We start from the raw sequence: 213,253 nt of genomic DNA on the forward strand, positions 1-213,253 counted from the left end.
CATATTATTACTCATTAACCTTTTTTTTTTTTGTTATCCTCTTTTCTTTATTTCATTATGAGGTGGACTTGTTCTAATTTAGTTGGAGTATTTTGAAATTATTATTTGACTTCTTTAAATGTTATATAACCTAAAGGACCTTTCATACACATATTGTGAACAAACTTGTTTGTCATCTAAAAAACAACTTCAGAGATAAGTACAAATGTTAGTTTGTAAAAAAAAAAATAAAAGCTTATATTACTTGCTTATAAATTATAACACTTTCGATAAAGCTTAACTTACATCATACAATATCTGAGGACACTTTCTGTATATTGCGCGTGCCCCTTGCTATCCTTTCTCATTTAATGAAAATATTTTTATTATTATGGAGCCGCATGACGTTGTGGCACAAACACCCGCACACAGAGTAACTGAAACAAAGTGCCTAAGCTGCTCCAACAACTTAATCCCCTGGCCACCACATCCTTCCCTTTCTTGGCTGTATCTCCTGGCAAAGCTTAATTTTATTAGCCCTCATCCTTGACTTGCCTTCACCCCTCGGTTGGCATTCATTTGCCGGGCAGAACATCATCATGAGGTTGCGCACCCAACCTCTTTTGCTCTTTGCCCATCAACAGACGCCCCTTCTGGCGTCCTGCCCCCTTTTTCTTGGCCACTGGCTCACAACAAAATGGACTCAAAAATGCGAGAGGAGCAAAACATTTGCGGCATGTTTTTAATAATGTTGTTTATAATGTTGATTTTTCCTCAATTTTATTTCCTCGTTTTTTCCACATTTCCCCATCCATTTCTTTTTGATGTATTTGTACAGAATTCCTTTTATGGGTCGAAATAAACGAAATGGTAATCTCTTTTTTACGGCCTCGCATCGGGAAATACTTTATTGCTTGCAACTTTATGGCTATTCAATTTTAGAGACCTCTCAAAACGCTAAATCAAAGCCCATTCAAAAACTAATTACAAAATCAAAACTTATAATGAGCGGCAAATTAAAAATTTTTCGATTGCCCTCAAAATCAGGCAACAAACGGCCAGCAAATCAGGTGAAAGGGCAGCCATTTTGGGATTTTAATTAAATCCGGCTATTCTGGTGGCTCTTCCGTCGCATTTGCTGCCACTAGGGCCACTTGAGTGTGTATGCAACCCGCTCTTGGCCATATTCAAAATGAGTTTTTGGTCCTGGTTTGGTTTTTGGCCAAAATGCTGCACTCTGCGCTGTTGGCGAGCCACTCGAAACAAATATTTTCGGCCCCTCGACTGCTTTTCATTCCGCCAAAAATTAATTTCAATTTTTTGATTCAATTTTGCTATGGCAAAAATAATGCAAAACCTAAACAGACTTTACGGTGGCCTGTCATTGTTTTAATTGAAAATGTATTTGGTTATGTTCGCAGCACTAATAACTGCGCTTATAATTGCATATTGTTGGGGAAACCAGTTTGAGGGACTTACGGTTTTAATTAAAAATTGTTTGCCCTGCTGCAAATGGTAATGCGGTTTTTGAGAAAATATGAGATTGTTATTTTTCTTATTCTTAAATTAGTTAACTTCGATTCGAAGCACACAGCATAAATTGTTTCCGTCACGTATTCAATACAAAAAATCAAGAAAAAAAAAATTAGTGGAGCTCAATAACTATTAGAGCTTAATAACAGTAACATTTTTGCCAATGGCTTTTTAAATAATAGTTCAATTTTAAAAATGTTTGTGTCTATCAATAGTTATGATCGAAACACACATACCTATCTCGATACTACCACATTTTGAAAAAAACGTGCTCTGCATAGGCAAAACTAGAACGGACGGACATTAATTTCAACGAATACAATATACCTTTTTACTCTTCGAGTAACGAATTAAATAAATGCAAAAGTATATTTATAGAATTATAACTAAACGGAAACGAAATTTAATATTGGTACTAACGAGTTTAAATAAATCTATATCTGACAAATAATATTTTATAAATTACAGTATTAAACACATAGTTTAAGCCTTTGGTTCGTTTAGATTTTAGCAAGCCATAAAAGTGTAAAATACAAAAAAGTATTTGTTTGCTTTGAATAACAGTTAGCTAATGCCGTTTAAATTTAGGACTGAAAGCCTTTTCACCTGAGCCAGGTTGCGATTCGGGCACACTTCTCTAATCATTTAGCGTTCAGCGATGGGGTCCTGGGCCTTCATACAAAACTGAGGCGGCAGACTGGGCGGGAAAAATCACCCACGGACAAAGGACACACACAATGCCACAACAGGGCAGGAAAAATCATCCCCTTCGATAAGGAAAACTCGCGCTCGCTCTTCTCACTCGCCGTCTCTGTCTTGCCTTCTTGGGGGCTCGCTTCTTCGCTCATAAAGCGTTGGAAATTATGGAAATTAATTGAAATTCCAAGGATGCCGTTTGCTCTTTTGCCGAAACCAACAAATTACCATCATTATGCGAGTGCTTCCTTTCTCTTCCTTTCCTCGGTTAAACTTCGCAAATTCAAACGTTGCCTAATTTTAGGCGCTGCGGTTAAACAGCCTTGTATGTGCGTGAGCTGCACTTGCAATGGTATTTAATTAAGCTAATTAATTATCACAGCCATTATGTGTATGTACACAACAAAAAAAGTATAATAAATGCCCTGGCGCTTTTGATTGACTGCCGCTGCACTTTACTTTCCCATGGCTCAAACATATTTTCGCCGCCCACAGCCGTTTTACTCAGCCACCCCTCTCCCCGAAAAAATCCACCCCCTGTAGGCAACAACAACACAAAAAAGTCATATTAAAAATCATTCGCTTGTGAAGATCAAAAGCATTCTTTTTCACCGAAATGCCATGAAGAATGATGTTGCGTGGGAGGGTAAGGGAAAGGGGTGGGGTGGTCTGGATTTCCTGTAAGTGAGCGGCTCTCTAACTACCATATTGTTGTTGTTGCTGCCTCTTCTGCTCTCAAGTATTCAACCAAAAATGCATGGCACACACACACAGTCGCATCCACCTACGTAGAGTCTGCCTACCTATGCTAAGGAAAACGGAAAAAGGGAGAGGGGGGAAGGGGGAAGGAACACTTTAAAAAAATGATATAAAACATTTAAGTCATTCTCAGCTTATAAAGTTCACCCGAGAATATATTATTTTAGGAAAAATTACATATTATTATAAAACTGAAAAATAAGTACAATTTTGATTCGTTACAGTACCACAAACTATTGACAGTAAAATGTTTACAAATATTATTTAACTTGCTTTACAAATGCATTAATTAAAAAATGTATTAGGAAGTTATTTTGACTATTTATGTTTAATGAGAAATCACTTCAATTGGTGAAAATAGTTTGAATTGTGTATATTTTTAAGTGTGGCAGAAGAACACATTGTAACCTCACATGTAAGTGTGTGGGTGTAAGTTCGTTTTATTTATTTATGGTTTTTTCGCATTCAACCACCAACAACAACAAGAGGAATTTCATCCATACATACACTATATACATATAAATATTGCCCGGCCCTGTGCACATTTATTAAATATTATTGCTCTTGTTTTGCGCTCTACTTGACTTTTTTTATTGCCCATTAATGGCAAGTGGGCAGATAACTGCTCTGTTTCTCTCCCTCTATTTTTCCTCCCCTCACATTTTTCCTTCATCTTTATGATGCTGGTGTATATAATTGCTGCTGGTTTCCTGGTTGTTGTTGTTGCCTTGCTTGTTGTAGCTGCTCTTCTGCTGCTCTTGTAACGTTTATTAATTTTAATGGCTGCCACCAAATGAATAACGGTTAATCAATATGTGGAGTGCCACCATTTTGTTGCAATCACAGCGCGGCAGATGAATAAAAACTTACTTACTTATTGTATAATTATTTTTTCTTAATAACAAATGATTTCTTAAAATTTAATTTCGTTAAAAATAGAGATAATAAATAATTTAAAACATAAAAAAAATATATATAAATATATCAAAATTCGAATTTTTATTAACATAAGAAAAAAAATCTATTTCAAAGTTAAAAGAGTTTTAGATAATACAATTTAAAGTTTCTGTCAGATTTTTAATAATAACAAAAATAAAACCATAATTATATAATTTTAGCACTGATGACTCTCTTCAGTTTATAAGCTTCAGTTTTGATTAAAAAATAAAATATTTGACTTTTAAGTCATTTTTAGGGCTTAGTTAAACAGCTTAAACGTTACTTTACGAATATGAGGCTAATGGCGAGAATAACAGGTGACAAAAATTAAAATTAATTAAAAATAGTGACTAATTAACTTATAAAGCTTTTCAAAGTACCTACGTATAAGCCGAACACTTGATACTTTCAGCACTCAATGCTGAGACTTGATGAAAAGTTTTCAGTTTTGAATCAGTAGCTTTAATTCCGGTGCAAACAATGTCCGGATTCTGCGGACCTGTCTAATTAAAACTTGAAAATCCAACCACAATGCCAACATTCTGTTTTGAATCAATGTTTACAGAGAGCAGATCCAAGGATCTGCCATAAATCAGTAGGCAATTATTACAACCCCTCCATCCTAATTTGATGCGCCCATGAAGCATCTGCACCTGCACCCGGAGCCGAACAATCGCATTTTCCACAGTTCCCATGGACTGCACGCCGTAATCGCATTTCCGCATTGTCGCAACTTGCGGCACAAATAAACCACCCCGCCGCTTAGCGACTCCGGATTCGAGTCCGGATTGCCGGCTAAAGCCATCATCAAGTGGCGCAAATTACAGATCAAACAGGCAGTCAGTCGAGGGGTGAATGTGGATGGAAGGGCCTCGTTGTTTTGGGTGACTATTTGTCAAGAAGGTTGACAACATTACGCTGGAAATTAAATAGCGTAATAAAAGGGTGACTTAATTTGTTTTTTGCCCAGCGGCGGACGCAGCCACTTGCCACACGATGAGATGAGCTGTGAACACGTGTTTGCTTTCTAATAAAATATATTTCTATATATATATATTTAGAGAGAGGCCTGCCTTTTATAGGCCGCCAGCAGGCATATTGAAATTGTTAGCGTTGTCAACCCCGCGTCCGCGACTGTTAAAACGACAATTACGTGTATCTAATAAAGGATAACGTAGGTCCAAACTGGAAACCAGAGAAAGGAAACCATTTCTGGATGGGGAGCTTAGATTTAAGTAGCTGATAATGCCGATGTTGACGCGTGACGAGCAATTCTCCGGTATTTTAATAACAATAAAAGTCAGCTTTTAATCTCCGACAACGAAGCTTACTTCTTAATGTTTATCGAGGGGGTGTATTGAAGTATAAAGGGTTTTTTAATTAGATATTAAGTGAATGTCAATATAAACTTTATTAGTCTCAACATTTTTGGGCAGACGATTTGAGTTCCAGAAAAAGCAATTATAACCGGTTTCTTATTCCGTTATTAGTTTTTCTTGATTTCCCAAGAGCTTCCCAAAATGGTGGACCAATAAACAATTACTTGGTTTTAGCAAGCTTCTGAAGAAATGTAGATCTTATGAAAGTCTTCCTAATCGTTCACAACTTACTGTACGGCCTCAAATCGACGCTCCCTTAGCCGTGCTTATAGCATTTATCCAGACCCGAAAGTATCCACCATTCGCGTGGCATCCCACAAATCAGCGCTGAGAAGTATGCTCCAAATTTCGCCCAAGTTGTTCCGACGCACACTAATAAGTTAATCAAACTAATTGTAGAGGAGGAGGGCACTTGCCGCAATAGGGAAGTGAAGGAGCGAAAATATCTCCGTTGCCAGTTGGCAGCTATAAATTCCGCACATGCCCCGCCCCCACCGCAACCCCTTTAACCGAACTCACCCCATTCGATGGCGCTAAGTATGCTGTAAGCCATGAAAAGGGTTGTTGCTTCTGGTAGCTCGTTGTCTGCTTTGGAATTCCGGAGAAGCTGCTGCTCCTGCTGTGACACGAACATGTTAATTGCCCCCGCCCGACGTTGCCAAAGTCACAAAGTCCTTAAAAATTGACGCACTTTTTGTTTTCTTTGCTTTTTAATTAAAAGTCCAGAGCGAGTTGAAAGAAGGATTTGGGGAACGTTATGGTTATGACCATTGACCAGTGGTCAGTTGAGCTTTTGTTAAGCTGTCTAAATTGGCTAAAGAGCTCGGACTCGTTGGCATCTCCGGTCACTTGGCAACAATCAACAAGCAACGCACACAAACAACTAGATGGGTTACAAAAAACACTTTTCTGGTGTGTTACATACGAGGCGACTTTATTCATTAGTCAACTTTTCTCCAATCTGTGTGGCAATGGGAGCCAAAAACTTAAGAGGATAAACAATGAACAAAAAACGTGGAAAAACGGTTGCATGTTTCTTTGATGCATAATTACAAGAATTTTGGCATTCTTTTCACTTGCATCCTATGGTTTTAACAAAAAGTATTCTTTCATAATATGTCCATAAAGTATACATATCCTTTAAAATGTTTCACATCAGAAAGTTTTCATTGCTTAGGATAGTTCAATTATAACTTTTAAATACATAAATTCTGAAAGGTACTTTTGATTCTGACAAAACGATTTCCATTGATTTGTGAAATTATTTTGTTTATGTGTAATAATATTTAAAGCGTTCTCATACCAAAATCAAACAGCAGCTGAATGCCTTATTTCTTTCTAACTTAGATTAAGTAAATCGAATTTAAAAATCGAATCGAATAGTTGTAAGAATCTTTCAAACTTACCGATATCAAAACATTTGCTGATACACATTGTAGTTTCATTAACGATTAATTATATTGGTAATCATCAAAATATATCAAAACATAATTTTTAGCTTAAATAAAAAAACTTGACATTAACTACGCTTTATAATCCCGCTACCGTAATAAGCAGTCAGGGCCACCATTCGTGTGTCAAGATAGTTGTGCTCCACCTCGCACTGCTGACCCGGTCCACTTAAAGCGATCACCTGGCTCATGTTTGCGTTGCGCGGCAGAAAGAAGGAAACGTCACTTGCCAGGCGACGGGAAAGCTGCATTAGTTTGCTGGCGCCCACGGGCAGCAGACTTTTCTCTATGTCGAAGTTGGCCTGCTTCTGGTAGTCGGGACCACCCCAGGGAGGGCTTAGGAAAACAACATCCGGGCGAATCCGTGTGCTGGCCGCAAACTGCAGGAAATCGGCATGAATGAACTCGATCTTGTGGGCCACTCCGTAAATGCTGGCATTGTGCTTAGCCATGGCCAGCTTCTCGGCATCGATGTCCACGGCGATGACTCGACCACAGGTGTTGGCAAACTGAATTGCATTGCCACCGCATCCACAAAAGCCATCAACGATCAGATCACAGGCTAGTCGTCGGGACGTCTGCTTGGCAATCTTCTCAGGCGTCACCGAGAACCAGCTCTCGCGATCCAGCCGGATGCCCCGGTCGAAGCGGGAAAACAAGGAGAAACGTTTGAACCAGTACTTGACCATCTGGCCGCTCTCCTCCAGCATGAACTCGGGCATCCTGGCCCGGAGTTTGTCGGCTTTCCTTTGTTTGCGTTTGTTCTTCTGTATGGAACCGCTTTGAACGCGGTGTAGCGCTCGATTTTCATGGTTTTCCATGGTTAGAAGATCTTCACTATCCTCACTTTCGCTGCCAGAAGGTTCAGTTAGTTGCCTTCTCTGCTTGGGGTTTTTGTATGCTGTTTTTGACGCAAAGGATGTGGGCAGTCCCAAAAGAAGTAGCTGCTGCAGCTCGTCTAACTCTTCAGGATCGTCGTTGGCAGTTAAATAAGATTCGTCCTCCTCACTTGCCGAGGACTTCCGCTGTTTGGACTTTTTCGTCGTACTGGTAAGGCTTAGGATTTGTAAATCCTGATCAATAACATCTAAAGTCTCATTGAAGTTAACTCCAAATGATTTGGCCAATTCATTTTGGTAGTTCTCAAACGCACAGCTGAAAATGTACCAAAACTTGCCACTCGAATCGTTGGCGTGCTTCTCCCACAGTTCCTGCCAGAGGGCCTGCTCCTCCGACGTGACCACTTCGATAAGGTCTTTGTACTCGGGAAATTGCTTGTGCCACTTCTGCTCGAGGAGCTCGTGCCCCTCGCGCTGCCAGAATTCCTGCCAAGAAGCGTTTTGAATGCCTCCCCAATCGCAGCTGCTCCAACTGGTGTCGTCTCCAAAGAGTTGGCTGAATATGTAGAACTGCGGATTGGTTCGCGAAGTGGTCAGGTAGTGTGTGTTCATCTCACGGTCAGCCCCCTAATCTTTAGCCTGCGAGTCAGCAGATCTTCGGGTTTTTCGATGGGCTGGATGAACCACAGGTCGATGGCCGGTTTGTGTGTTAGTCGTAGCTTGCTCTGGAACTGTTTCTGGGCAATCGGATCATGGGCCAGACTGGCAAACTGCTCGTTGACTCCTCTGGCGGTCAGTGTGGAACTGTTGGAGCGGAGGACGTTGCACAGGACCACTTCACCGCGCACAATGCAATAGCAGCCGGTGCTCACGCGTTGTTCGATGGCCTTCTCGCGGGTGAGACCCAAAAGGAGCAAGGATACGGCGCCCTCGGGCAAGGAGCAATTCCTGAAAGGAGGGGAAATATGAGTATCACGAACCAATGAATGCATAGCTTAGTTAAACTCACTCTGGCAGACTTCTAACGCGAACGTTTTCCAAAAAAAAGTGTGCCGACTTCAACGCCAGTCGACCAATTATTGCGGCCTGGCCGTAATGTAGCCTCAGATAGTTGTTTTCAAGCTCAAGTTCCTCGACCAGCAGGGTCTTGAAGAAGTGACAATATTCAGGGGTATTTGGGGCAGCGACTGCTGGCTCTTGCGACATTACTTTCTTGGAAAAACGCGTAGAATTACATTAAAAAATAAATGCGGAACAAAACTGTGCACTCGTGCTAGTGTGACCATTGCAAATAGTTAACCTATCGATAAATTGTTGGTTGCCTATCGTTCATATTTGGCCATCACTAAAAACAGCGGCATTTCTTGTAAACGCATAAAAACTACAAATTATTATTAAAAAGTGACATAAAAGCAGTTAACAATGTCTTTCATGAACCCCGTGGACATGGTGGATGAGGATGCCGCCGACTTGCAGTTTCCTAAAGGTAACCAACGCCCCACTAACCAAATCCCAACTTACAAGTGAAACTGTCTGAAGATCTTTGGCTTCGAGTGCCCGAAAGTCGGGGCTCCTCCACATGTTTACCACATTGAATTGCCTCTTTGCAGCTGAGCTCCTGAGGGATCAGGTCCAGCGGTTTGCGCATGCCCGCCAAGATGGGAACACCAGGAGCAAAACGGTTTTGTACAGCCCTCTCACATTGCACCGTCAACTGGAGCTCCTGGAGGAACTAGCGCGAGATGAGTCCAGTAGGGCTCCAGCGGCTTTAAGTGACTCCAGTCGTTGTGCCACTTGTCGTGCCAACCTAGTGGAGCCCTACATAAAGTGCTCCGAGTGCCTGGACACTATGCTGTGCCTGCAGTGTTTCTCGCGCGGAAGGGAGGCATCCTCGCATCGCAATAATCACGCCTACATCATAGTCCGCGACAGCATAAAAGTTTTCGCCGAGGAACCACATTGGACGGCCCGGGAGGAGCGCATTCTGCTGAAAACATTGCGCACCCAAGGCTACGGCAACTGGGAGGCGGTATCTCAGGCTTTGGACCGGCGGCATGATCCATCGGAAGTGCGACGCCACTACCACGATTGCTATTTTGGCGGGATCTTTGAGCGTCTGCTCAAACTGCACCATGCGAGGCACTGCTATCTTCCGGAGAGAATGCCGTATGTTTTCAAAATGCGGAGTCTGGATCCACCGCGCCACGATGACATCGCCTCCATGCAGTTTAAGCTAAGTGCAGGATATCGCTGTGCAAGAAGCGACTTTGACACGCCTTATGACACCTCCGCCGAAAGTCTGCTTTCCATTATGGTGGATCACAGAGGCAGGTATGAAAATCAGGAGGCGGAAGAGAGCAAGGCGGAGCAAGGGGTGACCGAAGAACTGCAGCTGGGACTGGTGCGGGCATACAACAATCGTCTTAGGTATGCTATATTGATAATTTAAAAATAGGAAGTCTGGCCTTGGTGTTCCCTACTCATTAGCAACCTAAAAATCCTCTTTAACACACAGAGAACGCCAACGTCGTTATAATATTATGCGTCAACACGGACTCATCATGCCCAATCGCACAGTCAGTTGGATTTCCAAGTATATGCACGCTTTCAGCAGCGATGCAAGTTGCATGCGTTTCTTGGGGTTCATGCAGATCTGTCCAGATCCCATTCAGTTCGACATGCTTCTGGAATCCCTTCGTTATTGCCGGGAGCTGCACACCCGACTGCACAAGCTTTACGATCTGCGGCAGCACGGTGTTCGCACTCATTCTGGGGCCAAACTATACTATCGCCTACACAAGGAGCGTCAGCAGGTGCAGCGGGATTATAGCAGGCAGAAGCAGATGGATGCCTTCGACTGGCAGCATTTGGTGCAGCACTACGAGAGCAACAGAAACGGAGAACAGCTGCCGCTGGGCATCAGCTCAAAGATGTATGCCCTGCACACCCGCCGCAAAGCCAGTCCCATTGAGATTGGAGGTATGAAGCCTAAGCATGCTTTCCGAGGAGTCACTTACAAGTTTCTCTTTTTTTATATCTAGATCTCCCTGGTTATTCCAAACTGGACGAGGGCGAGCGAAAGCTCTGCAGTGTGGCTCGCATAGTTCCACAATCGTATTTAGACTACAAGAATCAATTGGTTTCGGAGCACAACAAACTCGGATATCTGCGTCTGGCCGATGCGCGACGGCTCATTAAGATAGATGTGAACAAAACACGTCAGATCTATGATTTTCTGCTGGAACACGGCCACATTAGCCGGCCGCCTTCCTACGGCTAGCCTTTAGGTTTTCTCCAAAGTTTCACTTGTAAATTCCGTGGATTTCATTTAATACCAACAACTAAAAAAAACCGATCGCTTTGTGTATCTTCCAGAGTTCGAAAATGCCGAGACGCTGCTGATATCGGAGGTGCATATGCTGCTGGACCATCGCAAACGCCAAAACGAATCCGCCGACGAGGAGCAGGAGTTCTCAGAGGTCTTCATGAAGACCTATGCCTACACGGATAGTTTTCGAAAGTTTAAGAACAAGGAGACCATAATGTCTGTTCGAAGGTAGGTCACATCTTTTGATTTATGCCGTTTTGAAAGAAAATATATGAATTTTACCTTTCCAGCTTGCTGATGCAGAAAAAACTGCACAAATTTGAACTGGCAGCTCTCGGTAACTTATGTCCCGAGGCGCCAGAAGAGGCCAAGGCACTGATTCCTTCATTGGAAGGGCGTTTCGAAGATGAGGAACTGCGTCAAATTCTTGACGATATCGGCACTAAACGCAGCTTGCAATACTAATCACTACGAATAACTAAAGCATATATAGCATAGGTATACAATAATGGTCTGGATAAAATATAAAGTCAAGAAATGTATTATTTATGCTTTCTATTATCATCAACCTTTTACTTAATATTAAAGAATGAATTTTTTGCGTAGAGTGAAATATTTATTTATTAAAATAATGAGTTGCTCTCGGAAGTAATTTTACAAAATATTTTAACGCAGATAAAGAATAGTTTAGAAAAAATATAGTTTGAATTAACCGATAAAATGTTGCGGATACTCTGGCCAATGTTGCCGGACTGCTCAAGGCGTTGACATGTAAATTATCGATGTGTCCGCATGTCTGGCAACCATCTGAAACAGCCGCATTTACTATTGTTTTTATTTCCCGCAAATAATTGCAAGTAATATTAATTTAAAATGAACAAGGACAATTCCAGCATGCAGATGGACCCTCAGCTGGCGCTGCGCCTGCTAGCCGATGGTGGTGTCCTGGCCATCGCAGGTGTGCCCGAGGGCACGGAATTTGGCATTGATTTGTGCGCCTACACAATTGGTCCTGATTTCAGGGGCGTCAAGATGATTCCGCCTGGTGTCCACTACGTGTGGTGCTCCTCCCGTGGTCCCTATGGCGATGCGGCTCCTCGTGTTGGCTTCGTACACTTCTTTCATCAAAACGAGATTGTAGTGCGCGAATGGGACCACGATCTGGAGGAACTTCGTCCGCGACAGATCGCAGAACCGGAGGTGGAGCGAGACAGAATACGAAAGAACTTGGCCCAACTGGAGCGGGTTCTCGCCCCCTACGACTACCGATATGTGGTCCAATGGAAGGAGCTCACCGGCAGCGTGACGGAGCCGTGCGTGGAGCGTTGTCGTCCGGCCAAAGGAACCATTCGCACAAACATCGAACTACAGTCCTGCCCAGATGCAGATCGACCCAGGGGAGGAGCGGGAACAAGCAGTATCAGTCGGCGGAATGCTGCCGCCCGTTTGCTGTTGGATGAAAGCGAACTCCTACCCGACTTGAAACCCGTAGAGGGAACTGCTCCCCGCTTTAGTAGCGTTCCTCAGCGTGTTCCGCATGATGCCCCGCCCGCAGATGTCTCCAGGCACGCGATGGATTGCATAGAAGCTGTGGACAAGGTGCTCGAAGGCTTCGACTCCGCCGACGGACTTGTTGAAGAACTGCAGCTGGCCTACGTATTTTTCCTAGTGGGCTACTCTGTGGAGTCTCTAGCCCACTGGCGTAAGCTTCTCGGCCTGCTGGCCCACTCGGAATCGGCGGTCACCAAACACAAACTGGCGTACATGAAGTACAGCGAGGTACTGGCCCATCAGCTGCCTCATTTGCCCGAGGAGCTCATGGTGCCCAGTCCTCACAATACCGTCTACAAAGATGTACGCGAACTGCTGGTCAATCTGCATGCGGGTGGTTTAAGTGTCAGCGCCGACCGACTGACCAAGCGACTCGAGAAAAAATTGGGATGGGCCTTTGAGGGCCTGCTGGACGAGGATCCCGAGAACCAACCCGTGGTTATCGAACTTCCGGAGCCGTAGGGAAACAGCACTAAGAGCATGTAAACTGTAATTCATATATATTTGTAATACAATAACCTGAAACTGGTCAATTTGATTCTAGCGCAGCGAATGCTGGGTGCGCAAATAGTTCCACAGATCCCGGGCCGTGCGGATGCTGACCATGAATTGGCATAGCTTGGTCTCAATCAGGCAGAGAATCAAGAACTTGGCTCGCTTGTCCTTCAGCAGTGACTGCAACGACAATGCGGCATGGGAACGTATTTTCTGAGTACCTGTGTGAACCACTCACCTCCTCGTTGTTCTCGGGACCATTCTCCACCACCGTCCAAAGTTCCTCGGACTCCAGATACGCCCGCACCGTCATCGACCAGGCCTTGTAGTTGTCCAAACCCTTGAGCTTCTCGATTTGCAGCTGCAGTGCCATCTCCGAGACTCGAGCAACGTTTTGCAACTAATCCGCTGTTGAGCCCTTTGCTATTTCTCAGCCTTTGCTGCCCAGTTGCTGTCTAGATTTTTAAATATAGATATGTAAGCATTTGTATATGTATATGGTTTTTGCCAATCAGCAGGCGGAAAACAATAGCCACTAGACCCACTTTTCTTGTTGCTTCTGGGCCAACGAAAGTGCTGGCCAATATGACATTGAGCTTAAGTGGACACTTCTGATTTGACGCAGAAGCGTCGACGTTCCTGTGCTGGATAAAGAATGCTGTTTTAGTTTGTCGCATTTGGTTTCCGAGCAGTGCATTTTCAGAGCTAAGAACAAAGATAGTTTCTTCTTACTGTGGGCTAGTTAACAATCGGTAGATACCATCAAAAATGTGAAATATGTTTCACTTATCTAGATTTAACAGATAATGAACAAAATTTAATTAATTATTTGTCTAGCTCATTTAGGTTTGAAATAGGTTTTTTTTTCCAAAATGTACAAATAACATGAACCCGTGCCAAAATTGTGTTTCCTGTGTAAAAACCTGTAGTTTTCTGCAAGTTTCATCGGTCAAATTTTATTAAAACCTTTAAAATTAATAAGTTAATAGATATTAATAGGCGACTCTCGTCAGAACAAAAATGTGCTAATAAAATAAACTTCCGTTTACTTTTATACGTTGCGCTGATTGGCTCTGCCCATCTCACAACCCCTTAAGCACATGAGCCCGAAAATCAATTAATAATAAATTGTGATGCCCAATTGTTTTTTTTTAATGATTTTTATTTGAAATGAATACGAATGTCAGTTTTAGCTGCTGGTTTCTTGTATTGCTCTTGGTGTTCCGTTCAAGAATGTTGCGGTTGTTGTTGCTGTGGCTGATTTATGCTTAATTAACTTTCTGCACAGGCCTTTTCTATTTAGCGACTGCGAAAATATTAGTCTGCCTTCTTTTTTGCGCGCCTCATTTATAAATCAAATAGAAAAGAACTGTGAAAAACCTCACGCGAAAATTCTTCTTTAGCTGTAGCTAATCGCTAATCACGCAAACACGCTACAGATAATGCTGCCGTTGATCATGTTCTTGTTTGGGCTTTTCTTTTTAGTCGATTTAAGATAAATCAAATGATATTTCGTCGGTTAAAGTATCGGTTTCTGTCCAGGGATTCAGGTTTCTGTTTAAATGCTGGGGAAATTTTGGAAAGGGATCTGGATTAATGGAGGGGCACGTTTCAGGGGTTAAGTTTGAATTCTCTACAAATTACATAAGTGGTAGGCATACAAAATATACAAGTATATATGTATACAATATATATATGTACCGTTGTTTTCTTTTTTTTTTGTTTTTTTTTCTTTTGTATTAGCAACTACAAATACTTTTCTATATTATTAATATGTTTTCTGTTTTGCGCAAGGTAAGAGATGATGAGAAAACTTTTTGCGATTGCGATGGAGAACACAAAACGAAAAGCGATAAACAAATATCAACCAATTATATTGCGATCGATTTTTTGGATTTGACCATGCAAAATTACCAATATGGGTGCGTATGTGAGAGTGAGAGAGCAAGGAAACGTCAAGAGAAAACAAACGGTTCGTATGCGTAATTTAGGTGTCTGTGTGCGTGTGGGCGAAAGTATGTGTGTGCGAGTGTGTCGGTGTTTGAACAGTACACTTACATACATACAAATTTAAGCTTAAGAATTCGTTTTGAATTTCGCTTAACTAACATTCCTTTTTCTCATTTAATATAGTTTTTAGCTTTATTTGCGTCTCTCATTCTGTTTGCTCACTTCGTTTCGTTTACTCCTTTTACGTTTTATTTATGTATTAAATTTAAATTAATTGCTGTATTTTTTCCTTACATTTTCGACTTTATGTTTTACTTTTACGTTTGCGCTTATTAAATTGTTTTCGTTTTTATTTCCTCGTTCTCACGTTTTTTATTGGCTTAAAATTAAAGTTGTATTTTATGTGTTGCTGTTGTTTTTAAAGTTAAAAATTAATGCATGCCAACTCGATGAAATTTGCTTTGTAATTTACTGGTGTGATTATGATTGTTTCTCAATTTTCGTTAAGTGTGTGGCTTTCGTTCTTTTCTTTTGTTTGTTTTGTGGTTTAAATGAAGTTTATTTTTGTTTTTTGCTTCTCATAATTAAATATAATATTTATTTAAATATAATATAATGCTTTGTTTGTCGAATGCAAAAATTTCAAATGTAGTAGAGTTGATGTTGCAGTTTTCTGCAGGACCCACGGCGCAAGACGACGACAAAAACAAATGCCGCGAATTCTTTGTTGCTATTCTTGCCGCAGCAACAGCCACGCCACGCCCACCAGGCCGCCCAATTTTCAAACATTTTGTTTGGTTTTTTTCTGTTTTTGTGCTGTTGTTTTCCATGATGTTTATTGTTGATGAAATATTGTTGCTTGCTGGTTTGCTTGTTGTTTATTTTGTTGCTGCTGCTGCTTCTTTTACCCTCGTCTGCTATTGTTTCGTTCGTTGTTGGTTGCGGATGTTGTTGTTGTTGTTGCCGTGTTGGTTCCGTGTTGTTGCTGTTGATGTTCTTGTCGTGTTCTTGTTGTTGTTGTATGCATATATATTATATGGTATTATATTTACTTTAGAAGGTATATAATGTGTTTTAAATGGAAGGGCGGGGGTTTACTTAAATTACGACACATCCTGATCCTCAACATCCTGGATTTCTGCTTTGGGCTCGCCATCACCTGCGTTGGGGTCTACTTCTTAGTATAATATTTAGAACTTAATAACGGAGGCGATCAAGTATGTGTATTTATGACTTACCTTCTGCCTGCATATCGGACGTCCACAATGTGAGGTTGTCCCGCAGCAGCTGCATAATGAGTGTCGAGTCTTTGTAGCTTTCTTCACTCAGCGTATCCAACTCGGCAATGGCATCATCGAAAGCGGCTTTCGCCAATCGGCAAGCGCGGTCCGGCGAGTTGAGTATCTCATAGTAGAACACCTGATTCAACCAAAAACATCAAAATGTAAGAGCCTTCGAAGGGACTAAAATGAGGTCATAATCTCACCGAAAAGTTCAATGCCAAGCCCAAGCGAATAGGGTGTGTTGGGGGCAGATCGTTCATGGCTATATCGCTGGCCGCCTTGTAGGCAATTAGCGAGTTCTCCGCCGCATCCTTACGATCCGAGCCGGTGGCGAACTCTGCCAGGTAGCGATGGTAGTCGCCCTTCATCTTATAGTAGAATACTTTGCTTTCGCCGGATGTGGCGCATGGAATGAGATGTTTCTCGAGCACGTTCAGTATATCCGAGCAGATGTCGCGCAGCTCCTTCTCCACCTGACCCCGGTAGGTTTTGATCATCTCCAGTTTCTCTTCGGCCCCCTTGTTCTCCTCCTTCTGTTCGATCGAGGTGATGATGCGCCACGAGGCTCGGCGTGCTCCAATCACATTCTTGTACGCCACCGACAGCAGGTTTCGCTCCTCGACGGTCAGTTCGACGTCCATGGAGGCGACCTTCTTCATGGCCTCCACCATTTCTAAAAAGGGCAATAAAGGGTAATTAATACACAATTTGAACTAAGCAGCCCGAATGTTCCCTCCCATTTAACCTGGAAATTCTGACCAAGTTGAAGAATTTAAATCTCAATTTCCCCTAAACCATGGTATAATGTTTTTAAAACGGTTTGCTTGGAAATACGAAAGGAACTTGATAAATAAACATAATAAAAATATATGACTCTTTGGATATAAATTAATGTATATCATTTTATTATTTCCCATTTGTGAAACATGACTCAGAAGACGACTGTTTAAAATAATTATTATAAAACTTAAAACCAAAAAAAGGATTGATTCATCGTTTTAAAACTACCAGTCCTATCTTAAAAAGATAGTTAATAACAACTTTATGTGTATAAGGAGAATAACTATCATAACGGCATTTGCTCTGTTTACTAATAAAGTAGTATATGATTTTACACAAATTTAATACATTTTGTAAAACCGTTCGTAAAAAATTGATAAGTTTAGCCAAGGATCAAAATGAAAGAATAGAATTTCCATTGTCCTTGCTATCCACGTATAGTCTACCGTTTTTCTTATCAGCGACACGCCCAATCCATAACGATATATAAGTCGTGCACATGTATTTTTGCATAACTGGGCGTTGCGTATACGCCCGATTTAAACGATTCTGTCATACAGCTACAGTCCCTCTTAATCAGCTGTTGATAACGGTTTCCGCCACATTGTTGCACCCGTCTATTGGACCCATCGGACATCTCTATCTCCCTTTGCATCACCATTCTAAAACTGCGTCATGAATCACATGCTTTGAACCCCTCCCAAAAAAAAGGCAGTTGCTTGTTATCAAATTAAAGTACGCCGTACTTGTTTAAAAGATACATTTTAAATTTCTTATAATTAAAATAGATTTTTCATTTTTTATGAAAGTACAGCAAGAGAAGTCTCGCTAAATATTGTATATATTTAGGTAACTCTAAAAATTTGTAGCCTTTTTTATAATGTGAAATTAATTTATACAATTAAGAAAAGATTTAAATATTCTCGTTCCCGTGCCAAACATATAAAGCCATCAAGTTGATCAACATCTGTTCTTTCTGTGCAGTCTGGTGAAAAGCAGTTGCTGATTACCTAGCTCGGATGTGTTTAGTAGATAACAATATGCAGTGCAAAAAAATATTGTAATTCTAGCGCTTTTTGTTCCCTTTGCTGACTTGCACTTGCTGCTTTCCCGCTCGCACCCGTTGCCCCGGTCAGCTGCTGACGTATTTCCCACTCAGACGGCCGAACAGTTCCCTCACACTCGCAGCGGGAATTTGCCGACTGTCGGTGTGATTGTTGTTGTAGCACGTATTTGTGAAAAATTGCCAATAAAGTTTCATCATGATTCACGAATTTTTGCGGTTTCAGATGAACTTCAAATACGGTTGTTTGCATTGGCGGGTGTTTTACGAAACAAATCTATTGAGTGCACGCATTGTTCAACAAAGCCACCAAGGCTGAAAAATGAACTTCAGGGAGGATAGGATAATAAGGCAGGGGGAGGTGGACTGTGGGTTTTTGGGATCCTCCTAGCTTTAAAAGTATACAGCACATGTTGCTTAGTAGTAAACCACTACCAATTATGAGACATGCGCGTCAGCCCAGTCACTACATATTATACATATAGAAAGGCGAAAATCAATAATGCGGCCAAAAATAAAGACTATGTCCCGAAAGAGCATGACAACAAATCATTTGCAAACTTCTCGCAGTTAAAACCCCTTTCAGATTTATTTATTACTTTTTTTCTTGGCATATTTTTTACAAGTCAGCTAAAAACAGGGGACAAAATAAATAGATTTTTTTTGTAACCATTTTTAAATAGGGAATACTGTCACGTCGTGGTCTAAAGAAACCCAGTTTTTAAGAGCCAGGAAGTATAACATATTAAAGCGTAAGTATTTAACTATGTTCTAAGAAAATTGTAATTATGAAATATGTGACAACCCTAAGGGCACTGAAAAAGGCTACCCACTTCCACCAACCACGCACCACCCAAAAATACAAAAAAAAAAGTCACGCGAGCTGGAATAAAAGATTAAGTCAAAAGAGGGCCAAAAAGGATATGGCAGGAGTTACCTTCCCCTAAACTCTCCACCACTATCTGGCCTGCAAGCCATCCCCTTCCTTATCACCCGCCTGTAGGCGTGTGGGTGTGTCTGGTGCTTGTGTGTGTGAGACATAAGGGCGCAGCAGCTGAAAAAACATGCGCACATACCGTTACAGCAAGCAGAATGTGTAATTAGACAAAGGAAATACCAACAACAGAGGAAGAGGACCGCCTAATTGGTGCAATTTGAGCAAAAAACGAGCAACAAACAAAACACACCCACCACAACCCCCTCCTCACCAACCGCCCATCAATCAACTTTATGTATGCTATATTTTTTTCGCATATTGACGACATTGACGAGAACGAACATCAACGGAAAAAGCAACGCACGACCTCGAAAAAAATGTAGATAGAACGCCGAGAGCGAAAAAGAGAGAGGGGAACAGCACCTGAGAAAGCACACTTAAAGGCTGACGTTAATGTGAGTATAAAAGGGAGGGCGGCGACTAAAGGGGCGGAGGGCGAGGCAAGTTCAGATTGGGGGCGCAGACATTGCCGGCTGGCGGCTCTGCTCTCTTGTATGCGCCTGTATTAGTGCTCCAGCATGAGCCCCACCGCAAATGTCCAAGTGCGACAAGGCCAACGCCAAGTGTTCCAAACTCATACAGAGAGTCACAAGCAGGCGAAAATAAGAAGACAAACATGTGATACAGACACAAATATCCCAAGTGTATGTTTGTATGCGCTAGCAGCAGTGGCTGCTAATAGTTGATTGACTTCTTTGCCGCCGCCTGTTAATGTTGTCAGTTTAGCAGGCAATTAGTAGTAGAGTATTGTTGCAATTATTGCTGCTAGCGTACAGCAACAAAAAGAAACAATGTTTGTTAACTTTTTACAGCCACTGTGTGCGTGCAGCGTCGCCAACAGACAAACACACTAGTTATCTCGTTTTAACGCACGCAGGAGCTATGGCAATTGGTTAAGCGCGCGCTTTTCGCAAATGCCGATTGCCGTCCCCCTCCCCCACGCCTATCTTTGAATTTTGAGCTGCTTTTTAATTAATTGAAGTATTTTTAATTAAATATAAGCAACAGCAACAATAAAAACCGCCCGGCGAACACTCATCCGCACACGCACACTCTCTCAAACACACACATACATGCGCATAAGCATGAGTAATGCGAGAGTAACAGAAAAATTATATATTTTTTGCACTATCAGACAGGGTTGCCAAGTGGCTGGAGAACTGTTTGCAACTAGCCGCAACTAATTTGCATAAATAACGAATTAAGAAAAGCCAGGTGGGAGAAGGTGGCAGTAGAGGAAAGAACGAGAAGACGGCCGGCGACAACTCTGCGACACAATCGATTCATTCATCGATTTTTCGCAGCAACGGCATGATGACGCGCCGCTGCTGCGCATGAAAAGCACATTTCGTAAAAAACGGGGGGTGAAAGAGAGCACCTTCTCTACGAGCATTGATTCTGGGTGTGGAATAAATATATTAAATAAAAGAAAAAAAAAAATGTCGTTTCCGTTTCTAGAAAGTTACGCGTTGACAACTGCCACTAAAAAACCAGAAACAACTACAAACAGCCCTTAGCAACCAAGGAAGAAAATAAAATGTTGGCCGTCGCGCAGCCCTCGCTCGCAACGCCAAATACATAAAATTTCCCCCCTCTTTCCACTTACTAATACTATTTCCGAAAAACCAACTACCATTTGCTGTAAATTATAATACGCAATTCCGTTTCTTTCTCTTTTTGCGAAAACCACGCGAATTTTGCCGGTAAAAATCAGGTTTTATACACTCTTTTCATCTCTTTTCGCCTCTTCGTTCTTCCGACGCTCTCCTTCTTCTTCTTCGAGTTCCTCCTTCTCCCGTCTTTCGTTTTCGCAAGAAATACTACTCATCGCGACGCTGCGTCGCTTCGGCTGCACCTACATCGATGAAAATTTAAAATTTTCATCATTTTCCCTTAGCCAGACGATTTGCCTCACTTTTCAATTAGCAAATTCGGACAAAAGAAGGCGCTGGAGACTTTTCAGCGACCACGCGACGACGCAACGGATCAAAAATCTCGGACCCCTCCCCAAAACGTTGGCGCTCCTCTGGCGAGAAAATTTTCCCCTCTACTCTATACTCGTTTTTTTTCTACCATTTTTTTTTTTTAATTTTGGAGAATACTCACCGTCGTAGCGCTCGGCCTGTTCGGCCAGCTTTGCCTTGTACACATTGTTCTCGCGCTCAGTCATTGTGTTGAAGCCTTTTCGGTTAAATTAATCCACAGAAAAAATTATTTAAATGCTCCCGGTACGTGCGGCGTCGATTTTGCTTGCTGCTTGCTGCTTTTGATTCGTCGCCTTCTTTTTTTCTCTACTTCTCGAGCGGTGTGACCGTGTGGGGTGGCTGGTAAAACACTAAAATTATTGGGCGATGTCCCGATTAGGGCCTAAAAAAGCCATTTCGTCTGTGGTGCGCCGACGCGGGTTGGGTTGTGAGCTAGGACAAATAGCTTTGATATAGCCATAGCGGTGACATAACCCTACTATCGATTTTGTGTAGATACCGTTACACGTTTGAAATTTGAAATAGAAAAATGAGACCATTTTCTTTAAATATTACAACATATAATTAATAAAAAAATTATTAGACCAAATGAAGTTAGTTGTTAAATAAGAATTTGAGCGTTTTAGTTAGGTTTTTAATAAGAAAAGAATTTAGTAAAGGCGACTTTTAAAGCTTTGGTCACACTGTTACCAATGTTATTGCGAAAAAAAAAATTCGGAGAAAACGACATTTAATATTATAAATATGTTTATAAATTAGGGCGCCAGGAGCCGCAGCAGCTGCCAGAATGAGTCTCAACCTGGGTGGCTGGATCCACAGCTTCACTGTGACGGACACGCAGGAGCACAAGGGAGGCTACACGATATATAAAATCACCTCGATCGTAAGTTCGATTTGGGGGCCGAGAAACTGTCAATTACCAATTCCTTTCTACTTTTAGGTCTTCCCGAGGTCGGTACCCCAGGCTCTGACCTGCCTGGTGGTGTGGAAACGATTCCACGACGTGAAGCGGCTGCATCGCGAGCTGAGCCGGCGGCACAAAAGCCTCCAGCTGCCCGGCAAGTTGCCCGTGCCCACAGACAGCTCCTACTTCAAGCGATTTGACGCGGCGGTCATCCAGCGGCGCAAGGAGTATATTCTTCAGCTACTGGACTTTGCTGCTCAACATCCGGCGCTGTACAAGTGCTCCACCTTTACGCAGTTCTTCCATGAGACGCCGTCTCCGAATGGATCGCCGCTTAAGAAGCTGTACGTGGAGCGATCCCTCCGTCTACAAACGGCGGAAACTGGTTGTAGTGGAGGAGCAGGTGGAACGGGTACGGGGGCTGGAGCCATAGCGGACATTTGCGATAAACTCGATTTGCCCTATGATCCGCACGATGCGGGGGGCATAACGCCTCTGGATCCGCGCTGCGATAAGGAGCAACCGAACGACGTTGTAGCCCATGCCAAGGAAACTGAAAACGAAATGGAATCCAAACCGGAACCTAAGCCGGATGATGCCTCTTCTAAGCGGGATTACCTCCGACTATTAACGCCCATGGCCTCTATAGAAAGCGATGATAGCGACTACATCTACGAGGCGGCCCTGGAGTTCAGCCATGCCGTCCAAGCGGAAGTCAATCTAGAGTACGTCGAAGCCCACGAGCGCTATAAGCATGGCGTTGACCTCCTACTCCACGGAGCCAAGCAGGATGCAAATGAAGAGCGTAGGTTTATAGCCAAGGCCAAGATAGCAAAGTATTTGGCCCGGGCCGAGGAGATACACGCCAACTTTCTGGCCAACAATTGTCCCACGAAGAAGCTTCAGTTTCAGCTTTCACTGGACATGACAGACGGCGGAAGTGTGACCCAGTTGGAGTGCCCCTGGAACCAGTTGGCGCGCTACAAAGTGCTAAAGGTGCTCCAAGAGAGGGTGATGCAGGTGCAGTGTGTGACGAAATCCCAGCAGCCGGCGGCCATTATGAAGGGCATCGAGAAGCCGGCCAGCAACTCGCTCACCCAGAGCATCTTTCTGCCCCAGCAGGTGCCGTACATGGTCCAGTTACTAGCCTACTTCCAGTCTGAGCAAAAAATCTTCCTGCTTCTGCGGCAGGCGGAGGGCGGCCGGCTGTACGATTACCTGCAGACCTATACTCCCACGGGAAGCAAGTGTGGCAATTACGGGGAGCTCTTTCCTTTGGATCAGGAGCCGGATAAGGAGGGCGCAGATGAACAGCCTCTTACCGCGGATAGCGAGGTGAGCGATCTGTTGCGCAGCTCTCAGCAGCTGCTGAAGTCAGTAACAAACACACTTAGCAACCTGCAAGCGGGCGTAGTGACGCCCAAAAAACAAAAAACGGATGGAACTCGCATCCGAAGTAAACCCATTCCGGAACAGTGTCTGCGTCAATGGGCATGCGAACTGGCCATCGCCATACACAGTCTGCATGGCAAGGGCGTGATCCTGAGGGATCTGCACATGGCCAACATATTGCTGGGCGCCAAGGGCCAGCTGCTACTCACGTATTTTCATCAGAACGAAGGTCTAAGCTCGGACGACAACTACGTGCACAAGGCACTCAGTTTGGAGGCGTTGGGTAATCACTTTGTGGCTCCAGAGAGACCTCTGAGCTTCCGTTCGGATTGGTGGAGCTATGGCGTGGTCCTCTATCAGCTCCTCCTGGGAGTGGTGAGTTTAAGTTCGCTTCATGGATTCTCTTAGTTTCATTAAATTTATATGCTTTTTCTAGCCTTACAAAGCCACACATCCAGGGCAGCTGGAACTGTATGGCTGTGTCCAGTTTCCAAGCGCATCCTTGGAGATTTCCGACCATGCTAAGGACCTACTGGAGCAGCTACTACAATTAACGCCCGAGCTTCGTTTGGACTACGAACAATTGCAGACACATGCCTTTTTCAAGGGAATAGATTGGCAATCAGTATTGCAACAGGGAACTGTGTCCACGTGAAAATAACCTCTACTTGCTTACACTTTAAGTTATTTTTGCTTATGAATCTTTAAAGCTTCTCAAGTATTTTATTATTTTTATATTGTACCTGAGAAAGATACCAGGGAAATTCAGTGGTCTCTTTTGTTAATATTGTGTTTTGCTTTGTTTTTTTTTAAACGAATCGGAATCTTTTTGAAGCGATTTTCGTTTCTGTATATGTTTCAAAATATTTCATGTTAATCCTTGCTTTCAATATGTTTGTAATCATTTTGTTTTGTTATTTCTTTGTTTATGTAGGCAGTTTTGACTATAATTATAATCAATTATTGGTACAAAATACAATTTATTCATACGTCTATTACTGTATTGCTTACAATTATTGACTTAAACTAGATTACTAAATGTAGGTATAACAAAATTTTCAAACCGATATACAAAATGGTATGGATAAATTAATAAGTAATAACTTTGTAAAGCCAAATGAACTAATATACAATATAAAAAGCATTTTATTGTCTAACTACACAACAGTAAATGGGGTTTCACTTAGGCTTAGGGTAACTACAACTAAGTTTGTTGGGGGACGGAGGTTCTAGCTGGGAATCCTCTCGTCACCCGTTTGGTAAGGCACATTTGGAATGCATTCTGGGGGTGGGGCTCTCGTTTCCTGAACCCTTGACCCTTAATTAACCTAGACTTAGACTGAACAAAAACCGCGTTAAGTTTTGGCAAGACTTATTGATTCTGTTGTTGTTGCAACTTGCGTAATTAAACCTAAAAGGAACCTATGGCAATATGAAAATAGTGGTACTGAGTGGGACTGGCCAGAAAAACTCTTTGCTGGCAGAGCGTTAACTGAATTAAATAATGTTTTCCAAAGCATTGAATAATAATTGACTAATTTAAAAAGCAGTTGGTTTCAAAATCTCATGCTCTTTCTTTGAGATTTTATCTACACTTAAGTAAACTGCTGATGTGATGTAAAATTTTACTAATATTTAGGCTTTGGCTTTTGGTAACTGCATTTATGGAGACCCACTTTCAGTCGAGGGAAACACACATAGAAATGCTGCACACCCCACGCCCCTTTCAGTATGGTCGCCGAAAGCGGACGCTCGACAGGCTTGGGGGCGTGGCCCAGCGGCGCTGATGTTGCTGCTGTCGCCGGTGTGTGAGCATTTCTTTTAGTGCAAAAAAGGCGGCAGAACGTAGCTCTGTGCCTGCTGCTGCTGCTGCTGGGCGGCCTCCTCGCTTTTGATCACAGTCTGCATGCCGCCACTGTCGTTGTCATCGCTGCTGGTCCCCCCGGATACAGCTCCTCCCGCGGCTGTGGTCACGTAGTGCTGACCCTGGGCCTCCACCAGGTGGCAGCTGGCGCCAGGACTCAGCTCCAAGCCGGCGCCACTTTGATGGCACTGGAGATGCACATACTTGGCCTCATCGGCGCTCAGGTACTTGCCGTTGAGTTGCTGTTGCTGCTGTGCCTGCTGTTGCTGCTGCTGCTGCTGCTGCTGGTGGGCATGGACGGTGACCAGAGTGCCGTCGGGCAGATGTTGCTGCTGCTGGGCGGCCTGTAGATCCGCCGGCTGATAGCTTCCGCCATTGGCCACCGTCTCCTCTCCGTTTCCGGCCACCGAACCGGAAGTGGCGCCCATTTCCATGCGCGTCGGACTGCCGTACTCATAGTGTCGCATCGGGAACAGCTGGCTTTCGTGGACATAGGCTCCGTATTGGCCGGAATAGGTGCCATACGGACTGGCCGCCGGCGAGAGCAGGCTGAACTGGGGCGTCAGCTCGTAGGGCGTCTGGTAGCTGGTCCAGCTGTCCATGCTGCCCGGCGGCGTAACCGTCGTCGTCTGCGGATAGCTGGTGAACGGCGGGGCTAGAGTTCCGGGATTGAGCGTAGCCGTCGGCGGCGTGCTCGTCTTGATGTAGCCCGTCTTGCGGGGTGGTTCGTGCTTGCGCCACTTGGCTCGTCGGTTCTGGAACCACACTTGTACCCGGGACTCGCTCAGATTCAGCTTGATGGCCAGCTCCTCACGGGCGAAGACATCCGGATACGGAGCTCGCTCGAAAGCACGCTCCAACTCTTCCAACTGGTAAGCCGTAAAGGTGGTTCTAAAATAAAAGGAATAATCATGATTTAATTATTAGTTGCGCTGGGAATCTTTATAGGATATAAATAATTTTACAGCAGGAAATCTTTTTTATTTCTAACAAAAGGTAAACAACCTTTCAAAGTACATTAATAATTTATAATATCATAATTAGAGAATTGTGACAAAACCTAACTAAGTGGGGATTACTTTAGTTAATCCTAAATTTCAAAATATTATTAATTTAGCTAAACATTAATGAATTTTTATGGCATTTATTTTAGTTGAGCATTTGGATAAAACATTATTTGTATGAATATTTTAAAAGAGTTTTAAAATTATTCAGAGCTCTAACATATCCCAAGTAATGATAATGTTAATAAATAGACAACAACAATATAAGATTAAATTTTTCCTATAAAATTTAGTTCAGTAGGGCTCTGCTGCCATTATTATCCACCTCCGCTGTCTGAGCTCATTAGCAAAATAACCCCCCAGATTGCATGGACTTCCCTCTGAGCCTTGGCCATATCCTTACTTGAAATTACTCATACGTCCTGTGGCTACCGTTATAAATAATAAGTATTATCATCTTGGGCCACATAATTTCATTGATTTCCCGTCGTTAAATTAATTGACAGAGGATAAGTATTATGTGTGCCGTCTGCTTACCTCGTTTTCTTTTTCTTGATGCCGTTGGGATCTCCCTTCTTCTTGCTGCTGTTGCTGTCCTTTTTCGGAGCAGGAGCTGCCACGCCTCCCGCTGTGACCGCCGCCCCCTGACCGCCGGCGGCGGCGGAGGAAGCGGAGTTGGTGGTGCCATTGGTTGTTCCTGCCACCCCATTAACCACCGCCGAGGAACAAGTTGGTGGCGTTACTCCTGGCCCACCCGCCTCCATTTGTGGGCACATCTCATCGGGTTTCTTGAGCTTGCCCGCCGCGGATCCTCCGTTGATCATCACCGGCGAGGAGTCCTGGAGCAGGCCATCGCTGCCATGATCCAGATGATCCAAATGATGCGGACTGCCGCTGTACAGATGCTGCATTTGCTGTTGCTGCGGCTCGTACTGATCCTTGGGCGAGGAGGAGTAGTCCAGTTTGCCATTGAGCGGATGATAGTCGAGGATGCCCACCAGCTGTTGTTGCTGTTGCTGGGCGGACTGCTTGTGCAGCAGGATGCCATTGTGGCTGGGCGGGGGCGTGGCCGTGTAGTGCTGATGGTGCTGGTGGTGGTGCTGCTGCTGCTGCTGCTCCACCAGCTTTTGAGGGGCACTAATATACTCGTATTTTTGGGTGGGCGAATAGCAGCCAATCTTGTTCACAAAATCCAGTTTGGTCACATAGTTGGGCGATCCCCCGGCTCCTGATCCTCCTCCTCCTCCGCCCCCGTTCGGCAGAATGGTGTTGCAGTCGGGCAGTCGTTGTTGCTGCTGCTGGCTGCACAACTCGTGGACACTGCCCAGCATCACGGGATGCATGGCCGTTGAGGTGGGCATTAGCGGTTTGGCGCCCAACGGATTCAGTGGACCGCTGCCAAACTCCCCGAAAATGGGATCATCGAAGCTGTCGTGCTCCATCGTCTAGATCTTTATCCTCAAGGCACAATCACTACTCACAAAAACCACTAGCTAAACTTTGGCCAGAGCCGTCTATAATCCATTGATCGTTTCGAGACTTCGATTTAATTATCTTTGCTTTTTTTTCACTGGTGTGTTTTAAAATTGACTTTGCAAATCAGTTAATTGCATTTGGCAAAAACATCACTAGTTGGTATGTCAGATACTATAGTTCGCACTCTGATAGCTTGGATAGCGCCTGCTCACCGCTCGAGTCTTTGGCCTTAATTGACTCGGCTACTGGCGATGATTGTCCTTTTATACCGGCGCACTAGGCAGCGCAGCAGCAGCGCCGGCAGCGACCAATCGCATCGCTCCAACGGCAGCCATTGCCGCTGCGCAAGCGAGACGGAGCGACTGCCCACTGCTCTATGCATTTCATGCTGGCGCGTGTGACTTTTCCGTTTCCCTCACGATTCGGGGTGTGGTCTCCCCCTACATACACACTTCTTTTGCTTTTTTCCGACTGGGTCTAGCTGCCTGTGTCCAGTTTTTGGTTTCAGCTTCGGATGCGCACGGCTACCAGCAGATCCCGACGCTCTGGGAACGGAAAAGAACGGGAGTCGAGGGTCCTGGGAACTGCATTTTCGTTTCTTCAAGGTCTCAGTTTAAAAATCAGTTTAAGGACCACAATGGATTGGTGGCTTCTTCAGTCAAGAAGAATGTTACAAGATTGGAAAACATACACTAGGTACATTTAAGTTAGGTCTATTTAATCTTAAAGTCTTGGGTTAATTGGCTCACAGCTTTATATTTAAAAACCCCTTTTGGGTTTGGTTAAACAATTTAAAATCACACAAAATAAAGGGCATTGCATATTAATGGAGAAATTTTTGTGAAGTCCCAAGAACAAATAGTTTAGTACTAAATAAAAAAAAACAAAAGAATTTTATTATTTTTATAACACTACGATTGTTCCGGATGCTATATTTTTAACAAGATAAAGCTTAAAATTACTTTAGCCCAGAAATCCTGAAAAACTAAAAACTTGATGTGCAATATGATCAAATGTGCAATATTTTTAGTGACAAACAAAGTTTAGCTTGAAGACCATTTGGAAACACAAAACTTTACATGATCTTTTACAGCTTTAACAAAACCATCACACTGATTATGTTTAATTTAATAAGCTAGAAAAATGAAGTCCTTTCGGACTCATCACTTTATAATTTTATAAATCATGGTTGGCTTCCGTTGATGACTTCATGTTCGAAGATACAGCCTCTTTATAAATAAAAGTATATAACAGTATAAGCAGAAAACAAATGTGACACATGTTATATATATATATATATATATATAAGAGATAAGAATGCAAATTATTACCATTGTTAATGAACATTTCGGCTTTTAGAGTTTAGAGTTTGGCCCCCTATTCCACGACCACCTCATCTGCCCATGGTCATCCCAAACAATCCACCTTCATCGTCACACATGTCGAACGAACAATTAACTTTTTACTCGTATCGAGAGCAGAGGAATTTCGCTGGTGGTCAGGGTTCCAATTGGAATGATAAGGGTGAATCGATCCGAACTTGCAACCACTGTAAGGGATGGACTTGGCACGCTTGCGACCTTCGTCTTCAACTTCTGGCTGTTCCCACTCCCTCTTCGTGTTGTTCCCACAGCGCGTGTCACCCTCTGAAGGATTGGCATATTCATACTCCGTTCCGGAGTTGCGTGTGACCTTTTGGCCAGATGCTGGTACTTCGATCGCTACGAGGTGGGCACTTAGTCAGGGGCTAAGTTATGGCTCATTTGGATAGATCTGAAGATTTCACGGGGCATTTGAATGGGGAGGGAAGAAGGAAGCAGAATCATGTGGGCCGATGAAGTCAAGGAGGGTGAAAGTGGGTAGTATGATACATTTATATAGAGATTGAGATCAATGATCTTAAAGAAAAGAAGGGCTGTTAAATTTTTAAACATTCTGAATTTTAGCAACTTGATCAGAAAAATACTGACATTTAAACAAAAAGTGTGCAAAGTTTATTTTTCCGTTGCAAATTAGACTTGCTTAAAATAATTCTTAGCCATTTGATAAAAATGTATTTTTTAAACATTTTAAAAATATAAAAAAAGGTATATTTGAAGAAGATAAACTTAAGCTCCCTTTTATCAATTGTTAAACGTCTATTGCGAACAATTGCCAAAAACTTTAATTATATTGCCAAAACTTTAATTATATTTTTCTTTTAGTTTATATCTTTTTTTTTTTTAAACATAAAAACTTTTAAAACAAGTAAAAATCTACTTAAAATCAATTTAAAAAGTTCAGCAAACAAAAACCCGCATTGATCGGCGTGTCGAGTGAAAACAGCAAAGAAACTTCAGCTTCCCAGGAGCTCACAAAGGATCGACAATGTTCCCATCGTATCCACGGAAAAGAAAAAGAAAACCCACCGAATTCCATTCGGAAACTATATAAAATCTCTTTCACACAGACAGAACCGTACAATTCGATACTTTTCGGCTTTGCAGGTTCCAAAATGCGGGCAGCGGAGTTGGAATCGGAATCGAGGTCTCTGAGAATGGGCGCGGGGCACGCGATCAGAGCCGAAGGATGAAAACAAATAAATACACCCCATACTGTGGGTACTGGGTCGCGACCCGGAATGGGAGGGATAGTCCGTGAGGGCAAGGAGTCGGGGTCGGGGTCGGACTCTTGTTGCGTGTGAATAATCAGACAATATTTTGCATTAGCCAATGCGCCAATTATGTGGGCTTGGGATCGAGGAGTCGAAAAGGGGATTGCGGCAAACAGCAAGGACACAGTCAGGGAGAAAACTCAAGCCATGATGATAGCATCTTGAGTAAGATCAAGAGTTAATTACGATTGATCCTTGAACTTAAGGAGGTTATTCTACGATAAAGGTAATCAGGCGGTTTCCAGAGAGATAGGAGATAAACGAGCGGGGAATTACCAGACAGCTGATGCCATCTTAATTAACCCGAAAAAGAGTTCCTTAAGTTGCGGGTAAATTGGTGAAAGTTTTGTCTAAGGATCTTTATTGTGTAAATATCTTGTTTTTCTATGATTTCTTCTTATTTCCACCATATATGTTTTGTCTTAATGTCTGAAGCTATTGGGCTACCCAATATATTGATGATCAAAAGTCTTTTCATTCTCGTTTAAGTTCATAAAATAAGAATCCGTATTTTCATATCCAAGTTTATTGAGAGTGGCTTGTTAGCTAATAACTGCTTTTCACTTAACATTTAGATAGAAAGGGACAAAATAGTTAGACATAGTATTTCCATAGTGTTTTTCAGTTGAGCTTGCTTAGAACAACATCTATTGAAAATTCTCGGTACAGTTGTCGCTTCCCGGCAAAGTGAGCGCCTAAGCTTTTGTTGAATATTTTTTCATATTTTTTCCATAACCATTAAGATACACACACTGGTAGACAGGCGGACAGACAGACAGATACACCGAATGAGGGGTAGACAGATACTCAAGCCCATCGCCACCATCATCATCATCATCGCATCCACACTTGTCCCACCGAGATGACAGTCCATCCTCAGAAGCAAAATCAACACCAACAACAGCAACACCCAGAAAAATTTTTTAGCAAAACATATTATTGCCTTGAAATTATATAAGGTCGATTCCTGACTGACTGACTTCAAAACATTTTCTGCATTTATATTCGCATTTGCAAGAAGAAGTATAAAACATTATGAGAATTTTTGATCTATAAGGATTACGAATTAATATTTTTCGTTTTAAAATAATGTAATCTTTATTTAAAAAATTTAAGCACCTACTTTCTTTCGGTGCTGTAGCATCACCGACATTCTCTCATCCTCGGTGGCAGCGACATTATCACATTGTATTACGATATCAGCGGAGACAGCGACGACAGCGACGACATTTTGTTATGCCTTTCCCCATATATCTTCTATATATATATATCTACTATATGTGGCAACGATACAGTGCGCAATGTGCCATACATGTTTCGCCCATTCCCATTCGGGTTTACTTGGTTCGGCGATTGCGATCAGTTCGCACAACGAAATTCCAATATGGCGGGCTCAAGCCCCGCTCACACACACACTCGCACACACAGTCGCAGAACAGTCGCGTCGAAGTCAGAGTCCAGAGCAGCGCTCACCCATACCGACGCGTCCAATTAAGCTTCGTTAAGATCAATTTAAATCCCGCATAAAATATCAAATAGTTTTTGTATTTTAGTTCCACTTCTGCCTCGGCTGTCGCCATTCGTTCTCGCTCTCACTGTTCAGCAAAAACAAAAAAAAAAAACATACAAGAAGGAAAAACCTCGACTTATGATCGTGAATACACTGAGCGATGACAATCAATACATGGGTATGCTGTCCAGCACTAGAATTTAAAAATTTAAATATTTTTAAAAAATTTCTCCATAGGGGTATATATTCTCTGCTTATTTATATATTAATATTTAACATAAATTAATTTTAGTAAACGTAAAGCTTCAAATATAAATGAAGAATTTATCCCAGAGAGGTATGCTTTCAGTGTACATTTCGAAATCTACTGCCCACGAGACAAAGTCTGCAAGTCGACCCGTAGCCGTAACCGTAAACGTACCCGAACCCGGAGCCGGGCTTTTCCCCTAGCCATCCACTCGGTATATTCTGCCTCTACCCTGACAAAGATGTATAGTTTTTTACCCATTTTCGTTTCGTTAATTCTCCATGGCACTTTGGGGTCCACACTTGCCTGGTACTTACTGTTCTTGTTCTTGCCAGTCTACCCCCTTTACATGATGCACACTCGAACAGGGGGGCGGATGCTAGAGGCTTTCGTATTCAGATATACGTATCTGACATCTGACCCAGCCGACTAGCGACGATCACAAACGTCGACTCAAATTGGTTTATGCATTTTGCTTTCTGCTGCCTTATGAATTTGCCATCATTTACATGAGATTTTTTTGGGCATGACTGTACCAGAGAGCAGAGTTCAAGAATTATGGAAGGAATTCGGTTTTGTATTACATTCTCTCTTTTAAATCAGTGTGGATCTTTAAAATGGAATAGGAAATTATCAATTTTAAACAAATTGTTTTATAATAGAGTGTACTGTCACACTCTAGTTTTCATCCTTTATATTAATGGCTACGCTAAAAATTATCTTATAACGTTCATAAAAGAAAGTATAATAGATATAGAAAAAATATGGTTCTTGTGAATATTACAGATATTAGAAAAAAGATTTGACCATTTTTGAAAACCAGCAAATCAAAAGCAAAGGTATTAATTTTTTTTTTAGGTTTTAAGCAAAGTACAGCGATTTTACTTTTGAATTCGAGTTTCTACAAAAGCTTAAGAATGCGTTTTTCATTAATTTATTTAAGGAACATTTGTGTTTCTAATTAAAAATATTAATATTATTTTATCAAAAAGACAAGTAGATGCACTTTCGGAAATTTCAGTAAGTAATTTTATTTGGTTTTAAAAATTTTCAAACTCCAAGTCCACTTTTGAAAAACCCTGTTAAACTTTTTTGGATTGAAGAGATTTGGGCAAAACACAAAATATTTCTTTTTTTTTTATTTACACGCCGTACATTAGTTTTTTTTTACACTTTACGATAAACTTTTAAAAATCAATCGAATCGGATTTCCCCCGAGATAATTGTTTAACTCTTTCCAAATTCCGAAATCCACAACAGCGTCACGCCCACAACGCCCACCCACAAATCGCACTAAAAGCTTAATGCAATCAAAGGGAAAGTGAGAGAGGACGCCAATAAATTAAAGGCAATCACAATTGCTAGCGCATATCAGACACCATTTATGGGGCATATAGGGAGATAACTGAAGATGTCAACCGCTGGGCCTGGCCGGTGTAATTGGCTTTGGGTCTTGGGCCGCCTGTCGATGGATGCACGAAAAATCGCAACACAGTGCGCGCAATTCAAATTAATTGCCGACAATTGTGACTTATTTAAGGCGAAGGCGCCATTTAATACGCCGGCTGAGTGGTGGGAGTGCTGCACTGCAGCTGCGGCTGATAACTTAAGCGGCACGATCGCTGTCTCAGAGCAATTTGTGGTGTTATGCAATTGAAATCGATACCCGGGCAGTGCTAATTGTTATCCTGTTTTTGAATTTGTCAGCCAGCGCGGTTTATTAAAAGCCGAGAAAACATTATGCTCCGTTTACACTAGGGCTTTTCTTAAAGTTAAAAGGAGTATTGCAACAACTCAAATTTATTTACAAAACAAATAATTTAACTCAAAAAAAAAAATCTTTTTTTTCTGAAGCAGTTGCAGCTAATAGTAGTGCAAACGGAACATTGTTGGCTCTGCGTCAAATGCAAATCGATAGGCGCAGATTTGAAGTTTAAAATAAAATTGAATGAATGAACCACTCGATCGCGTAGTGCGATAATAATTAATTAATAAAAATTGTTGTAACTGCACTTGACACTGTCTTTTTGGTGGACATCACTTATCGTTTTTGGCGCTGCTGCCTGTGCGGCGAGTTAATTGTTTGTAATTAAATAAAATTTTACAAGGTCGATTTCAAAAACACACTCTGGGGTCTGGTAAATCCATGGTTACCAATTTGTTTTAATATAAAATGCCGGCCGGCAATTTAATTTGTATCGCGAACAGTAAGTGCGAGGCGTCGGAAAATTGATTCCTGCTCATTATTTCATTAAAAGCATTCTGCCAATTGGCTGGAGCTGGGCCAAAGAACCGACTGGCCTATCAAATCGTCTCCCGCGCTCCGTGATTTTTGCTTGCAGTTCGATTTGATTTCATGAATGGAATTGTATCAATTGATTGTTTTGGTCTTGTTATCGTTGCCTTTCGATCGTCGATAATTAAGTCGGGGGTGTGTATGCCCACCCCCTCTCTACGGCTAAATAGGTTAGAATTATTGAGGCTCTGGTGCTCTGCATCGTCTGTGGTTTAATGAACAAATCAAATTGTCTAATAGTAATCCAATTTACTTGATTCGAGCTGGTGCCAAGCATTTTAATTGGTAAAACAAGTGCCAATCAATGTGGAAGTAGTGTTAATTTGTGGAAAAACGTAATTGGGTTAAATCATTATTAAATGGCTTTAAAGAATAATTTACAAAATTGTAAATTTTAAAATTTCATTGCCGCTCATGAGTGATTTTACCACAAATGGGTTTAAAATTACTCTAATATGAAAATCCATTATAAAACATAATTCGGAAAAACAATGATTGTTTCCAATACCTTTTCAAAATTAAATCTTAAATATCAACACTGAATTACATTTAAATTATAATGCAACATGATTGTTTGATTACTTTTATAGAGAAGTTGTAGGAACTAAAATAGTGCCGAAGGGTTCACCACATTCTGTCTTCAAAGTATTTCTCCCCTTCGCCATTAACACAAATCTGTGAGAAAAGGTTTTCAAAATATTAGAAGATATGATAATCTAAACGAATAATATCAGTTTGCGAGAAGGTGTAAATTTCCTCAGAATAACTAAACAATAAAAGTGTGCGATCTATTATCACAACAACTTGGAATTCAAATAAAATAAAAAAGCTAGTCAAAAAAATTCCACATATGAAGACAATATAAGAAAGCCATAAAACTTAAAAATATTCGACTAACATATATTTGTTTGTAGATGAAAAACAAATTCCGAAATGCGTACGCACTGGATTCTTAGACGTAGTCATGGAAGGGATTCCGGAGGGGGTTGGTCATGGGCGTCGGAAGGGGGCCGTCGTGACATGCGGGCAAGTTTAAATTGATCTTAACGAAGCTTAATTGAATGTGACTGTGTGGGCATATGCATGTGAGCATTGTGTTGCCTTGCGAGAGTGTAGCCTACACTTGACAAAATTGGCGGAATGCAAATACCATGTATCAAAATCAAGTCAAGCAGAAGGCTCCATCTCTTTGAGCAGTGTAAAGTGGACATGAACGTTTGCTCTGGGGGTATTACTGAATCTGTGAAACGGATCCAAGCCTATGTGCATAGTTGGAATAATTTTTTGGGAGACAGTATAACAACTCGGTGATATGAAAACTATTTGTAAAAACAATCCAATCTTTTCTTTTTACTTAAATCTCGAGTTTTAAAGTTATAATACAAAGTGAAATTTCAAATATATTGACGGAATTGCCTATTCTAAGTGTATCTATAAAATATGTAGTTGAAATAAATATAAAAATCTCTTAATTTATAAAAAAAATCCCTGCCGAACCATACCGACAAAACACTGTTAGAGATCCAAGTTTATCGTTTGTTTATTTCAGATATCAACTGGTTATTGTTCACCACACACTGAGCGTAGATCTGTTTTATCTTTGGACACGCCAACTTAAGACGAAAGATTTGCTAAGGGAAGTGTGCCAATTCACAATGGGCGCTAATGAAGTACACGGTTTGGGGATGGATGGTGGGTTTTTAAGAGTCGCTTAGGCGTTGGCGAAGTCAATGCCCTTCTGGATGTTCTTCTTCAGCTCGGGAATGGCGGCCTCCAGCAGCTTCTTCTCGTAGTCGTTGAGCTTGGGCAGGCCGAGGTTCTCCTGGATGCCGCTCTTGCCGAGCACCAGGGGTGTGGAGAAGAAGGTGGCCTCCGTGACGGTGGACTGAACGTACGAGCACTCGACCACGTTCTTCTCGCCGTTGAGGCCCTTCAGCAGGGAGCCGGCAAAGCGGGCGCCAGCATAGGCCATCGAGAGGGTGGCGGAGCCGGCTCCAGCCTTGGCCTTGACCACCTCGGTACCGGCCTCCTGGATGCGCACGGTCAGTTTCTCGATGGTGTCCTGGTTGCCCTTGAACAGCGGCTGGCTCTGGGACAGCACGGGCAGAATGGTGACGCCGGAGTGGCCACCAATCACGGGGATCTGCACGCTCTGGGGATCCACACCCAGGGCATGGCCAATGAAGGCGCGGGCACGCACCACATCCAGGGTGGAGACACCGAACAGACGCTTGGGATCGTAGACACCAGCCTGGATATACAACAGGTATAAAACTTTATCATTCTAATGTTTTTTATATCTCACCTTCTTGAGGATCTCGGCAGCGATGGGCACGCAGGTGTTCACCGGGTTGGTGATGATGGCCACCAGGGCCTTGGGGCAGTTCTTGGCAATGGAGTTGGAGATGTCCTTGATGATGCCGGCGTTCACGTTGAACAGGTCATCGCGGGTCATGCCGGGCTTGCGGGGCACACCAGCGGGGATGACGACCACATCGGATCCTGCAAGAGGTAGGCAAACACATTTTTCATTAATTGCCCGGACACACTTTGAGCTTTGATCTTTTATGGTTTCAATCTCCGCGGCTACTGCGCTGATAAGTACCTGCTTCTGATTACGTCGTTATAAAAACCAATAACCTTTATTCTTTGCGGCTTATCTTATCAGAGCATACAATTAGGTTCATGCAAATCACATGAAAAAGCTTTTTATTTGAAGGAACAAGTTTTTTAAACTTTTTGAAAATTACTGATTTTATTTTCTTTTTTAGTTTATCTAAAAAATTTGTTTAACTGTTGTACAAAAAACACTTTGGGATTTTTCTTAAAATATTTTGTATAGTATAATAAATATAAAATTCTTCTTTAACGTCCTAAACAATATAAAGAAAAATAAAAGAATAAAAATTTTGTTGATCAAAGCTAAAAAAAATTTCATTTTGTAATAATTATTTATTTATCGTTTGGTCTGATAACATGTTTTGTGAAATAGCAGAAGATATTATTTCCTTAAGTTACTATAAAAGTATGCAACCTAAATGGCATCAATATTTATATTCTATAAACTATATAATTGTTATTATAAAAATTAGTTTTGCCTTTTGTTCGCTTGTCTAAGTGTTTGGTAATTTAAATTAATTATAATTACAGAGGAAAACACCACTAAATTTGAGCTAGTGCTTTTAATATAAAATGTGCTTTTTGAATGCATGCATACTTTGCAGTAAACATTTAACAAAACATTTATATTATGCTTCTTAAGTCCAAAAATAATCTACAGCTCAGTTAGTATTTACTTATACCATTAACATTTCAAAATTTGGTGATAGTAACTAATAAATTAGTTTTTGAAATACTAAAGTTAAACCATTAAGCTACAAATTAGTGCATATCATGAGTGATAGCCGTCGGTTTATCCCCTGCCCCTTCTCACCACACCAAACCCCCCTCCACTCTTTGCAAATTTTCCACTCGCAGCCCCTAGTCACATAACCTCACTCGCGGCCCCTGCCCTCTACTCACCCTTCAGGGAATCGCCCAGCTGGTCGGCACCCATGAATCCGGCGGTCTTGCTTTTGGTGTCGATGTGGGACAGATCAGCGGCCACACCGGGCGTATGCACAATGTCGTAGAGGGCCAAATCGGTGACCAGGGGATTCTGCTTGAGGAGCAGCGACAGCGGCTGGCCAATTCCTCCAGCGGCGCCGCAAACGGTCACCTTGTAGTTGTTCTATATCGGAATTGGAAAATATATAACCCATTGTTATGTCAGGTTCCATAATTATAGACTCAAGCATCTAGATGCAGTGTTATCTGGCTGTTACGTAAACAGTTGCAGTGGAGTGGTTCTGGCGATTCTGGCCGGGATTTCGCTAGATACGAGGCTCACCTGCTGACCAACGGAAAAGGTGCGCACTCCCTGCAGGGCCAATTGCTTCGTCACTTGCTTCAGCATATTTGCAAGGTTTTTTGGTACAAAATATTGGTTAAACAATTAAACGAGAGCAGTTCTGCCAGCAAAATCCTACGGGCCAATGAAACAGATTTGCAAATCTACATTGTTGTTGTTGTTGCTGTGGTGGCGGGGGTGAACAGGGTTGCTTTAATAAAAAGCTCTTTCTTGAACTAAAAGCTTTTGCTTAAATAGTTGTTTACTCGAAGGTAAGGGAGTAAATTAAATATATGTAACTTATTCAACCTTAAGTTATATTTTATAATAACTCTGGGGGGTCTCTGCTTTACTCATTTTCATTGGACCACGTCGGGTCGCAAATCAAAAATTTGAATTCAAACTAGCGTATACTAAATAACTAACAGTCAACGGGAGCTGCCAACTTAGTTGCAGGTACTTGTGACACTTTTCAACACTGTTCTTCAATTGAGCCGGAGATATTTATTTATTTTTGTTTTTGTTTATTAACTAAATTCTGGCAGTTGCATTTTAGAGGTATATATGAAACTGAAGTCCCAAGTAGTCAAGAATTCACAATAACTGTTAAAGGTAAGCTTCACAGATAAATATCTAAATGCCTCATAAATTTCTCATTTTCATTATTCAGTGAACCCAAACTGAACCACAAATATGTCATCCTTGCGCCTAACTAAACAGCAACACGACCATTTGAGTCTGCTCCAAAGACCTGCTGGCGATGTGGTGGAGCTGTGCAAGTCCGCCTTTGATTACCTAATAAATGGACCCAATCCCAGCCGCTACGAGACGTTGGCCAAGAAGTACTCGGATTCGGGAAGCGCGGAGGCAGTGCAGCAGGCTGTGGAGGCGCTAATATCCCTGTTGATAAGCGTAACCACCCGGGCGGGAGGTGACTGCGTCAATATGCAGGCGATCCTACGCCAGACATTTCCCGATCTCGGCGACGATGTGCTGGAGGTCCTCGAACAGTTTGTCACCAGCAAGCGAAACTTTGTGGAGGGCTCGATAAAGTCAGCCAACATACGTGCCTATCGGCTGGTCAACCTGGACTGGCGGCTGGAGGTGCGCACCGCATCACGGAGTCTGCTGGAGCAGTGTCATGTGGTGGTGACCATGAAGCTATACCTACACACCGAACCGAAGAACGAAAACCGCGAATTGCTGGCCGTGGACACATCTGGACGCAGTGAACAGGAACTGAAGGCCATGCAGGAGGACGAGCGGCTGCATCGGAAAGATCTGCTGGTGCAGACCGATGTCAGCAGTCTGTTGCACATGATCAAAACGCTGGAGGACGCGCTGGCCGAGTCTAAGACGCGGCGCATTCGCAACATAGTCGATGCCATACACTGATATGACTCCAGAACTCACAATCTTGTTAACGCTAATTTAATCTGGACCAATTTATTACTACTAAAGCTAACTAGAAAAGGGATTGCCTTGTAATTGCGAGGCGGCCAGAGCTTCGGCGGCGGCTGACTTCAGGGCAACTTTCTTGCGCTGGCGGTTCTCCTTCTTCTCCTCGGGCGTTTTGCGCAGCGCCTTGACGCGACGCGTTTGAATGGAGCCCGTTTGTTGCTTACCCAGATGGACACGTCCCTTGGTGTTGCCCAGAGCATCCGTGCTGATGTTCTTCTTCTTGCCCACCTTTAGCTGCTTGGGCTGCTTGCGTGCCTGCTTGTAGAGATCCTCGCTGGCGATTTTGGTGCGACGTATGGCAAAATCAGCCGATGGTCCAATCTCTTCCAGCTCAATGCGCGGCGTCTTTTGGCCGGACTTCTTCAGTAAAATCCGGTAGGAACGCATAAGGATGTTCATGTCGTCGGTCACAGTAAAACTGAGGACGTGCTCGATACCCTGCAGGCGAATCGAGTCCACCTTCTCACGCTGGAAGGTGTCAATGAACAGGTTACGTAGGCGTCTCAGTTCCTCGGTTTGAGCCCATTTCGGGCCATTAAACACCAGGCAGGGCTTAACACAGGCCCCAATCTTTTCGTTCTTAAACTCGGAAATCGCCTGATACCGCTTGATGCCCAACTCAAACATGTCCAGCACCTCGTTCTCAAAAATCCTGCCCAGGATGATGTTGTCGGGTCGCTTTTTCGATGTGGAACCAAACGAGAACAGAGCAGCATCGTTCTTCATGGTCAAGCTGGCGGCCAAAGTAATGTTTACGATTAAGAGTTCAATATTTTGGGTTAACCAAACTTACAACTCCAGTGAGGAGGGATCGTCAAAGGGTGTTATGTCGTTCTTGCGGTTTAGGATCTTCACCAGCGGCTTCTTCAGCGCTTGCAGATCCTTCATGCACAGCTTCACGTTGCCACCGCATTTCCGTCCGTCCAAAAAGAGCATTGTGCGGGCGGATTCAATTAGTTGCGGCTCTCTGGCCAACAACACCTTCTTTCCCTTGCGGGTTTTGGGTTTCCTGAAATTAGAATCAGTTGCATTTCTTTGCTTTTTGTAAGATTGTGGTGTGCTGTTCACCTGATGCGTAACAGCGACATATTAGTACGCGTTCTTAATTAAAAACTAAGCGAAATAAAGTACAATTCAGGCACGCACGTGTAAAGACGCTTCGCAACTAAAGATGACACTATCGATGGTATTAACGGCTTGGCTCTAGCTGACCGCATCGATAGTTTTTATTTTATCACGGATAAAAAAGTTCTTATCAAAAAATCTATATTACATTTTAATAATTAATTTAAGTTTTAAGTCTAGAAAATGTTTTAAAAATTTTACTTTAAACTTTTAATTGTTTTCTGTTCTACAAATGTCATCTCTCACTGCAATCAACAGTTGCCTTTCACCCCCAAGAAAGTAGCCATTCGCCCCGAATTATGTTGGTATTCACCTTGAATAACAATTACATGTTCGCCCATGACGTTTCTTTGTCGGTTGTAAATAAACATTCGGAAATGTTATAATTATGCTGCGCAACGGCCAGAATCAAGCGCAATTGCTGGCCCGGAGCCTTGGGCAGCTAACCCGGGGAATGGCCAGTTCAAAAAGGACTGCCAGTAAACAGGAGAAACAGAACCCCAAACTGTCAAAGCCTTCAACAGTAGAAATGCCGCTCGAGGAGCCTCTAAATGCCAGTTATTTGTCCAAAACCCTGGGTAAGCCAGCACTTTAAAGAAGGCTTGTGCATTTACTAAAATCCATTCATAGGCAGCAACTATAAGGCCTGGGCTACTGCCCTAGAGAAGCACCCCGAACTGAAGACGGTGAAGCGCAAGGACCTCCTAAACTCCTACGACACGCTCAAAGACCTGAAATACAGCGTGGAGGACATCCTTGGCAGGCCAATGATCATCTACTACGGAGCTTCCACGCTGGCCAACCGGCACAGTGTCTTGCAGGAGTGCGGCTTCCACAACGTGACCATCCAAACGCTTGCCAAATATGTGACCGTGGTCAATAAATCAATAGAAGTCCTCAAGGCGCATAACTACATCCCTTTCGATGTGAAGGTGGCAGAGCGTCTGGCGGGGCTTTTCACGGACATTAACCTGCGGGTGGATATGCGGGAGCTGGACAGCGAAAGCATCACGTTGAAGAGTTTGAGGCAATCCCTGCTGAACGCCTACTTGCGCGAACGCATCCAAATGGACGACAATGACTTGCAAAAGATGTGGCGCGTCTACTCACGCGTCCGCCACAAGAGCTTTCGCGCCGTGCAGGACACTGTGGAGCTCCTGACCAAGGAACTAAATTTTACCTCAGAGCGGCTTAAGAAGAATGGGTTTCTGCTCTACTCGGACGCAGATAATGTGCGACGCATCCTGCGCGAGATACCTACCATCGACTCGCAGGACATCCGTGAAATCGGATTTCGACGGCCCAAGATACTGATGTCCACCTGCGATAGCTTAAAGCAAACCCTGCAGCACGTCCATGCGTTTGGCATCAGTGAGGATGCCGTACTGCGATGCCTGGAGGTGCTCACCCTGGGACCGGATACGGTGTTGGAAAGATTAAGGGATCTTCAGGATATCGAGGAGTTCCAGGTGCTTGGCACCAATCCGCGAGTGCTGCGACTGGTGCACTACCAAAACAAAGCGCGGTTGCGCTTAGATTACCTAAATCAGTTGAGGGTCCGTTGCGCTTCCCTTCACATCCTCTCCTGCGGTTCTGAGGCGTTTGCCAAGTAAGTAATTATGAAATGCCAAGCTATTAAGCTTCACATAACTCCATTGGACATTGCAGATTTGCAAGAGATGGTTCAGACCGCACTAAAGGCCGCGATATTGTGGTATACTTGGGCAACGTTTTGTCCAAGGATGTACAAGTACTGCGCAATCTGCTCTCCCGTCATCCAAACTGGTGCCACATACCTTTGCTGCACGTAAAACAGTGCCTGGAGTACCTCCGCAGCAAGAAGTTTAAGCTGAGTGAAATCTTTGACAACATCCACTTGCTTTTGTATCCCATGTAAGTGATATGATTTCTTTAACAAGTTTCTGTTATTTCCATACTGTCTTCCAGAAAACGCATTGAAGAAAAGATGCTTCTCCTGCAGTTGCCCGATGCCCAACAAGAGCTTCAATTGCCTGTAGCGGATTTCCATTTACTAAGCAACAACGAGATCCTAACTCTCATTCTCTACCTAATCGAATCTGAGTTTCACTTCACTGGCGATGGCATTTGGACGGAGCAACACACACATCACGTGGAGAACTTCAACAATCTGCTGCCTGACTTCCCCGAGAGCCTCAACAAGGTCTACAAATACGGCGTAAAACCTGCCGATAAGCTGGTCATGCAGCATTTATAGGCGCCACCATTAAAATTGTAAATAGTTTGTTATTAGAATTTGCAAAAATAATGAGCTTATTTGCAAAAAAAATGGGGCTTATATTTTTGATAGTTCTCAATTTCTTGCTTCAAAGCTTCTTGGTAATTAGACTCTTTTCAATTAGACCCGAAAGCCTTCTATACAACTCTTGGCTTGTTTGGCTCATTACCAGAAAAAGTCATCGTCATGAATAAAATTTATAGTTTTATATATTATGTTAATTATTTTTTATTAGCATAAGAACTTTTCTAAGTTTACCGAAAACACTTGTTATTGGCAGTGCCCTAAACAACTTTACAAAGAGAACTTAAATTACTCCGATTCCAACTTAAGACCGGCGAAACTTGTCTCCGTTTCGGTGATCAGCTCATCCTCATTTACCTTCAAGGGAGCGCATCTTGTCCAAAAAGATTCGTCATCGCTGGCTGGCAGGGATTCCTTGGGAAAAGTGTGCAACGACAAGTCATTGAATACATTGTGGTGTTCGTAGTCGTCCTCCAAGGGTGTTTCTGTACAGTGCTCCACTATTCTTGTTATATGATCATCCTGGCTTCTCCGCGTCATTGTCAACATCTCAAAGCTGTTTGAGATTAGAAAAACGTTGGGCAAAGTCTCCCTCTTCCAGTTGGACCACAAGATGTTGTGCATTAGAGCGTAGGGGCAGTGGGGCAGATAGTAGAGCGTAGGCACCTCTGCTTCGTGTTTCCCTGCGCAGTCTTCGCCCATTACACATCCGTCGAACAGGCGAATCAGTTCCATCTCGCTGTCCCTGAAGACGGGATCAAAGTAGAGGGTCTCCTTGATCTTGTGGTGGCGCTGCAGACCGATCACAAAGGCAGCCTGATGAAGAGCATGGTAGGTGCGCGAAAAGGGTCCCAGACCCAGGCAGACAATCCGTTCCAACGGCTTTTTAATGCCTTCCAGCTGCTGCTGCAGTGCTTCCATTGCCACTAGGAAGTAGTCGCTCTGGCACATCTCCGTGCACAAGTTCTCCAGGCGTCTGAAAGTATTTGGCTGTTGGTATCAGGGACTGTGTGTTGCTCGAATACTTACGGTTGAAATTTCTTCAAATCCACATCCGGGCAGTCGTTCAAATAGTCGCTCTCGGACTTGTGGCGATCCCGTCGCCTGAGGCACTTTCGGGCCATCCATTTCTTGCGCGTTACCACCTGGAAATCCTGGCCAGAGTTCGACATTGCAAAAGGTAAATAAACATGTATCTTCTTCTATGCACCTTGTTTAGTGTGGCCATTTGTTTGTAGTTCAGTGATACACAGCAAAAAACCACTTTTAGTATAAAAACAGGTTGTGTGTTGTAAGCTTAAAAATATTTTTATTCATTTTATGTTTTAGTTTTAAATGCTTTCAATTCTATTTAAATATTATGGAAAATCAAAATTTCATAACATTAATTTGAAGTAAAAGGATACCGGATAAGTATTTACTCGCTTTTTTGAGTGTATCAGCTGTTTTCTCTGCTTCTTCTTTCTCCAGCTGTATTTAATTTTTTGTTCACTTGCCATGAACGATCCAAACAAAGCCATCAGTGTGAATCTCTCCTCGCTGCTCAGCTTAAAGGCGGAATTGCTAAGGAAGCAGCATGAAGTCAGACTGGCCAAGGCCACCAAGGCATCCGCCACCGAGTTCCGGCCCAACAAAAGCAGCAGCGACAACAAGGATAAATCCACAGATCGCGGCTACAAGAAGGTCGAGAGCAGCGACGACGGCACCAAGGTGTACGAGGCGGAGGACCAGGCTCAGTTGGACAAATCCCGACGCGTCCTGGAGGCCAAGAGCAAGTTCTACGACCGAATGAGCCGCAGCGGCGGCAACCTGAACTCCGATGACAACTGCCTGGTGATGTTCAACCGCAAGAAGCAAGAGGCGGACCAGGAGCAGTCGCCGCAGAGGTGTGATTCCCGCCAAAGGCTGAGCAGCAGCAGCAGTTCTGGTTCCAGCACAGAAGATGAGGGTCAGGAGGATGACGAGGTGGAGTACGTGGATTGCCTGGGACGCACACGAAAGTGTATGCGAAGGGACCTAAAAGAGGCTCAGCGACGCGACAGGCAGCTGGCTGACAGCATGCCGGAGCGCCTGGATCAGACCAAGGCCAACTGGATGATAGACACCAAAGGCAACCGCGAACAAGGCCGTGCCCATAACAGCGATAGCGACGATGATGGTGAGCCCATCATTGGACCACGACCCACGGAAAGTGTCTTCAGCGATGCCCTGTCCACAATGACTAAACACGATGAGCAGCGCTTGAACTGGGAGCGCAAAGAGGTGGAGAATTTCGACAAGCCCGATGTCCACTACCAGGATGTCTTCTTCGATGAGGCGCGCACCCACGGCGTTGGCTACTATGCCTTCTCCACGGACGAGGACGAGCGCAGGAAACAGCAGCTGGAGCTGGACGAAGCCCGCAAGGCCACGAACGCGGAGCAGAGCCGGCGGGACGAGATGCGCGCCAAACGGGACACCCTTGTGGCGGACCGCGTTCTGGCGGCCAAGAACAGGATACGGGCACGCAACGGCTTGCCACCGATCAGCAAGGAGGACTACGAGCTTGAGCAACAGCAGAGGAATGCGGAATCAGCGGCCGAAGCCGCAGAACGTGAGCGGGAAGAGCAGGAAAAGCAGGCAATTATTGACAAAAAAAAGGCAAAGGAGGAAGCCGAACTGGAGGAGTTACGCAAAGAGCACGTACGCGATTGGGACAAGGACAAGCCTGGTGTGTCTAAAACTCGTCTCGATGCGGATGGCGAAGAAGCCCCAGAGGAAGAGTGGAAGTACAAGGCCGAGAGGCTGCCCATGTCCCAGGAGGAGTGGAACGAGAAGCAGCGGGCCCAGCGGCAAGCAGAGTTTGCTCCGATGCAGGAGCCCGTTTCCCTTAAGCGCAGCAACTTCAGCAGCATGCCACCACCGCCGTCAGCGGTGTGGCACAGCGGCCAGGAGCCAGAGTTTCACAACTTCCACAGCACCAGGCAGGAGAAGAAGTTCCAACGACGCAACTATGCAGCCTGCAACGATGATGATCACGATCAAGTGCCCGGTTCTTCAGTCCGTGGTGGCCTGGGTGCAGCTATTCCTCCACCTCCTGGTTTGGATGACTTCGCTGCACCACCCACAGCGAAACGGCCCAAGAGTCAGGCCGATCTAGAGCGCTCGATCGAAGCGGGACTGCGCTTCCTGCGCGACAACTGCGACAAGGGCGTCCTGGGCAACAAGGCCACCTGGACGGCCAAGGCGGATTACTAAGTTAAGGCAAGGCTTACCCTTCATTTATTGTTTATTACTTTGTGTAAAGAATACTTTAGAAAAACACAATACGCCTAGACAAGCTTTCTATTGTCTCGGTTCTTTAGGCTAATTTCAACATATGTTTTGTTAAATTTAGCTACGGCTAGATCAAATATTCTCACAATTCCTGTCGAATGTTAAGGCCCTGTGCCCAATTCCATATCGATTAGATTAACGTAATGGAAATTTTCCAAACCGAAACAGTAATTTTGCCAATTTAGCAGAGTTCGTTTGTAAACGAAAACGAAAACAAAAAATTAAAAACTGAAACTAAAAATACAAATTCTAATTCTAATCTATATTGGCCTCGCTGTGTTCTCTCATCTAGCAGTTAAAACTAAAACTAAGAAAAATAAGTGAATCTTAAGGGCAAGTGTTAACTGGGTCGCAGGGCCTTGGAATTGGCTGCTACAGAAACATAACATAAAGGTAGCGGTGGTACCCTAAACGTACAAAGTCTTGCTATGCTAATGGTAATATTTACTAACTTGCATATAACTAAGGGTTAAGTGAGAATCAACTGGAGCACGCTATCTGAGCTGGTATATTATTGGTAGTTGGTGTTTTGGGCAGACAGCAAGCGTTCCGTTTCGTCTGCAGTGTGGCCTAGAGCATGTCCCGGTCCACCATATCGATGACTATCTCAGACATCTTCTGGCGGCACAGGTCGTTGGGTGGAAAATTAAGCGCGGGCGCGCCCTCATCCTCCTCGTCATCGTCACTGCGTGTCAAGTACATATCCGGGGCGTCCTCCGAGGAGCAGGTGCTAATCGGCAGGATGTCCATGGCCAGGCCAAGGGCAAAGCGTCCGTAAGTCTTCAGCTCCTCGGCAAAACTAGAGCAGGAAACGAATTGAACATTATTAGTTGATCACCTTATTTCTTATCACATGCTTACAGGTCCTGCAGTTTCTCCAATGTGTCGCAGTGTTTTGGCAATGTCGTGCACAAGATTTGCAGCCACCGGAACAGCTCCACCGTGTACGTTTTGAGCAGTGTCTGCAGCTGGGCATCCCGCATCTCCTTGGTGGTGCAGCAGTACAGCAGATTGGCAATGTCCAGGGCAATGGAGCTGTAGCGTATCAGCTGGAAGTCAAGCAGAGCCACCTCCAGCACCCGTTGCGGATCCTCCGGGTCGTAGTGGTAGAGAAAGTTGTTGACCCAACAGTCTCCGTGGCAGATAGCCGCCAGCGGGGACTCGGCGCTGGCCAACTGCACCATGCGGCCAAAGAAGGAGGAACTCTCGGCAAAGTTGCTGATGGCCAGGACATACTTGGAGTCCGCCGGCAGCACCTCGGACACCATCTGAATGGCGTTCTTTGTGAGGCGCTCGTAGTAGTTTCGATACCAACTCGTATTGGCCGTGCAGAAGATGCCCTCGCTGATCACGCTGCACAGCTTGCTAAATTCCAGTGGCTTCTCAAACTTGTACGCCAGGCTCAGGGCGTGCAGCTGGGCCACCTTCAGCAGGACGGACTGCGTCTCCTCCAGACTGAGGCCTTTGTGGCGGTCGGACATCTGGAAGCCACGTTCGCGAAGATCCTCTGCGGAAAATAAAGAATTCATTAGTGTATTTTTAATAGGATAGGACTTGATGCATTTAGTCCCAACAAGCCTTATTTATTTAATTTAAATATTTTCACTCTTGTAAACATTTAAAAACATTACCAAATAAATCAGAATAAAGATAGATTACTTTTTCCAAATATTTATGGAAGTTTAAAATGAAAAATATTGATTTAAATATTTAAGTTTTTCAGGTAAAATTTAATAATATTTAAAAACCTTGTCAAGAGATCTGTGCAAAAAGAACTATGACTAGCTGCTTTTTAGTATGTAATAGAATAAAACGTTTAGACATAATCGGAGGTTACAGCTTAAAAGCATTAAAAATTAAATCAGAATGGATAAGTTCTACAAATTATTTTACGTTTTAAATGTAACGTTTTGCATTCTAATAATTAAGTTTAACAGGTTCTGTACAAAAAAATCATTAATAGCTTTAAATTATTGTTTTATAATTGAATCAAAAGTTTCACAATAATTGAAAGTAACAGTTTACAAACATTTATGAGCATCTGCTAGATTTGGAATTAATACTGCCAATTGGTAGTTACCCATTATAAGCAAATCATGCCTGGCCGAATAACACTTGGGAATGGCACTGAACACGGGTGTACCCTGGTCCGTTTTGCTGGCCTGGAATTTGAGCAGCTCCGGCATGATGGTGTTGTAGAACTCCACCTCGTTGCTGTCGAATGAGAGACGATGATTCGAATGGGATAGTGCGATGATGTGGGCCAAAGGAGCACTCACCGAAAGAGCTTGTCGCTCTTGTAGGCCTCTCGGGCTACCAGGCTCTCCGGCATCACCTTGCAGATGACGTTCTGTTCCCACTTGAGACTCCTTCGCTTTCCGGTGAGTTTTATGCGATACAGGGCGGCCGTATAGTTGTCACCTCGGTCGGAGCCCATGGCCAGCTGCAGAAAGGACATCTGGGTAATGATTTCATAACCGAAAGTTGCCCGCCCCCAAAGACCTTACCTCAAAGGCATCGATCTGCACATCCGGTTCCACGTGCTTGAAGATGTCCTGGAACGCCTCCAGTGACAGCATTTGTTTGCCCTCCACGGCATTTGCCGCTCCCATTCCGGTTGTTGTTGTTGTTGCTGTTACTGCAGTCTCCGTAATTCCCATTTTCCCCGGAGTCCTGGCTTTCACAGGAATCGTTTTTTTTTTTACAGTTCCGGGTACAAATAATGTAAACACGTGAGCACTTTGCACTTTTCTTTTTTCGGTGCCCGGTTTTAAAGTTTATTCATCGATTTTACTCGAACATACCCCGCTACGAAATTCTTCTTCTTATTTTTCGTCCTTTCTCTTACGTTATTCGTGCTTTCGTCGTCCTTTATGTAGATGCAGCCCTGAGATTTACGTAACGCAATACGGTCTTACGTTGCGATTAAATTGGATTACGTATGTGTAAGCGGTGATTTTATCTAAACTACATTTTAATGATCAATTTTATCTAGTCAATATATTTTCTTAACGATGACTTTGTATTTACATTAATAATACAAGAACGTAAAAAAAATTGTAAGTAAGAGCTGCCATTTTAAGGTAGTGTTGCCACACTTTGTTTTTATATTCGAATATAGCCGCTATTGTGTTGCCAAACTTTTGAATATTCAAACGTAGCAACACTTACAATTGACCAATTGTCAAAAAAAAGCTGAGTAACATACTCTGAAATTAATTTTAACGAGAATAAATTATTGCAATTTAAAAGCATTATACTTAATTCAAGAAAATGAGCGAACAATATTTAAGACCAGCAAGTACCTGATTTTGGATGAAAACAATGTACAACTTGTAGAGCAATATATTTCGTTGACCCCATGCGAAAATGTACAGATGATGGAGCAAATGTACACAGAAGTACACCTAAACGGAAAGGGTGCTCCAATTGCCCCTCAGCAGTGTGTGCCACCTGTTCCACCGACAAGTCAACTTGGCTTGCAAAAGATTTTCAGTATTGCAGAAACCATTCTATCGAGGTGTCATCCGCCCAAAGAAATAAACCGGCGAAAAACTTCGATACCTTTAAGCAAGGAATGCTGTGCTGAATTGGGTCGTCATGTTGCATCAAATCTGAAACATGGACTCTACAAACTGAAGCCGCCATTCGCCCGCCAATGTCGGTTTTGTCGCAAAGTTTTCTCGGCGAGTTTAAGGCGACATGAAGAGATTTGTCAAACGGAGTGGAAATCCCACGAATTTGGTTGCCCGTGCGGTTTTATCAGTCCATCATTGAGTTCCGTGGCTAACCATAACCGACGATGCCTAGTAGCCCAAAAGATTGAAAACCTCGGAATTACCGGTTGGTTTCCATACGTCAGCAGAGAATGGAGACAATATCTCGTCTTATTGAAAGGAGGAACTCCCCCTTGTGAAACCCGAAATACTCAACAGGATTTCAAGAACCAAGACCCTAAGGACCCCAAACAAAAATTCAACCTTTTGAAGAGTTAGTTTTTAATAAACGTAACTTATTTCAACCAAAAGATAAATGTGAAGTAGATAATTATTTCAAGTGAAGTTATAGGGATTAATTCTTTTCAGTTTTCAATTAGAGTTTTAAAAATCAAATCTAATAAACGATAATTGAATATTTTTGATTTATCTTTATTGCAGTACGATTAGATTGTATATTTTACTTGTATAATTGAGTTTTTGCTTACAAAGTAGTCTTGAAAAATGAACATTTGATGTTATTAGTATTACAAGTGACTAATGCTACCATTATGTATTTTGAGAAGTGCCGCTGCTGCTGTCAAAATTGGATTTATCCTGGCTTATTAGCCGTGCTGGGATTGGGCGTTTCGAACGCCATCACTATCGAGTAGATTTAGATTCAGAACCATTGGTGCCAGTCGATACGGGATCAGTCCATGAAAGCAAAATAACTCATATCTGGGCCTCAGGCCAATTAGAACTTGACCTTTTTTTGACTGGAAAATTAAATAGATTGTAAATTAAGTGTGTCCATTAGTTTTATTTTTATTTTTAAAATTTTGTAAAACGTTTCTTTGTTTTTGCATGCGTAAAACAAGATTATATAAAAGGACTATATTCTACATTCACAAATTTACAATCAGCATTCAATTTCAAATCGTACATCATTATACCTTAGCTTATATGGAAACTGATAAAGGTAGCATAATTATGTTACAAAATACGGTTTAAGAATGGATCTTATATCAGACATGGCGATAGGAAAAATATGTTTTTTGAATTCTTAATAATATGGTATACCTTTGGGGCAATAAAGCCTTCAGCTTGGCAACATGTAGTCGCTCACCTAGCAAGCTTATTTTGGCTGTTGATTCATCACCAGTCCCAAGTCCTCCTGCACTTTCAATACTAGAGGAAGTGGTCGCTGTGGCCAGGTGCGCCGCTGAAGCAGTGACTCCGCCGTGACCAATTGTCGCTGCAGCGCCTCGATGGTGGGATAAATGGTCTGCTCCACAAACTCCGTCACCGTGTACTCGTCGTACACCTCCCATAGCAGCTGCTGTGCCTCCCGAGCCATCATGCGCAGCTCCTCGATGAGCATCGGCGACCTGGCGGTCAGTTCCCGCACCCTCAGCGGTGAACTAAAGTTGTGCCGCACATTGTAGTCCGAGAGCCAGGCGCTCTGGTCCCGCGTTTGTTGCAGGTAGAGCTCGATCTCGGCCAGCTTGTCGAAGAGGCGCAGGGCGTACTTGAATACCATGTGACCGGGATAGTTGCACACGGAGAATAGTTGGCTGTGATGGGCATTTGGATGCAATTCCAGCCAGGGACGACCCGATCGCCGGCTGTCCGGCTGGAAGACGCACTGCAGGACGCGGAGCAGTTCGTTATCCTTGGGATTTGTACTAAAGTAGCCCTTCGAAACGGTGGACAGCGACGTCATCAGACTGGGCATGCCCACCGGCAGGAGTTCACAGAGCACGGCGAAGTGATCGTACCGCTGCCAGCCGGTCAGGGCCAGACCCCGCAATCCCTTGGAGAACCGACCGCCCTCCTTGGCAATCACGGCCAGCCAGCGGATGTTGTTCTCCAGATGGTGCTGCAGCGGCGGCACCATCAAGCTCTCGCCGAAGGCGCCCTTGAAGGCGGACGCCGTCCAAGCGCCGGGGAAGACCTTGGCGTAGGTATCCCACAGCTGGGGCTGGATGAAGCGATAGATGTCGCTGGCATACACCCACACCATCGGCTCCACGTAGTTGCCGATCTGCGAGTGCTGCAGCTCGCTGAGCGACATCGATCGCAGCTGGTCGTCCCAGATGACCACTCCCAGCTGCGGCCACTGCCGGCGGATGAAGTGCCCCAGACTGACCACGTGCGAGAGGAAGAGCTCACTGCGCAGCCTCTGGCGGCAGGTGTTGCACTCGCCCATGCGCTGCACCTCGTCGCATCCGATGTGGATGTGGGTAAACCGAATGGGGGCCGTGGGCACGGCAGAGGCGGGCGTCGCCTGGCCCAAGCACTGCAGATGCAGCTCGATCACCTGGCTGAGCATTTGCTCCAGCAGCGCCATGCTCTGCGGCTTGCTGGGGCAGATCGACTGCGGGCTCAAGGCCAGCTCACGCAGTTGCTCAAAACCCGACAGCTTGAGCACGTACTCCATGTGCCCGAAAGTTTGGACGAGGGGCATCACGCTCAGACCGTGGAGAGCAGCGCACTCTAGGAAGTCCTGCAGGGAAACATGTAAGTATTAAACACACCATTCAATATATAAGAATGAATACATATAATGGTGTAAGAGGTGTGAAAAAATGATTCTAAGCATTCGATTCAAGCGAACTGTTCTTATAGAATCATAATTTATATTGAGTTTTTGAAAAATTGTCCATCCTATGAATGTTTGTTTTTCATAAAGTGTTTAGAATACGGTTTTTTAGATGGTTGACAGAGACACCCCCTACAATAAAACCTGGTCTTACCCTCAGTTCGTCCTCCTTGTATGCATTGCGTGCTGCCAGTGGCTGGAGAACTCCGGTGTAGGGAAACATGTCCTCGTACTCGATGAGCAGACCGGTGGCCCCCAGGGCACGCAGCACGGGCAGCAGTTGCTTGAGGAAGCTCAGCTTGGGCGGGGCGCCCTTCAGATCCAAATGCACCAGACGTTCCGCGGGAGGTTTTGGACCATCCGGCCCAATGCCAGCCACCACCGGCACCCCCATCCGCTGGAGCTCGTGCTCGTACTGCGTCTGCCGCTCCGCCGAGCTGAGCATTCGCTCATCCTCCGCATTGGCATTCAGCTCCTCCATCCCGGCGTTCTTTTGGCGCTGCTGCTGCTCCAGGATCTTCAGGCGCTCCTCCTCGAACAGATAGCTCTCGGACATGGGCAGCGGGGCCTTCTTGGCCTGCGTGGGTCGCAGGAATCGCACGTTTCCCAGCCGCTGGACGGGTGAAGGTGACTTTTCGACGGCGTTGTCCTTCAGTCGCTCGGCTTTCAGCAACCGGTTGGCCTGAGCAATCAGCTTCTGGATGATGTGCACCTGCTGGTAACCGGTGGATTGCTGCTGCTGCTGGCGCTCAGAACTGGAGGAGGCGGCCGCTGGCTGCGTGGAGGCGGTTGTCGTATCGATTAGTATGGCCCACGTCCAAAGGCCGAGCAGCACTAGGCCAGACACAACCAGCAGAAAGGAAAGTTTTCGGCGCCAAATAAATATCCACAGATTTGAGTGCATCTGCAGTGAAATAAATTAAGGAAAATGGGCGTAAGTGCAAGGCTTTTAAAAAAACCAATAACTTCAAAAGGGATCAGTCGTTTTTGTAGATTGTTAGCTTCTAAGGTTCCTAAAGGTTTAATTTATTTTTATTCATATTTCGATTTATATATATTTCTTTAAAATATTTATAGTATTTTGAAATGTAACAGCAAATCTTCCCTGAGTGTAGGGCAGTGGAAAGGTAGCCCCTGCAGGGCATTAAAGTAAAAACTTGCATCACTTTTCATAAATATTTGAAGATCCAACAAGTAGCCCCCGGACTTATGCTATATAAATCCACCCACAACTGGCGCCAGCAGCAGCACGTTACTCATACGCCACCGTAACCGGCAGAGCAACTCATTGAGGTTGCGTTAAGGGCTGTTTCCATTGTTGTTCTTGCAGTTCTTGTGGGTCTTGGCACTGGCTCTGGCTCCAGCCTTTGTGTTTGCCCAACTCCTGCGGCTGTGCACCATGGTATCGGGTTAAGAAGACTGCAACAGTGGCCGAAAAACTAGATACTCGTTTATATTATTTATGATTTGTAGCAGTAAATTTTGTAATTTTTTGCTTTAAGTGAACAAATGAAAGCAACTTGGTATGGCTTTTAAGTTTATTTAGAAGTAAATACATTTCGCCTGAAGATGCTCTGCTCAAGAGCTGAAAGTCTCTGGCTTTTGACCACAGCAACAGGAAAAGTGGTCTGCCTTATGCTTTTAATGGCTTGGCTGATAGTTTGTCCGCATTCGTTTAAACAGGCACAACTGGCAGCTTATTTAAATGAGTCTCTGGCAGAGTCATAAAAGCAGCCTGCATAGGTGGGTATCTTCTACAAATAGGCGGATAAAAGTCGGGCATGGATACGAGGCGTTTTTCAGGACCCGCAGGATGGCAGCCAAATAAAACTGGCACGCTTCGACAGGCGATAAATGCAAGTGCTCAAGTGGAAATGTGCAGCTGTCTGGCTGGCGGAAATTGAATTGAGTTTTAACTGGCCCGCCAGTGGGTGGTGAATGGTGAATGGTGAATGGTAGATGGCTCAGCGCCGTTTAGGCCACTTCTCACTCGGCTCGTGGTTCATGGTTCGCGGTTTTTGTCTCGTGAGAGGCAGCAGAGACAATCGCATAACAGTTTGTGGACTCTTGTTTGTCGGTTGAGTGAAGTGGTTCTTGTGGATACACGGCGTGACCACCCAAAAGGTGATTTAATGAGAAGTTTGCTATCCTTACTAATAGTTTGGGGAAATGTTTAAATTGCAAAAAAAATACTAAAAAGATACTGTGATAAGCTATTGCTTAAACCTCCATGTCCATTTATAAGTAAATGGTATATTTTATATTTAAAACCAAATGTTATATATTTTTTCTTGTTTCGTTTAAGCTATTCCCATTTAACATTGAAGAATGAATTTTTGTTTAAGATTAAAAACCATTCAAAAATGGGACATTTTAGTGTGTATAACACCTGCACTTTTAGCAATATTTGTATAATTTTTCAATCTGAAATTAAGACGCCATCCATAGCTGCATAAATTTTGTGATTTCAACGTATATTCGTCATCAATTTTGCATTTGGTAACTACCCAATCGAAATCCAATTGCTGACCCATTTGGCTTAATCCACAATTGCATTATTTCGCTTTCGCTCTCTCTTGACTTTCCATCGGCTGTTGTTGCCAAACTGGTACATTGAAAAACATTTTCCCTGGGGCATTCCCAATTGGACGAGGCAAGGGGGAAGGGGGAAGGCCTAGAAATCGTGTGAGTTTCTCTTTGCTATCTCTATATTTTCCCAGCCACAACAACAACATTGAATGGGTGCTCTCGTTTTTCAGACGCTTTGTTGGCAAAAGTTCTTGCCAAGGATGCAAAACGGGGAAACCAACACAGCAAACAGAGGCGCCCGAAGGGGGGTTACGTGTGTGCGGTGATATGAGCCAGAAACAGAACAAGCACCCTCCACTCGAATCTTCATTCATGTGCTATTTCACATTGAGAAATATTTAAATCTCATAAATTGAGATGTTAAATTTAAAAAACCCAAAATGCAAACAGGGATTGGAACATAATATTTTTTTAATGGATTTCGATCTACTATAGTCCATTTGATGCACAAATTAAACTGAAGTTTGATTGACAATGTCCTCTTCTCACTTTCAATTTAATTCATATTTTCATAGACATCCTATATTCAGGTTTTATCTTTTCGTATTCACAATTTTAAACAACGTAAGATGCTAAAAGTTCGTATTACAAGTCAAATTAAAACAATGCTAAACTGTTTCCAACATTTCTACTTTTTTTTAAATAATTTCCCAATTACACAACAGAATTCCCTTCTCTCAGTGCACACAATTAATACTTTCACTTTTCTTATTCGTTACCGAGAGATTTTGACAGGACACATTCTCCACAGGACAATGGATCGGTGCTAATTGCATTCGGCTCGTCGGACAGAACCGAACAGACCAGACCAGAAAAGAACAGAACAGAACAGTTTGGGGCGACTGTTTCCTAAATTAAATGTAATTGCACCACAAAACCGACAGGCCAATTTGCAGTCGCAACTCACTTCGACAGTGGCCGGGGGTGACCTCCACCCACTCGTTCAATGGAGAGGAGTGCTAGAAATAGCAGCCATGTCCTCAACACCCCACCAAATGCCGCTGTGAAGTGTCCGCCCACCACAAAATTTGGCAGTTTGCCACAAAAATAAAAACGAAACTGAAGTATTGGCGGAAAAAAAGAGAGCACGCAAAAATATAAAACATGAAAAATCCTTAAAGCGTGTTCTGACGGGAACTCAAAATGCACTGAAGCGCTGCATCTGACGCCCAATTCGGAGCGCTAAACGGGCATATTCCATTCGATATATATACAACTGTTCATCATCACTTTATTTTTTTAAATATTCATGCACATAGCTTCAAATAAGTGAATAAATGCTGTTGGCTTGTATTGCACAATTTAATTTTGACTGCAGCAAATTAAAATAAAGTGTACAATGAACAAAGCAATCAAATGAAAACGATAGGGCTATAAAAACTGACAACTTTAAATGCTTAAATGCACACGAGGAAACCCTTAAAATTATTGTCATTTAAATAGTTTGCGTGTAGCACAGACAAAATAGTCATTTGTTTGAAATTAAGTTGAGAATAATGGGTGATACAATTATTTGGAACCGTTTTGCTTAATTTTTGTAATCTTAAAAGTGTAGTCACTCCTCCGAGTTAATTATTCCAGTATTTTACGTTAATAACGAAGATCGAAATCGTTTTTAGGCCAGACTGATTTTCCTGATTTTCCATTCAGTGGCTCTAGCATTGCTTATATTGCATTCCGTGTCCAGCATTTCAAGCAGCAGAAAATTTGCCTTCCATCTGCGATACGAAAAGGGAAAGAGAAAGCCAGACAAAGCTGCCTTAACGTGGCTTAAGGATAAAGCTGCCGGTCAGCCCATAGCTCACTTTTGTGGGGCCTCAGCAGAAAGGTGCACGGGAAAAAATTCGCTAGTTTAATAGATCAGGTACATATATATATTTTGCCACCTTTGAGGTGCAAATTTAGAAATTTGTAAAAATGTAGTTCTAAATAATGAGTTGCTTTTCATAAATGTTATATTGTACAATATTGGGCCACGGTTATATCAAAATTCCAAGTTAACTCGGCAAATCAACCGCTTCCTAGAGAGGTTGGCATCAGTAGATCTTAGGTTCGGCATCGCTTATTTGGCATTTGCTTATTTTATCAAAGGTCTACTGTACTCTGCGCTTGACACGCTCAATGTACAATTCGTAGAGCATCTTGTTTTGTAAGTAGTAGGGATTATCATTGGGTCCCAGCTCTGGACAGTACCCGAAATCTTGTGGTTCCAGAGAATCGTCGCTGTCCAAGCTTGGAATGCTGCTTAAGCTATCAACATATTCATTCAGGTGAATGTTCCTGAAACGCTTTCGCGGAATCCTGGAATCGCTGGACGAATCGTCTTCTGATTTGCGTTTCAAATTATTCAAACGTGCAGACATTCCGCTAGTTGGTTAAGTAAACAGACTAAGTTTGGAACAATTTTTAGAGTGTTAATACTTATGAACATTTGTCTGTCCCTTTAATGTTCCAGAGAATTCAAAGGCAACTATAGGAATTTCAGATGGAATTTTTCTTAGTGGCATTCCCATTGTGTTTTTAAGATTTTAAATATTTTACTTTCTTTGGCATATTGTAGGCTTCAAACTATGAAGCTCTGCAATTTTCACAGAATTTAATTTAGTACATTCTCAAATATCGAAATCAAAGTCATCTTTAATAAATAAATGCTACCAAATAACAAAATGAAAATAAATCAATTTTTCTTTAAATTTTTGAATAAATACAAATGTATTGCATGCCTTTACCAAATTTTCGCCAGTGCACAAAGTGTTAAAAGGAGGCTGGCGCTGAGTTGAGTACTTGCGCTTGCAAAATATTGTGCTAGTTTTCCCCTTCAGAACCTTATCGGCCTGAGAGCCATAATCGACAATTAGGCCATTTAACGCCTTATTAACGTCCATTAGCAGGCGGCCACTAATGGACGATGATTCGTGGGCCAACCACACCAGAGAATATCCGTATTTTCCCCTTTTTGCCTGCTTCCTTGGCCCGACTTAAGATCCCTCAATGGCCACTCAAATAAATTTCACCAAGTCAGAAGTGCAGCACTTGCCCCTGGGGAGAATAATTGGAAACGGTGTTGAGAATTCCGGGATAAGAGGAGCAGGAGTGCTCGCTAGGATTGCATAGGATTTTCCACTTAAAGTGTATTAGGAACATCAAGAGTTATGGGCAGACCAAGCAAATAAATAGACAGGGATTGCCTTGTGCAGTCTCTATCGAACGTTCTGTTTATAAACAAACAGCCAGAAATGCAATGTCATAAACCACTTTAATTCCGCCATAAACCCTTATATTTTGTTGGCAACGGAATGGCAACAAAATTGGCAATCAAATGTATGCAAATATATCACCATAACCGCTTTCCCTTCCCGCAGTCAAATATAAAATTGGCAAAGCAAACAGACTGTGAATGAAAATGAGAACAAACAAAAACGAAATGAAACTTGTCGCCAGCTGTAACGAAAACATTCTGATTAAACTAGTTTCCATTTTCCCGCCCATTTTCCTTCATTTTAACTAACAAACTTGCCGTGCTGAAGCAAAACTTAGCAAAAACTTCAAAAATTGTCTGAATTCCTGGCCAGTCTTAATAAAAACGTTGTTACCTACTTCATAAGTAGATTATAACTGCAAAACTTTAGAGCGAAAAAAGACCAGCAGAGGAGGCGCAAAGAAGGTCGGGAAAGTGTGGGAGAATTAGAACTCAGCATCCGTAACCATGCAACACTCAGTTTGTCCGCTCGAAAGCGCTAAGCAGCAAAAAGCAAAAGTAAAAAGAAAAAGCAAAACTGTCACAGCAACAGCTGCAGCGCGAGTAAAATCCCGAATCCATAAAAAAGTGTCACTTTTGATTGCCTAGACTATGCAACACCAAAAAAAAAAAAACATGTGAGTCCCGACTGTATTCTTACAAAAAATGTAGATGCTATACGTAAAGGTATTACAAAATAAATATTATTTAAAGTTAATTTTAATTTAGTTTTTTGATTTTATACGATTTAAGTTGAGTTCAGAAATCAAAATATTTCTAGAACTTATATCCTTAGGATGAAATTCTTTTTGAAAACTTAATTAGAACTAAAACATTAGAAATTAAATATTTAAATGTTCCTAAAAAATATCAAAATACAATTTTGAGCGATAAAATTATAACTAAAAATAATTAATAAAAAAGAAATCGCTGTTTAAATTAGTTTTTTGGGTACACTTTTTTAATATTCAGTTTGAATAAACCTTTTTCTATTTCCAACAATAAGTCCTATTGATATGCCCGATGACTATAGGGTATAGTGAAATCACGGCAAGGACACGTACATAGTATCCCGCCTCAAAAGGGACCCTCAACGCCGCCGTGTTTATAATTTGAAATGGTTTTTGCTGCATTTTACTGCTAACAAAACGGGTGACAGAGCAAAGATAGCGAACGAAAGTAGGGAGTTTGGAGTGGGAAAACGTGTTCGGACATTTTGCTTGCCGCCTGTCTTACTTATTTTTTAGATAGTCCTGCGAGATACATAATACATAAATATATATGCAGGCTGGGCTGCACAAAGGTACGTTTGCTGTGAGGTCAGCGATTGTTATTGTTATTGTTATTTGGACGGGACGTGCCCGGTAACATTGTCTTTGCAACAGACAATCCAATCAGGGCTTACACAGCACATCCGGTGTCCTGCATCCTGCATAGCCTTTGGCAGGCAGGCAGGCACATATGCTATGCGAACATCGATTTCAATTGCATTATGGGCTTTACAGTGATTTATGAGTCTTCGCTGGGAGACAAATAAATTGAAATGCTTGAAAACGCAATGCGAGCAGACAAGAACAGCAAAATGAAGTAGTCTCTTGAACAAGGAAAGCAAAAACCATTTTAAATAGCCGTTATAACATTAAAAAAAATGAAATAAAATGTTCACAGAAAAATAACGATTGCTATTAATTTGATAAAACCATCAAGCTGTACTTTACTAAAAATGCAGATATAAAAGGTTTGTCTAAGTCGAACCTTTATTCATGCATTTTTTATTATGATCATTTTAAAATATATGTTACAAAAAAAATGCTTAGTTTATTGACACATTTAATAAAGTTTATGTGCATTGTTCGAAATAAATGCAATGTATATATGCGAGCGAGTACAACGCTGCGTATGCGTGATATTTATTTAGCGATAAGAATACCGTTGCCAAGCCATGCACACATTTATCATTAATTCCGAATGTCAACGAAATGGAAATGCAAGTATGTTTGTTTCAAAACTCTGTGTTTGTGTTCATTTCCAGTTTGCAGTATTATTTGCGAGAGGGGAAAAAGCCAACTCTGAGCGCCTTTTAATTTCCGCAAAAGCCATTAAATTCTCTTCTTCAGCAGGCAGTAAAATGCAGACTAGGCTTTGTCGCCACTCCCCATTTGGAAACCGCCCCGCAAGTGCATCGCCTGGTGTGTTGACTTGTCGACTGATGACAGCAAATGACGAGCGCCGACAACAAAATGTTTACTAATGCAGACCCAAAGCAGTGACAGCAAAGGGGCGTTTGCGGATGCGGATGCAGATGCGGATACGGATGGTGTTGGCCCACTTTTCCGGATTGCCAATGGAGGAGTGAGCATGTGGAGGGACTTTTAACAAGGCAGCTGGTGTGACATAGCTGATGGAATGCACTCTACGACTCTGTCGAACAGGGACCGAGCTCTGATTGATGTTTATGAATTATTAACAAACTGCACGGAGAGCAGCTCAGCTCCATCCACTTCTGAGCTCCGACGAGTTGATGGATGCCAGCACAGAATGGCTGGAAAACTGCAGTCCAAGCACACATTGTCGCAGCCCCAGATAAAAAAGTTTCAGCCCCAGGGAAAGATTAAGTGTTACTGATTCAATTATTCTAAGAAGATTTAAACTCAAGGGCCTTGAAATCAAGGGTTTACAATTTAAAATTTAACGAATGACATTAGTTTGGTTTTCTGCATTTTTGACTTATGCTCCAGAGAATATAGTTCGTTTTAATATGTAAACCAAGGAGTGAGCTTTACAACTGTCTGATAATTTAAGCGGATTACAAATGCAAGCACAGCTCTCTTCCGAGTGAAGACATAACCATAATCGACAGATTAAATAAAATATCTGCAAGTAAATGTTCCACCTGGATTAAGTTGCACATCAATTGAAAAGTCCACAAAGTTCACATAAAGTTTCTCACTTTAGCTCTTTTAAGTTTACAGCTTGCATGTCGCAAGTACCTTAATGCTCATCCCACTTTTCCCACGCCCACACAATGCAAACTTTGCTGCACATTCCGTATGCACATGGGTTTTTGGATAAGTTTTGCGCCAGAGGGTCACCAGGACACGTCAAACACTTTAGTTCAACTTTCGGTCAGTTGTTTAGATGGCTGCCTTTTGGCCATGGCTTTGGGCATTAGCCAAGATCAACAGAGTTGGCCAAACTTTTGGACCAATTACGTAGTGACTTTGGAGGTGATTGAATTTGGTAAAATTCGTTCCGGCTTGATGTGCTGGATATATGTACATTGTACATATGTATGTACAAAACCGCATTGTGTTATTTATCTTGCACTTGCAGCATAGCAGAGTACAGAGAAGCTTGCCAATTAATCACTGTCAGCCAGCGGTGCAATGTCGGACAACACGGCGTATGCGCAACTCCGGTTGAGCTGTCACCCGCACACTATACCGCCACCCTCCGCTTCTAAAATGTCTTCCGAAATGTCTTAAAAATTAATTAAGCCAAGGCAGAGGGACGCCCACAAAGATGGGCGGCGAACGGGATGGAAAGAAGATTAGATGACGGAAGTGGGCCAAAGCCAAAGTCGAATTTAACTCTTCCTAAGCCCAGTTCCTCCCCAGCGGAAACCCATTTAAGTTTAGACAAACAAAGCGAACGGCTCACCATTTCCATATTTTCCAACAGCATTTTCCTGCTGCTTTAGCCGCATTTGCATAATTCCTCGTCTTCTGCAGCAATTAAAATATTTTCACTAATTTCAATTCGGGCCAAAGCGAGAATTACCATGCAAATTATAACAATTCAAATGCATTAAGTGCAACAGCAAATAGCCATCCTCTCGACCCTCACTTTACGTAAACGCTCGTCCCTTTTCGTTTTGCACCCAGTAAATGCAAATGAAAATGCAAAGTGTGTGAGCATCAAAAACGGCAACAAACAAACGAAGGGGTTTATTTCGACACGACGAAGGCCCAACACGCTGCATTTAGATTTTAATTTTAATCAAAAACAAACAAGACAAAGGCTTTGGGGGATTAAATTTGTGTAAACACAATTGAAGCCCTAATGGACAATCTGTTTGCCGAATTTTCTTTACTAACTTATTCGGTTCGGTGTGAAAGTTTAATTTTGGTATAAAACATAAAGTTTAAATAATTATTCCAAATTGTTTCCTTTCGTATTCTAAGGGTCATAAGATCAACGGATTCTTAAACCTACGTAGTTGGCATTTGACTTATATTATGCTAGTTTTCTTAAAAAATTTTAAAGTCTTTGTTAGTTTTATTTCTAACAAAAATAACAAAATAAATAAAATATAGTAAAGAAAAAATAATTTGAATTTAGAGTATAATTTCACTTCGGCCCGTTGATATGTGTCTTAAATTTCTTAAGTTATTGTGTTTCTATAAAAACATTTAATGTGTCTCTTAGTTCAAAAAACACAGTAAGAGCTATTTACTAATAAAGTTTTTTCGGGATCCTTGTTAAAATCATATAATAACCCAGTTTTAAAATACCTTAAATATCCAATCATTTTTTCTCTAATCCTGTGGATAGTTTTTGCAATTATATTCAAGTTCCAAAAAGTAATTCAGGTTCACTTTGGATTGAGCTCTTTGACTTTGCCTTCGAAACCCAGTAACAAAGTTCTAATGCCCAGGACAAAGTTGCAACTATGTAAATTGGAGCAGGGCTGCTCCGTTGGGGACACGAAATGAGCCTAGGAAAGTTTTGCCTGCGGTCTGCAGGACTCCTGCCAACTGGTGCCAGTTCCGCTGTCTGCCCTGCGTCCTATTTTCCCCAGATCCAGACCCATTCGACTTTGCATGCGAGAAATGTGGCGTATTTTGCATTGCTTCCAAATGAGATTCCGCTGCGAGCTTAATGGTATTGTTGCAGGTTGCACGTAATGCCCTCATCCTCAGTATCCAGTGCATCCTGCGCATCCTGCTCCACGTCCTGGTTGTTTACACTCGCAATGTTTACGTTCTGCTTGTCACCGTCTGCCCAAATACCCGCAGATGCGCCTCCTCCCTCCCGCTGATCCACTCAGCATTTAACTCCACCCGCAGGGCCAGGTCTGACTTCAATACGCACTCATGCAAATATAATCGGAGCACACGCACAGCGCTTTCCCTGTTCCTTTTCCCAGTCCCGGTCCACTGCATTCCGCAGGACATGTCCCCATGCGATGTCATCAGCAGAAGCGGCGGCAGAACTCTAAATAACTTTTAAATGAAGCACAGGATGCATGCATGGCCACCAACCAACTGGCCACAGTCAGCAAACAAATAGTGGGCACGCTGGGAATGCTAGATTCAAGTATTAGCGAATACACAAATTATAACAGGCCTTTGTCAGGAATTGAACAAAAACCCTTTTGTTTTGCATCAAATGCGCAAACTGAGGTTTTCATTTGTCTATTCTAATCCTAGTTTGCCCAAATTCTGTGATCGCTTTTGTTCTCGATAAATTTATTTTTCTTCTAGAGTATGTCATATCATCTTTTTTAATGCTGCGACTTTGGCCTTACATTATTTATTATTCAAATTTTCTTTAAATAAAATGATTTACATTTTGTATACCTCTTACATGTAATATATTTTCCACTCGAGAATTCTTTTATGCTGATATTTTTCAAATAATCGACTTACACCTGAATTACTGGACTGCGGCATAATTTGTGAAGCCCTACGTTTCACGTAATCTGGCGAATCGCCACATTTACGCATATATGCTTTAAGCTTCCCTTCTCTGCAGGCCTCCCCATCATTGTTTCAATTCATCTCGAATTTCCTTGGTTTTACATTCTGGCTTCTGGCCGCCAATCCTGCTCCACTCGGCCTTAACGGTCTTGGACATAATGAATATTCTGGACTGCAAGCCTCGTGGGCGAGGTCTCATTGTTTTAAACTATATACAAACTGCGGGGAGATGTATGCGTGTGAAACTTTTTCGTTTTCCCTGCTCATGCGTTTATGAAAATTGTAAAAATACACCGGGACTACATCCCTTCCATTTCCCCTGTTTTCCCCACTCTCGCTGGCGGTGGCCAAAGTGTGAATGTATGAATAACTGAGTAGTGTGTGTGAAAAGTTGCTCAGTTTGCCGTGGCTAATGAAATATTTAAATGTAATTTAGGCGCGTTAATCAAAATAAAGTTAATTAACTGTGGCATGCGATGCTTTAATTAGGCCATACAGAATATATGCAGACACCTCTCATGGAATGTCTCTGATGAGATACTAAGTTCCACTTTAAGGGAGGACAATAGATGAGGATTGGACTGGTATAAAATAAATGTGGTCTACTTTTATGGGTTTATCCGCTATGCACTAGGTTGACCATTTGTTAACTTTAAGGGGTAAATTAATCTATTCCTACGAAAAGACACCTAAAAATAGTCAATTTTCGAGAGAATAAGCTTTTTTATTTTTTTTCTACCATATTATTATTATCGAATATAAATATTTTTAAACTAATCTTTGTGCCGATAAGATTTGGGGCAATGAGATGTTAGGTCAACTCCCGAGGACATTGTGAAGGGGTCGAGATTGTAATTCAACCTTTGGATCGTTGCCGTTTTTCAAGGCAATCGAATTACAAGTGCAGCAAACTGAAAATACTGCCAGCACTTGTGCTGTAAGACGACAAAGGCGGAAGGCGGAAGGCGGATGGCGGAGAAAGCAAGGAAAAGGCCAGGCGGAAACGGAAACGCCTGCCATCGGAGTGCGGTGCTTCATAAATCCTGGCTGGCAACGACCGCAGCACCCAACAATCCTCCCACTTCCCCGATCCACTGAAATATGCTTGCGTCAGTGCGATGCCAAAATCCAGCTGCAGCTGCTCCACAAAACGATACAAACGGTTCGAGTGAAGGTCCACCGAAGAGAAGTGCTTTATCCTTCTACAAATTATTCACTCTCATGCGCTTAATCCGCAAAAAATACTATAGTCGGAACTCCTCAAAGCGAATTTAAGCGAGTCCATTTTAATTGAATAACAATAATGAAAGACATCCAATATTTAAAATGTTTCACAGATGAATGTCGACAATAAACTATTAATGCAGTCTTTAAAATATTTTTGGATTGCATTAAGCTCGAAATAAATATTTATTGTGTCAAAGAAAAGTTTTAAATGATCAATTTAAATTTGGATAATAAAAAAATGTAAAAATTGTTTGTTATTTCTGTTACTTAGATTTTATTGTTTTTAATCTTTAGAAACTGTGCTTGTATTTTAAGAACTGCCCGTTAAAATATGGCAACAAAGAAAAGAATAAAAATTGTTTTATTTTAATAAAAAAAAAATGTAGTAATTATATCAAAAGATGAAAAGGTTCGCTCTAAAGGATTCGGACTGTAAATGACAACAAAAAGGCAGTCGCACCATTATCAGATTTCCATTCAATCTCGTGTTCATTCACCTTTTCTCCGCCGTATTTGTTCCAGGATGTGGGTGTGTGTGTTTATCATTGTGCAGAAAGCATTAAATTGTCAAGCAATTAGTTATGCGCGAGTAACAAATAACAAGATAATGCCATTAATTACAGCTTAATTTAATAACAGAGAGTTATGAGTCAGGCGGATTATCGCAGTGCACGCTCAATGTAAATTAATACAGATTTGTGGTCCCCAACTGGGGACAAACTTTTTCACTAATGGCGACAGCTGCATCCTCAAGAGCAAATGCAATTCAGTGATTCCAATTCGAAATGTTTCTAAATGAATGGGCCATTGTGTACTTTTTGATGGGGCGCATTTCGCCAGCATTGCAAAAAACTAATGTTAGTTAACGAAAGTCAACAGGAGCAGGGACCCGACCACAAACAAACAGACATCAGCACAAAATCTGATTTCGATTCCAATTTAAAGTGAACGGAAAAAAAATGTGACCCTTGGGAAATGCCGCCTTCGATTTTGACAGAATTAGAAATGCAAAAGGATTACCGGGCAAACGATTTGCCCAATAAAATCTGTCAAATAAAAATTGACAAAGGGGTGCCCCAAAAGCGCCATTATTCATTTGGTAAACGATTGCCCGCTGGGGGGGCACAGCAAAAAAAGGGGTACTCTGGGGCTTTGAGTGTTCCATTTGAATGTGCAGCATTGCCGAAGGTCTCAACACTTCCGATTGTTCATTGAAAAGTGCCAGGACTAAGAGACCATATGCAAAATAAGTAAAGCGCTTAAACTTTGCGATATAGAAGGGGTAATGTGGGGTTGTGCAGAACGCTCCAAATTCGGTCATCACGTGCCCATTAAATAAGTTATGTGTTAAATAACATTTTTTTTAATTATTTTCGAACTTAACTGCTGAGGTCGTATTTTTCTCCTTCCGTTCGAGTAGTTTTCAATCAACAGTCAATTTATTCAACTGCATGGCGTCGAAATCGCGCGAACTGCAAATCTCAATTTTGGAAAAAAAATCTCAGCACAGGAAGAGTTATCGCGAACAGTTGCAATTGCAGACTGAACTTTTCGCTTCGCTAACGGTTCCCATTTGGCGGCAAATGCATTTCGAAATGCACTTGCGCACTAGGTCCGTAATTTTTATAGCCCCAAACATAAACAAAGGGGTACCTGGTCACACTGTACACTTTAACAGCACTGCAGTTGCAAAGCAACAAATATGTAAATGCATACACATAAAATATATGCCGGCTTTTGCAATTCCCTCCCATAGCCTTAATTTGAAGTTATGTCAACGAACAGTAAACTTACCCACTGAAGCTTGGTTTTAAGTAAATTATTCTGTTGTCTAAGCCCGCTGCCTTTAAGTTAAATCTAATTTATTCTTTTCGCGACGTCTGGACCGTTCTTGTTAACTTTAGTCAACAGTATAGAATAAAAGTGTTGCCAGAATATGTCGGGTTAAAATGGCATGCCAAAAAACTTTTTTTCAGCAGTATAGCAACTCTAAAAAAGCTATGTTCAGCAACCTAGCAAATACGTCAATCAAAGCTATCGTTTGTTGGCTGGGACTTACTCCAAACTAAGCGAAGACACTCCCCACAGTTGGCGTGCTTATCTGTATATCGATAACACATTAGTGGTCCTCCCATCTCTACGAACGAGACGAAGACGACGACGACGCAACTTGTAGAAGTAAAAATATTTATACGATTTTGCCGTGTTTAAACGAATTAACTAATCTAATAATATATTAAATGCAAAGTGAAAATGTGAACGTTCTTTTTGCTTTCGAAATGACATCCATTTAAAATGCATTTCAACATAATAGCTCGCTGTGAAAATTTCGTACAGGCAAAAAAGAGCCGATTTTTAGTGGAAGAAGAAGCAGTGGTAGCAGCAGCCGAACAGGCAGTAAAAGCAATCGTCGAATACACGGACAAAGCAGACGGCGAATGAAAGGCGTGTAAAGAGAAAACTTGCAAAAATTACACCAACAACACTGAGGCGGCAGGCGAAAAAGTGTGTTTAGAAAAGAAATTAAAAACACACGCATATATACATGCACGCAAACACACGCACACACTAACGAGTCGAAGCAAGAGAATTGGTGCAAAAAGCAAAAAACAAAGTGAAATAGCGCGCGGTTTAATAATAAATAATTATATGTATGCGCGCAAAACATGTGAAGAGCCGGGGAGCCGCTAATACAAATACGAATACGAAAAATCAATGAGATTGTAATAAAATTCCGTATTCTCGCTATCGCTCCTTCCCTCTCTCGTCGCACTCGCTCCCGCTCTCTCACTCTCTCTTGTCTTGTCTTTTCTCTCGCGAGCAGCAGCCTCTCGACTTGTGTTTGTGTTTCTTGTTGATTTTGTGATAAAATTGCAATCAGCATCACACGACACTCGCCAAATTAATAGTATTCAAAGTATCAGGGTGATCGAAAAACCAACAGTAATCAGTAAAAGGTGCGTATGCAACAGCAGCGACAATAACAACAATCGGCCATCTGTGAGGCTGTGCGTGCGCGATGTTGTGTGTGTGTGCGAGAGTGTGGCAAAAAGTAGAACGTGCGAGAGAAAAAGAAAACCCGCGTACCCAATTTGATGACGTCTTCAACTAGACAACAACAATCAAGAAATATCGGCACTAATGTAGATTTTACATCTTTTTTTAATGTGTGTGAGAGCAGCGGCCGAAAAGAGCGAGCAAGAGAGATGGACCGGTATTTTGTAGTTGCTGCAACTTTAAGTACCATTAACCCTTTTTCTCAGCCTCTGACGATCACTGGTTTGAATAGTTTCCCATCGCCTAGTTTCATAATAGATTCCGATAAGACCTTCGGTTTTAAATGATAACAGCTGACAGCCCATACTTTCGCTCTCTGTGTACATTTGTCGGCTCCCCAGAGGCCGTATTCAAATAATCGGCTGTACAGTTTTTTCCAGCCATTGAATATATTTTGTAGTGCCTAGTAACTGATGCACCTGTCCGCAGAGCCAATTGGTCTTATCGCCACGCGCCCTGTCTCTCTGGGCTGTCACTCAAGACCACCCACTCGCTCCCGCCCGCACAGTGCCACCAACATTTTGGGACCCCATTCGTAGACTCCAACAGACGAATTGCGATTTGAATGGTCGTTTTGCTACCTATCTGTGTTCTAAGCCGAGAGGCCGAGGGCATCACTCACTAGTAACTCACTCACTTGTCCGAAACACGCGACGCATCAAAGTAGATCTAAAAAGTCTTCCATCAAATGTGTATTAAAATCGTTTTAAGCAAGGTTTTATAATTAAATTTATTTAACCCTATTAACAATTTGAGCAATTTGAAATGAAATCTTAAAACCTAAATAAGGAATGAAATTTATTTATGGGTTTTAATAGTCTTAAAAAAATGGGATAAGGTTAGTTTTATTTTTTTTTTTTATACTTTTATTTTCAAAAATATATATTTTAAAAAAATCATCTTGAAATCCATTTGCACTTCCTATACATATTAAGGTAATTGTATATCGATTTAAATTCTGATTCCAAGTAAATAGTAATATCACTTTTCTTATATTTACTGATTCTTAAATAAAAATATCCATATTATTTGGAAAACTGAAAGGGGAATATATCCATATTATTTAGAAAACTGAAAGGAAAATATATAACTGGCTTGCTTTAATAAAAGTGGTACAAAAGTTATGACGGTCAGTGTGGCACTTGTGCCGTTTTGTCGACAATGCGCGCGTTGCCTCTCTCGCACTCACGCAAGTACGCTCACACACACACACAGCCGCACTTTACACAGCACACGAAAATTTGCAACACACATACAGACAAAGTGGCTCTCTCACTCATGCTCTCCTTTTTTCTCTTTCTCCCTCTTCTCTTTTTTTCTGTTTTTAGTGGTTGTGCAAGAAGAAGCAGCAACAATCAGGCAAAAAATACCTGAAAAAAAATAAACGGTAAAACGAAGAAGTGGCGACACACACACACACAACCGAAGAGTGCCCGCTAAAAAGTTTATTAAGTAAAAATCCAAAAGTTAAAGCACACAGTGCGCTTTATTCCCCATTCTCAAAAGCCAAAGTCAAAATATATGTTTTATTAAAAATGGTGGAAGTAATAGAGCGGCGGAGAACGGCTGCGTGAGCCCAAAGCGCGGCCAATTAAAAAAAACAACAGCAGTAGCAGCAGCCGCTTAAGAAGAAGAAGCAGAAGCTGAACCGAAAGAGGAGGAAACAGCAAGAGCCTCGAAAAAGTACATAAAAAAAGTATAAAATTTAAATAAGGTGGAAGTCGTGGTCGGTAGACAAAAAGCGAAATAGCGACGAAAAAGAGATTCGAGAAAAGCCAAACTCAAACCGAAAACCACCTTATTCAGTCGCAACAATAACAATAGCAGCAATAACTCCACCAGCAGCATCCAAACTTCATCACACAAAACCCACAAAATGTACGGCAAATCAAAGACATCGGCGGTTCCATCGGACGCCCAGGCCCGCGAAAAGTTGGCCCTGTACGTGTACGAATATCTGCTGCACGTTGGCGCCCAGAAGGCGGCACAGACATTCCTCTCGGAGATCCGATGGGAGAAGAACATAACGCTGGGCGAGCCGCCGGGATTCCTGCACACCTGGTGGTGCGTCTTCTGGGACCTGTACTGTGCGGCCCCGGAGCGCCGCGATCAGTGCGATCACAGCTCGGAGGCGAAGGCCTTCCACGACTACGGCTTTGTCAGTTCCGGCTATGGTGTGAACGGAATTGGACCAGGTGGCCCGCACAATGCCGGCGGACCAGCGCCCAGTCCTCTGGGACAGATGCCGCCCGGCGGAGATGGCGGTCCAATGGGTCCCGGTGGACCGATGGGTCCCAATTTCTTCCCCAACTCCACGATGCGACCGTCGCCGCCCACGCACGCCTCCAGTCCGCAGCCGCCTCCATCGCAGATGATGCCAGGCCAGCCCCCGTTCATGGGTGGACCACGATACCCGGGCGGACCGCGTCCCGGCGTGCGTATGCAGGGCATGGGCAATGAGTTCAACGGACCGCCCGGCCAGCCCATGATGCCCAACAGCATGGATCCCACACGACCAGGTGGTGGGATGGGGCCGATGAATCCGCGCATGAATCCGCCACGCGGACCCGGCGGCATGGGGCCCATGGGATACGGCGGACCAGGGGGAATGCGTGGTCCCGCACCCGGACCCGGTGGAATGCCGCCAATGGGCATGGGCGGAGCGGGTGGCAGACCGCCACAATGGCAGCCCAATGCTTCAGCGCCCTTGAACGCGTACTCATCGTCATCGCCAGGAAACTATGGACCCGGACCCGGCTCCAATGGACCACCGGGTCCGGGGACGCCCATCATGCCGTCGCCGCAGGATAACACGCAGGGCGGACCAGTGGGTGGACCCGGCGACAGCATGTATGCCCTGATGAAGCCCGAATTCCCGATGGGCGGCGGACCTGATGGCGGAGGAGGTGGAGGCGGACCCGGAGGCATGGGTCCAATGGGCGGCGGGCCCAACTCGATGGGCCCCGTACTTAATGGTGGCGGCGGACCCGACGGCTCCGGCCTGGACGGGATGAAGAATTCGCCAGCCAACGGCGGACCTGGGACGCCGCGCGAGGACTCCGGCAGCGGCATGGGCGACTACAATCTGGGCGGATTCGGTGGACCCGGCGAGAACGATCAGACGGAATCGGCGGCCATTCTGAAGATCAAGGAGAGCATGCACGAGGAGGCCAAGCGGTTCGAGAAAGACACAGATCATCCGGACTACTTCATGCCATAACAACATCACCAGCAGCATCAGCAGCATCTCAACACGGTGGCAGCCGCTGTGGCAGCTGTGGTGGCGGCTGCAGCGTCCAACGGATCGGCGGGCAGCTCCTCGGCGGCTTCCATTGCGGCTGCTGCTCTTGGGGCCGCCGCCTCTAATCTGCTCAGCAATGGCAACAACAATTTCTGAAGGCAAAACCCACACAACACCACACACAGCAAATAAGAACGCGGTAGTAGAAATCCTTGATACATAAGCATAAAGTAATTAACATTAAACGCATGTATGAGAAATAGAGAAAAGCGAAACAAAAAAAAGCCCTTAAATATAATAGACTAAAGCAGCAAATGTAAAATTGTGAAAGGATCAAACGGACTTATAGAAGCGCTCTGTCGCCACTGCCACTGCCCTTTGTCCTGAACTTCTCGTCGTTGATTTTAGATAAGTTCTTTTCGTTGTTGTATTTTATGCTTAATTTTAGTTTTTGGTCGAAAGTTCAACTCACAAGAAAGTACCGAAAGTCAGGAAAAGGCCACAGTGCAGTGGATGACAGAACGTAAGTGCTTACCAGCATTACTCAAAATAATACTTAAAAGTAAAGAAAACAAAAATCCAAGCAAGCAAAAACAGTAATGTCAATAAACAAGCAAAAACAGTCGATCTTCTATAAGTCGAACTAGAACTAGAAACACAAGTAAAATTACTTGAAGTTCTGTTTATGGACCGAAGCTGTAACGTTTCGACTGTATACTAAAAGTAATGTAAAAAATGTATGCAACAAGTTAGGTGAGCCTTGCGTTTAGTTTAGTTGTTGCAAACAATCACCTCACACAAAACTTCACCAGATCCATTCACCTGTACCCTATTTATACACATTCACTTGCTTATATAGAAAACCGAAATCATAATCGCAGATCAATTGTTTGTTAAGCAAAGCAAGAAATCGAAAGCAAGTATATGAATGGAATATTTATAATCATATGCATAATACCTAGATGAGTATATAGTTAGCATTATTGGACTTGTATATGGATAGTCTGTAACCCACACTCATACACAGAACTTCTCTTGAACTGCTGCATTTTGCAAATGGGCAATGTCAGATCGTTTCGCTTTGCCCAAATTTTATTCATTTTAATTCTCATTGTACAAATTGTAACCTGGGCACTTTGTGGTCGTTCCTTTACGGTTCTATTCTGTCCGTGTTTGTTTGTTTGTTCAAAACGTATTTGTTGTATTGTTTCGTGTATTTTTGTTTCTCTCATTTGTCGTATGTGTATGTATGTATTTATATTTTAACCAAACAACTAAAATGAACATCGTTATTTAAGTTCCTTCCAACGGCGAGCAATACCATTTGTATGAGATATGACACGATCTGTACAATTTCCCTCACTTTAAAGAGCGGCAACAGTTTTGCACTCGTTTCGATTTCCTCACGGCATTGTGTGTGCATTAGGGCAGCGAAAGAAAAATATATAGAAAGCTATATGTAAACATTTTATATAGACAGAAACCGATACAGAAGTAGCCTATTGTATGCACTAATTTATTGCAAAATAGCTACGCGCTTAACTCTAAGAATTAGCTGTTTAATATGCATATAAAGAATATATTATATATTTCGTAAAGGCAGCAACAATTGTAGAAACATAACCTAAAGAAAAGATTACTTCAAAATATCACACTTAACTTGAATGCTGTACAAACAAAAGTCTTAAAGTACATAAATTATAAATAAAGCTATATACACATTGTATATGTCTGTGCTTGCATCCTTTTACCGATACAGCACATTATGAATTCATAGAAGAAACCAACCAACCCCTATGGTAGCGTTAGATTCGAAGCTAATTTTTAAGTCCAGCAACATAAACAAATCAAAAGGAATAAACATAAAGAAGCGAATGAAATTTCTTTATAACGAACACACACACATTAACACCACCACACACCAACACACGAATCAATTGATAAAATAATTAAACAAGTAAAAATGAAAAAATCTATTTTAAATATTGTATATGTTTAATGTGTCGGAATTTAAAATATGAATGAGAAGAGTGGAGCAATTCATAGTATGTGCTGCATGAATTATATCTAAATTATAGTATGAAACGCCGCATCAACAATGCGTCAAGCGAGGAAACTTAAATAGTAACTAAGTTAAATTTATTTACTAACGCTTAAGGTTTGAGCGTTTCAATTGCTGGATCTATATAAACCACAAAATCTATATATAATGGAGCGGAATTAAGTAAACAAAAGTATAAAACGCCCAAACCACAAATAACAAAAACAAAAAAATTGCAAAAAGTAACACAGAAAAATCGAAAAAAAAAAATGAAGGAAATACAAAAACCGATTGAATATGGAAATATGTTTGAATAAGTATTTTAGTGTTAATTATACAATTTACAAGTACACAACACAAACAAAACCACAACAATATAATATAAAATGAAATAAAGTTTTAAAACAATATTTGTAAAAAGTAAAATAGAAATAAAAGTATTATTTATAGTTATGTGTGGGATTTAGGTTATCAACACTGTGGATTATTTAAACGCTCGTGTCAGTAATACATTTTTTATAGATATCCATTTCAAAGATTATCTCGGTTAGGCTATTTTTAGAGAAGTAAATCTACCATCTGGTAGATAATAGTCTTGTTATTTGCAATCGCAGCACCATCATTTGGACTCGATCTCCTGAATGGCATACATCAAAAAGATTTAAGTTCCCGCTGGCATTAATTGAACAATTTTGCAGTAAGCGCGTGTGGCCGGCTATCTGGCTTTGGCTGTGCTTCTGGCCGAGACAATTGGTCCGGCACACGCACATGGCTAATGAATGGACACCACCGGCCATTCCGGAAAGCAAACGGGTGAGGAATTTGTTGTCGGGGCAACCGGCCGTTCAATTTGACCGCATACAAATTGAGATGGCTGATACACACTCGCTGGACACTCGGACCGTGTTGGGGTTGCGCTTGACGCTGCACAAAATCGATAGGTTGGAGCAATGCAAGCATAGCGAACTGCTCACGTCGTCCGCTGGAAAAAAATTAGGAAATCGAGTGAGGCCATTCATTTCATAAATGCAGCAAGGTGGCGTCCTGTTTCTACACTTGCATGGGTCTGATGCGGACAGTGGGAGGGGTCAGTGGCGGGAGCGATGGCCACTTGCCCGAAGAGGCCATATCCACGGTGAACCATTGCCCTACGTACAGACAAATTCCGGGTGTCGGAACGGGAGCAGGATCCGCGCCAGCCAAGCGAGTGCCCATTCTGTTCTCCACCAATCGAGGACTCTATCTGCGCCTGGCCCAGCCATTGGGCGATCAGATGGAGGTGCTGACACTTCAGCCACGCGGACAGAACTACAACATCAGCTTCTGCGATTTGGAACGCTGGGTGAGTCCGGTTTGGCAGTGTGTAATCCATGTCCGGACATCGCTAATCGTTTCCTCGCAGAGTACCAATCGGGCCAATGTGGTCAGTCTGGAGGACACCTTCACCATTATTCAGCAGCGCAACATTTCGCCGGAAACACATAACTATCAACCACGCTTGTGGAAAAATAATGTCAGCTACAGCCTGATGCATTGAACTGAAAGCACCTCAAATCATGAATCCTTAAAAAATAATAGTAGATCGATGAGCATACAAAATGTGTGTAGAACTAATTAAAACTCTTTTTACTTTAAATAATCCCTAATACAGAGTTCTAAATCGATTTATAACCTAATGGAGATGCGTTCGGGCGAGTTCATGACGAGTTGCTGGTTAGTGAAGCCATCAGAAATTCCATTTTGTTAAGGAAGCTCTTGCCCTCGATTTTGTCGAATCTCACCTGGAAGGAAAGAAAATATCAAATTTATTAAGACCATTTTCTGGTTAATTTATTCAAGAAGGACCTACCTCTTTAAAATTGCCACCCAGATTCTCCCATAGTTTCTCCGGTACCAGGGGACTGGGAAAAAAGTCCTGCCTTGGGCTTCTCGCTATATAGACCTTAACATCGATCTGGGGATCGCAGCGGATTTGAACGGCGATCATGCGATCGCTATTTGGAGAGGCCAGCAGGCAGGAGCTGGCATTGCCCAGCGGCTCTACCTTTCCGATGCCCAAGTGATTGCTGTTCGAAAGCACCGTCCAGGCCATGCAGCGGGCCAAGCTGATGAGGCAGGATATCTGATGGGAGTTGATCTGGCAGAGGATCAGGTCGCGCAACTCCTGCGGCTCGTAGGACAGCCGCATAACGCGTCCATCCCGACAAATACACTTTAGAGAGCGCTCCTTAACATGGATCACCAGCGAGGTGCGCCCGATGGCGTCATATCCGTGCGTCACAATATTGATCTTCACACACGACATGGTGGGACTGTTCATTGCGTTCCAGTGCGACACAATCTGAGGGTCCTTGACATCCCTAGCCAGCGTGTCGAGGACGTACTGCGTCCGCTTGCGCATAAATATGTGCTGCGCCTGTGCGATAATCTGCTCCAGTATGGTCTGCGACTTGGTCATGTCCAGCAGCGTCTCCCGATCCGCAGCCATTGGACCGGCCAACATTCGTTTCTTTGTGGGTCCCAGCGGAGCACTGGCCGGATGGGGAAATGGGTGATGCGAGTTCTTGTAGTGCACCTCACGCAACAACTGGTGCAGCGAGTGCTCCAATACATGGTCATGATCGTTGATAGGCGCCGGCTGGCTGGAGTCGAAGGTGGTAGAGTGGCACAGAGAGATAATCAACTGTATGTTGGGCAGCAGGGTGGCACGAATCTGATTACCAATGACCACATGTGGTATGGGTGCCTGCAGTTGGATGGCCTCGCGTGCCAACTGGGCAAAGAGTTCCTTGCAAAAGAGTACGTTCTGGGCGAACTCCAGGGTCTTTTGCCAAACGCCCGTCTGTGCGGTTATGTTAGGTCCATGGCCCATCAGGTTCACCTGGGCGGTGCACAAGTCCTCTTGGTCCTTCTGTGTAATCACCTTGATGTAGGCCACGCCCTGTAATTCCGCTGGGACAATCACCCGCAAAGCGGAGCTGGCTTTCAGTTGCATTCCGTTGTTGCCGGAGGTGCCGCTGCTGCTGTTGTTGGACGAAGTGGGGGCGTCTTCATCCGCGGCCTCCTCCGCCTTGGTCACCTCGAAAGTACCGCTCATGCCAAACTTAGAGCCCGCAGTGCGATAGCTTAGGTCGCCTATAATCGCATTGGACACTTTCTTAAGGCGCCAGTTCTGCCGCAATCGCAGCAGTTCTATGTGGAAATCCGAGACATTCCGACTTCGTTGTTCGCTGTGGGCACTCCGCAGCCGTTCAGCTCCACCCAGGAGGACCTGGGCCGCCTGCGAGATGGCCTTCTTGCGGCTGTAGACCTGGACAATTGGCTTGGTGTCGTCGGCTTCCTCCAGCAGGGGATCCAGAACCAGGTAACGCTTGTCCTTGGCCACGGAGATCACATCGGACAGGACACAGATCTCTGTGAGGGCATCCTTAAGCTTGTTTCGCACCGCGTCCCACGGCCACAGGCTCTCCTGGAACTGAGTGGCGTCCTTGTCGTCTTCCGTGGCCGCCGCCGCCGTCTTCTCCTCCTTCTTCAGGTCGTCCAGCGATGTCTTGCTGAAGTCTATACGAGCCGCACATTTTGCCAAACTTTCGGACAATGTCGGAGGCCTAAAAACACAAACCAATAACTTATGGAAAAAGGGGCTTGCTGCTTACTAAGAGCACTTACGGTTGATAAAGCTCGGTGCCATCGTAGCCAATCTCACGAATCTGGTTCTCGCAGGTCGTTTCCACTGATATATTTACGGAATTTGACATTTTAAAGCAGGAAAACAAAACATTTGCAAAAAAAAGCAAACTAAGAGGTAGTGTTGGGCAACTGCTGCAGCCGGCTATCGATAGCCTTATCCGATATATTTGTTTAGACTAGTGCAAAAGCAATATCAAATTTAGTAATTATAATACTAGGCAGACATCGGTAATTATAGTTTAAGGACTTTAAAAATTTAAGTTTAACTGTAAGGGAAAATGAGGTTATTCAAAATAGCATATCATTTCAAAACTTGTTCAACTTAAAGTTAGTTTTGTTTTTTGAGAAAAATTTATGAGAAAATGAAAGTTGTTAATTTTTTTATGAAGCATAACATTTCTAAAAGCAGCATGGCTACGCTCATGTATTCATATTTCCTTTACTTAAAAAGTCGGCCGACTGCAAAAGTTTCTTCTACTAAAATTCCCATATAAATTTGATAAAATTAAGATTTTGAGTTTTACTTTTGGCTCTTTTTAACGCTCCCCACTGTGCCTCTGGGCAGAGTTGCCATCTGTCATCAATCGGACAAGCACAGAGCAGTCCGCGCCACTTTGCAACACTAAATCATTACTTTCATATTTTTGACTTGACTTCCCGAATTATTTTGGTTTCCAAACCCAATCCTCCTAGTTATGTTGTTTCTAAAGAACAAACTCTCCAAGCTGGATTTGGCAGAGCACACGGTGATTATACCGAGCATCTGCGTGGGAAATGCGGCGCAGCTGGCCTGCGACCTGTTGATCGCCTCGAAGCAACTCCGCCGGATCGGGTCCCTGACCCATCCGGCCCTGATTCCAGTATACGGACCCTCTGCCTACCAGCACGAGCCCAACGAGAAGGTCTCCTCCTGCGAGCTGTACGAGGGCTCTGAGGACAAACTGCTGGTGGTCCAGTTCCGAGCTCCATGGGTCGCCCGCCACACAGCCAGTTTCCAGAGGGAACTGGTGGAGCTGCTCAAAGGCGCCCGCCGTGTGGTCATTCTAAGCGGCAGCTTCGGCTTCGAGAAACGCGTGATTGAAGAGTCGCCGTGGGCTTACCGCGCCAGCGACAACTTCAAGGAGGCTCATGCCGCCCAACTGGGAAACCAGGAGCTGATCAAGTGGAAGGAACACAAGGGTGAGGCCATCTATGGCGGCGGCAATGCGCTCCAGCTCTTTAAGTCATTTGACGAGCAGAAGGTGCCCGTAATGCTGCTCTTCCGCTATCTGCTCGAGGGCGACAACTCCACGGACGCTTCTCTGATTGTCAGAGAGTTGAACGAGCTTTGCGAGGATTTCCTCCAGCTGCGCAATGGCGGCGACGGTAGTTTTAAGCTCACGGTGCCCAAGTCCTGGAACCTGCTCTTCGGCAACGATGTAACGGAACTATTGTTTTAAGCGTCTATATATATTTCCCGATGGCTTCAAATAAATGTTAATCTTTTGGTGTAGGATAAAAGAGATTGCTAGCCCTGTGCTCCCGGAAAAACTCGCTGCCGTGCTCCTGGTGATCCTGACGTGTGGTCAGCGACTGGCCAAAGTTTGGCTCTTCGGCATGCACACATGCGCCCAGCCAAGCGCTGAGAGTGGGTTCATCCGACTCGTAGATTGAAAACTTCGACTGGAACGGACGCATCTCCAGCATCTCCTTGGCCAAGCGATCTTTGAGGCCCTTGAACTGGGCACATCCACCGGTCAGGTAGATGTGCTCCACCAGGCGCTGCTGCTCCTCGGCGGTAAAGAGCTTTAGCACGAACGCTATTAGTTCCGATAGACCCGCCTCTGAGCAGCCAATCATGCTGGGCTGGAATAGGATCTCCGGCACGCGGATGTCCTCCACGCCAAAGTGCAGCTGGTAGTTCTCGGCGGCACTCTGGGCCTGGGCATTGGAGTTGCCATCATCAAAGTTGGCGTCATAGTGATTTAGGATCTTCTCGAACTCCAACAACTGCTCGTTATCCGCATCGGAATCGCTGTCGTCGTTGTAGCGATTTATCCGTTTGTACACGTCCCAGTCGTTGTCGTTCATCCCGAAGCCATCATCCTCCTCCTCGCCGTTGGCCTTGCGCCGCTTCTCGCTCTTGGCCAGCGACGAGATGATGCGCATCCGCTGCTGGGCGGCATGAGTATGACGCTTGGCCTGTTCGGATCGTTGCTGTTGGCGGGCCTGCTTACGTCCGAGTAGTTCCTGTCGCTTGCAATGTAGCTCGGCCAGCCAGTCCGCCTGGGACACGCCCTCTGGGGGCTTTGGCATCTTGTCCAGCTTCTCCTGTTGCTTGCTGGGACGCGGAGCACTCTGTGCCCTGTCCTGGGCACGTTTGATGCGCGAGTTTATGGTGGCAATAAGGGAATCCAAGTCCTCCAGCGTACCGATCTGTTGCTGCTGCAGGGCGCGCTCAAACTTCTCCAGCTTCTGCTGCTCGTACAGTTGCCTCAGCTTGTTGTAGACAAACAACTGCTGCTCATCCTCTCGCAACTTTTTCGCGTTCGCGGCGGTTCTTGATTTCCAGCAGTCGGTGGGCCAGCTCTCTGCGTTTCTCCTGCTTTTGTTCGGCAGTAAGCAGAGCATTGGTGGCGGTGACCGCATTGTACGGCAGCTGGATCTTCATGATGTGCTCCTCGTAGTAGTCCATTTGCGCCCACTTAACCAGCTCCTTCCTGTAGTCCACGGCAATGTGGCAGTGCTCATGAACCAGTTTCTCCATTCGACTGATGGTAATGGCATTCAGATGCACGGGATACTTCATTTGCATGAGCCGGAAAAGATAGGTTATGATGTGATAGCCACCTACATTGAGACGACGCACGTGCTCCATCTGCAACTTGCCTCCGAGCACGGGAATCACATGAGTGGTGCTATAACCAAAGGAAATGATCAGAGCATCAGCTATCTGGGGATGGATAACTTGTGATATAAATATGTTAAGTACCACTTAGATCTATATACAACCTTCTGTCGCTTCTGCTGATAGTGTTCCCAGCTGTACAGAGCATCTATTCCATAGGATACAGACGGGATTCCGTAACATTCGAAGAGCAGTTCGCTCATCTGCTGGCGGCAAAAGTTCGGATTGGCCAGGGCCTCTGTAAGGATAATCGGATGATCGATCTTCTCCTGCCCCTCAAAACCCATCTTTGTGAATATGTAGTCAAAGATCTGCTCCTGATGATTCCAGTTGGTTATCACGTTCCGCTCGAAGGGGCTCTTCAGATGGGCGCGCACCGCCTCGATGTTGGTGATGTCGTTGCCCACCTGGATTTCGGCAGGTGCCTCTACAGCTGCCGGTTGTGAGCCTTCGGAGGAGCCCTGTTGCAGAGCCTCCTTCTTGCGATCCTTGCGCGGCTTGGTCAGCACATTGCGGAAACGCAAGTCCGGTTCCCTGGAGTCGCTCCAGCCTACGCGGCACTCGTAGGATCCGTTGTCGATGACCAGGACACGTCTATCCGCCATTTCAGTGAATTATTTAATTAGTTTTTCGGCGGCAAACACTTCGTGTTTCGCCTCACACAACGATTCGTAAACAAACGCGCAAATCCAGTGTTGTACAATGTCTTAACCTTAAGTCAAAGCGGTTGTGTTCTTCCTCTATCGAATTCGTTTTTATACGGCAGCTTCTACTGATTGGTATAAATTATAAATTAACGAATTATTAAGTACAAACTAAAATACAAGATTTTTTATAGAAAACTAATTTTCTAAAACATAAAATTGAGATACCTCCAGACTTAACAATGTTTGTAGCGGTGATAAAGGTTGATTACTGAGGAAGTCCAGAGCCAGGTATGTAAGTCTTTTAAGGATTTTTATCATGTGCAACAATTCTGTCTTACCTGTTGGCGATCCGTATTTTTAAATATGTTATGGCTATCTTGTAATTGGTTAGACAATTGGAAAGTGTTTTTTGCAAGAGGGAAAACTTGATATACAAATTTTTATTTTAGATCCAAAGGTGTTCAGTTTGTACCAATAAATTATTTAATACCATTTCTATATAAAAAAGTGGTAATTTTTTTGTTTTCTTTCTATTCAAGATTCGTAAACAAATCCGGCAAACCCAGTGTTTTAAAATGCCGGCCTTACTGTAAAAACTATTAGCTTTTGTTTTACGGTTAAAGAAAGCATAAAAACGCGTTGAAGCTGTAAAACGTTTAACGTTTCTGAAACAAGTGAATTTAATGCTTAAATTATCATTATATTAATAGGCTTTAGTGTTGCTTAGAACAAAATGTTTGTCAAGGTTAAATTGGATTTTGAGGAATACTCGTGCCAGGTATGTGTCTGTTACAGAAAAATTACTCTCCGTATTTTGGCAAAAAATTTTCTTCGTAAAGTTTTAAGCCGTTCTTATGCATTTGAGTACATATTTATATGTATGTATATTCGTATATACCAGACTCGATATAGTAAACTTAAGTGTTCGTTGTCTTTATCCTTTCTTAAATACTTACAACTTTGTATTTTTTATATTCTGCAGAAGCCCGAAATGTTTGAAATCGAAGAAACTGCGAAGGTTTTAGATTTAAAACAGCAACTTGGGGTTTTGGTCGGACTTCCTGTAAGCCGTCTTGAGATCAAAACCATCTCCAGGAATCTTGATAACGAGGAAGATCTTTCCAAATTGTTGAGAGCCAAGGAGCCACAAGATTCGGCGGTAAAAATTAACGGATCAGCGTTTTCCCTCCTGAACGGCAACGCGTTCATAGCTTTTCTGCAATTCTACAATCGCGCCGAGGGTGACAGCCAGTTAAGTTTCCTGAACAGGCCACAGGAATCGATGTTATTGCCAGTCGACCGTCTGCCACAGTTCTGTGAATTGTCGGACTCTCAGGATTCGACAATATCTAGTGCATCGGACAAGACTAACACAAGTTTTGCATCGGCCAGTACGAGTTCAAGTTCAGGGGGAGTTAAGAGGAAAGCCGAACTTTCAGATGAAGAATCGAAGAGGTATGTTCTGTTAATTAAAAATCTAGTGAAATACAGTATATTAAATTAACATTGTTTACCGAACCTCTTGTACCGCTTCAAAATTTAAGCTTGGGTAAAAAAATAGGAAACTCACAAATATATTTCGAATTTTCAATTGTTTACGTAAAATGGCTTTAGCTAGAGCGTCATTAATTCAAAGTTAAAAAAGAATAAAAGTTTGTTCTTTAATCCCAAAAATATTTTTCTTAGCCTTAACGAGTTTGCTTAAAATTGTCAATACTTTTATTAATTGTATCCACAGGATAAAGAGCTCCCCGTCTCCTAATGTGGTCAATATTGTTGCGCAAACTAGTAATCCGGATGGAAAGGTATCTGCCATTTTAGGTTCGAAACTTCAGACGGTCGCTAGGTGCAAAAAAGAACCTTCCACCACTACGGAAGAGAATGATTTCGATTACGTCGATGAGGCAAATCCTGAATGCAGGATCAAGAAGAAAAGCTGCTGCAGTCGGTCGAAGTGCGGGAAGGCAGATACCTGGCCGCCTTACGCGCGCACCAAGCCGGAAAACCGTCGATACGGTGTGGTAATCAGCAACGATGATAAAAGCGCCGAAAGCGTGGACCAGGAGGCTCTGATGCAACATTTCTTCAAACTGTTCGAACACTGTGGTGTGAAGGACCTGCGTTTAGTGACTGCACATCAGTGTCGAAGTTTTGTGCCAACCTTTTGATTGTTTGCGAAGATGACGATACCGCCGACTGGGTTATTGGTGCTGTTAAAGGCGTCTGCCCGCCACATACGTGCGTTCCTTTTATCAAGTTCTTTTCTCTGAAAAGGTGTACGTTTGTCCTTCCGTTGCTCGTTCCTGGCAAGCCCTTGTGTTCGATATTTCATTTGCTGGAGTTGCAGAACTGCAGCCTTGTCACACACAAATGGACCGTAGTCGGGCGTACTCTTCTCGATCCCTGCCAGGAGGATTTCAACGAAATGGCCGTGTCCGCGTTGTGCGACAATGAACTTATTGAACTTTATATCGACGAGGAGAGCAAGGAATACATAGAAAACCAATGCTACAAACTGAAGTACTGTTTTTGGCGTCTTAAGTTTGAGTTTGAACGTTAGTACTAGTCTCCTTTCGAAAAACCTTAAAATCGGTGCGGTGAAAACAAATTTATAAAACATTAATTATTTGAAAAAGTCCGTGTGAATTGCGCAATTGTAGAGCCAATTGTAAATAAAAATCTTTTTTCAACGTAAATTACATTTTTTTGGGAGGAATATTAAATTTGCCAAGAGTGGTTTTTAAATGGATTGTAATATGTATAATCCAAATGTTTGTTTTAACACAAGATCTATTTCAAAGGTACAAGTTGTTTATAATTTATGAATAAATAATGCTGGTAAGTCAAGAATAAATTTTTTTTTGATCTTATGCATATTTTGAACATACCGTTAAAATCCTCATTCCATAACAAAAGTTTAAAAAATCTAAAAGGAGAAAAGTGAAATTTTTATTATATAATACAAAAAAAAAAATCGTTAACACCAATGCTTATGCTATGTAAAGGGTTAATCTTATGCTTAATCTTAACCAATGCTTATGTCATGTAAAGGGTTAATCTTTGTGTGGTAAAAGCGCGCGAAAATGGTGTAACGAAGTGACCGTATGCACCTTTTGGCGGTATAAAGTAAGACGGCATGCAACGGTCACACTTGCAGAACCAGTGCCACAGGCAGCAGCGAAGAAAACCACCACCCGAGGATTAACGGATAGGAGCCTGCCTTTCGGCAGCAGCAGCAGCAGCCACTTCACATGGAAGCCATCGACATAGTGCGCCTGGAGGAGGCCGTCGTCTCCTTCTACCGCTCCAACTCGCAGAACCAGGCGATCACCCACGAATGGCTCACGGACGCGGAGGCCAGTCCGCAGGCCTGGCAGTTTTCTTGGCAGCTAATGCAGCTCGGCAAGGTGAGTACCCCGCAGGACCTGCGCATCAATGCATCAATTGCCGGATATGTATACTCATGCACCTACCTCTACCTCCCACCCATGCATACCATGCATTCCATGCAACCCGTGCAATCACCCACCAACCAACACCAACCCATCCGCCACGCAGAGCCAGGAAGTGCAGTTCTTCGGCGCCATCACCCTGCACTCCAAGCTGATGAAGCACTGGCACGAGGTGCCGCCCCAGAATCGCGAGGAGCTGAAGCAGAAGATCCTCGAATCCATCGTCCGCTTCGCCGGCGGGCCAAAGATCGTCCTGAACCGACTGTGCATCTCGCTGGGCGCCTACATAGTCCACATGCTGGGCGATTGGCCCGGCGCCATTGAGGAGGTGATCAACACGTTCCAGAACCAGCGTATGCCCAATGTCAGCGCCGATGTCCAGCTGTGGATCATGTTGGAGGTGCTGACGGCCATTCCCGAGGAGGCCCAGGTCATCCACACCTCCGTCAAGCGGGTGACGCTGCGTGCCGAGATCGCCAAGCGGGTGCCACTGGTCCTCCAGACCGTCGAGCGGTACCTTAAGCTTCAGATGAACCGCGTCTGGGACGCCGAGACCTACAGCAGCATGAACAGGGCCGTCAAGTGCGTGGGTACCTGGATCAAGTAAGTGGCAACCAGTTGGCTTTCTAGACAGATGCTAGAATAATTTCGACTTATATACACTATGGGTCATCTGTCTAACCATAAACAGACATAATAACAATGTTTAACGATTAAATCGGGACAGATAGTGTTTTACTTTATACGTAATCTTTTCCAAGTAATATTTTAATATATATATTGTTTTAAAAATGTTCTAATTGTTTCCCGGTATCTCCCGCAGAAACATTGGCTATACAATTGAGGGCTGCGTTACCATCACGGCCGTGCTCCTGGAAGTGGTCCACAAGTGCTACTGGCCCTGCATACACGCCGGCGATGGTTGCATGACCGCCGATGAGAACGAGCTGGCCGAGTCGTGTCTGAAGGCGATGGTGAACATAATCATCCAGCCGGACTGCCACAACTATCCAAAGACGGCGTTTGTGCTAATCAAGATGTTTCTCGACTCGTTGTCTGACATTACGAAGACGGAGTGGAAGCGGGAGAATGACAATGAGGACATCATCGTGCACATCTACATGCTGTTTGTGTCATCCGTGGAGCGACACTCGACGCTGCTGCTGAGCGGGATCACATCCTCGGACCCGGAACTATCCGTGCTGGTACATCGAATCGTGCAGGAGATTCTGCACTGCACCGACAAGCCGGGTATCTATCCCGTGGAGGAGTCCTGCAGCACCATGGCTCTGGCCTTTTGGTATATGCTGCAGGACGAAGTGTTCGCCATGCAGAACGATGAGCAGAAGCACAAGTGCTGGGAGTATATCAAACCATTGTACGCCCATCTCACCAGGATTCTGGTGCGGAAGTCGGAACAGCCAGACGAAAAATCATTGGCCAAATGGAGCTCGGACGATTTAGAGTGCTTTAGATGCTATAGGCAGGATATATCCGATACCTTTGTAAGTGGTTATTGCTCTTTTCAACTCCAACTAAGGAGTATTCAGATTGTTTCACCGTTTATTATGCAAAACTAAAACTTGTACCTTATTCTCTTAGATGTACTGCTACGATGTTTTAAACGACTATATCCTGGAGATCCTAGCCGCCATGCTGGACGAGGCTATTGCCGATCTGCAACGACACCCGACACACTGGACAAAACTGGAGGCCTGCATCTACTCTTTCCAGTCGGTGGCCGAGCACTTTGGCGGCGAGGAATCGCGGCAGATACCGAGACTAATGCGTGTGCTGGCCGAGATTCCCTACGAGAAGCTCAATGTCAAGCTATTGGGCACAGCTCTGGAGACAGTTGGCTCCTATTGCAATTGGCTGATGGAGAACCCCGCGTACATTCCGCCAGCCATCAACTTGCTGGTGCGCGGGCTGAATTCCTCGATGTCGGCACAGGCCACGCTCGGCCTAAAAGAATTATGCCGGGATTGTCAACTACAGCTCAAACCATATGCGGATCCGCTCCTCAACGCTTGCCATGCCTCTCTGAACACGGGACGCATGAAGAACTCGGACTCTGTGCGGCTGATGTTCAGCATCGGAAAGCTAATGAGCCTGTTGCAGCCGGAAGAGATACCCAAGTATTTGGACATCATTGTCAGTCCCTGCTTCGAGGAGCTTCAGGCCATTTGCCAAGCAGAGTCGGTGAGTAAATATGATCTCTGCAAGAAAATGTACATTATTTATTTTGTTGTGAGTCGGCATGAATTCTAGCAACTGCAACACTTAATGGAAACTAACTATTTTGTCTTAGCTTAGACTGCAATCATTATTTGTTTTTTTAGTTAAATGTATCATTTTGTTTGATATCTTCAGAAAACTCCCGCTGCTCGGATTCGCACAATCTTCCGGCTTAATATGATCTCCACCCTCTTCTCTTCGCTTAACACGGATGTGGATGATGAGTCTAAGGCACTGCCCATTGTGCAGCCGGTTCTTCTTGTCATGCAGCGAACAATGCCAATCTTTAAAAGAATCGCTGAGATGTGGGTGGAGGAGATTGATGTCCTTGAGGTAGGAGAACCAACCCTATATTTAATGTACATTTTATGTAAAGGAATAACTTGATCGTTTTCGAATTATAATTTTAGGCCGCTTGCAGCGCCATGAAGCATGCGATTATGAATTTGAGGAGCAGTTTCCAGCCAATGCTGCAGGATCTGTGCCTCTTCATTGTGGCCAGTTTCCAGACGCGATGCTGTGCACCCACTCTAGAGATATCGAAGACGGTGATTTAGTAGTTAAAATCAAAATGGCTTGAGAATTTAAAATATCGCTTATTCCAGGCCATTGTCATGTTCTTCAAAGACGAGGGTTGCAAGCCGCTGATGCAGCAGCTTTTGAGGGAGTTCATCCAGCACAGCTTTAAGCTTTTTGAGAGCACTCCCGAGCAGAACTTCTCCAACATTTCGGACACAATGGAAACCTTCTTCGGCTGTCTGTCGCAGATCGTCAAGAAAATTCCGCAGGTCTTGGAGGACAATACGTTGGCTTACGATCGACTCGTATTTTACGCCCAGCGCGGCATGACTTTGCCGGAGAGTGGAGCCATTCGGAACAGCATCCAGTTTCTGACCCACTTTGTGATGCAGTCGCGCAACCATCCCCACGTCACAGAAGTCATCTTGGCCACCGGCGAACAGACCCTATATACGGCGATGATGTGCGTAGGGTATCTAACGCCGCGATCGCAGGTGGACAAGTTTGCAGACATCCTTCTGGCTATGAACAAGAAATATCCCGCTGAAATGGCCGTTTGGATGAAATCCCTAATGGCAACCCCCAATTTCCCCACCCAGCTTATAACCGACGTGGATAAAACGCGTTACACAGCTCTAATAGTCAAGTGAGTGTGGCTTTAATTCTTTCAAATCGATATCTTTCTATCTAAATGTTTGCCTTTTAATCCAAAGGGAAAAGGTCAACAAGAGGTTATTGCAACAGCATCTATCTGAGATGGCCATAAAGACGCGAGGACTCACCGAGAAGTTCCAGTGAATGAAACTAAGCAATAAGTGGCCAAATCACATCTCTATCCATCCGGATTCTTATCTAGTTTTTGTAATTGTAATTACTTTGTAATTAAGCAGCTTTGTAAATGTTCCTCAGTCTTAAGTTTTGCCACCAGGCATAGGTTTAATTAGTTTTTTTCTCTATTTTGGAAAAACTGCTTAGCTCTCGACTTGATAAACGTTTATTTATAATTTTACAAAATTACATGCTCCATTTACAATTTGCATATATATTTTTTTAAAGGGTGTATAACTCATTTATTTATTGTTTTCACTTTTAGTAAATATTTTGTAGTTTTTTTTATATATATAATTCTTATACTGAAAAGTTTGATTTTCACCGTTTCCTGTATGAAAAAATCTGCCTTTCTAAGAATTACTTTCCCTTTACCTTTCCACATTATTATTGTTTTTGCAATTTTCCACATTGTGTATGTATCTATAATGCCAAAAATATGTAAATACATCTCTTTATATAATATATATTTGTGTCTATAGCTAAACTGAAGCCTTTCGTTTTCTTGGCGTGTACAACACTTGGTAGTGGTAGCAAAACTTTTGATTTGCTTCGTCGACTTTATCTAGATTAGCTGATAATATCTGCATAATTCCTTGTCTAACGGACCCGGTAATGACTATAGAACCAAACAAATGGTTGACACGGATCCAATATTAAATATATATATTTATATTATTATGTAGAAGTAGATGCTACGACCAGCAAAGTCCAAGTCTGTTGTAAATGATTTGAGGATCGGTGAAGATAGAAGGATGCTTATAAATACATATTCTCCTCCGGGGTTTTAACTGTGGTTAGGGCCTAGAAATTGGCACAATCTGGATTTCTTCACGTTCTCCATGGCCTTACGTCACCACATCCACTGGCTTTAAAACAAAAAACTTCTAATCCAATGCCGATCTTTAGGAATACAGTTGTCCCCACATATATTTCTATATATATAATGTGTAATACATACAAAAATACACACATGTACATACATACCACAAATAATCTGTCCTTCTGGGTGATACTTGTTTTTGATTTTTATAAATATTTATAGGTAAGCTGCTAACTGCTAAGCTAAATAGCATATAATATTTGTAAATTTTTTGTTGTGGAGTAGTTAAACATATATACGTATATATAGTATGTTTGTGTACGCATGTATGGTGTGGTGATCATATAGCTATGTCGAAGTATGTGGCAGAAGTCGAGGGATATACTCAATCAAGGTAGTAGCCGCCTACGCCTTAAGTTAGACATTTCAAATTCAACTGTACAATTTTATTTTCACGTGTTTACTGAAATGGTAAGAGCATAATTAGGATACCAAAAATTATTGCATATCTGTTCGAATCGATAAAGCTGTAGCTTAATCAGCAGCATAGCATGCAAAAAGCAAAACTAAAATAGAAGAAATTCATTCAGGGCTACGGTTTGTGGCATGCGTTGTAAAAAGTAACAAAATAATATATAAGCGATCTCGTTTGGGATTTTAGATCTTTATTGGTACTATGCATGTTCATTATAGATAAGTATTTTGTATGTTTATATAAAGAAATTGTGTTGCAAACTGCAATCGTTGCCACGCCCCCACTAAGCCCCAAAATGCAAATGCGACGACATCGCTTAATATTGATATTGTTTGTTCTAGTTCTGCTGATCCTATCCTTCCTCTCTGGGGTTGTGGTTTATATGCTTTCTGGCCTATGTTTTGGAGTGTGGGTGTATTTGGGTATTTTGTGGACTATCTCCTCAAAGCCTCGGGCCTCAAAGACATAATATTGTTGGTCTCGGTTGACCAGACCAATCCTAGCAGTTGTTTCCATCCGGCGGCGGCGTGGAGAGGTACTCATCCGTGCGCTTGTGCTCGATGAGCGCCTTGACGGTCCCACTATCCGAGGGCAGGTCCGACTTCCGTCGTAGCAGCGGCTTGTCCTTGTTCCGCTCGCCCCGAATCTGTGTGGAACGGGAATGGGTTTGGCAATAGAAAATGGGCCCGCTAACTGACAAATGCATCGCAACACACATTGGACTGGTGAAGTTACACTGTGGTGCGGGATGATTTTAGTTACGATATGTAGTGCGGACTTAGTTTGAAACTTGGTGGAGGTCCACTTGGACAACACGACTACGGAATGTACATCAGCTAATCGGAGTTAGATTAAGATTACAAAGTCCCCTTGAGATCGAGTGTGTTTGGGAGTGCTTGGTTTTGAATATTGAGTTGTTAGGAAAATTATTACATGTTTAAACTACATTGAAGGATGTATTGTTACAAATGCCATTAAAAATAAATAGAACAAGTTCTTTTTGGTTTTGAAAAAATAATGGTATTAAGTCTATAGTTAAGGAGCAAAAACGTGTAACTTTCCAAACTTTTCTATAATCAAACGATATGATGAAAAGGGCAACTCAAATAGCAAAAGATTTTAAAAATAATTAAGATCTTTTGATTTGTTAAAATTTGTGTTTTAATTTCAATACCCCTTCAATAACATAATGTGAATAATGTGAATGTTTTAGAAAAAAAAAATTCGAGTTAGTTATTACTGAAATCACCCGTTCTTCCAAAACTAAACCCTTATTCACTTCGAAGATTTCAAAACTAAAATTCATCAAAAGTGAAATTTCTATAGATTTCTGTTTTGGAGAACATTCTCAAATGTACAAAAAAATATTTAAATGTTTATTATTTTTAAGTTAAGATAAATCGAATGGCTAAACAAAATGGATGAGAGAGGAGAAAAATTCTCTTATAAGGATAAAAACACAAATGAGTTGGCAGTAAATACTACATTATATATATAGGTATTATTTAAATATGGATTCCGCCCAATTTCAAATGAAATGAACCACTGCGCTCAACCAAAAGTGCAAGCCGAGTGTTAGACACAGATAAAGATAGTTTTTGTGTCGTTGATGGATTAATGGGTTTGTTTAGGTTGGCAGACAGTGAGGTAACCAAATAACAAATAAATAAATAGACAAAGTTAAAAGATATACAAGTATGTATTTTTTTTTAAATGACATGAGTGTGATTATTTTAACAGACATTCGTTCGATTAGAATTAGAGTTGAACCAGAGTGGGCCATAGCTGGGCACAGCTCACAGCGGACGCCAGGATCACACGTGGCGGATTAGTAGTTGTTTAGTGTGGTTAGTGTGGCAAGTGCCTGTCTCACCTCTCGGGGCTCCTGGAGCGCCTGTTTCTGGGGCGGCAGCGAAGGCGGCGGCTGGCGCGCCTGCTGCTCGCTCTGATCGTAGGCTAGTTCGCAATTCTCACTATATTGATCGTACAGGGCCCGGCTTTCGCTGAGCGGCAGGCAGTCATTAAATCGGCGCGCCTTAGTCCATTCCGGGTTAGTCTTCGCCAAGCTTTCTACCTGCTGCCAAAGCTCCTCCCTTTGCGACAGCTTCTCACGCTCCCTGAAATACAGACAAAGCAAGAGTTAATTAGGTACTTGTTTCCAGTGAATTAAAAAGTGACGAGTGGCAAACCACAAGAACATGAGATAAAAGTTGTAAATTTATGATTTGTGAACTCAAGAATAACATAACATAAGAATAGAACTATTGACGTGGGTGTAGTCTAACTTGTTTCACTTACATCTGTTTCTCCTGTTTGTAGTTCTTGCTGCACTCATCGAAAAGCCGCTGGTCCATCTCCATGAACAACTTGAGTGCATTGTAGATTAGACCATGGATGGTCTTGTTCCAGTGCGTCTTTGAGTTACGATTCAGCGCTGGGAACATGATGGGTAATATCACCGCCGAATTGTCCGCTATCAGCGACATAATATACTCGTTGTTCCAGTAGTACAATGCCCGCTCGGCCACCTGGAAATGTGGCGAGGAAACGCACTTGGCTATCTGGCGGAAAAGTGGCACCATAACCTTCTGGAATTCAGCCGGCTCGATGACGTCTAGCAGCTCCTCCAGTTCGTTCAAAAACATCACCTCCTTGGGGCTGTGCGTCTTCGGCCAAAATTTAAGTAGGCTTCTACAGAAATGGTAATAAATTATAAAAATATTTAAGCTGTTAAAGATTCTACTCACTTGATGACAGCCTCCGATAAACTAGGATCCTTCTCCAGGAACTGCACCACGCAGTAGGTGAGCTGCGGATGGTAGACCGAGAGGCTCTTGGCTTTGTGCAATGGCAGCAATACCTTAAGTAAAAATTGTTTATGCTCCTCTTTCAGCGGTAGAGCGAAGCCATTAATAATGCTGCCCAGGATTTCCAACAATTCGGCTATGCCATTATGATGCTCCGTTTCATAAATAAATCTAAACGATATAACCAGTTAGTTTTGGTTTGTAAATTTTAAAAGCATTCTAACCTGTAAAAGACATTGTTGATCTGCTTCCTAATAAATGCTCTCAAGCCCAAAAATTTTCCATAGATACGATGTAAAACAGTCTTTAGGAAATCACGTTCACGTGGATCCTCGGAATCGAATAAATCCAATAGTTGTAATACAAATTGATGGTCGATGAAACGTTTAGCCATATTTGGTTGGAAGTCCGGCGACTCCAAGAACCGCAAGAACAGCTCGTAGACAAGTTGCAGGTGTGGCCAGGAAGATTCCAGCGTGGGCTCATCTTCCTCCGGATCGAATTCGGCGCCATTCGGATTGGACGATGGCGGCAGCGTTCGGAATAGGTTGACAGCAAACTGGTAAAAGCAAAAACAAAAAAAATTAGTTTATGGTTTCTTTGTTAAATATTTTAAAAATAAAATATGACGTGCATTATGTTATTACTTAAGAAAATTAGAGCTTCCTAAGTGAGTTGTGGAAATTCAAATTAAAAGCTTATAGTTAAGGGGAGCAATTAAGATAAGAGATACAAATGTGGGCTAACCATATTTATCGCCTCCGGGTAAATAATTTCGGTGATTACGCCATTTTGGTTGGTAAGGAAATCGACCATTTCGTGGAGGGCCGCACGTTTCACTTCCTTCCATTTGAGGTCGCTTAGCGGCTCGGAGAAGTCGAATAGTGTGCAGCATTGTCGGATCTTCTGTATGAACAGCTCCTCCCGTTCAGCAGTGGCCGTCTCTGAGGGAATGTAAAATGAAATCGTATTATTTTTAAGGTTTACTAGGAGAGATATAATATACAATAAACCATATAAAATTGATCATAATTTAAAATAAATGAAACGTACAACTACTAAACGACCAACATAAGCAGGCAAGCGAAACTAAAAACCGAAATTAATGGAGATCAGAAAGGATCAAGTAGTTGAAGGACCTCAAGCCCAAGGGCAATGGGGGTGGCGGTGGCTTAGCCCCCATAGCCTTTGGCCCGGGGCCATTTGGGATAGCAACCTCGCAGTGCAGGCAGCGCCAGGGCAACCGAAGCGGTGGGTGGCGAGTAGAACAGATTCCGGTCGCGCGCCCTTCCTGGACTGCCCGTCAGCTGTTGCAGCGTCTGGGGCGAGGCCTGGAGACTAGGATGGCCTAAGACTATGTCGCCGTTCTGGCGGATGCTTAGGCTTGATGTGGTTACCACCAGGGTGGCGCTCGATGTGGCCACAACTGCCGATGACGCGGGTGGAGCACTGCCATTGCGCTGGCCAATCCCCAGTGAGATGCTAATGCCGCCCACCAGATTCTGGGCCACCGTCGGACGCAGCTCCTCTGCGGGCACATCGCTGGCGGTGGAAGCGAGGGCGACGACGGCAGCGGTCGTCGACACCACCGTCGCGGAGGATGAGGATGATGAGGAGGAGTTGGCCGCAGCACTGGTTCCCACACTCTTGGTGGCATTCAGTATGCTCTTTATGGCCGCGGCCGCACTCACAGGTGACTAGAGGATGAGGTCGCGATGAAATGAGAGTAGAGTAGTTTTTTGGTTTATCAACTTTTGGTTCGTTCAATTGGGGTGGAGATAATGTGGTTTAAATATATTCTTTCTTCACACTGACTGGATAAGCTTTAATAACGCGGCTTTTTTAAAAACCTAAACAACTGCTTTTAATAAAGTTTAATTTATTTTTTAATATTAGAATTTAGAGTCGTTTGCTCTTTAGTTAAGTTTGATAAATGGCTAATATTTGGTAAAGCAAACAAAGTTTCTTTTTAAGCTTACAAGATGTAATATTCAAAAAACTTTTTATTAAATTAGTTATTAAACTTTGTTTTTTTTGTTGTTCAACGTTTAGATATTAATTTACCTCTGTTCAAACTTATTGTATTCTGATTTTCTCTATCCCAGCTATTTCAGTCAGTGAAAAGATTTGAAGAAAGTTTAATATTTGTGGTAAGTGTTTAACGGTGCGGATGTGGTGGTAATGTGTGGCGGATTGTGGGTTCATTGTGTTTGGGTACGCTGGGTGTGTTTGTGTGTGGACAAAACCAAGCTGCAAACCTTGCTGGCGGCGATGGAGCTGGCTGGGTTGTTGGTGGCGGTGGATGAGGAAGCTGATGAGGAGGATGCTGCAGCGACTGCCGCCGATGCTGCGGCGGAGGTGGCTGCCGAAAAGTGTTGCGCCAAAGTGGACACAAGCGAGTTGCCGCCACTTGAAGTAGGACCTGCTGTCGTTGAACTACCCAAAGCTCCTGATCCTGATGCCGCGTTCTTCGACATGCCGGCATTCGAGGATAGCGACAATGAAGAAGTGGAGGACTGCGATCCAAATGGCGAGGAGGCAATCAGAGCCGCTGCCGCCGAATTAGCTCCACCGCCGTACGTGGCTGCCGAAGATGAGGCCGAGGAATTGGCCGCCGCCGAGGCTAGAGAGGACGAGGCCGCCTGGGAGAGTGAGGACAGTGCCGAGGCCGAGGAATTGGAGCTGGTGGACGAGGACGAGGGTGAGGAGGATGTGGTGTTGGTGGGAACTCCTGAGCCGGCTGCTGCCTCAGGCGGCGAGAGGGGCGTTTTACGCCCCTCGAACTTGGCCTTGAGCTCCTCCACGCTGCTGAACTTAAACCTGCTGCTGGCTTGCTGCTGCTCTGAACCCTGCTGATCCCGATCTCGATCCTGATCCTGATCCTCCAACTCGTCGTCGGCCAACTGATCTAGCCCGCTGTGAAACGATGGCGATTTGGGTATGCGAATTCCGAGGGCATAATATCCGGCGGCAATGGGCTGCTGATCCTGCTCCTTGCTAGAGGACCTAGTGGCCGCCGGTTTCGTTTGCTCCTGTGGCTGCTGCTCTTGCTGATTCTGATGATTTTGCTGATCTTGCTGATGTTGCTGCTGTTTGGGACCTTTGAGCCCGTTGCCCGTCAGCAACATAGCACCGAAGACCATCTCATTAGTGCCGGCACTTGGTTCAAATGGCACTTGATTTTAATATTAATACGAAACGCCTTTCAGCCGCCCCCGCCGACCAACAACAACTCATGGGAAACACTACACTAGAAACTCAATTTGGGCACGCTAAGCATGAAACTATAGAATCTGTAATGGAATTGCAATATAGATAATGGTTTAGATTAATGCCAAATGCGATTATGCCTTGATGGGAGAACAAAATGAAATGAAATGCATTGTAAATGGAAATGAAAATGAGCGACAATGCCTCTGCTTAAAAGATTACTTTTACCGAAAATATGGCTTCAATTATTTATGAAAACTTACTATTCAAAGGGGAAAAATATGGGAATAGCAGAGGAGAGCAATTAACTAGGAAAACGAATATTTTCAACTAATATTAAAGTTTTTGGGGCTCTCGACGTTGCACGGACTTTGAAACGGTTCCTTTTAGTTACTTCGACTGCTGCGCCAATCGGAAAAATCGATATCGAGAGAACAGAACTGAGAGAAATAGATAGAGAGAGTTTGGGTGGTTGAGTGATTGGGAGAGCGGTTTAGTAGCAGAGAGCCAGAAAAAACAATAAAACCTAAAACAATAATAATGTTGAAGAAGCTAAACGATTTTATTCAATTTGTGAGTCAAAACCGCCCAGGCAATTAGCTAAAGGTAAGTGAGTAACACTTCAGCCGATGACACTAATGGAACACAGAAAAAAACTCAAAATTAAATCAAAATGTGCTTATACATTAGGTATTCATTATAATTTATTATATAATTTTTGGAATGGTCTTTAATGGTCTAGATAAATTTACTTTGAGTTCACTAAACCTAGTATTATCTTTTCGTAACTTAAAAGCTCATGCTCTATCCCAGCGGGAACCAAAGAAAAATATAATATCGCATTGAAATGTTCGACATAATTGTTAACCTGCTGCAAAATGTATAAAATAAGTTCTTTCTTTCTGTGTAACAGAGAGGCTGCGGAGAGAGCGCATGTGTTAAAGTTCCGGACAAGGAGAATGTGCAATTGAGAGAGGTGTAAATGATGTGGCTGAGGTTGCGGGTGTGTGAGTGGGCCGTGCGTCAGTGTTGCCACCCACCTAATCAGACGACACTCCCTTGACCTTTAACTTTCGCGTACGTGATCAACAAATAATACAAAATTACAACCGCTGAGCGAAAATAAATAAGCAAGCGCAAGTTAAAAAAGCTTCAGGATCGGCTTGCCAACCGTATGCTCAACAAACTTGCAGATCTGTTTTATTTTATAGAACGATTCTTGTAAATCGGGAGTTATAGCAACGGAAATTTACCAATTTCGACATGTTATTTTACATATGTACGTGCCTACTACTAGATTTTTTAAGATATGTGATTAAGTTTGACATAATCCAATGAACCCAGTCCCCATATAGTAATTTTTACAGCATTTTTCTGTTAAATTCTGTTTTTTTCTTTGCTGAATTCAACAAAATTGTAAAATCATAATTTAACCTGTAAAACTTATTGATTCAATATCTCAGAACCATGGTCTCTTTCACAAAAAAAAACTATTTTTTAATTTTTTTTTTTAGACTTATTAAATTTACCTAAAATAAGGTGGCGCCAAAAGACGACGAATTCTTTAGCATTTAAAGCTATCCGTCAAGTCAACCAGTTATGAAATTTCCAACCCACTGAAATGCATCCCTGCCCTGAAAGGTATGCTACCGAAAGTCCCACAAAACCGATCTGCACGCTTACGAGTAACTAAACTAGTTGTAATAAGTAATATTATTAAGTGGTACTCACTCTCATTCAGAGGACTAAGGGCCGTCAGTTCGCAGTTCTTCGACGCATTGTATCTAGCGCTGGTCTGGCGTTTTTCCTTGCGAACGAGCGGTGTTCCGGTGAGGTTCAGGCCCTTGGTGATCGGCGTGGGCGGCGGTGCATCCCGCGGTGGTGTGCTGTCCTTGTCTTTGTTAGCCTGCAAATGCGGAAAGTTTAGATTTTTATTGTCAACTCTTTCCAAAAGATTAGATCATAGTTAGTAATTGGAAAAAAAACAACGAATGCAAAGCAATATATGTTTGACAAAGCATACTCAAAACGTAGCACTTGCAAAATCAGAGCAGATCACAGGGAGTCCTTCGTTGCCATTTCGGCGATCGCTTTTACCTTAGACTGGGCGAATCCTTGACGCCTAAGACGCGTTGCCTGTGGGTGTGTTTTAGTTTGAGTTTAGTAAGGCCAAACATAGAGATGTGCACTAGGTCAAGGGGCTTGGAGTTCGGTAGGCTTTCCATACACAAATGGGATTATATTGCTGGCATCTACCAAGGATAAGGTGGTGTCACAATCTCAGATTTTGCATGTATATTTTCCAGCAGAATATAAGTTTCTCGTTGGCAATTTAAAAAGGCTGTGTTTGCCCTATTGTATCAAAATTATATTGGAAGTGGGGAAGTTGATTTTAAACAGTCCCACATTTTGGAGAGTCTAAAAAAATCTATTTTAGCTTAATATTGTAACTAAAATTCTAAAGGCTTCACAAAAACAAAAATATTACAATTTAAAAAGAAAACGAGTTTCAATCTACTTTAAAAAGCACTAAATAATACTCCATTATCGTTATCACTAACACTATCGTTAATTTATAAAAAGTGGTTTCTATTTTTGCCTTCTGTAAAATTAAATATAAAACCTTTTTGTTTAAAATTTCAAATACAATAAAATCTTAAATATTCTTAAACAAAATATCGGAAACAAATACGTTTTCAAAACTTGAGTTTTGCTAAAAATTTTAAAAGCAAATGTCAGTTTTAAATTGTGACACTGAAAGTTGTGGTTTAACATGAATTAAGAAAGAAATAAATCTTCTCAAAAAAAATTGTTTAATTTGAATCGGCGAACATGGCAAAGTGCTGTTTGGCTTGTCAAGTACTTTTGATAGATTTCTGATTCGATTCGTTATCCAAATGACACACACTCACTTCAGAATTGGCAACATTGAGAATCTAATTGGTGTTGGTCAATCTAACTTGCAAGGGAGAGGGGTGATAATAACACACATCATTTGCACTGATAAGATTAGATAAAGTTAAGGAAGTAGTATTGTGTTTTTTATAGGGTACTAATTACATACACACACACAACGACAATGTACAAGTAAGCTTACTCTAAGGTTTACGCCAAAAAAACGGTTCACATGCGTAGGGTGACAGGTGAAAGAGAGAGATAGAGAGAGTGGTAGTGTGGTGGGTGTAAGGTGTTTTGGCATAACTCTACTCACCTCACTACTGAGTGGAACACCGCCGCTGGTCACCACAATTGGTATGGTCGCCGTTGTGGTTGTTGTTGCTGCTCCAACTGTTGCTGTTGTTGTTGTACTTAAGTTACTGTTACTCTCTTTGATACCGTTAGTGGCAGATGCCGGTATGACTATGTTGTTGCTGTTACTGTTGTTATTTGAGGCCGTTTCGTTTTTTGATTCTGCCGCTGAAACTGTGTTTGTTGTTGTTCCGACTGCTCCTCCTACCGTTGCTGTTGTTGTTTCTGCTGCTGGCGCCGCTTGCGACGTACTGCTTTTTGTTGTTGGTTCTAACGCCTCGTTATCCATAATACGCAATCGGTTCTTTTGGCTCTTTGGATGTGCTCTTTTTTTTGTTTTTTCAAAGAAAAAAACCAATGAAAACCAGCAAGAAAACGAAAAAACGTAAACAACCGGACAAACAAACAAATACAACAGCCGGGCGCTGGACCGCTCTCAATTGATTGTTATCTGAAAATTATATTTGCACTGTGGAGTGTCGAAAGAAAGAAATTAACATAGCAATAACTAAAAGAAAAATAACAACAACACCATGCAATTAAAGCCAGAAAAACACACTCAAACTCACACACATATGTACACATACATTATTAATACAAATATAGAAAGACTTACTTAAATTAACTATTATTAAATATTGAACAATCTTGCTTTTTTTTGTTTATTTCACAAAAAACAAAACTATGACAAAAACCGGTTGTAAATTCCAATATATTTTTTTTTAGAGATTAGGTTAGCTGAATGTGTATGTTTTTTTATGTTCAGGAAAACGTATACCTTGAATTATCGAATAATTTCCGACATAACGGTTAAAAAATTGAAATTAAGTCCAAATCGAAAATATAATGGGTTTGCCAAAAACATTACTTTTTATAATTTTATAAGATGAAAATTGTATTATAAAGTTTGTACTACTTTTCAATTATATATATATTTTGGGTATTCCCAAAACGTCTGAATCTCTGCATTGCTGAAAATTCAGCAGAAATATGATACAAATTTTCAGCAGCCACTGAGTTGCTAAGCTGCTGAAATTTCAGATAGTTTAATTTTTTGGAACAGCTGAACGAATTTTAGTATATTTCTGCTGAATATTCAGCTATTCAGAGATTCAGACGTTTCGTAAAATATTTAAAATGACTTTAAAAATATATTTTTGTTTTATTTTTTTAAAAAACACTCCAGTGCTCCTATCATGTTAACCGCTACTGTAAACTCAGTACCAATGGGAAACGGAGCAACCTTTGAGAATCTCTAGCTGCGCGCTTTCCAATTGGAATAGCCTTAATGGAAGAAAACCGCTTCGAATCGGAGAACCAAAGTTGTCACAAGAAGTCCCCACAGAAGTCTAGTCTCTAGCGCAGCAAATCCGGTTCTAAACGGTACCACAACACAAACACGTTCATGCATCGTTCCCCGATTAATGCTGTAACTTCCAATTGGACAGGTGGAGGTGTGGATTTTGGATTCGGATTTATAAAAAAGGTTACGGTTTTACACTTTTTTCGCACAAAAATTGCACTTAAACGGAAATAAATAACAAAAATTCCAAAACACTCGCGGGAGTGAGCGTGCGAGACATTAGAGAGCAAAAGAGAAAGATGCGAGGGACGAGCAACAAGTTGCGAAGCAATGGCCGTCGACCAATTGCCAGGGTTGCCAGGCATGCCAAGAAAAATGGGGGAAGAAGAGCGCTTTTGGGTGGTGTTTTTTTTTCTCTTTTCTTTGGAGGTGCAAGGATGGGCATTCTTCAACACAAACATTGTTAATGCACTGAACAAATACTCATACATATTCACAGAAGGGGTGCAAAGGAATGGGTCAGCAATAGCCAGAGAGAGAGAGAGAGCGTAAAAATAAAATGTGTACTAGGCATAATTAATGTTGCGTTGCACTTCCTTCTCTCCAAGACCCAAACACACAACAAATATATAAAGGGAAAACGATTAAAACTTTGAATGTCAAGGGGCTAGGTTGGTTTTGGGTTATTTCACTTTTTTTAAGGGGGATATTTGGACTACATTGCCAATTTACCGCCAGAAGCTGCAAGAACTTGTTCAATTTGCCCCTGCTGCGATATAGGTTCGCCAACATCAAATTCACTGCTGATAAAAGCTTGTTCTTTACGTAAAATGCGAATTCTAACAGAAACGCTTGCACACGCACACAGTATTACAATCTCGCACACACTCTCACACCGCTCTCGCGTTAAGATTTTCGTCGAGGCTACGAATTATTTGCGCTGCAATTTCTTCGATCGCTGCGATTTGATTTTCGCGTGCGAATTTCACAAGGCTCCCTCGCGAATTTCGCACCCAATTGTTCGGCGGACTATCGGTACCGGGGTCAAGTTCACCTTTTCGCTGAGAACGCACAACATCAACGGCCTGAGCTATTGTAAATAGTAATTTATGTAAACTGTTTTATTCACGCAACGTTGTCGGTGCTCAATAGAAAATAGAGTTGCCAGGGCTGAAGGCAAATGGCGAGGCTGCCAGACTTTTTCGGCTTTCGATAGTTATTTAAAGTTTCTTATTTTAACCCGTATTAAAACCTTAAAATGGCTAACGATTAATTATAAACGTAACATTTAACTCAACTTAGGATTAATTTTTTTTCACACCAGGGTTTTGGCGGCATCGATAGGTTTATAAAAGTTTAGTTTTAAGAACATACTAAAAGTAAATTAATATATGTATCATTACCTTATTTTAGTTCACTTCAGATCTAAGGCTTTTGAACATGTAAAACCAGGGGTCGGTGACTTTCGATAGTTTTATAAATAAATATATTATCACAAATTTTATAAGAAATATTTAAACACTGCTTAAAAACTTACAATTACATAGTCATATAAACCTTAATTGTTTGTGACAGACCTGGGTAGACCCAATGGTGTAATAGTCCGCATTAGCCTTGAATTTAGTTTAAAAGCTTTAATAATATTATTTTCTTGTCACTTACCAGGGCTCCTCATACTGATTGCAATTTCTGGCAGCTCCCACCAGGTGGCAACGATAAGGCCAGATTGTTTATATTGCTTGTGAGCCGAATTCCTTATTTTGTATTAACATTTTGGCATTTGCTATGCAGATCACAATCAAAGTGCTCAAGGGCAAGGACTGCACGCTCGAAGTAACCTTTAACTATTGCCCTAAACAGGAAAATCGTTGATTAATGTGTACATTTCTCATATAGGTCTCGCCGACATCCACGATTCTCGAAGTGAAACAACAAATCGAAGCGGAACTCCAAATATCGGCGGCCAACCAAAAGTTATTGCTACTGGGACGTCCTTTAAGCAATGAGCAGACAATTGCATCCTATCCCAATATCAAAGAGGGCACAAAGCTTAATCTGGTGGTGATGAAACCCTGCCTGAGGGACAGCATTCTTCGGGGATTCCGGAAGCACTATCCGGAAAACCTGGCTGAGCGACTGACCAACGAGTTTATGGCCGACTTTGAGAGGAAAATTAACGAACAGAGCCTGGACGATTTGGAGAGATTGGCGGATAGTATAGTCAGCAGAGCGGGCACATAGTCATAGGCACCTAAAAACCCACCCAACATGACTTAAGTCTATTATCCTCACCCCATTGTTTTATTTCCCCCACAAAACGAGGTAGTAAAATTTAAGACTTGACTGAAAAAAACAACCCATTTTGTTTTGGACGGCGGTCTGGCAACTCTGCCCCCAGGTGCAGTTTTTAATTGTGTGTGTGTGTTTGTGTGTGTGAGAAGAAGAGAGGAGAAATGCGTCTGCTGTCGTGCAAATTCCTTGGACGAGTTGTGAACTCCTCGCTGCCCCAACAAATTACTTCGCTGCGATCTTTTACCAGAACAGTTCCAGCAATGGTGAAAGTAAGTGGGGGTTACCGGAAAACCACCAGTTTTGTGCTGGCGAAGGGCCCATTACATAAGCCGGTGGGGCGAACTGCATAAATATTGATTGCGGCTAGTGAGAAATTGCAACGCTTCAAGGTTACCGCACGCTCTTTTTTTCTAAATGTGTGTTTTTGGGAATTCTAGGTAGGAGACACCCTGCCCACAGTGGATCTCTTTGAGGATTCGCCAGCCAATAAGATCAACACAGGTGATCTGGTAAACGGCAAGAAAGTAATCATATTCGGCGTACCTGGCGCATTTACCCCCGGCTGTTCTAAGGTACGTAATACAAATACTTTCCCCACAACAATTTCTGCACAGGAAAAAATGTTTATGATATAATATCAATTTCATAAGAACACATATCGGTTTGATTCAGAAACATATGTCTTTCAAATTGAAATGTAAGCCATGTTTAAAAGCGGACAAACAAAATATATAATACAAATGTATCAATCACAACGTTTTACTTGCCGATTTCAACTTAATTCATTAAAATTACTCTCAAGGTACTAAAATCTAGTTAGTCATTAAAAAAACTATACATTTTTTTATAAATTCCAAAAATAACTGTCAAGTTTCAATACCACTTTAAGAAGTTTGGCTAAATTGATCTTTTCCTTCCAAAAAATTGTAGTTTCTTCAGCACTTAACAAAACTGAATATTAAATTTTCCTAACCCGCAGACCCATTTGCCCGGCTATGTGAGCTCCGCCGACGAACTAAAGTCCAAGCAGGGCGTGGACGAGATCGTCTGCGTTTCGGTAAACGACCCCTTTGTGATGTCCGCCTGGGGCAAGGAGCACGGAGCCGCTGGAAAAGTGCGCCTCCTGGCCGACCCTGCTGGTGGGTTCACCAAGGCCCTGGATGTGACCATCGATTTGCCACCACTTGGTGGCGTGCGCTCTAAGCGCTACTCCCTTGTCGTCGAGAACGGCAAGGTGACCGAGTTGAATGTCGAGCCCGATGGCACCGGTCTCAGCTGCTCGCTGGCCAACAATATTGGCAAGAAGTAAATGGATTCCAGTCTCCCAAAAACGCTAGAAACTCATATAGTAATGCAAGGCCGCAATTATATCAATAACGTCTTCAAACGAACTATGTAGCACGTACAATATATGAGATTAGAGATGTTATGTCTAGTTGTTTGCTTTAATATCTAATTTTGGGCTTAGTCTTTAATCTTATCTTAGAGTTAGCGGTTGTCGGTATTGGGGGCGATCTTCTGCGACAACAGTTTGCCATAGCCGCCTCGTCCGGCGTCGTAATCCGTGCGATACTCATCACGCACCTGGCCGCCGGTTTTGCCGCGTCCATATTGCCTGCCCTCAATGAAACCGGCGTCCCAGTCCACTCGAATCAGTCGATCATCTAAGCGGGTGCCATTCACAAATCTATTGGGGGGAGCAAGGAAAATAAATACATTAGAAGGTCGCAAATCTTCAAGCTCGACTTTTAATATAAATATTAAATAGTTTGGGGTGCATTTTGTTGCACTCTGGCAGAGTATTTTAATTTAATACAATAATACAAGTCCGTTTTCCCGCCATTTTTTTACAGTTTAATAGCTACTTAATATTATAATGTTCATGTTTATTTATTTGTAGAATTTTAAAAACAAGACAGAAACTTTGACGTGTCTTGAGAAAGATCAAAAGGAACCACTTTTTTTTCTTCGTATTTCGTAGACAAGAAACTTGAAATGTTGTCGATTTATATAGATTAAATTAACATGACATGTCTTTCCATGGAATAATAATATTGCTCAATGTGAAATAAGTTGTTGTAGTCGTTTAATGGAAATGACTGCAATAACTAGTATGAGATTAGTCTAGTAAAATATGTAATTTGCTTGGGGCTTACAAAATACTCCTAGGTACTGCCCCAGATCTTAAAAACTAAAAGTTCCGAAAACAATGTGGCTTTTCCTCTGGAGGAATTGGCTCACCTCATGGCCGACTCCGCCTCGGACCTTATGTAGTATTCCACAAAACAGAAGCCACAGGGCGTTTTCTTGTACTTGTCCAAACCCATTACTATTACCCGGACATCGCCGCATCGCGAGAATAGTTCGTGGATCTGCTCCTCAGTCGTGTAGAAGCTCAGATTTCCCACATACAGTGTACACGAGTCGCGGAGCGATCTTTCTTGCTCCGACCGAGAGCCCTGAAATTGGGTTATATTGTTAGGATTTGGTGGACTGGCCCAGGGATATACTCACCTTGAAGTGCTGATCGCGATACGAGCTAAGTTCCACGGATGCGGTCATATTTTCGGCTATAAACTAATGAAATATTTTCTACGCTTTTATTTAGTGGCGGCAGTCCAACGATTTATTTTTCGATAAATATGCTGGTATTTCGCTTGCCCTCGCTTGCTGTGACCAGTTCACTTGCAGTATCTATCATTTGCCAGAAACTGTGATCCTATTCGATAGTTGCTATTCAACGAAATAAATGAATATAAAAATGTATATGTACTCAGCGCAAATGGTTTATATTTAAAATATATTTTAAAATGTCTCTGCAATATGCAAATTTTATTATAATTGTTATTGTTTGTGCAGGGTAAAGTGATTACGATAGTATCGATATATATAATATTAGTGAATTCGATATATACAGTGTTTACCTTTTGGTATATCCGCCACGCGTTAGTACATTTCTAAATTACTGCTGCTTCGCAAAGACATTTTACGGCCCGTTGTTATTATTATTTTTATGGATTCCACAAATCGTACTTAATGAACACCTCACTCAATTCTGCAGGCGGCAAGCGGCAGCTGCGCTTCCGCGGCGACGTTACCGGCAGTCGAGTGGAGGAGCTGCATCTTCACCAGGAGGAGATTAAACAGAAGGCGCTTGCCCAGGATGACGTTGCAGCGACGCCGACTGCGACGCAGAGCGGTAAACATGGAATTTCTTTAGCGAACGATATAGTTTAAATATACTCAATCCTTGGATTACTATTTAAGCAACAGATAACACTTTTATTATATTTTGTTTTGCTACAAATCTTGAAAGTCCCTGATTTTGGATTGCTGTTTGATATATAGATACAACATATTTCTAAAAAAATGCATTATAGATTAAGATTTTTTTATACATAGCATAAAAAACATAGATATATTAGCCTGAAATATTTTCGATTACTTTAATTTAAGCAAAGTACATTTATTTATTTGTTTGGAAATTTAAAAACAAAGTTTTCATTTAAAACTTTTTTATTACCCATTTTAGGACCCACAGAGACCTGCACCAACACATTCTACGACTTTTTCAAGGTGGAGATGACTCGCGGCTATATGCTGGAGCACGATGAGGAACGCTATTCGGCGCGGCGGCAGAAGATTTACAGCTTTATGCGCATACCACGGGATCTGGAGCGGTTCATGGTGTACGGGATCATGCAGTGTGCCGACTCCTTCCTCTACATTCACACCTTTCTGCCCGTCCGATTTCTAATGGCCATTTGGGCCTTGGTTTCCCGGACTTTTGCGCGGATTTTTCGCCTTCGCAGCACTGGACAACGCCTATTGTCGCCAGCGGAAATCTGCGATTTGCTCAAGGGTGTCATCTGGATGTCGGTTACGCTTATAATGCTCCTGGTGGATACGAATCGAGTGTACCACATCATAAAGTCGCAGTCAATCATCAAGCTGTACATATTCTATAACATGCTGGAGGTAGGCGATAGGCTGCTGTCCGCTTTTGGTCAGGATACCATCGATGCTCTATTCTGGACGGCCACCGAACCGAAGAATTCTAAGCGGGAACACTTTGGAGTCCTCACACACGTTCTCTTCACGCTAATCTATGTGTTTTTGCATAGCGGACTGATCATGTTCCAGGTTGGTATTAGAAAAGACCCTAGTTCCGTATTTGAACTATTAATACTAATGGATGAGTTTCTCTTTTAGGCCACCTGTTTGAATGTCGCAGTGAACTCCAACAACAAGGGCCTGCTGACCATAATGATATCAAACAACTTCGTTGAGCTCAAGGGATCCGTGTTTAAGAAGTTCGACAAGAACAACCTCTTCCAGCTTACCTGCAGCGATGTGCGGGAGCGCTTCCACCTATCCGTGCTGCTGTTCATTGTGGTGATCCAGACTATGAAGGAGTTCGACTGGAGCATCACCCAGTTCTGTGTGATGCTGCCCGACTGTTTTGCCGTGCTATTTACTGAAATCTTAATTGATTGGGTGAAGCATGCGTTTATCACGAGATTCAATGAGCTGCCGGAGAGCATCTATAGGGAGTACACGACCAGTCTGGCCTACGATATGACCCAGACACGACAGAAGCACGCTTTTTCGGATCACTCGGATTTAGTGGCCCGCCGCATGGGCTTTATACCATTCCCCCTGGCGGTAGTCTTGATAAAAGCAATCTACACGGCGGTTTCATTCGAAAACCTTGCCGCCTGGCTACTCTTTCTGCTGGCCTATCTGTTTGCCATGGGCCTGCGAATCTGCTTGACCATCTGTGCGCTTGGCAAGGCCTGCAAACTGATGAAGGAGCACCAAACAGAGCGGAATAGTTCAACGCCGAGTAGCATGACCAATGTGCCTGTTATAGGAGCAGCTGCCCCTGTCTCGACGTCTTCGATGGGCGGAGCGTCTCACAATAATAATAATAACAATAGCATTGGCTCGAAGCCAGCACAAGTGACCACATTGGTGACACCGCCCAGTGCCGTCAATCTCGATGTGAGTCACAATTTCTCGCGGGCCTCAATCGCCTCCACGTCCACGCCAAAGAAAGCGGTCAGTGAGCAGGAGCTCGATGTTACCAACTCCCTGGAACTGGGTGCCACAGCTCTCTTTTCGAATAGTGATGTGGACTTAGATGATGTTTGCCTCAACGAGCAGGTGACCAACACCAATCCGGGCCCATCCATCCAGGAGGTTTACCAGGAGCAGGACCTGGTGCGCAGCCAGCCGGATCTGATGCTGCTAAACGATTCCGCTGGCGGAGAGGCGAGCCTCAAGGCCAAGCAGACGACTCAGCGGCTGCCCAAGCGAACGCACAAGCGATCCGAGTCGGAGCCAGGCATTCCCAGTCTGGTGGAGAAGGGAGCAACTTCCGGACTCGCGGGCGGCAACCAAACGACACAGCTGTAGCCATAAATTGATGCTAATTTAATTTAATATTTGATTTTACCTTGTACGTAGTTGCGTCTATAATCTTTTGTGTATCGCTTAGTTGCTCCTCGGTAAATTTAAGTAAACAAGGATTTAAAATGTATTTTAAGTTTTAGCTCAAAATATGTTCTCTCTAGAATATCAAACTGTACCTCAAAATCCTTTACATGGTGTGCCCTAACTTGATAAACAAGTTTTTGAGGATTCAGAATTAAACCTACCATTTTGGCTGTTATTGAGCACTTTAAGGAATAAAATATTGAAGATTTTGTCTACAAAATTGTTTACTGTTAAGAGGTGAAAAGCTAAATGGAATGAAACTGTAGAGTTCTAAATTTATTAAACTATTATGTTTATTGAGGAAACAATGTGGATTTTAAATTGTTAATCAATGAAAAACACTATTCATCGTTGTATATCATATATTTCGCACTGAGCCACATAACGGCAATATATAAATTCAAAACTACCTTTTCCATAGATATGGAACAAAAAGGCTTTTTTGTTACACATTATATAATTTTTATATCATTGCATAGGCTATTTTATCTTCAGTCAAATTTCTCGAGCCTTTGTATATTTTTCATCTGCATCAATAGAGAGTTGATATAGCCTTCCGTCCCTTTATTCTTCTGTCTTAGTTTTAAAGCAATAAAAGAATGTAGTTTGGGAGTATGTGATCTAGTGTTAAATCAAACCTTTGAGACCTATCAAATGTAACATATTTGTTTACTTCACACACACTTTTAGCTACTTTTAAATTATTGATTTAACAAAACCCTTTTATAATATTGTTAAAAATTTAACACCCTAATGGAACTTAGTCCCAGCCGGCCCAGAAATCAGACGTACAAGTGCCTGTTGCTGGGTGATTCTGGCGTAGGCAAGTCCACGTTCCTGCGTCGCCATGCCACCGGAAAGTTCACTGAGCAGCATGTGCCCACCAGGGGTCTCCTCGTCCACACGGTCCTGCTGCAGGCGGACTACCAAGCGGTGGCCCTGGAGCTTTGGGACGTGGCCGGCGATGCCAGGCATGGTGGTCTCCAGAATGGATACTATTTCCATGCCAAGTGCGCCATCGTGATGTTCGACCTGAGCGCCGAATCCTCGGCGGCGAGCGTGGTGCAATGGCTCCGCGAGGTGGACGATATATGTGACCTTCAAATTTCGGTGGTAATTTGCGGTAATAAGGCGGATTTGAAGCCAATGCCACAGAAGTTGCTGTATCGTCGTCACCGTAGCATTGACTACTGTGAAATTTCCGCACGAGCCGCTTGGAATCTTGACGAGCCCCTGAAGTTCCTGTGTCGGAGGCTGCTGAATAAATCCAATTTGGTGCTGATTTCCCAGCCGATCGTTAAGGCAATGCCGGGTTGTCTGCTGGACGAGCAAAAGATTCGACGTCGAGTGGTGGACATAAGGAAGAGGGCTCTTCCGGAGCAGAATGACGAAATGGAAACATCCACGGCCACCAAAAGTCATGTCATCGTCCTAAATTGAGCCCTGAAATTGTATGTAATTATAGTAGTAAGTGGGTATACATGATGATTATATATGTATATATGTATAGATTATATATGTATATTATGTTTATAAATTACCCCATAACCTTTACCATTTATAGTCTGAAACCAATCCAAGTTTATATCACTAAGTTTACTGCAAATTCATAGTGGCAAAAATGGCTTTCAGCTTCACATGAAATTGTTTTTGGGCCCAAGCGTTTTGTTTGGGGTAGGGGTGCGGGAAAGCGATTAAAGGGGCCGGAGTTTGGTAGCCCCCAGTTGATTTCATGAATGAAAAGGTTTCCCGCTTTGTTTGTGTTTGCACGCGTAGAAAAATCAACAAGCAGCAAATGGAGTGCTCGTTTAGCCCACATCCGCAGCAAATTCGAGGCTCCCAATCCCAACCACCCCATTCACCACCCCGCTGAGAACTTACACGCGCCATGGATATATATATATATATATATATATATATATGTATATATATGTACGCCACGGGGTGTATAAGTTTTATGAATGAAATTTTACGCTGACCTTGGAACAGCGAATTGTGGTTGCGTCAGTGCCCTGAAAAGGGGAAGTTTTCGAAGTCAGCCGCAGAACAAAACCACCGAAATATACTCGATATAACCGGCGCACACTCACCAAATTCCGAAGCGTTTGTCCCGACTTCTCGCTGGCCATTTTCATTCATGAAAAGTTCGGCTTATTTCATGAATGGCTCTTTCCCTTTTTGATTTCAAGGACACAACGCTCCTCAAGCATGGCGTCCTTATCGATTTTCCCTTCGCATTTATATTCATTTCCCATTCGCTTTCAGCGTGGGCGAAAATACGTTTTTCCTTCTTGTTGAACAAAAGTTCTGAAGATTTATTTCTCCTTCTTGGGCATTGCATTTAAAGCAAGCTCCATTGGGAATTGATTCCATTGATTTCGGTTTTGTATTCCAGCATTTTTTTAAGAAAAGTCTGAAATTTGAGCAATATGTTGGACGTTATTTAACACTGTAATTTTAACAAAAGTCTGATATTATTATTTTGGTCAGACGAAAGAATCGGAATCTTTACTTTATAACTCAAATTCCTTTCTCTTTCATTTTGCAAAAATTTGATTTTTTTTTTATTTGATCTTTAAAACTGAAACCAAGCCACTCAATGCTTACATCGCAAAATAAATTTATAATTAAATTTTGAAGCAAAAAAGTCGCCTTGAAAGTCGATATAAGTAAAATAAATATAAAAAAGTTTATAGTTTAATAGTAATATCATAACTCCAAAAAGTAGGCCAATAAATGTGTAGTTCCCCTGTAGCTAACAATACTGCTCGAACTATCAGCTCAAAACAGTTCACAAAATCTTCAACTGCAGGCATCGCCAAAACGATGGGGCATAGTTTATGGGGAGCAGAAGGAATAAAGTTTTGACATCCGGCCGGCAGCCCCTGGTCTGCGTTAAAAATAGTCTTGAGTACGTTCTCAGGGACAGGGCCACGGACACACTATATTCACCAGTTTTTTTTATGAATGAAAGCACCACACCCAGCTGTACCAGGGCAATGTTTTACCTTGCTCTTGACTGCCGCTCGGCCCCATTGTTTATCGATTCCTGCTCCGGATCCGGCTCCAGCTCCGGACCTGCGCACTGCCGCCAAATAGATACAGATACCTATACCTATACCTATAACTATTCCTATACGTATGGCTCTGGCCCCAGCTGCTTATCGTTGACACATTGACGACAATGAGGTTTATATGATGCAGCATGTAACTGTTGCTTCCCACTGACGTCATAAGAATACTGATGGAGAGAGGGTCCCCCACATTGCATAAACCAAAAATTCCGTGACAAAACGCGGAACAATTAACAACAGGGATTTTAATGTATATTTCGTTTGCGTGACCCAACATCTAGTAATCAAATAACTCGTTTAAAAAGTGTATTAATGTAATTTAATGCTTAATGCTTACCCATTTTCGTCACAAAATTTTTTAGTGGGAAATTTTTACCTCGTTAGGTTGTTTTATTATTTTAACATGCTAATAGTATATTAATTATATGGGGGTGATTGTGGTCGTGGAAGTCGTTGTCCCGGTTTATTCAGGTCTCCTATTGGGCCTCACCAGAGTTTTTCTTCGGTTTCTACAAAGGCCACAAAAAGAAAAGCCAGAATTCCGAAAAATGTTTCCTATAAATGGTTGCTAAATATATGGAGTAAACGTCAATTACACCATTTCAAATCGCAATTGCTAAACGTCTTATTTTAATATGCATCATATATATATATGGATTAAATATCGTAAGCGTGCAACGTGAAGTATGAGTAACGTGTTTCAATGTTACATATTATACATTATGTAGTGAAGGCTCCATTTGGCAACTCTATTTATATGGCATCAATAGATTGAACATCAATTAAACTGATGCGCATAAATGCAAATTTGCTGTGATGGTCCGATCATAAGGAGTAATACACCAATCACAAGGTATGCTACGTAAAAATATGCATCGAAAGATTCCCATCTTGCTACTATTCCAATGATCCGTTCAAAAATGATTCAAAATATACTTATTTTTGGTTTTTTTCAAAATTAAAAATTTTTCAGTCTTTGTTTCATGTTGTGTTCTAATGACTTATGTTGGGATCTAGGAATAATTTACTTTACTTTTTTTAATCAATTAAAGCTACAGACAAGAGGACAATGGTGTTGAAAAAATGTTTTTAAATGCTTATCACGCTACCTAAATATAAATAATAAAATAATCGTCACGATTTTTTTACGTCGCTTAGAGGTGTTTTTGTTTGTGTTTAATAACCCAACGAAATAGTTAAGACTGTGATAACCTCTTAGTTGATTTTTTATTTCTGAGCTTTGCGAGCTTCTAGATGTTTCAAAAGATCATATTACTTTAATTCCACTGGTGGTGAAGTCCTGGAACCACTCGAACTGTTCCAGCCAGTGCTGAACCGTTCCCCCGAGGACGTACAGACGCACCGGCACGTAATCCAACTCGTCGGCAAGTTCGTCGGAGGTGTCGGAAGTCTCCCGCTCGTCATCCGAGTCCTCGTTCGACAGCAGGACATCCACGGCGATGAGGCAGTGCAGCAGATAGATCAGACTGGCCACCAAACAGGAAGTCGCCTGGGCGCGCAAATACTGAAAGTACGGATGCAGTGGCTTCTCCGGTAGGATCAGATCCTCCGGCTTTTCGTCGGCGTACAGAATGTAGAAGTCCGACTCGGCATCGCGCAGTATCATCAATGAGCAGATCGTGTAGACGATGAATCCGGCAAGCGGACGAACTACCTCCTCGACGATCGAAGTATGGTTTCCGGTGCACAGGTTTATGGAGGCAAAGAGTGTCAGCACCGTAAATATGTAACAGAAAACCAGATACAAGTGGTGTCCTAAGTTGTCGATCCAAGTCCATCCTTTCAGATGCAAGAGGATCACGAACATGTTGACCATTGTTTCAATCATGTAAAAAAGGAACAGCACCGGGCGCATTTGATATATGTAGACTCCCATTTTCACAGTCACTTTGAAGCTAGAAAAAACTGACTCGGTATTTGCGACAGATTTCAGATGTGTGAAACAAGTTAGAAATTAACTTCAATTATTTCAAAACAACTATGTTTTAAAATTTGAAAGCATGTCAAGGACCAAGATTCGTATAAGCCTTGTATGAAACTATTTTCTTTGTTAATATAACGAACCGAATATGGTCTCTATAAATAAGCCCATCATAAATATTAATGAAGTTTTCCTAGAATAAAGAAAATGTTCCTAAAACAATGTAATTTAATTCTAATTTAAGAATCTTTATTTAATAAATATAATGTTGTTTTCTTAAAACTAATGTTTAATGTTATGTCAAATGTACACAAAAACTCAATTTAGGATTGCTGAAATTTATAAATGTGTATTTGAATGTTTATAATGTGCATCTTTTTTTATGATTGTAAGTTTGAAATCATTTTGATATTATAACTTCATAAATGAAGATGTGAAGAAAATACTAATTTCAACTTTTATTATTTCCCTTTCTTTTCGCAGGTTGAGAGATTTGTCTATTTAAATGTAATGCTAAAAATTTAATAAGATCGAATTAAAACAGATCGAATTAAAACAGATTTTACATCTGCAAGAATTTTTTTTTTTAATTTTTTCTATCTGCAAATGGTTGAAAAATGTACTCTGTTCAGGTATAGATACTTCCCTTTACCGAACACTATAGTATACGGACACGCTTTTGTTGTGGCCCCGTCCTCTCGGTTGGAAAGTGCTAATAGTATATTACTTTTGTTGTGCAGGTTGTGGTGGTTGTGATGGTTGTGGTGGTTGTGATGGTTGTGGTGGTTCTGATGGTTGTGGTGGTTGTGGTGGTTGTGGTCGTGGAAGTCTTATTCCTGGTTTATTCCAGTCCTCTATTGGGCCCCACCAGGTTTGGGCTTCGGTTTCTACAAAGGCCACAAGAAGAAAAGCCAGAATTCCCACATAGAGCTTCATGATGAATCGAGAAGATGCTGGTTCCTATGCGAACTTTTCCGAAAAATGCTCCCTATAAATAGCTGCTAAATATATGGAGTAAATGTCAATTACACCATTTCAAATCGCAATTGCTAAACGTCTTATTTTAATATGCATCATATATATGGGTAAAATGTCATAAGCGTGCAACGTGTTTGATATAGTGAACGCTACATTTCGACAGCAGGACATCTATGGCAATCAGGCAGTGCAGCATATAGATCAGACTGGCCACCAAAGTGGACGTCGCCTGGGCGCGCAAATAGTGAAAGCAGTAGTAATGCTAAAAATTTAATAAGATCGAATATAATATATATAATAATATATAATTATAATTTTTTTCTATCTACAGGGTCGACAAATGTACTCTGTTCAGGTATAGATACTTCCCTTTGCCGAACACGACAGACACGCTTTTGTTGTGGCCCCGTCCTCTCGGTTGGAAAGTGCTGCTTGGGCCGGCTCATCTCGTCATAAAAAAAAAAACACTTCACGTTGGCTGCTGGTGCTTCTGTGGCTTCTGTTGCCGGACGAACTGCGTCTGGAAACAGTAGCAACATTTGCCTGCCAGTTTGATGCTGTTGACTGCTGTTGACGGCGATTACGTTGATGACGCGAGACCGCAACGAATTTACGCGCAATTCTCCACCGTGCTTCAGCTCAAGTGCCGAGAGGTAGGCCAAGCGGTAAGGTAAGCATTTAAATAAATGTGTAAATGTGTACACACGACCCGGCAGTGCAGCGCCAAAATGTTAGCACACCTTACCTGCGAATGTAAAACTCCATATTGAATAAAGGTATGCTCTAAAATTTAGTTAAAACTTGACAAAGACCTATTAAAAATGGCCCAAGGCCTGAACACTTATGTATTTTTGAATTGGTTAACACCTTAAAAGGTGTTTGGATTTTAAGCCTTTGATGTAATTTTCATGACATATTTCAAAATTAAATAATTTGTTTGATAAATACACATTAAGTTTATTTAAATGTAATATGATTTTAGCTATTAGTTTTTCCGTGGATATTAAATATTAGTTAAATACTTGATTAGGAATTGAATATTTCTTTTAGGGTGTAGATTAATCTTTGTTTTGGCCAAAAACTACAAGAACGTCAGGAAACATATAAAAACAGAGTCAGCCATTGTTGTTGTTGTAGCCACTGGGTGTGCAAAGTAAAAGGGTTAATTCATTTGGCCATTTCGACTGCGTCATCTCTTTGTGGCTTCTTAACATAAGAAAAAATCCTGAATGCCGCTGCAATTTTGACAAGCGAACACACCGCGTCTTAGCGACTTTAAGTGCAACAACAAAGGAGGACAGCTGCTGTATTATTCTTGGCTTCTTTTTGTGTTTATCCCTTTGAGATTCCGGTGATTGCACAGTAGTCATCTGCAACTTTTTTTAAGTACGCTTAAGCGCGTGTGCCCTGCGCAAAAAGTATTTATTTATTTATTCAATTTTAAATTTTGGATTTTCGCTCTTTTTCCACTTTTTCGCGGCAGCCATCTTGAAAGGAAATTCTATTTAGTCTCCAATATATAAGGACTACAAGACCGAAAGTTAACCAATTAAAAAGCAAGAGCTTTATTACATCTGAACTTAAATTAAATTTTTAAAATTGAGTAAATCTATTTAGATGGTTAATAAATTATGTTTTGTTGTGATTACGACATAACGAAATGGAAGAAACAATTTCAAGACTCTGCTAGAAAAAAAAAACTTATTTATAAAAAACTATATTCAGTTTATTATTGAGCAAATATATAATTTATTTTACAAATCTAAATCTAATCAAAGAGCCAAATTGCATATATTTGATTTTTTTTTGCTTTATTGATTAATAGTAATTCTTAAACAATACGCGATACAATTTTTTCCAGCATTTAATGGGCCAATACAATTTAATTTTGTGCATTACTGTACCTAGCTTTGCCCCACAATTATATAGGCCGTTGGAAGTGTTACGTAAGCGTTCGCAGCACTGCAAATTGCTGGCGTTACGCCCATCCCAGGGGGCATGGCAGTGGCCACATGCCATTACACGCGGCTAAATGCAAGTGCATAAATAACAATTACAGCTGCAACTGCATCGGCGGCAGCCACAATAATAGCAATAATAGTCAACTCGGCCGCTCAGGTGTCAATTGGGGGCCGCGCTGACCGCCGGCCATTTTGCAAAAGCGCATTCTGCCGCTCGCCATATATCGGCATATAATGCCCGTTGATTATTATGTTTACACTATATGCGGGCCAAGATTGCCGGTCCCGGTAATGATCCCGAACCGGCCAAATCTCAATGCAAATCAACGGCAATTAATAATTCATCGCCCGCTGGGCCTCCTCCTTCCACGGCGTCCGAATCCGATGGCAATTATGCGCCACCCCGCCGGCGGGAGCTATGGTTTCCATAGGAAAGGGTACCACAATGAGCAGGAAAACTGCATGTGCTGGTCAGCGAGAGGGTGGTACGGGAAACACACACGCACCTCTTAAGATTTTGCTATTGCTCTATTAAATTCTGAAAACGTTTATAAAAACATAGGATATTTGACAATAGCAATTTGAGTTTGGTTTTAAGGTTAATACTTGGTTAATTTTCTTTTGGGTTGTAGACTTAGTTCCAAACTTGTAGCGTTAGGATGAAATTTTATAATAAAATACAAATACCAAATACTTTGTTTTGGCCAAAAAGTACAAGAACGGCAAGAAAAATAAAAAATTGCAGCCTACACGGAACAGGTTGATCATTATACATTTGTTTCACCAACAAAATATATAAATTATATGAAACATAAAAAATTTTAAGCCAAAGTTTTCTCAGGGTTGTATTTTAATTTTTTAAAGGATTAATTCAAATATGTTATAATAAATAGTAATCCTCATTCAAATTTTAGAAATTAAAGGTGAACAATAGAAGAATAACGAAAACTCCACAATCCATCCTCGCATATCTAACTAAATCTTTGCCTATATTCAATAAAATAAATTTAATATGCAAAACAGCCGGACAACAGTCGCAGCAGCATTACAAACTGCTCCAGTGGCCGCCTGTCGTCCAATATCAGCAAATTTGCAATAAAATATTTGTCTGGCCGTCGCTTTCAGTGGATCGGAGTGGTGCGAGTGGTGTGGTAGGCCAACAGTGGGTCGTCGAGTGGTCGCCGCCTGGCTACTGCAAATTATTTATTTGCACCTTTCGCCGCCATCGTCTGACTGGCCTGCTTCCACCCTGCACCCCGCACCCCAACACCACCTCCCCCGACCTCCTCAAGCTCTATTCTCTTTCTCCCGCGAACTGCATTTCCATTTGCTTATCAAATCGCTTGCAATCGGCAGAGTGAGAAATGCAGGGCAAATATAAATATTAGTCGGCTTGAAACGGGTGCCACATGCACTGAAAAATATTATGCCAAATTGATCATGTTTTCAGAAAGCCAATGATTTTACATACATTTCTTTTCTTCCAAATCGCTTTATCCGTGAATAGTTTTCTGATCATAAAATTCATAGTCTAAGTTAAATATATATATAAATGTATATATATGTATATATGTATATATATGTATATATATGTATATATATATAAATATAAATATTAAAATTGTTTATATATATAATATATTTATTTATATATAATATTTATTTAATATTACATTTATTGTTTAAACAATTTTAACGTCTTAACTAGATATATCTCAAATATTAGGTAAAATCATAAGATTGGCTATCAGCACATCAGTTTTTCTTTCTGTGTGGCAGAGGGGGACGCGATCTAAGACTGGCGTATGAAATTAGGCGCTGCCAATGCGCCGCCAGCTATTTCGACCTGTCCGAAGCATGAAAAGTGTGAAAACGAATTAGTGCCCGAGCTCAGGGATCTGGCCAGGTCGGATTCCCCCACTCCGAAACGGGCTCAGAGTCTCACTGACTGAAGGAATGAGGGCCGAGGGCAGACAGAGGTCGCAAAAGTTATTAAGGTAAGCAAAGCTTTTGTGATTTTAGAGGATGTTCGTAAAATCCGTAGGATAGAGGCGTGTTGGGTCAAATATCAAATTAAATATATGTATGTAAATATAATTTTTTTAAAACACTTTAAATATTCTTAGACAATGTTCTGGACGAGGAAATGGCCAACAAGGAGATGAACCGAGAGTTACCTATCAAGCTAGTCACCTTTTTTTCTAGTCACAAATTTTATCCGGGCGCATCCTGATAAAGTGCCCAAAAAGGATTATCCAAGTGAAGTGCAAGTCCATCATACAAATCAACCGTGGCGAGGATGACTTTGATCTATGAGTCCGACAATAACTCGGGATATTTAAGTGATCATGGCTACCACGACATGGGCTTCTTAAGCGATGACGATGGGGATTCGGATTTCGATCATCCCTCGTGGCCCTATGACAGTGACTTTGGAGACGTTGTTGGTTTTTGAATTTTTGGATACGCTATGGATTGATTGTCAATTTATCTCAGCACCCACTAAAGTGAAATGAAATATTTTGTGAAAAATAAATAAAATAAATAAAATAAATCTTTATTTTAGTATCTTAATAATGCCAAATAAACCAACAAACGTAAAAAAAAAATATAATAAAAAAATAACCTTAAAAACGTTTTTTTTTTATAAACATATTTTTATGAAAATTTGCTTTGAATATAACGTAGAGTAAAAAAAGAGTTTAGATATGTGTGAAAGTATAAGTTACGATAACAGTATTCAATTAATGCCTATTTCAAAATATGTTAAACTAAATTTCCATGAATTTATATCTACTCTTCGGTTACAACTCCTTGTAAAGTCCGACCAAAACAGCTGTCCTCGAACGACTTTCAACACATGTCGCTTGTTTACTGTTTTCTGCACAAATGCCTGGCCAAAAAAGCCAGGGAAGCAGAGCTAAATTGTCACTTGCACATGGGCGCCCAATAATTATAACAATGGGTGGCCACAGCGACAGTCGCAGTTGTGGAGCTGTAAACTGCGTCATGTTCACAAATTTGTTTGCATTCCGCAACGGTGGTCGCCAATGACAAAATGCTCAAAGCTCAAAGCACCCAAACGCACAAAATGCGGAAAAATCGAGAAGCGAAAAGCGAAAAGCCAAGCCATCGTCACATATGACAAATTTTGTTGTTGAATATCGTGTAGCTGTTGCGTGTGGCTTTTGCCAATCGAAGGGGGGCGTGGCGGGGCAAAAGGGGCGGGAGGGGCGTGGAGCGGGTGCCACATGCGTGGCGCATGCGTTGTGGAGTCGGTGACTATGACAAATCGCCACATGGCAGCCGGCCAATTAGCAAGAGGAGAAGTCCGTACAGACTGGTTTGATGTCACCTGATAGACCCAAGATTAATTACCGCCAAGACGCCAGGCTTAGCTTCTTTATGTGGAATGTATGGATGGGCTTAGCGATCGATCCTATGATCCCATATTAAAGTTCCACTAATGCATGTCTTTAATATAATCCATATGATATTATTGAAATGATGCTTTAATCAAAAAACGGCTGGATTTTCTAACTCATTAAAAACGTTGGCATATACCTTTCACATATTTAGTTTTTATATGGTAAGCATCCTTCGGTTTCAAAGATCGAAGGATCTTTAAGTTTAACAACTAAACAACGTTGTTATTAAATCGTTCAAAAATTACATTTCTTAAAAATGCTCCTATCAATGCAAACAAATTACATTTTATTTGCTTTGTTTGATTAAATAAATGTAAATATATCTATCAAGCTTTATAAAGAATGATGAAAACATCTATTTACTTCAGTAAAGTAATTTTACAAAATGTTAGGACTATGCTGGGATTCGTGAAAGATAAACTGGACATTGTCAATAGGTTCGTAATCTTCGGTTATGCATTCCAGTTTAACGACAGATCGTTTTCGGGTCCAAAGGCTTGCCAACTAAAAGGCAAAAACCATTAGAAAACCAATACAAAAAATATAACAAAAATCTTACATTTCTTTTATAGGAGTCCCAAATATTCTGACAATCCTTAACTCTTATTAACAAGGGAGTCTGTTTTTTGCCACTGCGTCGCACTTTCACAACATTATGAAGCAGACCTTCCGTCAGATTTGGGCACTCGATGAGCACTAGTTCCTTAAGATTGGGACTGGCCTTGACAAAATCCAATAGCTGGTCATCGATGAGATCGGGGCAATAGCAAAACATAGTGTAGCTCTGAGAAACGGGCAGGCAAAGCTTGCTCATGTCTTGATTTTCAAATTTGCAATCAACCAACTCCAGCTCATCCAAGCAAAGGCAATGATTTAGTTTCATCTGCGTTAGATACTTGGCATGAGCCATGAAGTTGCAGTTAAGTTGAAAACTTTTAAGCTGACTGCCTTTTTGTTGAATCACTCTGGATAAGGCTTTTACAGTGGCCTTAAGTTCTAGTTCCTCGAGCTGAGTGAGCCTTAGAACTAAGAGCTCTGGCAGTTGGAAAATATCACTCGAATTGGATATGAAAGTTTGAAGATTGACCAACAGATTTCTCAACAGCTTGCAATTCGAGATTCCCAGCAGTTGGTGGCTGGGATTTCCTAGTAAGTGTAATTGCATTAATGGCATGTCACTTGATAAAATAGCTTCTAAAGCTGGACTGGAAATCTCTTCGTAAATTTTTAGGGACTCCAGTTTCTTAAAACGATCAATAAAGCAGGCCTGAACGGAAGCAAATATCTCAAGATGAATCAAGTTGCTCAAGAGTTTGGGTAGGGCATGAAATGGCCATTGGGGTATGTTTTTATTCCTATTGCTCAGCGAATGATTCCAGGAAATCTCGCAGTCCGTCACGTGGACCAGTCGTTCAATGCCCGCCTGTTCCAGGATGTTCAGCTCCTCCTGTAGCTGCTCACTGCGCAAATGGACGCTTCGAAACTCGGTGCACATGTCCTGCAGAAACATAAGCAGGTTTGATCCATGAAGTTTCCACTGCATTTGTCCCAAGTCCAGACGTTCGTGTTGATCTCGCCAAAGGGAACTAAAAGCATCGGGTATTTTTTCGAAATGACGGTGCAGCAAAGTTTGATCTTTAATAGTCAGCTTTCTGAGTACCAAGTGTATGAGGGCTAGATCCTCATTGTCTGTCTCTGAATCACTGCTTCCTACCATGAAAGTCCTACTCTTATCCTTCTTGGTTGATGAAGGCATTTTCTAGCCTTAAAGTTTGGAAATGGTGTGTGTTTTATGTAAAGCTCTTTGCCTACTGTGCAATTATAAAACTATAGTAGTTTTCCTACTTAAATTTTTGTCACAATTTTTTCAGCTGCAAATTCTTGAAAATTTTCTCATGCACCACTCTCTACCTAACACTTGTGGCATTGCTACCACCCTGCTGAGATCGGATGCTAACGAGCCATGGATATGTTTTCATTTCAAACTGATTTTGTTTTATGGACCCTGGCATGGGGCCCGACCTGATCGACGGGGACACTCGATCCAGTTGGACTTTTTCTAATGTCGTCTCGGCACTCGGCGGCGCTTCTTGAAGCTCTGCTCCTAAGATCGGCTTCCCAAACTCTCCGCTAATGAGCTCGACGAGTTGTTTGGGATCTTATTTATGACACTTGCTTGCTCATATCTCGGCTTTTGTTTCCAAAACATTTTGCTGTGGCATCAATTAAGCGATTGGCTAGACTTGGATTAAAACAAGTTTCACAATGGAAGCGAATGGGAAAACCACGATAACAGAGTCCAAACTCGTTGAAAAGTGTGTGCAGCATGCGTTTGACTGCTGGAAAATATGAAAATTGAAATGTTTTATTAATAAACTTCAACAACTTTGATGCAAGTTAATTAAATAAATGTTTCTGGGCTTCTATTGCGGTTTATTGCTGTTGTCGACAACCGTTGCAATTCTCGCTATTTCTGACAGTTCGGACACATTCGAAGAGGCGAATAAGAAATAGTTTGCCGCTGGGTGGCAATGCAAGCCCCACCCCAGATGTGGATGTGATTAGATTTGCGAAAGGTAGATAAATCCAGGCTACCAATTTGTCGGATACAATGCGAGTAAAATGTCAATAAAAAATACTTCTATATAAAAATTTATAAAAAAAACGTTATCTGTTATCTAAACAGATCTAATAAATGCTAATTTTTTCCATAAAATTAAATACTTTTTAATAAACTGTAAAATGGATTTGAAAATAATTTGTTTTTAACATATAAAAAGCAAAGGTGGGAATCGTAAAGTTTAAATAAAACCGCCAATTATCTTAATTAAATAAATAAATTAAATCCTTCGTTAGGCGCATATCCGTAATTTATTAATTGATCGTTTGGAAATTAATTACTTCTTCTTACTCATTTTTTCAATCAGTGATTCTAGTTTGTGGACATTTCCATCCGACTCTACCTAAGCCAATCAACAAGTGCTTAATATTTTATTTCTTCGCTCATTTACCAGCTTTGGGCCGTCTCCAGCGGCGCAAAAAATAACGTTTATGGCCTTGTCGGGTGGGCCACTGAGCCAGATACAACTGCAGATACTCGTAGATACACAGATACAAATTGTGCTTGCCCGCATTTGGGGCGTTTACATTTGGTTTTGGCCGCAATTCGTTTAAATGTCTTAAAATTCGGTTCGTTTTCGCTGGCCAGTTGAGTTTGTGCCTTTTGCCTGGCATTTTAGGTAAATATTTTAATTAGTTTTGTTCAGAAACGCCCCCCTCCTAACTGGATTTCCCTATATATTTGGTCTGGGAATGGACACGATCGAGGTTTTGTTCAGGTGCGCTATATATCTAGTTGATCGATGGGACCTGCAGCGATGCTTTCTCATTAGCGGCTCATTAGGTTGGCCAATTGACGCCTCCTCGACCGCAAACCAAATCGCTCAACACGGGAAGCTCGTTATTAAGCTGGCCCCGACCAACTGATTACAATGCGCAGCCAATCGCCAAGACAATCGCCCCAACTGGCCGGCCGCAGCAATTATTTGCACGCGAATAAACAATTCAAAACATCTCTGGGCGTTTATCACTGCCTCTCGACTCGGCCGGATCGGATCGACTGGCCATTTTCCAGGCCTGTTGGCGTTTAATTTTACGGCTTTATTAGCAGCAGGGCCGTCGGTGGACCGGCCAACGTGGGTAATTTGACGGCCCCCAGGGCTACCACCTGCATTCAGCTCGTTGAGCTTGAGCTACTGTCGGCGTCGTCCCGATGTGTCGGCCAATATGAGAGGATTCCTCTACAGGCGGAAGACTGGGAGGTCTTTGATGTGCTCGGAATTTAATTGGTTAAATGGCACTTATCGTTTTTGCGGAATATCTAAGTAAAATGTTTCCAAATTTTTGTTGCTTTTGTTGTATGTCGGAGCCGAGCTCTTCTGGTTGGCGACTGAGATTTAAATCATAATTTATCCTTTGGTGTTTTTTTTTTACATTTTGCTTAAACAGTTTGCACACAGTTTAACTTAATGCATTATAATCTTTTAGCTATAAAAACAATAATTTAGGTTATTTATATTCCGAGGGCAGAGACACCAAGCTCTCAACATAAATGAATAGTCTCATCATTTGTTTATGTTTTTTTGTTTGGGAAAGATCTGAGTAAAGTGTTTCCGAATTTTCGTTGCTACATTGTATATCGAGAAATCAAGTGAAGAGATTTCATTCTCTCAATTTAATCAAACACAACCACATTTACTTGTTTGTTCATTATATTCAACACCAGGATTCTCGAAACTTTGACCTCTTCGAAGCTCCTTTCAGGTCAGTCAACCCTAACCGTTTTTGTTTAAAATTACCTGTGCACAAATTTTATCAATCACGTTAAATCTTTAGCCATTTGTTCGGAACTTCTTTGTTAGTAAAACTTCCTCTCGTACTCCTTCTAAATGTCTTTATCCTCCCGCCACTTGTTGCTTTTGATTTATGCCCGCAATTTGCGTTATATAAAACACGTATTTATGCGGTTTGGATCATAAGAGCGGCTTACGGAATGTTATCCCAGATTATGAGCGGGAACTGAATCGGAAAATGCGAATGGACAAACATTTAGTTTGCAGCTTAATGATCAGTCGTTGACTTGGTTACTTTATGCCATGCGCCAGCACCGAACAACATTCAATAATAATAATAATAATAATGATAGCAACTGTAGGCGCATCGCTCTGTGATTTTATGGCTGAAAGTACGAAAGTGGACAGTTCTGCGTAGATTCGAGAAGATGTCCAAAAACCGGACTTGATTCGTACCACAGCAGGCAATTGGGATTGGCTGGGCGTGCGTGTGGCATTAATGTCGAGCTGTCAGGCCAAGAAGACAGGCCCAAAGTCTAGTGACAATGTTGCCCTAGACGACAGCCCAACCACTTCCCTTCCAACTTCCCAGGTTGCTCCACTCTCATCACGCTAATTGCCATTTACACCTAAAACCGCAATCAAACTGACATCAATTTCTATACTAATTTGGGAAAGAAATGCGGGAGGAATAAAATGTTATGTCTGACAATGAGGTATTCATGGTACCCTGGAATACTATAATAGGCTGGTGTAAGTTGATTTTTGATACGACTTGTATTTCTATTATCTTCAACTCTCTATTTATCAATAATTCAATTATTTGAAAGATTTGTCAATATAGAGTAATTTTATTCATTTAATTTAATTCATTTATTTCCAGAAACATGTTGACTCATTAATGCTTTTGAATATACCTTGCTAATACCCTAAACTTTGGTCCAATAATTAAAATAAAGACATCGTCAAATGGTCAAGATGCCTTTCCAAAACTTCATTGTGTAGCATTTACCATTTTGATGGTTCCAACATTTTTATGGACCTTGTCTAAAGGTTTTCAATCCGGATAGATCGTTAATTTCACTCTGCTTTTTTTCTGGGGATCTCCACCGATCAACCAAATACCAGAAAAACGTTTTTGTGTTGCCTGCCATATGGATCTATAAAAATTCCGATTTATAATATGCAAATTAAGAAATTAAGGTAATTCGCATGGGCATAAAAAAGGGGCAGGAGACAAAGGAAAAGGGTTGAAGAAAATGTAGGGGAGACGCCGCAATTAATAACTATTTGGCGATAATATCGATGAGCGATAGTAAACTTTATCGCCGGATTGTAAAATATCAACGGCACACTGTGTTATTGGATCAATTATTCAGACAAGAAAGATGGGAATGGCTATCGACTCTAATGAACACATTACATAAAATGTTGAGTTTTATGCCCCACTTTGAGAGCCGGGAATTTTTCTTTTTATTTTTATTTACTGGACGCGCCAATTAGAAGGGCTTGGACTCTGAGACACGGAGACACGGAGACTCGGTTTTAATGGCAATGGGCCAAGCCATGTCTGGGCTTTGGTTTTATTGTCTAGCTACTGATCTGTATCTGTTGTATTACTCATGTTACCGTCGAGGAACGGCAAAAGAAATGTGGCCGCTCCTCATCAACCCGGTCATTACTTGATTAAGTTCATTTCGCGGCCCAGTTCGGTACTGTTGGTTCTCTGAATTGCTGTTATGGAAAACCGATACAGGTAAGCGATACTCACCGATTTTTCCTACCCAATAATGCATGGCGTGTGTGACAAGTTGCAGTTGAGCTACCAAAGCTTCATAAATCGCTGGCTTATGGTGTATAGCATTTCCACCTGTTCGAAATGCTCGATAATTCACCACTTAATTGCAATCCAAAAATTATTTGACTGACTTATACAGAAGGAGTTATGAGCATTAATGAATCGAATTTCAAACAAACATTCAGACTCAAATGGGGAAATCTTTGATCTCGGCTGCTGTCTCACCTCATCAATCAATGCTCGTAAACCGAAATCGAAAATCTATTTTTGCTAATATCGCATAATCTTGATTACTCATTTCCGGCGCACATCTCGAATCTTTATTGTCACAGGCAATTGCAAGAGGGCTGAGATCGAGAAGCCAACTTGTGGTTACTCTACCGACCAGATTCATCATTAATTCTTCCTACTTCAGTGCATTCATCCGTTAGATGATTTTTTAAGACAAAAGTATCTTAAGAAAGCGGAAAAAAAGTCAAGAAATTGCGCTCAGTCATTAAGCCAAGGAGAGACCTGATTCAGAAACACAGACAGACGGAGGCCCACAGACCGTCAAGTACTCAATAATTCACAAAAAAAAATATATGAAAAAACCGCAGTGCTGGAAATAAAATGATCAATACGAGAGACGTTTATACAAGAGGGGGCCCAGTACGGCGGATCGACAAGTAAAAGAGCAAAACGCAACAACGAGAAATTGAAAAGCCACAAGTCATCTCAGCTGGTGGCTTAAAAGGCGCGTGCTAAGCCATTCATATTCATAAAAAGAGCCACAGCGAGAGACCCCAGACTCAAGTCAAGCTAAGCTAAAAAAGTGAAAAAAAGTAAAATACAAAAAAAGGATTGGCCAGACTTGGACGGCGGGTGGGGGTGAGGGTGTAAATCTGAGGCAGCAGCATCAGCATCAGCAGCATCAGCAGCAGCAGAGGCAGCAGCAGAGGCAGCAGCAGAGGCAGCAGCAGAGGCAGCAGCTTCAAATCAGGCAAAAAACTGGACTGAAGAACCCAACGAAAGCAAACGGACCTCAGGAGACAGACAAGTCAGTTGGGGACAGCGGGATCACGAGGGGAGTTCGAAAGACCCACGACCGAAGACCCAAAGACTGAATGTCGGCTACGGTTCCGCAATGTCGCCGGGCGACAGCATCAACATCAACTCAACATGCCTCTACAGTATACTATACTGTAGAAAGCAACTCACGGCACCGAGCAAAACAGAAAGGGAAGGAAAAAATACATTAAAACTCTTTTACTCTTCTCATAATATGATTATTTTCAAATTACATTTTATTTAACAGTATTTTGTATCCCTTATCCCTTTTTTTTTTAGTCTTTAAGATCACTTTACTGGTCAGATACCCTGCCAGTAATTATTAAGATAAACATTTATACTATTGCTTTATTTATTTTTCAATAGTTTAAAAAAAATGAATCTAAAATTTGCTTATGATGTACATGTATCAAATCACGAGTTTAAAGCTAGTAATTTATGTGTTGTTTCGTATTTGTATAAACTCATTGAATTCATTGAAAATCGTCGCAAGCAAACACAGATTTAGTAAATAAAGATCGTTTCATTCTTAATATTTATTTATATTGAACACAGCTTTCTGAATGAGATCTAAAAAGACCCTTCAAAAGTATCAACCAAAACAGATGTAACAAGCCTTAAAATGTATTTAAAGATTTCTTTTGTAATCACATCATCTTTTATAATTTAGATTACGGTAGAATCAATTATAGTTCTTCCCTTAGTTATTCGTAGTTTTTGAGGCCATCTTATATAAGCTCCATAATTTGAAACACATATTAAGGGTATTCAAGACTCTGACAAATGTGGCTTTTCCCTTTCATATTTGTTTCTGTTTGCCTTTTTAGGGATGGGCATATCCGATTTTTTGTTACAGCTAAAACTTTACGGACGGACTGCGTCTGTTCGGCTGTGTTGTTGTGATTGTTGTGGCTGTTGCCGTTGATGTTTTTATCTTGTAGTCAGTCAGTCACAGTTGTTGTTGTCATGGTTGTGGTTGCCATGGTTGTTGTGTTCCCCGATGTTTTTGAGTTACCTTTGGCTGGGCTTTTGGCGTTTGGTTTCTATAGACTGGCTGTGTGATTTACCAGTTTGATTGATTGGATTAGGTACTTATGTTATTAATTTACTTCTATTTATATACAAGCCCGTTGGACAAAGGCCTTTTTCGAGGGCTTTTGCCCCTGTCCCCCGTGCTCCTCGAACAAATTTTCAATTTTCATTCAGAACTCAGAGACAATCGATGGCATCCAATCCATGAATGGTGAATAGATAGATGCTCTCGGCCTGACAAATTGTGAACTGAGCTGAGCCGAGTACAGTTGACTTGAGCTCGTCGATTAATGCTTCATTTCCGGCCAACAAGCCGAACTGATGAGATCGGTCGCAGCTAATTTATTCTGTTTTCCATGTCAAGTGTAAAGAAATTAATATTTCAGTCAGTTGGTTTGACTCTTATCAACACCCAATCGTGTTGTGGCATCTTCCCCACGAAATAAAACCAATCAAAGACCAATCAAACAATCAAATCGTTTTCAACACTTTAGCATAATTGTAAGTTATTTTGCCGCACAGACGGCATTTGCATTAATCGATTTTTTCGGCATTTTTGCGATAAGCATCTTGTTGGAGACGAGACCGAGATTTTCATTTTCATTAATTGAGGCAAAGAAACGGTACAGCCAACCACCAACCGATCAGATCTCGTGTGCTGCGGCAACAAAATCGCTGATAAGCATCGCCATGGACAGAAAACACATCGAGAAAAGAAATCAACAGATGATCGAGCTCGGCTGGTGGTCTCTCTTCTTTTGGCCTGGTCAAAATGTCAAACTTCTTCGGGCCCGAGGCCTCATTAGCGTGGCAAGTGTGGAGCAGTGTCAGCCTGCGACATCGACGCCTGGCCAGGTGTAAATGTAAATAATCTTGGCCACGTTGACACTGCACTAGACTGCACCACATGAGGGCGAGGGAAACCCAGCCAGCAACCAGTGTCTCTGCCGGCCAGCCATAAAATGTCGGATTTTTAATTAATTTTTGTTTGGTATTTTTCAAATGTTTCTTTCTCAACGAAGCTATCTTTGGCCAAAGATCTTAAGTCAGAAAATGATTTTGTCCCAAGATATTGATGCAGAAATTGATTTTTAATTTTATTTGCTTTCAAAAGTTAATTTCATGTAATTTTATGCATCGCTGATAAGAAGGCTCTAATTTGTAAAATCTATTGTGAACATTAGAATACTAAAATTAAGAAATTTAAAATGTACTTATGGTACATGGTACTTATGATAAGGTAGTTTTTGCTTTATGCTTTTTTTTCATGCGTACAAACGGAAGCTTTTTAGTTTCGAAAGTAAATTAAGTTGCTTGAAAAAAATCAATTATTATAAAAACTAAGAACTGCTCCGAGACCATTGTAAAGCGTGTCAAGCTTAAGCCATTAACTTGCTGCAATGATGTCTCCCACAAGTTACCTACTTTCGATGCGCTGGTAATGAACTCAACCTGGCTAAAAGGCAAAAAGTAAGACTGTGGCGGAATGGCAAGAAAACACAACCAGACGCATTGGAGCGTTGCAAATGCGTTTTACCCATTTTGTTACCCGCCTTGGTGACGTGTCGGGATGTCGGCCACACTGTTTCCTCCGTTGCCAGTTGCCAGTTATTGCCTTTAGGCGTCACTTCTTTGGGAATCAACATCAACATCAGTTGCAGCAACAGCAGCACCCATCGCAACATGTCTGGATCTCTGGGCTGGGCCAAACCCTTTTCTATTTCCGCTTGGTTCTTTTTGGGATCCAGAAAGATGGCAGTTGAGCCCTTCCTATCTGATTGTTGTAATCGAAAACATAAGACTTTTTGGTCGGAACTTGATTGGAGTACAGTTGAAAGGAAGTCAAAGATGATAATCTTTTACTTTAAGAATGGATCATGTGAGTTTTTGAGTTTGAGAAATTAAGAATACCTCTTTGAATCTAAAGTTCCAAACGAAAACCCTTGATAAGGAACAATTATACAACTTAAAAACAAATAAAAATAATAAATAAAATAATTGTAAAAAAAATACTTCAGTTGTTTGTTTGTAATGATAAGTTAAATAATAACTTGTAAGTACTGCCTAATGCCTAAAAGTAAATTAGATTTAAGATTAAGGAACAAGTACTTACAGTCAATCTCTAAATCCAATGATTGCAAGACATTACTATTAATCGATCGATATATTAATAATGAAACAAAAAACCTATACGAGAATGCAATAACCAAGTTCTCCTTTAAGGATTATTCTATCCCCGCCTTTGTTTTCGCTTTTGCTAAGCCAAAAATTTGTAAATGTGAGCCTAAAACGGTCATAAAATTAAGGGAACAACGCGAGAAAATGAAAATCGGCACACGACGGTCGTAAAGTAAATGATCGGTTCAACCAGGGACTTGGTTCCAATGGGCAGCCAATTCCTCAGGTAGTACCCCTCCAGCCAAAAGACCAAATCATGGACCCTTTTGCGTGTCTCGCTTTGGTGACATTCTCGTTGTTGAATTGTTGTTATGGCTTTTCGCTGTTCTTGTTGCTTTTGTTGCCGCGTGTCATTTTCGAAATTATATGTCACACTTTTGGCGTTAAAACAGGCACACGACCGACCAGAGAGTGCGACCGACCCGTTTCAGAGTCCTGATTTTTATATGTTTTGATCTTTTCTTATTTTTCCACCACTCTGACTGGGTTTTTGGATTTTATATTGTTTTTTCATTTTTGTTCTGCTTTTTTTTTTGCTGTCGCCCTGCTGGCTTGCTGAGGATGGAATCGGAATCGGAGTTGGAGTTGAACTTGAAGTCAAGGAATGCGCATAAAAGTTTTTATGTTGTCAGCCAAGTTAAGACGACGGCTGTTGCTTTTCAAGCCAGTTCAGGTCGATATGGAAATGGTACTTACCCACGGCACAACTCAATTGAACCGTTAAATATACACATATTCAGAGAAATCATTATCGAAGACAATGGAATCATAAATTCTTGCGTCTACTTGTTGCATTTATTTCGTTATATTTTTCCTCTTTATTCCCAGTGGCCAGTGAAGCGTTTAATTTGAAATTTGTCCCAAACGAAAGGCAGTTAATCAAAGTCTGTAAACTTGATGTGTGTGGGTGGTCTACGTAGCCTTTGGTTTTTGTCCCTTTAAGATGTCCATCAATTTGCATCATTTTGTGGTTCACAATTTGACATTTATATGAAGATCGCCCCCATATTTGAACTAGGAAAAGGCTTTTTGTTTATGCTGGTAGCTTTTGTTAACCCAAAAACATTTAGATATGCAGTAAAGAAATCGCCTTGATTTCATTTCGTTGTTGTTTTGTCGTCAACTCGTTAAAGTTGTCAATAAGTGCACCATTTTCGGCTTCTTATCGGCAAAGACACAAGATATGCACACAAGCCCCGAGAAATTTAAACCTCAGCCAAAGTAAGCTCAGCTCTCAACAATTTAAATGCTAATTTACCAATGCGGGAACTTCGTTTTGTTTGGGTATGTTGTGATAATTACCTAAAGTTATTTTTATTTATATTTCTTTAGATAATGCTCTTTTATGCGAAGGGAGGGAAGCGAGTTTTGTTATCTATGAGCTTTTACATTAAATACCGTTGGGGGAATTTGTAAAGAAATGCTAATTTCCCGTCGCGTGTGTGGTCTAGCCAGCAAACTAATTGGTTTTAACGTATCAAAAAACAAAGACCCATGCCCGAAAATAAATTTCATCCTAAATGGTAGATAAGTGTAAGTAGCTCTAAGGCAGTCAAACGAGGAGGTGAAATTTGGACTGCGGTCGGCGACTGAGTAGCTCTGAGCTGCTCTGGGCCAGTCCTAAGCAAGTTATTAGAATTCTTGTCACCTGGCCCAGGAACAAATTTACATGGCAACCAATAATTGAACACCAATTTTCCATTTTCGCCACAAATTGCCAAGGACGTGAGGCATATTGAAGGGGCGGCGAAGAGGTGCAGGTGGAAATCTAAATTGATTTTTACACTTGAGGATTGTTGAGTGTGTGTGCAGTTTGAAAAACTCATTGGTTATTCCATTATAATGGAAAAAATAAAAATTAAGAATTAGGAAAAGGAAGAAATATTTATTAATAATGTTTTATTTTTTGGTTTTAAAATATTTTGTAATATTATCATACATACTAGATAATGTAATTAATGTAAAAAGAGTTCTAAAGATAAAATTTAAAAGGTTCTGCATTCAAGCTTGTTAGCCTTAAATATTGTATTTTAAGCCACGACTCACTTAAATACATTATTTAAGGCTAGCTGTTTCCTATTCCTTACGAAATAGGGTTTAAAGTAAAAGTTTCTTCAGGTGCATGGGTATGCAGAATCAACGTTTGCCTAAGGACACACACCGAGAGTGGCTCGAGTTAAAGTCAAGCAAGATTAGCAGTGACCAACACATGTTGCTGCTGTTGCCGCTGTGGCAAGTAATGTTGCTGCTCCTTTTGTTGCTGCTGCTGCTCATCAAGGAACGACGCACGCAAGATGTAGCTACAAGTTGTACATGGTAGCCGCTAAACCAAAGGGACGGGGACAAGGATTCTGCTCCAAGCGGCCACCATCCACATTCCCAGTGCTATGCTCAACGGCATGTTGCAATTTTAATTGAACCAGCCATTAATTTATTTTTTAACACAAAGGGATTCGGTTGGCCTTGAACGATGATTTTTGGTTTAGGGAGCTTGGATGCCTTTGCACTTTCTAGCTGATCACTTCTATAAACAACAAAATGTTAGCATACAAAATATTTGATATCAGATTTATGGAATCCTGAGCGTTATTCCACAACAAGAAGTACGATAAGTTCCTAAAATAGGTTATGACTACACAGAAATAAACTTTTATTTTAAACTGTCCTTTTTTTAGAGACAAGCACATACAGTTAATTGATATTTAGTTAATTTATTTTAATTTTAAGAAAATGTAGTCTATTAAAACTCTTAAACACTTCAATGCTATTCTTTTTATATTTTAGACAAATGAAATCGTTTAAATCCTTTATTTCTCGCCTAGCTTTAAAACAAAGGGTGCGATCACTAAATTACTATAACTTCTGCCCGATCTGCGTTTTTTTCCTTTCTTACTTGAATGCAAATCCAAATCGAGCGGCAATAATTTCATGATTGATGGCCGCGTAGTTCAGTTAACGGCGGCCGTTGATCGGCGATCGCGGATCGGAGATCGTAGTCGTTCGATCCAGGCGATCTGAGCGATCAACCGTTGGCAGGCTTTCGCATAAATAATAATAGACTTCTGGACCAGTTGTGCTAACATGGCTTGTGGTTAGCGTAATAATTCATAGGCCTTTGCAATGGGGGCCATCATTAGGCAGTCGAAACGGCTACTGAATTTGCGATCGGCCGGATCGACCGAAAATATAAATCGCCAGGTAAAGACTCATCATCGATATTTGAGAGAATGAGGAAGCACCTGAAGATGAGTTGTATTGCCAATGTTCGGGTTTATCTGTAAATTTGGGGCGTGTCATTAGATCGGATGGGGAGTTTGGTCTATGCAATCACGATAATCAACATTAATTGTGAATCAATAAATGCACGCCTTGCTTTGGCCACTCGAAGGGGCGGTGGGGGCGTGGCCCGGGCTTAGGTAATTGGCTCAAACGTGAGCAGAACGCGTTGCCAAGTTTGTTTAAAAAACCATTAATTAGTGAACATAATTGCCTTAGCCAGATTTAAGATTAATTGGAATATGAAGATATGGCCAAACGATTTCCATGTGACAATCATTGGAAAAGTCTGAGGCGGTTGTCTTCGTTGGTCATAAATTTAAAAGCACATGCTTATATATTATAGTGATAACAGCGTGACCTAAATTGGCACTTGAATTTTAAAGAAATTTAAACATAGAAATTAACCATAAATATTTGTTTATGTTTAACAAAATCATAACATGTCAATTTACCATTGAAAACATTTTTAATTGTACCCATATAACACTCTTTATTTTAATAACTTTTAACATTACTAAAGAAATATTAAGATAAGTATAACCAAAACAGACGAGTAATGCTTAAAACACTTAGAAAACTGAATTTAAGTGTCCTATTTGGCCAATATCGTTGGCTTAACCCACTAGGCCATCTCTAGCTCTGGGAAATCACCAGCCAGGTATTGTTAATTACCGGGGAGCGAGGCGATAGCGAGATGGAGTAAAAAGTCGGGGGACCCATGACGATGTGCTGCGGTTCGCAGGCGACTGAAACGATAGACAAATTTAATTGATGTCTGCAACGCGACTTGCGATATGTCAGCTATCTATTTAATGCTTCGATTTTAATTCTGTGCCACTTCCTGTCACTTTGCAATAATTACCCAAAGGAGCAGCCAACTTCGTAGTGCCAAAGCAACAGAGAGAGAGAGAGAGAGCTAGGAACTCCACTAATATATATGTACAGCAATGTTGGGCATTTCTTTTATGGGAAATTATTGCTATTTTTAATGCAAATGCGCTAATTACAAACACTGATAAGGCAGCCGGGACCCAAAGGCCCGACCACTGCATTAATTAGGAATTCCAACGATCGCTGGCCAGGAGCACAGTGCTGTCAGTTTAGCCTTTTGCCAGCCTTTTCATTTCCGACTTTTGAAGACATTTCAAAAGGCAGCCAAATGCTAAATAAGTTATTTTGGGAATTTAAAAAATGTTTTTTCTATTAAATATGAAGTGCGGAATTAAAAATCTGTGATTTTGAAGATCGATTTTACTTCTTTATGAATCATTTGGTGAAGATCAAATTATTGAACCATTTTGTGCTTAAAATTAAGAAATTTCCTTTATTACTGATCAATAAATAGTTGTAGTATTATTAATTTTTTGTTTGGGAAATTGCCATCTCTGCAAGAGTGTCCGCAAGTCCTCAAGTCCGCTAGTCCAGTATCGAGTGTCCAGCGGCGCCTTTGGCCAAATGCAAAACGCCCGCGGCACAATGCTCTGTGACAAAGTGGCACGCTTCCGCAAAGTGTCTCCAAAGTGGTTCGAGCTCAGACCATTCGAGTTCTGCGGCAAGTTGCCTCAAAAATGTGCACTAGAGAGTAGAAGCAAAAGGAAAAAAACCGAAAAGAAATTAAATTGATCTAGTTTCTTTATGGCCAAGAAAGCTTCTGTGCATCGTGGAGCTCTCGGAGTCCAGGGTCTTCGCTGGAGCCGCGGAAGAGACAACGACCGATGACAACGACGACGATGAAATATGTGGTCTTAGATACGCGAACCGGGGAATACTTTGGGGCAAGGTAGCCGTGTGGCTACCTGGGCCGATGGCCCCAGTTCCCGGTGCCCTTAGCTAGATGCTGCTAATGCATCGGCAGCACCCATGATGAATTAGTTTTGATTAGGCCAGATGCAGATGCAGTTGGCCCGGTGTGTGGTGTGTGTGCCGAGGCTAGTCGACTCCTGGGTCTGCCAACTTTCGCTGATCTGAGCATAATATATCAGGGCTTTTCAATTAGTCAAATGTCGCAGACAGTGCGATATGGCTGGGCTTATTAATAGCACTACGCTACTGACCACTGAGGGTCCCTAACCCCAAGTTGGCATATCTCTTAACGGCACGCCCTGTGATCAAGAGTCTGGGAATGCGGGCTTACAGAAGTTATTATAACCTATAAGCATTAGCTATGTGTGGCCTTTGTGTTGCAACTTGAAAGGATACTGCAGCGAATACCAATGAAGAATAAAATAATGAGTACATAATAAATAAAATATTAATGTTATTAGGTGCATATTATTATTATAGCATTTTCGAAAAAAACTGGATCCAGAATAAAATAATGAGTACATAATAAATAAAATGTTAATATTATGAGGTGCATATTATTATTATAGCATTTTCGAAAAAAAACTGGATCCAGCTTAATGGTTTTCACAAATTAAATTTAAGGATTAGTCAACATAAAATGTTATTTTGCTGTATAGCTAAACATTTTTACTTCACAAAACTATGAAATTTTTATTTTTCAACAATTTATTTTATGACTTTCTATATTTAGGGTTGTTGTGTTGTTAAAAATATACTCATAGTATTTATTATTAAAATCAAAAAAGGAGTTTTATGTATTTAATTAATATCACCCTACTAAGACACTACTAAAGTTTCGAATTACGAGAAGAGACTTGCCGTCTGCAATTGCTATTCAACTTTTGTTTTGAGCCGATCAGTGTGTCAGGAGCTCGTGTTGATGTGCTGTGTTGCATGCGGCATGCAAAGTTGAACTCGGCTTAACTGCTGGCAATTCTATTTATTTACAAAATAAATCACTAACGGCAACTCATTAGCAGTTAAGCAAAGATATTAAGCCGAGGCAGTATGAAGATTGCCTGCATGACATTCCTCCGGTCCTTTTTGTGGTTTTGAAAAAAAGTCCGGTTTCAGATAGTTTGCGGCCGGTTGTTGTCGCTGTTGTTGCTGTTGTTGCTATTGAGTGACTGTTCAGCGACACCTCGCTGGCAGATAGCTGGTCCACTTCCACATTCACATCCACATCCACATCTACATCTACATTCACATCCACATCCACATCCAGCTCCACCTTCGCATCCAAATCGCATGACTCTCACAATATTTGTCGTCTTCGTCAGCACAGGTATCTGGGTGCCGAGCGAGCTGGCGATAAGCCATATTGGTGCCCATATATTGAAGCTACCGAATGGCTAAGATGAAATGTGGCAGCTTATCAAATCGAAATCAATTTGGTGCATATCGGGCATGCCATCTAAACACCTAAACATGTCAAATAGGCGCACTTAAGACGACAACTACACATGTGCCAATGCCTGCCCAGTCTGCCGACAGTTCATCACCTGCTGGCCAAGGATATTCGCATCGGCAAGTGGATCCCAAGAATGGGGATTACTACTGCCGCCTGACCGGCTATTCGTATTCAGAATAATTTTGTTTGCGCCTGTCATAAGCCGAACTGGGCCCGGGTAACAACTGGCCATTGGTAGCCACAGCTCGCGGCTCAAATTGTACCGCAAGCCCACAAATCACAAGACGAACCTCCAGCCCCAGTCCCCCATCTCGTCCAGCTCCTCCGATCTCCTCCTGCTGCTCTCGTTCGATGATGATTGCTGCGCAGACAAGAATTTCTAGTTTCGGTCAAGGCAGAACCACTACAGAACCTTAACTGTGGCAGTCGAGAGGCCGAAGACGTGGTAGCCGCAGCCGTGAAAGCATTTTGCATTTCTATGCCCTCATCGAAAGGGGATGTCGAATATACTGATAGCTTGGTGTAGACTACTTTCAGATTTCCGTAAAGAAAAACGTTTTTTCTAGAACTTATAAATGGGGAAAAATTCAATACATGTGTTTAAACCAACAGTTGGTTTGTCTAAAAGAAAAAGCTTCCGATAAGTATAAGAATGTGCCTGCAAATTTGAACTATAACAATTAACCTAAAGGTAATAATTTATTACAAAATCTCTTAAATATTCCATGAATTTTTATTGTGAAAACAGGAAAGGACAGCTCCACTTTTCATTTTGTTTATTTTATTCCCTTTAAAACTATAATTTCGTTCAGAAGCTGATCTCCAATGAATTAATGAACAGAACTTGTTGTCATTTGATACACATGTTTGGGGTACCATATATAAAAAGCCAACTAAACTATAAAATGTGGATGAACAAGTTCGAAATGCTTAAACTTAGTTTATGTTATCTTTAAATATAACGTTTAAATATCTTGAATATCATGTTGTCTTTTAAGATTGTTTGAAAAAGGTGTGAAGCGGTTTGTGATAGAATTCCTCCTTAAATGACCAAACAAATTCAAATATTTAAAGCAATTGAATGAAATAAAGTAATAAATAAGTGCAACTCATTAAAGCAATTGTAGCACATAAATGATATTTTTATGGTAATTGTCTAGGCGAGAGCATCTTCTATTCTTCTGCAGCTTCCTTCGTTTAGCTTTCCTTTTTGCATTTTTACGATAGAATTGCGCTCATAACTTTTGCCGCGTACCCGACATTGGCTGCTCGTCTTTGGCAACCAGAAAAACTGAAGAATTTTAGGCCCGACATGCGCCTGTCGCTGCTGGCAGCCCAGCCGGCCTTCTCCAGCGATTTTGTGGCAACAGGTGAGCGGTGGTCCAGAGAATCTTTACCAGCAAAGAACCGAGAAACCGACAAACCGAGAATCCGAGGAATCGAGGAATCGAGCGTTTCTAGTCAGCCGACTTCCCGGGCGCGCTATTGCTGATGGCTGCAATCGCTTGGGAGTTTGGAACATTTCATTAGTTTTGAGTGCTGGCATATATCGTCCGTGTCGTCGTCTGCTGCTCCGCTTTGGCTATTATTTTCAATTTTATTGCGCTTTTTATTGGGGCTGCATTTCGCTATATATGGCCACGATATGGCTTATTGAAACGAATGCCTAACTAATTTATATGACCAGAACGGAACCCAATCGCCGAGTGTGGCGAGCTGAAGAAAAGACGGGCTTTATGTTAAATTTTAAATTTCGTTTCTTTAATTTGTTCAAAAAGTGGTTTCGCCAAATTTGCATATTTTCTTGTGTTTATCTGTATAATATGTAATTTGAATATTGTTAATTTACTTTGACATAAAATATCAACTTATTTTTAGGGATATATTTCAAGTGTTAATTTATAAGAAAGAAATGATATATGAGAAGGTTGAGCTTCCCTTTTGGATGATAGAACCAATTCGACAGACTTAGCGATCTAAACACAAAGACAGTCTTGGAAATTAGAGTTTACGAATTGAGAGCCTTTTATTATATTCTATAAGATCGTAATTAATCACGAAATGTACACACCAAAAACACTGAGAAGCACATATATGCCTTTGTATTTAACGCACAGACAAATTATATTTAAAATGCAGTGCGAAATCTGCAAAAAACGATTTGCAAGCTTCACCATTTGAGCATTAAATACTTTTTTTGGGATTCAGCTTAGCTACGAATAATTGTTGTCTAGCTAAGTATGCATCAATAAAATACATTTATCCAAGTGAATTTATGTATGGAAGAAAAACTGTCCATAAGCAACTTGAGTTATAAACACATCTACATATGTACACAATTAAATACATCTATGGTTATATTTTGCTTAAGCTTTGCCCATTTGGATAAATGACTGAATAATATTTATTTATAATTATTAACACTGAACCATGCATCAAATGAACAATATAAATCACAACGTTTAAAATTTCAAAATCGGTTCATTAAATATATATTTTTTGTTTTTTTCCACTGCCTGTGTTTTATAAGCTTCATTATTTTCTTGATGGCACATAAGTTTCACACATTTATTTGTATTTGGATACTTTGTGACTTATTCCAAACATTACACTAGTTAAGAAATGACAAACTTTCAATACAAATATATATATTAATATTATTCTCCTTTGGGAAGTGTTTTGTTTTTTTGTTGTTTTTGGCACTGCCCCTTTACTATCTTCTACATTCAAGTTTTTACCTTATTCCGTGCTAATGCTAATTTGTGTCTGATTTTAGCGGCTATGCAAAATATATGTTCACCATAATTTTTGCTAAAAAATAAATCCGAATTTAAAACCAATCCGAATCTCAAACCATTCGTTACTTTCGTATTTCATCTGTCGTTGCTCTCTACATTAATCTATGTATACATCAACAAATATATTTGTCAAGTGGCACAAGAGTTCCATTTAAGTTTCAGTTTTTCGTGTTTTGTCTACACTTTCTACTTCGTTTCGAGTTCGTTAGGCCGTAGTTTTTGAGGCGCCAGACTCATTCAGAATAAGCTGAACATCCAATTTCGTTATCTTATTTTATATATACTTATTTTAAAGGTAAACTGTGTGACTCATAGCCATACGAAAATATATATAGCTATATATAGAAAATAGTTGTGGAAAAGGTTTGAAGGACTGTAAGCTTTTCTTGTTCTGAAGAATATTAGAAATTCCTATTGTCTAACACTAACGTAACTCTGTATGTTTTATTCGATCCTTATTACCATTTTTTGCCAGCCGAAACCATTTTTTGAGCATGCACCTTTCGTTTATTCTACTTTTTAAGAGGAATAGGGAAGAAAATAAGGTAAATAAATAATAAAGAAATAATATGCTTGTTTTTAAAAAATTGTTATATATTTTCAAAAGTAAAATAAACTAATTATATAAAAATTAATTAAACCTATAATAAAACTTTACAAGCTAAGAAGAAATTGATTTCTACAGTAGATTGAACATAAAATTAATTTAAATATGTATAATGTAATAAAATTTAATTTTCATTTGCCATTTTGATTTCGAATCAATTAAGGAAGTACACTGGGGCGTTTTTCAAATTTAAGTTTCCGTTTTTGTTGAACAAGTTTCTCTTTTCTATAATTAGCACGCGAAAATTCCATTATTCGTTTTAAAAGTATTTTTGTTTTGTCTTTAAACATATGCAATTTATAGTGCTTAGAGGAAAAAATGATATGCTAAGATTTGTGTGCTCAATTGTGTATTCTGTATGTTAAAACCTAATCTATAATCTTTTAAGACAATATTTAATAATTATAATATATATATATATATATATAATTATTTTAAAATGCAATAAATTAGTGTGTGTGTGTGTTTGTGTTAACATTTTTAAAAAATGAACATTAGCTAGGCAAAGGCGAAAGGATATTATAATTTTTAAAATTATTTCTGGTTATTTGCAGTTATATAAAGAAATTAAAGTTAATAATTATTACACATGAGATCACAGTATTAGAGACATAAGTTAAATATTTTCCCATTTCAATTACATCGAATATAATTAGTAATCATCAATTTGCTTTAGTTAGGCTTTGTATGGTTAGTAACTCTGATTTTCTTGCTTGATTTTCTATCTTGCTCATTCGTGGATGTGTGTGATATTATCTAGGCTAACTGTAGCATATTGTATGTTCTCTACGATTTAATGTCTTGCATAGATTTTGCTGATAGCACAACCCCGTTTCTACGACTACAATTCAGTATACGTTAATGAATATTCAGCATCAGCGATTGATCCTGGACCTGGCTCTCCTGGATCTCTTGGATCTCCTGGCTCAACCTTTTATCTCCGGCACACTGTCCTTGTAGAAGAAGGGCTGGCTGGAATCTTGGCCGACCCACACATAGTTATACTGCCTGGGACTGGTGAGGGGCGACAGGGTTCCATAGTCCGAGGTCAGCTCGAAGGGAAAGGCGCTCTCGTCGAGATCCAGAGCTAAGGCCAGACTAAGCTTCTTGGCCTTGTCGCCGCTGGATGCCGAGTTCTCTAGTCTCTACATGCTCGCACTCGAGGTTACTATGGCCAAATCGGCGGAGTGGAGCAGATGATGTTGCTGGTATTGCTGATGTTGCTGCAGGCTCAGGTGATGTTGCTCCTGTTGCTGCTGCAGTTGCTGTTGCTGTTGCTGCTGCTGCTGCTGCTGTTGTTGCTGCTGTTGCTGTTGCTGCTGCTCGCCACGCACCTTCTCCTTCTTGATGCGCTGCTTCAAGTGCACCTTGGCATGTCGCTTCTTCTCATCGGAGCGGGCAAACTTCCTGCCGCAAATGTCGCAGCTGAAAGGCTTCTCACCCGTGTGCGTGCGAATGTGGGTGGTGAGGTGATCGCTGCGGCTGAAGCTGCGCATGCAGATGCGGCACTGGAACGGCTTCTGGCCCGTATGGATGCGTATGTGGCGGGTGAGCTCGTCCGAGCGGGAGAATCTGCGATCGCAGTTTTCCACGGGACAGGCGTAGGGTCGCTCGTGCACGGGCGTCTTGCTGGGTCGGTTGGGATATTTGCGTGGCTTTACGGGCACCAGTTTCAGGGGCACTGTGCTCTGCTGATAGACCTGCGACAGGATCTCATGACCCTTGCTGGTCGAAGGGCTGTACTCCGCCAATTGCACTGCAGCTGCTGCTGCAGCGGCGGCTGCTGCGGCCGCAGAACTGCCTCCGGATCCGGCCGAATAACCCGTGCCATTCGAACTGGGCTGCATATCGGGATAGCTCTCCTGCTTGGGTATTAAAACGCCCAGTGCTGCATTGCTGGAACTTGCGGATGAAGTGGGTCCCGGCAGCACCAAAGTCTGTTGTTGCTGCTGCTGCACCTGCTGTTGCACTTGCTGTTGCTGCTGGGCATAGTCCGCCGGGGAGTCCAACCACTGGTATTTGGGCTGCGATCGCACATATTGCTGCTGCTGCAACTGTTGCTCGTGGCTGCTGTGGAGTTCGGCCAGGCCCGGAAAACCGGATGAGGCTCCGGCGTAAGTTGGTGGCGGTTGTTTTAGCAATATCGGTGTGCAATCCATGGTCAGACCCAGCAATTCCGCATGCTGGGCCGCCGCCGCTGCTGCAGCTCTTCCATCGTCATAGGGCGAAGGAGCAGCTCCTGTAGCTTGCTGTTGCTGCTGTTGCTGTTGCTGCTGCTGCTGTTGCTGTTGCATGGTGGCATAGTGAGCGGGCAGACTGAACAGGGGTGGCTGGAACATGGTCTTGTCCGGACTGGGCAGACCCCAACTGTTGCCCAAACTATTCGAGGGTGGCGACATTGGCCCGGCCAAAACGCCCAGTTGTGGGGAGGAAAGTTGCTGATGCTGCTGTTGCTGCTGCTGCTGCTGTTGGGCAGCTGCGGCGGCGGCTGCTGCATTCATCGCGTTGCCTGTGGTGGTGAAAACGCCACGATATGAGATTTTGCTAGGCTGTTGTTGTTGTTGGAGGGCATGTTGTTGATAGTGTTGTTGGTGTTGCTGCTGGTGTTGCAATTGCTGTTGTTGGTGTAGCGGCTGTTGTTGTTGGTGTTGCTGCTGTTGTTGTTGATGTTGCTGTTGTTGTTGCTGGAGTTGTAGTTGACTGTGGTGGTGGTGGTGATGATGATGATGATGGTGGTGATTTGGCAATTGTTGTTGTTGGTGTAATATTTGGTGTTGTTGGTATTGATGTTGCGGGGAGCTCATGTGTTGTTGTTGTTGTTGTTGCTGCTGGTGACTGTGGTGGCAATTGCTGTTGTTGCTGGTGTTGTGATGCAGCTGTTGTTGTTGTTGTTGTGGCTGCTGTTGTTGGTGTGATTGTGTGTGGTTGCCTGGTGAGCCAACGCCCTCAGTGTTGTTGTTGTTGCTTTCGCTTGTTGTCTGTTTGCTTGTTGTTGTTGTTGTTGATGATGATGATGATGTGGTGGTGTTGTTGTTGTTGTGTTGTGGGTACATATTACAGCTATTATTACTTGATTCTTCCTTGACAATTGTCAATGCTGGCGGCGTACTGCGCTCTTCTTTTAACGGACTGCAATGCGACAACACGGGACTGGCCACAGATACCACTTGGGGTTCCAAAGAGAGATCCTCGGATTCGATAGATCCTGAAATGGAGAGAAAAAATATATTTTTGTTAGTTTTAGTAATTCCTATGCCTTTTCTTCATTATTTTAGTGCTTAGATTTTTGTTTAATTTAAACGATGATGATGAATCAGTGTTGATTGCTCGATAACAGTATTATTTTCTGTTTAATTTATAACTCATATCACAAAAAAATGCAATAAATAATAATAATAATGATATTCCTACAAGTAGTACTATAGAATCAATTTAAACTCGTTGTATAGTATGATAAGGTAACTAAATAAAACAGGGAAGTAAGCCTTGGCCTTAAAACTCCAGATTGCTGGTATTGCTAAAGTTGCTGCTGTTGCTGTTGCAACGATATCAATCACAGTTCGCTTGAACGGCATTGGCACTGGGTTGCTGCAGCTGGGCGCGCTTTGATTTCGCGGAAATCGAACGACACGGAAGGTCGCATCATCGCTCATCGTGCCAGAAGTCCAGAAGTGCAGAAGACAGTTTCAGTTGGGGGCCAGGCAAAAGTGTCGGCGAGAAGACTAATTACGCGGCTACCAGGCCGAGGGAATCTTCTCCAGCTCTCTCGCCATTCCTCTTGTTTTTCTTCGTTTTTTTTTTTTGTTTTCACTGCTCACGATTGTCGTCATTAATGCCGCTCGGACTTGAGCTTTAGCCTGGATTTTGATTGAGTTGCATTGCGCCTAATGTGCTGCGACATCAATCTGGTTTTATTCGAAGCAGGGGGAGAGGGGGTCACTCGTTTGGATTCACAGAAATTTTCGCGATAGCGACTCTATTGTTCTAGTCCGCCGCGTTTACATATATCTGCAAGCCCCATTAATGCTGTCATGGCAAATTATGTCCCAAAAAAAAAAAGAGAGGAGAAAGACGACAACAAATTATGTTTTATTTGTGACATCCCCAAAGGAGACGCATTTTAGTCTGGCCAATATGGAGCCTTTGCCCATCCTCTTTTTGGCCGGCCATCTCGTCCAAGACATCGACTGTGAGTGAGACATGGCCGGCAGTTTCACCAACTTGCCAAGTTTGGCGATTAAAAGCCGCTCCATCATTGTCATGCAAATTGTTTTAATGGATTTTTATTTGAAAATTGCCCATGTCTATGATTTTTGCTGTTCTTTATTTTGCGTTTGGCCAAAGTCTTGGCTGCTGCGTGGGTTGTGGCCAGAATTTATGGGTGACATTTTTTTGGCTTCTGGCTAACTTTATAGCTAAAACATATTTTAGTCACACACTTGAATATTTCCAATCTCTCTCATTCATTTTTATGCATTTTCAATGGATCTTTGCGCTCTCTCACTGCGAAACAGAAACGTTTTCATTCTTTCGGCTAAAGAGAGCAATTAAACTCAATTGTTTTTGATAGGAGCAGCAAATCTAGTATACTTTATTTGCTTTGCCTTAATTCAATTAGAAATGCAGCTCCATATGTATGTCTGTAGATATATTGCTCAGATGTATGTATATTTATATGCCCAAGCCCGATATGGTTTTCTGTGTGTCCGCGTATCTTGAGGCAGAGACGCTAGTGAGAAAATTGCGCTCGAAACATTGACACTGAACGGAAATGTTTAATACATGCGCCATTGTTGTTGCTTTTAGATTAATTAAGCGACGTTGTTGCTTTTTTATTTATTATTTTTATTATGCAGTCTTAGAAATATGAGATCGCTGCGTCGTGAGTATTGCAAAATTCAATTTTATTTGACATTAATGAAAAGTGAGCGAAAAAATAAAAACAGAAATTTTATGACATAAATTTAATGAAGTCTATACCGTGATACAGCCATTGGGATGTCAACATTTTTATTAATTTATATTTATGTGAGCAAAGACCAAAAGTATATACGAAACTCTTGGCTGGAGGCCGCGTTAAATGCCCCATAACTTAATAATAACAACGAAATTATGAAGACACAAAAAAAGCACAAAGGAAAACGAAATAAAAAATGAAAAACAAGATCAACAAATCAGAAGACGTGCAAATAAAGAAATGCCTCAAAAAATTGGTACTTCAACATTTTCGAATGTTTATTTTTGATTTTGAACATGTTATTCGGGGCAAACCCAGGGAGAAAAGGTTGTGCGGGAAGTCCGGAGAAAGACAAAGCCAAGATACTCGTATGTTGGAGTGGCGCAGAAGTAAGTCAAGATATGGCCTAACATAACGACAGTTTCTGCGCTCTCCACTGAGGCTGATTTATGTTGAGACTTAGGACTGACAACGGATTAGTTGCAGACTCCATACGGACTGCAACTGGCATTGCCACTGCAGCATGTGGCAGCTGCAAGCTGCATCCATTAGCAGCAGATAAAGAAACCTTACGGCGCGAGTTTCTCCCAGCTAAGCAAAACTCTTTAAATGTTTCGAGGCTTTTGTGCCCACAATTTATGGGGGGTATTATAATATTGAACTATCATGACAGGGAAATATTTTAAAGATATTTATATATATAAGAATATAGTACATCCAAGTTATATTTTTTAAAAAAAACTTAGCATTTTTTAACTTTGCGTATTTCAAACTTATAATTTGTGTGTTTAAAAGCTTTTCTTTAGGATTTTCCTTCGTGAATTAATACAATATAAAATATTTAAGAATGATTGATTCTATGTGATGTTGTGATTTTAGTTTTTATGAATATAGATGCTCAACTAAGTGTTGATTTAAGGTCTACAGTTAAAAAACTTGTTTATTTAAATTTGGTCCTAATAAGGTACTTGCTTTACAATTATTTTATAAAAATTAACTTTTAAAGTTTCTTTTTTATTTTGGTTTTCTTTGTAACAAAATTTTTTTTGAGTAGTTTACTTACCAGTAATGGGTGGTGGCTCCACAACGGTGGTGGGACCGAAGAACGAGGGAATATCGCTGGACGTGGTCACCGGCGTGTTGAGATCGCCGGGCAGGGCCTCGATCAGCTGCTTGTGGGCCTCCACCTGCTCGACGGCCGAGGAGACGGGGCTGTGCTGGCCGCTGGTGTTCAGCAGGCTGAGGTGCGAGGCTGAGCTGCGCCCGCTGCTGGCCGCGGCACTTGGCTGAACGGCCACGTGTCCCGGACTGCCGCCCTGGGTGGGCGTGGCCGTCTGGTTGCGGGCACGCAGCACCGAATTGTTGACGGAAGCGGAGGCGACGGCGTGGGCGGCTGCGGCGCTGGCCGCTGCCGTTGCAGTGGTGGTGTAGTGCAGCAGCGAGGAGGAGGAGGACGAGGAGTTCAGGGAGCTGCTGCTGGTGCTGGCCCCGCCGTGATTGCCCCCGCCGAACTGGGCGGGACTCAGGTAGGTGGCCGTCGACTGACTGCCGCTGCTCTGGGCCGCCGTGCTCGTCTTGAACAGACAGGTGTCGAAGCTCAGCACATTGAAGTGGGCGGCCGCGGCCGTCTCGGTGAGCAGGAATGCGTGATGCGTTGGCGCCACCAGGGTTTCAAGCCCTTCCATGATCATGGCCGCTGATGGAGTTCCAGGGGCTACGCCGCCTGCAAATAAATAAGGATAATAGTAATGTAAGTAAGGTTACGTAATAAGATGTTTTAATAAAAAGGTTACGATATTAATATTGACCACTATTAAAATATTTTTGTCTGTTAAACTACATCCTAAGTAGCTTATAAAATGGTTTTCATATTTTAAAACATCGAAAAAACAAATAAAATGCCCCTTTAAAATAAAAAATGGGATATTAAATCTTCTCCTTTAACGGACCCTACAAAATTTGCTGAATTTGTACTAACTAACTTATTTATGGGCTTATAATTCTCAACCAACTTATTCGAATTGAATAATATATGTATATCTAGATTTGAGACGATATGTCGAGAGTAATCAGAGTTGGTAACCGCAGATGGAATCATGCAAAATCATGCTGCGAATGCCGTGCACTTCGGTGTTTTCAATTGATTTGCCACGACAGCTGTTCGATTGCATAACCACGTTGGTGAGTGAGTGCGTCGGGTCATCAAGTGGTGAAATTACTTAACAATTTAATTTGCCATCGAGTTGTCGTTGTCTTCGGAAACTGTCGCAGACTTTCGCCTCCTGCGCCCACGATCGCAGGCAATTAAATTAAGATCGATTAAGCACTTAGCTCAGCCCTGAGAAGTAGAACAGGCGGCTTTCCCATGGATTCACCCAGGTTTGGGCCACCATCCCGGGAAGTGGGTCAGGCGGTGACCTTACGCAATCCGCTGGCGCGAACTTATGCAAGTCTCAATTAGAGCCTGATCGGCGGACAGCAAATTTTTCTAAACAAATGTCTCATAAACTTGGCTTATTATTTATTTTGTAGTTTCGCCTGCTAGTTTATCACAGATAAACTAACCGAAATTGCGATTGCCATCTGCAACGAGTTTCGGCACTGGGTCTGGGTCTTCCCCTGCCATTTATTTCGCTCCTCTCGATCTGCTCGATCTGCTCGGTGTGGCGTCATCCAAGCTCTCGAGTGTTGTTTTATTTTATTATTTTTATTTTTTCTTAATTTTTTTTCCTGTTGGCGAAGGCTTGACCGCGTTGATTTGCATTACAAGTGCACTTGTGTTGACAGGCAGCTATGCGCCAAAATAACTACCGTGCCACGGCGTATCCGACAGATACGAAGAAGCAACAGCAACAGCAAACAGCGGAAAAAAGAGTCCCGCTTTTGGCACTTTTGCTTTTTTATTTACATTTGATTTCACGCATAATTTCCATGGCAAAGTGCACTCGAGACAGGCAGCGAGTGAAATTACATTCAAAACTGTAGGCCGCCGCCACAGATTCAGATACACAACACGTAGATACAAGCGGCGAGCACACCCGCGGATACATTTGTGTTGAGCCAGCGCGTGCTGGGGTCTTGTGTGTGCCTTTTGTGTTTTGTTCATTCATAAAATTATGCGCTCGAGTCAATAATTTTTACAGTCGATCAAAGATTTGTATCTTTTCTGTCTTGCCACATGAATCATCCGCGGGCGGCCGAAATAAAATCCAATGCCCCGAACCTCTCAAAGTCTAAAAACTGGTTGGAGAGCATCGATTCGACTTCCAGCTCTTTGGGCTTCTTGGCCCGGTCTTTGTCTTCCCCCTGGTTCTTAATAACTTGGCTAACAATTGACACTCCCTTAAATGAAGAAAAAAAAAAAAGAATCATGAAAAATCAACAACGGCAAGCCAAGCTGTTGCTTATCTACAGTGGCGACCGGCTAAGAAGATTACTGCCGTGAAGGAGAAGAAACTTCAGAGGAAACATGACTACCAGTACAATCCAGTCCTACATTTTCCATGGCTTACTTTTTGTGATGAAGTTTTTCCGCAAAGCGTTCATCTTAGTCAATTGCCACTGTTCGAACCGCTGTCTGCGTTTATGTATATTGTAAATCTTGTCTCCGGCCCGGATCCCCGGACTTCTTTCACTCTGCATATTTTTGCATAGCATTTTTACTGATTTTGTGTTTAGTGTAGTAGGACAGACAACACACGTCAAGATCTCTTGCCATGAATGAATATTGGCACTGGCTGTGAGCGCGAGTGAGATGGATATCCGAAAGATACATTTAACGGCTCGATGAGGAAGAGGTAAGGCGGAGTAAAAACGCCGAGCATGAAAAAATTGTTATGTTGATATTATTTTAATTAAGTTTTGCCAAACCGGTTGCAGCTATCGCTGCTCTATCCATTTCCATGGTTCCTCTAGGGGTTCTATTCACTCTTTTTTAATTTTTTTTTATTTTTATTTCGCCTCAGTCGAGAGTGTTAACAATCCGATAGATGGGCGCCAATTTGTTTGCTTTGGCAATTGATGGCCTGACCCCCAGACCTGGGTTTCGACCATTTGTTTTCATTGGCAGCATTGAAGACCTCATCGAGGATTAAATGTTGAGACGCGCTAAGCGACCTTTGGCTACTTAACGGCTCCAAAAATAAACTACAAGTTTGTTGTCTTGGGCGATCTTGTGCAATGCTATCCGGTACTCAAATATCGCCGGATTTGCATTCCCAACCTTGGGACAACCAAAAAAAAAAAAAACAATTCATATCTCAATTTATAATAACAATAATAATAAAAGTTTTTTGTTTTCCACTGGTACTTTTTCTCTGTTTTGTTTGGTTATTAATATAAAAAGAAATTGGAGAAACGCTTAAGGCGAAGGGATGGCGATCATTAGTCAATTGTGTGTGTGTGTGGGGAGTAAAAGTATCTTGCAGATACATAGATAGAAAACATGCAAGTTGCATGCGACTTGGAGCCAAAACGAACGATGATGGAATGGCCGGGCGGCAACAAAGTCCATCATTCACCCAGCGGGAGCAGCAGACCCCAACACCCCCCTGCCCCGCCCACCGCCACCACTCCCATCCTCCCTTCACCAGGAGTGTCCAACAAGTTAACATGGACAACATGAAAATGTATCTTTTGCCGCCGTCTTTTGCATGCGTAACACTTTGTCACACTTTTCATGCCAACAGCTCTGGTTGCCTGTTTTCCCCTCATGAGAACAATTAATGAAAATAAACAGCCGCGGGCCAGACAACAACAACCACAACAACAGCAACAACCACACCACAACACGCCGAATATGTATATTTTTATAAAGATTTTTTTTCCCTCTTTGTTCGAAATCATTTTAGTGGGCACTTAAATGAAAATTTTCTTGTTTGACTTGGCAGCAAACGAACAAAACAACTCCCGACGGCAACTTTAGACTTTTGGCCACATAAAGTGGTAAGATCCAAAACTGGGGAGGGGGCGCGATGTCAAAGTGCCATTTGGCAACTGCAGCAAGTGTTAAATGAACTCTTCGACCCATCAACGGGCGTCGGCACCTTTTGTTTTGATCTCATAATTAATTTCCCAAATACGAAAATTGACGAAAAGTGATGGAAATGCTTTAAAATTGATAAATGATCTTTAGCTTTTTCATTTCGTTGGTTATGGGAGGTTGCATGTAAATCATTTTGCTAATTGTTTTTCCATTTCGCAGTGGCAGCATCAAAAACCGCCAGTAGGAAATGCATTAGCGGGAAAAGTTTGGCGTTACGGGGGCGGGTCCTCGGATTTGTAAATGTGGGGAATGCAGACGGACCAAAAATTTGCCATCAAATTGTAAACATCTGAACTGGGCAGATTGCTATTTTAATTGAGCGCTAAGTGTATGACAATAATTTAATTACAAAAACTGCAAATGGCTAATGCAGATACACTTGTGCTTGGCTACATAATTTTAGAAATACATAGTTGCAATCGTAAATTTTGTCGCTTGGCTGTCTGCTCCCAGGTGCTTCCCAAATAACGTGCAGAAATTTTTATTAAGCGTTAAATGAATTTTTATATCTTTCAACTAAATCTGCAAAAATAAACCGCCTGGCAAGAGGATTGTAGAGTTCTCTTTCCATTTTTAGGATTATAGCACAGAAGCTTTAATAACAAATTTATAAAATCTGAGTTCTTTTGGTTTAAAATTTGTAAAATACGTAAGAAACTGCCAATTGAAATTTGAAGTAGCTAATTTTACACAGTATACTTTAAAATATTAATTTTATTTTCAAATAAAATGAAAACAATTACTTGTTTAAAGCTATACACTTTTATTGAATTTATTTGAAAAACCCATTGAACCGTATGCCATTAAGAAAGCTCAGAAAATGTCTTCTTGCCTAACATAAAACGTATAATTCGACACGGTACTCATAAATCAGCTATTAAATTTATGCTATTTTAGCGTTCTTATAAATTAAATTTGTTGGCCAATAACTCAACCGAATTCACAAAGAACATTTTTCATTTTAATTAAAAAGCGAATAAAATTAAAGAATATATTTTGTGAGACAGACTATAAAGCACACGTCACGAAAACAGTTTCCCTTGCATCACTGTTAAACACCCACCTGGATCGCAATGGCACTTGCAGAAGAATTCAAAGGGATTTTCCTTTGGCTTTTGTCGCCTTGCTGGCTTTTCGTCGTTCTTTAGACGGACTCAATAATTTTCACTGTCGGTTGCACGAAAGTTTCGTTCTCACTGAGGGGCAAAAATCAATAAAACACTGCTCGTGTAATCATCTTATGCGGCTGTGGACTTTCATTCATGCCGTCCCGTCGTCCTTTCACTTTTACTTAAGTTTTAGTTTAATAAGCAAGTATGTATTGCTGTATGTTTGCTTGTATTTATGTGAAAACTTTTGTTTTTTGTTATTGGCACTGCTCGATCTCACTGCACAAGCGATTTGATATTTTAGTATACGGGATTTTCCAATAGATATATTGCGTTGAATATCTATACAATGTCTGCTTCTGATTTGCTTTCTTGATTTCTTGCTAGCTTGCTTTGTTTAGCTTCTTCTATTCCAACCGTCGCGTTTGCTTGTCCGAACACAACTGAGGCACGAGATGCGCCCTCTTTCGGTTTTTATGAATGAAACTCAACATCGCTGCTCGCTCACAAACACCATGGCATACACCATACGGTGCCCCTGCTCGGGCGCTATCAAAGTGCCCCTGCTCGGGCGGCACGCGCCCCAAAGTCGAATTCGAAAAACTCGCTCTCTGGCGGGGAAATCGTAGCGCTCACATCGACGTCACCATGGCACTCGAATATCTATCGCTTATATGTATGTATATATATATTATATGTGGCATAGCCGGCCGGTTTTGCGGGCTGATGTCGATCCAATCGTAGGTCTGGTCGCCTCCCTACTCTGCAGCCATTTTCATCGCGCACGCGCATTTCAGCCAATCAACAGTTTGCCAGGCCTTTCCGCCGTGGTGAGTTTCACTACGTCTCTCTCTCTTCTTTTTCGATTTCGACTTCTCTCCGGTCTCGCATGAGGTAAAAATAATACAACAGGTATTCCCATAAGAATATACATACACATATACATATATACCTCATTTTCTATCGATTCGTGCGCTTGTGTGAGAATTTTAGCGGCTGGCAAATGTTATGATTTCCCGAAATACGTCATCAGTGTGCGCGAAAATTGCGGCCCATTAGCCATGGCAATTTTTGCATCGACGTAAACACCGAGACCCATCCGTGAATTGTTTGCATGAGCCGGCCGCCCGAAATGTACTGATTCCTAAACAAATGATTCACTTGACCATTTATGGACAGATTTTCGGGTCTTCGTCTGGCATTGTATCTCTGAGAAACTTTTCCCGGTAGCCGCCAAAGGTCAGGGTGGAAATTGTTTGGCAAATAGTTGAGCAAGTGTTTTGGCAAGTGTCCGTATATGATACTTTACAGTTTAGGTGTCTGTGAAGAGTGAATTGTTTACGCAATTTTCTGGTAATTGGTACACTTTTATTAAGTTTAACAAGTCAAATTTTTCCTTTATTATTTTGCTTTTATAGGACATTCAAAATGTTTTTATTACTTCTCTTATACATATAATTCTCTAAATAAATGACAGTGAACTTAATATGGTTCACTGGGTAAGGACCACGACCATATATTCTGGTGACTGATATTTGTGAGAAAATTTAAATATTAAAAGAAGTTTTTGGAAGACAGAATAATTTGGCTAATAAAAATGACTAATTTCTGCTTGAAATTTATAAAATACGATTACAAATAACGAAAACTTAAGAAAATCATAAGAAAAATTTGGGAGTTCAATAGCAAAGTTAAATGATAAAATAACATACAATTTATTTATTCTTATATGCTATAAGTAAAATGCATGCAAATACATTTTTCATTACAGAAAAATATTTGGACTTTGTCCATGTTTTTCCTTTTTTTCTGTCTAATTTCTTAAATTCCATTGACAGCATAATTAATTTCAGATCATATGTTTATCATTCGCTTACATTGTAAATAAAACAACAGTTTTCATGTGCTAAGGACAAGGTTGCACGTCAGATGTGCAATGTGCCGAGACATTTGTTTCGCATTTTTATTATTGGAATATATAAACAAAATTGTAGCGAGAAATAAAGTAAAAACGCAATGATGGTGGAAGAGAAACTGTAATGTTAGCTCTTGAGATCAGTAAAAGGTAAAGGGTAAATCCAGTCTGTGACACAAGTGGTAAGTCCAAGCACCAGACACCTTTTTGTGTGTTGATTGGAGCACACGCCATGACCTAAAAATAAACACCTGGGGAAATGCTATCTTTTCGTTTTTTTTCCGGCAAAAAGTTTAACACCAGACAACAACAGAGTACGTCAGACATTTGGCAGATACACAAGGGATGCGGATACAAATACAGACAGATGCGCCCCCACCCAAAAATAGAACTTTGCCTCATTTGTGAAAGTTTTTGCCAAACAAAATAAATACAAATCGCATACGCTCCCGATTATTTTTAACCTTCACATAATACTGAGCGATCGAGGTTTTTAGGGGGGATGAAAAGATGGGAATTAAGCCGACACAACGCGCGGGAAAGGGACAAGTAGAGGCCGTCGGCCACCTGTAGGCCAAGGTACGCTAATAAAAACTTGCCCGATTTTCTTCAATTCACTGGCGAGGAAAATGAAAACTCATTACGCTAAATTTAGCAACATCTATTCAGAAAATTTCTATAATATTTCACCGTAAGTTTCTAGTGACGTTGTATTGCTGTTTTTCTTAAGGGGAAAACGGAAGAGAGGTGCTTGTGGCCCAGCCCCTGACAAAACACCCACGAAAATAGTTTGCACCATCTAAAAATAAACTTTTGTGGCCATTGTAAATTATTGGCTGCCTGCTGACTGCCTGTCTGATTGCCGTTTTCATCCAAAGATGGACATGGATGGATGGATGGCATTCAGGTGGGGGGCGTTCTTTGAGTATAAGCCCAGCTAAGCTCTAAGGTGATGACTGGTAGCACTGCACCTTTTCCTCAATTTGGTAGCACTGGCATCAGCGCACCCCGGACAGGTCGGGTCTCCAATTAACATGCCTAACACAAACAAATAAATAAATTCGCTTACATTCATTGTTGGCTTTTTTGTGGCTTTAACAAACTAATCAATGTTTTTTTAGCGTTTGCCGTTGGGGTAGGCATTTATACAGTAAGTAACATGTATAATAAAATTTTGTCGGTTCTTAATGGCAAAGTTTATGCAATTCAAACAAATTAAAATGTTTTTAAGGTGTCTGAATTTGTTATTAAAATGTAAACTATTAAATTATTTGATTAGATTAATACCAGGCCAAGTACAAGTTATAAATTAATGTATTTTAACTATACGTAGTTCTATTACTTCCGGTGTCATTTGGAAAATCCCAAATCTTGGTCCCGGTTTGACTTGAAGTATTTTATTAGTTATCAGATTGGATTTTATGTTTGAGGTAAATATATGAAATATTAAAGATATTGTTTTATATTAATATCATTTTGATCCCGCAAACTTTGGCGATTGCTTATTCATTCACCCTTTTCTTAGCTAAGTTCTGCTCGTGAGGCCTTACCTATCTGAATATCCAACATTGTATTGATATCTATATCTGTCTATATGCCAATTCTACGGTTGAGTATGTGTGCCGTGTAATGTGTGGGTTTCCTCACCGTGTTATCTCATTGAGAACGTTGCTGAACGTGCGTGGGTCAATTGGGGAGACGGCGAGTGCTGCGACTGCTGCCTCTTGATGAGGCAGAGGCGTTAGATAGTCGCAAGTCGCAAGTCGCGAGTCGCAAGCCAGATGACACATGGCACGCGCCCAGCGCAGACACAGATACAGATATAGAAACACGACAGTCAAACTTGACAAACAGACAAACGGACAAGCCAACCAACAAACAAACATTGGCATCAATGCCAAGCCAGGCTTGTCTGTCTGTCTTCTAGCCAAGGTCCGCGTTTTGCCGTAAATGGTGAAAAGTTTTGTTAGGGCAACTTTTGAGTTGCAGCTCGCGTAGGCTGTAATTAAAAGCGTATTGACTGGCAATGCAACAAGTTTGCCGCCATCCCGCTTCCACTCGAATCGACGGCTATATCTATGAGATACACTTGAGCTATTGCCGTGCTTTTTTCCCCCTCTTTCTATTCACTTGTTATTGGTTGGCAAGTCTGTGGCTTGCCCTCGGTACTGAAATTGTTTTCTTTTGCCCTGCCAACTGCCAATGGGGGCTTTGTAGAGTTTTCACTCCGATTGAAACGCACTTGATTGCGGCGCATTACGCAAGCCAACTTCATTTTGGTTTCGGCCATAGGTGAGAGCCATAAACCAATCGCCAAGTGGGCGTCATCATCAGCTTCGGAGTTGAGGTGTGAATAAATTTATATAAAACTTTTGTCATACCTTTATATTTTACATTTATTTATTTTGGATTTATCTTTGCTGCGTCCGTTTTGATGGTGCTTAAATTTCACCTCATGTAAATTGTCAGGACATAAAATTTAATTCAGAGCAGAGAAAAAGTTAAATTTTACTCGCCATCCGTCTGTGTTATTTTGTTTTGTAAAATTCATAAATAAATTTTGGATATTTTTTCTATATTTTATTTCATTTAATTTATGAGCATCATAATATGCTTTATGATCTTGGCATGTTGCCGTAAATTGCTGCAGTCAACAGCAAAAGGGGGGTAATATTGTTGTTCATAGACACAAATTAGAAATTTAAACATTTGGAGACCCCGAAAAAATATTCCATTGGCTGAATTAGAGCAGAGACACGAAGTGGGCGGAGAACCAGGGGACACGGAGAATCAGAGAAACAGCTCTAGCGCCATTTTTCCCGTGTTGAGAGGTCGGCGAAAAATGAGGTGAGAATTAAATTTGATTCTTGGTTTTTATTAGTTGTCAGTATTCCAAAACAAGTGCATAAAATTTAGGAAATTAGTAAGTTAATTTGTGGTATTAAATATATTGACCAATATTTCTTGGAAACGCCTAAACTTGATTAGAGGGTGACAATTTATAGCCAATTAATTTTTTCTACAATTTTTTGCAGCATTGTTATTTTTTTTTTAATTTTGTATGTTGATCTAAGCTTTTATATTTCTTAAAAATAATACGTTGCCAGTTTTGAGTAAATTCCATGTAGCAATCAAAGCTTGTTCAGATGAAAATATTATACAGGAGCAATATAGTTAAGACTTTCTCTAAACTGTCTGTTTTTCAGCTTCAATTTTGGAAAGCGAAATTGCCAGCTGTTTGGCAATTGTTTATCAGCTGCCCACTGCCCCATTGCCTTTGTCTAATTGCTGACTCTATGAGTTTTGGCACAAACATGAATATTCATAAATAATAACTCAGCACAATCCCAATTAGGAATAAGCCGCTCGATTCAGCCTGTTTCGCCTGGTGAAAGTGGGTCAAATAAAATGGCATCGGAAATAGATTGCACGAAAGTGTTTGATAAGTACTCAATCTTTATTTATGTTGATCTCCTGTTTGGGCGCACACGAAAACATGGCAATCATCTAAATATAAAACGCGTGGCTCACTCGAACTAATTTTAAAAACGCTTGCCGTTAAACACATTTAGACAAAACAAAAAAGAAACCAAACAAATCAAAATTGGTTCGTTCATCTTTATTTTATTATTATTATTCCCAGGGCAAAGACGTAGAAAGGATTGACGGCAGCTGGTGGGGGAAAAGTTGGCTGAAATGCCCAATCAGCTGGCTGAAAATAGAGAGAGATTCGTGTGCCGAGAAACAGGCAAACAAGACCTAAATTGGCCAAAGTCAGCAGGCGGTCTGCCGGCGCTTTTTTCGCGGATCTCTTTATTCTCTGTATACGTCAGTAAACTTTTAACTGCAAAGCGATCCGAAGAGCCAAATGGCAAATCCCAATCGATCTGAGAGATGACGTGAAAACGCCGCGTGCAAATAGCAAAATAATTACAATATAATTTTTTCACGTCAAGTTCATAAATTCTGTGGCGCTTAATCAGCTCCGCACGCTTTAGATGCTCACGTAGATTTCTTATTCTATTTTAGGCTTTTGTTATTTTCTGCGCTCGGTCAAGGTAATTTTAGGCACACACTACTTCTCTAATGACGTTCAAATTTTTAGCGATCGGCAAAAATTAAAAATAGATCAACAATGATTGGCAAATCACATGGGGAGGGAAAATAGATTTCGTTGCATTATTCGTGTTTTTGTTTTTCCCTATCTTTCTGGTTTTGATGGATTGGGTTTATGTGTATGCATTTTCTCGCTCGCTGAAAATTCGTCGAATTCCATTTTAATGGCTTTATTTATGGGGCGTGCATGGGCAGCGCTTTTTTTTTTAGTTTTTTTGATATTTATGACACTAGCTCTCGGCCACAAAAAGTTAATCCCACTAAATGCCGCTGATAGTTTATATTACGATTTGTTGTGCTGGGGAAAATGAAAGATATTCGGGCATTTTAATTTTAGAATTGTGACAAATGCGCAACTTTTTACGGCTGCATATGGCCGAGTGATCCCAGTTTCGTTTTATGATTGATTTTCATTTGGCTTCATTTAGCTTAGTGTGATATTTTTCTAAGAAAGTGTTTCAGTGCTTACTTTGAGCAAAACAAAATTTCTTAATTCAAAAAAAAATTATCTGAAAAAACAAGTTCTTTTTATGTAGCTTATGGAATGTGTTCTTTTCTTTTAAGAACACTTTGAATTCAGAAGATTTGATGCAATGTGATCTTCGATTGGACATGCGATTTTGTTTCATAAAATCGTTGTTCGGTATAAGCTTATTCTATATTCTTAATAAAAATAATTTGTATTTATCTTAATTTGCTTGGACTTTTACTTTAATTAAAAGGGAATTGAAATAAAATTTGTAAATTCAATTTATCCAAAACATCCTTTCACTTTCTATAACATGGTGTAGGTTTAGCTGTTAAAATAAGTCTGTGTGAGTTTCCTGACCCAAATTTTCATCGTTTAATTTGCGAATATTTCGCTTTCTTATCAATTGGCATGAACGTCACAGATTATGGATTACAGATAGGAGATAAAATTGCGTACGTGTAACCATATATGGTAGAGGTAAGTCGGGTAGCGTCACAAAACCCGCTCTCGAAAGCATTGTGCGTCAATCAGCATAATATATAGATGTCACACGGCTAAATATAGTCAAGGCGAGTATGTAGTATACCTTATAGCTGGCGATATCGGGAAAATATATCCGTTTGATTAAAAGCACAAAGGGGGCCCGGCAACCGGGCAAGCCAAATGTGAACCAATTTCCAATATTGTCAGCTGCTAATGAGCAGATTCTTTTGCCTTGTGCGTGCTAGGAAAATATCTGTGAGGAAATATCTGTTCGGTTCTTCGTTTTTGGCTTTCTGGTCGCGGCATCCGTGACACACTTCCCAGTTGCATCATTAATTTTCAGTTTTCGTTTCGGCTTTTCCATCTCAGCCATATGGAATGGCAGTCCCTCGTATCTTGGGCTAATGACACAAAACTATCTGGCTCTGGGACAATGGGCCAAGGCACACGGCTAGAGGCAAGAACAAATTTTGTCGTGTTTACGCTGCCAGATTGCCATTAATTTTATATCTATATAGCTGTATCCCTATAGCGAGGTGGCCCAGACATTCCTGATATATCTTGTAATTTTTAATGTTCGCAGTGTTGTCGAGTGGAATTTTTGATTCAAACTGAAGTGTGTCACGTCGTTGGTGCTGGGGTTTTTATTGATTTAGTGGCCCATTTCACTGTTTCCTCTTTTCCGGTATTTTTAGATCATCTTTCCTCCATGACGAACCAGAAATTGCAAGCCTATATTTAGCCCAAAATCTAAAGAGCACCGACATATAGATAGGCCTTGTTTACTTCGCTCCCCCACATTTTTCGGTGTGTTTGGATTTGTTTAGATGGAAGCGACGTCATAGTTGTGTTTTCCTCGAGAATTTCAAATTCTCATGAACTTGACGTCGGCAAATAATTAGCTGAAAGCATTTTTGCTTGTTGTTCAATAATAATCAGCAGCTAATACTCGTTACGTGGAGCGATATAAATAGTTCGGGTGGGTTTATATTTAGCCACAGATACGGGTGCGCAGAGTATTGGTACTATAAACGTTTGTCTATATAGTTTTGATCTCTTCTCTAAGCCAAACAAATTGGGCGGAAAAAAAGAGAAGTGTGCAAAGATACATTTTTTAGATAGGTGATTCTCCTTCTCCTCCGCTGGCAAATACAATTCTAAAGTATTTTCTGTTTTGGTTTCCTCGGTTCGTTTTCGTTTTCGTCATTTTTCATGTCGGAAAGTCCGGGGTGGATGTGTCGTCGTCTACAAGTCAGGCAGGTCTCTTTGGGGCCACATAAATCCCTTCAAATGCCATGACATGTAAATATTTTCCGAGTCTTATGGCAGCCACAGCAACAGCAACAAGCCGACTCTCTTGACTTGCACAGCGCTTATAAAATATAATTTCATTCTATAAGAAAAATGCAAAGTGACAACATAATTCGCCAGTTTATCATAATCAAAATACGCCTACATTGTTCGCCTTATTTTTTGTAGTTGTATGCCTCTCCTTTTCATTTATTTTTTGTTTTCTTCGCTGTGGCATGCAAACACTTTACAGGCACGCTTTAACAACAAAAACCACACTACGTACAACACCAACACAACAATGACACAGACGAGTGTCAGGCCAAGCTGTGCGAAAATAACTTCAAATAGTTTTTTGGATCTCGGTGCTCTACTCTCTTCCCCTTCCCGCCCCTGCAGTATTTTCTCTTTTCTCTATGCAGTACATGAAATTTCTTTTTCCCGGCTGACAACTTGCATTTTCAAATGGATATTTTGATACTCTACTAAAGGGATTTGCGAATACAATAAAAAGTCGGTATCCCCTAAACAAAACGTTAGGAAGTTAAAAAAACATTTAATATTCCACACTCTATTAAGAAAAAATTTAAAAGGAATTTTAAAGCAAGTTTTAAGCAGTCAAGATTTTTTATATTACTACATATGATAATAAAGGATATTATTATTCGATAATTAATGCATTATATAAAAATCTAGACTCTTGGTAATTTTACTATAAAATAATCTGGTAATGCATGAGATCATGAACGCTTTTGTTTTAGTAAAAAAGGATTTAAATTAGAGTATACAACTCTCGACTTATTTTAGCTTCAAAGATGTCGCCTTGATGATTTAGATATGATTTTGGACACTAATCTGTTTGCTCCTGGTCTAATGTTAATAATCTCACGGCAAATTAATGCTGAACACGAAGTGGAAAAGTCTTAACATGCATCAGTATGAATCATTGTGAATGTTGTTCTTAATTAACAGGGAATTGTTGGCTGCACCTAACGGCGTGGACAGGCGATATAGATGTGTCTCGAGACCTCACTTCATGCCATTCCATTCAAGAGTTTCCAGTAAATCGGAGGAAAAAACCCGAAAACCTCTTAAATAAAATGTCAGACACTTTAAATTTAATTTTATTTTGCCACTCTTTAAGCCGAAGTCGAAAAACAGGTCAAGTAACAAAGTGATTTTAATGCTCAGACAATGTATGAGCATATTATACAATTCATAAAAAAGACTCATCCAAATTTGGTCAAAAGTAGGCACCACAAATTTAGTGTCTGTTTTTTTTTTTCAACCATCATTTCATCGTTTCTGTGCATTGTTGTTTCGGTTGTTTTGTTTGGCTCCCTTTGACTGGTCTTAACCAATTTTGGGCAAACTTTGTGATTTCTGCTTAATTGCGGTTTTCGCTTCTCTCCCTCTCAGCGCACCATTTATGGTAACATTTGTGTCGAGACTCGCGAAAACAAGTTAATAATTTCATGGCTGGCTTAATCATCGTTAGCCACGTCAGGCTTCTGAGCCGACTATTTTTAACAAAACATTTCACCATGGAAACGTGTTGCGATTACGTCCGTTGAGTTTGTGCCATCGAATTTGCTTTTAGATTTTTGTTTTAAGTTGAAAGCTTTGCTAAATAAATGAAAAATTGTGTATTTTAATAGTTTTAAAACAATGTTTAAGACTTTTATTATTATTAAGATTAATTTTTAAATCTTTAAAAAGGTTAAGGAAAAGGTTACAAAACTTAGCAGCCTATATAAAAGTTTACAGAAGTTCTTAAAAATTTTAACCATTATTAAGGGCTTAATGTTGTAAAATTTCATCGGCAACCTGACAGCTTGACATATTTTTTAAGTCTTTCTAGCGACTTATGATGTTCCAAAGTAGAGTGTATAATTTTAGACATTTTTTTATATATAAATATAAAAATACATTAAAAATGGAAACAAATTATAATATTGTTGCTTGGTTCAAACCCTAAAGGAAATTTAACTAACAAACAAGAAAGCACTTGCTTATCTTTAATTACTGGAACTATTTTTATCGCCTGTGTCAACTGTACAACAGTCTAATGAAAATTTACGAGTCGCGCAACTTTGTTCGCAGCCCAACTACGTCAAACGGAATTGTGTGAAAGTGAAAATGGGGAAAAAGGCCGGCGCAGACACAGACATCTTTAAAATTCCACCTGTTGTGTGAAACTTTCCGCCGTCAAGGACATTCTGGGGCCTTGCTTTCGTCATAGCAAACTTCCGCAAACACACCGATATGCACGCACACCCACAAAACGGCAACGCAGGCGCCCTGCTAAGTATGCTATAAACTGTCGTATTCATTCATAAAAATTACCGGGCCCACAAAAAGTTTACGCAAGCAGAGAAAGCGAAATACTGAGAGAGTTCTGTAATTTGCAGGAGAACAATGCCGGCAGTTTTTAGCTCTATCGATTTTCGAACTTTCCTCAACAAGAAAATGGGAAATGGGTAGCGGGAGATGCTTGCTCCTTGACTTTGAACTGCGAAAAGTCTTCCACACGTCGCGCTTGGTTTAAAGTGCACCGGTCGTTTTCCAGGGACGGTTGACGGACAAAACCGGTAAGCATTTATCATCTTTGCCGTCGTCGTCGCCGTCGCTCAACCAACTCGATTCCTGTGCAGAGGCCTTGCCAAGAAGGCGTTCAAAATTAAAAGTCGCTCAACTGCGGCGTACAAAAAGCAGCAAAAAATAAAAAAAAAAACAAAATGCATTGCGCAAATGCGAATGATATTAAAATGAAAAGTTTGCCAAGTAATAAACTGATAAAGAGGCGACGTCTGCGTCTGACGTCGACATATCGCAAGAAGGTAACTTATTAAACAACATGGCGCTGGCTTTTGATACCCTCACCTGAAGAGACCTAAAAATGGGTGGTGTTCTTATTTTCAGATGATTTGTTGAAGTGGTAACCCTATATACTATATTTATAAAATGTTGTATGTTAAAATCAGCTCTGATTTTCTTTTATCAAATATATATGCCTGTAATAAAAAAAGGATTTTATACAATCATAAATTTTTTCCATACTCTGTTTCATATATTTATTATTTATATTAATATATGCTAAATCAAATGATAAAAATATTGTTTAATTATTTTCTAGTTTCACTCTGATTCAAACCACAATTCTGCACAATTAATGTTCTGTTTGATGCCCTTGCTAGGACATTTTCACTTCGACCATGGGGAAACGGACTTTTCCTTTCTTGTTATTAATACACACACGCACTTATACCGCGATCCAGTTGTTTTTGTTGCATTGGCAGTGTGACTGCCTCGTTGCAGCAGATAAATGTAAATTATTATGTCGTAAATTTGTTGACTGCCATGTTTGTGGCTGCAGCCTCACACTGACATGTCCGAAAGAAAAAGAAAAAAGCCAACAACAATGCGAGCCGACTCTGCAGCTCAACCAGTGCAAATTAAAACCCCTGAAAATGCTTAATAAAATGCCTTGATTGAGTCGCCGTTTGCATAATGTGCTAAAACAAAAACGAAAGCAAAAAAAAAAAGCCCGAAAGGTAATAAGAAATATTGTGTAGAAATATGCATTGAGCCTGGGCGAACCGGATGCCTAAGATAGGCAGCAACATGTTGATTTATTTGAGTCGGCACACGACCAGACGACAATGACATACGCATCTAGAGTGGAAAAAGTGCAAGTTGCAAGTTGACGTGGGGGCCAAAATGGCGAAGAGGCGTTCCAGATTGAAGCGTGCCAAGAACGCCTCCGTTTGGTCTTACCATCGCATAGCCTGTGGCGTGTGCCAAAAAGGTTTGCTCTGCCCTTGAACTCATCGCCATTCGGTTGCTCTCACGGCTGACCGACATTTGGAAGATCAGCGCCTCAGGTGGGTGGGTTTGTGAGAAACACACAAATCAACCCCCGCAAAAATCGGCCACCAAACATTTTTGCGACCAGACATTACGACGTCATCCGTTCGTTTCCTACACTTGTCGATGCCAAGTTCGCACGCAGAATTTTCGCTTTTTGTGGAGGTGGTGGTGGACGTGGAGGAGGAGTAGCCCCACGTGATCCGCGGTCTGCGATCTGTGGCCGAGTCGCGTGCCACATTGTCCTACACAAAAAAGCACACACATGGGTCACTCAACTGAACTTGCTCCATAAAAAGAAGGCAGCTGAAAACGTAACCGATCTGCCAGAGAATGGAGGCGTTTGCCAAATTGGCTTGGAAAGTGGGTGCACTTAATATGCACACTTCGCTTAGGCGCGATCAATTTTCGTCTAGTGGGGGTGTGGGAACTTTGTGGCATACGCCGCCTGCTGGTTTTTTTTAAATTATTGCACATAAATTTCACACACAAAGTAGTTTGGCCCGCCGACTAAACTGCACCCGCCCACCCAACATAACGGACCCAGAACCGAACTGATCCGGAACCCAGGGACCTGGGCGATCGCCTTTAATTTAATTAGTTGCGCGTGCGACAGCCTCTCCCGATTTTGTGGGATTTTCGAGCTGCCGGTTGCCAGTTTGCCAGTTTGCCATTGCCAGGTTCCATGCTTCAGTTGGAACGCCTTGTTATTTATGCGTCGCCTTGTTTACGGCTTCCCATATAAATTCTCATTTCGCCTGTCATCGTTTTCTTTTTTTTTTTTTTGAGCAAGGGCAACTGATGCGTTAAGTGCATGGGATTTGATTCTGAAATGATGAGCGCTCGAGGAAATTATGTGCATTTTGGCTGATCAGTTTGGGGTTGGAAGTGGTATGTTTTGGCAATTGAACTTGACACTAAAATTGAGCCATTTATTGGTGATTGCTGTATATTGGTACACTTAATCAACATAACAACACATTTCATGTTGTTAAGACGTGTCAATATATAATATAAAAAAAGAAAAATATTTAAGTGCGTCGGCCGGGAATCGAACCCGGGTCAACTGCTTGGAAGGCAACTATGCTAACCATTACACCACCGACGCCACGTTTTTGCACTGATTTTTTGGGGAATGTTAAGCATTTAAGACTCAAATTAAAAAAAAATGTAAATGTAGTTCCCTTTAAAAAAAGAAGGTAATTTCTATCGTTTTTATTACTGATATACATTTTTAAGGGGGAAACCTAATGCATTATGTGTTTCATTAATCAAGGACACATGGTGCAAAGACACAAGTGTTTTAAACTATTTGGTAAAAGCTAAAAAAAAAAGTTAATAAATAAAAGAAATAAAAAATATTCCAAGTGCGTCGGCCGGGAATCGAACCCGGGTCAACTGCTTGGAAGGCAACTATGCTGACCATTACACCACCGACGCCACATAATCTTCGCGCCCTAATCACAAAGCAAATTTTTAGGACTGATAACGAAGTGATTAAACTTTGCTGACAAATATGTACATAGAATTGTCTTAATCAAATTAGCATTTCACTGGAAACAAAAATTATTTATGGGTATTCCATTCATGGGGTGGTTAACCTTGATTATATGATGATTAATTTCTTTTCCAGCGTTTTTAATTGGTTCTGTTTAGTGTACTCTTTCACTAGGCGGCGACAGGAAACTGTTTGTGTAACTATATTTCTTATGAATATAATTAAAACGCATTGAAAACGAATAAAGCAAACAGTCGGCTGAGCGGTTCACAAAGGCAACACGCGGCTCCGAACAGCATCGGCTTCAACTTGACTTGAGTGTCTGTCGCTGGTTGTTATGGTTGTTGTAATGAACGCCCACCCAGTAAATGTCTTTTGCTGTAATAATTTATTATCACATTTACGTCTTGGCATCGCCAGCAATTAATATGAAAAGTAAATGGTGGAAACAGAAACAGAAAATAGAAAATTAAATGAATGAATCAACGGCAAACGACAAACGAGGATCGAGACAAAAAAAAAAACAAGTGATCAATGAACAAAACCAAGTTGTAGCTCCATCTCCCAATGATCCCAAGCAATATATATCTGTATCTGAGGCCGTATCTTTGTGTTGGCGTCCAAAACCGCAGAAACAACAATCGGCAGCTTTTGACTGTTGGCAAAGCGTTTGCCAATGCAGAAATCAAATTAGCCGCAACACAGTCGTAGTTTGTCTTGCGTATCTTACAGATACAGATACCCGTACTTGTCGCCTTGTGTGGGTTGCCACTGTGTCCACTGTGTGCGTAGGTCGACGAAGTCGGGCAGCAGCACCCTGTATCTGCGGCGCAGAATAATAAAATTTAACAATTTATTGCATTTGTTGCTTTAATTTGTTGTTGTTACTTGGCCAAAAACAAAAACAGAAACAAAAACAAAAAAATGAAAAAATATTTTCATTCACAAAACGGCCGCCGTTGTATGCAAATTGATCGTACCTCGTCGATCCGATGTTGTTGTCGATGTTAACTTTAGTTTGGCTTTTTGCAGTAGCTGAGCTCTGCCAGCGTCGACGTCGACACACTTGGCAAGCGATGTTCGATGATTGCAACAGCAACAGTAACAGAAACACCAAACAGCAACAGCAACAGAAACAGCAAAAACAACCTCCATGATGCCGACAAATGAATGAATTGGGTTTGTGCCTTGGGCCAGGGCATGTTTGCCGTTTCGCCTGTGCCTACGTGGCGGCAACGTGTTGGCATAAATTATATATTTATGCTCTTTGAATGGTGGACTTGAATGGTTATTCAATGGGTTCGTAATAGCTTATGACAATTATCATTATGAAATTATAAAAGACAGAAATTGTTTGAAAAATTGTAAGCAGCAAATTTGTTTATATTCCATTTAACATTTTTTAAAAATAAACACCCTCTGGAAGGGTATACCAAAACCATTTAACTCAATAAATTGAATTTCTTTTCGATTTTTTTTTGAAATTTAATTTATTTAAAGCATTAAACAAAGACATAGACATATGTTCTACTATACTTGTGACCGTTGTTGTTTGTGTTTCACTGGCGACATGCAACAAATGTTAGACATTCAATTTGTTGTTGACACTTCATTAGCAAACAAAAAATTAAGCGAACGAAGAAGCAGCAGCGGCCAAGCGGCCAAAATCTGGGTTAAATGCTGCTAAAATTAAGCGAGGCAAGCAGTGGCGGCCAAGGAGCGATAGAAGATGCAACCAGAAGCGAATCATGATATGGAAAATGCAACCCGTTCCCCCCAGATTCAAGCCTAACCAAATAAAAGCGAGTATTGGGTTACTAACTGGCCAAGAAGTGAAAGAGGTATAGGAAGATAGATTCAGGGCTTGGCACGCGTTGTTAATGAAGAGTTTTTTTTGTATGAATGAACGAACCAGCGAACGCATCGTAGTAAACTGCGCCCACATCGCTCGATGATGAAATCATGAATGAAACGAGGCCCAAAAAAAAACTTTGGAACGAAACCCCAGGTGCCAAAAGGGCATGCGAGTCGTAAATGTGGGCAGCAAATGCAAATTGATGGCCATGGCTAAGATGTTGATGGCAAGAAACTGCCTCTTGGCCATTAGCCAGGCACACCGGAACCGCATTAGCATGTCCAAGATCCGAGATCCGAAAACCGGGGGACCGGAAAATGCCGAAAATTTACTGCTTTTACTTCTCCCAGCGCTTTGTCAATGCAAACAAATTAACTGTCAAATGCTTCAACATCAATTCGAGATGCATTCAATGAAAACATTTCGAAAGAAATCTTTCCCATCAATGAAATGTTTGTTCAAAAGCTCAGTGGGTAGGAAACGAACTAATCGTCTAGAGAACCGTTTCGATCGGAACTATCATATTTCAGGCGTTTGTCAACGGCTACCATTGTTTGAGTTTCTTACGACCCAGAATTATTTCTATAGTCGCTTGGTTTTCACAAGAAAGGCGGAGAGTAAGTTGTTAAATATGTGAGAAATTGCCCATTAAATGCGAGGATTATCTTAACGTATCTCCACTGGCCGTAAATGTATCTGCAACCAGTAAAATCTTGGCTAAAGGTTTTTCGTAATTAATTTGCACTTTTGCGCTATTCATTATGGGTCGCAAAATCTTATCCGTGAATGGCTTATTTCCCACTCCTCCACCACGCAGAATATTTTTTTGCGGCCATTAAAATTTTACGACTTGCCACAGCTGCAATAACAGTAACAACAACATGCAGCCATAACAACAACAACTGCTAACCACTTCCCATGGTCAGGCTGACGTCATAAATGCATAAATGCAAGCGGCGATGACTTAAATTGCATTTGAATATTGGCCAACAGCAACAGCGAGAAAAAAACAAAAAAAAAAAAAGGAAAAACAAACCATAACGTGGCCTGTCGCTCTAACCCCAGATTTTAGCTTGGGCTTTGGTTTTGCCGCTTGTCACGATGTCTGACAGCTTTGGGGCACTGATCGATTTTGTCTCCTGTTGCTTAATTTTATGGGGTAGGTGGGGAGGTGTGTTTCGCCACTCAATAAATTTTTACATTTTTACATTTTTTCATTTTTAAAATAATTTGTTTTTTCGGGGAATGGTTATTCAATTAAAAGTAACCTTAAAATTATTGCATTTTTATGTATATGTATGTATAGTTTTAATCCGAATTAATATATTTATAAAAACGAAATGGAAACGACAGTTAATATAATCATAACAATAAATTAGTTTGAAATAGAAAATAAATACACAAAGTAGAGTCTTTAAAAATATAACAATACTTTATCCATATATTCTTTGCAGAGTAATATTTAATTTTTTTTAAATATTGTTGTGTTAAATTGGTTATTTTTATGACTGTTATTTTTTTTAATATTATTTAATATTTAATATGTGCACAAACAATACTTTTCAAGAATTAATTTCTTATGTTTTTCTTTGTCAATTATAGAAATTTTAATGTCATTAGTATTCAAACATTTGTTTTTTTTTTTAAATACATATGTACCATCTACGTGTGACACAAACAAAGCTACTTTGTTTTCATTTAAATCTCTTATTGGGTTAATCCTATAGCGCAGTTGTCCTAATCCAAGCGCAGTTGTCAACTGGAAATGCAACTGCAACAGCAACCGCATCAGTAAGAACAACAAGAGCCACTTTAGTATCGACGCGTGGGTTGCTCCATTCATAACGACCGAAAATTTTCGCTGAATGAATTGCAGTTTTGTATCTTTCAGATACACACGCCACCAACAAACTTGGGCCAAGTAACGGCACCGAGAGCGGCCAAAAAAAAAAAACCAGGGAAAAAAGCAGAAAGTCAGCAAGTAGTGCACAAGAGGTTTAGGGAGTGGTGGGCGGCTGAGCGGGAGCATTCAATACGCTGATTGGGAACCACAGAAAAAGTTAAATAAAACTCGTCGGCGATTTACATAAATCAGCTGCAAATTTGTTCCACTGTTCAAATGCAGTGTCGCCCGCGTGCGAGCGAGAGGTTCGAGGAAGTGGTAACAGCTTCCACCAGAAACTCAGAGACGGCCAAAAAGACGGACGAACGGACGGACGGCCGGAGATCCGAAGTCGCTGGAGTGGCCCAAAGTCAACGCGTGTCGCATTTGGGAAAACTTGCTGCTGGCATAGCTTGACTTCTTTTTTTTATTTATTTTATATTTGTCTTTTTGCGGGGGCTCGTTGGCTAAGTAAGTAAGTTTGTTAACAGTTTTGTTGAGTCTAGAAGCGAAAAAAAGGAGTGAGATAGGCTGGAAAGGCAGCGATTATATGCGTATAAGTTATCTTGAACCTTAAGTTTATACTTTAATGCACTTAAAGGCTTTAACTAAACCCTACTTTGTATCACACTGCTGTTGTACTGATATTTAGACTTCAATTATTTGATATTCAAAAATAATAAATATCTAAACAGTCTTGTTTATAGCAAACTGTAAATATTTATTTCTTTAAATACATTTATTTTAATTGAAATTGAAGGGTTATTTTTATATTGTAATATTGATCGGTATAAAAATATAAATGACTTTCAAATACCACACTAATATTTTTATTTTATTATTATTTATTTAAGTAAACATATTCAAAAACTACAGTGGCCATTTAACCCATTGTCAGATAAACGGCTGAGCGATGTTTGTTTTGTCCCCATCCTCCCACTAATTAGCCCTCCTGTCCACTTTTCGGCTGGGCCACAAATTAGTCGCATCTCTCAACGTTTGACATGGAACCGAAAATGCCAGCGGACAGTTTTCGGCTTTTGTGCTAACGATATGTGTCCATCCAAGCCATCAGTTGGCACCAATTGCCAAGGATGAGGAGGTGCCGAAGGGGTTGGTTGCTGTCGGATGGAGACGCATAAATCTTGGTGCTGCCATAGGAAAAGACTATGCTTTTTTTCTCTTTCTGAATTTTCTTTTTTGATTTTTTGGCCGTTTCGAACCATGGTGATATGCGGCATGGTTGAGCTCATTAGAAAATATGCGCGTAATTTGTGAGTTTCGGCCTCTGAAATTTGGATCGGGGGAACAGCTATTTTCTGATTTGTCTGCTTCCCTCCATTGAAATGTGTCAAGTGGCGTGAGCACAAACCCCTTGATGGTTTTGTTTATAGCGCGGGGAGGACGCACTTGAAACTTGGCTACCAGACATTGACCACCAATCAAATTTCTCGAAGTCGAGAAAAATATACATTCCACAGCAAAAAACAAAACAAAATCACCAAACAAAAAGCGGCACTGAAAAAGGCAATACCCGAGTGGGCAGCAAGGCGCGCGCTACGCCCACTAAAAACCCAAGAAACAACTAGAAGAGCAATAACATAAAACTTCAAATCACGCTAACTGCAACAACAACAGCAACTATAAAAGATATAGCGGCAACAGCAGGCAGAACAATAAAGAGCACAAGAGTTGATGTAAATTATTTGGCTACCATATTTAGTTGGAAATCTTGTGTGATCTGTGATCTCTGGCGATGATGACGATGATGGCTGCCTCTGTTTTTGAGTGGAGTACCCTTCATATGCGGCAAGGGTATATGGCGGACAGCCGAGATCTCAATGAAGTAGAGGGGATTTTTTGAAAGCTTCATTTTGAATTGATTTACATAAAAGACAAATTTAATAATTAAGAACATTACAAAATCATTAAAAGTTATTCACTTTTATAAGCAACTTTAAGACCAGTTGGCCATTGTTTAACTAAAATAATCCATTTAGTAAAGAACGAACACCAAATTTGAAATGCATATATTTAAGGTCATTAGTTAAATGTAGACAGCTTCACAACATTTTTATAAGCTATCTGAACATAACTAATATAAAGTAAATAGTTTTGTATTCCCCTTTAAGGAAATTGGAATAATTTTTAGGATTTTACTAGTATCCTTTAATGTTTAAACTCCTGCCCAAAATTATTTTAAAGGAAATTTTAATTAGATAAAATTTCGTTCAAAGGAGTATAAATATTTTAGTTTATTAAAATATTAAAAGAATTTCAAGAGTTAAATAACCTTGTTTCCGCGATACCTTGGATAAAAAACAAAGCTAATACAGTTATCTTGAGTTTTTCTCTTGTCACCGTTTAAAAAAATAAAAAACATGTAAAAGATGAAGTACCTTATATTAGTTATTAATAAACAGGGTACATGTTACTGCACCTGAACTCCTTTCATCTTTAACCAACTAAATTTCAAGGGCATTTCGAATTCGTCTCATCGCACCGCCGACAATCTCATTGAGCGTTTTGGTCTAGGCCATCTTGGGCAACCCACGGTGGTGGTAATGGCCGCTAACCGCTAACCGAAACTCCAGTAAACCACTATCAGCGTCTCAAGCGCTCTAGACTGACGGAAAAATGGAAGGGACATACGGACCGGCGATGGAGGGATGTTGAGCTGTGACTGACATTTCGCTTCAAAATGTCAGATGGCCTGGAACTTGGAACTCGCTGGCCCGGGCATGACAGTTCAAATGTGGCCAACACACGGCTCAGACGAGACCATTTTGTGCCGAATGCGCCATATTTGGGCCCAGCTGTGTGTGAATATCCATTGAGGTTGTCATGAGAGGACCCCCGCGCCGAAAAAGAAAATACCGTGATGAAGTGCAGCTGAGCCAAAAGCTGGAGCTCAAGACACTACATGTTTTTGGGGTCTCCGCAGCTAAAGTTTATTTGTGCTACAGCACATTTGAAGCATCGCAGCAGCATCACGAGATGAACGCGAGAGTGGCTGCTCCGGAGAAGGACTGACTTTGGTCGTTAACCGGAAACCCCAGCGACAGCCTATAATTTGCAAATTTAATTTGCAACACACGCCAACATGTGACCCCAAAACGGCAAAATGTTATAAATAATGTGCAGTTGCAGTTGCAGTTTTTCAGTTTTTTCAGTTTTGCAGTGTGCTGTATCCAGCTCTCCATCAGATCGTAGGTGTCCAGTGTGGCTTACCTTAAACTAGAAATGCTCGGCTTATGAATGGAGCTGTGCCTCATGAATGAAATCAACTCTGGGGCTTGGTCTCGGTCTTGGTCCCCAGCACTCGTCTGTCTTTCCGTCTGTCTGCCGCATGTTCGATTGCCTGGCACAGACAATTTTTTATGCAAATGAAAAACGCGTTTTGCGGTTTTTCAACGAAAATCCAACCAATTTCAACTGAACTCTGCTTATGGTTTTTGTTTTTCTCTTTCTAGCACTCGTTTGATTTCGCTATATTTAAATGATTGTGGTTTTTGATTTAGGCTCATGTGCGTGGGCTGCCACCGAGTTCCACCACCGAGCGCCGACAGGTTGACCCCCAAGGTGTGGGCGATATTCTATCAAGATCAAGAAGTCCACTTAACCGATAGTAACAGATTATGATCTCGGAATGGAGCTTAACACTTTTTATTGAGTTTAAATGATGCAAAATCAAAGGGAAATGGCAACTAAGATATGATGCTTTTCCCATCTAAGCAAATAAAAAACACTTGTAGCATGTGGAGGATTTCTTAAGCAATTAAAACTGATAAATATCTGTTCATTCATTAACGGTGTTATGATTTTATTAATTCCAGTTTTTTTTTATTCTTTAATAATCACGCTGTAAGAAAATATATAAATATATTTAATTTTATATCTCAGTGCTGAGGAATAACAATATTTGATATTTAAGATTGTAATAAACTAATCTTGCTTTTTTTATAAAATAAAACAAAAATTATATATACATTTTTACATGCAGTGACTTAGTCAACTACCAACTGCTATTGTAATTGTAATTGACATGTTACAATAGTCAACAGAAATGTCTCATTCCCTTAATTGTATTTAAGCCGTATTTTAGATCCAATAAATCCCACGTTCTAGCGAAGCCATCAGCTTCTGAGTTAAGCTTATATTTTTAGACCCGTGATGGCAATTTATTCCTACTTGAAAGTTGTCAAAAAGCTCACACAAATTATGACTTAACTCGAATGCAAACCACAAAAACCAAAAAACAGCCCACATGCTGTTTCTTTCGATATATACATTTTAGAGTTCCAAATCGATTTGATTTGATTTGGCCAGCGCAGACTTGGCGCCAACTTTCAGACCGCAGACCGTCAGGTGACAATGCAAAAAAAAATAAAAAATATAATAAATAAAAAAATAATACTCAAGTTGACCTATACGAAGCCATTTGTGGCACACTTTTTCGACCCACACGAATTATGCTAATAGCGAGCTTAACGCAACTTTTGATTTTAACCAGTTCAAGTCGATTATGTTAGCCGCTATGACGAATCTCCAAAGGCATCAAACCATTTGCATAATGAAGGGGAAATGGAGGGACGAATGCAATCCATCAACTGCATTGTGCCACCAACAAAGCCTGGCCGGGAGCAATCACAATCTTGCCTTTGCCTCCCATGTAAATGGCAATTAAGTTGCCGTCGTCGCAGTCGTGAACTTGTGAACCATTCCAAAAGGCATCATCATCATCAAGTCAGCGTCTAGGAGGAAGTTCGGTTCCATTTCCATGTCCACTGGTTCCTGCAATTAATCGCGGCTCAAGTGGCTCGCTGATTGCAATTAATCTTCATTAAGGCCAATGCTGCTGCTGCTGCTGCTGCTGACCGTTTCTTTGGCGATGTCCTTTGGCCCAGGCATTTGACACAGGTCTTTTACTTTTCCCTCTCCCAACGCTGAACGGCTTATCCTTACAAACCAATTTGGCGATCGTGAGGTGTTGTTGTCGTTCGCCGCAACCACAACAGCAACACCAACTGCAGCAGCACCAACAGCAGCAACAGCAGCAACAGCAACATCGCCAGGTGACCGCACAGCAATCACCTTAATTAAACATTAGGCAAGCCTCGCTGAGTGCCAAGCTTCTGGAGATTGTGTTTGTGCCTGGCTTGGTTTTCCTGCCTCGGTTTTGCTTCGCTCTGACTTGACTGCTGTGGTGTGGTCCATGTCAGCGATTTCCGTTCGGCACAGGGTAACAAAGGTTGTGCTGCCGCAGCACAGTGGTGCCAGCCTTGGAAAACAAAACTGGGCAATTTCAAACGCTTCAAAGAACTTGTTTGCTGCTAAACAAATTGTACCCTTTTAAAAATTCGATTCTGCTATTTTCAAAAGATAGGTAGCACCCCTTCTTCATTATATAACGAAAATAACAAACTATTCATTTTTTTTTAGGTCAAAACAAATATGGGTAACCTTAAGCAAAACTAACTTAGCTTTTGTTTTTAAGCCTCCAAACTATAGAATAGCAAAGAAAGTCACTCTTCATCATCAAAGCTTTTTATTAATCAATTCTTGTCAGGAAAAGAATTAAAAGGTTGATAGGCTAAAGGACATTATTAAGAGCAAAGTTCAAAGCTTATGTCGGGAAAAAGAGGTGTGCACAAAAGGTCTATTTTGAAATTCCTACCTAAGAACTCAGCAAACAGGTTGGTACCAGTGTGCCCCGTGTGCATTGAGCCCGGATGGTTGCCTTAATTTTCTTGCAGTTTTCTTGGCTGTTGGCTTTCATTCGTTCGTGTTTGTTGTCGGCGGTGTCAACGTCGCCTCTCGTTGACAAATGCTGAAAGGCTTTGTGTGCGAGTGTCTGTCTGCGATTTCATTGGAAAACGTGGAACGATCACCCAGGTTGATTTGACAAAAGGAGGCGAAAAGCGGAGTGAAATAAAATAAACGGGTCACGTTATTAATTGGTTAACCCTTGCCAAGAGATTTATGAATATTGATTGCGAGCGAAGTGCAGCAGCAGTCGCGATCGCAAAAAGTGGCAGCTGCATTTGGCCCTGGCCCGCAATTCGCTCCCAGATTGAGTCAGCTTCCTGTCGATTAGGGTCACTCAGCTGGCTGAATATGTTGAATACCGAGTGCCCCTCGGTCAGCCGGGGTCATTTCCTGGCTAATTAGTTGTCATGAGAGATTTGTTTTTCTTTTGCCTTCTGCTGCTATTGTTTTTTGCTGCCTGCTCTCCATCGGCAATTAAGCGCCGTCGCATATTTATGATATTAATTAATTAAGACAATTTGTGTGGCGTGTCTTGATCTGGGAAATACGAGAACTGCGATGGGCTTGTCTTTAATTTGCCATAAATGGCATTGGATCCCAGCAGAACGGAATTGAGAGCGATCTAACTTTGCATAAGAACTTTCGGCTTGAAATAACTGAAGCAGAAAAACTTTCGATAAATTTTGTAAATGTCCCAACAATTAAGACATTTATGTTAGGTAAATTATTCATAAGTATAAATTTAACTGATCTGACTTACACTAAATATCATGAGTTTGATTTTTCAGTTTTTAATTCATCCTTTAAAGGACTACTAATAAGTAATGACACTAGTTAAGTTTGTAAAATTTGTATAACTTAAAAAGGTTGCAATAAAATGTAAAATTAAATATTAATTATGATTTATGTTCAAAGGCAATTTGTTGAAAACAAACAATCTTCATAATAGTGAAATATTAATCCGACCCATTAAAAATTTAGAAGGCTTTCTAATTTTTTGTTCTTAATTACTTAGTAAACCTTATAGTTATGACTTCGCCAATATAAGAAGAAATCTTCAGGAATCGCAAAAATGCTATACCTTCCGCTTCATGGTTGACACTAAACCGCTTTGCATCCAAAATTTTAATTGAATTTGAAGCGGAAATAGCACCGTTAGGCCCCGATCGGAGCCACAAAACGTACACAATCTATATAATTTAATTTGTACGCACTGTGGCGCGCTTCCCAGCGCCAACATTGACACACTTTGGGTGGTCTTGGCGCGCTGACTTTATTTTGGCAAGCCGGCGAGCGAAAAACCGAAAGCCAAACCGAAAACCGAAAACTACGAGTAAAAACCAAGAACCAAAGATCCAACCGCACTCACGTCGAATCCGAGGCGAGTAATCGATGAGACGTGCGATGGCAGCCCAAACGCGACATGTGCACTTGTGCCACCTGTTGAAAGGGCGCAGCCGGAGCAAAGTCTTCGAGTGCCGGACGACGCACTGCATCATTTGCAGCTGAAATTTCAATTTCAGCCTTTTGGCAGCATTTCAAAAGAGCGACTGACTGGCCGACCAACTCAAGTAGACGGCGGGCGCCAAGGCGCCAGCTAAAATTTTGCCAGCGAACGGCATTAAAGTGCGCGAGAAACTCATTTTATTTCTATTTTATTTATTGAGCCATTAGAGAGGGGTGCAAGGAGTTCGGCTGTCAGCTCATTCACAGATTAATTTTGGCAATTTATAGCCGGCGAGATAGGTTTTGAGTAACTGCATCATGGACATATTTGCCACATGGAGTGCACAGACCGTGAGTTATGTAATGAGGGGAGGGTAGGACGACGCGCGATCGCCAATTCGACTCCCATGTTGGCGACAGACTAACAGAAATGTCACGATACCCTGGGAAAATGAGCCGTCCGGTGTGAGTTATTGATTGGAATGAAAAATATTTGAGTTAAATGCAATAGCTTAAATGCTTGATTGACACCGAACATGGAGGGAGTTTTTCAATTGAATTTTCAATGAATGTAAAACTAAAATGACTATTTTGATATTTAAGTAAGTTGAAAGGTTAAGCAGTTGATTTTTTTGAACTTACTAAAACATATTAAGAAATTTATCAAAAATAAAATAAGTTATAGGTTACATTTAAAATGTTTTTGACCTGTTTAATAAGCAGGTCAATATACATATACACTGTAAAGTATCAAGCTTTTTCTTTGATCTAAATAGTTATTGACAAATTTTAGTAGTAGCTCTATACAAAATGTAGAGTCTTGATTGCAATGACCATGGGTATTTAAATATATATTCTTGCGATTGGTTTTATAACTATTCATATTGGAGAACAGTGTTTTATAGCTGCCTTGTTAATTTGTTTTGGTTTTAAGTACACTGAGTCGCTATACAAACTGTGATATTTTAAAGGTCAAAGCTATCTTCTTTTTTAAAAATTTTTTTTGAAGAAACTTTACAGCTTAGCAAAATTAATTAATTGGTGGCATACACCAAATATAATTGTTATGAGCAAATGAGGTGACGACTCACCTGTGCCATTGCTGCCGAACCAGAGGGCAACTAGATCCTCGCTTGGCGGTGTATGGTGGTGATAGGGATTGCCGTATAGGTAGGGACTCGGATAATCGAGCAGAACACGACGCGAGCCGGGGGACGAGGACTCCGCTGGAGGGGTCAAATGTTGGAGAAATGTCTGATTTGGAAGGCAGAAAATCCTTACCCTGAGCTAATTGAGCAGCATATTCCGTGGCCTTTTGCAGATTAATTCGCGGTCGGGGCTTGGCAAGAATTTGTTGTTGTTGCTGTGGCACAACCGTATGCTGTTGATGCTGTTGCACGGACTGTTCAGTTGACGGGGGATTATTCGCTGCCGCTGCTGCTGCTGCCGATGAGTCCAAAAGCAGTTGTTGAACTTGCAAGATATCAACGTATTCGTCCAATTCCACAGGAGGTTGCTGAGATGTAGCTTCAGTGGTTGACGGCGGATGATGGGATGATGGTGGCGCAGCACTTGTAGTCTGATAATAGCCAAAGACCGGTGCCGCGGCAGGGGCACTTGGCACGGCAATGGGTGGTGCAGGTGGTGGTGCAAATTGCAGGGGATTTCGACTGAGACCCAGCAGAGGAGTTGTGGGTGTATTCAGAGAATCCTGTGTTGCTGTCGACGTGGAATTCGCTGTTGCAGAAGGCACTAAACAAAGATTTTGTCCAGGTAATTCAGATGGAGTCGATCCGGTTACAGACGCCACTGCTGTCGAGGACGACGAAGTTGCTGATGGATGCTGCTGGCTACCTACAATCAGTTCATTTTGACGCCTCATTGTCAGCAACATTTTGTGGTTGGGCGCGTTGCACGTTGATCGGTTCGAAAATAAAGCAAAATATTTGGAAAACAAAAAATTGAAACACCAACAAATTAACCGAGACTCCATTTGTTTGCTAAATGATCACTTTTCGGTTAGTTTAGGTATAATTGGCACATTTTTTTGTACTTTGTCCGCGTTTTGGTTGCGGTTTGCTTGATTGTTATTCACCGTATTCTTTCAAAAGATCAAATCAGTCTTGGCTAATTCACTCTGATTGTATCTTTATTTGATTGAAAGTTACGCAAAAGCTGAAACGAAACAAATATACATTTTATTATTTTAAGAAATATTTAAGAGCTTATGATTGTCATTTAAGATTTAATTTAACCTTATAGTAGTTTTACCTCTTTTTGCATTGTATTCACCTTTATTTTACTTTTAACACATTAAAAATTTATAAAATACATTTAATACATTTAATATACACTACAGTAGATAAACACTCATATTTAAATAATCACAATAAGACACTTAGATTTAAAATGTATGGACACTTTATATTAAATTTCAGCCTCAAAATACTTATTTAAAAAGATTTCAAAAATGTTGACCAAAAATATTTTCACTTTGCCGTCGGCAATTTATTTATTTTATTTAGCTTGTGTTTATTCTCTGACACCTAAAGTTGGCAACAAAAATTTCTTGATAATTTTTCGCGCTCTTGCTTCTCTGAATTTGCTTTATTTTAATAAGTATTTTTGATTTTGAAAATGATTTTGATTAATTTGTTTTTGGCCAGACGCGAGCGATTTAATTATTTCGGCGTTGTTTTTCGATGATTTTGCCAAAAACTGCGAGACGAGCCGTTGAGCCGTCGAAGCGCTACTGGCGCGAGCGGTGAAAATTGTAAATGAAAATGGGAAACTCGGGCCATCGGTGAAAAAATCATGAAAACAGCGGCAAATCGGCTGCGTCGGCGTCGATAGCAGCGCTGTGGCGTCGGAAGCATCGGAAAATGCCTGAAAATATGTGTTTAGCTTTTGGCCATCATCTATTTGCCGCCCGAACGCTGTTGCTTCACTGTCTGCGTGTAACTTTGATTCTTATTTGTACTCTCAGTCCTGGCCCACACACATTTCTCTCTATCGCTCGCCCAATTTTCCCGGCCGTGTGTGTGTGGGTGGCTGTGCGAGAGCGAAATCCAGCATTTCCGATTCCGAGCGGAGCAAATGTCAACAATTGTGGGTAGCGGTCGGGAGCGAGTGTGAGAAGCGATGAGCATCGAAGAGAGGGGGAAAATGGAAATGCCGCGGCACTCGGAGAGGAGCGGAAAATGTGCCACTGAACTTGCCAAAATCAACGTAATAGTTGTGCATTATTGCATGTGTGTATTTTGCCAACGTAATTCGCTTATCAGCGGAGATAAGCAGTTCGCTTTTTGGCTTTCGCTTTCCATGGCCATTGGCGTCATCACAGGTCGTATGAGTAATTTATGGTAATTATTCATACGCCTTGTTGTCTCTTGTGCTTCAATGGTGTTCCTGATGTTCTAAGTACAGTCTAGGTTCATTTAAGAAAAATCATATATTTGATTTCTTAATAATTATTTTAAACAATTGAATGACACGCCTAGTTTTATCTTATGTTAAATAATTTATGTTATTAGTAATATAGTTCGACGTGCGAGGAATATTTTTTATTTTAAGAAATTTTATATTTCACATTCATAGATTTTAAGAAAAAGTTAATTCTGCTTGAAAAGAATATAAAACATGTGAACGTTCCAAACGCCGCTCGAACTTATTGAAGTTCGGCCATTTTACCAAAAAGAAAACCTCCATTAGCAACTTTAGACTTATGTTTTGACATTTTGACAAAAAGTTTCAGAATTCCGAGAAGTGCAAAAACTCGAAGGGCCAAAATACCGAACCTCAGAAAGCCAAAGAAAACAAACAGCATGCTAAATGCTAAACCGCCCCCGTCCGTGCCAGCAAAATGGCAATTAGAGTTGCACAGTGGAAGCTTCGTCCCTGCGATGACATTTAAAGGTTAGAGGTTGTGAGCATCAATCAAAAAGCAGCTTGAAACAAAAGAGCAATTATAATAATAACAATAACAAAAGGACTACGCCTGCCAGGTGGAAAAACAGAACACACTCAGGTTATCCAAGCTGGACCTGTTGATTGCCTACCCTTATTTCCAAATTTTCTCCTCTTCTACTTAAATTTTCTTATAGAAATAATTTCCCGAGTGGGTGTGTAAGAAAATACTCCACTGGGATTCTAATAGATGCGATTAAACGCCCACATTGACTACGAGACGAGGATAAAGTGAGGGGCAGCAGTCTAGTTTAAGAGCAAAAACGGCACAGTGGGCTAATTTGGCAAAAAAAATTCACATTTGTTTTGATTCACAATTCAACAAATTTTTGTAACGTATGGAAACACAAAACATAATATATCTTATAAACATGTTGCTAAAAAATCGACCAAAAAAGTTCAAGCTGCTTAAAGAATATTTTTGCTAAGTTAATTTATTTCAAAGTAGATTTTTTACTGTTAAACTTAATTTTTGTACTGCAGTGACCCGTTTTTTCAGCAGGATAAACCAGATTGTGTTGATAAAAAAAATAATCTAGTATTAATCGACAATTCACATACGCAGCCAGCAGCCATTTTAAATTTACACATTATATTTGTTTTTATCAAATTACGTAATTGGTTATCTTCAAAACTGTATACACGTTTCTAAATACACATATTTAATTCCTTTAAAATGCAGAATAATCTTGTCGTCCTAGTACCTTATATTCGATACACTGTTCAGAAAAATACTAGCAGCTACTCGAACTTTCCACTTGACTGGAGCCTCGAAAGCATAGATACAGGGGGCTAATACTTTGCCCTTTACCCAAATGCTTGGCACGTGTGTGGGATGTCCTGATTCTCGTCCTGTTGCTCTTTGCTGCCTGCCAACCGATGGCAGACGAAAGTTTCTGGCCATGTTCGAAAATTATATGAATGAGTGGAAAACGAATTAAGCTTATCAATGAAAAAGCTGCATGACTCCTGTTATACTCGGAATTCATTCATGAATCGACGAGCGTTTTAATAATGGAACACAGAAGGGGAACTACAGAAGCTTTCTATGTTGTCCGCTTGAACTTTGGTATTTAAGGAGTCCTGCTATTTTTCTGCCACTCCAGGCTTCTCATATTCGGGTTCACTCAAATGTCAGCTTCTACTCCATTTAAACAGCACAATTTCGCTCGAAGCTTTAACCGTGTTTAATTAGCCAGGCAATTTTAACTTGTTGCAGGAAATTTGCGGCTGCCAATTGCCGGTTGACCTTTTCCAACAGGACCCCCACACATATTTTTGCATTGCAGAAACATGTGTGCGAGACTTTTAACCTTTTAGTGTGGCAGCGCTAATTGATTTGTAATATACACGTGTCTAGCCCCAGAAGTGGGGAGTTTTTATCGCGTGGGACCCGAATGTAAGCGTCTTTCATTCCAACGCTAAAAAGCTAATAGATAAGAGCACCATCAAGCCATACGCCTTGTATTTAAAATGTATAAGGAAATTGCTTCCAGAACTATGTGGCAGCGCTATTAAGACCGAATAATGTAAAAACACTGTTGCGTTATTTAATATTCTTTAAATTATCATATTATTAAATTATATTATGATTACTGTAAATTTTGTAAAATAATCCCTTTTAAAAGTAATATCTTTTTGTTAGCCTTTCATGAATTTCTCGAACATTCGATGACTCCGCTTTTCTCAATATTTCAAATGGAGTCTACCTGCAGATGGCGGTTGGCAAAACCTGCTCAATAATATTTGAAGACTGTGTCAATGTGTTTTATGCAAAATGGTCTCAAACAGAAGCTTATCTCTTTAAAAAGAAAAATAATTACATATTCTAACTGCTTTGAAAGTCGATTACGAGATTAAAAGCCATAAAATAAATAAATAAATAAAATGGATCATAAACAACACTGGACTGGAACCCTAACTACTTCGCTCTTGAGCACAAATAAAGTGGTCATTAATTTTGCTGCTCAAAAAAATATAATTAAGCCAGATGATTTTTAGAACTGAGTTAACGATTATTTCATATAAACTTTATGTTACTAATAATTTATTTAAAACAGTAGTTGAATGGAATTTAAATGATTTTTTATTTAAATAAAACATTTTGAAAATTATAATTGAAAGAAATTGAGTGTGCTTGTATTTCAGCATTCTTTTAAACAATAAAAAAACATGGGGGATTATTACAAAAGTTTTTATGACAGTATTTGGATACAAAAGTAAACAAATAAAACAATTACATTTTACAAGTAGACTTGCAATTTATTGATAAATTAAAAACATAGCTATACTACGGTTACAAATTGGTCGCCAGTGGTCCAATTTTTCCGCCATTTATTTGAGAAAGCTTTAATTTCCCCCAATTAAAGGCCATTAGAGGCCATAACCGAGGAGCCTCTTCAAACGCAGAAATACCTCTGCGCAGCTGTAACCATTAATATACTTGTTTAGATGTCGATGGCGAATGCGCGGGCAATATAGGCAGAGCCTAGCTACTTACCAGCTATAAAAAGGCAATCAGATGTCGTCGATGCAGAGAAGAGCCGGCGACAACAGAGCACGCAAGCTCAGAAAGTTAGTCCAAAGAATCAAGATTCGGGCGCGTAAATAGGCAGGATCGTTGAAGTTTTCCTCTGGAGTTTACCGGCCAGGGAGGCGGGTGATGAGGGACGGGGCTCGCGACTGCGTTTGTAATTAATTACGAGGCGGGCCAAAAGGCGAACGCACGCGCGCGACTTACTGTAACTACTGAAACTACTGCCAACCGCAACTGCAACTGCAACTGCAACTTCAGATGGCCATAGAGCGATAAGAGCCGGCTACAGAACGTGGCCAAAGTCAAAGGAAGCGACCGAGCTACTGCGATTACGCGAAAGATAATCCACCGGCTGTGTAATCGCGATCTCGTCGAGCGAAACTCGTTCCCGGCTTTCGTAGATTATGCAATTTTGATTTGAAACACGCTACTTGATGGGCTGGCCAAGATATTGGGCTTTGGGCTTAATTCGCTTAACGATCTCATGCACAGGGCGCGTAAATCGGGCTAATATCTCCGCTCTTCCTTTTGGTTTCTGTAACTTATTAGACGATAATTTCCTTCCGGTTGCGTTTTTTTTGCGATTCGACTCGTCGTCCGACTGTCGGCGGTGAAAAAAATACGGTTTGCTTCGCTTTGCAGCGCTGCCTTGACTGTTTTGCTTCGGCTTCACTGTATCTGTACACTGTACATGGATCTGTATCTGTATCTGTGAGTGGCATTCGTGGGCCGATCATCGCCTTACTTAGAGATCTGTCGCCCAGTTGAGATGCCTCGTCTTGTTGTTGTTGTTGTTGTTGTCGATTTTGCTGCTGCTGCCGTGTGTGGGCACAACTGTACATGCGAACGGGCTAGGATAGCCGTCCCTGTCGCACACATGAGCGGAGGATTGCCGGAGGGGCAACAAACACCGAACACCAAACACCACAAGCCACACACACAACCCCCGCAACGCCACGAAGTGCTTTTCTCTCTCGATGAGCTTCTATCGCCCAGTATAAGGCTGTAACACCTTTGGATTACTCTTAAGTCGTTTTCCTACACTCAATGGAATTTTGAAAAGAATGTGCTTAAAATCTTTAAGATAACTTGTTAGTTCAGGACTTAAATAAAATTGAAAAAGTCTTTACTTACATTTTTAGATATTTATAGAATCATAGTCAAAGGTCTAATCCTGAAACTTTACTGGAACTTAAAGTGCATACATTTTGATTGGCATTAAAAAATGTAATTTTTAACTCGAATTCTATTTTTGTGTGCGTCAGATGGTGCTACCAGTATTTCCAAACTCCTTTAAAATCTGAAAATATTTTTAATTTTTATTACCACCGATTACCTTTCAAAACTGATTAGAAAGCGATCCCTCGCTTTGCACTTGCAAACCAGAATTTAAATGACTTGCGTCATTTAGCACCCTATAGCGCATTTTTATAACTTGAAAGTCGAGAAATGCAGTAAGCTTGGAGCGTTTTCCTAGAATCAAAGATTTGGGGCAAACGTGTGGGAGCTTTTTTGCCTCTGGCCAAATAAACCCACCGATTCAGCGAAAAAAAGAATTTTTTTAAGTGTTTTAGAGCGTGCCAAGTTATTTGTGTATGAGTTGTTGTGTGGGCTTTTCTTTTGGGCTGAAGTCAGGCAAAAAGCCCACACACCTAGCCAGCACTACTGATCTCAACCCCCTAAATAGATTTAGCCCCTTTCAGCGTTTTCAAAACCCTTTCAGCAGGATACTGTTGGCAATTGCCTCATTCGCTGCACTTGTGCAGCTATGTTTTAGCACGCATCTTAACAGATAAAGCAAATTACAAGGGTTTTCTTTTCAAAATACAAAAATCAATCCTGAAAGCTTTAGCTGGAAAGCTAAAAATAACACCAACGAAAGCTAACTGGGCGAAGAAAAAGCTTGGTGCCCCTTAGAAAAAAGCTTTTTTCATCGGCGCCCACACACACGCACACAAAGGCATAAAACCCACAAATATACACACAAACAAAGATGGGGTCACGTGGGTGGATTCATTGATAAATTCGGTATCTCTTTCTCTCGCTCTTTCAGCTAAATGCAAATTGAATTGCAAAATGCAGCTGTGACTGCAAACGAGACAGAGCGATAGAAAGGGTGCAGGTGGAGAAAGGGAAGAAGAAAGAGACGGAGAAACATAGAAGGAAAGAGACAGGACAGCCCCTCTTGGTGCTGCTCCACTTTAAATTATGTGGGTGTGGATCAAGCTCAGCATTAGATTGTGAATGAAAACTTGAAAAGAGACAGCGTATAGCGACGCGAAAGAGATAGGGCACCCAGTTGAAACCGCCCACTAAGCTCGCCTCACACACACTCACAGGTTTGTTTCTAATAATATTCATAATTCACCCCCCCTCCCCCTCTCCATTCAAAACTCGACTTCATTCACAAAATGTTTATATATGGAAACTTGTCAATTAGTTCAAGTGTCTTACACTGAGCGAAACCTAAGCCCCCAAGTCAAATTAATTATACTTAGCCGAATCGCCCACATGGCCATTTGGCATTTGTACTCTTATTAACTGTAATTGCTCATTCAGAATGCGACACAAACAACAGCAATAACAAAAGCCAGCAGAATTAGCTCACACCGTATATAGCATATACTTTGTCAGGCAATAAATTTGAGAAATGACATTTTATAGAATAAGGGTGACCCAAATATTGGCAAAATACAAAAATGGACTAAGGAGCTTATGAGGAATTTCCGTTTTATTTTAACTTTTCTACATTTCCAATGTTAGCCTTTACCAAAGGTCTAATATACATTAGCTTTTAAATGTTTAAAATATGTTGGTTAAAATGTTAATTCATTAAGTGAAATATATTAATAGAACTTTAGCTGCAAGAAATCCCTAGTTAAACTTATAAAAGGTTTTTATACCTACATTTTAAGTATAAAATTACACTACACAAAAAAGATGCTCCAAAGGCATCAACACAGTGTAAGCAAATGTGGGTATGGGTGGCAAATGTATTCCCATCATTAAAAAATGTTTAAGCTAAAAAAAAACATAAGCTGTCATGTTTATTCTTTATGATTTTAATGTGCATTCCAATCATTACATCTCTGATGGCTCCTTTGGTAGTCTATGGCGCTTGATTGACCATGTTAAGTCCTTCACAGCAACTGACGCTGGCTTCCGTTTTTAACACCATTTAATGAATTAATGAGAGACTCTTAAGTTCTTCAGACCCCGCAGATTGAAAATATACCTTAGGGCTTAGCGGACGACGACATCTGTAGTCAGTAAGTTGTAGTTCTGCTGTTGACTGGATGTTTAAGGAGCTGCTCATTAAAAGGCAACTCCTCTGCCATTTGGCTGTCAGTCACTCATTCGTTCACTTATTCATTCATTCATTCGCTTGGCAGACAATTTACAAAACGCGTTCCATTCATTAGCATTGACTGCCAGCATATGTTGTGGTCGTAGTTGTTAGTTACCCGATGGGTACCCTAGACAACTCCTTTGACTGCGTTTTCGTTTATATTTAGTTGGCTATAACCAGGCGCTGTTAACAAAGTGCTCGTTTTTAATTAAAATGAGTTTAAAATTACTCATAAACGCCTCCAAAATATGTTTTTTTAGTAATCTTTTTTATTTTCTTTTTTATGTATCTAATTTTTTTCAACAAGAATTGTAGACATTGTACTGTAAAGAGATTAAATATTTACCCGTTGTTTAACCAAAGTTCATAATATTTAATTATTGGTCTATTATTATTATTAAGAAAAACTATTTGTTTTCGAAATAAAAACGTTAACCTTAGCTATAAAAGGGTCAATATGATTGAAGTCGTTCAAAAACTATCTATTTTTTCACCAGCCTCTTTCTTAACCACTAAGTATGCATATTTGGTAGAAAGATATCCACCTATTTGGAGTATCCATTTACCAAATCATGCTGGTGGTCTGCTGATTCAATTCGATAATTTAATAGCCTAGAAAATTTCCTTTTCTTAGTCGTAAATTTTCGACATAAAGAAAACATTTCAATTGGGAGACGGTCTGTGTGTGGCTCTGCGGCATTTGTTTTCATCATTATCAATATCGTCAACATCTTATGGGTGTAGATACTTATGCATCTAATAACTGGATATATAAGGTGACACTTTTATATTCGTTGCATTTGCTTGCTTTTCTGTTGATTTACGATAACGCGTTCCATTCATTTTATGCAAATTTCATTGGTAGAAAATTTATTAGAATTATTTTTCTTTTTCTTGGTGGTCATATTTATTGGGCATTTTCTGTATTAATATTGTTTTATTGGCCACGCCACACAGGTTGACCGTCTAAGGTTACCTCTTCTAGACCGGACTTGCAGCACATGTATCTTGTCGATCGCTGAACATCTCGCATAATAATCATAAACGAGGGATCTTGGATTAACAGCTTATAATTCTTCAATTAATAAATATGACACAGCCTTGCCTGACTCGTAAATCTCAAAACATACAGATAACGCAAAGAGCTGTATAAAATGTCCATCAGTTTTCCATAGCAACAAAAAATTTGCAATTTCAATTAGTGCAACGCCCTTAAATTCATGCCGGCATCGCGAATGAACTATTTCACATAAATCATAAGTCTTGGGGCATGGCGTTAACTTGCTCAGCGCATTTCCTGCGCAAAAACCGAAATTTAAATAAATAAATTGAGTTACCACCTCAAAATGCGCTTGTCAACAAGTTGAGCCTTGGCTTTTTGGTCTGTGGTGTAAAAGTAATTGTCTGTTTGAGACCAATTACGACAATTTCACCATTACCTCAATTGTTGGTTCTATGCAAATGGATTCCCCCAGCACTTATCCCATAGTTCTCCATGGATATCCAATGCCTTTGCATAGATGATTGCCCCAACGATTTCTCTATTAGCCATAACCAGGGTAAATAGGCAATTGACTTGAAATTGGCAATTATTTTTTGTCTGTTTCGGAGACAGGCAAAAAGTTAAATGGTAAATAGAGACCCAGACAGACGTCCATATGTGAATGGTTGTCTCTCTACATTTCTCCCTTCCTCAGCCATAGTTTCAGCCTCTGACTGCCTTCAGCCTCGTGAAAAGCCCAAGCGCATTATGAATGAATAATGTATGAATGAAAATTGCATGCACGTGTCCTCGAGCTATAAAATGTTGCACTCTTCGCTGTAGTTTCTTCCAAAGTCTTTGCATCGAAGAACTTTGTTGGAATTGAACTCGGAAAATTTACTATCAAAGGTTTGAGAGCTTAAGAGCTTATTCAAAATCAAATAGTTTAAAGTTTTTAAGCTTAACAGATTTGCTGCATCGTAATCATAACACTTCTTAAACGCAGAAAAAGAATTGTAATTAGAGAAAATTATAATTTGGTAACTATAGTATATATTTATAATTTTTTTCATTTTCATTTACTTTTTTTTAAGATAGTGGGTTTTAACTGTATATAATTTCCTTTTCCTCATCACTGCACAAGAGCAACCCACGAAACTGATTTAACTGATCTAATTCGAGCGTCGAAAAGAGTTCGTCAAGTTTGTCACCTTAGTCTTTGTTTCGCAGCGCCTTCGTTGATGTCTTCATTAGCGACGTCCAACAATAAGCGTATTTAATGCTGGAAATTTGTTTTTAATAACCCAAGGCGAACGCCTTTAATTAATCGAGTGAAAGAGGAAAAGTCTTTTGTGACAAAATTCATCGGCAGTAGCTAGACGATTTAAATGCAAATCAGAGCTGCCTGTGAGTGCATCGAATCGTTAAGTTGCCTGAAGATATTCAATTTGGGCACTTTGCTGCTTCCTAAGCATTGTTAGATGCAGTTATTAAATTTGACAGTTTACAGTTGCCGATAGCTTTGAGGCAATGCCGCCGCGGCTACTAAATTACTTCGATTTGGAGTATTATCAGTAGCTTGTTTGAGTTTCTGGTGCAGCGACGGCAGCATATAAAAGGCGGCAAGTCAAGGAAAAGGAAGGTAAGGAAAAGCGATTTCAATTAGCATTTTGATGGCTCTACAAATGAGCGGACAGAACAAAAATCGCCGCCAATGATAGGCCATTGATAGCACATCATAAAGCAGGCGATCATTTGTGAATCGATTTGCCGTTCATCTGCCTCTTTACACTCGGAAAAATAACAGAGATTTGAAATATAAAGCAGTTTTCACACAGGAAAATATATTAGAAAGAATTCACGACGTTCACATATTATGAAAATCATTATTTAAATAAAAACTATATAAACATTAAAAGTAAACATAATTTTGTAAATATTTTTATGGCAAATATTTTCCTATCGTGCATATACCGCTTTCCTTGGAGAGGCAGCTTGAGTTTGAGTCGCTTACATTATTAAATAATTTGGAATTTATGAAACGTCACGCGATTTTCGAAAGACACCAGCCATCAAAGTGGCCTCCAACTGCGCCAGCTATGACAATCTTCGGGGTAATTAAGTTTTTGCCAAGTGACAAATTAATCGAACCGCGGCAATTGCCGCAATGACCGTCTGGGTCCGGCACGCCTGGCATTAATCAATGCGATGTCAATTCAACTGCGACTCGGGGATGCAATTTCACTCATTTTTTTTCGCCGTTATTGGCCGAAAACAAATGGCAGGCAACGATCGAACATAGCATTCAGCGAACCAACGACAAGACGTCAAGTTTTCAGTTTGGCAATAAAATTGTAAGCATTTATCGTGTAGTTCGTTGGCGTTGTTCGCCTGTGTCCGAGGTCTTTGTATTGTGCGTAGACCCAAAATAGGGTCTTACTTTTATCTTTTTGCATTACAAAAGTATAGAGTTACCAAACGATTTGTCAACGTTTAGCTAGTTATGCGCCGAAGGGGAAAACTGGCACCGGATCCAAACATTTTGTTAGCTCGTTAAGATTTGTTGACACTCGTGTTAATGTTTTGTGTTATTTTCGTTTCTGTGCTTTTTTCTTGGCTTGTTGGTGATGCAAATCAACTGGGCAGACCACCTGAAGAGCCAGTTCATGCTTGAAGCTTTGTGGCAGAAAACATTAAATTTACTATAAATAATGTCAACTCTATATTCTTCAGTTCAGTTCTTTAATATCGTTTATTTAAAATTATGTCAATTATAATTGAAGCCATGTTTTGTTGACCCAAATTTGAAAAAAGTTTTGTTAAATTTACAATGAACATATGATTCTCTTCCAACAAATTAATAGCCCTAACAATTTTCAATGAAATTAAATGTACATTTTAAGTATAACAAAAAAGTTTAAGGGGGCTTCAGCCAATTAAAAAAGCCCGATCTGTTTTTAAATTTTATTTGGAAATCTCACAATTGATCACCGATCATTACAAGCTCTAATTTTACCTTAACCATGGAAACAAGAGCCACTGCATTTCTCCAACTCAAAGACCATATCAAACGCTAGCCGCATCGTCTTATCGCCGTATTTATGGTCAGAGCGATCCGACTTATCCGACACAGTACACCACTTAAGGGTCTCCGGCGTTTTGGAACCTTTTATGTTTAATTTAATTATGGTAAAATCATTTGATGCCAGTCCGCTTCATTTCGTTTAATTTGATTCGATTCGATTTCATTAACAACGCTTGCTCCACGTAACTCCGCAAATCCACATAGTTATGGCTCCGAACGAATTGTGGGCCTCGAACTCGAGAAATCCTCAAAGTTGCGTTCCAATTTCACCTACAAATTCGACACACTTGGCAGGTTGCATAGGTCGGTTCCCAATCCATGACGAATTGTGTGCCCCAGTGTCATGTTAAATAAAATTGATAGAGAAATTAGGCAAAGCGGTGGAGTTGACTAGAGTGCGGACCCGCCTTTAATTGTGTCGCATTAGTTTTGGGCCTTAAGTGGTGCATTTGTCAGAGATGATGCCCCCGTGTGCGGCGGTCCCTGCAATTAGTCAATTAATGAAAAGCCCATTAATATGTGGCTAACATTCGTCGATAGCCAAAAAAAAGGGTCTGCCCGATGTCCAAAAAGCTCTCGAAAATGGCAACTCCAGCGGTCAGTCGGCCGATATATGCACTCCGCTGGCCATAAATTAATAGTCCATTATTTCTAAATTTTTGTCCACTTCAAACTGTCGTCGCCGAGTCGCCCAAAGCCAACTGACTGCCCTCGTTTGCATTTTAATCTCTCGATGGGGCGATGGGGGCCACAAATTAGTCCAGAGCTGGCTCTGTGTTGACTTGTCAGTGCGGCCAATAACTTAGGCCGGCGACGCGATCGACTCATTTAATGCTGGAAAACGAAAGCAAAAATAAAGTCTTTTTTCGTTTGGCATATTTTTTGGGAAGAAAAGTTATGTAAATCATTTTGTGGCTGCACATATTTCTTCAAAATTGCTTAATTTCCTTCGCATGCCAGTACGCATGGGCCAAAAAATCGAGGGATGGATTCACCAATAAATAAAATTCTAATTTAATTAATTGATCTACTCCAAACGTCTTTTGGGATCTCACGATCCGCATTTTCACGTTTCCTACAGCCAAGATCCTAATCCTTTTATGGTGAAACAGATATAACTACAAATAAAAATACTGTTTGGACAAATACCTTAGCTTACGAAACTAAGACTTTAACGATTAGCCATACATGTTGATAAATGTAAGGCTAAGTTAAGTTAATTTATTCTAAATATTTATGGCACGCTTATAATTTTGGCCATGTTAACGTCATTATTATTAAAATTAAGTCATTTGGTTCTCTGAGTGTATAAATATATAAAAAAATGTATTCCATAAAAATGTATATAAAAATGTTCTAAATGGTAACCATTTGTTTTACAGATCCTGACCTTACAACTGACTACACCATATGTTTAAAGAATTTTGATTATTTGAAGGCACGTTTCTGATGTGCCAGCCCTGAAGTCAAAGAGCCAAATCCAAAGCCAAGTCGATGCCAAACTTTACCACTTTTAGCCAGTTGGCCAACAGTTATGAAAAGTGGGGATCGGGGAGCTCCGCCGAGCAGTCGGCAAAGAGCTTTGGGCACTTTGCGAACTCATTTTCCGACTCAATCAAATCAAATAATTTATGCCTCGCGAAATTAACTGGCCGAGTGAGTGGAGGTCATGCCATATGTGAGGAGAGTCCAAGAAGCTGGAGACTCGGGGCCCAGAGCACAGTTAAATCTTTTGGCTGGCCATAAAGTGTGTTGATTTTTCCATTTGCCAGACCCTAAAGCGAATGCAATGCGAAATAAATAAATGTTTGGGGTAGAGGAGACCTTGTGGAAAATTGCCTGCAATCGGGGAGTGTTTTGAGAATGAAAATTTGCGTTGCGTTCATTTAGCCAGTGCGTCTTATTTATTTACAAGAAAAATCATACAAAAATCATAAAAATATAAGAAAAATGTGTGTGTGTGTGTGTGTGTGTATATATACAATCCGCCATTTTTGAGCTGTTGATTACTCAAAATCGAACTCGAAACCATCTTCCTGGTATTCGTATTCGCTACTGTCGCAGGTGACTTGAACATACTTGTTGCACTGCCAGTGATAATATTCCTCGGGTGTGAAGTTGCCCCACATCATGTCGCTGAAAACTTGCAGGGGTCTCGGGTTCCGTTCCTGGTTGCGAATGTTCACCAGCTTGTTGAGTTTTTCCCAGTTGCTGTGGTAGCTGTTTAGGGCCAGGTGCTCCAGATTGACACACTCGGCCACCATTTCCAGGAGCTGATACTCCCGGACGATCTCCCAGCCACTGAAGCTGATCACCTCCATTTGGTGGCAGGGCATGTGCTGGCGGTCCAGAAAGAAGTCGTTGTGGTACCAGTTCTCGCAGACCACTTTCCTCAGCTTGGGCAGTTCCAGCAGCAGACTGTTTTGCCAGCGTGCTGGCAGCTGCACCACTTCGTTGTTAAGGGCAATCCTTGTGATCCTATCGCTCTTGGCCACCACAATCTGCTGGAAGATGGTCTCCTGATCCGCATTCAGTTGCCGGGAGTCATCGAACCGAACGGACAGGTTTTTTAATTTGGGCAGCTGTAGAACCTCCGAGAGCATACCCTCCACGGTGCTCAGATTGATTTTCAGCACCTCCAGATTGGGCAACTTGATGTCCGTGAGTCGGACGCAACTGTCGAACTGATCGGTGATGTCGAGGACCCGCAGCTGTGTCATGTTCAGGCAGATCTCCTGCATCCAGCGGCTGTCCAGGGGCACCGAGTGGTACAGGGAGTTGAAAACTAGCTCCTCCAGCTTCCTGAATCCGCGCATATACAATCCAGATAGGTTCATGCAGGTCATCAGGCGTTTCAGATTGGGCAGCATTACTGTGAGATCCCTAATGTCCTCGTCAACCACTGTGTTGGGATTGCCCGCCAATATGCAAGTGTCCACCTTGGGAAACTTTGTGATGTTGATGTCGCACAAATGTGTGATGTAGTCGTAGAACTCGGCAAAGGAGCCAACGCCGTCTTCGTGGACATGCAGGTCGGTGAAGCTGTCAGCCATGTGCTCCATGAAGAACACATAGTCCTCGATGTCCAGGAGTCCCAGGAACGGGGTATTGGGTCCCACGATCAGGTGAAGCCTCCTCTGCCAAAACTTGAGGATCTGCGGCATAAACTGGGGATATGCCCTGGCCATCCTAACCTGATCGCTCAAGTTATCGATCTCCTCGAAGATCTGCTCAAAGAATATCATGTGCAGGTTGTCGATATAGTTCGGTTCATATTCCTCAATCGGTGGACAAGTATGTGGCTGGGAATCCAAAGCGCTCTTGTAAAACACTGTATTGTGCATTTGAGTCATGCTTAAACTTTCGTTTAATTTGCTCGTTGTTGAAGATGATGAAATCGATGCTTCCTTGAAGGCTGCTGTCGGTCGACTGTGCTGACAAAGTGCCAAACATAAGTTTTTATGCAAATTTAGGTAGCTGATTAAAGGGTGAGCCAGGTAGTGGGGGAAGATGCACTTTGTCCTGATATTAGTCAACCATTTTCGCTAGCTAATCCTTTTTGAACAGCTGCGCCAGCTTTTGCCGTAGTAGTTACCTGTGCTACCTGATCTGGCGGATCGTGCCGTGGTTTGCCGGTCCTCATAAATCGCCCCTCATACTGCCAGCAATTTGTTAGTGTGTGTGTTGCAGAAAACCCTATCTGTACAGTTATCGCGTAGCGTCTCGCTAGTTTGCATATTACACGAACCCAGACGTGTTCTCAGATACCTCCTCGGCTCCCTGCTCCACGCCAGAATCTTGGCCGGATGCGTTGGACAAAACGTGGTCAGCATTTGGCTCGCCTTGGCTTCTAGGAAATGCTAACAACTCTCGCACTGCACTCGCAAGCAAAGAACAGTCCCACCGAATGGATTCTGTGAGCTTCAACGATCTAATAATCAAAGCCAAATGTTTTTGTCTGCCAGCTTAGCAAGCGATTAGAGGAATCACAATTGGAACCAAAAAGATGGGGAAAACACTGAAAGAATAAAATTGGTTAAATATAATTTTTATATAACATCATTCAATTGCATTAATTTAAATACTCCATAAATAAAATCTTTATAGAAAACATTTTAATAATTTAGATCAACTGTTATTTTATAAACATTGACTATTCGAAAAAAGTTTAAGTTTATTTTGACTAATTAGTTTAATAACAATAAATTATTTATTTGTTTTAGACATAAAATGATATAAATTCTGTTCAAAAAATTATAATCACTAGAAGTAGATTGTTATAAATGTCTAGTTTCCTATACAAATGTAAAGTTAATTTTTTGAGTGTGCGAGGAGGTTCACACCATTTCTTGGCCAAACTTGGACAGTTTCCCTCCGTTTCTCAATGATAATTTTTGGATACCCCGTTGTTGTCAATTGTCGTTGCGTTGCTTTTGTCAGGGACTAATGGCATTGTTGTCAGCCTTGTGTGTGTCTATGGCCTGTCAAAGCATAAAACTCGGGAACAGACAATGCTGACAATCTTGGCCGGGGAGGCAACTTAATGTCTATATAATGCACATTTATGTTTTGGCCTGGTTGGTGAAAATATTTTCATTTGTTCATATTTTTCAACAAGTTGTTCGGTACACCCCAGCCTCATGTTCATAAATTCTCAGCGTCTTTTATTTTTTGGGAAAACGTTGCTTCACACGAGACTTGGAAACGAGTTGGGGACCTGATGCAAATGCACTTGTCTCTGCTGTTCGGTTTTTCGGCTATAATATTTTTTGGTTTGTTATTTGACTGTCTTATCTGAGATCAGTGTCGATCAAGGCAGCAGACGAATTGTGAAACTTGACATACGGAGTATATATGAGAAGTGTATGGGTATGTTTGGGGAGGGACTCGAGAGACTGTTTTAATAATTTTGACGTAATCACATCACAACAATCTACCGTGGAGTCTGTGGCTCTTTGACTTTGTCTGGCTCCCAAGTGGACAGTTCTTTTTAGCCTCGATCTCTCCCTGATTTGTTCATTTAAATGAATTACAATATTTTATCTTTACACAGAGATCGTTGAAGCTTTAAACGTTGCTCACATACCTGTATCTCTTCCTCGCTTTTTCTTTACAGGTAGTTGAACTAAAGAAGTTGAGAACTTTCCAAGCAGCTGCCTGAAATTCCTATAGCCATAAAACCCGACAGATACAAAAGGATCCGGCAAGAACAGCTGCCATTGCTAAATCAGGTAAAGCCCTTTTGGCCAAATTACTTCACACCTTCGAGCCGACCAGCCAACACGATCGGTAGCCGGCACACAAAAAAATGGGAAGTGCACGTTTTTTAATTCATTTGTTCTAAAACTTAATCAGCCAGCGTGAAAAAGAGGAAGACTGCGTTTTTGGGCAGAGACAAGAAGTCGTGATTGCGCAACTCATAACTCACACAAGCCAACTTGAACTTGGCTTTGCTTGTTCCTTTTTTCTTTGCCTTTTGCTGCTGCTGCTGCTTACATTGTTTAATTAAAAACGATGCTGTTGTTGTTGTTGCAGTTGCTGCTGCTCTTGCAACACGTACCAAGATGATGACAACAACGGCAGCAGCAATACTGGCAGTGCTACAGCAGCAACATCAAGACACACACTTCAGCTGAAGGGGCAGCACTTCAAGTGGCTCAAAAGGACGACACGTATTGGCTTCTGTGTAGAGCTGTTTTTAGCTGCGGTTTGTAGTTGCAGTTGCCCGTTGCAGTTGGCCGCTGCAGTTGCTGCTGCAGTTTGCCATGGTGAAGTGGAAAGCAGTAGCTACAACAGCAGCCACAAGAGGCGCACCACTTGCCACAATTACCGGGCCGGGACTTCCAGCAAAACTACGGACTCTGACTGCGTCGGCTGCTTAATTTTCAGACAGCCTGCGATTATATTGCTCCAGAAATATACGAAAATGATGGTTGAGATACTCTTTCCCAGAGGTTGCGTTGAAAACTGACTCAATTCGATAGGATTTAAATTAAAAAAATAATGAAATGAAAGAAATTGGAAAAGTCAATACATATATTCCTTATAATAAAAGCACCTTTCAATATTGGGCAATCATAAGTTTTGAACTTATGTATTTGACTTTACACAGTTAGACAAAATACTTACAAATCCTAAATTGCTTTAACTCAAAATAACTAATAGATACTAGGCATTTTAATCATTTTTTGTACGGACTTAAAAAGTTTTTTTTTAAATAGTATTTGTATACATTCCTAAGTCATCGCCATTTTTTAAATAAATACCGTATTTAAATAAATATTGTATTTAGTTTAGCTTATTGTTTAAAATAAAGTGACCCACAAAGGTAAAACTTTTTAAAAGCTTCCAAGTGTGTAGCTAATTCGAAGATACAGTTCTCATTTAGTTTGTGTCAGCGCGTGGTGTTTATAATTCGCGAATCATGTTGCATTGTTCGGGGCGTCTGGTGCCGCTTCAGCTTCGGGTGATTCTGTTTCTGTTTCGGTGGCGATGATGAGGAGCTTGACTTTTATGGGGCCGGGGCCCCAACCTGGATGGACCATGGCATGATGGGGCACATTTGCCACGGACTTGAACTTGGCTCCTGTGAGCTCGGCTCGCCTTTAACAATGACAATTGTTAGTGCCGCAGTCCACAGCCACTGCTGATTATTTTGACTTGATAACGAGCTAAACAATAAAAACAAGCATCAGCCCAAACAAACTGAACAGAACTTTTCGCCAAGTCATGTTTATCAGAAGAAGAACTGGACAGGATTCATCCTCAGACTTCGGAGTGTGTGTGTGCTGTAATCAATTTGAATGCCTTGGGCTTTTTATTTTGCTGGATTCGAGTTTGTTGTGCTGCTTGTTTGTTGTGATTTCTTAAGTTGTTGCAATTATGTTCGGTCTGTCGCCAATGTATTCTGCATAAAAGTGAAAACTAATTGAGGAGGGGACGAAAATGCCCAAACGATCGGGAAATTAACATGTTGTCAGATGTGGATTTGATGTTTTTACCTTTTGCTACTTTAATGTTTGGTAGCACTTTGTGTCATTCGACACGTTTCCTACTTAGCAGTCGTAAATTGGCGATCCATAAACTGGCCAAACAATAAGCGGCTAACAATCGCTAACAAAATTTAGAACGACTGCAGCTCCGAATATGATCATGATCTCTTTTGTTGGCACCCGAAAGGCGATTTGCATAAGAATGAATGCAACCTGCGGAGGTAACTCCACCCTTTCCAGCTGCATTAAGTCACAAATGTTTCTTGGACATAAAGTAGAGTCTCCGGCGGAAAGACAAGATCCATGCAACTGAAGTTATCTCCAACACTTGATGTTCCCCAAATGGACTCCAGATGAAGTGTATTGTGTTGATTTTAAGGAGCGGATATCTATTGTATGCTTTTTGGAGCTATTCGATTTTAGATGAGATAAAATTTATTTTAGTGCTGTTTTACTGCAAATTGTTTTGCTTCTGAATGTCCAAACTATCGATCTGAGATTTCTATTCTATAGATCTTTGATTGTTTTGCTTCTGAATGTCTTAACTGTGGCATCCATTTCAGCTTTTTATATAGATAGTTTCTTAAGTGATCTTTTGAAGTTTCGGCGATCATTTTGGCCACTTGTTTTGGGGTTATGGTCTTTCAAGTTCGAAACAAAAAAGAAAAATCTTTTCAGTTTATTTTAAAACAATGCCCCTCATCGGAGGCCTTCCTACTTCCTTCAATTACTCACCCAGAAAATTTCTCAAAAGACCGCACAGACGGTGGACAGCCCCCTGTCCTCCTCACTCTGGATATTTTATGTTTTCGCCTTCGTTTATCATTGTACACTTGACTTGACCTCCCGTTCCAATTCATAAATCAACAAATCATTAATTTTTCACTCCTCCGAATAAACTACACGCCTGAGTACCTTACCAATTTCCTCCGGTCTGAGATGGAAAACCACACCGGTATCGTAGAGAAGAACGATGAGGAATGGGGGAGAAATGAGAACCCTTTCGCAGTGGGAAATCTTGGCTCCCACAATTAATCAAAGTTAAATTCGGAGCTGGGGCAAAGGCATTGAAGTGGAACACGCACACCCAGATAATTTGTTTATTGATCCATTGTGTTGATTTGTGGATATATACGAGCATAATTGAACATGCTAATTAAATGTGGGATTCCGGAGGGGAACCTTTCGTCATGTTGGATTTTCATAAGCTGTGACCCCCACTACTGGAAGTCCGTATCCTGTCGGTCTTTAAGATCGCATTCCTCCCTTTTCAGCGGCATGCTAAGTAAGATCGCTTATCGCCGGTTCTTAATAAATATCAGTGCAAGGCGATAGCACTCACACTATTTATTATACAAACATATTGTAGATTGGCCGCTTATCGGTGAATATGATCAGCCGAGTATCCCTGCCACAGACTTCCAAGCCGGGCAACGATCGACCATCGACCATCGACGGCCGATCCACGATCGACGATCGCCGATTGATTGATAATAGCACGAGATGCTGTATTACTGTATGGCAGAACGGGTTGGCCAAAAGAAAAAAAATAAACAGAAAACTCATTAACGCAATAATTAAGACGACAACAAGGTTTTTAAGATAACAGACAGCAGACAGAGACAACGACATGCTACAGGTACATTTTTTCGGTATGCTTACACTCAACCAATATCCTTAGAAAAGTGGTGTTTGGTTGTTCGAATGAATGTGTGATTACGAATTTACCTTATTACAAATTCACACTTTCATAAAGCTTCCATAAAGAAATCAGAGGATTCAAAAAATTTTAGGCAGATTTTAGATAGTTTTGCTATCTAACTTGGTGATGTAAATTTTAAAATTTGAAGTAGAAACGTGCCAGTGGTTAAAAAGTAAGGGATGATTCTGAAAACATGGCCATCAAATGTTGAATAGAAAAAAACCCAGAATTTAGACAAAAGTTTTTCAATTATTTGAAATTTTTTTGGAACAGGGTTTATGTAATAAAACGTTGTTTCTAAATTGCACTATTGCCCATCAACTGTTTTTGTGTGTAAGTGCCTTAAAAAAATTGCATAAAAAATAACTACGATAGAGAACTGTATTTGTCAAGCATAGAAAACTCCCTGGTTACCAGGGAAAGTTAGGTAGAATATTTTTTTGAGTGCACGGCGAATCCGCATTGAGGATCTGGGCCAGACTCTCCGACGCTGACGGGCTGCTTAGGCATTTGTCCTGAGCGGGACACGCGGCCCTGTGACTCTGTCACTGTCTCGTACCTGCCCTCGGGCCAGATGTGATAATGATAAAGGGCTGCTACATCAATCGCTGACAGTTGGGCTACCACACTTTTCATTTGTCCCTCCAATCTTTTCGATTCGCGATTCCCGATTTCCGATCCCCAATTCGCGATCCTCATCCTAAGTACCACTTCACGCTCCGCGATGCCTGGCTGTGATAAGATATTCAGGTTCTTTTACCTCTCAGATCGCACTGCGAAAAGAGATATTTATTGTGAAATTGATTTTTTATTACACTGTCACATTTGCAGAAGACGATCGCACATTCCTCTCGCTCTGGCTCGTGTGTTTCAAGAAAACCGCATTCAAGACCGGCAGCCACGGGCAATTTTACGCTTCATTTAGCGTGACGTTTAATTGGAAGTTGCTCGATCTTTCGACCGACTCGTTTTTTATTCCCTGCGAGATCAGGTGGAGTGGAGCAACCGCAGCTGGGGGAAAACGAAACGATATCGCCTTGCCGATCACTATCTGCCACTCTCTCCCGCTCCGGCAATTGCAGTTGATCGATTGTTGCGTTCGATTTAATTGATTTTTGTTTTGACTCGCTCATGAATTTGGTTATTTATATAGATAAATCCCATGACTGGACGGAACAGTTACAAGGTAAAATTTGAATATTGCACGCTCATGGCAATTAGAAGAACACGATCGGCGCTCACAGTTAACCGGAGGTGTTAGCCTGTTAGCCATAGGGTTTTTGAGGCCCTCCTGGCGCTGTTTAATTATGGCGCTGATAACATTCCGCCAAGATGGTAGCAATTATTCATCGGGGCGGGCAGCAAACAAACAGCAGCAGCAGGGCCTCCAGACTAGGTGGAACGGATTGGCTTGCAATAAATAAGCCAACATGATAAATGGGGCAGCGCTTTTTTAAATGTATTTTAAATGCAATTCGAATGTGGCAACGGGTAGCAAGGGGCATCGGAAGCAGCATCAACGGCGGCGCCTGTTGGGTCTCATTACGAGGATAATTTATGATGGCCAAGTGTGAGGGACGACGATGCCAAGGAAGCTAAGCAAACCTGTCGACAGAACACAAAGCTAGGAAAGTATTAAGATGAATTCAATTTAAATTTTATTGCAAGACAAAACTTTAAAACAAAAATTATAGATTGTGTTGTTAAATTCGCAAAAGTAATTAAAAGTAAATAAAAGTCATTTTTCTTCAGCGAAGTTCTGAAATACAACTCACCCTTAATAAGTCCCTTTAGAAATGTTTACTCAAATCCAATTTAATCGTGGCAAATAAATGACATGTTGTGCATACGTCACATTTCATTTGGAACAACTTAATTAGATTGCTAATAAGTCACCCAGTTGTGGCACTTGCCATTGAGGGGAATCCCAAATACCTCATCATCTTCCTCTTGGCGCCATTGCTGACAAGTGCTTGGGTGGCAACAAAAGAAAATGCCACATCGAAAGGGTGGTCCCCTCGCCATTTCGCACATGTTTATGGCTTGTAAATCGTGTAAATGATTGAGGGTATATCATTAGCAGGCCGAGGGTGAATTAATGAGCACTGAATTTAACCGTAGGAGGCGGTTCGCGACCTAAAAATTATATCTTGCAAATATATTTTACTTCGAATATTTAATACTAATTTGTAGCAATAATAGGGATTTAAATAAATTTAAGAAAATTGGAGTGCCGTTACCTTTAAAATCATTAAATGAAACCATTAGAGATATTACATTAGATCGAGAAGAATGAACTATTAATTTTTTTTCGGCAAATGTGGGTTCGTCTCTCATTTTCAAAACTATTTTCTGGGACACTTTCTCAGCTACTTTCATTAATTTTTTCCAGGTTGTATTTCTAACATGCTGTGTCCCATTTTAAAAACCGAATGTTAAATAGTCATACCGCTTTTATAAAATGGATGTGGCTATGCATTATTAACAAAACATTTATAATGCAACCTGTGGCCGGCTCTTGTTTGGCTTTGTTAACACCTGCTGTTTACATACCGAAATCAACATCTAATTGTGAACTGCCCATATTCCGCCTATAGTTTCGACTATTGAATCCACTATATCTGTGGAGCTACATAAATTAACATACGCTTTGCTCCAAATAAACTGACATAATTGCCGTTGAATTTATGGCTGCTGCATAAGGGTTACTTCTCTAAGACAAAGCCAAAGTGTCAAAGCAAGTCATTAGGTCCAAAACTTTTGGGGAACCAGAGTTCAATTAATTAGGTATTCGTATGCCTCTGTGCGTTGTTTTTTTTGTTTTGGGGAAATTTTTCACTTTGTCGCCTGAAGATGCCGACACTGTGATTGAGATAAAGAGATAAAGGCCCAAATAAAAATGCGATAAAATCTGATCGAAAATAATACCCCCTTTTCTTTCTTGCCTTTTAATTTTGATTCCACTTTGCATTTTTGGGCAGCGGGGCGAACGGCTTAAACTAAAATAAATTGCCGCCTAATATATTTTGGGTTGGGCGAGGGGCGAGGGACGAGGGGCGACGGCGAAATATGAAAACCTTTGGAGATTGTTTGCGGCAATTTTCCGGGCTAATTTGCCAATTTCGAGGCACGCCAAGTGAGATTGATCATAAAAATTGATTTTTTCTTAGCTCAAGTCGTGCTTCGGCGACGAACCCAATTGAATTCAATTGCCTAGTGGTTAGATCGCATGGAAAGAAGGTGTTGGTGTGGAACGCCTCGAGCCTAGAGTCAAGCCGATGGCTAAGTGATTTGCTTGTCAAATAAATATGTTTGATTTCATAGTTTTCCCGGAGCTTGGAAATTTATGAGGCCCCTCGGAATGTCCATCGAATGCTTAGCTCCGATAATGAACTGGAGGTAAAACTTTATGGCAGACCCAAAAATTGTACCGTCCATAAAATAATTAAATACTACTCAAAACACAAAAAACACGAAAAAGTTAGGACAGTACCAGTTTGGATCATTAAGGCCAAAAGTTTAGACTGTAACCCGCATGTTTGGGGACAATGTTAACAAGGCCGTTATAGTTTTCTAATGAAGTCATTTTGGTCAGTTTCTAATTGGGGGAACTTTGTCCCCGTGGCTCCAAGCTCGCTTTCTAATTAATGAACGATGTTGTCATCGTCATCGTCATCAGCCTCATCACATGTACTGAAATCAGAAATATCTACCGGCATTTATATGCATTTATTGATTTGCTCTCTTGCCGCGTCGGCTGATATATTTTGAATTTTTATGGGAGTTTAACAAGCCAAACTTTGATGCGAGTTAATAACTTTATTAGCGGTTAAGGCTTCGTTGATGTTTTCCTCGTCGTGTTGCGTGCCGTAATTTAATGGGCCCCGCTGGAATTTATAACTCCAAATGAGTCTGAACTATATTTTACAGTAGTTTAAGCTGGTTTTATGGTCGCCATGTACCGTAACGCCATTACCGAGATTAGAGTCGTTGGGATCCGGATCCTAGGCCCTCAAAGGCCAGCACATCTCCCTTTGGTTTGGCTGAGTTTGTGGTCAATAAAAAATCGTAACTGACATTTTTCGTTTACGAAAATGTCACAAATTCACAGCGGGACTGTTGCCAATACAAGTGATTTAAATTCAATAAATCATTGGAAACGCTGGCCCAGCCGCGCTGCGATCCATTGATGGGCTCAGACCCCTCGAAAGCCCTCTTACTTCTTCGGCAGTGTGAGTGCGGTTGGCTGCAGAACCCGAGCATTGGATACCTCAATCTGGGGGATAGTCCTCGGTCATCTGAGTCCGGATAAAAGGTTGCCTGCCAGAGCAGCGAAAATATTCATGTTGCTTATTGCGATTTAATTACAATTGGAAGGAATTCGTTTGGGTTCGTCTTCGGCCTGGACATTGTCTCATTTAAATTGGCTATTAAGTTAAGTGGGGAGGGAACCTGAGTAATGGTAGGATTGATCTGAATTATGGTTTAGATGGTTCTTAGAACATCGTAAGATATGAGATGATAATTTAGTTGACAATACGCGTACAACCAAAAGAAAATTTATTTTTTTGCAAGTGATTGGTATATTAACGAATTAACGAATATATATATATATATATATATATATATATATATATATATATATATATATATATATATATATATATATATATATATATTGCATTGTAAGAAAGTAAAATGCATAATTTCTATATTAACGTTTTACCATATAACCATGTATCGGCAAACGGAAAGGCGTATACCTTATTTCCTCAGCGCACGAAAAGGGGTTTAACTTCAGGGACCTTAATTCTTCTGAGGACCCTGACCTGCCCATCGAATCGAATTGAACTCTTCTCCTTAATGAGAAAGTTGGATACGTCTTTTTTTCTGGAGACCGCAAAGCACCAGCAAACTTTTGACTTTGACTCTTAACATATTTATGGGTTTTTGTGTGGCCGTTGCCGCGTGCCGTGTGCCAAGTCAACCTCACGGATACCCGCGAACACATCCCAGAGCAGAGATGGAAAAAACGAAGCGAAAAGATGCAGCTCAGACGCCCAGCAAGTTTTGCGGATGGAATGGAAAAAGGGAGGAGGGCCGCCGCCTTTTTGGCATTCATAAATTTGTAACTTCACTTGGCGTGACAATTGCAACACATTCGTGTGTACATTAGCCCGTCTCCCGGTCGTCCGTCCCGCTGTCCGGATATGTGGGGAAAATAGACGTTTCATTGTCGCCTGGCACTCGGCGCTCTGGAGTTGGAGCTGGAGGAGGAATTGGACTCGATTGGGGATCTGGGCCTGATCTTCTGGGGTCTGGCCTGAGCCGCTTTTATTTATCGGGGCCGGTGCACCGGCGTGTCCAAAGTGGAGGTCGCAGGAGCAGCAAAAGGAACAGGAAAAGGGATCATCGATCGCGCGATCGTCGCGCGTGTGGCGTTGCCTTGCAGCTGTGGGGTTTTGTTTTTGGATTTAGTTTTGGTTTTGGCTCGGTTTTGGCCTGTCCATTATAATGTTGTTGCTCTCATTGTTGGCCGCCGCGGACGCAACGATAAGAGCCATGTCCGCTGCTCTGTGGCCCAGACCGAGCCCTTTCATGTTCACAACATGTACCTTTAGCTAGTTTTACAAGATGTTTCCTGTCGTCGCAGCCGCATCGAATTGTTGTCAATATGCACTGCAAAAATAATGGATTAAAACAAGTGCTAAGGGCTAAGTAAAGTTTAGGTAGGAAATGTAACATGTCATTATGTATATAGTAGATCAGTGTTAACATAAATATTCACATTGATGCTTAAAAAATCTATAACCAGGGTTCAAAATATTCATGAAAATCTAAAATTTTAAAGTGCACTTTTCCGTCAGTGTAGACTGAATTGTATGAATAAAAGCAGGCAAAGACAAATCTCGGGCCAGACATGAGGTCTCTCTGTCTTTCTTAAGATTTCGCCATTTCAAAAACGCGGACATTCTTAATCATTGATTTAGACATACGAAAATTGATTAGATGCAAACCCCCCACCAGGCGAAATATGAAATTGTTGCATGCGGGAATTTATAGAGCTCCTCGTGATAAATAACAATTTGCGCGGAAAAAAAAGAGAGTTGATGATGAGCGGACGAGGACACTTTTATGGCCATGGCCACATGGTTCTCTCTCCCCCGGAGCTTTTCAGCTGATTGCAATGGCGATGGCAAAATCAGCGTTTCATAAATTCCAACCGCAAATGGCCAAGCACTTGGCCCGGCAATTTATGCGCCTGTAATTGGGTTCCCGGGCTCCCTCCTTAGACCAGAAATAAAGTGTAGCTGCAGTTGGGGGACAGCGAGCGAGACGACCTCAGAGCGTTATCAATAAATTCAAATTGACACTTCACACTCGATATGTCACACGATACTCGCCGACCGACACTTTACGCCAAGAGTCCAAATGAAGAACGCAAAACACGAATGTAAGCCACAAGCTCCAACTCCAAACTCGGACCCAACTCAAAGTACTGAAAAAAAGGAAAAACCCTGCGACAGATATGGAAGGGAGGACCGCAGAATACCTGAGATTGGGTCGCCGCGGAGTTGGGGCCATCGCAACCTGCGCCGTCCTGCAAAAATATGATTGCGATTGAACACTGCAGGTTCATGTAATCTCTTAGCCAGAACAAACTTATTAAATGAGTGCCAAAGCACCAAAAACCGGCCGATAACCGGCCGCCATCGAGGGACAAAAAGATAAACGCGTATGATCATGTAAAAAAAATGCATTAACCGACCATCCTCGAATCGGGCGCCAGCAGGGAATCCCCCGATCCCCAATCCCCCAAGAGAAGCATCATTAAAACAATCTGCAGAGGAGCGCCGCCGTCAAATCAATGGAATCGGGTTAGGTTCTTCTTATATAGCATTTGGGTTGGAGGAGCGGTTCGCCAGTGGTTGACAGGAAAAGGCAGCGCACCGATTGGTACTTATCGCTGGACTGAGGTTGGGTTTTCCCGATTCTCAAATGCCCTGTAGGAGAAAGTTGACAGTATAATGTCAGTGTATTGTCAATTAATTATCTATGCTCCTCTGTTGATGACGTCAACCTTTCAAAATATTTGTAATTTTAGACACTTAAAAGACGAATGTTAAGAATGTTATTTAAGTTTAATTTTTTTTGTAAGCCTTTTTATTAATTTTACAATATATTTGTTAAAATTTGTAACTCTTGTTTAAACTTTACTTTAGTTATTATTTCTTTTTTATTAAGTTTTTGATATTTTTAAAGTCAAAAATAGTTTGTAGGAATCACTGAAGTTTTATGAATATTTTCCAAAAGTATTAAACAAATTCTTATGGTTTCCGCTACTTCCCTATCAATAATGTTTAAAACTAACATAATTTTATGTTAAAAACTTTGAACCTTCATGAATATTGTTCAAATTTGTCATTAAAAATCCTCCTTTTTTCCGCGACTCCTGTTTCGTACCGCACTTTGGCGAATGGAAGAGCCCAACCCAGAGCAATTGCAAATGCCGGGCCTGATAAAGTTCACATTAAGAGTCTCGTTTTACAAAATGTAAACATGTTAAGGGTTAATAAACATAAATAATCTACGCTTATTAACGGGGCACCAAAGGGATTGGGCTGCGAGTTATCAGTGCTCGTGTGCATTTTGCAAAGGTGTTTGTCTGTTTCGATTGGCCCCTTTGCGACACGCTCCCGAGCGGCGGCAGGGAGTGCAACCTGTACAGGACGACTCCGTCAAGCAGCATGAAATATGTGTGTGCCAGGCGCAGATAGCGCTGCCAAAGAGACTTAATTAGCTGGGGAAAGCCGGGTGGATTGTGCCAACTTTATCGCCCCTTAATTAAGCTGCAGCCAATTTGTCAGACAATTAAAGGGTCTTTTTGTTTTCCCTCCCATCTCTGGACTTAAAGCAGAAGGTTTCCGCTGCTTTGTTGCGGCAGGTCGGGGGCAAAAATTCTGCAAATAATCCAAAACTGGTAGTCAAACATGCAGAACCACTAACCGGACTCTCTAGCCAGCTACCGCCAGACTACCGACTAAGCCAAGTCAAAGCATTTAAACATCACCTTAGGCCTCATTAAAAACAAAATATTATGTAAATTTCATTAAATTACACACAAATCAATGATGGTGGGGCTGCCAGAGGCGTGGTGGCGGTTAAAAGGAGGGGGGCTTAGGTCCCAGGAGCCAGTGCCAGTGCCAGTCTGCGGACTAGCTGCTTGTTGAGCCAATGAGTATTCAAATGGACACTTGTCAAGCCATGCATGCGGCTACTAAATCATATTAAGACCAGACAAGGATTTCCAGACTGAAATTGGTGTAACATGTAAGCAGTTGCCGGGGGAGGAGGTTGTCTGAGAGCAAGGGGATTGCGTATTTCGGGCGGGGAGATCCACCGAAAGGGGGACTCTGCGCTACGCATGATGTTCACTTGACACGCAAGGCGACAGGAGCAAAAGGAGGAGGGACTGGCAGGCAGGCAGGGATGCTGCGACAAGAGGTGGAGACCACAACAAGATCGCTTTGCAAAAATATATATTTTCATTTAATTAAGTGGGCAATTTTTTGTGACTTTTTTTTACGCGCAACTCTCTTTTTCATACCCTTTCTGGGGGTCTTGCATTTGTGCAATGTGTTGGTTTTTTTGTTTAATTTTGTATATTTCATTCAACTCAAGCTAATTCATTCGTATTATTATAAACAAATAAAATAGCATTCTTGATAAAACTAAAAAAATAACCAAATGAATGGTTAGAGTTTTAAATTATTTATATTTATATATTTATTCAAATTTTTTTTTAATATTTATGTAAATACGATGGAAATATTTTTACGATCTCAACACATCAATAGCAATTAGGCTTTGTTAGGGCACTCTGGCCATCGATTTTCACACCCAGCCTTTCCTTCTCATTTTCATCTTTTGTGACACCGACTGGCGACGGGGAAATGAAAACATTTAAACTCCTGCCCCTCTGTCGAGCTGTCCGGTTGTTCGGTTGTCCGCCGCTTCAGAGGCGACGGACAGCTCTTGATGCTGACCTGACGCCGCATCATCCTCATCGCTGCCCGAGGAGAGCCAGATCTCTTCCAGCCTAAACTGACGTGCCCCTGTCGCAACATGGCAAAACTCTGGCGGCTAAAACACAACCCGCTCATTAATCAACATGGAAATGGGTTGCTGATGGGGGCAAAGGGGTGGGCGGTGGGACTGCTGGTCAACTGGTTATGCAATCTGCAATGGGTTTGGCCTTTTATGTCAATTTCATCTAGTCGTAAGGCCCAGGCGTACACCTCCACGCTAAGAAAAAGCAACACCCAAATTTGGCATATGTTTAGTAATAAATCATATCAATATGTGGCACTACATTGTTTGTTAAAATTGATCAAATATAAAGGCGCTTTTAAAATAACAATGTTTGTAAAAAATTAAGTCTTTAGATTCCTAAAAACAAAACAAAATACCTCGTTGTATTTATTTGTTTTTTACAAATCAATGACAATTTTGCAAAAGCAGTTTTTCTTAATTGGATCCACAAACTGTTAAAAGCTCTAGTAAATGTGGTAAAATTTATTAGAAAAGTAATACCGAAAATTGCTGAACCACTTTTCTCAGTGGTTTCGAAGTGGCCTCCGGAAGTCTGTGCCTCCTGCTGCACCTGAGTCTTGGAGTTGGCCACTCCAGCCAAATCTGCAGCTCCATCTGGGCCTCCATCTCGGGGCGGCTTTGCTTTGTCATTGCCGTTGGCTCGGATCTGATATGAGGCAGAAACACATGTTGGCCCCCAATCCGGCTGCTGCCCCTCTTGATTTTCGGGAGGGTATCCGTATCGACGGAGCCAGCGTCATTTGAGATTAAGTAACATGTTTCGGGGTCTGTCCGCGAGAGGCCCCGGCTCCAACCATTTGGTTAGCCAATAAACGAAGGCTTATCTAAACAAAAAATCTTTAAATTGATCTAGCGAAACCTTTTAGCATATTTTGTGCGATTTGGCAGGCGATCAACGCACCGGCAGCCCCATTACCATGGCCCAAGCCGAGACATTTGAGGTCCAGTTTTTCCGGGGCGTAAAAGAGTTGTTGTCTTAGCCGCATTGAATTGCCGGCCAACGTTTCGTTTTAGGCAACATAGTACCGAGTCCCGATTTCCGATTCCTGATTCCCCAGAGTTGCTCTGCAGGACCGTAAGCCGCCCCATTAAAAACTGCCTGGCCACAGTCATAAACATCTGAGCTATCAAATTACAGAACGATTTGTTAGATGCCGACGATGCAAAACAAAAAAGAAATCAGTAAGAGCGAGAGCAGAAAACGCACCGAGAAAACCTCAAAGAAAAGCAGCCAAGAAAACAACGCAGTTGCTAATGGATTGCCTGAATTGCAGCGGGTTCGGGTTCTCCAGGCCCTGACTTGGTTTCGCTGAACTCTAATAGCTCATAGCATGAGGTAAGGCTAGACGGAGTCTCTGCACTGTGAAAAACAGTTTTTAAAAATTAAGAATGAGATTTTATTTCATATTGCAAGATGAGCATCAGCACCTCATTTCGGCGCCTTTGCTTAAAACTGGACTAACAGCCACTCATAAAAACCAAACTCCTTCTAAGCACTTGTTATTGCCATCATAAAAATAAAAATAATTTAAAGCAAATAAACGTTAAATATATTTTAAATTAATAATTAAATACCAAAAATTATTATTTATTTCATGATTGTGGAGAGACACGCTATAATCGACGTCATTCAGTCGTCTTATTAAAATTCTCTTAGAAATTAGAATAAATAAAAAATAAAACAATAAATTAAATAAATAATATTGTTACGAATTAGTCTATTTAAATTGTTAAACTATTATTAATTATATTGCTTTTTAAAATATTATTTTTAGTTTTAATTTAGTTTACTTAAAATTCAAGTTTCATTATATTATTCACCGCTGGTAGAAGATGCAATCCGTTTCACAAATTAAATATTTACCATCCGAGAACGTTGCCTTGAAAACAATTTTTTTTCCAGTATCCGGAGACTCTGAGGAGACGACGCAGCGTGTCGGCTTTGCGGGCCGATATCTTTGTTATAAATCTGTGAACCGAGTTCAACATGGTCCGGGGGATCCATGCTGGGTTTGTTGGTGTGGCCCACGAAGAGAGATGGAGGCAGGAGGTCCGCGTCTCGTAAAAAGCTCGTTTGTTGCCTTTTGGCACGCGCAGAGAGCAGCTAAAGGTTAAGCTGTCCAGCTTAACCTGACTCTACGGTCGAGAAAGAAACCAAAAAGGCGAAAAGCTTCCAGCCCAAGTCGTAGACCAAGTCAAAAACGCCATCATAAACGATTGATGGAGGCAATTTTACAACTTTATAACAGCGCGTACCAGGCAGCGTCCGACTTGACTGACCGACCATAAATGTCTCGCCGAGCTGCCAAATGCCGTCCAATCTCCGAAGCTGTCAACTCAAGCCGCGATCTTTGGGGTAGAGTGCCTCCCAGTAAATGACATCATTTGCATGCTACCAGAGCTGCAGACCTCCAGATCCCGGCCCAAGCTGCAAACTCCGGGAAGAGTGAGCCATTAACAGTGCTTTACAGCTGGGAGCTCCGTTTAATTGTTGTCCGCGTTCGGGGCCAAAATCAATAGTTGTCTGTTCCGCCTGCTGCGAGCGAAAGAGCCCGAGTCGCCTCGTAAATAAATTATTTCCTATGTGTGGCATGGTGTGGTGTGCCAGCCGTTTTTGGCCGTCTTTTCCCAGTTTATGGCTTAGACAAAAGCGTTTGGAGCTTTCTGACTTTTATGGCTACTGGTGGTGCTTGGTCACTCAGAACATCCATCCACTGCCAGTCAAAAGTCACCGCTCACGGATGACTGACTGGAGGGCTTGTACTTCAACTCACATCTCCGGTTTGCCAGGGGAAATTTTTAGAGCGGTGCGGCCAGCGAGTTGCATTTCGAAATTCGAAATATGATGGAAAAGTAGGGGAAAGTCCGCCCAGAGAGAGAGAAAGAGAGCCATACGGTGTGGGGAGTTTCCAAGCTGCAGTGGTGAAGAGTAATGATCGAGACATTGGCTGATCGCGAGTTGAACTCGAATCCTATTCGAAACCCAGTTTGAATGGGTTTCTGGTTGGAGTTTCTTCGTCGTTTAATCTTGGGTTACTCCAGAAATTCTTAAAACAAACCAGAGATTAAGTAAAGTGTAATAATTATTGCGATTTAATGATCGAATAAAATTTAACAATACCTAAAAACTGACGGTTGCAAGTCGTTTTCCTTACTTATCTTAAAATGATTTCGTAAAACTTTATAGTATTGTAGAGTAACTTATAACCATAACATGAATTAAAATACTATTACAAATTGTTTTGAAATCTATTATTTTTACTTTATAATTTAAACAAACCAAAATTAATCAACAACAATAAATTTACATTTATTATACCTTTTCTAATATTTAGTGATTTGGTAGTAAAATTATAGTTTCCGTTTCTTATTTTATCTTTAATTTAAATATCTTTACTTAGGAAAATATAACATAGTGATATAAAGAAAAAAAGGATGACACACTTTGTTGTCAGTAACCTCTTCCTTAGAAAATGTTGTGAATAATCACTTAGAATAGTCAGCAATTCACTTTCATTTAAAACAACTAGGAACGGCGCCGGCGCCATTTGTCAATGGATCTGTCTACGAAATATGATCTCGTATAATCAAGCCTAATCAGTGACTTACCCTACCGTAGAACATGTATTTTCACGCCATTAAATTAGCCAAGGAATGCGGAACATCCAAGTCCCGCGAGTTAGCGACCAGCAACTAGTTTGAAGTAGTGATACAAAACGTGAATGCAACTGCAACCACAGCGGCGACTGCAATTCACTTTGTTAAATGTGCAGTCTTTGGTTTTTGAAGAAGTTTTGCCCTCAGCTACTTACAGACAATCAGCACGAGGCCGGAGACCCCCAGTCCCGGCTCCACCAATAATTCCTCCGCTGTTATCCAGCATTAGAATTTGTCTCTGCGGCTGCCGGCGGCTTTGCGCACGCGCCATGAATGCGGACCGACTTTGAGCTGAATCAGCGACGAGAATGGAGCAAAATATACCCGGTATTTTGATAGTATGTAAGTGTATTGGGTCGCAAAAAAATATTTATAAAAAGCGAAAGAAGCAAAGAGTTCAATATGACTATGCCTTCTATTGCATTTATTATATTCTCGCAAAATTTTGCTCAACACCCATCAAGAGCTTAAACAACTGCTGCCTTTAAAAATAAATAGATACATTCCAATTTTAAGTACAACCACGGCCCTTACATTTTCAAACATTATAAATTTCATTTAGTATAAATGACTTAAGTTAAAGTCTATTGGTCAAAGATACAAGTTTTTAATGTTTGTTACTTCGGAATATAATACAGCCGTTACAGCAATGTTTCGAAAGACCCATTTTAAAAATTCGTAATAAATAAAAGTGCCGGGTATTTTTGCAGTCGAGTTCCTTGATTACTCTAGTTTACTTGCTCTCATTCCCAAAGTGCATTGCATGAGATGCTGGCAGCCACATCCATTCAGCTGGGCTGGCTGTTTGTTATGTGCACTCTGTCGCCGGCGGTAGAATTATGCTCAAAGTGTTAATCAGGAAATCGTTGCATGTACTCCGAGCCGAACTCCTCCCCTTCTATGGACTTGGACTGCCTATAAACCGGACAGTCAGACCCTTATAATGGCGTCTGTTACACTCGGCATTAACTTGTTGATTACTGGCGACTAGAGGGAGCTGCTTTTCAATTGACGCCGCAGTGAAAGTTGGGAGATGTAAAAGGAGTCATAAGCCCATTATCGGATTTATTGCCAGACTACTGTTTCCCGAACACCCACACCCCACAGTAATAAAGCAGCAATGATGGTGATGATCATAAATCAGGATCAGCGCCTCATGAGCGAATCGGGGAAAGGGGGAGTATTTGAGCGGCAATTCAATTGAGATGACAGTTTTACAGCGATCAAAACAAAACCAAAACAAGCCAAAGGGTCAGAACAAAGGAGGCTGCGACCGCACCCAGCGATAGCCAACGATCAATGGCGACACACTAAACTAGTTGAATTTCAATTAACAATAAAATTGAATCATAAATTTGACAAAGGCCACACGCAACCCGCAGCATCCAGTGACGATTGTTATGATCGGCTGCTGTCCCGAACCCCACCCAAAGAAAATAACAGATCGCTGGTGGTCCCCAAGAAAATTAAGTCAAGATAACAACAGGGGGAAACGTTAGAAGAAATTGAATTATCAATGCGACAAGGAAAGTGGTCGAATGGCATCCAAATCCAAGTTGTAACGATCGTTGGCAGCGACACCTCGACAGCGCCGCACCACCATCCCATAGGCATAAAACTATAGCCACCAACCACCGGTGGATCGGTGGATCGGTGGATTGGTGGACTGTGGGACTGGTGGATCAGATCGCCGACCATGTGTGTGGCATGCTTTAAAATGTCACATAAACTTGAACGCTGATTAGCACAACAAAGTCGGTGCATGACGACGGGAGGATTAGGGCCTATATCGAAGACGGCTGGAGTTCGTTCTCTTGCCCGATTTGCTATATAAATCAAAGAGCCGAAAGCTCTGCTCCATTGTTTACACATTGTGCGACACAGACGTTTTGGTGGCATTAAGTCATTTGATTTAAGTAGCCGGCCATCGGTGTTATGACAATACTTTAGTCGCTCCAGTCGTGTGGGGTCCAAAAAGACCTCCCAAAGAGGTGAAATTTCCTATGCTTTGGACTATTTGGAATTGGTTTACGATTGAGACACCTAAGAATCAAAAGATTCCGATCAACTTTTGTCTTTTTAATAAAACGATTAGTTAATGCAAAATTTATAGAAGTTGCAAAACTGGAAAAATAAAAGTATTTTTGTTGCCAAACCGATATATTGAAAAATAAAAATTGTAACTACTGAGTCGAATGCTTAGTTATAAAGCCAACAAACACAATAGGGCGATAAAAAGGACTATTGTCCAGCTTAAAAATTCAAGTTATTTCGACCAAATCCATAATGATTAATTATGATTTGATGATGAAATCAAGACAACTAGTGGGATATTGATCGGCTACTTGTTATCTTGGCAGATCTTTATTTTAATTTCGTACAACTAACTTGCATGCTCAATGAGGAAGTTTATTTCGATCACCCCAAAGCTAAGCAAAGTTGGTATTAATTTTTAATTGATCAATTATGTTTAGCGGCAACAACAACAAGTGCAACCACGAAAGCAACAGTAATACAAGCGGCAATGGTAGGAAACCGCATCTACAACAACCAGCAACTAACCAAAGTGGTACAGCTCAAGGAAAACATAACGCCGAAGCCGAACGATGCCTGTTGCTGATCATAATCGCAACGATTTAAGTGATTGCCATTCCAGCGTCTTGGATTGGAGATTGGGGATTGGGGATTGGGGTGGA

At 41.3% G+C, this 213,253-nt stretch overlaps 33 protein-coding genes, 1 long non-coding RNA gene and 2 other non-coding genes across 51 annotated transcripts; 16 read left to right on the forward strand and 20 right to left on the reverse strand.

The window, feature by feature from the left end:
* Window positions 1-6,197: 6,197 nt before the first annotated feature.
* LOC128252357 (trimethylguanosine synthase) lies at window positions 6,198-8,187 on the reverse strand. Its single transcript, XM_052980014.1, has one exon. The coding sequence runs from the start codon at window positions 8,185-8,187 to the stop codon at window positions 6,805-6,807; it is 1,383 nt and encodes a 460-aa protein (XP_052835974.1). The 3' UTR covers window positions 6,198-6,804.
* On the reverse strand, window positions 8,184-8,852 carry LOC128252371 (uncharacterized). Its single transcript, XM_052980032.1, has 2 exons — window positions 8,585-8,852; window positions 8,184-8,523 (listed from the first exon to the last, which is right to left on the reverse strand). The coding sequence occupies exons 1-2, from the start codon at window positions 8,779-8,781 to the stop codon at window positions 8,184-8,186; spliced, it is 537 nt and encodes a 178-aa protein (XP_052835992.1). The 5' UTR covers window positions 8,782-8,852.
* A 32-nt stretch (window positions 8,853-8,884) lies between these two features.
* Window positions 8,885-11,445, forward strand: LOC128252354 (DNA-directed RNA polymerase II subunit Rpb4). Of its 2 annotated transcripts, XM_052980009.1 has the most exons (5): window positions 8,885-9,061; window positions 9,186-10,002; window positions 10,091-10,554; window positions 10,617-10,883; window positions 10,951-11,091. In XM_052980009.1, exons 1-4 carry the CDS (start codon window positions 8,998-9,000, stop codon window positions 10,853-10,855), a joined length of 1,584 nt encoding a protein of 527 aa, XP_052835969.1. In that variant the 5' UTR covers window positions 8,885-8,997; the 3' UTR covers window positions 10,856-10,883; window positions 10,951-11,091. The 2 variants fall into 2 exon arrangements, with proteins under 2 accessions (XP_052835969.1, XP_052835971.1); XM_052980011.1 differs by lacking the exons at window positions 9,186-10,002; window positions 10,091-10,554; window positions 10,617-10,883 and adding an exon at window positions 11,194-11,445 and having other exon boundaries at window positions 8,899-9,061; window positions 10,951-11,131.
* A 190-nt stretch (window positions 11,446-11,635) lies between these two features.
* LOC128252362 (protein AAR2 homolog) lies at window positions 11,636-13,193 on the forward strand. The gene is made up of 2 exons (XM_052980020.1): window positions 11,636-12,936; window positions 12,999-13,193. Exon 1 carries the CDS (start codon window positions 11,777-11,779, stop codon window positions 12,914-12,916), a length of 1,140 nt encoding a protein of 379 aa, XP_052835980.1. The 5' UTR covers window positions 11,636-11,776; the 3' UTR covers window positions 12,917-12,936; window positions 12,999-13,193.
* Window positions 12,938-13,404, reverse strand: LOC128252375 (uncharacterized). Its single transcript, XM_052980036.1, has 2 exons — window positions 13,188-13,404; window positions 12,938-13,129 (listed from the first exon to the last, which is right to left on the reverse strand). Exons 1-2 carry the CDS (start codon window positions 13,320-13,322, stop codon window positions 12,995-12,997), a joined length of 270 nt encoding a protein of 89 aa, XP_052835996.1. The 5' UTR covers window positions 13,323-13,404; the 3' UTR covers window positions 12,938-12,994.
* A 958-nt stretch (window positions 13,405-14,362) lies between these two features.
* LOC128252367 (14-3-3 protein epsilon) lies at window positions 14,363-21,354 on the reverse strand. 4 transcript variants are annotated; one of them, XM_052980028.1, is made up of 4 exons: window positions 21,129-21,354; window positions 16,386-16,855; window positions 16,138-16,318; window positions 14,363-16,058 (listed from the first exon to the last, which is right to left on the reverse strand). In XM_052980028.1, the coding sequence occupies exons 1-4, from the start codon at window positions 21,190-21,192 to the stop codon at window positions 16,003-16,005; spliced, it is 771 nt and encodes a 256-aa protein (XP_052835988.1). In that variant the 5' UTR covers window positions 21,193-21,354; the 3' UTR covers window positions 14,363-16,002. The 4 variants fall into 4 exon arrangements, with proteins under 4 accessions (XP_052835988.1, XP_052835987.1, XP_052835986.1 ...); XM_052980027.1 differs by having other exon boundaries at window positions 14,363-16,070; XM_052980026.1 differs by having other exon boundaries at window positions 14,363-16,073.
* Window positions 21,355-21,704: 350 nt separating this feature from the next.
* On the forward strand, window positions 21,705-24,104 carry LOC128252345 (ribosomal protein S6 kinase delta-1). Its single transcript, XM_052980000.1, has 3 exons — window positions 21,705-21,890; window positions 21,948-23,678; window positions 23,740-24,104. The coding sequence occupies exons 1-3, from the start codon at window positions 21,795-21,797 to the stop codon at window positions 23,956-23,958; spliced, it is 2,046 nt and encodes a 681-aa protein (XP_052835960.1). The 5' UTR covers window positions 21,705-21,794; the 3' UTR covers window positions 23,959-24,104.
* Window positions 24,105-24,195: 91 nt separating this feature from the next.
* On the reverse strand, window positions 24,196-28,879 carry LOC128252348 (AF4/FMR2 family member lilli). The gene is made up of 2 exons (XM_052980003.1): window positions 26,709-28,879; window positions 24,196-26,058 (listed from the first exon to the last, which is right to left on the reverse strand). The coding sequence occupies exons 1-2, from the start codon at window positions 27,611-27,613 to the stop codon at window positions 25,125-25,127; spliced, it is 1,839 nt and encodes a 612-aa protein (XP_052835963.1). The 5' UTR covers window positions 27,614-28,879; the 3' UTR covers window positions 24,196-25,124.
* A 6,996-nt stretch (window positions 28,880-35,875) lies between these two features.
* Window positions 35,876-38,409, reverse strand: LOC128252363 (malate dehydrogenase, mitochondrial). The gene is made up of 4 exons (XM_052980021.1): window positions 38,243-38,409; window positions 37,876-38,083; window positions 36,659-36,855; window positions 35,876-36,604 (listed from the first exon to the last, which is right to left on the reverse strand). The coding sequence occupies exons 1-4, from the start codon at window positions 38,306-38,308 to the stop codon at window positions 36,065-36,067; spliced, it is 1,011 nt and encodes a 336-aa protein (XP_052835981.1). The 5' UTR covers window positions 38,309-38,409; the 3' UTR covers window positions 35,876-36,064.
* A 284-nt stretch (window positions 38,410-38,693) lies between these two features.
* Window positions 38,694-39,719, forward strand: LOC128252370 (uncharacterized). Its single transcript, XM_052980031.1, has 2 exons — window positions 38,694-38,854; window positions 38,913-39,719. The coding sequence occupies exon 2, from the start codon at window positions 38,936-38,938 to the stop codon at window positions 39,635-39,637; it is 702 nt and encodes a 233-aa protein (XP_052835991.1). The 5' UTR covers window positions 38,694-38,854; window positions 38,913-38,935; the 3' UTR covers window positions 39,638-39,719.
* LOC128252365 (ribosome production factor 2 homolog) lies at window positions 39,658-40,919 on the reverse strand. The gene is made up of 3 exons (XM_052980023.1): window positions 40,772-40,919; window positions 40,497-40,712; window positions 39,658-40,436 (listed from the first exon to the last, which is right to left on the reverse strand). The coding sequence occupies exons 1-3, from the start codon at window positions 40,789-40,791 to the stop codon at window positions 39,704-39,706; spliced, it is 969 nt and encodes a 322-aa protein (XP_052835983.1). The 5' UTR covers window positions 40,792-40,919; the 3' UTR covers window positions 39,658-39,703.
* Window positions 40,920-41,126: 207 nt separating this feature from the next.
* LOC128252353 (transcription termination factor 5, mitochondrial) lies at window positions 41,127-43,115 on the forward strand. The gene is made up of 4 exons (XM_052980008.1): window positions 41,127-41,406; window positions 41,459-42,437; window positions 42,497-42,721; window positions 42,776-43,115. The coding sequence occupies exons 1-4, from the start codon at window positions 41,217-41,219 to the stop codon at window positions 43,062-43,064; spliced, it is 1,683 nt and encodes a 560-aa protein (XP_052835968.1). The 5' UTR covers window positions 41,127-41,216; the 3' UTR covers window positions 43,065-43,115.
* A 215-nt stretch (window positions 43,116-43,330) lies between these two features.
* On the reverse strand, window positions 43,331-44,331 carry LOC128252366 (SRR1-like protein). Its single transcript, XM_052980024.1, has 2 exons — window positions 44,139-44,331; window positions 43,331-44,085 (listed from the first exon to the last, which is right to left on the reverse strand). Exons 1-2 carry the CDS (start codon window positions 44,279-44,281, stop codon window positions 43,398-43,400), a joined length of 831 nt encoding a protein of 276 aa, XP_052835984.1. The 5' UTR covers window positions 44,282-44,331; the 3' UTR covers window positions 43,331-43,397.
* Window positions 44,332-44,536: 205 nt separating this feature from the next.
* LOC128252352 (coiled-coil domain-containing protein 174) lies at window positions 44,537-46,373 on the forward strand. Its single transcript, XM_052980007.1, has one exon. It carries the CDS (start codon window positions 44,607-44,609, stop codon window positions 46,344-46,346), a length of 1,740 nt encoding a protein of 579 aa, XP_052835967.1. The 5' UTR covers window positions 44,537-44,606; the 3' UTR covers window positions 46,347-46,373.
* On the reverse strand, window positions 46,344-49,434 carry LOC128252360 (uncharacterized). Its single transcript, XM_052980017.1, has 5 exons — window positions 48,932-49,434; window positions 48,704-48,867; window positions 48,505-48,638; window positions 47,286-47,931; window positions 46,344-47,223 (listed from the first exon to the last, which is right to left on the reverse strand). Exons 1-5 carry the CDS (start codon window positions 49,082-49,084, stop codon window positions 46,995-46,997), a joined length of 1,326 nt encoding a protein of 441 aa, XP_052835977.1. The 5' UTR covers window positions 49,085-49,434; the 3' UTR covers window positions 46,344-46,994.
* Window positions 49,435-50,581: 1,147 nt separating this feature from the next.
* Window positions 50,582-67,384, reverse strand: LOC128252344 (hexosaminidase D). 2 transcript variants are annotated; one of them, XM_052979999.1, is made up of 4 exons: window positions 67,275-67,384; window positions 52,879-53,628; window positions 51,203-52,628; window positions 50,582-50,898 (listed from the first exon to the last, which is right to left on the reverse strand). In XM_052979999.1, the coding sequence occupies exons 2-3, from the start codon at window positions 53,626-53,628 to the stop codon at window positions 51,258-51,260; spliced, it is 2,121 nt and encodes a 706-aa protein (XP_052835959.1). In that variant the 5' UTR covers window positions 67,275-67,384; the 3' UTR covers window positions 50,582-50,898; window positions 51,203-51,257. The 2 variants fall into 2 exon arrangements, with proteins under 2 accessions (XP_052835959.1, XP_052835957.1); XM_052979997.1 differs by lacking the exon at window positions 67,275-67,384 and adding an exon at window positions 66,865-67,006.
* A 219-nt stretch (window positions 67,385-67,603) lies between these two features.
* On the forward strand, window positions 67,604-73,750 carry LOC128252358 (single-stranded DNA-binding protein 2). The gene is made up of 2 exons (XM_052980015.1): window positions 67,604-68,437; window positions 69,866-73,750. Exon 2 carries the CDS (start codon window positions 70,414-70,416, stop codon window positions 71,755-71,757), a length of 1,344 nt encoding a protein of 447 aa, XP_052835975.1. The 5' UTR covers window positions 67,604-68,437; window positions 69,866-70,413; the 3' UTR covers window positions 71,758-73,750.
* A 531-nt stretch (window positions 73,751-74,281) lies between these two features.
* LOC128252372 (uncharacterized) lies at window positions 74,282-75,382 on the forward strand. The gene is made up of 2 exons (XM_052980033.1): window positions 74,282-75,161; window positions 75,222-75,382. The coding sequence occupies exons 1-2, from the start codon at window positions 74,880-74,882 to the stop codon at window positions 75,354-75,356; spliced, it is 417 nt and encodes a 138-aa protein (XP_052835993.1). The 5' UTR covers window positions 74,282-74,879; the 3' UTR covers window positions 75,357-75,382.
* Window positions 75,383-75,420: 38 nt separating this feature from the next.
* On the reverse strand, window positions 75,421-77,651 carry LOC128252347 (mediator of RNA polymerase II transcription subunit 17). Its single transcript, XM_052980002.1, has 3 exons — window positions 77,489-77,651; window positions 75,669-77,427; window positions 75,421-75,600 (listed from the first exon to the last, which is right to left on the reverse strand). Exons 1-3 carry the CDS (start codon window positions 77,575-77,577, stop codon window positions 75,517-75,519), a joined length of 1,932 nt encoding a protein of 643 aa, XP_052835962.1. The 5' UTR covers window positions 77,578-77,651; the 3' UTR covers window positions 75,421-75,516.
* Window positions 77,652-77,964: 313 nt separating this feature from the next.
* Window positions 77,965-79,009, forward strand: LOC128252369 (proteasome assembly chaperone 2). Its single transcript, XM_052980029.1, has one exon. It carries the CDS (start codon window positions 78,205-78,207, stop codon window positions 78,946-78,948), a length of 744 nt encoding a protein of 247 aa, XP_052835989.1. The 5' UTR covers window positions 77,965-78,204; the 3' UTR covers window positions 78,949-79,009.
* LOC128252346 (actin-related protein 5) lies at window positions 78,986-81,152 on the reverse strand. Its single transcript, XM_052980001.1, is given in 3 exon segments — window positions 78,986-80,029; window positions 80,031-80,441; window positions 80,501-81,152. Coding segments are annotated over 3 exon segments (1,956 nt in total). The 5' UTR covers window positions 81,002-81,152.
* Window positions 81,153-81,651: 499 nt separating this feature from the next.
* On the forward strand, window positions 81,652-83,701 carry LOC128252359 (uncharacterized). The gene is given in 4 exon segments (XM_052980016.1): window positions 81,652-81,821; window positions 82,026-82,498; window positions 82,782-83,161; window positions 83,164-83,701. Coding segments are annotated over 4 exon segments (1,338 nt in total). The 5' UTR covers window positions 81,652-81,776; the 3' UTR covers window positions 83,604-83,701.
* A 487-nt stretch (window positions 83,702-84,188) lies between these two features.
* LOC128252340 (importin-13) lies at window positions 84,189-88,168 on the forward strand. The gene is made up of 8 exons (XM_052979985.1): window positions 84,189-84,450; window positions 84,602-85,098; window positions 85,319-86,000; window positions 86,098-86,697; window positions 86,869-87,066; window positions 87,144-87,281; window positions 87,339-87,898; window positions 87,966-88,168. Exons 1-8 carry the CDS (start codon window positions 84,295-84,297, stop codon window positions 88,048-88,050), a joined length of 2,916 nt encoding a protein of 971 aa, XP_052835945.1. The 5' UTR covers window positions 84,189-84,294; the 3' UTR covers window positions 88,051-88,168.
* Window positions 88,169-88,228: 60 nt separating this feature from the next.
* Window positions 88,229-101,143, reverse strand: LOC128252341 (serine/threonine-protein phosphatase 2A 56 kDa regulatory subunit gamma isoform). Of its 8 annotated transcripts, none has more exons than XM_052979987.1 (9): window positions 95,659-95,796; window positions 94,444-95,478; window positions 93,402-93,882; window positions 92,933-93,129; window positions 92,410-92,744; window positions 92,126-92,356; window positions 91,677-92,069; window positions 91,252-91,495; window positions 88,229-89,366 (listed from the first exon to the last, which is right to left on the reverse strand). In XM_052979987.1, the coding sequence occupies exons 2-9, from the start codon at window positions 95,326-95,328 to the stop codon at window positions 89,364-89,366; spliced, it is 2,769 nt and encodes a 922-aa protein (XP_052835947.1). In that variant the 5' UTR covers window positions 95,329-95,478; window positions 95,659-95,796; the 3' UTR covers window positions 88,229-89,363. The 8 variants fall into 8 exon arrangements, with proteins under 8 accessions (XP_052835947.1, XP_052835949.1, XP_052835951.1 ...); XM_052979989.1 differs by lacking the exons at window positions 88,229-89,366; window positions 93,402-93,882; window positions 94,444-95,478; window positions 95,659-95,796 and adding exons at window positions 89,547-90,024; window positions 97,127-97,301; window positions 98,607-99,113; window positions 101,002-101,143; XM_052979991.1 differs by lacking the exons at window positions 88,229-89,366; window positions 93,402-93,882; window positions 94,444-95,478; window positions 95,659-95,796 and adding exons at window positions 89,547-90,024; window positions 97,127-97,301; window positions 98,607-98,970; window positions 101,002-101,115.
* A 481-nt stretch (window positions 101,144-101,624) lies between these two features.
* Window positions 101,625-102,308, forward strand: LOC128265718 (ubiquitin-like protein 4A). The gene is made up of 2 exons (XM_053001919.1): window positions 101,625-101,780; window positions 101,844-102,308. The coding sequence occupies exons 1-2, from the start codon at window positions 101,733-101,735 to the stop codon at window positions 102,186-102,188; spliced, it is 393 nt and encodes a 130-aa protein (XP_052857879.1). The 5' UTR covers window positions 101,625-101,732; the 3' UTR covers window positions 102,189-102,308.
* Window positions 102,309-102,350: 42 nt separating this feature from the next.
* LOC128265699 (peroxiredoxin-5, mitochondrial) lies at window positions 102,351-103,668 on the forward strand. The gene is made up of 3 exons (XM_053001895.1): window positions 102,351-102,508; window positions 102,677-102,811; window positions 103,219-103,668. Exons 1-3 carry the CDS (start codon window positions 102,401-102,403, stop codon window positions 103,546-103,548), a joined length of 573 nt encoding a protein of 190 aa, XP_052857855.1. The 5' UTR covers window positions 102,351-102,400; the 3' UTR covers window positions 103,549-103,668.
* On the reverse strand, window positions 103,666-104,882 carry LOC128265707 (nuclear cap-binding protein subunit 2). The gene is made up of 3 exons (XM_053001908.1): window positions 104,754-104,882; window positions 104,481-104,698; window positions 103,666-103,926 (listed from the first exon to the last, which is right to left on the reverse strand). The coding sequence occupies exons 1-3, from the start codon at window positions 104,799-104,801 to the stop codon at window positions 103,728-103,730; spliced, it is 465 nt and encodes a 154-aa protein (XP_052857868.1). The 5' UTR covers window positions 104,802-104,882; the 3' UTR covers window positions 103,666-103,727.
* A 303-nt stretch (window positions 104,883-105,185) lies between these two features.
* On the forward strand, window positions 105,186-107,958 carry LOC128264037 (protein TAPT1 homolog). Of its 2 annotated transcripts, none has more exons than XM_052999337.1 (3): window positions 105,186-105,438; window positions 105,772-106,382; window positions 106,452-107,958. In XM_052999337.1, the coding sequence occupies exons 1-3, from the start codon at window positions 105,276-105,278 to the stop codon at window positions 107,655-107,657; spliced, it is 1,980 nt and encodes a 659-aa protein (XP_052855297.1). In that variant the 5' UTR covers window positions 105,186-105,275; the 3' UTR covers window positions 107,658-107,958. The 2 variants fall into 2 exon arrangements, with proteins under 2 accessions (XP_052855297.1, XP_052855301.1); XM_052999341.1 differs by having other exon boundaries at window positions 105,781-106,382.
* A 268-nt stretch (window positions 107,959-108,226) lies between these two features.
* Window positions 108,227-118,147, forward strand: LOC128264044 (GTP-binding nuclear protein Ran-like). The gene is made up of 3 exons (XM_052999342.1): window positions 108,227-109,205; window positions 117,420-117,690; window positions 117,820-118,147. Exon 1 carries the CDS (start codon window positions 108,492-108,494, stop codon window positions 109,176-109,178), a length of 687 nt encoding a protein of 228 aa, XP_052855302.1. The 5' UTR covers window positions 108,227-108,491; the 3' UTR covers window positions 109,179-109,205; window positions 117,420-117,690; window positions 117,820-118,147.
* Window positions 111,988-112,904, reverse strand: LOC128264048 (uncharacterized). Its single transcript, XM_052999347.1, has one exon. It carries the CDS (start codon window positions 112,707-112,709, stop codon window positions 112,080-112,082), a length of 630 nt encoding a protein of 209 aa, XP_052855307.1. The 5' UTR covers window positions 112,710-112,904; the 3' UTR covers window positions 111,988-112,079.
* Window positions 118,148-119,435: 1,288 nt separating the features above from the next.
* LOC128257456 (uncharacterized) lies at window positions 119,436-120,922 on the reverse strand. Its single transcript, XM_052988477.1, has 2 exons — window positions 119,681-120,922; window positions 119,436-119,625 (listed from the first exon to the last, which is right to left on the reverse strand). The coding sequence occupies exons 1-2, from the start codon at window positions 120,875-120,877 to the stop codon at window positions 119,500-119,502; spliced, it is 1,323 nt and encodes a 440-aa protein (XP_052844437.1). The 5' UTR covers window positions 120,878-120,922; the 3' UTR covers window positions 119,436-119,499.
* Window positions 120,923-127,747: 6,825 nt separating this feature from the next.
* Window positions 127,748-128,586, forward strand: LOC128265034 (uncharacterized). The gene is made up of 2 exons (XR_008268795.1): window positions 127,748-127,854; window positions 127,920-128,586. It is a non-coding gene; the product is annotated as an uncharacterized LOC128265034 (long non-coding RNA).
* An 11,153-nt stretch (window positions 128,587-139,739) lies between these two features.
* On the reverse strand, window positions 139,740-182,329 carry LOC128255866 (zinc finger protein 853). 3 transcript variants are annotated; one of them, XM_052985681.1, is made up of 6 exons: window positions 181,641-182,329; window positions 176,456-177,349; window positions 176,266-176,400; window positions 145,492-146,151; window positions 142,542-142,676; window positions 139,740-141,980 (listed from the first exon to the last, which is right to left on the reverse strand). In XM_052985681.1, exons 2-6 carry the CDS (start codon window positions 177,165-177,167, stop codon window positions 140,617-140,619), a joined length of 3,006 nt encoding a protein of 1,001 aa, XP_052841641.1. In that variant the 5' UTR covers window positions 177,168-177,349; window positions 181,641-182,329; the 3' UTR covers window positions 139,740-140,616. The 3 variants fall into 3 exon arrangements, with proteins under 3 accessions (XP_052841641.1, XP_052841632.1, XP_052841650.1); XM_052985672.1 differs by having other exon boundaries at window positions 139,740-142,676; XM_052985690.1 differs by lacking the exons at window positions 176,266-176,400; window positions 176,456-177,349; window positions 181,641-182,329 and adding an exon at window positions 150,536-151,052 and having other exon boundaries at window positions 139,740-142,676.
* On the reverse strand, window positions 163,761-163,832 carry Trnag-ucc (transfer RNA glycine (anticodon UCC)). Its single transcript has one exon. It is a non-coding gene; the product is annotated as a tRNA-Gly (tRNA).
* Trnag-ucc (transfer RNA glycine (anticodon UCC)) lies at window positions 164,093-164,164 on the reverse strand. The gene has a single exon. It is a non-coding gene; the product is annotated as a tRNA-Gly (tRNA).
* Window positions 182,330-190,974: 8,645 nt separating the features above from the next.
* On the reverse strand, window positions 190,975-192,535 carry LOC128261652 (uncharacterized). Its single transcript, XM_052995442.1, has one exon. The coding sequence runs from the start codon at window positions 192,443-192,445 to the stop codon at window positions 191,099-191,101; it is 1,347 nt and encodes a 448-aa protein (XP_052851402.1). The 5' UTR covers window positions 192,446-192,535; the 3' UTR covers window positions 190,975-191,098.
* Between the last annotated feature and the right edge of the window lie 20,718 nt (window positions 192,536-213,253).

The sequence above is a fragment of the Drosophila gunungcola genome, chromosome 3R, assembly GCF_025200985.1.
Source record: "Drosophila gunungcola strain Sukarami chromosome 3R, Dgunungcola_SK_2, whole genome shotgun sequence".
Classification (NCBI taxonomy): Eukaryota; Metazoa; Arthropoda; class Insecta; order Diptera; family Drosophilidae; genus Drosophila; species Drosophila gunungcola.

Bases quoted from the DNA above. Each gene is read 5' to 3' on its own strand.
- LOC128252357 (XM_052980014.1), bottom strand. From the start codon at position 8,187: ATGAACACACACTACCTGACCACTTCGCGAACCAATCCGCAGTTCTAC.
- LOC128252371 (XM_052980032.1), bottom strand. From the start codon at position 8,781: ATGTCGCAAGAGCCAGCAGTCGCTGCCCCAAATACCCCTGAATATTGT. The intron at 8,524-8,584 runs GTGAGTTTAACT...CCCTCCTTTCAG, and splicing joins CGCGTTAGAAGTCTGCCAGA to GAATTGCTCCTTGCCCGAGG.
- LOC128252354 (XM_052980009.1), top strand. From the start codon at position 8,998: ATGTCTTTCATGAACCCCGTGGACATGGTGGATGAGGATGCCGCCGAC. The intron at 10,003-10,090 runs GTATGCTATATT...TTTAACACACAG, and splicing joins GCATACAACAATCGTCTTAG to AGAACGCCAACGTCGTTATA. The intron at 10,555-10,616 runs GTATGAAGCCTA...TTTTATATCTAG, and splicing joins CAGTCCCATTGAGATTGGAG to ATCTCCCTGGTTATTCCAAA.
- LOC128252362 (XM_052980020.1), top strand. From the start codon at position 11,777: ATGAACAAGGACAATTCCAGCATGCAGATGGACCCTCAGCTGGCGCTG.
- LOC128252375 (XM_052980036.1), bottom strand. From the start codon at position 13,322: ATGGCACTGCAGCTGCAAATCGAGAAGCTCAAGGGTTTGGACAACTAC. The intron at 13,130-13,187 runs GTGAGTGGTTCA...TTGTCGTTGCAG, and splicing joins GTCCCGAGAACAACGAGGAG to TCACTGCTGAAGGACAAGCG.
- LOC128252367 (XM_052980025.1), bottom strand. From the start codon at position 21,192: ATGACTGAGCGCGAGAACAATGTGTACAAGGCAAAGCTGGCCGAACAG. The intron at 16,319-16,385 runs GTGAGATTATGA...TGGTTGAATCAG, and splicing joins GCTTGGCATTGAACTTTTCG to GTGTTCTACTATGAGATACT. The intron at 16,077-16,137 runs GTAAGTCATAAA...TATTATACTAAG, and splicing joins GTCCGATATGCAGGCAGAAG to AAGTAGACCCCAACGCAGGT.
- LOC128252345 (XM_052980000.1), top strand. From the start codon at position 21,795: ATGAGTCTCAACCTGGGTGGCTGGATCCACAGCTTCACTGTGACGGAC. The intron at 21,891-21,947 runs GTAAGTTCGATT...TTCTACTTTTAG, and splicing joins TATATAAAATCACCTCGATC to GTCTTCCCGAGGTCGGTACC. The intron at 23,679-23,739 runs GTGAGTTTAAGT...TGCTTTTTCTAG, and splicing joins ATCAGCTCCTCCTGGGAGTG to CCTTACAAAGCCACACATCC.
- LOC128252348 (XM_052980003.1), bottom strand. From the start codon at position 27,613: ATGGAGCACGACAGCTTCGATGATCCCATTTTCGGGGAGTTTGGCAGC. The intron at 26,059-26,708 runs GTAAGCAGACGG...CTTTTATTTTAG, and splicing joins ATCAAGAAAAAGAAAACGAG to AACCACCTTTACGGCTTACC.
- LOC128252363 (XM_052980021.1), bottom strand. From the start codon at position 38,308: ATGCTGAAGCAAGTGACGAAGCAATTGGCCCTGCAGGGAGTGCGCACC. The intron at 36,856-37,875 runs GTGAGTAGAGGG...TACCTCTTGCAG, and splicing joins GCTGGGCGATTCCCTGAAGG to GATCCGATGTGGTCGTCATC. The intron at 36,605-36,658 runs GTGAGATATAAA...TTGTATATCCAG, and splicing joins CTGCCGAGATCCTCAAGAAG to GCTGGTGTCTACGATCCCAA.
- LOC128252370 (XM_052980031.1), top strand. From the start codon at position 38,936: ATGTCATCCTTGCGCCTAACTAAACAGCAACACGACCATTTGAGTCTG.
- LOC128252365 (XM_052980023.1), bottom strand. From the start codon at position 40,791: ATGTCGCTGTTACGCATCAG. The intron at 40,713-40,771 runs GTGAACAGCACA...TTCTAATTTCAG, and splicing joins ATGTCGCTGTTACGCATCAG to GAAACCCAAAACCCGCAAGG. The intron at 40,437-40,496 runs GTAAGTTTGGTT...TTTGGCCGCCAG, and splicing joins GATCCCTCCTCACTGGAGTT to CTTGACCATGAAGAACGATG.
- LOC128252353 (XM_052980008.1), top strand. From the start codon at position 41,217: ATGCTGCGCAACGGCCAGAATCAAGCGCAATTGCTGGCCCGGAGCCTT. The intron at 41,407-41,458 runs GTAAGCCAGCAC...ATCCATTCATAG, and splicing joins TTATTTGTCCAAAACCCTGG to GCAGCAACTATAAGGCCTGG. The intron at 42,438-42,496 runs GTAAGTAATTAT...TGGACATTGCAG, and splicing joins GGTTCTGAGGCGTTTGCCAA to ATTTGCAAGAGATGGTTCAG.
- LOC128252366 (XM_052980024.1), bottom strand. From the start codon at position 44,281: ATGTCGAACTCTGGCCAGGATTTCCAGGTGGTAACGCGCAAGAAATGG. The intron at 44,086-44,138 runs GTAAGTATTCGA...AAATACTTTCAG, and splicing joins GATTTGAAGAAATTTCAACC to ACGCCTGGAGAACTTGTGCA.
- LOC128252352 (XM_052980007.1), top strand. From the start codon at position 44,607: ATGAACGATCCAAACAAAGCCATCAGTGTGAATCTCTCCTCGCTGCTC.
- LOC128252360 (XM_052980017.1), bottom strand. From the start codon at position 49,084: ATGGGAATTACGGAGACTGCAGTAACAGCAACAACAACAACAACCGGA. The intron at 48,639-48,703 runs GTGAGTGCTCCT...CTCATTCGACAG, and splicing joins AAGAGCGACAAGCTCTTTCG to CAACGAGGTGGAGTTCTACA. The intron at 47,932-48,504 runs GTAACTACCAAT...TATTTTCCGCAG, and splicing joins GCATGATTTGCTTATAATGG to AGGATCTTCGCGAACGTGGC.
- LOC128252344 (XM_052979999.1), bottom strand. From the start codon at position 53,628: ATGCACTCAAATCTGTGGATATTTATTTGGCGCCGAAAACTTTCCTTT. The intron at 52,629-52,878 runs GTAAGACCAGGT...GTTTCCCTGCAG, and splicing joins ACAAGGAGGACGAACTGAGG to GACTTCCTAGAGTGCGCTGC.
- LOC128252358 (XM_052980015.1), top strand. From the start codon at position 70,414: ATGTACGGCAAATCAAAGACATCGGCGGTTCCATCGGACGCCCAGGCC.
- LOC128252372 (XM_052980033.1), top strand. From the start codon at position 74,880: ATGGGTCTGATGCGGACAGTGGGAGGGGTCAGTGGCGGGAGCGATGGC. The intron at 75,162-75,221 runs GTGAGTCCGGTT...GTTTCCTCGCAG, and splicing joins TCTGCGATTTGGAACGCTGG to AGTACCAATCGGGCCAATGT.
- LOC128252347 (XM_052980002.1), bottom strand. From the start codon at position 77,577: ATGTCAAATTCCGTAAATATATCAGTGGAAACGACCTGCGAGAACCAG. The intron at 77,428-77,488 runs GTAAGTGCTCTT...TTGTGTTTTTAG, and splicing joins GGCACCGAGCTTTATCAACC to GCCTCCGACATTGTCCGAAA. The intron at 75,601-75,668 runs GTAGGTCCTTCT...CTTTCCTTCCAG, and splicing joins TGGGTGGCAATTTTAAAGAG to GTGAGATTCGACAAAATCGA.
- LOC128252369 (XM_052980029.1), top strand. From the start codon at position 78,205: ATGTTGTTTCTAAAGAACAAACTCTCCAAGCTGGATTTGGCAGAGCAC.
- LOC128252340 (XM_052979985.1), top strand. From the start codon at position 84,295: ATGGAAGCCATCGACATAGTGCGCCTGGAGGAGGCCGTCGTCTCCTTC. The intron at 85,099-85,318 runs GTAAGTGGCAAC...TATCTCCCGCAG, and splicing joins TGCGTGGGTACCTGGATCAA to AAACATTGGCTATACAATTG. The intron at 87,067-87,143 runs GTAGGAGAACCA...TTATAATTTTAG, and splicing joins AGGAGATTGATGTCCTTGAG to GCCGCTTGCAGCGCCATGAA.
- LOC128252341 (XM_052979986.1), bottom strand. From the start codon at position 95,328: ATGGTCTTCGGTGCTATGTTGCTGACGGGCAACGGGCTCAAAGGTCCC. The intron at 92,745-92,932 runs GTTAGCCCACAT...TGCTTTTACCAG, and splicing joins ACCCGGAGGCGATAAATATG to TTTGCTGTCAACCTATTCCG. The intron at 91,496-91,676 runs GTAAGTGAAACA...TCTGTATTTCAG, and splicing joins TACAAACAGGAGAAACAGAT to GGAGCGTGAGAAGCTGTCGC.
- LOC128265718 (XM_053001919.1), top strand. From the start codon at position 101,733: ATGCAGATCACAATCAAAGTGCTCAAGGGCAAGGACTGCACGCTCGAA. The intron at 101,781-101,843 runs GTAACCTTTAAC...TTTCTCATATAG, and splicing joins GCAAGGACTGCACGCTCGAA to GTCTCGCCGACATCCACGAT.
- LOC128265699 (XM_053001895.1), top strand. From the start codon at position 102,401: ATGCGTCTGCTGTCGTGCAAATTCCTTGGACGAGTTGTGAACTCCTCG. The intron at 102,509-102,676 runs GTAAGTGGGGGT...TGGGAATTCTAG, and splicing joins CAGTTCCAGCAATGGTGAAA to GTAGGAGACACCCTGCCCAC. The intron at 102,812-103,218 runs GTACGTAATACA...CCTAACCCGCAG, and splicing joins TTACCCCCGGCTGTTCTAAG to ACCCATTTGCCCGGCTATGT.
- LOC128265707 (XM_053001908.1), bottom strand. From the start codon at position 104,801: ATGACCGCATCCGTGGAACTTAGCTCGTATCGCGATCAGCACTTCAAG. The intron at 104,699-104,753 runs GTGAGTATATCC...ACCCAATTTCAG, and splicing joins ATCGCGATCAGCACTTCAAG to GGCTCTCGGTCGGAGCAAGA. The intron at 103,927-104,480 runs GTGAGCCAATTC...TCCCCCCAATAG, and splicing joins GAGGCGGAGTCGGCCATGAG to ATTTGTGAATGGCACCCGCT.
- LOC128264037 (XM_052999337.1), top strand. From the start codon at position 105,276: ATGAACACCTCACTCAATTCTGCAGGCGGCAAGCGGCAGCTGCGCTTC. The intron at 105,439-105,771 runs GTAAACATGGAA...TACCCATTTTAG, and splicing joins GCCGACTGCGACGCAGAGCG to GACCCACAGAGACCTGCACC. The intron at 106,383-106,451 runs GTTGGTATTAGA...TTTCTCTTTTAG, and splicing joins GCGGACTGATCATGTTCCAG to GCCACCTGTTTGAATGTCGC.
- LOC128264044 (XM_052999342.1), top strand. From the start codon at position 108,492: ATGGAACTTAGTCCCAGCCGGCCCAGAAATCAGACGTACAAGTGCCTG.
- LOC128264048 (XM_052999347.1), bottom strand. From the start codon at position 112,709: ATGGGAGTCTACATATATCAAATGCGCCCGGTGCTGTTCCTTTTTTAC.
- LOC128257456 (XM_052988477.1), bottom strand. From the start codon at position 120,877: ATGCCTTCATCAACCAAGAAGGATAAGAGTAGGACTTTCATGGTAGGA. The intron at 119,626-119,680 runs GTAAGATTTTTG...TTTGCCTTTTAG, and splicing joins GGGACTCCTATAAAAGAAAT to TTGGCAAGCCTTTGGACCCG.
- LOC128255866 (XM_052985672.1), bottom strand. From the start codon at position 177,167: ATGGAGTCTCGGTTAATTTGTTGGTGTTTCAATTTTTTGTTTTCCAAA. The intron at 146,152-176,265 runs GTGAGTCGTCAC...ATTTATTTGCAG, and splicing joins GTTCGGCAGCAATGGCACAG to GCGGCGTAGCCCCTGGAACT. The intron at 142,677-145,491 runs GTAAGTAAACTA...TCTCCATTTCAG, and splicing joins GGAGCCACCACCCATTACTG to GATCTATCGAATCCGAGGAT.
- LOC128261652 (XM_052995442.1), bottom strand. From the start codon at position 192,445: ATGACTCAAATGCACAATACAGTGTTTTACAAGAGCGCTTTGGATTCC.